Below are 225,942 nucleotides of genomic sequence, written 5' to 3'. Positions count from 1 at the left end.
CCGTGAAAGATTTGAAAGTAGAAAATTTGAAACCTTATATCGTGCAACCCTAGAATAAAACTGAGCCTGTGTCTGAGCTGCTTCCTAAAGAACGGAAACAGGGTCGACCCAGCAAGCAACACTGCTGACCTGGAGGTTACAGGATTTGGGAGAACCTATCGGGGTTTAAATCCAGACCCAGATGGCGAGAAAAGCAAAGTTCTACAGGCAAGAGTTCTTGGATCCTGGAACCTGACAGAGAACGGATGGGGATGGAGTGGGGATGACACCGAAAGAGGCAGACAATCCCTTGATATACACAATACTGGATCAAAGCAATTCAGAAAACCGGAGAAGGACTCCTCCCAAGAGGAAAATTCCTGAAACAGAACTACACAATATAAGGTCTTTGTAAGAATTCAATTATCTCCTCTCTCCACTTTTGCAAGTTTAACCAGCCTCACATGAAATCGCTACTCACTGGCCCGTGCTTAGCTATTGGAATCCTCTACCTGTCTCCACTCTCCTGAAACCTCATCTTTGCTGTTTGCCATTTCACCCACCACCATGGCCCAGGTCACTCTTTCCCAACCCTGTTTCTGTCTCAGTCGTGGGAGAAATATTTATTGAGCATCAACTGTGTACCTGCAATGTTCTAGTGCTAGGGACAGAGGAGTAATGACAATATATGTAAAGAAAAAATAATATACATAAAGAACTGAGCCCAGTGACAAATGAACAGTTTATTTTGACATCATTATTGTTATTATTGACATTATTATTATTACTATCCTTATTCATCTGCTAATTTTAGCAAAAGTAACAACAGGGTGATCTAAAAATAAATCTTAGTGATCTTAGTAATGAGGCTACGAACAATTGAAACAATGAAAGCATGATTTTAAATGATGAATAAGATCAGTAATAAGTAAAAATCAGCACAAGGAAATATCTACCCATGTTTGATTGCTGAAAGGCTTTTTTAAACACTCCAAATCCAATCCAGTTGACAGAAAAGACAAGATTAGAACATGATTATATCCTAAAAAGTGCAAACAAGTAATTTTAATGGAATCTATCTAAAGTAAGTGCATGTAAACCAAAAGGAGATGATCTACGAAATATTTTCAAAGGGAATACTGGGGGGCAATGTTTAATCTTCTGTAGTGTTTCTCTGGTGTCATGTGGAGAGAATCTGCAGTATGTCTATGTGTATAAATATTCCGGTCACTAAAGAAATTATGTGACAGGCAAGGGCAATTTACCACACTACACCTTGGCCAGGGTAACATAACCTTCAGAACTACATGACATACTTTATTCTGAATTCAGATTCAGCAACCAGCCTTCCACATAATCACTTGAATCCCCAATCTCTTTAATCTCGGATTCACCAGTGACCCATAGAGGAGTCTATGCAGCAGGCCTCCTGAGACCACATCTTTCATTTTGGTAAATGTCCTTTAATTTTATTTATTTTTTATTGAGGTAACATTGGTTTACAACATTATATAAATTTCAGGTGTACATCATATTTCAATTTCTGTGTAGAGTTCATCATGTTCACCACCCAAAGAATAATTACGATCCATCGCCACAAACGTGTGCCCCTTCACCCCTTTTACCCTTGTCCCTTTCCCCTTTCTCCTCTGGTAACCATCAATGTAATCTCTGTCTCTATGTGTTTGTTTGTGGTGGCTGTTCTTACTATCTTCTACTTCTGAGTGAGATCATATGGTATTTGACTTTCTCCCTCTGACTTATTTCACCTAGTATAATACCCTCAAGGTCAATACATGTTGTCACAAGTGGTAAGATTTCATCATTTTTTATGGCTGAGTAGTATTCCATCATGTATATATACCACCGTTTCTTTATCCACTCGTCCCTTGGTGGGCACTTAGGTTGTTTCCAACTCTTGGCTATTGTGAATAATGCTGCAATGAACATTGGGGTGCATATATCTTTACACATTTGTGTTTTCATATTCTTTGCATAAATATTCAGCAGTGGAATATCTGGATCATTTGTTAGTTCTATTCTTAATTTTTTGAGGAATCTCCATACTGTTTTACATAGTGATTCTACCAGTTTTCATTCAGACCAGCAGTGTATGAGTTCCATTTTCTTGACAGCCTCTCCAACATTTGTTATTTCCTGCCTTGTTAATTATAACCATTCTGACAGGTGTGAAGTTATCTCTCATTGTAGTTTTGATTTGCATTTCTGTAATAATTAGTGATGTTGAACATTTTTTCCTGTGCCTGTTGGCCATCTGTATATCTTCTTTGGAAAAGTATCTGTTCAGCTCTTTTGGCCATTTTTTTACTGGGTTCTTAGTTTTTTTTGTTGTTGAGATGTATGAGTTCTTCATATATTTTGGATACTAACCCCTTATCAGATATATGGTTAGCAAATATCTTCTCCCAATTGTTAGGTTTTCTTTTCGTTTTGTTGATGGTTTCCTTTGCTGTGCAGAAGCTTTCTAGTTTGATATAGTCCCATTTGTTTATTTTTTCTATTGTTTTCCTTGCCTGGTCAGACATGGTACTTGAAAATATGCTGCTAAGACCAACGTCAAAGAATGTACTGTCTATAATTTCTTCTAGGAGTTCTATAGTTTCAGGTCTTACATTCAAGTGTTTAATCCATATTGAGTTAATTTTTATGTATGGTATATTAGTCTACTTTCATTCTTTTGCTTGTGGCTGTCCTGTTTTCCCAACACCATTTATTGCAGATACTTTCCTTTCTCTATTGTATGTTCTTGGATCCCTTTTTGAAAATTAGCTCTTTGTAGATGTATAGGTTTCTTTCTGGGCTCTGGATTCTGTTCCATTGATGTGTGTGTCTGTTTTTGTGCCAGTACCATGCTGTTTTGATTAGTATAGCTTTGTACTATATTTTGAAATCAGGGAGTGTGATACCTCCAGCTGTGTTCTTTTTTCTTGGGATTCCTTTGGCTATTCTGGGTCTTTTGTGGTTCCATATAAATTTTAGGATTCTTTGTTCTATTTGTGTGAAAAATATTGTTGGAACTTTCATAGGGATTGAATTGAATCTATAGTTTGCTTCAGGAAGTATGGACATTTTAACTACGTTAATTCTTCTAATCTAAGAACACAGAATATCTTTCCATTCCTTTGTGTTTTCTTCAGTTTCTTTCAACGATGTTTTATAGTTTTCAGTGTATAGATTTTTCACCTTTTTGGTTAAGTTTATTCCCATATATTTTATTATTTTTGTTGCAATTGTAAATGGGATTATATTCTTAATTTCTCTTTCGGCTACTTCGTTGTTAATGTGTAGAAATCCAGCTGATTTTTGTACCCTGCAACTTTACTGTATTCATTTATTATTTCTAAAAGCTTTTTGGTGGATTCCATAAGATTTTCCACATACAAAACCATGTCATCTGCAAATAGTGACAATTTCACTTCTTCCTTTCCAATTTCAATCCCTTTTACTTCTTTTCCTTGCCTGATTGCTCTGGCTAGGACTTCCAATATGTTAAATGAGAGTGGTGAGAGTGGGCATGCTTCTCTGATTCCTGTTCTTAAACGGATAGATTTCAGTCTTTCTCCATTGAGTGTGATATTATCTGTGGGTTTGTGATATATGGCCTATATCATGTTGAGGTGCTTTCCTGCTATACCCATTTTATTGGAGTTTTTAACATAAGTGTATCCTGAATCTTGTCAAATGCTTTCTCTGCATCTATTGAGATGATCATGCCATTTTTACTGTAGTGTGTCATGTTGATTGATTTGCAGATTTTGAACCATCCCTGCATCCCTGGAATAAATCCCAATTGATCATGGTGTATGATATTTTTAGTGTATTGTATTTGATTTGCTATTATTTTGTTGAGGATTTTTGCATCGAAGTTCATCAGTGATATTGGCCTGTAATTTTCTTTTTTTGTTTTGTCCATGTCTGGTTTTGGTATCAGGGTGATGTTGGTATCCTAGAATGAAGTAGGAAGCTTCCCCTCCTCTTCGATTTTTTGGAAGAGTTTGAGAAAGAGTTTGAGGTATTAAATGTTCTTTGAATGTTTGGTAGCATTCACCAGGGAAACCATCTGGTCTTGGACTTTTATTTTTTAGAATGTTTTTGATTACTGTTTCTATCTCCTTACTGGTGATTTGTCTATTCAAATTCTGTATTTCCTCTTGATTCAGTTTTGGAAGGTTGTATGATTCTAAGAATTTATCCATTTCTTCTAGATTATCCAATGTGCTGGCATATAATTTTTCATAGTATTCTCTTACAATTTTTTGTGAGATGTCCATTGTAATTTCTCCTCTTTTGTGTCTGATTTTATTTATTTGAACTATCTCTTTTCTTTTCTTAATGAGTCTAGATAAAGGTTTGCCAATTATATTTCTCTTTTCAAAGAACCCCCTCTTAGTTTCATTTATTTTTTTCTTTCTTTTTTTTTTAAGTCTCTATTTCGTGTATTTCTGCTCTGATTTTTACTATTTCCCTCCTTATACTGATTTGGAACTTGTTTGTTCTTCTTCCAGTTCCTTTAGGTGCACTGTTAGATTCATTATTTGAGGTTTTTCTTGTTTGTTGAAGTATGGCTGTATTGCTATAAACTTCTCTCTTAGAACCGCTTTGCTCTATCCCACAAATTTTCGCATGTCATATTTTCATTTTCATTTGTCTCCAGATATTTTTTTATTTCTCCTTTGTTTTCTTCATTGGCCCAATAGTTGTTCAGTAGCATTTTGTCTAATCTACACATATTTGTGGCTTTTCCAGTTTTATTCCTGTAGTTGATTTCTAGTTTCATACCATTGTGGTCAGAATAGATGCTTGGTACTATTTCAGTCATCTTAAATTTATTGAGCCTTGTTTTGTGGCCTAATATGTGATCTATCCTTGAGAATGTGCCATGTGCATTGGAAAATAATGTGTATTCTGCAGTTTTTGGGTGGAGTATTCTGTATATATGTACTATGTCCATCTGGTCTACTGTGTAATTTAAAGCCAGTGTTTCCTTTTTGATCTTCTGTTTGAATGATCTACCCATTGATGTAAGTGGAGTGCTAAAGTCTCTACTGTTTTTGTGTTAGTGTCTGTTTCTCCTTTCATGTCTATTAATAATTGCTTTATATATTTAGGTGCTACTATACTGGGTGCATAGATATTGACAAGTGTTATCCTCTTATTGGATTGTTCCCTTTATCATTATGTAGTGACTTTCCTTGTCTCTTGTCACACTTTTTGTTTTAAAGTGTATTTTGTCTGATATAAGTATTGCTACCCCAGCTTTCTTTTCATCTTCATTTGCATGGAATATCTTTTTCCATCTCTTCACTTTCAGTTTTTGGGTGTCTTTAGATCTGAAGTGTGTCTTTTGTATACAGAATTTATATGGGTCCTGTTTTTTATCCATTCAGCCACCCTATGTCTTTTGATTGGAGAAGTTAGACATTTAAAGTAGCTACTGATAAGTATGTATTCATTGCCATTCTGTAACTTTTTTTCTGGGTGTTTTAGTAGTTCTTCTCTCTTCCTTTCTTCTTCTCTTGCTCTCTTCCCTTGTGGTTTGATGGCTTTCTTTAGTTTTACATTTGCGTTCCTTTCTCTCAATTTTTTGTGTATTTATTATAGGTTTCTTCTTTGTCATTATCATGAGGTCCATAGATAATAAAGCATGTAAACAGCAATCTATATTAAGTTGATGGTCTCTTAAGTGTGACCTCTTGCTAAAAAACTCTAGTCTTTTACTCTCCTCCTTCCATGTTTTATGTTTTGATATCATATTTAACCTCTTTTTTGTGTATGTGTATCCATTAACCTCTTATCTTGGAAATAGATAATTTTAGTTATTTTATCTTTTGGCCTTCATATTAGCTTCATGGGTGGTTGATCTACTATCTTTACTGTATATTTGCCTTTCAGTGATTTTTTTTTTTGATGATTTTCTTACTTCTATTTGTGGTATTCTCTTTTCCATTTAAATAAACCCCTTTAACATCTCTTGTAAGGCTGGTTTATTGGTGATAAACTCCTTTAATTTGTGCTTGTCTGGAAAAGTCTTTATCTCTCCTTCCATTCTGAATGATAAACTTGCAGAGTAGAGTATTCTTAGCTGTAGATTTTTTCCTTTCAGCACTTTAAATATATTCTGCCAGTCCCTTCTAGCCTATAGGGTTAATGCTGAGAAGTCAGATAATAGCCTTAAGGGGTTTCCTTTGTATGTAACTTGTTGCTATTCTCTTGCAGCTTTAGGATTCACTAATTGTCTTTAGTTCTTGACATTTTAATTATAATGTGCCTTGGTGTGGGCCTCTTTGAGTTTGTCTTGGTTTATGCCCTTTGTGCTTCCTATACCTGGATGTCTGTTTACTTCCTTAGGTTAGGAAAGTTTTAGCTATTAGTGCTTCGAATATATTCTCTGCCCCTTTGTCTCTCTCTTCTCCTTCTGGGACACCTATAATATGGATGTTAATGTGCTTGATGTTGTCAGCTCTCTCAGTAGTACAGCAGGGTGGGGCCAGACCAAGGCATAGCAGCACACAGTTGTTTCAGGCATTGGAAGTTGGAGCAGATCCCCTATATGGCTGTTTGAGAGGCACAAGTCTACTGCAGCTGACAAGTCCCACCATCCACAGGCCCATGTTGCCGGTCAATGCAGTCCTACCCCATGCCCATGTCCCACCCCACTGAAACAGACCCATTCACTCTGCTGCAGAGCCCTCACATGCGTCACCAACAATTGCCCACAAGTTGCCTGAGGGCTTGCTGGTGGTGGGGCCCATACCTAGGGTGGGCTGCCTGCCTTGGCTGAGCTGGATTAAATCCATGCTCTCCTGAGTGAGGCAAACCCCTGGGCTAACAGGCCAGAGGAAGAACTCCAATGGCCTCTGCCAGTGTCTGTGTCAGCCCACCTGTACTAGGTCACAATAATGGCTGCCACCAATGTCTCAATCCCTGGGGGGTGGTCCCAGCCACCTCCTGCCTTCCTGAGATGTGCCCAGAGCCTATCAAGTGAGTCTCTTTTCACCAAGGGACTGTGCACCTTTCTTTCTGGTGATTTTTGTGTTGCTATCTGAAATGGGTGAATTTGTGCATGGGCTCCTTAAGAGCAGACTTTTCTTTCTCGTATCTTTGATAGCTTTTCTGGAGGTATTCCCTGTTCTTGTCAATAGCAAGCAAAGCCAGATATTACTACATTCATCCCAGTTGTACTGAGTTCAAAAGCTCCTTATTATGGCAAAGCTCTCTTACTCAGATCTCCTGCTCCTCCAGGGAAAGCTTCATACCTTGATTGCTCGCATCTGTGACACATCTTGGCTAGAATGTGGCATTTTTTCCTCAATAGAAAGATATTTCTGCCTTTTCCACCTCAGTCAATGCAGTCTCTTGCTGTGGAGGTTCTTTTTATCCAGTTTATGGTTCTCTCTTAGAGGTAATTATTCCAAAAGTAGTTGTAAATTTGTTCTGTCCTTGGGAGAAGGTGAGTTCAAAGTTCTATGCCACCATCTTCCCAATGATAGAGACCACATCTTATCTTTTTGTCTATCCAACAAGAGGGCCCAGGCTCCAGGTTGCATCCAACCTTACCCTGGGTCCTGTCTTGTTCCTAAAGTTGATTTGTTTATATCTCTTACTGCTTTCCTCACAAATTTTTGATCTTTGAAGGGTATGGGTTCAGGTGTTATATGTGTGTGTCTGCTGCACTGTGAACACTGCTATACAGCACACACTTAGTGGTCAAATATATGAAATGTTTTAAATGTCTATTATCTCTTTAGGTCATCTCAAGGCAAATCCCCATCCTGTATTCCTTTATGACCATTTTGGTCTGTTTTCAACATTCCATTCCAGAGGGTCCCAATTTCTTGGTTTATAGTGCACTTAATATCTTGGCAATTTTTTCACAGCACCCCTAGGTCAAAAGAAATACCTAACAACTTTTCTTTTAAAGTAGTTGTTTCCTAACAACTTATTAAGCATTTGAAAAAAATAGTACACACAAATTGAAAGAAAAAATATTTTTAAGTTTTTTCTTAAATAGCCACAAATAGTCATTAATGGGATATATGTACCTATGGGGCACTGCACAACTTCTCAAACTTTGGAATCCAACACTGCTACCCTCAATTCTTGTTCTGTGCTGATTTTCACACAGTACTTATTCTTTTATCTGAGGGACCTAGTAAAACAAAGCTTTGCAAAGATATTTTGGCATCGAAAGAAATGTAGCACAATCTAATGTTCCAGTTGAGAATTACCTTGAGCTAGTAGTTTGCATGGTATACAAGGGAGGTCAAATACTGCTGTGTTCCCCTTAAAATTTTAAAATATCCCATGGTGCCCCTGTGAATTTTCACCATAGTGCAGAGTTTGGAAACTATGGCCTGAGTTACTGCGTGTCACCTCATTCCTGAATTTATGTAGTGTAAATGAAGGGACTCTTTAATCAAACTACCTGTGTATCAGTTCCATCTCCACCCCTTACTTACCAGCTGTGTGATCCCACGCAAGTAAAATTCTCACTATGCCTCAGTTTTCTCACCTGTAAAATGGTGACAATAATAGTACTTACTGCTGCTGCAAGAATTATATAAAACACCTGTTAAGTATTAGATAAGTGCCTGTAATTATAGTAAGTACATACAGTAAATGTTGGCCATTATTATTCCCTGTTGTCTCTTTTTCTTTTTGATTTCTCCAGGCCCACCTAACCATGAATTGGATCAGAAGACAAACTAGAGGTACACCCAGCCCATCAACATCGACTCTAATCCTGCAGTGTTCAAAACAGTAGCCTCTGGTGTTGACACGTAATAACCAATGACCGTTCTATAGATAAGACAAATAAGATGAGTTTTACTTGAGCAAGAGTGAGGATTATAACCTGGGAAGGCCTTAGAGGGTGTTCCAGAGAAGCCTGGTTTTCAGGAGAGTCTTATATCGTTTTAGAACAAGGAACATGCATTAAACACACCCAGGATACATTTTCAAAGTTTCAAAGAGGCATTTGGTTGCAAATAGTGGGTAAACATGACCTGACTCCGGGAAAGGGAACGGTAGGTTCCTTACCAATAGGGTGTTACCATAATGTGTTACCAAAGAGGAACTAGGTATTTTTATCTTGAGAGTGTATTCTCTACTTTAGTGGTTAAAGCAGATGTACACTGTGTGTTTGATAGGCCATAAGTCAGGCTTCTTCAGTTCAAGCAGAACCAGTTTTGAAGCTGAATATTTACTACACATACCTCAATATGTGAACATCTCTTGACAGAAGAGAGAGAACAAGAAAAAAAGGGAGATCGGCAAGTGGAATAAAGTCAGATTCCTAAAATGAACCAACTTGGGCTGGAAGTGAAAGTGAAAGCAAATGGAAGGGTGGGGGTTCTTTGACGTAAAAACAAAAGAACAAAGGCGCGTTAATCCCAAACAATATCAAATCTAACTTACGCCCAAATTAAAATCTGGCAAAAAGATTGAAGACATGAAATTTTCCATTTTTATTAAAATCTGCATTTACAAAAATAGGAAAACCAGGCAGACAGCAAGTGTTTGCTCTAAAGATGTCCCTTAGAAACTAAAAGTAATTATGGAAAGAAGAGGCCTATTTACGAGGAAGAAGTCTGCAAATCTAAGCTAAATCAAATTTACACAGAAGGCACAGCACAGAATGAACAGTTCTATTCTCCTCCTTCTTATTTTAAAAAGGCATCAGGTGGCATTATCTCTTTATCTCTGATCCTATTAGTAATCAACAAATGGACTGGGAAATGGCTAAAAAAATAAAGACCATATTCTTCCTTTGCTTCTAAAAAATTTGAAGTGAGAAACATGTATTCTTGACAGGATTGACCTAACTGATCAAGAAAAAACAGTAATTTATTGATGTGAAAAGATCTCCAAGATATATTAAGATAAAACAAAATAGCAAGATGCAGAACAGTGCAATAGTAGGCTAACTTCTGTGTATAATAAGAGGAGAAAAATAAGAATATCTACTTGTATTTATTTTATTTGCATAGATCCTGGAAAAAGGCACAAGAAACTAATAAGTGGTGATGAGATTTTCACATATTGGGGTATATGGGGTAACTGTTCTGACTCAAAACTGATTTGGCTTGAACTAAAAAAAAAAGCCTTATATGGCCTATCAAACACAGGTTGTACATCTGCGTTAACTATTAAAATAAGAATGCATACTTCCCCTTCTACAAAGCCAGTAATGCCCGACTGGTAAGGCCCTTTGGGTAACACCCTCATTAGTGCTCTTAAAATAAGTTTCCTTTCCCAACATCAGGGTCATGTTGACTTGCTAATTTGCCACTGAATACCTCTTTGAAATTTTGGTGAATATACATCCTGGGCATGTTTAATGTATAATTCTTTGTTCTAAAAAAGTATGACTGTCCTGGAAATCAGGCTTCTCCGGAACACTTTCTCCCTTTCTGGAAAAGGCCTTCCTGGGTTATAATCCTCACTCTGGCTCAAAGAAAAACACCTTATCTCTCTTATCGATCGAAGGGTTATTTGTTATTTTGTGTCATCAATTGTGGTTACCGGTAGAGTGGGGAAGGAAGGGCAGATGGAGGAAAGGATGGAGGTGAAACTTTTCACCGTATACATTTTATGTTGCTTAATTTTTTAACTATGTGATTATATCATCTATTCAAAATTTTAACCTAAAAAAAGAGAAAACTGCTAACTTGACTTAAGTGTGTATTTTCATTTCTAAATTACTTGCACCCTCGCATTTACATTTTATTTTATAACAGCACATTCTTTTTCTGTTTTATTATTGTTGTTGTTTTTTGAGGAAGAAGATTGGCCCTGAGCCAACATCCGTGATCATCTTCCTCTACTTTATATGTGGGACATCTGTCACAGCATGGCTTGACAGGCAGCGCATAGGTCCGCACCCGGGATCCCAACCGGAAAACCCCGGGCCACGGAAGCAAACATGGGAACTTAACCACTGCACCACCAGGCCAGCCCCTATAATAACATATCCTTTTAAACACCACAAAAGACCTCAACCTCAGTAAGAATTAAATACTTACCACCGATGATGCTATTCTTTACAGCTAATTTGGGGTGAAAGTAATTCTACATCAAAACAAGCCTCCCTGGTTCTAGTTAGGCTTCAATCCATCAAAATACTAGAGTGTGATTTTTACCTGTCAGTCCTTAGTTAAGAAGGCTTCCATGGGTGCCCAATCTTGCCTTGCAAATAAGGTTCTTACTCCACAGCCTGGGATCAGAGCCCTAAACAATCTAGGCCCTCTCCACCTTATCTCCCACTGCTCGCATTCATGACTTCTACAATTTAACCAGTTCAATCTATTAAATGATTGAACATTCCAGAATTTGCCTGCATGCGATGCCTTCTGCCACATCCTCCACCTATCTTCCCTCTAAGGCCCACCTCAAGTCTCCGAGTACTTTTTCCACTCCCCATCCCCTGCGTTGGTTCTCTTCTCGGAAGTTCTTCAGCACATGTTATCATCAGCACTTAGCATCGAGGCATCGAGGGCACAACTAAGTCAGTCTCATTTTTCTTTTTCTGTTGGATATAACCTGTCTCCGCCTAGACTGCAAGCACTTTGTCTTATTACGAATTTGTATCATGGTTTTAGGACAATGTTCTATACAAAGTACATGATTAATAAACATTATTCGTGTTGATACAGATGACCATGATAGGCTCAGGGAAGAAAGCCTGACTTGATGAAATGTCTGTGTTTTGACAACTATCATGAGACTCAAGAAGACTGGCAACAGTTGTTAGCTCAGGTGCCAATCTTTTTTAAAAAACAGAATTGGCCACCACAAAATGTGTCTCTTTGCCTTGCCTTAATTTTTTTTTTTTTGAGGAAGATTAGCCCTGAGCTAACATCCATGCCTATCTTCCTCTACTTTATATGTGGGACGCCTACCACAGCATGGCTTTTTGCCAATCGGTGCCATGTCAACACCCGCACCCGGATCCAAACCTTCGAACCCCGGGCCGCCGAGAAGCGGAACATGCAAACTTAACTGCTGCGCCACCAGGCCGCCCCGACTTGATTATTTTTAAGAACAAAAGACTCTGAAAGAAACAGTTGACCTTTCCCCTAACTGCCTAAAAGAAATTTAAGATAAAAGGCCTCTCCCCAGGACAAGCCATCACCATAGATAATTGTGGGTATTGCTACAATGGGAGGGTCGTTGCTAAGCCCATTCTTATCAAAGTTCTGTTTACCAAACATTTACTTTTCCATTTCCATATGAAGTCTCAAACCACTACCCCCAACACCTTCCTTGGTCTTCAGCTGAAGACAATATTTAAGCTGGCAGCTCTGCCATTTTGTTGAGTTACCAGTTTTTCTGAGTTTCTCCCATGTATACGTGTTATTAAGCTTTGTTTAATTTTCTCCTGTTATTCTGTCTCATGTGAGTTTTAATTTATTGTACAGACCTCCTTAAGTTTGTTTTGTATGTCTAGAGCCATATATTATTGACAAGGCCACAAAATTAACTTCTTTTTGGAAATTTCCTTAAGGAACCTCAGGTTGGGCTTTTAAAAGACTTTTTATTTGCTATCTTGAGTTTAGAAAAATCAAGCCAAAGAAACTCTTTCCACCAGATTTCACCCAAGTACCTATAAATTTGGGTGAATTGCTTTCTTCTCAAGGACCCAACAATTTCCTAAATTTCCTGGCCTGCCAGGAGGTGATGTTCCCCACCTCTGGCAAAGGTGGGACCCTGTAAGCCAGGTCCTAGGCAGGTTTCCTGAGAGGACTTGGCAGGCATTAGTTCATCATGTGGGATTAAATGAACATCCTTCTCAAAAATGACATTCTGGGAAAGTCCTTGGTTGCATAACTGATTTTTCCATAATATTCTGGTAAAAAGGAGAACAAACGCTTACTCAACCTATGCAAATAACTTACTGCCACGAAAAATAGGGGACTTGGTAAGAGTTTCTGAATTCTTGGCTGAATGTGTGGGTCAGTGAGAATCAGATATCATTTAAAAATGTTTATTTCAGTTTAACAAAGCAGAACCTAGTGATTTGTTATGGGAGTATAAGGGAGTATAAGAAGTAAAGGGGGTATAAGAAGAAAGAAAAAAGCCTTCTTTATATATTCAGAATAGGATATCTAAATAACATCTAAATAAAGTAGGACATTAAAACAATATTCCAAATGAATAACCACAAATTTCCCTTATCAGTTCATTTAATACAACTAATTCTTGCTCTGGTGGATCTTGAGTTAGCAGTCTCATGAAGCTGTCTGATTTTTGACTAAAAAGAGTTCTGGAACTCTTGACTCAGTCCCCTGGTTTGGTATGAAAGTTGTCTAAGTGATGGTAACTCAAAAGCCTGTACTTAAAATCTATGCTGTAGGGGCCGGCCCCATGGTCGAGTGGTTAATTTCGTGCGCTCCGCTTCAGCGGCCCAGGGTTTCACCTGTTCGGATCCTGGGCACGGACATGGCACCGCACATCAGGCCATGTTGAGGCGGCATCCCACATGCCACAACTAGAAGGACCCACAATTAAAATATACAACTATGTACTGGGGAGATTTGGGGAGAAAAAGCAAAAAAAACCCCGAAGATTGGCAACAGTTGTTAGCTCAGGTGCCAGTCCTAAAAAAAAAAGGAATCTATGCTGTAAAGCATCAGTAGCTGGAAGTATCTGGTACAGTCTTTTTTATGAGGCTCTGAGACTATCCTTTTTTATTGAAGACACAATTCTGGCCTGTAGTTTATAGCAGAGCCTTCAGGCAAGCATTAGAGTAAACCAAAAACTACCTATAGGTGACAGAGCGTTAAGATGGCTGTGGTTAATTTAAATCCGATAATTTTCAAATGTGAAAATTTATGAAGGTTCATAATAAGAATAATGCAACTTGCAAGGAAATTTGGTTACTTAAAACCAGATAACAAAGCCATTTCAAAAAATGTTTTAGGGGTGCTGGCCCTGTGGTGTAGTGGTTAAGTTCACACACTCCACTTCAGCAGACCAGGGTATTTCTTTATAGTCATACCTGTAACCCTATCCCCACCATCCTAACCCCTGGCAATCACTACTAAAGTTTTCTGTCTTATATAAATGTTATATAAATGGAGTCATAAAATACACAAGCATTTGATACTATTTTTTTATGTGACACTCAGGCAGTCAGCCATCACTTTAAGTTGTTTTAAGTACATACATCTGAATACATAATTCTTTTTTTTTTTAAGATTTTTTTATTTTTTCCTTTTTCTCCCCAAAGCTCCCCGGTACATAGTTGTATATTCTTCGTTGTGGGTCCTTCTAGTTGTGGCATGTGGGACACTGCCTCAGCGTGGTTCAGTGAGCAGTGTCATGTCCACGCCCAGGATTCAAACAGACGAAACACTGGGCTGCCTGCAGCGGAGCGCGCGAACTTAACCACTCAGCCACAGGGCCAGCCCCTGAATACATAATTCTTGTTAAAAAGTTCTCCCAAAACCTTTTACCTTTTTTTATTTATCTATTTAGTTTACCTGTTTCAAACAATTATTTAAATTGTCTATAAAAACTTTATGAGACATCAGACACAATCAGCTAATATTTTAAGTTATTGTTCTTGCTGACAAATTTTGTAATGGAGATAATATGAGTTTATTTGACTTATAAAGGCTGTATGTTTATATCATGTCCAATGTTGATAATTGTGAGAACATGTCTATTTTAATTAAACCAGCAAACTTAAGCAAGTTTTATTTACCAAAGATCATGTTACATCATGCTAACTTGAAAGACATCTGGGCTAGTTTTTATTACATTTAGAAATAATTTATATAAGTGCTTATTTTAAGTCAGTTAAGTGGAGCTCTCTATAGAAATTATATTATCCCAACTCACAAACATAGACATGTAGACAAATACAAACTGAAACCTTTAAAATTGGACCATGTTTTAGGGACAAAACTCAAAAGAATCTGGATCCAAATTGGGACCTGTTTAGATGGCTGATGATTTTTATTAAAGATATTTTTTCTTTTCTTTTTGCCGTAAGGTGCTTTTTATAGTTGTTTTTAAAGTCATTTTCTCTTTTAGAAGCGTCTGTGTACTAATCAAAGAATGCATTCCATTGTGAGAGGTTTTGAATCCTCTTCTTTTTTTCCCAAGGGTGCCCCTTAAGGTGGATGTATCTGAAACAACAGTTGCCAAAAATGGCCATCACAATTTTAAAGTTGACTTATTTTCACTTGTTTAATTTTAGATCTGGAATTTTGGTGAAATTGAAGTTGGCGGGCTCAGCAAGAGAGGAAGGAGGAGCAGCAGACTTGGTTTCGTTTCACTAGCGTTTGCTTATTTAATTATTTTTTCTTAAAGAGGCAGTATGGGATTTCTGACCTTGTTTAGAAGCCTCAAAAATTAAAATAGGTTTGCCATTGGTTATTTAATTTTTTTGTAGCCAATTTTTTTTTTCCAATTAAATACATAAATAGACCAGTTTGGGTAAACTGAAATTGTCCCATTTGGGACATTAAACTGAAATCTCTTTTAGCATGTTTAATTAACATTGTCTGAAAGGTGAATTTATATGCTCTCATAATCCCCAAAATATAATTTAAAATATAATTAGGCAAAAGAGATGTAATTATTTTACATAAAGTCCATCTTTTCCGGCCAGTCCTGTTGAAAAAGGTTAGTGTGAGGACAAAAAGGAAAAACCGACAGATCCAATATCCACTACAGAAAAATCAGACCACGCGCTCAGAAGCCAAGTACCTTGGCAGTGCCGTGCATGAGTTCTGTTACTTACCAAAAACATCTTTTAAAGTGTTGAACCCGCTTCTTTCATCACCAAAAGCAAAAGCAACCTCCCAAAGATGGATGATTAAAGAGACTAAATGACCTCAGGAGGATTGTAGGAGGAAATCTGGGAGAGGTCAATGGAAATCCTCTAGCAGAAAATGTGAAGGAAAGAAGAGGGAAGTGTTGAGCTTTCCTCAATGACTGCTGGTAAAGAAACTGAGGAAGAGAGAGAGAGATCTGAGGGGCCTAGACCCAGTTTGTTAAGGAAATGGAGAAAGAAATCATGATAAAGTCTCTGTCACTCTAAGGCAAAGCTTCTGTTGGGCGGCCCTGACCAGCAAGCACAGGTCACAAACATTCAAATCTCAGCCTGCAGGGACCCGACCCTGTCTTTCACCACAATTGCAAGACAAGACTCAGAGACAGACTCTGTAACTTCTGAGAGAATTAACCCCAACCACAGGGGATCAGCTCCTTCTGTCACAGACACAACACAAGCATACACACACACTGGCTCTGGGGAGGATTCAAACCCACCCCTTGTCACTTTCATTACAAACACAAAAGGGCCCTCAGAAGTTCATGAAGCCCCAGCAGTGACAAACTCAAATGGGCCTCAAGCCTTCACTGCCCAATGACTAGTAAACAGGGATTGCTCCCATTTGCCAGAGTCAAGCATTAGATCTTCTGAAGTGGCCAGGTCATGCAATCCTTCCAACCAAATGCGACTCACTTCCCTATGCCAGGCTACCTCCAGACAGGGATCTGAACCCCAAAGCCAAGCTCCCATTAACGAATGTTGGGACTCAAACCCAAGGCTAGGGCAGCCTTAAACTCAAGGTTCAGGCAGACTGACTTTGTGAGACAACTTAAAGAAACAACTTATAGTTGTGCTGTGGGGTTGGCCCCACTTACATCCATCAAGAGATCTTCCAAACAAAATGCTCAGTGTGGCCACTGGGTCTCCCATTGGGGAAGTAACGTCAAACCAGCAGCACCAACACCAAGAAGAAAGTCCCTCCCTGTGAGACTCATCCCTCAACCTCCAGTAGCATAAACTGGGTGGTTGGAAGAAGAGAGCCGTAGAGGGATAGAGGTCCCATGTGGGTTGCCAATTTTATACTGGAGCAAATGTGAGTCCCCTTCTTGGTGAGTCAATCAAACTACACCAGAAGTAGTTGCCACATAAAGCAGAAATTTTATTGCGGCCTGCAGCAAAGAAAATGAAAACCATAGGGAATAATTTCACAAAGCTACAGCTCCACTAGCTTGGGGAGGTGGGTACCTTTATTTAGGGTAAGAATGAATATTCAAAGGGGAAGTTTCATCATCACACGTAGGGCTAGGCATAGGTTTGCACACGTATGGTTTTAAATCGTACTTTTATATACATCACATCATCTAAAAGTGGCTGCTTTGCCCCAACTAGAGGAGGAGAATTTAGGCTGTTAATAAGGGCAGGTTATTTCAGTACAACTATCTGCCTGTCCGCACAGGTTTCATTCTTGTGGTTGTGGTCTGGACTGGTCTGGGCCCACTTCAGAGCAGATGGGTCCAGGGTGGCTATAGCTTACAGGTTCTTCCTGGAACTAAGCTGAAACCAATAAGCTCAAGACCCCAAAGCCATCAAAGGAACATCTGTACCTTTCAACAAGACAAGAGAATTAGGTCAAACACAAAAAAAGGTTAGACTTTAGGCAAGACAAGGGAAGTGGGTGAGAGTCCATGGCTGGTGACAGGTTGAGTAGCGGAGAGAAGGAAATCAAGAGGAAATACAGTAAGGGTTTAACAAGGAAGTGGCGACTATGAACAGAAGTTGAGATTGATACTGAACAAGGGCTCAATCTATACTCCCCAAGATAAAAGGTCAAGCAGGCGACAGTAGAGAAAGAAATTTAATAAGAGATAAACTAGCAAATCAGAAGACGGCAGACTATCATCCTAAAAAAACTCATCTTAAAGGGAACTGATTTGGAAATGACTTATATAAAGCAAATGAGATTGGAGAGGAGGCTCAGAAACGTCAGGCATTGGATGACCACAGAATGTTGGGTGCCTCACCATAGCAGATCTCCTGAACGCAACATTCCTGAGGAATCTAAGAAAAGACCTCAGTGCCTTCCTTATCTGGGACAGAAGGAACAGTTTGGGCAGAGGACATAAATTTTCTGCTAACAAGCTATTCCTTCTACCAGTTAGAGATTAGCTTGCCCATGTGCAGCTCAAAGCATTTTTCCAAAGCATATTGTGAGAAGATGGGGAGGGGAGCATTTGGCCTTGGGAGGTGAAGTACTAAGAGTCCTCTGTGCAGGGGCAACTGTCTTTCGTCTTTCTTCATGGGCTGCCTGTGCAAAGTCGGGGGTTTCTATGTGTTGCCTGTGGTGGATCTTTAGGCTATGAGGTGTGAAGCTTACAACTGCTCATTTTAGCTTCTCAATGCTCCTCTGTGAGGCTTAAGGCAGAGGGCTGGCAGCAAGCTAGTGTCTTAACAGCAGGCCTCCTGCTGTTCTGAAGGCGAGCTTAGAAACTTTGGTTAGTTTGTGTCCCATGTTAACCTTGGGTGTACAGGCACAGTTACATCCTAATCCAGGGAAACTTGAACTCTTTTGTCCTTGGTTTCAAGATCACTGAACTGAGTCTGATATTCAGGAGAAGGCAGACAGGGGGTGAAACAATAGAAGGCAAGCAAGAGAGGAAACTGGTTGGAGGGAAGTGGCCTCATGTGCCAGAAGCTAGCCCTTCCATCCTCACCATCTTTCAACATCTTTATCTCTCATTTCTTGCCTTTCCTTCCTCTTTCCTGCATTCACGTACCAACTCATCTCAGTTCTTAGTTACTTATCTGAGAAGCAGACAGTCACACAAGACGTGGTCTCACAGCCCTTCATACTAGTCTCCGCCTGTGCCCCAGCCTTATAACAAACTGCACAAAAATAAAGAAGTTATTTCATCTTTCTCTTTATTCTCAAAATATGACAGTATAAAAGTACAAGAGACATTGGGCTGGTCCTTGTGTGGGATCTAGTGCTTTAGGGGACTCAGAACTGAGACCCCAGGAATGTGAAATCATCATTTCAAAAAGCTAGAGAAGCGACGGTGCCCAGTTCAACAGCCTAAGCCACATCCTGGATATATTCACGGATGCGTGGCAGGGCTTAGGGAAGAACTATTCTGAGAAGACAGTGGAGCAAAAGAGGACCTGGCACCAAAAGGGTCTGGAAAGGGTCTGGTGAGAGAAGTAATGTGAAGGATGTGGGGATCTTCCTTTCTTGACTGTTACTACCTAAGGGCAGAGGCACATAACCCAGCAAGTGTCAAAGCAGGTAGCAGCTACTTGGATCCCATAAGGGAGAGGCCAGACCACTCCAGGCCCAGTTAATTGGCACAGCCAGGCTGTGGAATGCCAGCCATAAGGATGGAGACAAACTTTTCCAGTTTCTGTGCCGCCTGTCTCCCGGCCTCTAGGACTTCCTCGTGATTGGCCTTCTCCAGGCTTTCATAATCCGTAACGACCTTGTTAGTGATGAGGGAGAAGCCAAAGACTCGAAGTCCACAGTGCCTTGCAACTATAACTTCTGGAACTGTGCTCATGCCTGATGGGGAGAAAGAGGGACACCAACTCTCAGGATCCTCAAGTGACTCTTTTCCTCACCCCTTGGCCTAACAGCTATTCATCACCTCACTGACAATTTAACATCTCAAAAAACATCCAAAGAAACAGCTAAATTAGACTTGACCTTAGCTTGTTCTGTATTGTTTAAAGGAGTGGGGCCTCAGAGGGCCTTACACTTTTCTTATAAATATTACCATTGCAATTTTATTTCTGTATCTGTCTGTGACAATTTTTTTTTCCTGAGGAAGATTTGCCTTGAATGAACATCCATGCGAATCTTTCCCTATTTTGTACGTGGGTCACCACCACAGCATGGCTGCCAACCAGTGGGGTACGGGCATCCCTGGGAACCGAACCTGAACCACTGAAGCCAAATGCATAGAACTTAACCACTAGGTTATGGGGTCAGACCCTGTCTGTGACAATTTTGAAATCACTTTTAATGATGCTGTTCCATCTTCCAGTCAAGGTACAGAGGGTAGCTATAATGATATTTGTTAGAATAATCCTTAGAAACAGTTATCAAATCATGGATAGGACATAGCATTACACTTGTTAAAGCCCTCGATACTGGGTGGGGAGGTTTGATGGGACAACACACCAAACCTCACTACCTTAGTATCTTTCCAGGAGTCAATTTCATTCAATCTTCCTTTAAGTCAGATCCTCTCTCAATCTACCATCAGCTCTACAATCTCCTAATTCTTGCCATCCTTATTCTACCAGATCCCTCCCTCTTCAAGCCTAGAGCCACATGCCCCTTCTCACCAACAGCATCCGCCCCCAGCTTCTGCAGCAGACGACACTCGGCCACAGTCTCAAAGTTGGGGCCTGCCAGCATCACATAGGTGCCTTCCTGTAGCTCTCTCTTCTCCCCCATTTGTTTCCAGGCAATGTGAGCCTTCTGCCTCATATCCCGGTCGTAGGCATCAGACATGGCAGGGAAACGAACTCCAAACCTGGGGCACAGGTTGGATTATCTCAGATTAATGGAATACAATGAGATTTCTCCTAACCCCCAGGCCAGTCCTTACAATCTATCCATCTATAAATAAAGGAACAAGACCCATACCTTTCATCATTGGGACCTATGAGAGGGTTTTGACCAGAGAAACCAGGCAGGTTGATGTGATCGCGGATCAGCATGATATCTCCAACCTCAAACTTGGGGTTGAGCCCTCCAGCTGCATTGGTGACCACAAGGGTGTCCACACCCAGAAGACGGAAAACCCTCACTGGGAAGGTCACCTTAGAAGCAAAAGATAAAAGATGATAAATTGTTCTTTAAAATTTCACCAACCCATCCATGCAGACATGCATGATATACATCATGAAAGAGAAAGGAGGGGACCAAAAATTACCTAGACCAGGTAGCTAGGTAATAGAATAGCAGAGATGGCTCTCTCCCTTCTTCCAGATTCATCTAGGCTTATGCCCCTGATTCACCTTCCAGAGCGGGTAGCCTTCATTCATGTGGAACCTGCCCTGCATCATCACACAGGCTTTGCCGTTCAGGAACCCAAACACCAGTCGACCAGCATGACCTGGCACTGTATACAAACAAGAAAGGGAAACGAATGGGATGATGCTTTCATACAACACATATCCATGAACACCTACTATGAGGCAACTCATTGTGCTCAACATGAGGTCATAAGGAAGCAAAAGAAGATGTTATCATCTCTGCTTTCAGAAAGTTTAAGTCAAGTAAGGGAGACAAAAATTAATCATAAATTTACAAATAAGTATATAAGTCCATCCTATGATTAGAGCTATGGAGGTAAGGATGTGCAACATTGACATGCATCAAAGGAAGGAAAGGCTTTCTAAAGAAAGTTCAAAAGAGTGAGAAAGCCATACTGCAAGAAACTAGGATTAAAAATTAGAATAAATGGGTAATAAGGAATACAGTGAATGCAGTAACTCTTTTTCCAAAATTTTCAAAATTCTCAAAATTCTTATTTATTACCCTAACTGTAGGCCTCCTTACTCCTGAAAGAAAACTCAAGGCAAATTCTAGCTTTCTAAAGAGGCTACTGAACAAGGGGAAATGGGCAGAGTTTGGATCCATACAAGTCTCCTCCATTAGACCCACAAAACAGTCCTGTGGGAGCAGATGCCCAGGATGGCGCAAGCAGGGGATAGGAGTGCAAAGGTAACTCCCACCCAGATATTATAACCATAATTACCATTTCCCTCATCTGGCAGTTCTCCTCTAAGGCACACAGCCAACCTATCACTTAGGGAATGGATGTTCTGGGAGAGGCACCAAAACCAAGAGGAAGAGTTGACAGACACACAGAGATATAGGAGTTTATAAAAAAAATGACCAGTATTAGAGCAAAGGTGACAGAGATTGCAAAACTCAAGTGGAGTACAAAAAAATCGGTTGATAAAATTTAAAAATTAATCCGCTTCTCACTAAGTGCAATGCCCTTCTCGCTGGGGATAGGAGTGGAGCCAATGTCACTACTATCTCCCTTAGAAAACTTTGCTCTCCCTCTCTCTTTTTAATATTTCCTTCTCCAACCCCATTCCCACCACCCCGTCTAGTCTACCAGTATTGCTCCAGGGATTTGAAAAAGATCTGTGCAAAGTCACAACTCTCTAGGGAAAAGAGGAAGGTAGAAAGCAGAAAAATTTATAAACAAACCAAGAGAAGTTAGTGATCTGAGAAATGAATCAGTAAACCAAATAAACTATCTTTGTCCTATTTCACCTGGTCCTTTTCTAAGCCCTAGTCTTAGAGCTTTCTGGCTGCTATTGGGACGCTGGATACGCTCTCCTCAGATCCCTCGGAGCTCCACTGTGCACAGGGTACATCTGCCCCTTTCCTCTCCCCTCCAAAGGGTCAGTGTGAAGCAGATCCTGTGTGTTCACGTATTATCTGTGCATCTGTCTGCAAGAACAAAGCATTCTGCCCATTTGCTGCTGTGCACCAGTGTCTAACTTATCCTGGGACTGGAGTTAGAGCTAGGAGATCGGGAATGGCAGGAGGACATAGGGCAGGGATGGCCTGATCCTGTCCCGGGCAGTTACAGGCACTGCTTTTTCCATTAATGCTGCAGACTGAAAGAAATGAGAAAGAGGTGTGTGTGTGAGTCTGTGGTGACCATGGTATATGGGGGAGCAGTTGAGGGAGGTGTTGAAGAGCATTAAGGAACTCTGAATCATTCAAGCATATGAAACAGGTCATCATATAGTACCATGACACACACACGCCCTGTCTATTCTGAAATTCCTACTGGGGAAATTTCCCTCTAAAGTCATTCTGATTCCTGTGGTCTTTTCTCCTCCATCACAACAGTTGTCTCCAGTCAAATGCTATAGAGGATAACCAGCTCCAGGCACGGAAGCATTGCCCTTCCATCAGAATCCCATCAACATCCCCCAGTGCCATCCCTCCCTCCCCTGGCCAGTACCTGTACTTAGGGGAAAGTTTGGTATCTCACTGTAGTCAAAGCTCTGGGCCTGAGTTAAGTGATTAGCCAGACCTCCTAACCCAGAACCGCAGATCACCGCCACTTGAGGGCGGTGCTTGGTGTGGGACAGAAGCCACTGTGCGGTGGTCTGATAATCTTCATATGTGAACCTAGGAGAAAGGGAAAATCAAGGTGAGTTTCACTTCCAGCCCAAGAGCGTCACAGACTAATGAGCATAGGTGTAGAAAGGCTGGCAGGTGTACCGAGGTGGCAGGGGACAGAGAAGCTGGTCAAAGAGGTGCCCCAGAGGGGAGGCTCCTCTCTCTCAGGAGAGGCTGCACTGAGCTCACCCACCCACCCACCCACACACTCCTCTTTCTGAATCAGACTCACTAAAGGTCTGATATGAAACGCCCTCCTCTCTGTCTCCACCAGCAGCCCCAACCCCAGTTCTGCCACCACTGGCCGGTTTAATATCTCTCCTTAGGACAAAGATTTAGAAGAAGGGACCATCAAGTCTACAGACAAGTACAGTGAAATAATCAAATCAAGGAGGGTAAAAGTGCTGGGCCTCAGGAGGCAGGCCCAGAAGTACACTCAAAAAGGAACTAAGACCTTCCCTAGGGCAGTGACAAACCCAATGCACCCCTCCTTAGTACCCACTCGGGACACTCAAAATGTAATTAAGACTAACTACCCAGAGGGCAAGGGATGAATCCAATTTCCTTCTGGACCCTCACCCTCCAGCTCTCCCCTCAGACAAATACTTAAGGGCTCAGGTTTTTGATTGACAAAGGCAGTGATAGAAACACTCCTAGTGGAGTTGCCAGGGGTAATTCAAGCCTGGACTAGACAAGCTACCCCACGAAAAAGCAGATCCCGTTCACAAAATGGTTGTCAGCGCTGGAGTAGAACCGACTGCACAACTTTTCACAGCAGCTTTGTTAAAAATAGATTCTGGGGGCCAGCCCAGTGGTGCAGTGGTTAAGTTCACATGTTCTGCTCCAGCGGCCCGGGGTTCACCAATTTGGATCTCAGGTGCAGACCTACGCACTGCTTGTCAAGTCACGCTGTGGCAGGCATCCCACATAAAGTAGAGGAAGAGGAGCATGCATGTTAGCTCAGGGCTAATCTTCCTCAAAAAAAAAAGAAAAAAATTGTAGGGCCCACCCCTCCAGATTCACAATTCTGGGGAGAGACCCCAGAATCAGTATTTACAAAAGTGCCTCAGGTAATTCTGATTAAAAAACCAGGTTTAGGGGCTGGTCTGGTGGCGCAGCGGTCAAGTGCGCACATTCTGCTTCGGCATCCCGGGGTTCACTGGTTCAGATCCTGGGTGCGGACATGGCACCGCTCATCAAGCCATACTGTGGTAGGCGTCCCACGTATAAAGTAGAGGAAGATGGGCACAGATGTTAGCTCAGGGCCAGTCTTCCTCAGCCAAACAAGGAGAATTGGCAGATGTTAGCTCAGGGCTAACAAAAAAAAAAAAAACACCAGGTTTAGGAATTTCTGGTCTAGAGGGAAGCAACTCGACTTGGACTATAGTCCCAATTTTGCCTTTTTAGGCAAATAACTTATGCTTCAAATACTTTCCTCAGATATAAACCAAGGGGAATATAATCAGCCCTGTCTATCTTACAGAGTCAGTTTGAAAATGAATTAAAAACTTGCTAACAAGCTCCAAAGATCTTTGACTCCATAAATCATGGTTCAGGTCCCCAGCACTTGAACCTTTCTGCCACTTTCCCCCATGTCTCTGTTCTCCTCCCTGCCTTCCCCATCTTCTCTTCTCTTCACCAACATTCTTTGCCCTTCAGAGACTTAAGGACAACACCTGCCCAGAATCTATACATCCCAAGAATCAAACTAGAATTTTCCTCACAATTCCAGTCCAATTCTCTCACAGCCATGAACACAGCTAACCAAGCCTCCAGAGGAAATTCTTTTCTTCAAAAGCAGAGCCTTTGAAACCAGATGACTCTACAATACCCCAGCTTCCCTCAGAGAAGTAGCTGAGTAAGGCACAGGGCAGGGGCCCTAGAGCTGGGGCCACAGGAGGCTGGAGAAGAGAAGCAATGAAATGGTAAAAAGTGAACCAAACAGCATCTTCAAGAGGTGCAAAGGAAATGAAGGAAGTGTGAAGCCATAGTCACCTAGCATTTCTAGCCACAGCCATAGGACTTCCTCATTGGCCATCAGTGCCCTGAGCACGACCTGGAGCCCTGAGCATCCAACAGCCATTGTGATCCCTAACGCTGGAGACTTGAATTGGCATTTCCAGGACCAAAGCAGAGAAAGAGGTTTTCAAAGGTGGGAGTGAGGGCCAGTGTGCAGGGTATGTTGCCTGATTCATGGAATAAGGATTTTCTTCTCTCCTTGGAGACACTGTCCCCAACTCAATTGGACCTCCAATTTTTTTTTCTGTTTTATCTCCCCAAACCCCTCCTGTACACAGTTGTATATCTTAGTTGCAGGTCCTTCTAGTTGTGGGATGTGGGACGCCGCCTCAACGTGGCCTGACGAGCAGTGCCATGTCCGCGCCCAGGATCCGAACCCTGGGCCAACGCAGTGGAGCGCGCGAACCTAACCACTTGGCCACGGAGCCGGCCCCTGGACCTCCAATTTGGAGGGAAGGGAGGTGTTGGCGAGGGACCTGAGCAATCTCTCCTCTGAAGGAGGAACTCTAGATATGGGCCCCAAAACTACCTTGTTGCTTTACCTGGACTCTAGAATGGGAATCTGTGAAGAGCACGTGCAGTGGGAAGACTTTTGCCCTGTATTGGGGGGAGGGGGTTATGCCCCTCTCTAGACTTACACCCCCAACGTGCACACGCACACATACACACAAACACACTGGCTTCTTTTCGGAGTACACTACACTCTACTAACCTGTCCCCTTCCTGCTCCACTGGCGCCACCCTGACTCCATTCCCGCGCGCGTCCCTGCCCGCGCCGGCCGCCCCACTGCTCAGCGCTTTGGCCCTGACCCCGGGCTCCTTGCCAGGGCTCTCTGCAGCTCCAGGGCGCCCGCTCCCTCTCCGGGCTCCCTCAGGGCCCAAAGCCGGGTTTCCAGGTCTCAGTGACAGCCATTTACCCACCCCCCCACCCCCCTCCAGGGGTCGCCAGGGTTCCCCCGGCCTGGTGCCCGCCTCACTGGGTCGCCATGGGGCCGCTGACGTTCTCTGAACAAGCCCGCCCTTCGCCGCCGCGATCTGCTCCGCTGAGCTGAGCTGCCGCCTCCCTCCGGTCAGGGCCGCACACTTAGCGCGCTGTCTCCTCGGCGCTGGCTTATCCCCAGCCCGGAAGTCCCCAGCCAATGGCAGCCGAGCACGCGGGCCAGTCCTATCTCCAAGGTGACACACTCTGATTCAATCGCCCCAGGCTTGGCTGCAAACCTAATCCGAGTTCTCCCCGGGGCTGGATCCTTTCTCGAGCCCCACCCGACTCCCGGAGGGGCATCAAGCGTTTCATCCCTGCCTCCATTCCAGTCCTCAGGGCCGGGGTTTCCGGCAAGGAGACCCCCGAACCATCTGTCTACAGCCCCATTCCTGGGTGTCTACAGCGAACCGTGAGAGATTTTAAAGTTTAAATTTTTAAACCTTAGATCGTGGAACACCAGAATATAAGTGTAACTGTGTCTGAGCTGCTTCCTGAAGAAAGGAAACTGGGTCGACGGAGCAAGCAACGCTGCTGACCTGGAGGTTACAGGATTTGGGGGAACACATCGGGGGGATCTAAATCCAGGTCCAGATGGGGTGAAGAGAAAAGTTCTACAGGCAAGAATTCCTGGATCCTGGACACCGACAGAGAAAGGATGGGGATAGAGTGGGGATGACGTGGAAAAAGCCAGACAATCCCGTGATTTACGCAATACTGGACCAAAGCAATTGGGAAAACCGGAGGACTCCTCCCAGTATGGAAATTCCTGAAACAGAACTACACAATATAACGTCTTTGTAAGAATTCAGCTGTTTCCTCTCCACATTTGCAAGTTTAACCAGCCTCCCATAAAATCACTACTCACTGGCCCTTGCTTGGCTGTTGGAATCCTCTACCTGTCTCCACTCTCCTGAAACCTCATCTTTGCTGCTTGCCATTTCACTCACCACCATGGCCCAGGTCACTCTTTCCCAACCCTGTTTCTATCTCAGTCATGGAAGAAATATTTATTGAGCATCAACTATGTACCTCCAATGTTCTAGTGCTAGGGACAGAGGAGTAATGACAATATATGTAAAGAAAAAATAATATACATAAACAACTGAGCCCAGTGCCAAATGAACAGTTTATTCTTTTCTCCTTTTTTAAGATTTTATTTTTCCTTGTTCTCCCCAAAGCCCCCTGGTACATAGTTGTATATTTTAGTTGTGGGTTCTTCTAGTTGTGGCATGTGGGACACTGCCTCAACATGGCCTGAAGAGGGGCGCCATGTCGGCGCCCAGGATCCAAACCAGTGAAACCCTGGGCCGCTGCAGTGGAGCCCGTGAACTTAACCACTTGGCCACAGGGCCTGCTCCCTGAACAGTTTATTCTGTCATCATTATTGTTATTGGTTTATGATTATTATTATTATTATTATTACTATCCTTATTCATGCAGTAATTCTAGCAAAAGTAAGAACAGGGTGATCTAAAAGTAAATCATAGTGATCTTAGTAATGAGACTATGAACAATTGAAACATTGAAAGCACGATTTTAAATGATGGATAAGGTCTCTCATAAGTAAAAAATCAGCCCAAGGAAATATCTAACCATATTTGATTGTTGAAAGGTTTTTTTAAAATAACCAAATCCAATCTAGTTTACACAAAAGACAAGATTAGAACGTGATTATATCTAAAATAATGCAAACGATTAATTTTAATGGAATCTGCCTAAAGTAAGCGTATGTAAACCAAAAGGAGATGATCTACAATATATTTACAAAAGGAAAATTGAGGGACAATGTTTAACCTTCGGAAGTGTTTCTCTGGTGTCACGTGGGGAAGAATCTGCAGTATGTATATATAAACATTCTGTTCACCAAGGAAATTATGTGACAGGCAAAGGCAGTTTACCAGACTGCACCTTGGCCAGGGTGACATAACCTTCAGAACTATGTGACATACTTTATTCTGAATTCAAGTTCAGCAACCATAATCATTGCATAGTCACTTGGACCTCCTATCTCTTTAATCTTGGATTCATCAATGGCCCAGAGAGGATCTACCCTACAAGAATCAGCATGCCTCCTGCAACCACATCTTTATCTTGTGGTCTATCCAACAAGAGGGCCCAGGCTCCAGGTTGCAGCCAACCCTACCCTGGGTCAAGTCCTACCCCTAAAGTTGGTTTGTTTACAGCTCTTACTGCTTTCTTCACAGGTTTTTGACCTCTGAAGGCATGGATTCAGGTGCTGCATGTGTATCTGCTGCCCTGTGAACACTGGTATACAGCACACACTTAGTAGTCAAATATATGAAATGTCTTAAATGTCTATCATATCTCTTTAGGTCATTTCAAGGCAAGTGCCCATACTCTATTCCTTTATGATTATTTTGATCTGTTTTCAACATCCTAGTCCAGAGGTTCCCAATTTCTCAGTTTATAATGTGCTTAGCATCTCAGCAATTTTTTCACAGCACCCCTAGTTCTAAAAAACGACCTAACAGTTTTGCTTTTGGGGTAGTTGGTTCCTAACTTAGTAACCATCTGAAAAAAAATAATACATACAAATTGAAAGAAAAAGTATTTTTTAATTTTTTTCTTAAATAGCCACAAATAGTTACTAATGGGATGTATGCACCTGTGGGACACTGCACAACTTCTCAAACCTTGGAATCCAACACTGCTACCCTCATTTCCTGTTTCGTGCTGATTTTCACACAGTACTTACTTTTTTATCCAAGGTCCAAGGGACCTCCTAAAACCCAGCTTTGCAAAGATATTTTGCCATCAAAAGGAATGTAACACAACGTAATGTTCAAACTGTGAATTACCTTGAGCTAGTAGTTTGCATGCTACACAAGGGATGTCGAGTATTGATGTGTTCCCCTTCAAAATTTTAAATATTCCATTGTACCCCTGTGAATTTGCACCTTAGCACAGAGTTTGGAAACTATGGCCCTACTCATTCCATGTCACCGCATTCCTGAATTTATGCAGTGGAAATGAGTGGACCCTAGTCAAACTACCTGTGTATCAATTCCATCTCTACCCCTTACTTAACAGCTGAGTGATCCCAGGTAAGTAAAATTCTCACTATGCCTCAGTTTTCTCACCTGTAAAATGGTGACAATAATAGTACTTACTGCTGTAGCAAGGGTTACATAAAATGCCTGTTAAATGTTTAGATAAGTGCCTGGAATTACAGTAAGCACACAGTAAATGTTGGCTATTATTATTCCTTATTGTGTCTTTTTCTTTTTGATTTCTCCTGGCCCACCTAACTATGAATTGGATCAGAAGAAAAACTGGAAGTACACCCAGTCCATCAACACAGACTCTAATTCTGCAGTGTTCAAAACAGTAGCCACTAGGCACACGTGACTATTTAAACTTAATACAATTAATTACGATGACATAAAAATAAAAATTCAGTTCCTCAGTTATACTAACCACATTTCAATTTTTGAATAGTCACATGTGGCTGGTGGCTACCATATTGCATAGCATAGAAACATTTCTATCATCACAGAAAGTTCTTTTCCACAGCACTGCTGTTACCTTTTCTAGTCACTGCTACCCTGTATCCACATAAAAGAAGCTGGAACTATGTTTTATTTTATACTTTTAGAGTTCTTGTAGTCAGGAATCAAACAATCATCAATCTTGGAGTGATTATAGCTCATTACTGCCTTAGTACCCTTTCTTCTATCTTCTTATCACTCCTTCTGCTATCCTCTGAGGGACTCCCATGTCCAGGCACATACTCAGTAACACACCCATCTTCCACACTCAAGGTCAAGGAACCTGAAGAACAGACGTGACAGGTTCTAAAGAACTGAGCATTGCCTTATGGAGTGCGGAGATGTCTCCGGATAATGACTCCCAATGTCAACACTTAAAGAAGCAGGCTCAGCTTCTCAGGATTCTTTAGGCAAGAAACCTATTTTATTCCTGCTCTCTTGACTGAAATTTCTCATTCTCTCTAGACCACAGGATAAATGTTCTCCTCTTTAAACATCTACCCCACCACCACCCAGATTCTTTGACCTCCCATTTTCTCCAATTCCTGAAATTAAAATATTATTTTAGTTTAGTGCCCCCCACCACCACCAATTAAAGGGATCACTTTAATTTCTCTTCTCTAAGAGTGAGATCCCCATATCCCTGTCTGTGCCTCACTCAGAGGCAGGAACAGAGTAGAAATTAAAAAAAAACTAACCTAACACCCTCAATTCCAAAGACCTTAGCTCCAAGATAGGGAAGCCGATTATAACCCAAAGAAAAGGGCAAAGGACATGCACAGACCCCAAAGGAGCAAAGGCTTAGTGTAACAAACAGAAATTAATCCCTTAAACTAGACCCTACCATGCTCTACCCATCCAACCCCCATACTACTCCTCAGCTTGGTTAACTCACTCCTTGTGTTACCAAAAACATTCTCTCCCCTGGAAATGGAGTAAGGGACTGTGCCGTTTTCACACAGGTGGTAAACCACCACTTCAGGAGAGGGGAAAGAAGAAACAGAGCATGTGGAAAAGAGAAATCAAATTGGGACACTGTGGGCCACAGAAGCCAAGCAGATGTTTCCCACCCCATTCTCTACCCATCCTCGCAGATAGTTACCACCTGGTCGGAACCTGAAGAAAAAATGCTTCCAAGTCCTTGCAGTGTCTTTCTTGACATCCTCCTATTATGGACTGTTATGGACCGTTCCCTCAAAATTCATGTGATGAAACCCTAACCTCCTAACCCAAACATGACTGTATTTGGAGATAGGGCCTTTAAAGAGATAATTAAGGTTAAATGAGGGCATAAGGGACCCTAATCCAATACGACTGCGGTCCTTGTAAGAAGTGGAAGAGACACCAGGGATGTGTATGCACAGAGAAAAGGCCATGTGAGGACACAGTGGAGAAGGCGGCCATCTGCAAGCCAAAAGATAGGCCTGCCAGCACCTTGATCTAGGACTTCAAGCCACCAGAACCGTGCGAAAACAAAGTCAAGCCACCCAGTCCATGGTATTCTGTTATGGTAGCCCTAGCAAAGTAATACACCTCCATAGCCTAATTTTTCTCAATCTAAGTGAGAAGACTCCACCCCATAAGTAAGATACTTACCTAGCACCAGGGGTAATATTGAAATGACTTACCTGTACAGTACGGGCACCAGCCAACCAAAACCAATGCCAGCCATAAACAACTGATGCCAGCCACACTGGAGTGCCCCAGCTGAATATCCAGCCTGCCTGAGACCGCAGCTGACAATATTGCTTAGTACACACTTACCTCAAGATGGGGCTTAAGTTAATTAATTAATTGATAGCCATTTATCAAGCAACTTCTGTGTGCCAGGCATTGAGCATAAAAAGGGCTCTATTCCAAATACTGTGCATTCTGCCACCTCTGTGCTTCTGCCTTTTTCAATCTGCCTAGCTGATGATATGAGGGCAAAAGCATTAAACCGTAAGTCAGGAAACCTGGACTTTTAGTCCCATTTCAATCTCTCACTTAGCTTAAGTGACCCTAATTTACAGAGCCTCAGTTTCCATATCTATAAGATAAAGATAGTCTTGCCTTCCCTGTCCATCTCATAGTGGGTTTTGAAATAAATGAATACAAATATAAAAGTGCTTTATTAACTGTGAGAAAATCACATATATTATCATTACTTTTTGCATTTCTCTGCCAATCGACCTACTCAAGACAAAGCTCAAATCCAAGTTATCCCCATATACAATAATATAATAATCCTTCTTTGTATTTTTAAAGTTTTCTCTGGCTGCTCTAACTAGAAGAGATTTCTTCTTTCCTTGAACTTGTATTACACTGTTTAATTCATTTGTTAGGAAGCATGTGTTGTATCATAAATTTCTACTATTGATATTTTCCCATGTAATTAAAAATTACTAGTGCTGATATTTTAGACTGTGTATTTTTACATTATCTCTCTCTATCCCGAGTTTAAGTTTCTTAAGGAGTATCTTTCACAAAGAGTAGATATTTAACAAATATTTGTACATGTATTGATTGCTGAAATTCTACCATTTATAGTAGTTTGGAAAACACAGCCACAATATATTGCAGCTCCTCCCATCAAGACTTGAAGCCCATTTCCCCACACCTTGAATCTGTATAGGCCTTATGACGTGCTATGACCACTAGAATGGTAGGAATGAAGACCTAAAGACACCTTGCAGCTTCTCCTTTCACCCTCTTCAGACCATCGCTCTAAGTACCACCATGCTATAAAGAAGCCCAGCCATGCCAGCACATACAACTGCCAGACGTGTGAGAGAGGGCATCTTGTTTTGAAAGTGTCAGCCATTTTCTTTCTCTCTCTCTCTCTCCCTTTCTTTCTTATTTTTTTGAGGAAGATTAGCCCTGAGCTAACATCTGCTGCCAATCCTCCTCTTATTGCTGAGGAAGACTGCCCCTGAGCAAACATCCATGCCCATCTTCCTCCACTTGATATGTGGGACGTCTGCCATAGCATGACTTGCCAAGCAGTGCCATATCCGCACCTGCGAACCCCGGGCCACCAAAGCGGAACATGTGCACTTAAGCGCTGCGCCACCTGGCTGGTCTCCATTTTCTTTCTTTTTGTGTGTGTGTGTCAGCCATTTTCCTTCTTTCTTTCTTTCTTTCTTTGTGAGGAAGATTGGCCCTGAGCTAACATCTGTTGCCAATCTTCCTCTTTTTTTTTTTTCTCCCCAAAGCCCCAGTATATAGTTGTATATCCCGGTTGGCGGTCATTCTAGTTCTTCTGTGTGGGATGCTGCCACAGCACGGCTTGATGAGCAGTGCTAGGTCTGCACCCAGGATCCAAACCAGGGAACCCCAGGCCACTGAAGCGGAGCATGCAAACTTAACCACTCAGCCACAGGGCCAACCCTTGATAGGGTTTTTATGGCCTCCTTTTTTTGTGTGTGAGAAAGATTGGCCCTGAGCTAACATCTGTTGCCAATCTTCCTCTTTTTGCTTGAGAAATATTGGCCCTGAGCTATCATCTGTGCCAATCTTCCTCCACTTTGTATTTGAGTTGCATGGCTTGATGTTGTGTAGGGCATGTAGGTCCATGCCCATGATCCAAACCTGGGAACCCCAGGCCACTGAAGTGGAGCATGCAAATCTAACCACTGCATTTACGGTCTCTTTTATGGCCCTTCTCACAAATTACCTTGCTTTCTTGGCATGTTTCTTCTGACCACTACCAAACTGTAATGTCACTGACGTTGAGAGAGTATTTATTGATCTTAGATTTATCCTAAAGTAGTGTGCCCGGATTGTAGGTAGTCAATGAATAAGTCCATCTGCAGAATAAGTAATGGCTTCTTCCAACAGACCCTTGGAACTCAAGTCCCATAGGGAATATATTATAAGGCAATCTCATCACAAAAGCACTTAGAGAGTCACTATACTTCCCTTCACCATGTCTCACACCCATGTGGGTGGAGGTTAGTCTGGCATTAGAAGGGATCTATAACAGGACATATTCAGGGATTATTCCATCAATCTCTTCCTCCAGTGCCTCGCATGCTGTCAGAGAGTACACTCTCCCTATCAGTTAACATTTACTTCTCTAGCCACACATCTCTATATCGATCCTATAATGAAAACATCACCAAGAGGCCACACTACTAAAAAAATAAGCCATTCTACTCATCCATCCCTCTAGGATCCTCAATAATGTACCCAACTTTCCATCTCTCCCACATTTTTATACAAATAAAACCAGATTTAAATAAACATTAAGCTCTTTCTGGCTTCTTTCTGTGCTGCCACAATGGTGCTCATGAATGTCCTGGCTGATGCTCTCAAGAGCATCAACAATGCCAAGAAGAGAGGCAAACTCCAGGTTCTCATTAGGCTGTGCTCCAAAGTCATGTCCAGTTTCTAACTGTGACAATGAAGCATGGTTACCCTGGAAAATTTGAAATCATTGATGACCACAGAGCTGAGAAAACTGTTGTGAACCTCACAGGCAGGTTAAACAAGTGTGGAGTGATCAGTCCCAGATTTGATGTGCAACAGAAAGATCTAGAAAAATGGCAAAATAACTTACATCCGTCCCATCAGTGTGGTGTCATTATAATGACAACCTCAGCTGGCATCATGGCGCATGAAGAAGCAAGGTGAAAACACACAGGTGGGAAAATCCTGGGATTCTTTTTCTAGGGATGTAATAAATATGTGCAAATAAAATGCTTCAACGGACAGGGGGAAAAAAGAACATTAAATGTGGCTTCAGTAAGGGTGAGGAGAGTCACAAAAGGACAGGTTTGCAATGTATGCGTAACAAGGTGTAAACAGTGAATGCTCAAGTGAGCATCCATGCGTCAGAAGGAGCAGCACACTGGTCTATCCCCAACAGAGCTACAGCCCCTTCCCCACTTTGTACCCAGAGGTTCCTTGGTTTTTTAAGTGTCTGTGGGCCCTAACTGGTGGAAGGATACTAGCTTCTGAGAAGAAGCTGGTCTGGAAAAGGTGTGTGTAAAAATCAGAACCCAGGCGAAGTCTCCAGCCCCTGTAGCAACCACGAGTGCTAGGCCAACAGCAGTTTCTTAACGATTAAATGTTTGAGTTGGGCTGCCCTTTCCTCAATGTTAAGCTCAGTGGAGAGGCTTTTAGATAAACTGGTTATGGTCCTCAGAGTTGTTTTTTCAATTCCTTGTTCCCTTCCAGATGTAGGGCAGACACGATTTTGGCTATGAGACGTGGAAAACCCAGCTATAGTTCAGGCTCCGTAAAGATCACATAGTGCACTGGCAGGACACTATCCCCAAAGTTTGGGTTCAGAGGTTACTGATAGACCCTCAGGATTCTGCTTCAGTTTCTGGAAAGCGGTAAGACAGAACCCTCATCTAAGGGGTTCCTCAGGAAAAGCCAGCCATCTCAGCATTATTCTCAGTCACGGAGCCCCTATATTTAATAGACTGAGCTAAAATGTTCGCATTCGAAGGGACTAGCTATTTCCCAAGAGCATGAGCTGGAACCATCTCCCTTTGACCTCTCAGTACTCCCTTCTCGTATGACAACAGGGCCCTTCTCATCCTGTACTTGCTTAACTAACAGAAATTACTTCAGTAAAATTGTAAAACAAAGAAGGTCCCTATAAGGTGACTCAATTTTACTCAATCATCCACCATTAATCCCAAAATAATAGTGTACTCACCCTACGCTTACATAATTAAGCAAATCCTCCTAAATTAGTCTTTCCAGTAATGAGGGGCCATTCACCTTGACTGTCCCTGCTCTACCCTGAAACACCCAACAAAATTGAAACAACAAAGAAAAAAGTACCCTTCAGCTAACAGGGGGAACCCTACACATTTCATCTGTCTAGGTACCCATTTATTAGAGCACCTTGTTAGGTTAAGTTGGATGAACATGGATGAACAGGAGAGTGGGTAGGTGGATTGGTGTATGCGTCTGAGTTGCTTCAGATCTTTTCCAATACTTGTCGGAATAACCTCCATTAGCAGTCTCGTGGCTGGGGGCAAAGATGAGACAAGTCTACTGACTGTCTCATCCACCTAACGAGGTAACTGAAATATCCTTGGACTGGACTGGTTAACTCAATCAAAAAACACTTACCATGCACATGTGTTTAGGACTAGGGGGTCATAAAATTGAGTAAAACGATGAGATCTCCTTGTAGTGGTAGAGACTGACGCATGAAAAGATAATTTCCTAATTTAATCAGGGGTGGACAGGAGGGTGTAGTCTACAGCGAAACTTCCTGGAGAAGCCGATCTTGTGTCCTATTCCAGAAGTGACTCCAGCGAGAAAGGCTGGGGTGACAAGCTGAACGTTTTAATCCTTTTCCACCTGGAACATCTTTACTTCGACTTTGTACAAGTATTTCTTTGAGTACAGCGGCTAACTGCTGCCTACCGTTCCTCCTCCCGCTGCTCAGAACAACGCCAGCTCCCGCACTCTTTCAATGCCGGCTCTTGAGCCACGCCCCCGGGTTCTCGCGCTAAGCTTCGGCCAATAAAGCTGCCCCCCAAGGATCACAGGACGAGGGAGGGGAGCCTCCAGCCAATGGGAGACCAAATATTATCGCAAAGAGGGAGAAAAGTCTTTCAGTGTTGTCTTTGGACCAATGAAGAGCAATGAGTGTGAGCCCTTTCTGGGCGCCTAACAGAAACTCGGCATCCTGCAGCACGTGACCCGGGAGGTGAGGCAGCCTCGCCCCACCTCCTGGTCTGGAGGTAGCGCGATGGGCCACGCTTCCAATGGCTCGCAGCACTTCTCGTCACGTGCAGTGTTTGCGGGCCCAGCGGCCTCCAGAAGGTCATGTGACAGTGACGTTGTGCGATGCTCCCTAATGGCAAAAAAGAGCTGCCTTCACAGGACCAGGAATTGGTTCATCTCCACGAATAATAGCCCGGCAGGGGCGGGGACAGCCTATCACGTGCCGTGGGACGGAGCGGGGCGGGGCAGGCCACTGGTTGCGGGGCGAGCTGGGCGCGCGGCGCGCAGGCGCCCTGGGGACCCGGTAGCGGCGGCGGCGGTGGTTGCGGCGACGGCAGCGGCGAAGAGAACCGGATCCTTGGCCGAAGGGGAAGGTGGCAGTGGCGGCCATGGCGGCAGATGGAGAGCGATCTCCGCTGCTCTCCGAGCCCATCGACGGTGGCGCCGGCGGCAACGGATTAGTGGGGCCAGGCGGGACTGGGGCTGGGCCCGGGGGAGGCCTGACCCCCTCCGCACCACCGTACGGAGCCGGTAAACATGCCCCGCCCCAGGGTAAGCTGGGGCGGGTCCCAGGTGTTCCGGGGCAACGCTGAGAGGCGGGGAGGGGGCGGGGCCCAAGCGCCAGGTGGGGAGCTATTGCACCTGTGACCGGGTGAGGCTTCCCTCCCTCCGAAACCGCGACCAGAGCTTGGGAACGGAAAGGGGTTCTGAGGAAGCTGATCCAAGTCCGGATTGTAAGAAGCCCGCCGAGCTTGGTCAGAAGGGTTGAGGACCAGGAGTTCCTTGATCCCATGGAACATCAGTGGGGGTGTCTGCAAGTGATGCCGATTCTTCTTTTTACCTTCCTCTCCAGCATTTCCCCCGTTCCCCGAGGGGCACCCAGCCGTGTTGCCTGGGGAGGACCCACCCCCCTACTCACCCCTGACCAGCCCCGACAGTGGGAGTGCCCCCATGATCACCTGCCGAGTCTGCCAGTCTCTCATCAACGTGGAAGGCAAGATGCATCAGCATGTAGTCAAATGTGGCGTCTGCAATGAAGCCACTGTGAGTTACACGTATCTATGAAATGGGCCCTGTTTCCTGGATCCTCTTTCTGGTTCCTTGATTCTAGACCCTTGACCTTCAGATGTCAAGTGCTCTTCATGAAACCCGGGTTTCAGCTCCAGGAGTTTCACACAGCTATTTCCCGAGAATTCGCTCACCAAAGCTAATGTTTACCATTCCTTACCTTCACACCTGTCCTGGATACTTAAACCTAGTTTTCATTTGCAAGTTTTATGTTATTTGCCTTTCTTGCATTTCTCTGTCCTGGCTAAGATCTCTCTCCTCAGAAGGTGTTTTTGTAGGAAATGGAATGGATTGGGAGTAGAGATTTGCTTACTGATACTCATTCTTCTCTAGCCAATCAAGAATGCACCCCCCGGGAAAAAATATGTTCGATGCCCTTGTAACTGTCTCCTTATCTGCAAAGTGACTTCCCAGCGGATTGCCTGCCCTCGGCCCTACTGGTAAGAGGCATCAGGTGGGGAAGGGCATCAGTGGGGAAAATTGGAAAACTAAAAAAAGAATGAATGCTTATAGAGAATGTGAAGGTGAGAAAGCCTGGTTTTCATTTAGAAGGAGAAAAAGCTAAGGACTGTGGTGCCTCTAGAATGTCATAGCCATCTTTCTCATCTCTCGATAAAAAGACTGGGATGAAATGGTGTCCTTCGGGAGAACTGATAGCCTCGGGGACTGGGTGAATTATCCTGAGGTAGAAGGGGAGTTAGAGGCCTGAAATTTAAACAGTGCTCTTCTTTAAGGATTCTCTGGGGTAGAGTTGAGCGGCAGAGTATCTTAAATACACGGAGAAGTAGAAGAACTGAGAGCGGCAGGGAGTAGGGGATGTGAAGGAGTGATAGTGTGGGGATCCTTAGGATCAAGAACTTTTTCACCATAGTCCATTTCTCCTGTACAGCAAAAGAATCATCAATCTTGGGCCTGTGCATCCAGGGCCTTTGAGTCCAGAACCACAACCTGTGGGTGTCAGGGTCATCTGTGGACATTGCAAGAATACTTTTCTGGTAAGGAGGGATATTGGGAAGCCCTGGGGTGGGGGGGGACCAGGAGTAATCATGAATATATTTCTGAGTTATGATAATGAATCCTGAAAAGGTCTATTCTATGAGAACCTATTTCTCACCCTCCCCCTGCCCCAGGGCTTGCGTTGAAGATGACCCTGCTTTTGCTATTGATTGCTTTCTCCCTTTTTCTTTGTCCATAGTGGACAGAGTTCACAGACCGAACCTTGGCCCGTTGCCCTCACTGCAGGAAAGTGTAAGTGATTAAAGAGTGGCATTGTTGAGCTGGTAATGGGGTAACATGTAGAGTGAAAACTACAGGACCCTTACAAGCATCCGTTTCTGTTTGCCTCCCCACAGGTCATCTATTGGGCGCAGATATCCACGAAAGAGATGTATCTGCTGCTTCTTGCTTGGCTTATTCTTGGCAGTCACTGCCACTGGCCTTGCTGTGAGTAACCTTGATCAAACCCCTTTCATTCCTCAGCCTCATCTCCATAGACTAAGAGTTGGGAAATGACTACCGCCCAAAAACGAAACTGAGGGGTAGGTTTTTTGTTTTGTCTCGTTTTAATGTGCAGATGAGCGGAGGTAACTGATAAATAGTCTTCAATGTTACTATAGGAGTAAAAACCAGCCATTTTCTTTATGTAGAGGAGAGGACAATGGAGGAAGTGGCTTAAATGAAGAGTTGATATTAGGAAACCTGGCTCAATTATCGGACATTAAGAAAATCTGACAGGGGCCGGCCTGGTGGCAGAGTGGTTAGGTTTGCGTGGGCTGCTTCGCTGGCTCCAGGTTTGCAGGTTCAGATCCTGGGCTCAGAGCTAACACTGCTCAAGTCGGGCTACACTGGTGGCATCCCACATAAGGTGGAGGATTGGCACAGATGTTAGCTCACCGACACTATTCCTCAAGCAAAAAGAGGAAGATTGGCAACAGGAGTTAGTTCAGAGCCAATCTTCCTCACAAAAAAAAAGAATGACAGATGTCTAGGATTGTATGAGTTATTCCCTGCCTAGGGGAAGGGAGCTGAACAACTGGCCCTTTAAAAAGTTCCCTGAAGGTGGCTACACGTGGATAGGGAACAGACTGAAGCTTGAGTTCTCTGTTACTAGGGCTCCTAGAAAGTCATGAGATCAACAGTAACCCCATCTTTTTCTTCTTCTTCAGTTTGGAACATGGAAGCATGCACGGCGATATGGAGGCATCTATGCAGCCTGGGCATTTGTCATCCTGTTGGCTGTGCTGTGTTTGGGCCGGGCCCTCTATTGGGCCTGTATGAAGGTCAGCCACCCTGTCCAGAACTTCTCCTGAGCCCCGTGACGACCCACAGACTGTGCCTGGCCCCTCCCTGGTGGGGACAGTGACACTACAAAGGGAGCCATGGTAAAAGGCTCCCCGGGCTTCTATAAGGGGAGCCGAGCAGCTGCCTTCCTTTTCCCTGGGGAGAGGTAGGAAGGAACCTGGCCCTCACCTAGGTTTGGAAGGGTAGAAAAGACCACTGCTGGCCATCTGCTTTCCCCCAAGGGTTGCTCTGTTTAAGGTGAAATAGGTGAAGTGTTGGCCCTAAACCTGGGTCCTAAGAGATGGTTCTAGCCTTGTCCTTCCTATATGCTCCCTGAGAGCCATTCCTGTCCCTTACACATTCCAGGGCAGGGTGGGGGTGGGTAGCCCTGGGGGTTTCCCTCCCTCTTGTGCACCCTTAGGACCTTGCTGCTGCTATTGCACTTCACCAGGGGCTGGCTCTGGCCTCTACCCTCAGTCTCCTCTCCCCCCAATTCTGTGTCCTTTGGGGGTGGGGTCAGCTGCTGCTCTGTACAGAACCACAGGAACTGATGTGTATATAACTATTTAATGTGGGGTACGTTCCCCTAGTCCTCTATTTCCCTTAATTCCTCCTTCCAACCTTACCTCAGTTGCAGTATTTAACTGGGCTGGGTAGGGTTGTTCTGTCTTGGGGAGGTTAGGGACTCATCCTGTGCTTGTAAATAAATAAGGTTATGACTATCCTTTTCCAGTTGTTAAATCTTATATGTACGAAAAGATGAGAATTTGTAGCCCCACAAAGGGGTAGAATACAAAGACAGCAAAGCAAACTATGGCTCTTTATTTTCACATGGACAGTTCAAGGTCATCAGTAGCTTTTGTTTAATGTAAAAAAAAAAAGAAAGAGAGCAAGCGGGAGAGAGAACTCACTGAAAAAAAACCCCAACACCTCAGGCTTAAAGGAAACCTAAGTCTGTCACTAGGAGCCTCGTTAAAGGATTTTCAGAAAGGAAATACAGTGCAGATTTTAAAGAAGTTTGGGAGGGGGGCAAGAACTTTGCTAGTCTGGGGGGCTTATTTCCCAGGCTCGAATTGATGTGGGGGAGGTGTCACAGTGCTAGGTATAAGGTGATGGGACAGTGGTCACTGCCCAGGGCCTTGGAACGGATCTTGCTATCACACAATGCAGGTAACAGAGAGTGAGACAACAAAAAGTAATCAAGGCGCCACCCCACATTTTTGGAGCGTGCATTCATCATGTAGGTCCAAAAGGTGTAGGCATAGGCTGTATTGGGGTAGAGGTGCCGGAAACTGTCAGCCAGTGGCACAGCCTGCAGCAATTCCCCAAAGCCTTGGCGCTCTTGTGGAGTGAAGCCAGCATTCTTTTTGTTTCCCTTGGGGTTGCGAAGGTCAATTTCTTCATGAGCCACATTGAGATCCCCACATAGCACAAGGGGCTTGCGGGAAGCCAAGCCCTTCAGGAACTTGCGAAAGGCTTCGTCCCAGCGCTGCCGGTACTCCAAGCGCACCAGACCCCGGCCTGCATTAGGTACATAGGCTGTTACCAGCACAAATGCATCAAATTCAGCCACAATCACTCGGCCTTCCTGATCGTGTTCCTCCTCGCCTACAGAAATGATGAAACAATCAGCATAAAGAGGTATAAAAGAGAAAACAGAATAAAGGAGTCAAGAATTGGGGCTGAGTGTGATATTTGCAACTGGTTTGGAAGAGCTCAGGCATTAAGAATCAATAGGGTCTCACCAATGCCATAGGAGACTTTGAGTGGGCACTGGCGGGAGAGCAGGCCCACACCACTGTACCCTTCCTTGTCTGAAGGTGCTGACCAGTACTGATGGGATAGTCCAGGCAGCTCTTGAAGTTCAGCTGGTAGTTTGTTCTCTGAACACTTGGTTTCTTGGAGGCACAGGATATCTGGGGCTTCTTCCTTTACCCACTGAGTGAAATGAAAGGTAGAAAAAGCATTATCAAGTCAGCAGACATTTACTGAAGTTATGTTCTAAATAATAGAGATACACAGGTGAGACACTGCTTGTGCAGAAGTTAACAGTCTAGCAGCACAATATTTAAACAATTATAAATTATGTAACTGGCAACTGATGGAGATAGGAAGAGTCTTACAAGCAACACTGAGATGTGTTTTCCAACAAGCAATGGATAGCCAGCTAAGATTTTTAAGCAGTAGTTAATTAAATGGAGGATAAGCTGGAGATAAAATGGAGCAAGTCCAGTAACAAGGTTTTTTCAACATGCTGGAGAAGAGATGAGGACATTAAAACAATGCCAAGAGAATTGAAGGAACGGACGTTTAAGAACTATAAGTTGGGGGCTGGCCTGGTAGCGCTGCAGTTAAGTTTGCATGTTCCGCTTCAGCAGCCCAGGGTTCGCTGGTGCGGATCCTGGGTGCGGACATGGCACCGCTTGGCAAGCCATGCTGTGGTAGGAGTCCCACATATAAAGTAGAGGAAGATGGGCATGGATGTTAGCTCAGGACCAGTCTTCCTCAGCAAAAAGTGGAGGATTGGCAGTAGTTCGCTCAGGGCTAATCTTCCTCAAAAAAATTTTTTTTAAAAACTATAACTGGAATGAGATAGTGAAGCCCCTCCTTGTACCTCTCCCACAAGAAAACTACTGACAAGGGAAAAATAAAACCTACATGGTGGGGACTAAAATGAAAAAGGTGATTAAACCCCTAGATCATTCAATACTAAAGAATGTCTCTTCCCTTCCTTGAATTGCACTCACATCTAAACCTTTCTTCTTAATCCAGGCTCGAAGCCCATCCACATTCCAGGAGCAGATCTTGAGTGTGGCTGATTTGCCACTGGGTGAGGTTTTCTGGTCTGGGGGGTCCTCATACAGGACTGGTCCCTCTCCTGCTGCCTCTTTTTCGTTTTTCTTTGTTCCTGTCTTACTCTTCTTGGCCTCTGGCTCTATAAAATGAATAATACATAGTGATGAAAGTTTGGCGGTTTCTAACTCTGATGGAGAGTTAACTACAGACCCACAGAGAGGGTGCAGTTTCGGCGACTTTTTCACAAACTCTGCAAAAATGAATTTAGTCTGTCCTACTTCCCGTTCATCGAACGAATCAGAAACACTCCATCGCAGCCTCTAGGGAGACGGGCTCATATCATTCTCTTACCAGTCTTGGGCCCTTCTCCGTCTTCTGCCACCGCTCCCTTTTTCCCACGCTTCGGCATCACTGTAACGAACGCCCTTCGGCACCCGTTCCAGGTCGCCCACCGAATCAGTATTTTTATCGCGTTGCCTATAGACGCAAAAAAATCATGAAACCAGCTGAGGCCGAGGAAAAGACTCCTCCCTCGGGCGCCCTAGCGCCAGGTCCCGCCTTTCAAACCACATTATCTCAGAATCCTTTCCCCGCCTCCGTGCACCAAAGGCCCTTGAGCCCCTCACCCACAAGACTAGAGCATTTCATAGTGCTTTGTACCCTCCTCGCGAGATCTGCCCTCTGGCCAATCGAGGGCCTTAATTAAGGGTCCCGATTTAGGCTGGCTGATCAGACGTCCAGATAAGCCCCTGTGACAAGCAAAATAACAGCAACGCCGTTTCTGACCTGCCCGCGTCCCAGAGTGGCTCCTCCTCACCAGAGCACAAAGAATGCAGCACGTTGTGGCCCCACGTGGGTAACTGGGGTGGTCACGTGATCTGAGGTACGTATCGCGTGGCGGAGGAATGCTGGTGATTGGTTTGTCTGGCACCATATGACGGAGAAGCCTGGCCTTCCCGCCCTTCTCCACTGTCTCCAGGAGACTGAAGGACCTAACCCTTCGTGCTCGGGCTGTTTATCGGTGTGCCAGATGCTCGACTCATTCTGCCGCCCTGACCGAAGATCCCAGCGCTGTGCAAGAGGGGAAAAAATCAATGGAGAAGCCTGGGATGGGCTACGGGAGAGAGGCAGAGGAACGGATGGGGATGTAAGGAGCAGATGCCGGCTCAGCGTCCCTGGCAGTTAGGAGGACAGGTCCTTGAAGGGGCCTTGACGGGTCGCTGTGACACGGGGGCGGGGACAGCGGGTGCGCCACCCGCCGGAGTACTTTGGCGTCTGTCCGTGTTCGCGCTGCTGCCTAACAGCTGCATGCTCGTCCTCTTCTTTTGCGCCCCGGAATCAGCAACCCATCAGGGACTGGTGAGGGCTCCACGGCTCGGTTGGCAGCTAGGAGCCCTGCCGGCATTTTCTCCCAGGCTCGGCCATGCCGGCGGTGCTGGGTTTTGAAGGCAGCGCCAACAAGATTGGCGTGGGAGTGGTGCGGGATGGCACGGTGCTGGCGAACCCGCGGCGGACTTACGTCACGCCTCCGGGCACAGGTGCGTGAGTAGAGGCCTTGTAGTTTGCGGCGCGCTTTTCTGCAAAGCATAACCTTCCATCTTCCTAAACACTAGTGAAGTAGGGCATGGAGCGCATTATCCCTTCATGGAGTTTTTGATCTGAGTCTCTGAGATTATGTGACAGTATTAACGTGATGGATAGAAGAATCACATGCACTTGGAGCTGGATATTTTGGGTTCCTTCAGCTTTTACTGAGTGCCTTGTAGGTGCTAATAATTAGCTGGCTGCTGGATACAAAAATAGATGTTATGAGCCTGCTGGAGGATCTGACATATAGACAGAACTTTACAATATGATAAGAAGTATAACATAGACACGATCAAAATATTCTAAAATGAGGGGCCGGCCCAGTGGCGCAGCGGTTAAGTGCCCACGTTCTGCTTCTCCGTGGCGGGAGGCGGGGGGGTGGGGGGGTGTTTGCCGGTTCCGATCTAGGGTGCAGACATGGCACCAGTTGACAAAAGCCATGCTGTGGTAGGTGTCCCACATAGAAAGTAGAGGAAGATGGGCACAGATGTGAGCTCAGGGCCAGTCTTCCTCAGCAAAAAGAGGAGGATTGGCAGCAGATGTTAGCTCAGGGCTAATCTTCCTCAAAAAAGAAGATTCTAAAATGAGAAGGAGTTTAGACTCCCAGCTTAGGTGTCAGACAGAACTGGCTGGCTTTGAAGAGTTCATGTTCAGTATTTGTTTTTGGACTTCTGTTCTTTACTCTTAAAATGGAAATAATAATATAGTACCTGCATCATTGGGTCTTGAGAATTACATAAAACTACCAGACACGTTACAACTTTTAATAAGTGTTATTTATAAGTTATTATGTTACATCTTGCTTATCTTCCCCCCAAACACCTGCATACATAGGAGAGGGCAACTGACTTGCATATACCTGAAAGCCTCTGTCAACAGTTGGTGTTGTGACAGGTTACTCACTAACAATGCATGTGTATGTTTAGCACTCACTCTTCTAGGCATTTTGGTACCAGGAATACAAAGATAAATAAAATAGCCAGTGCTTTGAGATGCTCCTGGTTAAAACTTGGGAAACCACACATAATTGTAATGCTGTAATGGTTATATGTTATATACAATGATGCGATCGTGCACAGGGTTCTGTAGGGTCATAGAGAAGATCACTGAAGGCCGTGAGATAGATATCACTTGAATTGAGTCCTGAAGGCTGAGTAGGAGTTGGGTATGAAGAAGGGCGTTTCTGAGAGCTGTTCAGCATAGTTGAATAGGCTGGAAGTATATCTGGAAACCTGGAAGACAGGGTGCTTGAGGAGAGTGAAAGGGACTCTTCCTACACTATTCAAATGCCTGTTTTTTACTTCTACCTACCTTTGCTGTAGAAAAACCCTATGATCTCTGACCTGTGTCCATCTCCTAGGATTCCTTCCAGGTGATACTGCCAGGCACCACCGAGCTGTTATCCTGGACCTACTGGAGGAGGCACTTACAGAGGCTGGATTAACTTCCCAGGATATTGATTGCATTGCCTACACCAAAGGTATGGCTAGGAGCATGGTCGACAAGGGAAGAATATACTGGCATACCCCAGAGATATTGTGGGTTTGGTTCCAGACTACTGCAATAAAGCTAATATCACAATACAGCAAGTCACACGAGTTTTTTCATTTCCCAATACATATGAAAGTTATATTTGCACTGTACTGTAGCCTGTTAAGTGTGCAATAGCATTATGTCTGAAATAAACAATGTACGTACCTTAATTAAAAAATGCTAACCTTCATCTGAACGTTCAGCGAGTCATAATCTCTTTGCTGGTGGAGGGTCTTGCCTTGGTGTTGATGACTGCTGACTGATGACCGTGGAGGCTGCTGAAGGTTAGGGTGACTGGGGCAATTTCTTTTTTAGGGAGGGGGGTGCTGGGAGGCTGGGGCCCAAGACAAGCCCTGGCCAAGTGCTCAACTTGGTCTCCCTGGTTCTGCCCCTTCTCTCTGAGGGGCAGTTTCTTAAGATGAGACAACGATGAAGTTTGCCGCAGAGATTGACTTCTTTTCACAGGTGATTTCTCTGTCGCATGCAATGCTATTTGATAGCATTTTACCCACAGAAGAACTTCTTTCAGAATTGGAGCCAATCCTCTCGAACCCTGCTGCTACTTTATCAACTAAGTCTGTCCAATATTCTAAATCCTTTGTTGTCATTTCAACAATTATCACAGTGTCTTCAGCAGGAGTAGATTCTATCTCAAGAAACCACTTTCTTTGTTGATCCATAAGAAGCAACTCCTCCTCTGTTACAGTTTTATCATGAGAGTGGAGCAATTGAGTCACATTTTCAGGCCCTATTTCTAATACTAGTTCTCTTGCTGTTTCTACCACGTCTGTAGTTACTTCCTCCACTGAAGTCTTAAATGCCTCAAAGTCATCAATGAGGTTTGGAATCAACTTCTTCCAAGCTCCTGTTGATGTTGATATTTTGACCTCTTCCCATCACTCACTAATGTTCTTAATGACATCTAGAATGGTGAATCCTTTCCAGAAGGTTTTCAGTTTACTTTGCCCAGATCCATTAGAGGACACTATCTATGGCAGCTATAGCCTTACGAAATATATTTCTTAATAACACTTGAGAGTTGAAATTACTCCTTGATCCCTGGGCCGCAGAACAGATATTGTGTTACTAGGCATGAAAATAACATTAATCTCATTGTGCATCTCTAACCTAACAGAGCTCTGGGGTGACCAGAGCACTGATAGGTGTATTGCCAGTGAGCAGTAATATTTTGAAAGGAATCTTTTTTTTCTCAGCAGTAGGTCTCAACAGTAGGCTTAAAATTGCCAGTAAACCATGTTGTGATCCAGGCTTTGGATCATCCAGGCTTTGTTGTTCCATTTATAGAGCACAAGCAGAGTAGATTTAGCATAATTCTTAAGGACCCTAGGATTTTTGGAATTTCAATGAGCCTTGGCTTCAACTTAAATTCCTCAGCTGCATTAGCTTCTAACAAGAGAGTCAGCCTGTCCTTTGAAGCTTTGAAGCCAGGCATTGACTTCTCTCTATGCTATGAAAGTCCTAGATGGCATCTACTTCCAACAGAAGGCTGTTTCATTTACATGGAGAATCTGTTGTTTAGTGTAGTCACCGTCATCAACTGTCTTAGCTAGATCTTCTAGAGAACTTGCTGCAGCTTCTACATCAGCGCTTGCTGCTTCACCTTGCACTTTTATGTTATGGAGATGCCTTCTTTCCTTCAACCTCTGCTAGCTTCACACTTTTCTTCTGCAGCTTCCTCACCTCTCTCTGCCTTCATAGAATTGAAGAGAGGTAGGGCCTTGCTCTGGATTAGGCTTTGGCTTAAGGGTGTGTTGTGGCTGGTTTGATCTTCTATCCAGACCACTAAAACTTTCTCCATATCAGCAATAAGGCTGTTTTGCTTTCTTATCGTTCATGTGTTCACTAGAGTAGCACTTTTGATTTTCTTTAAGAACTTTTCCTTTGCATTCACAACTTGGCTAACTGTGTGGCACAAGAGGCCTAGCTTTTGGCTTATCTCAGCTTTTAACATGCCTTCCTCACTAAGCTTAATCATTTCTAGCTTTTGATTTAAAGTGAGAGATGTGCGACTCTTCCTTTCACTTGAACGCTTAGAGGCCGTTGTAGGGCTATTAATTGGCCTAATTTCAATATTGTTGTGTCTCAGGGAATAGGGAGGCCCGAGGAGAGAGAGACGGGGAAATAGCCAGTTGGTGGAGCAGTCCAAACACACACAACATTTATTAATTAAGCTCACCCTCTTATATGGGTGCAGTTTGTGGCGCCCCAAAATAATTAGAATAGTAACATCAAAGATCACTGATCACAGGTCATTATAACAAATATAATAATAATGAAAAAGTTTGAAATATTGCAAGAATTACCAAGATGTGACACAGACACATGAAGTGAGCAAATGCTGTTGGAAAAGTGGTGCCAGTAGACTTGCTTGACACAGGGTTGCCACAGACCTTCAATTTGTAAAAAATGCAGTATCTGCAAAGTGCAGTAAAATGACATATGCCTGTAACCAGAGTTTGGCCAGGTCAAAATAGCCTGCAACTCACCTTTGCTCCCACCACTACCCCTAACCCACCTCTCACATCCTTTACTTCCCCCAGCTCTGGTTTTCCCAATTTCTATAGGATTCTAACTCCCATTTCAATCCCCCTAGGACCCGGCATGGGTGCCCCACTGGCTTCTGTGGCTGTTGTGGCCCGTACTGTGGCCCAACTGTGGAATAAGCCATTGCTGGGTGTGAACCACTGTATAGGCCACATTGAGATGGGCCGCCTCATTACTGGAGCCACCAGCCCAACTGTGCTGTATGTCAGCGGAGGAAATACACAGGTATTTACAGTACTCCACCACTGCTTCTTAATTTCTAAGGCACTATACCAGCAACTTTCATGTTCTGGCTGAGTGGCAGGAACTGCAAGAATGAAGTTGGGCTCAAATGAACCTAAAATGTTGTGCACTGGGAAACCAACAATAAAGTTCCTAACATTGCAGATTTGGGCAGGATGATCAGAACATTAGATGACTTTTATATATGTGGTTATAAAGATTAGGAATTTCCAATTTACAAAAGGAAAGAATGGTAAGGATTGAAGCCTTCAAAATAGTGAAAGGATTTTCACTTTCATTATTTTGAAGCTTATTTCTTCTATGAATCTTAGCAATTAAAACTAAGGGTCACTATCCGATTTGTTTCTGTAGGATAACTACATGTTTTGTTTTACGTTACTGGTAGCAAATATACAGAAGTTGTTATTCTGAGAGGGTGAATACATAAATAACTTTAAAAAACGCTGTAAATTGTAGGTGGTATTTTAAGTTTATAGACAAAGCCAGAGTTGTTTGGGATACCTTACAAGACCTTTTTAGGTTGGGATTGGAGAACTCCAGCCCTCCTGTTCCTACAGAACACCTGATGGGGTTAGTATCAGACATAGTCATTGTCCCCAGCTTATGAAAGGGTTGTGTTCTAAAACTTCATCTGGTGAAATAGTTATTAAAGATGAAGCACACATTCTGTGGAAACGATTGGGAGCTTTAGCAGGTAGAGGGCAAGTAGCTGGTTGAGGCCTGAAGGATGACATACAAGGGCGGGGACTTGGCGTGTGATGAACCGTGGCAGAGGCTTACGAGAGTTCACTCGGAAGAGCAGTGACAGAGGCCTCTCTTCTCTTCCTCTTCCCTTTTGAAGCCCGTTTAGGTGTAAAAAACAGGGAAGATGATTAGGTAGAGAGGAGTAGATAACAGAAGTAGAAGGGCAGGAATTTTTCCTTCCCCTTTTGTTGCCAGCCTTTGACAGCAGAGTAAGAACTATATCAGAAGGGAAGGAAATCCCCAGCAGCACCAAGAGGGGAAGGGGACTTCTTTGGGTCCCTAGGAAGCACTCACTGTCGGAAGTATGGAACGTATCTGTCAGTGGGTGGTAACTATTCTCTGTGCCAGAAGTTGATCACACATGAAGATGAGCATAAGTTGATTGCCAGTGCTGAGTTGAAGGGGCTATTAGTCCGACCAAGTATGAGATGTCTGAGTTTTTCAACTCTGCCTCTTCTCTTGTTTCCAAATACCACTGCCCTGGTTGGATAATCTAGGACGACTCTGGTTCCCTGCCCCCAAGCAAGAAAGCCTGTTCCCTGTTCCATACTGTCAAGACTGCTTTTAAGGGATAGATCAGGAACCTCAAAGCTAAAACAGTGTATTTGAAATGACAGTTTGTTGGGGCCAGCCCCATGGCTGAGTGGTTAAGTTCACGCGCTCCACTTCAGCAGCCCAGGGTTTCGCCACTTCAAATCCTGGGCGCGGACATGGCACCGCTCATCAAGCCATGCTGAGGCAGCATCCCACATGCCACAACTAGAAGGAGCCACAACTAAAAATACACAACTATGTACCGGGGGGCTTTGGGGAGAAAAAAGAAAAATAAAATCTTTAAAAAAAAAAAAGAAATGACAGTTTGCTTCTATCCTGACCTGGACTATCTTCTGTGTATTAGGAATCTGCTCTGGGAATCCTCAGGGTATATATGGGCTTCTCAGATAAGAACTATAAAAAATTACCCATTTAGGGTTTGGGAAAGTACTTTTTTCCATTTCTTATTGGAAGCTCTGGTGGCCATGTTGATCCTCTGCTATGTTCTTCCCCAAAGCCAAATGCTCCTCTTTACAGACTTGAGCTTTCATGGACATCCTCATCACCCTTAGGTGATTGCATATTCAGAACACCGTTACCGCATCTTTGGGGAAACCATCGATATTGCTGTGGGTAATTGTCTGGATCGTTTTGCTCGAGTGCTGAAGGTAAGCCATTGAGGCTGCAGAGAACATAAGATGTGGATAAATTTCTGGGAAGTCATGGACATGGAGGGGGAAAGTAGTAAATTAGCCTCTTGTGCTTCCTGGATATCTGACTTCATCCTCTCTTTCCTTCTGCTAGATTTCCAATGACCCAAGTCCAGGCTACAATATTGAACAGATGGCGAAGCGGTAAGGAGACACGAGGTGGAAAGAAGCTGACTGGTGGGGCTTCAGGGATTTCTCTGTATATATATTAACGAGGTTTGGGAGGGTGAACAGACAGCTGACTACAGGCTTAGTGCCTCATATACTCATCCCCATATAGAGGCAAGAAGCTAGTTGAGCTGCCATACACTGTAAAGGGGATGGACGTCTCATTCTCAGGGATCCTGTCTTTCATTGAGGTGAGTGTGGGAGAGGTGAGGAGGTGGGCACTTCCATGCTTTTTAATGAAGCATTTCTGTTTTGCTCACCATTGTATTTCCAGCATATGGCATAGTACTGGCCCATATTAGATGCCACATAAAGTCATTTAGCAAATATTTATTGAACATCTGTGTGCCTGGCAATAGTGATACAGCATAGAGCAAAATTAAAATCCCTACCCACATGGAGCTTGGGTTCTAATAGGGGGAGACAGATAAAGAAACAAAAAAAGAAAAAAGAAAGAGGAGAAAATAATCCAACATAAAGGATCAGTTGGTGGTAAGTGCTAAGCAGGGTAAGGGATGGGGGGGTGCGAGGGCAGGCATTCCTAATTAATGAATCTTGAATGAATGCTGCCCATTCTACAGCTTGGTGCCGGAGAAGGGCAAAGCGTGGTATGGGATGTGCTGGTCAATTGAATTGTGGTGAAACACAGTGATCCTCCAAGTGCGCTAATTTTTACTCTCATGTCATCGCCTAACCACTATTCACTGTTTTATCTGTTTGTTTTCCCCTTTAATTACAGGATGCAGCCCAGCGCATGCTGGCCACAGGCGAGTGTACTTCCGAGGATCTGTGTTTCTCCCTGCAGGTAATGGACTAAAAAGCTAGGACAGAAAGCTGGGGCTGGAGAGCTTTTATATAATGGATCCCCTCTGATGTTTTCACCCTGTCTGTCCCTCACAGGAAACTGTGTTTGCAATGCTGGTAGAGATAACAGAGCGGGCCATGGCACATTGTGGCTCCCAGGAGGCCCTCATCGTGGGAGGTGTGGGGTGTATGTATCATTGAACAGTGCTCTTCTTTCCTATTGCTGGACACGTGCATCTTCTTCCTGATGTTCTAAATCTCTAAGGATTTGGGGAAATTATGAGTTTCTTTTCTTGTCCTGTTTCCCAATCCTTACCCCCTGGACCCCTACTTCCTTTTCCTAAGTAAATGTACATGAGGTGTACAGCTGGACCATGGAGAAATGGCTACAACTAAGCTAATCCTACCTCTACCTCTTCATAGGTAATATGAGGCTACAGGAAATGATGGAGACAATGTGCCAGGAACGTGGAGCCCGGCTTTTTGCCACAGATGAGAGGTAAAGGCCGTTTCCCTTTCTTGATTTTTTTTTTTCTCCAATTACTATAACTTTCCACTGTTAGATCCCAAATTTCATATCTCTTTCCCAGATTCTGCATTGACAATGGAGCCATGATAGCCCAGGCTGGCTGGGAGATGTTTCAGGCTGGACACAGGACCCCGCTCAGTGACTCTGGGATCACACAGAGGTGAGCACCCCGTGGAAGGGCTAGATAGGATTATATGGGAGGTAGGCAAAAATCAGCAAGGAAGAGGGTCCAGAATCCTGAGGGCAGAGAAGGATGGAAGATGCTCAGGGATAGCCGTCCACCAGATTTCTCCTATTATTTCACAGGTATCGGACAGATGAAGTAGAAGTGACCTGGAGAGACTAACAAGGTTAACAGGATCGAGGTGGATAGTGCCCTAAGTGGAGCCCAAGGACGCTGGGCCTTACTCTGTGTCCTGACATGGGAGTCCTAGCAAGGCTGTGGACTCCCCTCTCCCATCATTTGAACTCAAGATGACTCAGCAATAAAATATTTTGGGATTTGTATGTTGGTAATCAGCTTGTATTGTTCAGGAAAAATATAGAGTTGGCACTGGATAAATCCTTGTTGACGAGGTGACTGGATAAAGAGGCAGGGGTCAGAGCAGCATCCTGGCCGACTGCAGGTAGCCTTGGGGGCTACTGTTCTGCAGATAAGATTGATCTTAGGTACTATTCTAACATCCCCTTAATAATGGTATTATGATATGATAACTAATATTTTAGTATCAGGCCTTGTGCTAACTGCTTTACATTCATCACCTCATTTAAATTCTTTGAAGTAGGTACTCAGGACTTCCCTCAGAATAGCCTGGAGCCAGGTCTAACTTCACACTAATTGATAGCTCAAGAGTAAAACTGTTCCTTCTCCACACACTTAGCCCTCACACGCTTGCATTGGCAGGTTGGAGCAGGGGCCCAGCCTCCCTCCCACCCACAACTAGCAGAACTAATCTCATCATGCCCTTATCTTGTTTACGTCAGTCACCACAAGAAGCCTGAACCACCTGCCCCCTCTCATCTTTTACACTCTAATAACCATTGCTCTCCACCCACTTTTTTGTCCCCATCCACCTCCCTCTTCCAGCTTCTGAAATTCTTTGCTGTCTGAACTAATAGCCAGTCATTAGCAAAATTCTCTATATCCTCAACCTCTTCTCTGAATGTTCTCTCTACATTCCTACTCTGAGCCCTTGTTTTCCCTGAGGACGCTGCTTCTCCTGCCCCCTCTAGTGGTAGTGGTTTCTCTCGTACTTATTGTACCACTGGGCCTGGAGGCAGTTTCCTCATTATTTTCAAACTGTTCTCTCTTATCCCTAAAACACATCCGTTTTGAAACATGTGATTAGACTATACTGCGCCAATACCACTCCTGTCATAGATCCTGATGACTTTAATATCCATGTAGATCATCCTTCTAACACTCTGGTCTCTCAGTTCTTTGCTCCTTGGGTAATCTTGTCGTCTGCCCCTACTTCACCCACTCATTCCCTTGGTTATAATTTAGACCTACAGCTGCTTCATATCCCAGTCTCAAACATTCCACTCTCCTGCCATTACCTCCTGTCTTTCCAGTTCATTCCCTTTAGTGCACTGAATCCAGCACTTCCTCCCCTCTCTAGGACCTACGATGAATCCATTGGTCTTCCTTCTTTTCCACTGCCATCATCCCCTACATGTCTTCATTCCCCTCTTCAGCTAAATTCCAGTCGCAAGCATTTCATTGCAAAACTTATCTCCCTTGCCTCTCTTGCTTTTGTCATACTCAGCTCTTCACCTACTTTATGCCTAGACCCATGCAGCAGAAAGGGCTAGCAAAAAACAGCCAGGCTGACTTGTCTTTAAATTCATCGCCATGAAACTTAAGTGGTCCTTTATGCTCCCTAGCAATATTCCCTAGTCCTTTCACTTGCCTTCTTTTCTGATAACTGTTTCATAACTTCTGACCCCTCAAATCTCCACCATCTCTCCCCATTCTCACTCTTACTTGGTTCCTATTTCAATGAGAAAATAGAAACAATCAGAAAATGTTCAGGGGCTGGCCCTGTGGCCGAGTGGTTAAGTTTGTGCGCTCTGCTGCACGCGGCCCAGTGTTTCGTTGGTTCGAATCCTGGGCGCGGACATGGCACTGCTCATCAAACCACGCTGAGGCGGCATCCCACATGCCACAACTAGAAGAACCCACAAAGAAGCATAAACACCTATGTACTGGGGGCTTTGGGGAGAAAAAGGAAAAGAATAAAATCTTTAAAAAAAAAAAAAGAAAATGTTCATAAGCTCCCACCACTACATCCAACCACCTTCCGGGATTTACAGACATACACTCTGCTTCCTTCTTGTTATTATAAATGAATAGTTCTCAACAGGGCTGATTTTGCTCCCCAGAGGGCATTTGGTTGTCACAACTGGGAGGCTAGTGCTACTGGGTAGAGGCCAGGGATGCTAAAAAACATAAAGCTTAGAACGGTCCCTGACAACAAAGAATTATCTGAGCTCAAGTGTTACTGGTGTCAAGGTTGAGAAACCCTGCTGTAGACAAACTGTCGATGCTTTTGTACAGAAACTTTTGCAGTAGATCCCATCCTCTAGCTTTGAAAGGACATCTCAACGATTCTCCCTTCTTTCCTGTAGAGTCAGAATTTCCCTTTCTCTCCTGGATCTTCCTATCAGCATACAAATATACTATCATTTTCCTGATCTTACAAATATATAAACCTCTCCATCCCATTTCCCCTTCCAGCTGTTCCCCATTTTTCTGCTCCATTTTACAGCAAAACGTCTTAAAAGAGTTGCCTCTAGTTCTTCTTTACTAAGAGTGTCCTTACCACGGTCACCAGTGACTTGCACAAACCTAAATCTAATGGCACGTTCTGCTTCATCTTACATAGGCTATCAGTAGCATTTGACACTCCCTCTTTGAAACATTTTCTTTCCTTGGCTTTAGGACATATTCTCTGGTTTGCCTCCTAGCTTACTGACTGCTCTTTCTTAGTCTCCTTTGCAGGTTTCTCCTCATCTCCACAACCGATTAACTCTCTAGAATTCAATCCTTGGACTGTCTCTACACACATGCCTGCAGTGATTCCATCCAGCCTTATACGTTAAAACCATTTCAGTGTGGATGACTCCCAGTTTTTCAGCTCCAACCTGGATTTCTGTCCTGACTAGCTGCCTGTTGGCATCTGCACTTAGATGCCTAATAGGCATCTCAAATTTAACATATACAAAATTGAACTTAACTTTCTCCCCAGCTTACTGCTACAGTCCTATTTCAGTTCATGACAACGCTATCCTTCTAGTTGTTCATATCAAAGCACCTCGGTATTATCTTTGACAGCTCTCTTTCATCTCTTCCAATTTATGAAATCACATTGACTTTACCTTCAGAATATATCCAGAGTCCCTTCTCACTTCCACTACTGCCACCCGAGACCAAGCCAGAATTATCTATTTGCAAGATTATTACAGTAGCTGGTCTTTCTGCTTCCACCACTGCCCATGTATAGTCAGTTCTCAACCCAGCAGCCAGAATGAATAGTGTTAAGATGGAAGCCAGATTATGTCACTCTTCTGCTCAAAATCCTGCTTTTTCCTATATCAGAGTGAACACTAGAGCTCTTTAAAGGTCTGTGAGACTCTCCATGATCCGCCCCACCCTGTCCCACTTACTGCTTTGACCTCATTTTCTGCAACTCACCTTGTTCACTCTGCTCTAGCAACACTGGCCTTTTTGTTTGTCCTTAAACAGTGAAGGGGTGCCGACCCCTCAGGGTCTTTATACTTGTCGCTCCCTCTCCTTGGAAGGCTCTTCCCTCTGGTATAGCTCACTCCATCAGGGTCTTTAAGTCTTTGTTCAACTTTTTTTCTCTTTAATGAGGCCTTCCTGACAACCCTACTTAAAATTGCATTCCCCCAGCACTTTCTAGGCCCTTTCTCTGTTTTATTTCTCTTTATTGCACTTAACACCTAATGTAATAGTTTTATTTATTAGTGTTCACTCCCATTGGAATATAAACTGCACACGAGGAGGAGATTTTTCTCGTGTTTTGTTCATTGCCATATCCTCTCCCAGTACTTAGAATAGTCTTGCACATAGTAGACATTCAATTAGTGTTTGCTGAATGATGAATAAATTGCTGGGGAAGTAAACCAAAAAGATAGTCAAAGAACTATACTGTAAGACTTGGGCCAAAAAATAATTGGAATTATATGAGCTTGGGAAAAGAATAGGTTTCTGACATCTTATTAAGTAGAAAGTGGCAATAAACACTTTTCATTTACAAAAGATAGACACCTAAATGGGTTGAAAATGTGGGAAGACATGGAGGTTTAAAGTCAGAAACTATGGGATGGAAGATAGAAAGAAGATAAAGTCTGGGCCTGGCCCCATGGCTGAGTGGTTAAGTTCACACGCTCTGCTTCGGCGGCCCAGGGTTTTGCTGGTTCGGATCCTGGGCTCGGATATGGCACTGCTCATCAGGCCATGCTGAGGCGGCATCCCACATACCACAACTAGAAGGACCCACAACTAAAATTATACAACTGTACCGGGAGGCTTTGGGGAAAAAAAGGAACAATAAAACCTTAAAAAAAAAAAAAAAAGAAGATAAAGTCCTCTCCTTGAATATATTTGAGAACAGGAATGATCTCTGTTTAAGCTTGGAGAGTTAATTTTATAAATGGGCAGCAAGTATGTGATTACACATTAGCCTCAGGTTTTCATTTGTAACTTTATTAATATTAAGGGGTGGAATGGATCTTGGAGGGAGGACCTTCTGTAGCACTGTAGCCCCAGTTCATATTGCTTAGTAGGGGAGTTCTCTCCTCAGGGAGCTTTGGGCTCTTGCTTAAGGCTGAACAAGGATAGCCTCAAAGTTTATGTAGCCAAGAGACATAACTCCTTGAGTCCTAAATTGTGGACTCCTGCTCCTAGCTCAGTCTCTCCTAAGTCTCTTACTGGCAGTACGTGGTCAGCAAGTCCTGCTGTCTTCCATGAATGAAGGCAATGGGGGATGTGAGGCCCCTGGACAGCATCTCCAGCCAGGTCATGTAGAGGGCCCCAGGGCAGGCTGACCGAGGGATCAGAGGTAGGCTCCTGTTGTGGAAGGCAGTGTGAGGGATAGAACCTGTTCCTCAGCTTATCTAGTCATCAGACTAGACCTTCCCCTGGGATCTACACTCCTGCAGTTTGGAATTCTCCCAGACTCACATGACTATGAGGGCAGCGTCCTGGGAATATTGCCGTAGGACTTCATGAAGACACATGTGCCACTCCGACTACGTGGTTAGGAAGAACAAGCAGAGGACAAGGTGGGTGCCGTTATCAGTTCCTACTCTGGGACAATTGCCCCACTGCTGGCCCTGTTCCTATATACCTGCTTTTGGTTCGCCTGCAGGTCCTGCTCAGAGATGTAGCCTGAAGGAGCAGGAGTATTGAGAGAGGTAGATTCCAGGTTCCCCTTTGGTGGTGGCTTCTGCAACCAGTGTAAGGCCACCAAGTCTTCGAAAGCCTTTTGGCTGCAGAGAAAGGAAACCCCAGATTGATTCAGCAAGAAGCAGAGAGTATCTGTTGTCCCCTGAAATTTCTGTGCTCAGGGATTTAGGAACAATAGGGCTTCTTCACTCTTCGGTTTTTCTTTGTTTTGTTGCCTAAACTCTTGGATTTCTTCCAAAATGGTAACCAGAAACCCATTCAGATGTAGGTAGAGACTACAGCTACTCTTGCCCCCCAGCCAGAACTCCTCACTGCGGTCCTCTTTCGTCAGACTTCAGCCCATCCTCCCTCTCTCCCCTTTTTCTTGCCAGAATATTCAGTTCAGTTATAGCTTTTCTGACACTTGCTCCTTTAGGTTCTTAGCTGTGAAGAAGGAAGACAGGAAGGAAAGAGGCGTATGGGGTAGGGGGTTGGTCCTGACCTTGTCTCTTGAGGTTTGCCCGTGAGCTCAGGTAGTACAGTCACATGTTGGAAGCCAAGCCTGAACCTTCTGAGGAGGGAATGTATCCTAGGGCAAGACAAGAGAGGAACTGGACATTTTGCCTACATTTCCCAGCACCTTTCCTATCCCTCCATCTGTAGCAAGTGGCCCAATATCCTCCCCTCCCCTTCCTGTCTTTAGGCCATAACCTTCGGTTTTCGTGAAGTGCTCACTCTTTGTGTTTCTCCTCTAGCTGCTCACGGGGGCTGCTCACAAAAACTCGCACAGGACATCGAGCCCATTTTTGTGTGTGTGTCAGTAGATAGGGGATCAGCATAGTCAGCCCTGTGAAGATAAGAGGAGAGGAGATGGGCAGCCTCCCTGCCTGCCTTCTCTTGGGAACTGAGAAAGGGAGCAAAGTGTGAAGGCCTCTGAAGTGGGAGGAGGGCACTGGGTACTTTGTAAATGCAGTTTGTTCTGAAGTCCTCCCTGGTGTTTATGTTCCCATCCTCCCTTTCCTGTTCTCCCCTGGAACTTGGAGAGGAATTGGGGCTTTTTAGGGAGCCAGAGAGTCCCTACCTCCGTCGTCACTGAGCCAGTACACATCCACTGTCCCCCAGCCCTGCCTGGACTGGAACAGGGTTTGAGGCTGCCGGTGTACGGATACTGCCCAAGAAGAGAGAGGAAAAGAATAAGACAAACTCCTTATCCAGCTGAGTGATTGCTCCCAATTCAATATCATACCTTCCCCTCCCAGAAGAAAATTGTTGCTATCCCAGAGAAATGTCATGTGGCTTCTCTCTCCATTGACTAACCACACACCCTTTTCTGTTCCCTTTACTGGGTGCCTATTTATTCTCTTCCCCACTCCCTATTTCCCCTAAAACAGGATCTGTTTTAGGATTGGCCTCCTCTCCCTTCTGAGAATCCATTCCTATGGAATCAGAAAAGCTTGGGTTTACTGGGAAAGGTGGGGGGTATGACACAAAACAATGTTGTCTTTTTGCATCCTTTCTCAAGCCGCCCATTCAATGCAGACACCCCAAGTGCAAGCTAGTTAGACGTGAGGTACTACCAGAATTGGGGTAGTGCCAGAAACCCTGCTCTGGAATTGGGCCACCCCCTCCTGGTCACATCCACCCTGCTGCTTTGTATCTTGTGATCCACATTTCTGCCACCTGAATTGAGAAGATATCTTTAAAGCTTTCCCCCAGCTCCTAAGCAAAATTCATTTTGCTCACATTCTGGTCCCTGATTCTCTTCGGTCTCAAGCCTTGGTAACTAAACAAATGGACTTGCCTCCTGTGTCTGTCTTTGAGAGCCAATTTCTGTACCTCCTACACCTTATCCTTTTCTTAGGCTTACCCTTTTTTTTTTTTAACTTTCAGGTGTACATCATAATATATTTCAAATTCTGTGTAGATTACATCATGTTAACCACCCAAAGACTAATTCCAATCCATCACCACAGATGTGTGCCTAATCAGGCCCACCTTTTTTGACTCACCTTGAGCTTGATGTTGGGTAGCCGGGCTTAAGCCCCCTGGCATCCTTAAGATGCAGACACCATAGTTGTAGTCCAAGGCATCACTTTATGGGGGTAAAAAAGGAGATTAGGAGCAAGAGCTGAAGAGAGGGGAGCTCCCCTTCTTGGGGACACAGGTACTCCTGGGTCATTGGAGGGAAGGGGGCTTCACCATGATGATATTTCCTCCTCCTCTGGTTCCTGACCATCTGTAAGCCCATCTTCACCTTCCTGCCAGCACTTACTGTAGAATGCCGACATAGTCTTCCACAGCTGATATCTGCACCTCCTGCCAATTTTGCTTATATCCCAAAACCAGCAAATTGGGCTTCAGTTGGCCCAAACCTGCAACCTAACAGGAGAGGCAATGAGGAAAGAAGGGAATATAGTACCTTGGGCAGGGGTGACAAGTGATGAAGTTTGGCAGGCTGACCTGCATGAGGCTCTGGGCCCCAGACCGTAGCCTGGGGGCAGATATGACTGTATAGAATGAACGAATCTTCCGGACATTTAACCAGTTGACATGATTCTCAGACTCTTGAATGGCTTGGGGCTCCTAAGAGGGGGAGGCAGAAATGTAGACTAGGGACTGTCCCTTCCTAAGGCATCCTTCTGCCGCCCCTCACTGCTCTCCAAGTTCTCTGAGCTCCCGATCAACATACCTGTTGATCTCCCCTTTCTCTTCCCTCTAGCCTAAAGCCTTGAACCTCAGTCCCCTCCCACCGAGAGGCCATTCCCACTTCGCTTACCAAGACCACATTCCCACAGATCATGAGACTCATTTTCTTGGTGAGGGCACCCACAAAATCCACCAAGGCTGGACGCTGGCTAGGGGGGCCAGTTAGCACTAGGCACTGTGGCCTATGGAGACGAAGGCAGGGATGATGTTCAGAGCAGTGATCTTCCCCATTGGGGGATTTTCGGGAGAAACCAAGAGTATTAGAGAGGCTTCTCCATCTCACAGCATGATGAGGGGAGCTGGGAATCCTGATTCCTGTGGCATCTGTCCTGCCATGGAGTACCCCCTCCTTAGGGAACCCTGCTCTCTCTACCCTACTAGAATGTTGTTCCCTTCCTTTGCCTCCAGGTTTTAGGAAGCTGGTTTCCTTTTATGTCTATAGCAGGAATTGCAAACTCAAAAGCCTGCAAGAACCAGTCTTATAACATCAAAGAATAAAGTAGGCCAAGTGGGAACAGTGGCAAACTGGAGAGCGCCTGCCCTGACCCATGGGACAGCAGCTACTTGACTCCAGCCAAGTATGTCATGTGGTGTGAAGGCCCAGGACTACCAGATACATATTAAATTTTGGCAATCAATTTTAAAAATTGTAAATGCTGTCCAATCTGAACAAAACTCATTTGCAGGCAAAATCCAATCCAGAGGCCACCAGTTTTGAACCTCTGGTCTAGAGACTCCCTCACCGGAAGTTCTTGACGTGGTCCTGCACATTGGTCAGGCTCACTAAGTAGGACAGCGCCATACGATAGGTGCCCACCTGGACCGAAGAGCCCCTGTTCACATCTGTGCAGAGGAAGGGATGGTGCAGAATGATTAGAGGTGGGGCCTCACTTGTCAGGAAGGAGAGGAAACAAGGTTTACTATTGGTAGTTCTGGGCTTCTTACGGGGTCAGCCTCACTGTAGGTCACTCCCTCATTCCCTTACCCACCTGCCCGCTCACTCACCAGGTTTCTTATGGAAAGCATAGAACAGCAGCAGAAGGATAAGCAACACAGCAATGAGTGCTGCCCACCAGTTGAGGAGGAACATGATGAGCAGGCAGAGCAGAGAGCCCAGAAGGGAGAGCCAGGGCCTATACCAGCAGAAGGAAGGGCGCCAGCCTGCAGGGGAGAGTGAATGCAGCCCATCCCTTATCTAAGCCTCACTACCACCCACCCTTGCACCCCAAGGATGTTCCTTCAACCCTTCGAGGTCCTCCCAGCCTTGGGCCTGACCCCAACACCTGCCCATACTAACCAGACGACTGGCTAAGGGAGGCGTGGAAACAGCCGAAGTTAACAAGGGCATAGGAGCAGAGGTAAAAGTTGGAGATGATGGCAGCAATGGTGTTCAGATCACCTTTGGGAGAGATGAAAGGTCAGAAGGTCAGTCTCCAAACTGGAGCCATGGGATCCAGGTCTGAAGAGTCAAGGACATCATCTTCTGGCTTCCCTTTCCCCACAATCTCTATTCCCTAGTCCCCACTCCACCTTCCACACACACCACCACCACCACCACCACCACCAAGTTAGCAGATGTTTCCACCCACTATCATGACTAGAGAGATAGAAAAGCTTTAGAGTCAGGCCCTAAAAGCCAAAGGTAGGGCAGTGGAGGGCATGAGGGGACAGGTGATTAATGAAGCCACATGTAGGGGGTGGAGGAGAAGTACTCACCAGTAAGGATGAAACCTACAGCAATGAGAAAGGTGAACAGATAGCCTCGCAGAGGTTCATGCTTCTTGCCATAGCCTTTCCCGAAAAAGCCAATGACTGGATACAGTTTATCCTGGCACAGCCACTATAAGAAAGCATGATCATTGGGGGAGGGTCCCAGGGAGAGGGAGAATGAGGAGCCCCCTACTCTAAAGAGGCGAGAGAGAGTGGGGAGCACAGAGGGAAGAGATGAGGGAGCTTAGGGGTCTTAACAGGAAGAAACGATAGAGGAGTAACGGGAGACCCCTCAGAATGTGGGATGGGAAAAACAGAGAAAGGAGGCAGATGGAAGAGTGACATCCTCCCCAAATTTTGCCTTGATTTTCAGGCAAATCCCCCAGTGGCATGATCCAGAGGGTAGTTTCTTGGGTATGTTTTCCATCTTCTTCTCTGAATTTGCTGTGTGAGCTTGGATCCTCTCTTAAACACCAGCCAAACACCGTCATCTCCATCTCCCTAAGTCACCATCTAACTCATGGTTTGCTGAGACTGAGCCTTCTTTTGCTCCTCCCCCAAAAATTATATTTTTGAGGTGGCCCTGTCTGCTTACATTCTTTCCTTTCTCCCCCAAGCCTCTTGGTAAGATGCTAACTAACCTGGAAGACTTTGGGGGCTGAAACAAAGCAGGAAAGGGCAGAGGACAGTGCGGCACAGAAGACTCCAGCAGACGTCAGGGGGCTGAAGGCAGACACCATGCTCATGGCCTGAGGAGAGGGCAGGCAGAGGCAGAAATCAGTGCATTCCAGAAGCAATGCATTCCACCCATATTTTCCTCTAGCTTTCCTAGAATTTGTAGGGCATATGAATTTTATGCCATTTTTGAAGGTTTTACCCCACCGACATGAATCCACTTATGTCATTACTGTTTTTGAGCATCCACCCTGCCAGGCAATGGGCTAGATAAGATTCATCTGCCTACTCGTCACCTCGTTCACTCACCTGGTAGTGATTAGAGAGCCCATAGAGGCAGGACCCTCGTTCTCGACAACTGCTGAAATCCCAACCATACTGGCACTCTGGCCCCAGGCAGCTCCCATTCCACACACCCATGTCAGTCATATTTCCTGAAGCATCTCGAATCATACAGGAGCCTGAAAATGAGATTGAGGACACACTCCTTCATGGGGAGAGACCCCCATTCCAAAGCAGTAGGACTATCTAGGTACTACCAGTGCCAAAGAGGGGAATGGAAATGTGTGCATGAGTGGGGCACCAAATTTGAGAATCAAAGAACACCATAAAATTCATTAATGATATGAGGGATGGGGAGAAATGGTGAAGGAAGATGCGGGGGGTGGGGGGGGGGGCGCGGCACTACCAGCATGTAAACTACTTTTAATGTGACTGATGAATGCCTCTTGCTCATTTCATCACTATACCCTAGCCCCTCAGAGAGGCAGAAACCAGAGCTCCAGGCCATTCTGCACAGAAGGCAGGCGTAGAGGGCCTTACCAATGGTGACAGAGATGCCCAGGTAGGAGAGTGTGGTCCACATGATAGCAAGGAGGGTTCCTTTGGGGATAGCTGTAGCAGGATCCTGGGAACAAAAGTTGAACCGTTAGTGGAGACACAAAAGGGGAGACAGAGTGTGCTCTGTGCCTGGACATGTTTCTCACCTTGAGATCCTCTGAGATATTGGTCCCAGTGAGTAACCCAGTGGCTGAGGAGAAGAAGATGGAAAACATACCAAAGAAACTACCCTCTGGACCACGCCACTGAGGGACCATATTTTCCAATAAAATGCTTCCTACATAAAAGAAGAGAGAGAAAAGATGGGGTTTTAAGGAGCACCTCCTGGCTTCCCTTCATTCATCCAAGGTCATTACCCTTCCACTCAGTTTGGTGTTAGTGACTTAGGTTAGGCTGGGAAGAATAAGGGAATTTTGTAAACTAGCCACCCCAGGGACTTATAGGACTCTGAATGGGGTGATGTTCAACTTGCAAATGACATAAAGAATCAGAAATCAAGGGGTCTTTTCTGAAGAGGTTTGGGCTAATGAGGTCCCCTGCTCCAAGGGGAGGTAACATTCTGAGGTTTCATTCCCTTTCATACATTTCTCAGCCAGCTTCCCACTGTCTCACCTTGGTACCCAAAGAAGCCAGTGGCTTGTCGGCTGGGGTTTGTGGGAAGGAGTGTCCCCAGCAGGTAGTTGATAAAAGAGAGGAGGATCAAGAAGAAGAAGATAATTTGGGCCTGGAGTACCATGGGTGAGAAAAAAAAAAGAGAGAGAGAGAGAGAGAAATGTGAGTAGAAGAGGAGAAGTAATTACTCCTCCAGCTCCTCATTCCTCAGTCTCCTTGTCTCGTCTTCACTCTCCTCTTCAGCCTCCAGTTCCCTTTCCCACCAGCCTCTTCCCATAAAAGAGTCTGGCGAAATGGGTGTCCTTTTCCTTCTTGCTTCAAACTGCAAAGTGTCCCTTCCCATGCCAGAGGGGTGAATCTCAAGATTGTAAATATCTGGGAGCAAGAAAAAGGGCATTTCTAATCTAGCAGTCTTGTCTAGTGCTCAGCCCAACAGATCGTCAGAATGAGCCTGGTGGTGCAGCAGTTAAGTGCACACATTCTGCTTGGGCGGCTGGAGTTCGCCGGCCCAGATCCCGGGTGTGAACATATGCACTGCTTGTCAAGCCATGCTGTGGCAGGCGTCCCACACATAAAGCAGAGGAAGATAGACACAGATGTTAGCTCAGGGACAATCTTCCTCAGCAAAAAGAGGAGGATTGGCAGCAGATGTTAGCTCAGGGCTAATCTTCCTCAAAAAAAAAAAAGTGGAAAAAAACAAAAAAAAATGAGTTCTCCTTACTTTCCCCTTGAAGAACTGATATGTGGAGATTCTCCCAGCAGAAGTGTCTAGCTTCAGGTCTGGGTCTCTCTAAATCTGCTCTGCCAGGTACACACACACACACACACCCCTACATCTCCCCACATTTGGCCCTTCCCAGATCTGTTCAGTTCTCACCACAACCCCCTCAGCCTTCTCACCCCCACCTCGATTCTCCTGCACCTGCCTTAGACTCCCACTCCACACTGGCCAGTGCCACGCCCAGAAGGATGGTCACGATCACCATGCCCACCACCTGCAACTCATTTTCCGGATCTATGTTCAGCAGCTGCACCTTGTGGTCCTGGAGGGGCAGAACACAGGGTGGGTCACGGAGACTCTGTTGGCTGATTTGATGCCTCCATTTGATTCTTAAAATGACTTGCCCAGGCTGGAGTCACAAAAAGTGCAGGCTGAGTGGTCAGCCAACTTGAAAAGAGGGTGCACCAAGGGAGAGGATGGGCATTACCCGGAGCAGATCCAAAAGGGTCTCCGCGAAGCCCACTGTGTGCATAGCCACAGCTACCGAGTTTGCAAAAGCGAAGATGATCCCGATGGAACTGCCAAGCTCTGGACCCAGGCTGCGTGAGATCAGGAAGAACTTGCTACCTGAGAGGAGAGGAAAGCAGAGCCAGTCCGTGGTCTCAGCAATTCGTTACAGGACTGGGAGCCCTGAGAGAGAGCATTGTCGCAACAAACGCACCAGCCTTGACTTTGCTGTTGGTGGAGATGGCTGAGATAGACATGCCGGTGATAGTAGTGACTGAAGCCGAGAGCAGGATAATGAGCCATGTGAGCCCTGCGGTGGGCATGGGAATGGGGCTCCTTTAATTTATTCAGGCTGTGCCCAGAATCCCTTCCTACTGGCCAGCAGAGTCCTGGGCTCATACCTATGCCTGCCTGAGCAGTGATCCAAGGCAGCCGTAGATAGAGGATGACACTCCACATGTGGAGCATGCAGCGGATCTAGGGAAGCAGGGTGGTCAGGAAGGAACTGAGGTTACCCTCAGCCCCCTCCTCTCTCCCTCAGCTGTGCCCTCCTCTCCTCTGGAGTGAGGTTCACTCTCCCCAGCCTAGATCCCCATCCTTTGGAAACCCTGAGCTCCCATCCGTTACCATGACTCCCATGACCCAGCCGAAGCACAGTGGGGCCTTGCCAGGCCTGGCTCCCGAATTCTCCGAATCATCTTGGGAGTGTGGCTGGGTGCAAGGCTCCTCTGCAGAGGTGGAAGCCACACTACTCCCTGGCTGAGAGACAGCACAGAGCAGCTGAGATGCCAAGACCCCTCCCCAGCCCCCTTATCAGCAACCAGAAGGACCACTAATAGACCTGGAGGTGCTATGGCGGGAGGTCAGACCCAAGGCTTTAATGGAGGGTGGACATGGCCCAGAATAGCAGGTTTTATCCAACCTTCGGGGGTTCACCGCGGGGCATGCATCTTTCGGTGGTGTTGCTGTGCAGAGCCTCCAGAGACAAGCAGCTGCAGCAGAGCCATCCTAGGACCATAGACCTGGCATAGAACCCAGAGCTTGGTCCAGTGTCCTTGTCTTTGTAGGTGAGGCAAGGGCAGAGGCTGCACTTAGGTGAGTCTCTGCCAGATGGCTGTTCCTCCTCTTCCTGGTGGAAGCTCAAGGTGCTGGCCTCATAGTCTCTCTGCTGGGAGGCCATAAGAAGAGTCTGAAATGTCCAAACTGGGGGAGCGGGTGCAGAGGCTGGTCACTATGCAGGACAACCACAGGCTGCCTCTCTCTGTCGAACCATTTCGGGGAGTGCACCCACAGGTTGGGCTCACCCCGAAAATGCTACTCAGGGTCGGAGAGGGTACCCCAGTGTCCAATGGAGAACGGGGACAGCTCCGAAAGCAAGAGGCCCGCTGCTGTGCGGAGCAAGCCACTTTCTCACCCCTCCCCTACCCAGATGCCACTCCTCTCACCTGAGCTGTGAGGAACAATCTTGCTTCGCCCCCTGGTTAAGTCTGCTTGTTGAGTCAATCTATCCAGCCTGGACTAGCCTTTTTATAGGCCAGGGAATCCACCTCTAGCAGTCCTTGGCCTGTCCTACATCCGTGGGAGAGGGGAGGGAAAGGGTATCGCCGCTCCCTTCCCATAAATTCCTTCCTGGAACTGCAGCGAAAGTGATTGCCCGGATTTAGGGGGTCTCAGGATAAAAGCTGTTGTTCCTGGTAGAGGAAGTGGCCGTTGGTGTCCTGCCTCAAACAGTGAGAAGGCTTGCGCGCCCCCAGCCCATCCAGTCCAGGACTCTCGTCCCTCAGCAGCTGAGATAATCTGCACTTTCCATTGTCTGGTCCTCCTCCCAGCGACCAAGGTGAGAGACAACTCCAGGCTCTTCTGAAGACACAGGTTTGGGTTTAGCTATCTCACCTCAGGACAGGGAGGAAACTACACGCTGGATGTGGGTCACCTAGGGTCAGTAGCCCTGATCCCTGCCCCTTTACCTCCCCCTGCCTCCGCCCTTAGGTGGACCCAACCGGGTTACGTTTGCGTTTCCCGTCGGTACTATATTGTCCGCTCCAGGGTCCCAGCTTTATCGTGCACAGAAAAGTGGACAGTCAAAGCCCAGGACTGACCCAAAACACAGGCGTCGCTCCTATCGCCCCACGTTCTTGAGGGTCTGCAGAGTGTGTACTCTCTTTACCCGCTCCCTTTAGCCGGGTCAGGTGAACGAAGCCTTTCTGGCCTGGCTCCCTCCATCCGATCCCCACATCCTCCTTGGCCTGCGAATTTGCCTCGCTCAGCACCATGACCTACAGGTGGAAGGGGGGAGGAGGTCGTCTCCGGACGGGGCCCAAGGGATTAGGTGTCAGAGTTCGGGCACCCGGAGCACAGCCCCTAGCCCGCCAGCGCCAGCTATAATTAGCTGGGTGAGGCTACTGACCCGGCTGTGGAGTGAGTTCCCTCTGCCTCTTGGTCCAAAGCAGAGCAGGCTCCAGTGAGAGGGCAAGTGGAACGAAGGTGACAATCAGGATGGGGGCAAGATGGGAGGGGTACGCCCCCGGGTACCGGATCTTTACACATGCTTCTTGCACTCTTCACTGCACCTCGTGAATCCCGTAGTTGCACTGTATAGCCTAGCTGCTAGACCTTAGAATGGGGTGGGGGGAGGGGGAGGGGGTGAAGTAGGGAGAGGGACTAACACGTCCCTGGGCTGGAGGCAGAGGTTCCTCTGGCCTCTGTGGGTCCAGCTGTGACCCCCCTCCTCTATTTCCTCTCCTCACCTGCAGCAACCCGGGTCATGAGCGTCTCAGGCTCGGCACATCGTCCCTCGGACCCGGCGAGCGTCTCTCTTCCGGTCCAGAAAGACGGCCTTGGCCCCCCTTTGCCCGCCGCGAGAACCCCGTCCTGGCCTCCTTCCCCGGACGAGGATCCCGGTTTGCCCCCCTTTCCTCTGGAACAGCCTGGCCCCAGGCCCATGGCCGCGGGGAACCTTCCCTCTCCAGCCTTGTCGCTAGAGGAAGAAGAGGATGAGGACGAAGAAGACGCGGAGGAGCCCGAGGGGCTGCGCAGCGAGGAGCATCCGAGTCAGTTTTTCGCGGAGGCACAGCGGCTGCGAGAGCAGAGGCTGTTGCTGGACGAAGAGGTGTCAGTCGGTGGGCGAGTGTACGGGGTGCATCGGGTGATCTTGGCCGCAGTTAGCAGCCTCTTCCAAGACAGACTGCTGGGCAGCGGAGATCCGCTATCCCCCTTCAGCCTCGACGTGGCCCCCGGGGCCTGGGAGGCCGTGCTGACCTTTGCCTATGAGGGGGTGCTGGGCCCCGCCCCGCTGGGGGATGTGCTGGTCGCCGCCGAGGTCCTGGGAGCGCCCCGGGTGAAAGCTGCGGCCCAGTGGAGACACGAGGGGCCTGGAAGCGCCCGGGAAGATGAAAAGCAGCCCAGTCAGGCAGAGGAGCTGAGGGACAACCTGCGCAGCATCGAGCTCCTATACCAAGAGGGCGTCGGGTGTGACCTGGAGCTGGAGGCAGGCGGCTGCCGGTTGAGGGGTGAGGGCCTGCGGGGCATTACATTACTGTAGGTGCATGTGCTACCGGAATGGTGTGTGCTAGCAGCCGGTGGTTTGATCCCTATCATGGTGGTTTTGATCCCTACTGCAGGCAGAATTTCCCTAGGGCAGCCTTTGGTGTCTCTCCTGACTCATTGAGAGTGGGGCATGCGCGGCTGAGTTGTTTTCCTCGCACTGACAGAATTAGGCTGACCTTCCACGCTATCGCTTTTCCTGCGCCCAGAAACGGGGGATTTCCATCCAGCTGGCTGGAGTTAAGGATATAGTCCATGCCAGTAGAACAAGCAGAAAGTGATTGACTCAAACAGGGATTAACCAAAGGCCCTTCTTGACATCTTCTATTTAGGACACAGGAAAAGCCAGAGGAACACAGTGGAAAAACCTCAGAGTTGTTCTTTCACCTAAGTGCACTTGACACCATGGCGGGCATGGGTCCTACCGCTAATGAGCAAGGTCCGGTACTGTTTTGCCAGAATCTTAAGGCCACCAGGCCATAGCACTTTGAAGTTAATTCAACTCGTCACTAGGAACACTAAGGAGGGTTTAATAAGTTGAATATTACTCAGATTCTACCAACACTTAATGAGGCGCGAGCTACCAGGAATTTTTACACATGCCACATCTTTTAATTCTCACTGAAAACTAGTGAGGTAGGTACCATTATCCCTAGGTGCAGATAAAGAACATTAAACTCAGAGATGTTAACTGGTCAGAACCAGGATACAAACCCACATCCACTAGCCCAGTCTGCTTTCACGAGGCCATGCATTGCCTCCTATGCAGCCAAACCAAAGACACATAAGACCTGGCAAATGAAGTCGAAATGCAGACACACAATGTTTAACACTAAAAGAGATTAGTTTAGAGATTATCTAGCTCAGTTCTTAAACTTTATTGGTCAAGAAATCAGACTTTAAGACATGTCCAAAGTCACATAGCGACTGCTCATTAGAGGAATGGCTGGGACCCAAAGTGCATCTGGGACTCTCAGAAGGAAAAGCAGCCTGTCTTGGCCACCTTGGGCTACTGTAACAAAAATGCCATAGACTGGGTGGTGTCACAGCGGAGATTTATTTCTCACAGTTTGGGAGGCTGGAAGTCCAAGAGCAGGGTGCCAGCGTGGTCAGGTTCTTGTTAGGGTCCTCTTCCTGGTTTGCAGAGGGCCATCTTTTAAGTCTGTCCTCACATGGGGGAGAGAGAGATGATCTCTCTCGTGTCTCTTCTTATAAGGGCACTAATCCCATTCATGAGGGCTCCGCTCTCATACCTAATTACCTCCTAAAGCCCCCCCTACAAATACCATCACATTGGGGATTAGGGCTTCAAAGTATGAATTTGGGCGGGGGGGGGGGGTGGGGGGGGACACTAACTCAGCCCGTAGCAGATGTCTAAAGTGTTTGTTATCATTTCTGATAGCACTAGATGGAGGGAGAATTTAAAATTTCATAGTTATAAAATTCTCACTGGGGTTTGGAATTTAAACATACTTATATCACTGCTTTCATTTCCCTAAGAAATGTTCCAACTTAATGGTGTGAACCTGTCACTTAAAATTCTAGGGAAAAATGATGAGTAAGATGGGAAATACAAGTGGTTGTGAGCCTGCTCGCTATTGGCTCTGAGCTATAGGTTGATCGATGATCTGGAAGATGAGATGGCTTACCTTCTTTGAGAAATGAAGATTTTCTCAGGCAATGTATATTTGAAAGCTGTCTCTGATGTCTACTACTTGGGAAGCACCAAGCAACTATCTACTGCTTAAAAAGACAACAGAAAGCCGCATCGACATCACCTGCCCTTTGAGAGAGGCAAATGTGCCACGACTGGTCAAAGCAGCCTGAGGTTCATAAGCCTCACTGGGAGCGTGGCCCTGTGTGACCTGCCCGAGAGGACTTCTAGCAGCATTTCCCCCCCTTTTTTATTATAAAGCATTTCAAACATGTAACAAACTACAGAGAAAATTAAGAACACCCAAACACCCATCACCCAGACTTGACAATTAACATTTTACTATATTTGTTTCATCTCTTTAAAAGTGTGTGTCTCTTTAAAAGAGGGCATTTTTGGGGCTAGCCCCGTGGCCGAGTGGTTAAGTTCGCGCGCTCCGCTGCAGGTGGCCCACTGTTTCGTTGGTTCGGGTCCTGGGTGCGGACATGGCCCTGCTCATCGAACCACGCTGAGGTGGCGTCCCACATGCCACAACTAGAAGGACCCACAATGAAGAATATACAACTATGTACCAGGGGGCTTTGGGGAGAAAAGGAAAAAAATAAAATCTTTGAAAAAAAAAAAGAGGACATTTTCTCATATAACTACCATACCTTTATCACATCTAACGAAGTTAACAATAATTCCTTAGTATTTCCTGATCCACATTGACATTTTCCAAAATTGAACTTGTTCAAAAAATGTCTCTTAGAGTTGGTTTGCTCACCGCAGGAGCCAATCAAGGACTCTGCTGTACTCAGATGTACATCCCTTAAGTTTCCTCTACTCTTTTTTTTTTTTTAAAGATTGGCACCTGAGCTAACAACTGTTGCCAGTGTTCTTCTTCCTCCCCAAAGCCCCCAGCACACAGTTGTATATTCTAGTTGTGAGTGCCTCTGGTTGTGCTATGTAGGATGCCGCCTCAGCATGGTCTGATGAGCGGTGCCATGTCCGTGCCCAGAATCCGAACCAGCGAAACCCTGGGCCACCCAAGTGGAGCGCAGGAACTTAACCACTAGGCCATGTGGCCAGCCCCTCCACTACCCTTGTATTGTTCTCTCTCCCTGTTTTTATGACTTATTGAAGAAACAAGGTTAGTTATCCTATAGAATGCTCCGTTTTCTAGATTTATATGCGTTTTCCCTCGTGGTTTTGTTTAACTTGTTTCTTTAGCCTCTCAATCTCCTATAAACTTGAATTTAGATCTAAAGCTTTGATAAGATTTAGGTTAAGTATTTTGGTGAGAATTCTCTGTACTTGATGCCAAGTACCTCAAACCGAGTTACATTAGGAAGCACATGAGGTCTAATTGTTTAACAGCGTTTGTTAATAGGACAGTTTCCATGTCATGAGCACCAAGCATATGAGCAGGGTACTGATAAACAAGTGTGCTCATTGCAGCCTGACATCAGAGACAGTGGATGATGAAGATCTGCCCGGATAGCCTCTGCATGGGAGGCTAGATTATAGAGAAACTAGATTACTTCCTTTCTCTAGGACTCAGTTTCTTTATCTTAAAAGAAGCAATTGAACTAGATAATGTTGAAGGTTTCTGACTAAAAATGTCATGATTCCATGAACTATACTGAGATGAAGAGAAGAGTCTGCAGAGAAAAGCTAGAATACATGGGAAATCTTAAGCATTAAATCTTGGGCAAGAGGAGATGGCAGTTAGTTGAGGTCAGGCCACAGCCATTCCCAAGTATGCTACCACTTTCTGAGTAAAATCTAAGAATGGCTGATGTCAGTGGCTCTTACATTGTAAAGGAAAGAACTATATTCTGTGTACAATATAGAGAGACCTATATAAGTTGCACATTAGTCTTTGCAGTTTATTTTGTACCCCTTTTAGCAAATGCTGTCTATAACATCTTTTCACCTTGATCCATCAAGACTCTTTTTCCAATTGACCTGGATGAAAAAGACTAAAGCAATGTTTATCAAAGTGTCTTCAGGCAACTAACATGAGAATCATACAGGGTACTTGAAAATGTTAAAATACAAATTCCCAGGGTCTCCATCCAGACCTACTGAATTAGAATCATGGGCATGGGTCCCTGAAACCTGCATTTGAACAAGCACCCCATGGTATTCTGATGCACACCACAGTTTGGCCTGTGGCCTTAGGTGGTTGGACCAAAGTTGGGGTTGTGAAGTTGGGCTAGTGCCTAGCAGTTTGCAACACTCTGAATTCCCCTCTGCTTCTTCCTCTTGCAGTGCACCGAGCAGCCCTGGCCTGTGGCAGCGAGTTCTTTGGCGCCATGCTCCTGAGCGGGATGAGGGAATCTCAGGGCACAGAGGTGTCTTTGCACACCATCTCTGCCCAAGACCTGCGACTGCTTGTCTCTTTTGCCTACTCTGGGGTTGTGCGGGCAAGGTGGCCAGGACTGCTGAGAGCTGCCCAGGCTGCTCTGCAGTACCAGAGCTCTTCCTGCTTGGCCCTGTGCCAGAAAGCCTTGGCACGGGGCCTCAGCCCAGCCCGTTGCCTGGCTCTGTTCCCCATGGCAGAAGCCCCTGGGTTTGAAAGGCTCTGGAGGAAAGCCCATTACTACCTCCTCACCCACATGCCCGCTGTGGCTTTGTGCCCCACTTTCCCTTCTTTACCGGCTGCCTTCCTGGCTGAGCTGCTGGACAGCGACGAGCTACACGTGCAGGAGGAGTTTGAGGCCTTTGTGGCTGCACGGTGTTGGCTAGCTGCCAACCCTGAGACCCAGGAGTCAGAAGCCAAGGCCCTGCTTCGATGTGTCCGCTTTGGCCGTATGTCCACCAGGGAGCTGCGGAGGGTCAGGGCAGCCGGGCTGCCTCCATCCCTGCCCCCAGACTTGCTGCATCAGCTGATGGTGGAGGCTGAAGTTCCAGGTCAAGAGAGGCGGAGGGAGCCTGACCAGGCACTGGTAGTGATCGGTGGGGATGGACTCAGATCAGACATGGCCATGAGACAGCCATCCCGAGGAGTGTGGTGGGCCCGGGCCTTCTGCTGCGGCGTGGGACTGGTTCGAACTGTGGAGTGGGGGCGGCTGCCTGCCCTGCCTGCCCCAGGGCGCTTCCGGCATGGGGCTGCAAGCCTGGCAGGAAGTGAACTCTACGTGTGTGGGGGACAGGATTTCTACAGCCACGCCAACACCCTGGCTACAACTCTCAGGTATGGGCCCCTGAGAGTGACAGGCCCCAAGGTGGGCAGCTGAGGGAAATTGCTGGCCCAGGCAACCACAGACTCAAAGGGTCACTCTTCCTATCTCTTGCCCTGCTGTATCCAGGTGGGACCCCAGTCAAGGGGACTGGGAGGAGAAGGCACCTTTGTGCCAGGCTCGGAGCTTGTTTCCCCTGGTCGCGCTGGATGGACTACTTTATGCCCTCGGTGGACGAGACAATGGTGTTGCCCTGAACTCTGTGGAGACCTATAACCCTAAGCTCAATGTCTGGAGGTGAGCAGGGGAGGGGTGTTTCTAAGCTTCAGGGAGAGAGTAGGGGTCTTGGAAGAGAAGGAGAGTTGAAGATGATTGTTGCCTGATCGTGTTCCTGTTCTCCTTAGGCCGGCACCTGTGCTTCCTGCGCCATGCTTTGCCCATGCAGCTGCAGTTTTGGAGGGCCGATTGTACGTGAGCGGTGGCTGCAGCGGGACTGGCCAATACCTGGGCTCATTGCTGCACTATGACCCCAAACTTGAGAAGCCGGGGACACTTCTGAGCCCCATGGGGGTACCTCGGGCTGGCCATGTCATGGCTGCTCTGGGTGGGCGGCTGTATGTAGCAGGTGGGCTAGGTGAGACTGGGGACCTGCTGAGCTTCGAGGCCTATGAACTAAGGACTGATAGCTGGACTCACCTGGCACCCCTACCCTCCCCCCATGTGGGGGCTGCAGGTGCTGTGCTGCAGGGGGAGCTACTGGTGCTGGGGGGCTACAGCCACCGTACTTATGCCCCCTCCCACCTTATCCATGCTTATTGTCCTGGCCTGGGCCGATGGCTCTGCCTGGGAACTCTGCCAAGGCCTCGGGCTGAGATGCCTGCCTGCATCCTGACACTGCCCACTGTGCAGCACATAGCCTTCGTTCCGACAGGTCACCAAACCAAACCTGCTGGGTGAGTGGGGAGTGGCAGAGGATGGGGGGAGGAAATGTTGAGAAACATCATGAGAGAAGGACAGAGATTATGGGGAGAAAAAGAGAAGGCTTTATTCATGATAGTATTTTATTCTAGCACAGTGCTTTCCAACTCGTAAACTGCTTTTGTATATATGATCTTCACTGAGGAAAAGGTGGCTCCAGAATTCCCGGGGAAAGGGCACTGGGGGAGAGGATGCAGCTGAATACTTAGGTAAAGAGAGGAGCCCCAGGAGCAACTCCATGAGGTTTACAGGCCCTGACAAGACTCTTGGTGGGGAAAGTGCATCCAGCTGGAAAGACAGTCAAGAAGCTCCAGTAACCAAGGTGTAGGGGCCATGAGAAGACAGTCAGAAAAATGATTCTGACCCATGGATCAAGGAGGAAAAGGTGGAAACGCCATCCACAAAAGAGTTTGAGGAACGTAGAGGGAAGGACAGCACTTGCTGAGCCCTTCACTTTTCCAGGACTCACTTCTTGCTGTTCTCCAATCCCTGGGACACCTAAACCCTCTGGACAGTATTCTTTCTCACGTGACTCGTGGGCCCAGTCTAGCACTTCCTCAGCCCAGACACTGCAGGCTGTCCCTAAGAGCCTCTTGGTTTTCAATCTGAGGCAGAAGTTCCCATCTGGACATGGCACAGCATAGGGACCTGAGATGCCAGGCTGATGAGGTGGAAGCACTGCACATGGGGAAGATGAGGAGGGCAGAGGCAAAGGACGAAGGCGCCCATGGTGGGAAACGGATGATACGAGGTTTGTGGGAACAGAGTGGAAGAAGTCAGAAGCCTGACTGGCTTCTTTCCTTCCCTTTGGGGTGAATTGAGGGATCAGGAGTGAAAACAGGACAGTTGTGGTGTGAAGTCCTAAGTTGTGGGAGGAAGTGGTGGAGAGAAGAGTGAGAGGCAGAGAAGACCCAGAAAATCTGTTTTCTCCCTTTCTTCCAGAGTATGGTGAATCCATTTCCCTTTTTCTTGGCCAGGGAAGGTTGAATCAGATGCCTCCTCCATCCTGCTCTTCCTTTCTCCATCCTGCTCTTCCATTTTTTTTTTTTCTTCTTTCTTTTCTCTTCTCCTTTTTCCCCTCACAGTTTTAGTTACCTACTATTCAGGGACTATATGAGGCACTAGGGGTGCAAAGGTCAGAGAGCTCCTGATCAGCAGACAGACTTGTAAACAAATACAAGTCTTACCGTGGGCTTAGAGGTATGGACACTTACCTCACACCCATCATACTTAGAGGCATAAGAGCCCAGAGGATCGAGGAGTGAACTCTGCCTAGGGAAATCTTCTGTTAGGGAAGGCATCATCAATTAGGGCCGTTTGAACTGGATTTTGAAGGCTGCCTGGAAACTCACTTGTTAGAGCAGAAGGAAGGCATTCCAGTCAGAGAAAAGAAGCAAGTGGGGCATGTAGTGCCCTGTATCTCCATAGCAAGGAGGAAGTCAGTATTCCAGAGGTTCTTCAGCGAATTCTGCTCCTGTTGTCAGCCTACTGTCTTCTCTGGGGCCTTTCTGAAGACAATGGCTTTCACTTAACAATTGTTTGTTCCCTCCCTCCACAAGTCCCCTAAATCTTTCCTATCTGGTAGTTTCATTTCTGACCCCTGAGCAGCTCAGGGCAAAGAAGGGCCGGTTCTTTATTTTCGTTTTTTAAGGATTTTTTCACTTTTCCTTCTTCTCCCCAAAGCCCCCCAGTACATAGTTGTATATATATATATTTATTTTAGTTGTGGGTCCTTCTAGTTGTGGTACGTGGGACGCCACCTCAACACGGCCTGATGAGCGGTGCTAGGTCCGCACCCAGGATTCAAACCAGTAAAACCCTGGGCCGCCAAAGCAGAGCGCAAGAACTTAACCACTCAACCACGGGGCCAGCCCCAGGCCAGGTCTTTGTATGGGTCAATTTGCTATTACCATCATTTATTAAGATTCTTATGCTCCTAAAGATGAGATGAAGGAGCCTCCCTTGCACCTTTCTTCATCTTGGCCCTGGAGGTGCTTGACATGTTTTTGTGTATTTGTTTGAGATTTCAATATTGTATTAAGTTTTTTTTCTGTATCTTTGTTTAAGAACATAGTTGAAAATGAGGAGGGGTAAGTAGGATATATAAGAGAAAAGAGAAGAAAGATTGAAGAAGACAGGGAAGAAGGAAATTGGAGGCATTGAGAAACTACGATGATTGAGTCTTTAGGGTGAACTCCTATGAACATGTTCACTGTGATGTGTACACAATGACAGGCTTAAATAAAGGTTTCACCATGATTGAATCATTCTTGTCTGACTTTCTCTATTATAAAAATCATTCAAACTCCCCTGTAATTTGGCTCCTGTCTCCACTGCACTACTGAAATCACCCTCCCTCATTGTCACCAGGACCTACTTCTCATCAAATCAAATGATCTAAGGCCATCTTCATTCTCCTTCATCTTTCTGCAGGAATTGACTGGCTTGAAAACTGGCTCTTACCCTAAAAATTTCTCCTCCCCTGGCTCCAGAGGTAGCACACTCTCTTGGGCCCTCTCTTCTTTCTCCAATGCAAAGAGGTGGCAGAAAGCCTAATCGTAGTGTCCAAGAAAGTGTGGTTCCAACCCAGGTGGAGCTGACAGCCCAGGGTTGAAAAGTATGCAGATGGGGGTAGTTAGTTGCAGAAGTCTCTAGCTTTTGTTATTTAGTTTTTAAATTGAAGATGGAGTGAGAAGAGAGGAGGAGGTCTCTGATTTGAAGCAGAACGCTAATCAGTGGTCTATTCTTCAGTCGGAGGAGCCTGATATAGGCCAAGAAACAAGTTGGGACGCTAGTCAAGTGGACTGAGATTCAGGGTAGTATTTTGACCCCAGAAGGAGAATTGAGTGAGAATCAGGAATTGGGGCAGAAACCATTCCAAAAGAGTAGGCAATCATGGCAATCCAGGAATTAGGCCACTGTTTGGTGAGTGTTAGAGGCCCAGGATTCTTGTCTTTGGTCAATCAGATAATGAGCCAAGGTGTTTTAGACACTTACCTCCTAGCTTCCCTCAAACTCTTCCTTCAACCGCCTTTGTGGGTGTGGGTGGAATTTCTACTATGGCTCCCATCTTTTCAAGATTGACTCAGGAACTGGAGAGGACTGGTCACACAGGTTTTTAGTATCAGTAAGCGCATTGCCTATGTGGGTCCTTTATCTCCTATCCCTAATTCTGGCTTGTCCATGTTCTTCTATCTTGCTCTATGCTCCTCCTCACCTCTCCTCTATCTCAAGCCTTAATAACTCACCTGGGTTCTCGTTTGACTTTTTTCATCAGCTTTCACGTCCACTTGGATGTACCACTATCATTAGTTCAGACTCATCATGCTTTGCTGGCACCATCATTTTCCCTAGTAATCACCTAGAGCTTTTCTCCCCTAATCTTTTTTCTTCTCTTGATTCATCATGTAATTCTGACCTATTGAAATAGAAACCTAATTGGTCTCTTCTCCCAATATTTTCTCTGTCAAAAACACTATATAGATTATGTCCCAGACACCTGAGAGATTGATAGCAGAAATATTTTAAATGAAAAAAAAAACAGGAGGGTAAAAATCACATGAAAATCCTACTTGCTGCAAAACCAATCACCATTATTTACCCAGACAGACAGTCTGGGCTGTAAAACCAACAATGTCCAACCAAAAGAGTGAAAAACTGTACAGAAAGATTGTTTGATAGAATCGTGGACTTTCAGATTCAGAGATTTTGGAGATCATGTAATTCAAACCCTTCTTTATACAGTGTAAGAAGCCAAGGCAAGTGCCACCATCTGGATAATGAAGAGGAAGGTTTTTCAAGAGGGCAGTCTCCAAGTGACTCATCTGTCATCAGGACCAAGAATGTTATTGTAGGGGCCGGCCCAGTGGTGCAGCGGTTAAGTTCGCATGTTCCACTTCAGTGACCCAGGGTTTGCCAGTTTGGATCCCGGGTGCACACATGGCACCGCTTGGCACGCCATGCTGTGGCAGGCATCCCACATATAAAGTAGAGGAAGATGGGCACGGATATTAGCTCAGGACCAGTCTTCCTCAGCAAAAATAGGAGGATTGGCAGCAGATGGTAGCTCAGGGCTAATCTTCCTCAAAAAAAAAAAAATAATGTTATTGCAGTTGTGAGCCCCAGAGTTTGGGATAGTCCTAAGGACCTCTAGGCACATTTGGAAAAGTGTGCCCCAGTAGTCTGGAAATCAATTTCCCAAGCCCCATCCTTTTAGATCGGTGAGCTAGGTGATGCCAAACAAGGTGGGCAGTGTGTTGTAGTGACAGGCCCCTGAGACCATGAGTGCCATATAGAGGATACAGAGTTTATCCCCAGCTACTCCAGCCTGGCATTGCTCCTGAGATAGGGATGTGGGTTTATTTGGACTCCAGCTGCCACCAAGGCATTTAGGGGCCTAAAGTTCTTCTAAACGTACACCATCTTGACTCATCACCAGATGAGCAATGTGAACCCCAGTGCATGCATTTCAAGCACACTGTCACTGATGAAAGTGAACTCTCTCATAGCAGAGGGAGCACTGCTCATTTTAGATTATAGCTAACATTCTTTAAGTGCTTGCTATGCGCCAGGCAGTATGCTAAGTGCTTTATGTACGTTATCTCATTTAAATGAGGTATGACCCATAAAAAGTGAGTGCTAGTATTATCCTCATTTTAGATAAGAAAACTGAAGCTCAGAGGAGTAATTTACTCACCCAAGGTCACACTGTTTGTAAATGTTGAGCATATATTTAAACTCAGGGAGAAGGACTTCTGAGCCTGCTTTCTGTATTGTGCCACCTCTCCTATATAGATCCACCTCTATAGAGTGGCAGGCTTTATTCTTGAAACTCAGACTTGGACTCTACAAGTGGGAGCAATTAAAGGGGATAAATGGCATTGGAGGCTTAGAGACATGGTTCTGAGGAGTCGAACATCCAAATACTATAACACGTCCTCGCTGTGAATTTCAAAGAAGCTCAGCCAGAGAAAGGGATTCTTCCATCCAATAATCTGTTTCATTTAGTAGGATGTGTGGAGCCAGGGATTGTTTTGAGTATAATACACCAGGTGAAACTTTTCAAACGGAGGACCTTGACTGGCCCCTTTACCATATCAGCATCATCTATTCTTACTGCAGACTCAAGGACATCGCTTGCTCCATTCAGGATTTATGAGACTATTTCCCTTATTCTGCAGCCTAGGTCACACAGCTCATCAATTACAGAGCAAAATTTAAACACAGATCTGTTGGACTCCAGAATGCATATTTAATTACTATTCTATATTATACCATCTCCACCGCCATCTTAGATTACTCTAACATTATAGCCAAGTATTCCAGTCTTCCTGGGACTATCCTAATTCCTGTATTTTGTTTCATTATTCCTACAAGCCATTAAAATGTTCCCCCAAGTCCCTTCACTATTTTGACATCCAAAGTTTCCTTCAAAATATCCTGTCCACTCGGAAGCAGTGCTCAAATCCTACGTGAGATCAGCTGTCCTGATCATGTTTCAATATGATTACTTTTTTGACGTGAGTCTGTACTTCTCAGGCAGGCCCCATCTTCCAAGATTTGTGGACTGCTGACACACTCTTCTAATGTGTTCATGAAAAGGGAAATAGTTCATTTTAACAGTGGCCTTCTGTAGGCAATAATGTTAACAAAATGTCAACGGGAGCAGGTACTACTGTGGCCAAGCACTGGACTGGGAATCAAGAGACTTGTGTCCTAGTCCTAGCTCAGTCTCTGAGCAGCTGTTTCAACCTGCGGAAGTCATTTGAACCCTTTGCACTAACTATCCACAGAGAAATGAATGAGCAGTTAGGAAAGCGATAATAGCTATTTGTCTCCAACTGCTAAAACGTGGCTAGCAAGCTGTAGGCAGGATTATTCAGGCTCCGTTTAGAGCCTCTAGGATCATCAATAGTCCACAGCAAGAAACTCCCCTTCCAAGGACCTCACAAGAGGCAGTGCTAAGGGCTCTCTGCTTGTAGTATGGCCTACCCTATAGACCAGGTGGTTTCACTTTTTCTCTTTATGAATTTGCCAAAAGCTAAAGTAACAAAGCCAGCCCCTCATCACCTAAATGGCTACACAAGTTCAGCAGGTCTTATAGCAGCCTCCAGAGTGTGCCTAAGAAAGGGAGCTCAGAGGCTAGTGCTCTGATAATGAGGTTGGCTGAAGTGCCTGGCCATTGTAACTTCTATAGTTAATTTGAGTAAGTTTTTACAGTGGCTACAAATCTGGAATGTTGCCACCAAAAATGGCTTCTGCCCACTTAGTGTGTTCAAACATATATTTGCTAATATGAAAGGAGCAAGTGCTGAAGTTACCTGTTGACTGAATTTTAGACAGCAGGGCTTATTTAGTGCTCATACTCTTTAACAAATGTCCCAAGAGGGCATGGAAGTTGATATTACATTTTAATGCAAAAGACAGAAGAGTGCATGGGAACAATATGTTAAATCTGTTCATTGTCTTGTGTCAAGACTTCTTCCCAGTACCTCTGTAGGCTGAGAAACAGGGCCATTTCCCTGATTACAAAGACCAAATGCTAGGGCACAAGGGTGAGGGGAGTGCTGAACCTTATAGATCACCACAGTGTTTCCTTGTACTTGTTGACCCTAACCCTGGAGCTGGACAGCTATTAGGGAAATGTGACCTTACTGCAAACATCCCAAGGGTTGGTCTGGATGTTGACCAACTTGATGATACCAATTAACAAACATTTGTTGAATGAATGTTGAAGGAGTGTAACCAATTCCACGGATATGAGTGTCCTTGTCCACGTACATATGTTTGGCCGTAGGTTGGCATCTACCTCAGCTAATTCACCTCCCAAGGTGAGCAATTGCATACACGGAACTATTGCACGGTACCAATGTGTTAGGAATTAGGTGCTTGAAAAGGTTTAAGGAGAGTAGGATGACCACAATGGAATCTGACGTAAACTAGCCTTAGAGGTTGCAGATCTAGAGTTCCAGTTATCTAACGCTGCATAAAAGACTTCCCCTAAACCTAGTGACTTAAAACAACAACCATTTTACTATAATTCTCATGATTTTACATGTCACTGGTTTCACTTAAATTTAGGCAGCGTTCAGCTAGATGATTCTTCTGTTCCATGTTTACCGATGGAGGTTACTTGTTTGTATGCAGCTGGTAGATGGGCTGGTTTGGAGGGTCCGAGACAGCTTTGCTCACGTCTGGTACCCTGGTGGGGATGGCTAGAAACCTAAACTAAACTGAAACTGCTAACTGAAGCACTTATATGTGGCTTTTTCCATGTGACAGTCTAAGGCTAGTTAGACTTCCTTAGCAGCTCAGGGTCCTCAGAGGGAGTATTCCAAGAGTCCTGGGTAGAAGGTACAAGGTTCCTTTGGCCTAGGCTTAGAAGTCCCAAAATATCACTTCTGCCACATACACTGGTCAAGCAAGTCACTAAATCAGCCCAGATTCAAGAAGAAATCAGAGTCCGCTTCTCAATGGGAGGAGAAGCAAAGAATTTGTGGCCTACTTTAATCTACTATACCTGGTAAGGGAGACTTGTCAGGGAAGGAAGGTTCACAGTGGGAAATGTCCCTTGAAGGAAGGGGAAAAGGGATGTTAGTACAGGGAACCAAATGTAGCGCTGTTTTGAGTCAGAGGGGTCAGAAGAAAGAACGTCCTGAAGTGCTTGTAACCTGCTGATTGGCTCCTGTGGCTATCAGGTGGCCCAGAAGAGCTCCTCTGGGATGCCAGGATCTACTAAGTAAGTGCTTGTCCATATATTGCAACTTGTGCGATGCTTTGAAGTTGGCAGTGGTTAGACTGAGCAGAAAAACAAGCTGTGAATCTAAAGGTAATTATTCACAAAGGAGAAAAAAGTCCAGTGAAATCAACAGCCTTTATGTTCCCCAGGGGCTCACACCCTCTCAGCTTCTTATCAGAGGCCTGCCCTTCCCAGTACAAAGTCTATTCCCTCCAGGAAGCTGCTCAAGGTCCCTTCCCTTCATAACCCTGTACGTCATTCCTTAATGGATTACAGCACCTCTCATAATATGCCTTGTATTTTTGTGACTCCTGCATGTGTCTGTCTCCTTCATGAGACCATGAAGGCTTGAGAAGAAGGTATGCTATATATATTTTACACACTGCCTTTTGAACTTTATACGTGCTTTACAGATATTTGTTGAATCAAAGTTGGGGAGGACAAAAAGTGTGCCAAAAAATTGACTAAAAGAGGTGAGCAATTTTAATAGATGGTAGGGCCCTTGATAAAGGGGCTTCTAAGGGCTGATTTCTCACCCCACAGAGAAATCAGTCTGGACACTACACTCATCAGTTGGACACTGCAGTTCAATGCCGCTGATCAATAGTTAGGAGTGTAGGCCATATATGGAGGAGAAAGTGATCCATCCTCTAAGAACCTGCAAATAAGTAAAATAAGATAGCCCCATGAGAGTTAACCCAGTGGGGAACAGAATGCCTCCTTGGCTCTGGTATAGTTATTTGATTGGCAAAACTGCCTGATTTAATCAGGACAGTAATCTGAAGAAAGAGTGCTTCAACTCAAGAGAGTGGCTAGTTTAGAAAAGCAGGACTCAAAGGAACAAATATTGGCAATGTGCATTTAGCACTGTCCACTGGAAAGAAAAGCTGAATTTGGACTTTGTAAACATCTTGCCAGGTGAGAGATTTTCTCTGTTGCAGGGCAGAGAGAGTTTATCTGGCTCCCTCAAAATCCAACTGAAATATCCTCTGGGGATCAGTCAGTCGCTCTCTGACTAGAACACAATCTCTGGGAATTGGGCCCAGTTATGTACATAATTCATGCGTGGCAGGGGCATTCCCTATTAAATGGCAGTGGGGTAGGTATTTACTGTCTCTGACTTGGTTATCATTCTAGACCAGTGATTTTCAAAATGTGGTCCCTAGATCAGAGATCAGACACACCATAACCTGAGAATTTGCTAGAAATGCAAATTCTTGGGTCCTATCCCAGATCTACTGAATCAGAAATTTTAGAGATGGGGTGAGCAACAATCCTAGTTTTAATCAGGGATTCTTAAACTTTGGCATATATCAAAATCGCCTGGAGAGATTGTTCAAACAGATTGCTGGGCTGGTCCCCAGTGTTTGACAATGCAGACCCCAGGACCCATCCCACTTGCCTAGATCAGTGCTTCTCAAAGTTTAATGTAAGTGGAAATAATCTGGGAATCTTGTTAAATTACAAATTCTAATTCAGTAGGTCTGGAGTGGGGCCTGAGACTGCATTTCTAACAAGGCAATGCTGATGTTGCTGGTCCACAGCCCACGCTTTGGTTAGCAAAAACCTAGGGCAGAGGTTCCCAAACTTATCTGAACGTTAGTATCATCTGGGGAGCTTCAAAAACTACTGGAGTCTGGGTCCTACTCTGGAGATTGTGATTTAATTGATCTGGGGTATGGCCTGGGTTTTGGAATTTTTTAAAGGTCTAGAGCAGTTCCAATGTGCAGGCCTTGCTGTCCTTGAATTTCTTTGCTGCTGCAGCCAACCAGAAAGTAAACTCTAGATCCTCCTAGTCAATCAGGAAGCAGTGGTCACCAGCCTGTATCATCAGTCTCCTCAGGTCAGATGCTTCAATGTTTATTGGACTAGCATGGAGTGCTTGCACGTGCTATTCTTTCACTGGTGGGACAGGGAGTTCCCATAGAGAGCTATAGAGTAGGAGGCCCTGAGGTTGGGACATTTATCTAAGGTATATTCCAAGGGGAAGAAGCTTTATAGATTTAGGCCTTTGAAGGAAAGTCCTCTGTGGACTCTCCTCTCTTCTTAATTCCTTCTCCTCAGTATGCCCCACTCTAGTCTCCTTACACAGCCTCTTCTTTCAGTTCCTAGGGCTTGCGTTCCCTCCCCAAACTCCTCCCCTTCCCCTATACACACCCTAGGAGGTGGTTCAGAAATTTATAGAGGGTTTTTCTCTCACAATGGTCAGGGTTATCCATAGACATTTAATGGGCAGTGCCTAAGATTGCTAGACATTCATTAACTGTGCAGGCCACTCCCACACAATGAGGAACATTCTGGAATCTCTGACAACTTTGAGTGACTTGCCAGTCACTCATGTAATTGAAAACCCATTGTAATTAGGATCTACCTTTATCTTAAACACAAGGCATTTTATGCATAGTTTAATAAACACTGAACTTTCCAGGAATGCCACTACCAAGAATATCATAGAATGATCATGTATTGCTTTGTTCAAAGATTTGCCAAAAGTTATTCATCATTTTGGAAAATCATGCCACACCAGCAACTCAGTTCATAGTATTTGAATTACCATGATAACATCCCTGTATCATGCTGCATTGGTAACTCTTACATTCAAGGTGATTGTATACAGATATGCATGCCTGTGAGTACCACATTGTGTCTTCTTGAATGTCATGCCCAAATATTTACATATATAAACACACAGTACTTTATAATAAATCACCTTCCTTCTACTATTCATTTATATCTCTTTAGACATTTTATAAATTTTTAAATTGCGTGTACAGGTAAAATACATTATTTATAAATTGTAGTTCAGGATTGTAAAGGGGACATAAAAACATTTGTTGTAAAAAGAGAGTGTTGGCTCATATGTGGAAGACAAATATGTAGATAAGGAGAACAGATTGGTGGTACCAGAAGGGGAAGGGATGGGAGGAGTGTAAAAGGGGTAAAGGGGCACATATGCATGGTGACAGATGGAAACTAGACTTTTGGTGGTGAACACGATGCAGACTGTACAGAAGCTGAAATATAATAATGTACAACTGGAATTTATACAATGTTATAAACCAATGTGACCTCAATAAAATAACAACAACAAAAAAATAAAACAAACAAAAAAGAAAAAAGGGGTGAGGGAGAGCGTTGGGACTGATGGGGTAGATGGTAAGGGGGGCATCTAAGGAAGGAAGGTGGGATCTGGCTTAATAAATTGAGAAGATAGGAGGCACCCAATTCTGAGCTGAAGCTCAGTTGTTACCCCAGAATGAAGGGAGCCTTCCTAAGGAAAGGGATATTTTCCGGAAGACAGATAATCTGTTTTACACAAGGGAGGCATATTTCTCCTGCTACTATGTGATCCTGCTCTTTATGAAATACCACCAGCATTACCATCCTACAGGTCACTTGTCACTTTCTTGAACCTTCTCTGAAAGGGTTCAGCATTAGCCACTCAGGATGACTCCAAATAAATTCTTTGTAATCACAGATCTCTCCCAGATGGACACTGGCATGCTCTCAGTTCACTCCCCCTTAATTATTCAATCCATATCTGCACCTAGTTACAGCCATTGCTGCAGACTTTCGGTCTCCTTTTATTTCTATTTTCACCAAGTAACTTTCAGATGAATTAGAAGTCTATCTTTGAACCAGGAATAAAGGTGTCCATATATAGGCAGCAAACATGGCCAAAATCTTTTCCAAGAAATGGGGTTCGAAGATATAACAGGAGAAAGGCGATGAAATTAACAAAAGAGGGGGCATTTGGTAGAGGGACAAGCCTGAGGGGCGGGAGAAAAGAACGTCAGGAAGGAAACAAAAAAGGGGGTAGGGAGAGGCTAAACTCTCGCCCCAGAAGAGACTGCAGTGTCCCCAACGCATTCGCATCGCAGCCGGGCATCTCTCCCCGCTCTCAGCTCCCAGTCCTGGGCTCCCCGCCCGGACCTGCGCGTCTCCGCCCACCGGCAGTCCCCTCCCCGCTTCCCTCGCGGCTCCTCCTCCAGCTTCCCCTTTTCCCACCAGCCGGGTGAGGAGTCCGGTTCCTGCTTCCTGCTGCTGAGAACCGTGAAGCCCCGCGTCAGCCAGCCAGTTCCTCCAGCCCCGGGCAGCTCCGGGGAGGGTCTGAGCGCAGGTAGAAGCTGGCCCTGGCCCTGGATGTAGGGCGCTGGGCTCGGCAGCCGAGAGCCGGGGGCAAGGGCCTGGCGCAGCCAGTTGGTAACCTCGGTGGACTCGCGTGGGGCGGGCGCCAGGTGGGGTGCGTCTGCCCAGTTCCTCCGGGCATCTCAGGGAGGGGGTGTGGTGTGTGAAAGGGAAAGTGAGAGGGGAAGGTGAGAAAGCTAGAGGAGAAGGATGAGGGAGGGAAAGGGAGGGACAGCAGCGGCTAGAGGGACAGGAAGGGGAGGGAGGAAGAGCAAAGTGCTGATGAGTCTCTCTCACTTTCCTGCTCTGTGTGCTCCTTGGAAGGAGAGAGTAGCTGCCGCAGACGGTGGGATAAGCACCTTTGGTAATAACGGAAGCCCGCGGTGTGCTTAAACAGGATAGGTTATCATACAGCCAACTTCAGAGTGAGGTGGCTATTAACGTGTTAACACGGCAAGGTCTCCAAGACATACTAAGTGCTGAATAGTGTCTAAAGTATGATCCTCTTTGTGTAAAAAAAACAGGGGGGGGGGGGTGGGCAGCATATACATATATTTGTCTGTGCATAGAAGTGTCTGAAACTGTTCATATAAAACTTTTGGCAGTGTTTATCTCTGGAGAATGGAATTAGAGCTGGACGAGAGGGGACTTTTACTTTTCTTAAGTCAGTTCTGAGATTCCCCTCTCCTCTCCCAGGGGGCTTACAGAGTGCAAAGACATCAGGGACATAGTACAAAGACATAGTGCAAAGACATGAGAACAGGGTACAGAGGTCATCATTCTTGACGTAATTTGTGCACACTGATGTCCCATGAGATATCCATTGTCCTGGTCTTGGATTGTCAGTCTGTTCAAGTCTTTTTAGAATTATTTCACATTCCTGTCCATAAACTCTTACATATTAAGGTTTAAGTGATTGACTTAACAGAATAACTTATTCCTAAAATACTTAAATGTAAATAGGAGATAAGCATTTGCCCAGGTAAGTAAATACATTCCTAATGATATAAGCTCAAGCATTCTCTCAGGCAGAGGTTCTTAATTTGCAAATAATGGAGATTCTAGGAGATCCATGGATGGACTTCCTGAAAATTGAGTGCAAGACAGTATATACTCATGTTTTTCTGTGAAAAAGCTCCATAGCTTTCAGCAGATTCTCAAAAGCCTCTGCATCCCACAGACTAGGCATTGTAGAAACAATGATGAATAAGGCTAAAAGGGTCTGTCCTCAGGAACTCGTAACCTGGTGGGATGAAAGACAAACAATTACAATACAGGGGATGTGTTCTATGATAGAGGAGGTAGGGTGTTTCAAGAACATAGGGAGGACCACCTAAACCAGCCTGGGAGCTGAGTGTCAGCAAAGGCTCCTTTAAGGAATTGACTATTAAATTGAGGCCTGCAGAGTGAGACGAAAGTAGAATTTGGTAAAGGAGGGGTTGGGGGAGAGAGTGGTCTTGGTAGAAGGAAGAGCATTCCAGGTATCTGCCTGTGCAAAGATCCAGAGTCAAGAGATACCTTGAGAATGCATAAGCTAAAAAGAGTTTGTGTTGTTGAAGTATAGAAGTAGATGGGAGCAGCAGTAAGAGATGAAGCTGGGAGATGATCAGAAGCCAATTTATGTGTGTGATGCTGGCCATATGGAGGTGAACAAGACAAAGGAGCCCTGACCCTCGGGAAGTTTTATTTTAGTAAACAGAAACAGTGAACGAGTAGGCAAATAAGCAAACAAGGTAATTTTTATCATGATAAAATAAACAAGGTGATGTAGTAAATGGTGGTGGGTGTGTATGGGGGAGCTCCTTTAGACAGGTGTACATACTGTGTGCCACATGGACTGGAGGGTTTCAGCTAAGCTGGTAGCAGGTGGGATGGAGAGAAGTGGATAGACTGGAGAGACATTGACGGAGTAGAATCAATAAGATTTGGTAGTTTACTGCATGATAATAATAATAACAAAAAACAATAGCTTTCATTTACTGAACACTTACTAAGTGCCAGGCACTGCTCTGAGTGCTTCAATGAATTTTTCCTCATTTATTCCTATGAAAACTCTATGAGTTAGGTGTTTATCTCAATTTTGTAGGTGAGGAAACTGAGGCACAGAGAGTTTAAGTAACTAGCCCAAGGTCCCAAGTAGATTCAAGATCCCGTCAAGATTCAAACTCAAGTCTGTTTCACTTCAAATCCCTATAAGCAAAGGGGACAAAGGAGAGGAATGGATTTGGAGAAGAGGTAGGAAAGGGAGAAAGATGATACATTTGGGAGCTATGGAGTTTTTGGTACTTTTGAGTCATCCAAGTGGAGGGTCTAACAGGCAAATGGATAAATGAGGATGAAGCTCAGACAAGATCTAGGTCAAGGAATAAACTTGTGAGTTGCCAGCATAGAACATTATTTGGAGCCACAGAGTAGGTGAGACCACCCTGGGAAAGTGTATGCAAAGATTGGAATAGAACTCTAGGAGCGTCAACATTCAAGGAATGGCAGAGAAAGAACCCCCAAGGTGTGGTCAGAGTTGTAAGAGGAAAACCAGGACAGTTGCACCATGGAAGCCAAGGAAAAGAGGGTTTCAAGGAAAGAGTGATCAACAGTGTCATATTATACTTGAGAGATGAAGTAAGATAAGGGCCAAAATATGTCTATTCCTCTAGTAACAAGAATTCCATTAGTTAACTAAGAGGATAGCTTTGGAGGAACAGTGGAGACAGAATCCCGTTTAGCTGGCTGAAGGGTGAGTAGGAGGCAAGGAAGTTGAGGTGGTGAATATAGACAGCTCAATCAAAACATTAGTTTCTCTGGAACTAAGAATCCAGAGTCTAGATTACAAATGTGGCCCCTGTACTAAGATGGGGTCACACCGATAGCCCTGGGTCTCCTTCACCACTTTATGAGAAGATATGTCTCTTTCCTCTCCAGCTCTTGATTTTTTCTTTTTATACTTCCCTGCTCCTAAGCTTCTGCCTTACCTTTTCCCTACTCTTCTCCCTTAGAATACTCCCTTTTTCTCTCTAGAATACTCCCTGAATTCATCCTTAGAATGAAACTAATCCTAGAAAAAGAAACATAGACTCCCAGTACAAATGCGTTTCTGGTGCAGCCAGGTGTTCATCACCTGTCTTTCTTTCCTTCTAGGCATATGCTGGTTGACTCCAGCCATGGAGAAACTCCATGAGCATGTGTCTGCCCACCCAGACATTCTCTCCTTGGAGAACCGGTGCCTGGCCACACTTCCTGACCTGAAGACCATGGAGAAACCACATGGGCATGTGTCTGCCCACCCAAACATCCTCTCCTTGGAGAACCGGTGCCTGTCCACACTTCCTGACCTGAAGACCGTGGAGAAACCACATGGGCATGTGTCTTCCCACCCAAACTTCCTCTCCTTGGAGAACCGGTGCCTGGCCACACTTCCTGACCTGAAGACCGTGGAGAAACCACATGGGCATGTATCTGCCCACCCAAACGTCCTCTCCTTGGAGAACCGGTGCCTGGCCACACTCCCCATTCTAAAGAGCACTGTGTCTGCCAGCGCCTTGCTCCAGCGTCTCCAGACATTTCACCCAGTGCAAGCTGATCTGTGCAGCCTGAACACCAGCAACCACCTGCTCTCTGAGCCTCCAACTTGGAGGGCTCAATACCTCTCAGAGGGCCTAGGCCTTCTGACCTTCCCCGGGGCCTTGCAATCCATCTCTGCCACAGAGACAGTACAGGAAGCAGCTGTGGTAATAGCTCTAACACTTGTCTTGACTCCAGCCATGTCTGTTGGATGCTGCGGTCCCTAGCTTTCAATGCCACAGTATCTCTCTGTGATGCTCTTATTGCGTATCTAATTCAGAAATTCTGGACAACGAGCAAAAACAGTCCCTGTCCTTAGAAAGCCTCTGCTCAGGAGGAAAGTCAGTATGATATTGCAGTAGCAGAGTCAATCAGGTGCTTTTGAGGTCTTACATCTGGCATAAGACACAACTACTATACCCTGGCCACTCCCCTCTATGTGCATGTGCAAACACATGTCCACTTGTACACATCTATATAAGCACATTTACTATATAGGTCAGAATCAGTAGACAAACACACATTCCTTCTGTGGGATTTGGACTGAGGGAAAGCCTAATTCGGGCCCTATACTGTCTCTGTCAATTACAAGCCACACAGCCTTGGGCAAGACTCTTAACCTTTTGAAGCTTTTAAGTTTCTCACCTTTAAAATGAAGTCTACCTCATTGAAAATCTACCTCACAGGTCATTGTCAGGATTACAACTACTGCCACCTGACGTTTATTTAGGGCTTTGCAATTTGCAAAGAGTCATAGATGTATTATCCCACTAATCTTCTAATGGCCCCTTCAGGCAGGTGGCAGGGAATGAGGAAGCTGAGGTTTGGAGGTTAAGCAGCCCAAGGTTGCTGGGGGATTGATCTGGGACTTGGCCCTTTTTCTTCTGACTTCAAAATACCTTAATAGCATCATAGGAAGGGTATTGTGAGAGTCCCCAGGCTCCTAGGCTGTGACATCAATAAGGAGATGAAAGCAGGGTCAAGATCATGAAGCATCTGGGCTAAAGCTCAGAAGGTTGAGTTGGGACTGGTGGTGTGTGTGACAGTGAGAGATCATTGTGTCCGACAGAACAGATCAGGGCTGGGGTGTGAAGGGAGAGGAGTTTAGGGGCTTGAAGATAGATGTGGACTCTTCCTATCCCGGGGAGCTGCTTTCAGATCTGTCTATGTTTGAGGGGCAGTGGGTGCATGCTGTGATTAATAACTGCTACCATCCCCAGGGTCACTGGTCCTCTTCTGAAGAGAAAAGGCCAGGAGCGGAGGAATGGGCAGAGGCTCCAATGCCTTTTTACAGTCTAAGTTTGGGAGAGGAGGAGGAGGTGGAGGAGCTGGCTCTGAAGCTTACCTCTGGGGAATCTGAATCGTGTCCTGAGCCCACTGACCGAGCCCTTCAGGAAAAGAAGGTAAAAGTTCCAGAGTTGCAGAGAGGCTAATGGTGGTGGAGGGGAGGGCATGGGGTGGAAGGAGTGGTGACCAAGGGCTGAACCAGATCCCCTCCACAGATGGAAGGGGAAGGAGGGGGCATCACCCGGCTCTTGTTTCCGACTTCCTAATTCCCTTTTCTAACTTTGTGGTTGGACAAACATCTTGCTGAATCTGGGGTCCATTCCCTCTGTCTTGATTTTGTAAGTCGGCCTGAGTGGGTGCTTAAGGTGGTCCTTATCCCTCTCTCCTCCTTTCTTCCCCCTCTTTCCCAATTCCCAGATGACTCTAATGAGCTTGCTGTGCTCTACTCGGGCATCAAATGTAAACATGAAAGATGCAGCTGACCCAACCGCGGCTTCCCTCTTTGAAATCTGTAGTGAACTTGCCCCTTTGGAGCCTGAGTTTATCCTCAAGGTATTGTGGCCTGAAGGAGGGGGTGGGAGTGGGAAGCTGGAAGGTGGGGAATGTGGTTGTGGTATGTGAAGGGAATGGTGACCAGCCTCATCCTGGGGGTGGAAGCAGCTTCACTTAGGAAGGGAGTAAGATCTCCAGGTGAGTCTGAGGCCTTAACCCTGGGGTTCTCTGAGGAGTCAGGGTGATGGGACTGGGGAAGAGTATACTGTGGTTCATTTGTGTAGTAAGTACACAGGCTGAGTACACAATGGTAGGCCTTGAGGGTCATACCAACAGATATAAGGAAACTTGGATCCAGCTCTTAAGGAGCTTAGAGTATTGTTAGAGAAGCAAAACACTCCCAAATATCATATAAATGAAAATGGAGTAGTCGATAGTGAATACTTCAGAAGCAGAAAGGAGGGGAAAAATGTTTTCTATGAGGCTTTGGAAGATGGCAGGTTTAATCAGCAATTTGAACCCTGGGTAAGTTTTTGATAGACTTTGGTGGTGGGATGTCTTCCAAAAAGAGAAAAGGCCTGGTTGACTTTGGAGATGCTCAGGAGAAGACGTGCTGCAAAGGTGGACGACGGGTAAATGCTGGAGGATGTGGGAGGCCAAGGCCAGAGGCTTGGCCTTTATATTTTATAGAGAATATGGAGGGCTCAGGGAGGTTTTATGCAGGCAGATTAGATAAGCAAGTTAGCTTAGGGCACGATGCTATGGGAGAAGCAGCTGAGATGCCAACCCTGCCTACCCTGTGCCCTAGGCATCTCTGTACACCAGGCAGCAGCTGAACGTCCGTGATGTGGCCAACAGAGTCTTGGCCATTGCTGCCTTCTTGCCAGTCTGCCGCCCCTACCTGCGACGATATTTCTGTGCCATTGTCCAGCTGCCTTCTGACTGGATCCAGGTAGCCGAGTTCTACCAGGTATGGCACTCACTTCCCTGGACTTTGGCCCTCACTTGGTTCCCTCTCCTTTGCTCACTGCATCCCCAGAGAATGTTCTCAGACAGTTTGGCCTCCACTCTGACAGGACAGACAGGACAGATTCTCCCTGTAAAAGCTGGATTGCCCAAGAAGGAGAATATGATTGAGAAGGGTTAGGCCGCAGTTTGAGAAAAATGGTCTTATTCTGGTCCTCGTGTTTATAGTGACGAAAATGAGAATCAGAGAAGTCTGCTGATGGGCTGAGTACCATAGAAATTTTAGTTTTAGAGCTGGGGCTGGGAACTTGCTCCCTGTTCTGTGCTCTCATTTAACCCCATGGAGTGGTCTTGTTTTGTTTGGAGGGTTTGTTTGGGTCTCACTCCTCATGGTCTCTCCTCTCTCTGACAGAGCCTCGCTGAAGGAGAGGAGAACAAGCTGGTGCCCCTGCCCAGCTGTCTGCGTGCTGCTATGACTGACAAATTTGCCCAGTTTGATGAGTACCAACTGGCTAAGTACAACCCTCGGAAGCACCGGGCCAAGAGTCGCCCCCGCCGGCGCCCCCACCCTCCAGTTAGTCCCTGCCTCAACCCTGGTCATTCACAGCCCAGGTCCCTATTCTCTGGAAAGGGAGGGATGAAGGAACATGCTGACCCTTGGGAGATCCCACACTAAGCGTGTGACATGTTCCTACCACCCGGAACAAAAGGAGTCAGAGAAAGGGAGAGGAGCCGGGTAGAGCTCAGCGGGCAGAGAGGGCAGGGCCTGCCTCTTTCCTAGCTCACCCCCTTTTTGGTAGATATGGGCCTTTGGGGCTGTTGGAATGAGTTTCTCCAGGGACAACCTCCTTTTCCCTTCTTGAAACTACTTCTCCTGACCCAGCAGAAGACAGAGCATCCCTTTTCTGAGAGACAGCGATATTTGCCAAAGTGCCTGGCACCTCTTATGGATGAACAGAAGAAGGTGAGTTCCTTGTTCTGGGTTTCTATATGTGCATGTGCAGTCTTTTCTCAACTAATGTTTGGAAATGGAATTCCATTAGGTTTAGAAATACTAAGGGTATATTATTACTAATAGCACATGCCAACTTCCTGCCTGAAGACTTCTCGGCTGTGATTATGGGCTAGGTTTTGAGAGCATTTGGAAAGTCTACTTTTTTCCCTTTTCTCTCTTCTTGGTATTATACTTTACTGACAGGTGGCATGTCCAGCTGGATAAGCAAGTTGAAAACATTATGAAATATCTACTTTCCATAGGAAGTTTTAAACACAAACCAAACAAATTTTTTTTTAAAGATTTTATTTTTTTCCTTTTCTCCCCAAAGCCTCCAGGTACATAGTTGTATATTCTTAGTTGTGGGTCCTTCTAGTTGTGGCATGTGGGATGCCACCTCAGCGTGGCTCGATCAGCGGTGCCATTTCCGCGCCCAGGATTCGAACCGACGAAACCCTGGGCCGCCTGCAGTGGAGCGTGCGAACTTAACCACTCAGCCACGGGGCTGGCCCCACAAACAAGTTTTTTTTTGCATTAATGAGAAGGCGCTGCTCTTAGTGGTTAAGAGCATGGAATTTGGATTCAGACTACCGGGGTTTGAATCCCACCATCTCCACCACCACCAACCACCACCACCTGCTAGCTATGCGACCGTGGCCAAATGACTTAGCCTCTCTTGCCTCAGTTTCCTCAGATATAGAATGAGGATAATAGCAGTACCTACTTCATTGGGTTTTTGTGAGGACTGAATCAGTTACTGTATTTAAAGTATTTCTAAGAATACCTGGCATTGAATAAGTGTTAGGTATCACCATTGTCATCATTAAAATAGATTATTAGGAAAATATATGCTAGTATTATAAGAAAATAATTCTCAGTTGATCAGCTGATCTTTTCTCTTCATCCTATTAATACATCCCACACTTAGCTCTTCTACCACAGAAGATCCAGAAAGGCCACTTCTTGCAGTTTTTAACTCCTCACAGCCTGCGTTGTGCTCATGCCTCCTCTTACCTGTTCCAAGTCTCAGTGACTTAAATAAGAGCCACTTTTTCCTTTCCCTTCCTCTAAAAGCAAGGTGTTCTCTGTTCATTCTATCCCCATCTTGTTTTCACAAGCCAATCATCTCATTTTAACCATTGATAGTTCAATCTTGTGTAAATGAAACACAGTGACCTCAAAGAGCCACTGTCGTATGCTTGCCACAGCAGCTCTTGTTGCTGGAGATTTTGACCCCCTTTTCCTACTCTTTGCCCAGCTCTACTTTGGGGAAAGAAATTACTTCATGGATATAGGATGGTCTTACATTCTGCTTTCTGAAGAAAGTGTCCATGGTCATAGATTGAGTGACCCTTGTGGACTTGGGGGATATTTCCACAGTTTGAGGCGTCCTACAATGTGGTGCCAGAGAAAAAGAAGCAGCCAAGGTTCACCCTGAAGAAGTTGGTGCAGCGACTGCATATCAAGGAGCCTGCCCAGCATGTCCAAGCCCTGCTGGGCTACAGGTGAGGAGATACACCCTGAACATACATTCCATCTGGGTAACTCCTTGACTTTTCAGCACCCATGGCCCCAGTCCCTGTAGTTCTCAACCCCAGCAACCTTAGTTTGGGCAGACATGGCCTGTAAACATGACTGACTGGCTTTGACTGATCACCTTTCCTTTTCTGGATTATCTTCAGCTGCTATTTTCTTTTTTTCTTTTTTTTTTTTAATTGAGTTATTGATAGGTTACAATCTCGTGAAATTTCAGTTGTACATTAATGTTTGTCAGTCATGTTGTAGGTGCACCACTTCACCCTTTGTGCCCACCTCCCACCCCACCTTTCCCCTGGTATCCACTAAACTGTTCTTAGTCCATAATTTTAAATTCTTCATATGAGTGGAGTCATACACAGATTATCCTTCTCTCACTGGCTTATTTCACTTAACATAATTCTCTCAAGGTCCATCCATGTTATTGCAAATGGAATGATTTTGTTCTGTTTTGCAGCTGAGTAGTATTCCATTGTATATATGTACCACATCTTCTTTATCCATTTGTCTGTTGCTGGACACTTAGGTTGCTTCCACGTCTTGGCTATTGTAAACAGTGCTGCAATAAACATTGGGGTGCATAGGACTTTTGGGATTGCTGACTTCAAGCTCTTTGGATAAATACCCAGTAGTGGGATGGCTGTATCATATGGTAGTTCTATTTTTAATTTTTTGAGGAATCTCCATACTGTTTTCCATAGTGGCTGCACCAGTTTGCATTCCCACCAGCAGTGTATGAGGGTTCCTTTTTCTCTGCAACCTCTCCAACATTTGTTGCTATTAGTTTTAGATATTTTTGTCATTCTAACGGGTGTAAGGTGATATCTTAGTGTAGTTTTGATTTGCATTTCCCTGATGATCAGCGATGATGAGCATCTTTTCATGTGCCTATTGGCCATCAGTATATCTTCTTTGGAGAAATGTCTGTTCATGTCTCCAGCCCATTTTTTGATTGGGTTGTTTGATGTTTTGTTGTTGAGTTGTGAGAGTTCTTTATATATTATGGATATTAAGCCTTTGTCAGATATATGACTTGCAAATATTTTTTCCCAGTTAGTGGGTTGTTTTTTTGTTTCAATCCTGTTTTCATTTGCCTTGAAGAAGCTCTTTAATCTGATGAAGTCCCATTTGTTTATTCTTTCTACTGTTTCCCTTCTCTGAGAAGGCATGGTGTCCGAAAAGATCCTTTTAATACTGATGTCAAAGAGTGTACTGCCTACCTTTTCTTCCAGAAGCCTTATGGTTTCAGGTCTCACCTTTAGGTCTTTGATGCATTTTGAGTTTATTTTGGTGAATGGTGAAAAAGAATGGTCGATTTTCATTCCTTTACATGTGGCTTTCCAGTTTTCCCAGCACCACTTGTTGAAAAGACTTTCTTTTCTCCATTGTATGCCCTCAGCTCCTTTGTCAAAGATAAGCTGTCCATAGATGTGTGGTTTTATTTCTGGGCTTTCAATTCTGTTCCATTGATCTGTGCACCTGTTTTTGTACCAGTACCATGCTGTTTTGATTACTGTAGCTTTGTAATATGTTTTGAAGTCAGGGATTGTGATGCCTCCCGTTTTGTTCTTTTTTCTCAGGATTGCTTTAGAAATTCGGGGTCTTTTGTTGCCCCATATGAATTTTAGGATTCTTTGTTCTAATTCTGTAAAGAATGTCATTGGGATTCTGATTGGGATGGCGTTGAATCTGTAGATTGCTTTAGGTAGAACGGACATTTTAACTATGTTTATTCTTCCAATCCATGTACATGGAATGTCTTTCCATCTCCTTATGTCGTCATCCAATTCTCTCAGAAAGGCCTTGTAATTTTCATTATATAGGTCCTTCACTTCCTTAGTTAAATTTACCCCAAGGTATTTTATTCTTTTTGTTGCGATTGTGAATGGTATTGTATTCTTGAGTTCTTTTTCTGTTGGTTCATTACTGGAGTATAGAAATGCTACTGATTTATGCAAATTGATTTTATATCCTGCAACTTTTCTGTAGTTGTTGATTACTTCTAAGAGTTTTCCAATGGATTCTTTGGGGTTTTCTATATATAAGATCATGTCGTCTGCAAACAGCGAGAGTTTCACTTCTTCCCTCCCTGTTTGGATTCCTTTTATTCCTTATTCTTGCCTGATTGCTCTGGCCAGGACCTCCAGTACTATGTTAAATAAGAGTGGTGATAGAGGGCATCCTTGTGTGGTTCCTGTTTTCAGGGGGATGGCGTTCAGTTTTTGCCCATTGAGTATGATGTTGGCTATGGGTTTGTCATATATGGCCTTTATTATGTTGAGGTAGTTTGCTTCTATGCCCATTTTGTTCAGAGTTTTTATCATAAATGGCTGTTGGATCTTGTCAAATGCCTTCTCTGCATCTATTGAGATGATCATGTGGTTTTTATTCCTCAGTTTGTTGATGCGGTGTATCACGTTGATTGATTTGCGGATGTTGAACCATCCCTGTGTCCCTGGTATGAATCCCACCTGATCATGATGTATGATCCTTTTGAGGAATTACTGAATTCTGGTTGCCAAAATTTTGTTTAGAATTTTTGCATCTGTGTTCATCAGTGATGGCCTGTAGTTCTCTTTTTTCATGGTGTCCTTGTCAGGTTTTGGTATCAGCGTGATGTTGGCCTCATAGAATGTGTTAGGAAGTGTTCCATCTTCCCTAATTTTTTGAAATAGCTTGAAAAGGATAGGTATTAAATCCTCTCTGAAAGTTTGGTAGAATTCCCCAGGAAAGCCATCTGGTCCTGGGGTTTTATTCTTTGGGATGTTTTTTATTGCTGTTTCAATCTCTTTCCTTGTGATTGGTCTGTTCAAATTGTCTGCCTCTTCTTGAGTGAGCTTTGGGAGATTGTAGGAGTCCAAGAATTTATCCATTTCCTCTAGGTTATCCATTCTGTTGGCATATAGTTTTTTGTAGTATTCTCTTATAATCTGTTGTATTTCTGCAGAGTCTGTTGTTATTTCTCCTCGCTCATTTCTGATTTTGTTTATTTGAGCTTTCTCCCTTTTTTTCTTTGTAAGTCTGGCTAGGAGTTTGTCAATTTTGTTTATCTTCTCAAAGAACCAGCTCTTTGTGTCATTGATCCTTTCAACTGCCTTTTTCGTTTCAATAGTATTTATTTCTGCTCTGATTTTTATTATTTCTCTCCTTCTGCTGACTTTGGGCTTTATTTGTTCTTTTTTCTCTAGTTCAGTTAGGTGTGCTTTAAGGTTGCTTATTTGGGATTTTTCTTGTTTGTTAAGATGTGCCTGTACTGCGATGAATTTTCCTCTTAATACAGCTTTTGCTGTATCCCATATGAGTTGGTATGGCATGCTATCATTTTCATTTGTTTCCAGATATTTTTTTATTTCTTCTTTAATTTCTTCAATGATCCATTGCTTGTTCAGTAGTGTGTTGTTTAGTCTCCACATCTTTGTGCCTTTCTCAGCTTTTTTCTTGTAATTAATTTCTAGCCTTATAGCACTATGATCTGAGAAGATGCTTGTTATTATTTCAATTTTTTTAAATTTGTAGAGGCTTGCCTTGTTTCCCAACATATGGTCTATCCTAGAGAATGTTCCATGCGCACTTGAGAAGAATGTGTATTCTGCTGTTTTAGGATGAAGTGTTCTATATATGTCTATTAAGTCCAATTGTTTTAGTTTTCCTTTAGCTCCACTATTTCCTGTTGATTTTCTGTCTGGATGATCTGTCCATTGATGTGAGTGGTGTGTTGAGGTCCCCTACTATTATTGTGTTGTTTTTAACATCTTCCTTTAGGTCTGTTAATAGTTGCTTTATGAATCTTGGTGCTCCTGTGTTGGGTGCATAGATATTTATAAGCGTTATTTCTTCTTGATGAAGTGTCCCTTTGATCATTATATATTGTCCCTCTGTGTCTCTCTTTACCTGTCTTATTTTGAAATCCCCTTGGTCTGATATGAGAATTGCAACACCTGCCTTTTTTTCCTTGCTATTTGCTTGAAGTATTGTCCTCCACCCCTTCACCCTGAGTCTGTGTTTGTCCTTGGGGCTGAGGTGTGTTTCCTGGAGGCAACAAATTGTTGGATCGTGTTCTTTAATCCATTTTGCCACTCTGTGTCTTTTTATTGGAGAGTTCAATCTGTTCACATTGAGAGTGATTATTGATGCATGTAGACTTAGTGCTGTTAATCTGTTGCTCATTATCTTGTTTTCCTGCGTTTCTTTTCCTGTTTGCTTTAGACTACCCATTTAATACTGCAATTTCTTATGCTGGGTTTCTTAGATTTTTCCTTATCTATGATTTGTGGCTCTGTTCTGTACTTTATTTTAGTGTCTACCTTGAAGTTTGTAATTAGAATCTCGTGTATAATATAGTCTATTCTCTGGTGGTCTCTTACTTACTTGACCAATACTCATTTAGACCCTTTGCTCTTCCCGTCCTAAATAATTATTTTCATTTTTTATTCCAACTCATCTTATTAATTGGTAGTTAGAGTGCTAAGATCGTCCTTGTTTTGGTAGTTTCCTTACCTTTACCCTAATGCTATAATTGAATATTTGCTATCCTGTTCTGGTTCTGTCCATCGGTCTCCCTAGTCTGTGGCTTGTGTCCCCTTTCTCCCTTTTTTCTTTTTTCAGGTATGAGAGCCTTCTTGAGGATTTCTTGTAATGGAGGGCTTTTAGTTACAAATTCCCTTAACTTTTGTTTGTCTGGAAAAGATTTAATTTCTCCCTCATATCTGGAGGAAATTCTTGCTGGATAGAGTATTCTTGGCTGAAGATTTTTATCCTTTAAAGCTTTGAATATGTCACTCCATTCTCTCCTAGCTTGTAGGGTTTCTGTAGAGAAATCTGCTGACAATCTGATAGGGGCTCCTTTATAGGTTATTCTCTTTTTTTTTCTTACTTCCTTGAGTATGCTTTCCTTATCTTTCCTTTTTGCCAACTTTACTACTATGTGCCGTGGGTTAGCTCTTTTTACATTGACAAATCTAGGAGATCTAAAACCCTCCTCTACACACGTTTCTCCGTTGATCCCTAGATTTGGGAAGTTCTCTTCAATAATTTCGTTAAGCACACTTTCTGCTCCATTTTCCTTTTCCATATTCTCGGGAATTCCTATGATCCTTATGTTCTTACTCCTCATTGAATCCATTATCTCTCGGAGATTTTCCTCATTTTTTTTAATTCTTAGTTCTCTTTCTCCCTCTGTCTGGCGCCATTCAGCCTGTCTATCTTCGATTATGCTAATTTTCTCCTCTATGTTGTCTACACGGGCATTCAAGGAATCCGTATTCTGTTTTATCTGGTCCATTGTGTTTTTCATCTCAAGTAATTCTGTTTGATTCTTCTTTATGATTTCAATCTCTTTTGTGAAGTAACTCCAGAACTCATTGGCTTGTTTCTCTATCTTTCTCTCTACCTCATTGAGTTTCTTGATTATAGCTGCTCTGAATTCATTATCACTTAGTTTACCTAATTCCACGTCCTCAGGACTTAATTCTGTGTTTTTATTGTTTTCCTTCTGGTCTGGGGCTTTTATAAATTGCTGGACGGTAGAGGAGCGGTTTTTTCTCATGGTGGTAGAATTCAGTTGCAGTTACCACCTGTCGCCAGTAGATGGGGGTCGAGAGCCCCGTGTTATGAGCTCTCCGCCTTGGGGCAAGATGGCTGCACCCATTGGCTTTGCTCGGGGGGGGGGGGGGGGGGGCTGTTACTCACACATGCAGGTCTGGGTTCAGATCAGTTCTGTTCTCTGGTCTCCCAAAGCCCTTGATTTATGGGGTCCCCGCGAATGGCAGCTTTCCCCCTGTCAGCGGGTCTCCACTGAATCAGCAGCAGGAGTCCTGGATGATCCCCCGTCGCGGCCCCTCTCCCGCTCCTTCCCGACCCACGCCGCAGCGATCGCAGACTCTAGGGGAGGGAGCGATGTTCTCTCCTACCGTTCTGGCGCCTCCGAAGGTGTAAGCAAGGTTATGATCTCCGCCTTCTTGGTATTGTAGGTCTCTAACAAGCTGGCATTATGTTTATTCTCTGAAATTAAGTTCTTCTAATCTTTTGCTGTATTTTGGAGGGGAGAGAATCCCGGGTCAGCTCACCCCGCCATTTTTTCATCTGCTATTTTCAGTGATAAACTTTTCCTCCTTTGTCACAGATACCCCTCCAACCTACAGGCCTTTTCTCGAAGTCGCCTCCCCGGGCCGTGGGATTCTAGCAGAGCTGGGAAGCGGATGAAGCTCTCTCAGCCAGAGACCTGGGAACGGGAGCTGAGCTTGCGGGGGAACAAAGCTTCCGTCTGGGAGGAACTCATCGGTACAGTAACCTTGACCATCACACTTGCTTCCTCTCTTCACCATTCATGCCTCTACATTTTAGGCCATAACTAGAAGATTTCTGTGGCGTGATGCAGTTGTTCTCTTGCCTGGCAGTTACATCACTGAAAATGATTGGATTTATAAGGTCTGCCATTGACCACACCAAGTGAACAGTGGTGCCTGCATTAAGTAGCATTGGCATCATAGGCGGATCATTATTCCAGATGTGGTTAGGAGATATACAAGCCTTTATCAACAACCTGACAACAGTGGTGCCTTCCCTCTAATTTCACTTGTATTAACATCTGTGTAACTTATCCAAACATGGTAGGACTGGCACATGGCATATTGGAATCTCCACAGAAACACAAATTTAGGACATGGACATTTTTGGTAATTTGCTCACACTGATCAAGGAAAACAATTCAAATTGAGGAGGACCAAATTATTTTTAATCTTCTCGTTCTCTCTGTGTTTTCATTAGTTTATTTTTAACGATAGAAGGCTCTTTCTGTTCCATTTTGTTTTCTTTTACTTTCTCTTCCATCTTTGAAAATTTAAAGTCAGCTTCTTTATGTTGAGAAATATCTCACTGTAGACCTTTTAACTGTTTGAGTTTTGTAGACATCACATTTTGGAGCTTCAGAAGCTCCAGTTGGCTTTTACCTTATTTCTCTGTGAACTGCTGTTTATAAATCGTACCCAGGGCAGCCTGAATTGCTCAGCTGCTTATTCCTCCTCTCACTTTGTGGTTGTCACTGGGGGGTATATGCATCAGAATCACATGGGAATTAGAGTACACACACACACACACACACGCACGCATGACAACCTCTTCCCTAGAATTTGATTCCACTTCAGGTGGAGTAGGATCAAGAGTCCTGCATGGCCGCCAGTGTGTGTGGATGATTCTACTATGAAACATCTCCACTTCCTCCCTCTGCCCATGAAAATTAAAACTGTGTCGTTTATCTTGGCTGAGACAAATGCCCAGAGTCTAATGCAATGGTCTCTAGAGTTTTTTGATCATATATTAAAAAAATTTGGGGAATACATCAGAATATATGTGTATGTAATTTAAAAATTTTATACGTGTACTAGTAAATTATGTGCTTTAGGAAATACATAACATATAATTATGTGAATATAAATATAAAGTAAATGTAAATAAAAGAAAATACATAAATAAAAGTATAAAATATAAGGTAAAATGTAATTAGATATACAGGCTCCTCTTTGGCTTCTACAAGGCTCTTAATAACTCATCAACAGTTTTTTGGAATGAAATCAGTGAATTTCTCGATCTACGGGATAAAAATTCAATTTATTTTCTAGTATCTTAAATATGATATTGGGCTTAAGTTCTATCAAAATGATCTAGAAAACCTTTCATACGTAGCAACAGTTGAAAAAAACGTATGAGTTGACAAAGGACGCAATAATTGATCAGTTGTCACACATCATTTACACTGTGTACACAACCTAGTTGTTCTACACAGTTTGTGAATCAGAATCATGATTGGCGAGCCCCAGGTCTTCCAGAAGGCTGAAGGCTTCTAGCTGTAATTCAAATGAGACTTACATCACCTTAAAAAAAAGCACCACTACTCTCCTGATGAAAACTGCTGATAATGAGGCTAGTGCCTGGGATGTCGGGGGCTGACAGGCCTGGTCTGTAAAGTGGTCTGAATGCACCTCTGAAAATGCACCAGGAAAAATATCACACCTCCTATTTATGTTTACCTTTATCTAAAAGAAAGAATTTTTCCAATATTCAGTACACATTTTGAAGCCCTATATGTCCAAATGGTGTATGGTTATGTGTCACATGATAGTTGAAGTTTATTGAGTAGGAGTTCCACAATATGAAGACTTTAGTGCTGTCTCCTCACTCTTTTTATTTCTGCATAATGTGACTTATTGCAACTTATCTTCGAATTGTAAATGGATTTAGAATTATTTAGTATTAACCAAACTAACCCTCTAAAATTGACATAAACCTTAAAAAGATTATTGTTAAGAAACTATGACTTGGAGATAATACTCATATCACAGGGACAAGCGAACAGTGAGAAAGTGAGAGAGGTGAAATTCTACTTCAGTGCGAATATTTTTCACCTGTATTTAAGTGAAAAATAATGACTTTTACAAGAAGTTTGCCAGAAAACTTAAAAAGTATCAAGAAGATTATTTGAAGTATGGATTTACACTCACTGTTGTCAATGGTGAACTTTACCTTAGGTATGTATTGTGCCTTGAAATATTAACTTATGATTGTACTACATCTATACAGTTCACAGATAAACTTACATCAGGAAATTTCTCTTTTAGCTACCTAAAAAGTTTGGAAATCATTGTTCTAGATTAGAGAATATATTTTGCTAGTTGAGCCCAGTCTCAGAACTGGAGCTAACAGACAAAGTTGTAACCTAAGTTGCTTATTGAAACAGCCGTCCCGTAAACAGTGCTGTATAAATTTTCCTCCAAACTTCAGGCCAACCCTGTTTTTATCTTTTCAGACCTTTAAAACATTTTGAGTTGGGTAGATCCTATGTTAGCACCTTACTCCCTCATCCTGAGTTTTCTACGTGGCTTCTGAACTTCTTGCTCTGGTCTCTGACCTCTCCCACTCATCCTCCATTTGCTTTTCTCACCCTGTGCCTGACCTTTGGCAGACAATGGGAAGCTTCCCTTCATGGCCATGCTTCGGAATCTGTGCAACCTGCTGCGTGTTGGAATCAGTCCCCGCCACCACGAGCTTGTACTCCAGAGACTCCAGCATGCGGTATGTGTGAGGGGCAGGTAGCCAAGCTTTTCCCAGTGGCTGGGGAAGCTGTTTGACCACCAAGCGGTTTCCATGTGGTCTGTATACAGGTATGGAGATACAGATAGTTAGGGGAGACAGGTCTAGGGGTTCATCAACCCTTTGAGAGATTAGAGTATAAGAACCTTTCCCTTTTATTTTCTGAGATCAGTGACTTCCAAGGAAGAGGGACTTCTGTGATTTAACTGACTTCAGAGGGAGTCTGATACAAAAGAAACAGGCTCCTTCTGTTACTTCCTCTCCTTTCTTCTTTACCTCTTCTCATATTCTCACACGACGACTTTCTTTTTTCTTTAATCTCCTCCCCCTTTCTCTGTATCTCTTCTCTAATATCCATTTTGTCCTTCCTCACCTCTGCTTATGACCCCTCCCTTACTTTTCAGAAATCAGTGATCCACAGTCGGCAGTTTCCATTCAGATTCCTTAATGCCCATGATTCCATCAATGACCTTGAGGCTCAACTCAAAAGTAAAGGTATTATCTCTCTTCTTCCAATTCCTGTTTATCTCTCTTCTCTGAGAATAGATGAGACAGCAATACTAGTATTTCTCATCCTCTTGCCTTCCACTGTCAGGGTGTTGGGTGGGCAGAGGTCAGACACTTGCCAGCCCCAAGGGTTAGGGCACAGGACAGGTAATGATGGGAAGACAAGATGAGAGACTAGAAGCTGCCTGGCTCACACACTTACCTGTTGCCACGCAGCATTGCCATTTCCTTCCAACACAAAACTGATGAGGCAGATAATGATTAGAAACTCAAAAAATATCAAGAGGCATGCCTATCAGAAGAAACTTTGCAATCCAAGTCGTCGGGAGCTTCGAGCAGCAATGATGATACCTCTGATGTATGAGCAGCTCAAGCGGGAGAAGCTGAAAATACACAAATCCAGGTGTGTGTGTGTGGTATCTGGGAGCAAAGGGTGGGCACAAGAGGTACCTAGACAGGGCTTGGGAGTCGTCTGGGAACCCCAATTTTTATTCTGTAAAGATGCTTGTCAGTTATCCCAATGGCCCAGATCTGCCTGGTTCCATTCGTCTCTTGCACAGCAAACCTTGTCTTTAATGTTGTCCTATAGAGAGATCATGAAACAAAATCTGTGTTTGGGCGTCCTCTCTATTATCTGTGATTGTTTTATTGGTTTCTGCGGATTCCGTGAGTCTGTGGAGCATCTCCCTTTCTCTTACCTCGTGCAAGCTAGTGTCCTCTCTGCCTCTGCTCGGGTTCATGTTTTTCTTTCTTTTTCTTCTCTGTGATATCTGTTTGTTTTTCTTTTTGTTTGTCTCTCTCTGTATTATCTGACCCATTCACTTTCTTTTTTTTGACACATATAACAATAGTTATTATCAAGCAGGCTCAAAGACAGACATAACACCTGTTCTGTAAACTTGATGGAGTCCCAGCACTCTGTTCTTTCAGATGCTTCAACAGTATCTTCATTCATCTTTGTTCGAGACAAAGGCAGGGCTCCACTAACCTTTTGTAAGATTCAGTGGCTGAGAATCTCTGGAATCAGGGAGTCAGTGACTGAACACAGAGCCATTAGGAAACAAGCCGAGGGTGCAGTCCAAATAGAATGCTTTCCTGGCCGGTACGGTAGCCACTAGCTACATGTGGCTATTGAGCACTTGAAATGTGGCTTGTCAGAACTGAGATGTGCTAGACTTTGAAGACAGAATCAAAAAGGATGTAAAATATCTCCTTTATAATTTTTAAATTATATGTTGAAGTGAAACTGTTTTTATGTATATTAGATTAAATTAATGTAGTATTAAATTAATTTCTCCTGTTTCTTTTTACCTTTTTTAATGTGGCTACTAGAAAATTTTAAATTACATGTGTAATTTTAATTTAACTTGATGTCATTAATTGTAATTTAATTCTTTTGGATAGCACTGGTAGACACTACTGAATTCTCTAAATTAAAAAAATCATTATGAAAAATTTAACATGCACGCAAGTAATGAGAATAGTGTAATGGCCACCCGTAAAACTGTAATGGCCGTATTCAGTGATAATCTAGATTTTACCACGCTTCCTTTCCTGATCCCTTTCTTCTTTTTCTTTTTTCCTTTTTTTTGAAGATGTTTTTAAAAAGAAATGCCAAATAATATGATACATTTTATTTCATCCCTCCCTGCTTGTCACGTGTCTCTTAAAACAGACATTTTCTTATATAATCAGAATGTCATTAATATACGTAAGAAAACTGAACATAATTCCTTGGTATTATCATTTATTATCCAGTCCATATTCAAATTTCCCAACTGCCTCAAAAGTGTCATTTCACAGTTTTATTCAAATCAGGATCCGAACAAGGCATACACATTACATTTGGTTAAGTCTCTTAAATCTCTTTTAATCTTTCAATTGTTTTCATGCCATTGACTTGCTGTGGAAACCAGGTTCAGGGACCCCACAGAATGTCCCACATTCTAGATTTCTCTCCTTCCTCATGGTGTCATCTAACTTGATTATCTATTTCATGTACCCTTAACATTAACTCTAAAGGCTTGAGTAGATTCAGATTTAACTTTTTTTTCCCCCTCCTTTTTCCTCTCCAAAGCCCCCTGGTACATAGTTGTGTATTTTTAGTTGTGGATCCTTCTAGTTGTGGCATGTGGGACGCCGCTTCAGCATGGCCTGATGAGCCATGCCATGTCCGTGCCCAGGACTTGAACTGGCGAAACCTTGGGCCGCCGAAGCAGAGTGCAAACTTAACCACTCGGCCACGGGGCCAGCCCCCAGATTTAACTTTTCTTCTTGCAAGAGTATTTCATTGGTGATCCTTTGTACACTATGAGTGAGACCACCAGACTTCTTTTGGCCTTCTGCTCGGATACAGGATCAGGAGGCACAAAAAGTCTGGTGGTCCCACTCATAGTGATGCTAAGACTGATCAGTGCTCTTGGGTGATGATAGCCCGATCTCTCCAGGTAAAGTTAATGGTTCGTCCATTGGTGATCTTTGCCTGAACCAATTGTTTCATTAGCAGTTGTAGGATGGGGAATTTCTATCATTTCCCATATTTATTAGCTGGAATTCTAGAAAGAACTTCCCTCATCAATTAAAGCTGTTTAGTTACCCCGACATAGCGATTGTCTTGGAAAGATGAGATGAATGTTCAACTCTTTCTCCTTTAATTGTCAGTTTTCAGAGTCAAGAGTTAGTATTTGCTCTTTAAAATAGAGTTTAAAAATATGTAGCAGTTAAATCTTGCCTCATGAAGTATGTATGGATCAGTAGGGTAAGCGATTTCAGAGAGTAAGTCTACAGAGGACCTCTCCTCTCCTGCCGTGAGAATGGAGGAGTCCTGTAGAATGGAGACGAAGGGAAGCTCTGTCCTGGTCTTCTCTACCAGCATTGGAGGTGGGCTGTGAAAGAGGGGTGAACATTCAGTACTTGAGTGGCAAGTTCTCATCTTCCCGCCTGCTTCAAAGTGTCAAACAGGGAAGCCCCTGAGCCCTTCCGTCTGTGTCTTTCCTGCTTGCAGACAGTGTAAATATGACAGTGAGACGCTGGCTCGGTATCGACAGGCCCTGGAGACAGCCGTGAACCTCTCCGTGAAGCACAGCCTGCCCCCGCTGCCAGGCCGCACCCTCTTGGTCTATATGACAGATGCTGAAGCAGACAAGCTCTGTCCCAAGAACAACCCACAAGGGGTAAGGAAAAATAAATAAAAAGGTGGGGGTTGGTAGGATGCTGGGGATCCTGAGACGTATCCTGTTCACGGACCTGGTTCTCACAAACAAGGACACAAAACTGAGATAAATGATATGTGTTTGCTTCCTGGTATCAGACCTTGGTTCCTAGGGACAATTCCTAGAATGTGGTCTTGACCTGTTCATGGATTATGGTACTGACATTGAGCATTTGGCTGGGACTAAATCTTCTCTAAATTTCTGTCACCAAAATATGTCTCACTTTCACCTCCCTACATCCCAGTGTTGAATTTGGGCAGGGATCCTGGCCTCTCTCCACCTCCCTCCCCATCAGCTCTTCCTGAGGGCTGTCCCTTCTTAACTGAGGATATTGTCCCCTTTTCTCCAGCCAGTGGAGGTGTTTGGCCTCCAGGGCTGGATGGACAAGAGTGGATTCCAACATAAGGGAGCCTTCTTTCCTCCTGATGCTTGTCCATTCAGCCCCCCCTGAATTATGTGCTGCTGTTGATTGGAATGATGATTGCGCGGGCAGAGCACGCGGATCTCTTGCTGTGCGGAAGTGGCACTCTGAAGACTGCTGTGCTCAAGGCAGAAGAGGGTATCCTGAAGACTGCCATCGAACTCCATGCTCAAGTCCAGGTCAGGCACCCACCCCGACCATGAAAAATATATGAAAGGACACAGGCCTGGGAACAGCCTGAATAGTCAGGAAAGGCTTAGATAGACACAGTTCTGAAGGTTTCCTAAGCAGACTATGGTCTTTGTTGCTTATTGGTCATCTCCCATTCAACCACATAACATGAGCCTCTTTCCTTCAGGAGTTGGACGGAAATTATTATGAATTTTCCCGGGATACTTTTGGGAAGTACTTGCTGTCTCTGGCTGCCCAAAGGGTCCCTGTGAGTACTGCCCAGGCCATGAGAAACCCTCCCCTCCCCCACATTTTCCTCTACAACTGATATATCTCATACCTCAAAGCTAACCATTCAAACTCTGTACAGCACCCAGATCACCTCCCTGCTGGCTGCAACCCGCCGCCCCAGCGGTATGCTGGTAAATGTTAATCAGCCAGCAGTCTGGACAAATAAGTCTTGGTAAATAGCATTTGCTAATTTCCACAGCATAAATACCCCTTCCATAGCTGATTTCAAGCGACCAACATGATGTCAGTGGACACAGAGTTGGGAAGAGATGCTCAGTAGCACACCATTATATGGTATTTCCACAATACAGATAAAGTAGATGTTAATAAGATCAAGAGTAGATAATAGTAAAATAATTAGGAAGTGATGAGTTTTGAGTATTTATTACCTTTGTTTTTAATAGAATTTATTTGTCAGTTTATACAATTTAATAGTGGCCACCTTTAACAACTGGCTCACAAAATTCCTAAAGATTTGACAGTCAGCTCTTTTGAGCCTGAATGAGTCAGCTACAGCACATGGCTGCCCCTCCTCACCCTCGGCTTTGACGGCCCTCCAAGTCAGGGTGAAGTGGCTTCTGCCCTCCTGATGCTCTCAGAAGAGGCAGTTTTCATCCCCCTCAGAGTTCCCTCAGTTCCCCAATCCTCAGATCTCTTCTCTTGGCGTCTTGAGGTCTTTAGCATCTCGTCTATCCCTCTGTCCCCCAGTCTCAGCCCCTCGTCTTTCATCTTACAGGTGGACAGGGTCATCCTCTTTGGCCACATTATGAATGGAAGCCTGATAAATGAGGCCAAACAGCTTTTCTGGCAGCACGTGAATTCCAAGTGCCTCTTTGTTGGTGTTTGCTTAAGAAGGATATGTTACACGTAAGGATGCTCATGCTCCTTGCTGAGTGCCAGAAGATAGTGATCCATATTTCCTCTCTACCCTACCAAAGCATGGGTCACTCCCACTTGCCAGGCCCCTCCCCATCTCTGCCTCTTACCTGTATTGCACTTCAAGTGCTAGAACCTTCTCTGAAGTCTTCAGCCTAGCTCTATACTCATTTTTGGGGGTGGGGGGGTCCACCCCAGTTCCAGCCTAGCACATAACCCTATTGAAAGTGCAGAGGTGGGGTGTCCATCCTAGAGTGTTAGGGGACAGTGACTCTGTGTTCCTGGCACTGTTTCTGATGGGTAGTACTGCTTCTTCCTTGGCCAGGTTTTCAGATTCGAATCCCAATGACATGACACTCCTAGGCTGTACTGACGGGATTCTGAAGTAAGTACAGTATGAGCACCGAAGGGGTTGGGGGCTTTGTTAGAACATCTTTCAGAGATTATCTGTGGCATCTACTCCATTCATTGTCCTTTTTAAGCAAGGTAAAGTTTATTCCTCTTTCACAGCTGTCTAGGCATAGCAACAACACAGTGTTTACAGGGACCTAGGCACCTTCTATTTTGTCACTCCACCATCCTCAAACACTCTGCTTCCACCTCATGGTTCAAGATGGTTGCTCCAGCTGCAGCCATCATTTTTGTATTACATCTAGTAGGAAAGAAGAAAAGGAGACCTGGGAGATTGCACTGTTTGCTTTTAAGGGAACAACTCAAGGGTTGGTCATATCACTTCTAATTCATTCTATGTGGTCTGTTCCACTCTTGATCCAGAGGAAATCCCATGCTAAATTTATTTATTTATACCAAATTGACAGGAGTCTTTTTACTTTGTCTTTCTCTCTACTGCTAGCCTTGTTTTCTTCCAGGTGTTTTCATTAGGATGCTACCCATTGCCCTCAAGTCCTGTTAGGAAGCTTCATGCACATTGTTACTTCTCCAGGGATCTTTCATGGCTGGTACAAAGCTGATCAAGCCCAGACTGAGATGGCCTTAATCTTTGCACCTTCACCCAGTGCCGTTGTCCCTGGCCCAACAGAAAGCCTGTGATAACCATACACAACAGGAGGGCCTAGAGCTGGGTTTCTTCTCTGTTCCTTCATTCCCATGGCTCTGCACCCTTGTTTATTTTAAGTCTGTATTCACTGCTTGCGGTCCTCTTCTTAAAGAGCTCCAGTTGACTGGGTGACCTAACCTAGCCATATCTTTGTCTCCTTCCTCCTTGGAAGATCTTCCTGATTTGGCCTCTAGTATTCTGTTCTCGTTAATTTTGTCACTATTTATGTCAGGTTCATTGCAGAGCGTGGGGCCTCCCGTCTTCTAGAACATGTGGGCCAAATGGACAAAATATTCAAGATTCCACCACCTCCAGGAAAGACAGGGGCCCTGTCTCTCCGCCCACTGGAAGAGAATACTCCAAGCCCCTTGGCTTCTATTTCCCAGTCTCGGTCAGTCTGTGTTTCTATGTCTTTGTGAAATGGGAGTGTGTGTGGGGGCTGCCAGCAAAACTAGAGAAACTCAGGTGACTGAAATTCTGGCTGTTGAGATGCTGCTTATTCTATTCACTGAGGTGTACTTCCTCTTTCCCAGGCAGGGGTTTCTCTAACACAGGAAATTGTCAGATTGTGAGCACGCCCCTTTCTCTTCTTGGGAAAGAGTTTAGAATGTGAGGCTGGCAGCAAGCACTGCAGACATGTAGCCAGGGCTCAGGCAGAGGGCTTAGGTATACAGGCCCTGGGTTTCTCCTCCTAGATTTGCCAAATAGTAGCTTGAATCTTGGGCTAGTTGCTTAATTTCTTAAACCTATAGTTCCTTGATAAGTAAAATGGAGATAATGATTGTGCTTACCTCACAGTGTTATCATGAGCATTCCATGGGCAAATAGTAAGTGTATAATAAGTATTAGCTGACACTGGAGGGGCGCATGAGAAATGGCAAATGGGGTTTAATTTCCAGAGCTCTGCAGTTGAGGCTCTGAGCAGGTTATTCTCTGGAGGCCTCTTGTCTCTCCTACCTGGCTCGTGCTCAGTGCTGAAGGGCAGTCACAGCTGTGTCTGTAGAATTGGGTTGTGGGCCTGAGCCTTAGACTGAGCCCAGCCCTCTGCTTACCCCCAGATGGCGCAAAATCCGGCTTTTCATTTCCTCCACTTTCCGGGACATGCACGGGGAGCGGGACCTGCTGCTGAGGTCTGTGCTGCCGGCATTGCAGGCCCGAGCCGCCCCCCACCGCATCAGCCTTCATGCCATTGATCTGCGCTGGGGCGTCACCGAGGAGGAGACTCGTAGGAACAGGTGTGGGGGCCACAGAGAAGAGGGGCCGGGTCAGGAAGAAGGGACTTGAGTGGTAGAACTGAGGTGGGCAGGGTTGAGGCTGCAAGAACGGCAGAGGGCTGAGGGCGGGGCATGCTCCTTGGATGCTGACAAGAGCAGCCTGCCTTCACTTTGCTCAGTTGTCAGCAAGGCCCTGTCTCCCCATTTGTGCCTATATTCCCTGATATAGTGTCCCCATAACTGTGCCTGCAGACAACTGGAAGTGTGCCTTGGGGAGGTGGAGAACTCACAGCTGTTTGTGGGGATTCTGGGCTCCCGCTATGGCTATATTCCCCCCAACTACAACCTCCCTGACCATCCTCACTTCCGCTGGGTAAGGCAGATGGCAAGTTGGAGCAGGGTCTGGGGAGGAAACCAAGTTTGGGGCAGGGGTGGGGAGTAGCCACATCTGTCAGGAACACTGGGACTATGCACAGGCAGGTCCTTGAGACTTGAAGTGAAACATAAGCAGAAGGTCCTGCAAGTGGCCAAGTCTAAGATGAGGGAATTCCTTTGAGAAGTACCTCTGGGTTGGCCAAGGATGCGAGAGGTATGAGGTAGGTCTGTTTAGGTTTTCCCATTAGATGGATCTGGGTTCTGATGTCTCTTCTGTCATTTACAGATTGTGTGGCTTTTTGGGAAATGGCTTATCCTCACCTAGCCTCAACTTCCCCGTATATTAAAGACAAAAATGATGTCTACATTGCAGGGTTACGATGAGAATTATACAGCTATTTTTAAAAATGCTCAACACATGACAGGCATTCAATAAATGTTAGCTATTAGCTATGTTTTATTGGCTTGTGTCTGGAGGGAAGGAGGAACATTACTGGGATGAAGGAGCCCTGGGGTCTTGGCACATCTCAAGGGAGGGGTTAGTGTGACCTAAGACTGAACCTGCCTGTTCTCTGCATCTTCCTACAGGCCCAGCAGTACCCTTCAGGTCGTTCTGTGACAGAGATGGAGGTGATGCAGTTCCTGGATCGGAGCCTCCGCCTGCAGCCATCTGCCCAAGCTCTCATCTACTTCCGGGACTCTAGCTTCCTCAGGTACCTTCTCTTGCCTCTGTGCCTTGGTCTCCACAGAAGGCCAGACAGGATCAGTGGCCATGTCTTCCGTCTCCAACATTCAGAGTATAGGAAGGGGAAGCTAGAAGAGAGAAATAGGGCTCAGAGAGCTTGCCTTTGCAGCACGAAATCAGCCTCGCAGCTGAAGTCAGGAGATCTCCACGTGAGGAGTTCCTGGTAACCACAGCCAGGGCTATGGTTGGGAGTAGAGAGAGACTGGGGTCTGAGTCCAGCCCCACTCTTGGGGTATCTTTGGTGTTCAGGTCTGTGCCAGACGCCTGGAAATCTGACTTTACTTCTGAGTCTGAAGAGGCTGCACATCGAATCTCAGAACTGAAGAGCTCTCTGAACAGACAGAAAGGGATTACCTGTCGCAGGTGAGCTGGGAGGGCTAGAGAGCCCACGCGTGGAGAGATGTGGTGAGGGGAGCCAGGCCTGCTCTGACTCTGCTTGTGCTTGCTTTGCCCACAGATATGCCTGTGAGTGGGGGGGTGTGGCAGCCGGCCGGCCCTATGTTGGGGGGCTGGAGGAGTTTGGGCAGTTGGTTCTGCAGGATGTGTGGAATATGATCCAGAAGCTTTACCTACAGGTCAGCAGGAGCGACGGTGGCCAGGGGAGTGGAGAGGGAGGCGGGGTCTAGGTAGCCCTGGGTAGAAAGTAACTTGGTGGGGGCTGTGTGAGTTTTAGGCCTGGGGGTCCTGAGGACCATGGAAACATGGATAGTCACTGCCCCATGTGCCCTCAGCCCGAGGCCCAGCTGGAACAGCCAGTATCCGTCCCAGATGATGACTTGGTCCAGGCCACCTTTCAGCAGCTGCGGAAGCCACTGAGTTCTGCCCGACCGCGCCTCCTTCAGGACATGGTGCAGCAGCTAATGCTGCACCGAGGGAGGCTGAGCCTGGTGACCGGGCAGTCAGGACAGGGCAAGACCGCCTTCCTGGTATAGAGTCCCAGAGGCCTGGGCAGGAGGGAGGGAGGACTGTGTGGGCTGAGGAGGGCTGAGGAGGTGGGGCCCAGGGAGCTTGTGCATATAAAATATGACTGTGTTTACTGTTTCCTTCCCATGCAGGCATCCCTTGTGTCAGCTCTGCAGGCTCCTGATGGAGTCAAGGTGGCCCCCTTAGTCTTCTTCCACTTTTCAGGGGCCCGCCCTGACCAGGGTCTCGCCCTCACCCTGCTCAGACGCCTATGTGCCTATCTGCATAGCCAACTGCAGGAGCCGAGCGCCCTCCCCAGCACCTACCGGTGTGTATCCGCCATTAGCCCAGCCTTTTTGATGCCACATGACACCACCTCTTACCCCTTACTCCTCCTTCTCCCACTGACCCTGGTCCTTCCCCTCCACACACAGGGGCCTGGTGTGGCACCTGCAGCAGAGGCTGTTGCCCAAGTCTGCTCAGTCCCTGCAATCTGGCCAGACCCTGGTCCTGATCGTCGACGGGGCTGACAGGTTGGTGGACCAGCATGGGGAACTGATCTCAGACTGGATCCCAAAGACCCTTCCCCGGGTGAGTGTGAGAAGGGGGTGTGGGTGGGATGCAGTAGGGAGGTTTGGGGCTCTTCCAACATTCTTTTCCTTTTCCTTCTACCTCCCTGCCCTTTTGCTCAAATATCACAGTGGGTGCACCTGGTGCTGAGCATGTCTACTGACGCAGGCCTAGGGGAGAGCCTTGAGCAGAGCCAGGGTGCCCATGTGGTGGCCCTGGGGCCTCTGGAGCCATCTGCTCGGGCCCGGCTGGTGAGAGAGGAGCTGGCTCTGTACGGGAAGCGTCTGGAGGAGTCACCTTTTAACAACCAGGTTGGACCTAGGTCGGGGCTGGTGGGTGTGGGGGGTGAATCAGAGCTGTGAGGACCCAGGGTGCTGAGGCTGCTGGCTGCCCCACACAGTCTTGCTCCTTTGTTTTCTTAGGAACTCTGTGCTGGGGAGAGTTGCTAACAAAATAACCGTGAGACCTTATAACATCACCCTGCCTTTTTCCCCTGGTGAACAGCCTCCCAGGGCCTGTCTGGCTGAGGAGAGGAGTAAAGCTGTGGTTATTAGGTGGGGCAGGCTAAGCTAGAGGGGCTTCCTTGAAAGAGGGGCTGGCAAGGCAGAGCAGTGTAAGGAAGGGATGGCTGTGTCCTGAAGTGATGTCATCAGGTGATGCCTGCTGGGGACACTCAGAGGAGGAGCTGCCTTGCAGTGGTCTTAGTGCTAGGGGTGGGGGGCAGCAGGCCGAGGGCTGGCTGGAGGCAGGCTCTCTGGTCCCCACGCTGAGTCCTCTGAGTCTCGTTAGATGCGGCTGCTGCTGGTGAAGCGTGGGTCAGCCCTGCCGCTCTACCTGCGCTTGGTCACCGATCACCTGAGGCTCTTCACGCTCTATGAGCAGGTCAGTTGGGGGTGTAAACCCAATCCCGATTTTCTAAGTCCTAATCCCATTTCCCATTCTCCATTCAGCTTCTTTCCTTCCCATCCCTCGACTTCTCTCCCCTCATCCTTTGTCATCTCATGATCATCCATTCCCCATCCTCATCTCACCCCTACCCACTTCGCTCTCACCCATTTCTCTTTCCTTTTGCATCATACCCCATGGCTTCTCCTGCTGCACCACCGTCCACAACCAAAGCTGCCTCTTCTCCTCTCCCTACTCGCTGAAGCCCATCTTCCTCCTTTCCCAGGTGTCTGAGCGACTCCGGACCCTGCCCGCCACTGTCCCCCTACTACTGCAGCACATCCTGGGCACCCTGGAACAAGAGCATGGCCCCAGTGTCCTTCCCCAAGCCTTGGCTACCCTTGAGGTCACACGTAGTGGTCAGTGCTTGGGGTGGATTTGGAGGCTGGGAGCTCAGGGTTGGATGACCTTGGTTCAGTTGTTTGTCTCAGTGAGCAGTGCAAGGAGGGACCAGATGTCACAGGGATGGGTACACTGTGTGGTTTGGCGAGGACCTCAGAGAGCTTGGGTTTTCAGGTCTGACTGTGGACCAGCTGCATGGAGTGCTGAGTGCATGGCGGATACTTCCCATGGGGACCAAGACCTGGGAAGAAGCAGTGGCTGCTGGTGACAGTGGAGACCCCTACCCCATGGGCCCATTTGCCTTCCTCGTCCAGAGTCTGCGCAGGTACATGTGCCCCCAGCTGAGCTCCCACTGACCTCCTGTGCCTTCTGTTTTTGAGGCAGGGCCCCGTGTGATAGCCCCTGACACCTATCTCCCAGACCCTTAATGGACTGCCACTCAAGTTACCACTATCTGAGGTGGGAATGGGAGCCCACAGCTGTGCCGGGATGCTCACTGACAGGCCTCCTCCCTCTCCCCTCCTATGTTCTCTTCCTCACATGAGGACAGTTTGCTAGGGGAGGGCCCCCTGGAGCGGCCGGGTGCCCGGCTCTGCCTCCGTGACGGGCCTCTGAGAACAGCAGCTAAAAGTCGCTATGGGAGGAGGCCGGGGCTGGAGAAGACAGCACATATCCTCATCGCAGGTGATTGCAGTCCAAGTTAACCCCAGGGTACTGAATGTGGGGCCTGGACCTGGACGCCAGGACCCCCTCACTTGTGCTCCCCATTGGCTGGCTCCCTCACCTGCCATCCCACTGGGTGGATGGCTCTTGCTGTAGCCTAAGGAATGGGATCTTTGAAAATGCTTCAGGGTTGAGCCCGTCTCAATGTCTGTTCCTATGACCACACCTGCAGCTCAACTCTGGAAGGCCTGTGACCCCGATGCCTCAGGCACCTTCCGAAGTTGCCCTCCTGAGGCTCTGGGAGACCTGCCTTACCACCTGGTGAGTCCTCAGATCCCATAGGCACCTTCTCCCAAGCAACTGCTTTGGCTGTTATGAGCCCCCATCCCCCTTGACCACCACCACTATCACCACTGCCGTTAATTACTCTCCTCCAAAACTCCCTCTACCTTTCCCCTTTCAGTTTTCCTGCCCTCCTCCTTCAGGTCCTTTGTCCCAGCTCCTAGGTCTAGGTCCCAGTTGCACAGGCAGGGTCTAAGATGAGACTCTCGCTCCTCACCACCCTCTTACATCCCTAATGAATCCAATCTGACCTTCTCAGCTCCAGAGCGAGAACTATGGCCTTCTCACAAAGTTTCTCACCAATCTCCATGTGATGGCCGCACACCTGGAACTGGGTCTAATCTCTCGGCTCCTGGAGGCCCATGCCCTCTATGGTGAGATGAGTCACTGGATGGCTTCTTCTCTGAGATCTGGGGCTCCTGGGTGTGTTCACAGAGGGACTGCTCATGGGGAGCTATAACAGAAAGTATAGTCGAATTTCCATTGCAAGTTGAAAATGCCAAGATGGTAAGCAGGTGACTCTCGGGAGGCCTTTTGCCTAGATCTCTTAGACCAGAGTTCTCAAACTTTATTCAGTAGGTGTAAAATTTCCTGGGAAACTTGTTCAAATTGCCGATCTCTGGGTCTCCCGATTCTGGTTCCCTGGAGTGGGCCCCAAAGTTTTGTACTTTTAACAGGTGCTCCTGATGTGGGGCCAGAGGGCCATACTTTGAGACTCACCATGTTAGACAAGCTGTATGATTGTATTTGGTGCTGGGGTTAAGGGGGGTCCAGGCTGGCTCCCCAGTGACACTCTGCATCTCTTCTATAGCTTCCTCCATCCCTGAAGAGGGCCAGAAGCTTCCTGAGGCTGATGTTGCTGTATTTCACACCTTCCTGAGGCAGCAGGCTCCAGTCCTCAGCCAGTACCCCCTGCTGCTGCCCCAGCAGGCAGCCAACCAGCCTCTGGACTCACCCCTTTGCCTCCAGGCCCCCCAGCTCTCCCAGCGATGGCACCTACAGCGCATGCTACGATGGCTTAATAAACCCCAGACCACGAGGGGCCAGCAAACGTAAGACCCTTGACTCTAGACTCCGATGAGCCCCCCAGAGAGCAAACTGCAGCCCTTTCTGAAACTAGAGAATAAAGGGCAGACCAGAGTCCCAGTGAAGGGGAGGTTCAGGCACAGAAATGCAAAAATGAATTCCTGTTCACTTCCTTCCCCTCATCCCTCATTTCCTTCCTTTCTTCCTACTTTTCTCTAGCACCAGCCTCTCTCTGGCAGTTTCCTCATCCCCAACAGCCGTGGCCTTCTCCCCTAGTGGGCAAAGAGCAGCTGTGGGCACTGCCAGTGGGACAGTTTACCTGCTGGACCTGAGAACCTGGCAGGTATGACACTCAAGGTTGGGCAGAGTTTACCTTCCAAAAAGCCTCATGGGTTGCCCTGAAGCCCGGGACCAGCTAAACCCAGCTGTCATCACCCTGTTTGATTCAGCAACTTTATTTCCCTCACATCAGGTCAAAAGGGCTTGGTCAAAAAAGTCAATCACATGAGGGCCAGCCCAGTGGCTCTGCTTTGGCTGCCCGGGGTTTGCTGGTTCCAATCCTGGGCACGGACCTACGCCCTGCTTGTCAAGCCATGCTGTGGCAGGCATCCCACATATAAAGTAGAGGAAGATGGACACAGCTGTTAGCTCAGGGCCAATCTTTCTCAGCAAAAAGAGGAGGATTGGCAAGAGATGTTAGCTCAGGGCTAACCTTCCTCAAAAAAACCCAAACAAACAATCACATGACAAATATTTGCTGCATACCTTCCATTCAAGCCATTGTGCTAAGCATTGCAAGGAACATGGGGCTTAGGACATTGTCTTTGCCCACCAAGCGGTCAGTCTTGTTGAGAGATATACAAGATAAAAAGCAACTGAAACATGTGACATAGATGAGAGCTGAGTGAGTTGTGCCATTTCAGGAGGACATAGGACAGAGAAGGGCAGGCATCCTGGGTTTAGTGAGAGACATAGGGAAAATGTTTCCTGTAAATGGCTGGGAATGACAGCAGCAGAGGGTGCTTAAGGGAGGGTGACAGCAGATTACACTGGAGAGGTGGATCCCACAGCCACTCTCTCTCCATTTCCCGCCCATATCACCCCTACTCCATATATATGCACACTCCTCAGACCTGCCAAAATCCTCTGTGACTTGGGTATATGTATGGGGTTTGGAGTAGGGGAGATGTTGCCCCACTTGGATCATGAGGCCCCACTTGAGCTTGAGCTTGGCCTTGGTCTGGAGTGGGGTCCAAGGATTTGCACTTTTAATAGGTGTTCCTGGTGTGAGACCAGAGGCCACATTTATGTGGAGAGCCAAGGGCTCCAGCCCTTCTTTCCTTGGCCTCCTTTGTGGTTGGGGCTTGGAATGCTACACAGTGGGGTCAAGGGAGTGTCCTGAGTGTGCTTCCCCACTCACTCTCACAGGAGGAGAAGTCTGTGGTGAGTGGCTGTGACGGAGTGTCCTCTTGTTCATTCCTCTCGGACAATGCCCTCTTTCTTACTGCCTTCGACGGACTCCTGGAGCTCTGGGACCTGCAGCACGGTTGCCGGTAAGGGGACCTCCCCCATGTCTTGGAGTGAGGGCCTTCCCTGTTTCTTGAAAGCCCCTCTGGAAAGGAGAGAGCCTGTGGCTGGGGAGCCCAGGGGCCTGACTTTATCTCCCTGGCATAGGGTGCTCCAGACCAATGCTCACCAGTACCAAATCACCAGCTGCTGCCTGAGCCCTGACAACCGGCTGCTGGCCACCGTGTGCCTGGGAGGATGCCTCAAGGTAATGACCAGGGCACTGTGGGAGTCAAAGTAGCCCTAAACTCCGAGTCAGCCCCCTGAAGTTGTTCTCTTAGCATGGCAGAGGTTGAGGGCAGGAGACTGGACAAGGTGGCCTCTGGGCTCTGCAGTTGAGAAGCTCAGGCATCTGTATTCAGCACCCTGAGTTTTCTCCTCTTTCCTCCAGCTCTGGGACACAGTGCGTGGCCAGCTGGCCTTCCAGCACACCTGTCCCAAGCCCCTGAACTGCGTTGCTTTCCACCCAGAGGGGCAGGTAGTAGCCATAGGCAGCTGGAGTGGCAGTTTCAGCTTCTTCCAGGTGGACGGGCTCAAAGTCACCAAGGTGAGAAGGTCCTGCACAACCCTGGGGGAGGAAGCACAAGAGGGTGGGAGTGGAAGGTGTTACTGTGAGCCTGTGTTGAGAGCAGGCCCTGACATTTCAATTCTACCTCCCCGTGCAGGAACTAGGGGCCCCAGGGGCTTCTGTTCGTACCTTGGCCTTCAATGTGCCTGGGCAAGTTGTGGCTGTGGGCCGGCTAGACAGGATGGTGGAGCTGTGGGCCTGGAAAGAGGGGGCAAGGCTGGCTGCCTTCCCTGCCCACCATGGCTTTGTTGCTGCTGCCCTTTTCCTGCGTGCTGGGTGCCAGTTACTGACGGCTGGAGAGGATGGCAAGGTCAGGTTACCTAGTGCTGGTGGAGGCTTATGAGGAGGGGCCAGCAAAGGCAGGGAATATTTGGGTGAGGGTGGGAGCTTTGTTGAGACTGGAGGAGCTTGGCTGGTGCAAGTCACAGGGAGAGGGATGATGGTATGTGCCTGGGCAGCTCTCTGGAGAAGAGTCTCAGGGAGGAGGAATTTAATGGGGTGGCTATAACTCTGGGGGTGGGGAGCAGTGGGGTATCTTTAAACCTTTTTCTCGGCTCTCAGGTTCAGGTGTGGTCTGGGTCTCTGGGTCGGCCCCGGGGGTGCCTAGGTTCCCTCTCTCTCTCTCCTGCCCTCTCCGTGGCGCTCAGCCCAGATGGTGATCGGGTGGCTGTTGGGTACCGAGCAGATGGCATTAGGATCTACAAAATTTCTTCAGGTACTGAAGGGAGAAGGGATGGGGTGTTTGAACCCCTTCCCCTGACTGGTTTCCAAGTGCCTTCCTCTCTTGTTTTCCCTCTTTCTCTAGGTTCCCAGGGGGCTCAGTGTCAAGCTCTAGATGTGGCAGTGTCTGCATTGGCCTGGCTAGGCCCTAAGGTGCTGGTGAGCGGCGCAGAAGATGGCTCCCTGCAGGGCTGGGCACTCAAGGAAAGCTCCCTTCAGTCCCTCTGGCTTCTGTCCAGGTACCAGAGGCCCATGCTGGGACTGGCCACCTCCCAGGAACTCTTGGCTTCTGCCTCAGGTACTGCTGGGCAGTGGGCAGGGCAGTGAATCATTGTTCCTTTTAAATATGCTAATACTTTCCTCCAATATATGTGTATATGTATGCATGAGGATACATACAAGTGTGTGTATATATATATCCTGGGACCTCTTTGCAGTCCCTGTAATCCTCTGAGTTTCTGCCCAGTGGGAGACTTTGCTATATAAAGGGATGGGTTTCCCTTAGGAGGAGAGAGAGAGATGTTGAGGTGAGAATGCAGAATGGCCTTCATCTGCTCCAGGGAAGACGCTTGGCTAAAGTGAAGAGGAGGGTGTGGAGGTGCAGCAGGGAGGTAGAGAGAGACAGCTGCAGAGCCTGAGCAGGGAGTGCCTTACATCCTGTCCTGTGCACCCACTTGATGACTGACCCTTCATCAGTGGAGGCCCGGGGCCTCTCCACAGCCTTGTGATTCACTGTGTCCCTCCCTGGAGCTGCCTCCTCAGACCTCACCCTCAGCGCCTGTGATTGCCTCTGTCTTTGGCCTCCCAGGCCTGTCTTGCTTCCTTTTTCAAGGAATCTTCCCCTCTCTCTGTTTCCAATGCAGAGGATTTCACAGTGCGGCTGTGGCCAAGGCAGTTGCTGACGCTGCCACAAAAGGCAGAAGACTTTCCCTGTGCCACTGAGCTCCGGGGACACGAGGGCCCCGTAAGCTGCTGTAGCTTCAGTACTGATGGAGGCAGCCTGGCCACTGGGGGCAGGGACCGGGTGAGCCACAGAAGGATGCAACCCCTGGGCCCTCCTCCTCTGGCCCCAGCACCCCCAGGCCCCACAGCCTCTCTGGTTCCTAGATTCCTGAACAGTCCATTTCCCTGCTTCCTCGGCTTTCTGCTTTACCAAACCTCCTATGCTGGATCTGTGCACCTCCCTTCCTTGATACTTTCCTTGAGACTTCTTTCCTGAGATGTCCCTGGTGCTCCTACCTCCCGCCTATGGTTCTGACGGCTCCCTCTCTTGGGACCTATCCAGAATCTCCTCTGCTGGGACGTGAGGACACCCAAAGCCCCTGTTCTGATTTGTTCCTTCTCTGCTTGTCACCGTGACTGGGTCACTGGCTGTGCCTGGACCAAAGACAACCTACTGGTGAGTGAAGGGATGGGAGTGGCACAAAGCTCAGCAGGGTTCCTGGGAGAGGATGACATTCCCATCTCATCCTTTTCCCAACACCAGTTTGTAATTGTAATAGCTAACATTGATTGAGCACAGAGTATGAGCCAGGCATTGGATTAAGCCCTGTGCATACGTTGTCTCATTTCATCTTTACAACACCCTGTAAAGTATATACCACTATTATCTCTGTTTCACAGACAAGGATATTGAGCTCAGATAGATTAAAGAAATTTCCAAGGTCATGTAAGTAGCGAAGCTGAGTCAGTACACTTTCTGATAAGAAAGTCCATATTCTTAACAAGAACGCAGAACTGTCTGCCCCAGGGCTTAGGATGCCCTGACCCTGCAGGTAAAGGGTACTGCTCTGATTTCTTTGGTCCTAAGGCAACAATGAGTCTCAAATTATGTGCTCAGTGTTGGTGAAGCCTAGTTTTCTAGTGCAGAGTGCTCACGTTGTTCTCTAAAAGAGAAGAGAAAGGAGTGAGTATAATATCAGATGAATAGACTTGTCATATTCTGCCCCACCCCTGCCTTCTGGGCAGCCAGATCTTTCCTTGGCATTGCAGACTTTTCAGCTTTGTCTGAGTTTGTTGACTGACATTATGTTAATAACAACGACAATAGCTACTATTTATGCACTGCTCACTCTGTACAAGGCAGCATGCTGAGTCCTTTATAAAGATGCATCAGCACCACAGCAACAATATCAGATAGGTACACTGTTATTATCCTTGTTGAATAGATGAGAAATCTAAGGCTCCAAGAGATGAGCTTGTTCCAGGTCATGAAGTAATGAATGGTGGAGCTCGGATTTGAACCCAGGACAGCCCATGCTCTTAATCACAAGGCTTACTGCCCTCCACGCAACATAATAAACTTACAAAAATGCTGGTGGGATGGTGATAACTCCGCTCCTCTAACCTCTGACTCTGCAGGTCTCTTGCTCCAGCGATGGCTCTGTGGGGCTGTGGGACCCAGAGTCGGGACAGCAGCTTGGTCAGTTCCTGGGTCATCAGAGTGCCGTGAGCGCTGTGGTGGCTGTGGTGAGAAGGCAATGGAGAGCTCACCGGGGGTCTCTGGGAAGGCTAAGGGGGCTTCAGGAGACTGGATGCATTGGGTATCTAATCCCAAAGGCAAAAGAAGTATAAAGAATGAGATGTTTGGGCCTGGATTAGAACCAGATTAGGATATTAAGGCTGAGGGTTGGTGTGAAGGGAGGGAGGGCTTGAAAACACATCTTAGTATCATGACCTTGTGGTGGGGTTGCAGTCCTGAGCCTCCCAGCCTCACTGTCCCGGAGTTTTCCTCACTCTTTGATGTCTTCTAAGCCCCTAATACTTAGCCCACACATCTGTAGCAGGAGTCCTACTTCCCATGTCCTGCTCAGTGTGACTCTGCTCTGATCCTGTGCTCTGGGGCAGGAGGAGCATGTGGTGTCCGTGGGCCGGGATGGGACCTTGAAAGTGTGGGACCATCAAGGCGTGGAGCTGACCAGCATTCCTGCTCACTCAGGACCCATCAGTCAGTGTGCAGCTGCCCTGGAGCCCCGTGCAGGTGATGATATGTCAGCCACCTTCCCTTCCTTGCTGCCTCTTCCCGTCTCCCCTGCCTCTGACTCAGTCTCTTGCCTTATCAGCTGGCCAGCCTGGGTCAGAGCTTCTGGTGGTGACTGCTGGACTGGATGGGACCACACAGTTGTGGCATCCACTCTTGGTGAGTTCCCTGAAAGGTTTGGGCTTGGGGGAGCTGGAGAGGGTATGTGGTACAACCTCTGTTGTGTCAACCCCCTACTGTCCTATCTCCATCCTGTCCTCCTAGGTGTTTCAAACACACACCCTCCTGGGACACAGTGGCCCAGTCAGTGCAGCTGCTGTTTCAGAAACCTCAGGCCTCCTGCTGACCACCTCAGAGGATGGTTCTGTACGGCTCTGGCAGGTACCTAAGGAAGCAGGTGAGTAAGGCATGGAGAGAGGCAAGGTATGAAAGAGGGGTATGTTAGTGGGACCAAGAAGGTCAAGGGTAGGCTGATATGTCCTCTTGAATCCCAGCAATGGTCCAACTCCTAATAAATTACTTCTTTCTTCTCCAGATGACACGTATATACCGAGGAGTCCTACAGCCATCACTGCTATGGCCTGGGCCCCAGATGGTTCTTTGGCAGTGTCTGGGAATCAAGCTGGGGAACTAACCTTGTGGCAGGAAGCTAAGGCTGTGGCCACAGCACAGGTAAGTTAGGGCACCCTCAGTTCTTTGTCTATGTGCATTCTGCCCTGGCTAGGTATTTAATAGTACGTGCTGGGGTTAGACCTTGCATAGGTGCCTGGGAAAGGACAGAGGGTTAGTCCTGGCTCTTCAGAAATACTGATATGAGCTTGTATTCACCAGGCTCCTGGCCGCATCAGCTCTCTAGTCTGGTACTCGGCACACACCTTGATTGTTCTCAGTGCTGATGAAAAAGTCAGCGAGTGGCAAGTGGAATGGCAGAAGGATTCAACACCCGGAAATTTCAGGTGAAATGAGGCAGCTGGGTTATTGTGATAGGAACAGGATCTCCTTACACCCAGGATTTTGCCTCCCTCCAGTGTCAATTTAAATAATAATTATCAAGTGCCTGCTTTATGCTAAGCCCCGGGCCAAGCAGTGTGAACCAGATTGAAATTTATTGTTTAATTAAGGAAGCTCACACTGGAGGAATGTGCATGTACATAAACTGCCAACAATATTCAGAGTGATTAATGCTATAATAAAGACATCTATATATATAAGATTACTGGGGCTGCAGAATTTTAGAAATTTACGGTTTACAAAAGAGTTACTATTTGAGGTTGGGCTTCAAGGATGAACAGGAGTTTTCTGGACCAGTAAGGGAAGGGAATGGTGTTTTCGGAAGAGGAAGTAGCGTTAACAAAAGCCATGGAGGCCTGAGAGTGCATGGTGTATTCTGAGTATAGCCAGGTCTTTGGGTTCTTGGTGGCAGTGGGAGGGTAGGGAATTGGACTGAAAACATAAACTGGGGTGAGGCTATAGAGGACACAGAGCTAAGAACTTTGAGCAGAATAATTATCTGAATTTTGAAAGGGAACTCTGGTGGCACTATGAAGGATGGATAGTAGAGAGATACTAAAGGCAGGGAGGCCACTTTTACAGCTGTTGCCATGGTCCAGGGGGACATAACGTCGGCCCTGAGCTGGGCAGTGAGGATGAGAAGGAGAGGCAGAGATTCAAATGTGTTACAAGTAGAATCCACAGTGCTTATGGGGCAGTTGGAGGTCAGGAGAGAAGGAAAAGACAAGAATATGAGAGATTCCTAGTTTGAGCAAGTAAGGGGATGGTGATGATGAATACTGATGTAAGAAAAACATAAAGAGGGAGAGAATATGTAGGGAAGGTCATGCATTTTGTTTTATACTTCACTCCTGAGGAATTTGTGGGGAACTGAGAAGCCTGAGAGAGGTACACTAAAGTAGGATCTTCCTTTGTCCATGAACCTGTTTCGAGCTAGTCTTCACCTGAAACAAGTTCTGCAGGAGGACTTAGGGTTCCTGACGGGTATGGCCCTGGCCCCTGATGGACACTCCCTCATCTTGGCCAAAGCGGATTTGCATTTACTGTGCATGAAGCCAGGGGATGCTCCCTCTGAAATCTGGTAAGAGCCAAAATGCTGTTTCCTCTCAGGCTAGAGAAAGAGGAAAAGTGGGTTAGTGGTTACCCTGAGACTGGGTCTAACTAACAAAACACTGGGGTCTAACAGAGGCTCAGCTTCCTTCTTTTTTATAAACCAGGACCAGTTTTGGAGAACATCCTATCATGTTGTCCACCCACCAGGACTATGGTGTGTTCATCCTACAGCCAACGGCCTCTGGAGCTCTTTCTGTCTTAGTAAGTCCTGTTTGAGTGTGTGTTAAACGTTTGTCCAGGATCAATATTTTAAACCTTGGGGCCATCATGGAGAGTGAGAAGAAGGGAAAGGCATTAGGATCCAAATCCCTGTCTCTTCCTTCAGCTGGAGCAGCTCTACTTAAGAGCATTCTATACGGGGTTTCCCTTTCAGATTTCATTGTTATAAAAAAGGATTCTAGTGTTTAAAACATGATGGGAAACCATAAACATAGGAGTTTTCTTAATTGCATTTTGTTATGTCTCTCTTGTCTTGCCACTGTTTTAGCAGTGTCTGGAATGATACAGACATATCTCATAGACATAATGTTGGGCAAAAGAAGGCAGACATAAAAGAGTATGTACTACATGATTTCACTTAAATGAAGTTAAAGAACAAGCAAAACTAATTTATGGTGACAGAAGTCACAATATTGTTCAATTAGTCTGTCACACTGATTGTTCTGGTGCTCTGGTATTGACTACAAAGGGGTCCACTTTCTGTGGTGATGGAAAGGTTCTACAACTTGATCTCGGTGGTGATTGCATATACACGTGTAAACATTTATAGAGGTGAACATTTAAGATTTGTGCACTTTACTGTATCTAAATTACAGTTAAAAAAAGAATCCTAACCAGCCTAGAGCAAAAAACAGTTGCTTTGGCTGGCTAGGGTTAAGTGATACAAGTAGACTGAACAAAATGATCTATCCTTTCACAGAGGCAGAAGGAATCAGGAGAGTTTGAAGAGACATTGGACTTTTGTGTGAACTTAGAGAATCCTAGTGGGACCCTAACATTGGTAACTCAGGCCAAGCCTGAATCTGGTGAGTGGTAATGAGAGGACCTGAGGAGTTCAGAGATGGCTTAGGGGAGGATGGTGGATCCCTCGAAGCCTGAAGCCTGGCTCTAACTCTGCCCTTGAAATGGCAGAGTCCTCGTTTTTGTGTGCCAGCTCTGATGGGATGCTATGGAACCTAGCCAAATGCACCCTTGAAGGACAATGGACCACAGATAACATCTGGCAGAAAGAAGCAAAAATGCCTGAAACCCAAACTCCGGGGACAGACCCATCCATAGATACTGATGTGGATAGCTGGCCCAGAACCACAGATCTAAAGACACAGCAGCGAAGAAAGGTTAGTTTCAGGGAAAGTTCACAAATATAGGGGAGGAGGCTCTAGGTCTGACCCAGCAGACTTTGATGCTTCCTTGACTGAGGAGGGCCCACTGAGGACTCACCATATTGCTTCCCCTTCCTCTCTCAGATTCACTCGGGCTCTGTCACAGCTCTCCATGTGCTGCCTGAGTTGCTGGTGACAGCTTCAAAGGACAGAGATGTTAAACTATGGGAAAGACCCAGTATGCAACTGGTAAGTGTGTATGTGCAAGGAGGACTAAAGGGATGTCACAAGAGAGCAAACTTGGGATAAGAAAGGACAAAAGAGCAAAATTCTGTTTTCTTCTAGCTTTCTTGCAATAATGTGTGACTAACCTGTTTCTAAATAAAGGCATTAATGTGAGAGAAAAACAAGTTAATAAGGAGGCCCTCGGCGTATCTCTCATCACCCCTTTTTTTGTTCCCATTGTAGCTGGGCCTGTTTCGATGTGAAGGGGCAGTGAGCTGCCTGGAACCTTGGCTGGGTCCTGACTCTACCCTGCAGCTCGCAGTGGGAGACATGCAGGGCAATGTGTACTTTCTGTCCTGGGAATGAAGATGCAGCTACTCAGCGCAAAGGCACCACTTATGCCAGAGATGCAAAGCCTGAAGATACCACTGGCTACTTTCTCAATAAAATTATAAAAATAAAGTGTCAGAAAATCTCAAGTGCAGTCCTGCCTGTGTTCTTATGTGGATTTGGACCAAGAGGGAAGAATATGGACATTCTAATGTTTCTTTTCTGATTTAACATTAATACTTATTAGAAGTGCAAGAAAGGGAACCAGATCTTTAGTAGATATTCTTGGAAAGGAGCCTTTTGAATTCTTGTGTCATCACGGCCCCAGGATCTTAAGATACCATTCCTGCCAGGAGGAGGAATGAAAGTGATGTTGGCCAGCACTTAGTTTGAGTAGAGAGCTAAAGACCTCTCACTTGGTCAAGAAAGAATAAAGGAAGGAGGAGTGAGTCCAGTGCCCTTAGAAAGAACTGGGAGAGAACTAGCACAACTCTAGGTGCCTCTCCCAGAAACAGCCCCATCTACTCAGAACTCACTGCCCAGATGAGAGGTGGGAAGCCAGGGCTGAAAGCACAAGGAGCCTTCTGGCTTTCACAACCTCTGACAGAGCAGCAGCAGCCACTTGACTTGCAAGGATTAGTCAATATAGTAATTTGCATTCTTGGAAGAGATCGTGAAAGTCTCTCTCTCTCAAACTGAAGTTCACAGATTAAAACGACTTGAAAGGTGGAAGAATCATACTCATGGACTTACCATGGACTGTGATCCTCTTAAGTAAAAGTTCTAGAACCTTCTTATTTTCCTGTAATTCTATCTTATAGGAGAAGAAGTTCCCTGAGGCCTTTTTTTCTAAGGGTTAAGGAAGGGTTAAGAGTCTTCTGTGTCCAGGAATTCAGGGACTTGTATATGATAAGGCAAGGCTATTATAAGATTTTCTTCTGGGTCGACAGGGTTCTCTCAGAGAAAATGCTACTGCTCTCTGGTCTAGAAATGAGTTTTGAGGATTTGGGGAGTTCAGGGGTACTAAGTTTTGTTCTCACTTTGCCCTGATTCCAGGTTTTACATAGAGAAATCACCTGAGGGACCTTACCTTATTTTACCAATACCTCATGGTCTCGCTTAGCTAGAGGATAAAGACATAGGAATGCCATCAGCTGATAAGTCGAATCATAAGTCATGCTTCTATCTTGTCTCCTGTGCCTCATGAAGGGCTCTAAACATACTTTCTAGACCACCTCCTCCACATGTACCTTGTGACTAGAAGTCCAAGTTAAGGTAATTGAAATTTATGATTCACAGCACGACCCAGAAATGCTACAGAGAACCATAGCCTGGCATCATCCTAAAAGTTGCTGGTTTCAATCTTTTGCCTTTTGCTTCCCTGAAAGCATGGACCAAGGACAGGAGGGAGTCCTAGATGTCTGTCTTCCATGCTCTAAAAGTTCTACAAAAGTACCCCAGTTAAGGCTGGAGGAATGGGGATGGAGAAAGTTAAGCAAAGGCTAATTTGCTCAGTAGACTCAGCCTCGTTGGCCAGATCCACTTGAAGGTTTTTTCTGTCTTTCTTATCTTGGACTGATACAGCGAGGTAGTATAATGGCTGTGAGTTAAGATAAGAAGAGACTCTAGGTAAAAGTGAACACGTGCCCAAAGGAGTTGAAGGGAAAACCAATTTAGGTTTTACATTGACATCTCCGAATTCTCGCCATTAAACAGGATTTCAATGTCTCCTAGTTACTAGATGAGTTCCACAATGATAGCCATTGCATTGTGGGATTATGGACACTGGAACAATCTTTTCTTTCCCTACGCATTGGCAAAAGCAACTTTTTCATATACCAAATTTTTATACATCTGTTTTTTTACATATCTATGCACATTCTGTTTTTGAAATCTAGAGCAGAGCTACTCAAAAGTTTGGTGTGTGGACCCGTGCCAGTCCACAAATTGTTAATGGTGCACAATGAGATAAGTATAGAAGTTGAGACAAAGCATTTAGAAACTGTTATAGGAATTTGAAAAGTAATCTTAATATTTGACAGATATAATAATAAAAACTGAGGCTTATATCTTGTATGCTTTTCATTTCATTTTCCTAGTAAATCATTTCTATTATATTTTACAAAAGTATTGTTCCATGACAGATCAGAAATTTAAAAAAAACCAACAACTGGTCCTTCATCACAGAAGGTTTGAGTAGCCACTACTCTAGAGAGACTGGGTAACAAAGTGGCTAAAAGCATGGACTTGAATAGGACTGCCTGAGTTCAAATTTCCATGCCTCCCTTTCTCCATTTGTAAAACAGAATAAGAATGGTGCCTACTTCATGGGGATATTGGGAGGATTAAATGACTGAAGATGTGTTAAACACTTAGAACAGTAGCTGACACTTAGTGGTATGTGTTCAGTAAGTGCTAGCTTGACTGCTGTTTTACTTTTCCAACAGTCCAAGTATCACTGTTGTTCTTCCTCAATAATGTCTTGATTATTGGTATGTATTTAACTGGTCAGATAAACTCTGGACTCAATTCTTCAGTTTTCAAAATGTATATATGGGGAACTGATATTCTTTCAAATACCTGATCTTGCCATCCAGGACAATGGGTGTGTTTTGTATCAGTTAGGATATTGAGGTTATGACTTGGTAACAACCCCAGAATGTCAACAGCTTAAAATAGCAAAGATGTACTTTTTTCACTTGTGCCACATTCACATTGAGGGTCAGTGAGAGGGCTCTGCTCTACTTTGCTCACACTTAGTGATCTGTGCTTCAATGGCTGCAAAAGCAGGAAAAAGGAAATATATATATATAAACCCCAAAAACTTGTTGGCTCTCAATCTTCTACCTGGAAATAAAACACATCATTTCCACTCGTATTTTATAAATATGAGCAAATCAAGTCTCATGGCCTTACTTAATGTCAAAAGAGAAGGGAAGTAGCCTCCGTATATTTGGAAGGAGAACCAGGAACCAGACACTACACAGTTGTACACCCAAGGAACCTATTTGTGTTGGTGCTTTTCCAGTAGAATGGCTCTTAATCTTCTTTTTTTTTTAATCATTTAAGATTTACAGGAGAGTATTCCTGTTCACCTTTCACCCAGCTTCCTCGAATGTTAACATCTTATATAACCATGTTACATTTAGCAAAATTAAGAGATTAACATTGGCACAATATTATTAACTACAGGTATGATTGGGAATTTCCCAGTTTTTCCACCATCCAGAATACCACATTGCATTTTACCCATTGTATCTCCTTAGTCTCCTCCAATTGTAAGTTTCTCGGTCTTTCCATAACCTTGACGCATTTGGAGTACGGGTCAGGTGTTTTGTAGAATGTCCTTCAGTTGGGTTTGTCTGCTGTTTTCTCATGAATAGACTGAGATTCTGGGTTTAAGGGAAATATACAAGAGATCATGTGCTCTTGTTAACATTATATCAGAGGCACATGCTATCAATGTGAGTTATCACTGGTGATGTTCTTTGATCACTTTTAAGGTGAAGGTAATATTTGCTGGGTTTTTTTTACCATAACTTTTCCATACTCTGTTAGAAGCAAGTCACTAAATTCAGCCCACACTCAAGGGGAGAGGGATTATGCTGAGGTCCAGCCTCGGCAGAGTCCAGGTTCCCGTGGGGGAGACGGCGTCAGCGAAAAACTGAGGTAGGGGAAAATAATGAGGACGTGAGACTTGGGTTGGTGTTAGCAAGTCCGACTTTACTGTGCACCAGTGTCGTTTATATATTTTTCAGGATTAGTACAGAAATAGTTCTACAAATATTCTCAGAGAGATAAGGAAGTAAAAAACGAGCACAAGAGTATTTATTAGCATTCTATTCTATAGAGCATAAGGTTAATGGTAGTCTTCTCTGCAATTAACTAGTGTTTGTTGTCTCTAAGCTAAAGGAGATAGGTACCTAGGCATCTGTTGTAATTCACGGTAAAGTTAAATCAAAGAGAGAAGGTCCAGGCCTCCGGACAGGACAGCAGTCCGTCTGGTTACATCCTGGTGGAGCCATCCCTGCCTCCCTCAATCATTTACGCCATTAGTGTAGATGGTTAATGGGAACAAAAGGCGACTCCAAGGTGTCTTATCCCCAGGGCTATCTGCATTCTCAGCGGGCAGTTAAACATCTTTACATTTTCGCGCCCTTTAGGGGGTGAAAGCATTCCTTTGTCTTTTAGATTGTGGAGCTAACAGTTCCTTAAGCACACTGCCGGAGAAAGTATCATTTTGTTAGTAAAGTAAAGGGCTGAAAAGCTAAGCTAAACTATATATCTTCAAGAATAAAAAACAGAAATAAGTATAGACATAACCTTGCTAGAAAGCATGCAAATAATTCAGAAAATATCAGGGGTGTCGGCCGGCCATTCTTCACCGAGGGGCATCCCTGCACCCCTCGGCCCTTCTACTCATCAATTATTTATTATTTATTGCTTTTAGGAGAAAACCTCTATAACATTTTAACAGAAAGCAGAAGGTCAAGAATAATATATAGATACTTCTTGATCATCCAATTAACCAGCAAACTGAGAAGGACGATGCATATATATTTAGACAAAGAACTGGAGGGAGAAGGAAACATTAACCAGATAGAGGCCATAAACCTAATTCGACATCTTATCTGGGCAGGATTCCTTTCTGCTTGTCTCAAATGGGACTGTGTGCTCCTCCAATAATTAACTGAAAAATATCTTGAAAGTTACCTGCAGGTGGTCACATTCTCTTACTATATCTAATTTTCCCAGGAGGTAGTGCCTCCCAAGCAGCCACCCAAAGGAGTGAAAACTGGAGGTTAAGAAAGGAAAAGGAATGAAGGGCAATTAGAAGCAGCACAGGTTTCAGAACTATGTGAGGGGCCGGCCGGTTATTCTTCACCTAGGGGCGACCCTGCACCCCTAGGCGTTAATCGGCTGGACCTTGTCAAACAGCCGATCAAATGATGTAGCCACGGCTCCCGGCAGGATTAAACCTCCAGGAGGGAGAGGTATCAAAGAATTTATGGTCATATGTGAAAATCACCAAGGTAATTAATAAATTTTGAGGTAGGTTTTTGAGACCACACAAATATCCTGTTTCACTGACTAATTTTAGCATTCATCCATCAATCTTGACAGCAGCAATTATTACTGTGGTTCTCTAATGATTTTATATTTCCCTTAGGCCTTCTACATTAATTGAAATTTTTCTGAAAGGAATATTTATCCCTCTTCCCCATTTTTTCATTCATGGAGTCATTCATTTATATCAGTTTGGAATCATGAATATCTATTTTACTCTTTGGGAACCTCTTGAATTTTACTACTCAAACTTCATAATATGTATATTTCAATTCATCATTTTTGGCCAATATTTTTATAGGGAAATATATATCACAAAAATTCAGAACATTTGTAAAGACATAATTCAATTTCACCCTTTTAAAGTGTACAATTAGTGGTTTTTATTATATTCCAATGTGCAACTATCACCACTAATCCCAGAACATTTTCTTCACTGCACCAAGAAACATTGTACCCGTTAATTGTCACTCCCCTCTCACCCCTTTCTCCAGCCACTGGCAATCACTAATTTGCTTTTTGTCCCTATGGATTTGCCTATTCAAGATATTTCATATAAATGGAATTGTGCAACGGGTGGCCTTTTGTGTGGCTTCTTTCACTTACATGTTTCCAAGGTTCATCCATGTTGCGGAGTGTATCAATACTTTATTTCATTTTATCGCTGAACAATATTCCATCATATAGATAAACAACGTTTTGTTTACGCATTCATCAGTTGATAGACTTTCTGGTTGTTTCCATATTGCTTAAACATTCATTTAAGTTTTTGTGTCAACAGTTGTATTCAAGTTCCTTGGTTATACCTAGGAGTGGCATTGGTGGATCACATGGTAGCTCTGTTTAACTATTTGAAGAACTGCTAAACTACTTTCCTAAGCAGCGGTGCCATTTTACATTCTCACTAGTAATGCACGAGGGCTCTATTCATCCAGATCATTGCCAACACTTGTTATTGTTGGGCTTTTTTTATTATAGTCATGCTAGTGGGTGTGAAGTGTTACCTCATTGTGGTTTTGACTTACGTTTCCTTAATATCTAATGATGTTGAGCATCTTTTTTCTTTTCTTTAAATATTTTTTTTCCTTCTCCCCAAAGCCCCAGGGTACATAGTTGTATATATGTTTAGTTGTGGGTCCTTCTAGTTGTGGCATGTGGGATGCCACCTCAGCATGGCCTGATGAGCAGTGCCATGTCTGCGCCCAGGATCCGAACCGGTGAAACCCTGGGCTGCCAAAGTGGAGCATGCGAACTTAATCACTTGGCCATGAGGCTGGCCCCTGAGCATCTTTTCATGTGCTTATTGGCCATTTGTATTTCTTCTTTGGGGAAATGTCTATTCAAATCCTTTTCTTGGTTTTTAATTGGGTTGTCTTTTTATTGTTGAAATTGTGAAAGTTTATTATATATTCTGGACACTAGATCCTCATCAGATTATGATTTGTGAACCAAAATATTTTCTCCCATTGTATGGTTTTTTTTTTTTTTTTTTTTTTTTTTTTTTTTACTTTCTTCATAGTCCTTTGATGGAAAAAAGTTTTAAATTTTGATGAAAACTAACAGCTATTATTTTCTTAGGTTGCTTGTGCTGTTGGTGTCATATCTCAAAAAATGTTGCCTAATACGAGGTCACAGATTTCCCTCTGTTTTCTAAGAGTTTTATAATTTTAGCTCTTACATTTAGGTCTTTGATACGTTTGAATTAATTTTCACATACAGTGTGAAGTAGTGTTCCAAACTGATTACTTTGCATGTGTATATTCAAGCAGTCCCAGCACTATTTGTTGAAAAGAGTGTTCTTTCGCCCATTGAATAGTCTTGGCATCCTTGTTGAAAATCAATTGACCGTAGATGCATGGGTTTATCTTTGGACTCTCAATTTTATTGATCAGTATATCATCTTTATGTGAATACCACACTGTCTTATTGCTTTGCAGTAAGTTTTGAAATTAGGAAGTGTAAGTCCTCTAACTTTGTTCTTTTTCAAGATTGTTTTGGCTATTCATGATCCCTTTACAATTCCCTATGAATTTTAGGTTTTTCTTGTCCATTTGTGAAAAAAACGCTGTTGGAATTTTGATATCAAGTGCATCGAATCTGCAGTGCTTTGGGGAGTCTTGCCATCTGAATATTAAGCCTTCCAACCCATGAACACAGAATGTCTTCTCATTTATTTAGCTCTCCTTAAATTCCTTTCAACGGTGTTTTATAGTTTTCATTGAACAAGTTTTGTACTTCTTTGGTTAAATCTACTCCTAATTATTTTCTTCTTTTTGTGTGTGTATGTATTCTTTTAAGGCTTTTAATTTATATTAGATCATGTAACCTGCAAATACAGTTTTACTTCTTCCTTTTCCATCTGGATGCCTTTTCCTCCCCTCTTTTCTTGTCTAGTTACTATGGCTAGAGCCCTAGACACAGTTGAATGGAAACGGTGAGAGTGGACATCCTAGTCTTGTTCCTGATCTTGGGGGGATCTTCCTGTGGGTTTTTCATAGATGTCCTTTATCTGGTTAAAGAAGTACCCTTTCATTCTTAGTTTGTTAAATGTTTATCATAAAGGAGTGTTGGATTTTGCTAAATGCTTTTTCTGTCTCTAATGAGATGGTCATGTGATTTTTGCCTTACATTGGCTGATCTTCATGTTGAACCAAACTTGCATTTCAGTAATCAACCTCACTTGGTCATGGTGTATAATCCTTTTTACATGTTACTGATTTAGGCTTGGTAGTATTTTATTTTCCATTTCTTTTTTTTTTTTTTTTTTGAGGAAGACTGCCCCTGAGCTAACAACTGTGCCCATCTTCCTCTACTTTATATGTGGGACACCTATGACAGTATGGTGTGCCAAGCGGTACCACGTCTGCACCCAGGATTCAAACCGGCAAACCGCACGGAAGCGGAACATGTGCACTTAACCGCTGCACCACCGAGCTGGCCCCTGCATTTATATCTTAAGGGATATTGGTCTATAGTTTTCTTCCCTTGTGATATCTTTTTCTGGTTTTGGTTTCATATTGCCTCATAGAATGAGCTGGTAAGTATTCCCTTCTCTTCTATTTTTTGGAAGTGTAGTCTACTTCAGTTTTAACAGCAGCATAGTATTTCAATGAATGAATATACTTAACTAGTTTCTTAACTATGGATCTTTTGCATATAACAAAAACGCAGTGACAACATCTATGCAAACATATCCATCTGTAATTTTCAGGTCAAAGGGCGTGTACATGTTAAATTTTGATAGATATTGGTAATCTGGTGTCTAAAAAGTTACTGATTATTGTTTTCATTTAAATAAGCTTCACTGTTATCTACGGAGGTGTGGTATGTGTATCTGTGTTGCATGTGTTTACAAGTAATCAGGAAGTCTTTGGATGTGACTTGGACTTTGGTCCTCTCAGATGGAGCAGGGTAGGTAAAAGCTCATTCTACTTCTCTCCTTTCCTCCCCGAGATATATTTAGGCTTAGAGAGAGTTCTCCGAGTGTTCCCCAAATTTCTGGATATCTGCTGAATCCTAGCACGTTAAGTGGTAGGAGACCTGCTCTGCAGTTGGTAAACAGGGGAAAAAGGCAAGTGAGAAGATCTGGATGGGAAAAAAGGGAATAATTCAGCCTTTGCTGCCTCTACTCTTCCTGCAGTAATACTCAAAAAACTCCAGTTTTCAGAAAAATTGAATGAAATGGGGAAAAGCATCAGTCTCCATTAGCACCCCTCACTGCAGAGAGGCTATTCTGCTGTGAAAGAACAGGATCCTGAGGAACACGCAGCTAGCTGTGGGATACAGAGCATGTGTACTTTCTGTCCTTGAAATAAAGATATACTAACATCAGAAGAAGTACGTGCTGGGAGAAGTAAAGCCCAAAGAAACCAGCAGTAGATTTGTACTATTTTTATTACATAAAGTATCAGAAAATTCAAAAGTACAAAACTGCTTATTTTCTTGCTTGAGGATCATATCTTCTCTGGTTTATTTAATATCAACACTCACCACAACTGCAAGAAATTAAATCGAATCTTTAGAAGGTATCGCATACGGACCTGGTTGGGGCTGTAGACAATAAATTCATTGTAATTGAGGGTATAACCCTCTGGATTCAGAATTCCTGTTTCACTTGCTGGTCCTAAGGGCACTGTACTTCCATTCCTGCCAAATGAAAGAGTGTATCAACAGCTGCCTCTGGTTCAGAAGCTGGAATACAGAAAGTAGAGTCTTATCTGGCCAAAAGAAGTCTTCTGGCCTTCCAGGCTCTGAGTACTTACAGGGTGGTGAAGCAGGCAGGACTGGGAGCCATCTTGCCCAATCCTTTGGTGCTGTGTTTTCCTTGAAGTAACCCTTCGGCCTCAGGATTGGCCTCTAGTAGCTCATTACACTGACCTAGAGCGACCTGCAAAACCAAAGATCTTTGCCCACATCCTACTGAGAATCGGATGGCTTTAAGGCCAAACAGAAAATTCCATCAATACTTTCTTCCCCTACTCCATCAGAGGGATCCAGGGCAATTTCCAATTCCCCTCTAAAGCTCTCCAAGGTGAACCTCTTGGTTCTGGGCTCAAACTTTTCTCTTTGGAAAAACAGGAACTAATAATAAACTGGAGATCACAGATGTGTTCCTGCCTCACCTCTGATAAGAGCAGCAGCCCAGTATCCTTTAGGTGAGAGGCAAAGCAGTAATTGGCACTCTTGGAAGACATGTCAGCAAAGTAGATTCCTTTTCCAAACTGAAATATATAAACAAACACTAAGGTCAGCCGCTTAACTCACTATGTTAGAAAGGAGGCTCATACCATTGACCTTGTGTTTTCATTATCTTAAACACAATATAGATCCTTCTCCATTTCCCCTCACAATTCTGTTCCAGAGAAGGCAGATGCATTGGTGAATCACTGCTTTCTGGGGAGAAAGGAGAGATATCTTTAGGAATTTAAAGAAAGAGGGACATAGTAAGAAATGTCAGGGTTATCAGTGAGCTTGTTGAATTCTTTAGGGTACCACCTAATCCTAACCTAGGGAAAAAACGCAAAAAAAAGGACTGACAAAATTATTGTATCCTTTTCCCTTGTGCCTCCTTCCAGGGTTCAATTTCTACTCACCATGTAACCTGTGATGGGAGCTTCAGGTGGGGCAATTCGAAGCCCATGGCTCAGGATTCCCACCCAGTTACTCAACCTGGAACCATGCCATAGCAGCATCCTAAGGAAAAGCCATTATTATTGTACTCTCTATTGCTCTCCTGCAAACATAGGCCATAAGCATAAGCCATCCTTCTCTGTAAGTTCTGTAACTGTACTTCAGGCAAGGGAGTACCTTCCCAAACCCAAAGCTAAACTGAGACCTGTTATGAAGGTCCTCTCTGAAGGCTTCTTTCTCACCCTCCTTCTCTACTTCAAAAACATCCAGCAAGGTCATGGTATAGTCACTGTGTGTGGGAGCATGAGTAGACTGTAGGTACTGGGAAATCACCTGCGAAAAAGAATGAAGGAAATGGCTCATGTGGACTCAACAAGAGACCACACTGAGCTGAAGAGCCTCACAGCTTCTGGTATAAACTGGCAGAGCTTTCTGCTCCTAAATAGTCTCAAAAGGCAGTTAGAAAGACCTCTGCCTCCCCAAATTCCTAGTAAATAGAAATTCTGCCCTATACAAAAGTTTGCTGTTAACCAGAAGGAGTCAGAAAACACTGCGGTGGGGGTGGGGGTGGGGGATGGGCCTTAAAGGTAGGAAAATAAATTATCATTTTCCTTACTTTGAACTCATAACTGTCACGGTCTAGAGGGCGCAAGGCACAATGTAATCTTCTATAGTGTTGGTCCAATGGGTGTTCTGGGCTTTGCAGCTCTGTCTTCACCAGCTTCATGGCAATTTCAATGTCTCCCAAAGCCTGACAAGATGAGATACAGAATCAATGTGGGAGGGACCTGGGACAAGAGATTCAATACTTCCCAATCTATACACATCTCACCTCTAGCAGCTGTACTTTTTCTGATAGTTCTTTCTCTGTCCGGATTAAAGGAGGGGTACGGAGTCTAAGGATAGAGATATGACCAATAATGAGTCCTCGATGTGTGGCCAAAAGGCACATGATTAAAAATAACAGGCTAAAGATAGGTCCTTTAGAAAATAGGCATAAGAAACTGGGGTTTTCCAACTGAGAGAAAGATCTGTAAAGAGATTTTAACTTACAAATATATAAAGAGATATGATGTATATACTCTGAGTAGGATAAAACGAACTGTACAGGTTTTGACATTTGGAAGTAGAGTTCAAATCCTTTTTTTATGGGATCATTTTTTAAATAAGCTATATTGACACCAATAAGGAATAGTTTGGATATAGTCCTGTCTAGAAGTAGAAGTAGACCTATTGACCACTCAGGGTTATTTCTAGGTCACAGGGCTGTATAAAGCAATAGAAGGAATAAGCACCAGAAAACAGAATCAATGATAAAATGTATTTTATATACCTAATACCATTCGAGTTTACAGAAATGGAGTTAGTGTGGTTAGAATAGGGGTGATGTGCCTGAAGGTATTTTACTTGTTGGATAGCTAGACCCATTCTCTTGTGAGTTGGTAACTTTCACTTGGTCAGAGAATATGTTGTAATCAGGCCAAAAGATTGCATCCCATCCTCATAAGCTGATTAAATAGGCTATCTATAAATCATTTTGGCTCTGTATCTATTCAAGATGATCATCTCCTTAGAAATAAGAGATTAAAAAGATTATAGTTGCTGCTGAGTGATGTAAGGGATATGGTTAGGTAGAAGATCAAAGTGAAGAAATAGCACAGGTCTTACCCAAAGTCATGTGGGATCCTAGTATAGAATTCATTGCATGCTTCTGTGAGAGCTCGTCCATGCTGGCCAGCTCGAATACAATCCTCAATCTTCTTAAGCGACTGGTAACCTGCCTTGATTTGTGCCACTGTCAGCTTTCCTGCAGGCCCAGCCAGGGATCAGACTCCACAACTAGGGTCCCATCCTATAAACTGTATTTATGTCCCTGACCAACAAAGACTCTCACCTTTCAACTTTCAAAATAGCCCCCCCACCACACATACAAGCTTTCACCCCAAATCTCTTTTTCTTCAGTCAGTAATATGAGCAAGCTTTAAATCATGACAGTGATGAAATATCCTGTTAGAGGAACTAGGAAATATGAAGAAAGAATGTAGGATAGAATCTGAAGTCCTACCAAGTGGGGCTTTCTTGGTATCATATTTCATTTCTACCATCATCTCTTCCATGGCCTGGACATTACAGATCAACTTTATCAGCTCCTGGACACGAAGATCTAGCTGTGACTCTGGTTTCAAGGAGGATTTAAGAGATTCCTCTTTTTTAGTTTCCTCTTCACTCTATGGCCAAAAAAAAAAAAAAAATAAAATCATAAAATCTTGAAAGGACCTGTTTCAAGCTCCCTGTAAGGACTGGCTCTACAATATCCCAGGCAGGTGGACATCAGTTAGCCTCTGCTAGAACACAGGCTCATTCCACAATTAACCTAGTTAGAGTACTCAGCGTGACTTCTGCCTTCTTGTCCTATTTCTGCCTCCCATAGTAAAACACTCAATAAGTCTAAAAGGCCCTCCTAATAAGACGTCTTTAAGTATGTAAAGACAGCTAGTATATCTCAAATCTTCTCATCTTAAAAGACTAGCATTTCTCCATTTTTCAGATATATGACAGTTTTCAGCACCCTACTTGCACCTCAGTTTGACAAAATTAATTTTTTTACTGTGGTGTATAACGAGAAGTGAAAATAAGTTTAAATGTAGTTTTATCAGTTTGACTATTTATTACTCCTCTCTTGATCTATAACATTAAACTTCTGGAAACAAGACCTAAGATTTAATAAGAACCTTAGCAAATAACAGAGATTAGAGAAGTATATTCTATCCTCATTTTATAGTCCCTTCAAGACTACAAAAATCGGTAAAAGCTACCCCTGAAGGAACTGTAATCTCTACTTAGGTGGGAAACAGCAAGCCTCAAGATATCCTGGTCTGTTCTAGTTTAGGACCTGATCTAAGCCATTCTGCTAGAATTCACCCTGGTTAAGAGGAAACAGTTTTCCCCTCAAACATACAGAGTTTACCTGAGTAGTGGTGGAATAGTCCATCTGCAGCATATCATATTTGCCAGGCACCTTCTCAAACTTCTCACGACCCTCCCAATTGTTTTTTGTTTTGTCAAGGAATCTGCAGAGTCGAAGGGGGTGACAAAATCTTATAAATAAGGGTCTACTACTAAGGATAGGTTTACCATTGTTTCCTTAGACAGAACATCACCAAACTTTATTTTGCATAGCAGAGCTCTTTCACATATCAACATTCCATAAGTCCGGACTGTAAATTAGAACCCTGAATGGACAGAAAAGCTCTGGAGACAAAGGGAACAAAAAATTGGAAAAAGGACCCTCGAGCTTCCCAAAGGCCCCAAAACACCACAAAAGTCATTAAGATTTCAGATAAAAGATCCCTATGCAATCCCTTTCTCTGAAAGAAATGTTCCCAGAGACTCCAGAAAGTTCTTCACCCATATCATAGTAAAATAAATTTTTTTTTTGAGGAAGATTAGCCCTGAGCTAACATCTGCTGCCAATCCTTCACTTTTTGCTGAGGAAGACTGGCCCTGAGCTAACATCCATGTCCACTTCCTCTACTTTACATGTGGGACGCCTACCACAACATGGCGTGCCAAGCGGTGCCATGTCCACACCTGGGATCCGAACCTGCAAACCCTGGGGCCACCAAAGCGGAACGTGCGAACTTAACCGCTGCGCCACTGGGCTGCCCCCAGTAAAATAACTTTTTAAACTCTAGCTGGATATTCTCATCCCACTTTCCCCAAATTTCCTAAATTGTTGGTCATATGCTAAATATATTAGAGTCTTCTGTTTTTAAGTCATTTCAAGGTTCCAGGTGCTATCATGACTAAGTAATGATGCAGTTTGGTGTTCCAGACATAGATTCTCACAGCGGAAAGACATTAACATTTAGGCCAAATCACACTTATTATAACATTCTTAAAGAAGATACATCCAAGAAGAAAGGTATTTTTTGGTACTCATTTCTTAGCACTCACTTCTTCTGAAAGATTTCCTTGGCCTTGTTGAGGTCCCCTGAACAAGCCACCAAGCTGTGCTGCCCCACTTTCCCAACTGCAAAGTAAATGCCACACATAAGATGGTTCCCTCCCACCCAATCCAATAAGAGTTTCCTAATAGTAACAAACTAGCTCTCTCAGGTCTCTCCGTTTAGCATCTGACAAACGGACAGCAAGGGGAGAAGGGAAAGGTGAAAGAGCTCAGGGAACTGATCCTGTTGATACTAGTTACCTGCTAACTGCCATAGCCCCTGAGCAGCACTAGCAGACTAATCACAGGCGAGTTCTCAGCCTCAACAGGCTGCTCTTAGCTTTTCCAGTGGAAACTTCCTAATGAGCATGCCTGCCGATCCTTAATTTCAAGAAGCACAATTTGATTCTTAAGCCCCTCCCACGTTATAGAGTCTTCATTCCACCAATTTAAACCCAGAGGATCTTTTGACCACTCACCAAGCTGATTCTGGCATTCTGAATGTCAACTCATAAAATCCGTAATAAAAGTCATTACCTCGGCCCCATCTCATCCAAACACTGAAGTTCCTCTGGGCATCATCTTCTAACAGTTGAATCACATAGTACTTGTTGTTGTTGAACTGAAGATTGGTCTATGATAAGTTAGAGAAATACAAACATACAAGAAGAGAGGCTTGCAAAGAGCCACATAAACCAACAACTCTTCCGTAGTTACAGTGCCAGTAACTGCTGTAAGGAAAAGGACAGCATAGGGCAAGAAAACCATGTTCCTATAAGAGTAAGGATAGAAGGAAGGAATAAAATTTCTTTTTTTTTTAAATATAGAATGCTTCACAAATTTGCATGTCATCCTTGCATAGGTGCCATGCTAATCTCTGTGTCATTCCAATTTTAGTATACATGCTGAAGTGAGCACAAGGAATAGAATTTCTATATTAAACTTTGGATTCCTAGAAATTAAAGCTGGAGCCTGGAAAGTTCCTAATACCCTCTACTCAACCTCAAATACCTTACATTGATTGGCTTCTATTTTTTCCCGCCTCAGCTCCCTCCATAGATATTTTCTAGGCCCTATGTGCTTTTCCAGCTCCCATTCCATTCACAATTATTATTTTCCAAATGAAAACAATTTTGATGTCCCAAAGGTCTGTAACTATTATGCTTACTTATTTACACAACTTACTCTTTAATAGTTCTAACTGCAGCTTTGGTTTGTTAGCTGCAGCAGTTGGACAATGAGCTGAGAGCAGGCAGCGTTAGGAGGGGACAGAGGATAGGCAGCAACTACTGCCACATCTGTCTCATACCTAGCATGACCTGACTTGGAGATCTTCAGAGAGAACGTGACTACTATCTAAAAGGAGGTCTCCCACAAGTAACTAACTCCGAGTGAAAAGATGGAGTGGTCCATGATAAGGAACCGCGGCTTGGCTGTAAGGCTGAGGCCTGGGTATCCAAACACTCTTCTTTGTTAAGCTGCCCCTTCCTACCTCCTGCCTACTCACAATATAAAGTCACAGGATGTTAGAACAAAAAAGGGCTTAAGATCTTTTCTATCTGCTCATGATACTTTCAGTGAAAGAAGTAGTAACAAAGGAATACTAGGTAGTTGTTAAAATTATATATGATGGATTAATAAATTAAAACATGAAGAGATATTCAGGAAATGTATTATCCAGGCAAATTCTTATTTATTTGAAACAACAAAAACAAATAAAGAGAAAAAGGTTATGTTAAAAGAAAAAAATAATAAATTTAACTATATAAAAATTTAAAACTTCAATCAGGGCAAAAAGCATACCATAAAGAGAATCAAAAGGCAAATGACAAATTTCGAAAAGATACAAGCAATTTATATTATAAACGAAGGACTATTCTCCATATTATATAAAGTTCCTTGAAGCCAGTAAGACAAAGACCAACAGTCTATCAGCAAATGTGCAAAATAGAGAGTTCACAGGTTCAAGAAAGCATGAAATCTGCAAAAAGATCTGCCTCTCACAGAGGACGCCACTATCAGGTAGAGTGCATGAGGGCTCAGTACTTGGAAGTATGAACCACTAATGGCTAAGATAAGGACCTTCAGAATTAAAGGGCTGGGCATTGGGACACTGTCATCAATAATTATCAAGAAGAAATTCCCATAAATAGAATGGCTCCTCGCCTTACCTGATTCAGCATGGCATCATAGACATCATTCCCTTCACAGTACACATGGGCCTAGAGAGAAAAGAAAACAGTGACATTTGTATAATCTCAGCCCTGATGAGATCCTAAGTGAGGCTCTAAATTTTCTTATGCCTCAAGGTGTCATTCTCCAGCACCGCCAACATCCACCTTTAAGGGAAAGAAATGCAAAAGTATGTTGTTCCACACATAACCTGTTATGCCTATAATGAAAACATGTAGCCTTTTTATAATTACAGAAATACAAAGGTTTCACTTAAAGGAAAACTGCACCAGAGGAAGCCTTTATTTTATTTTTTTTGAGGAAGATTAGCCCTGAACTAACATCTGCTGCCAATCCTCTTCTTTTTTGCCAAGGAAGACTGGTCCTGAGCTAACAGCTGTGCCCATCTTCCTCTACTTTATATGTGGGACGCCTGCCGCAGCATGGCTTGACAAGTGGTGCACGGGTCTGCAACTGGGATCCAGGCCGGTGAATCCTGGCCCGCCAAAGCAGAACATGTGAACCTGACTGCTGCACCACTGGACCAGCCCTGGAAGCCTTTCTTTTGTATTTTTCAAATACTTTTCCCATTTATCAGTAACTCATGCCATACAGGGCATAGTTTCACATTTCTTCCTCAATAATCATATAATTTTCTAATTGAGAAAGAGAATGAGGTGTGGAAGTCTGATGACAATCCAGAAGTTAACCATGTTCAAAACACTGATTATTAACCCCAAACTCCATGACTCCCATCTCTTAGCCTTGGAGAAAATTAATCACTAGTAATATTTCAGAGAGGATTCCTAAAATGAATACTAGCAACGTTCCAGATGAGAATCTCAATAACAACAGAACACTGCTCTCTAAGAAATCAACAGCCGAGGAGTCTCTCACCTTCCCCACCTTGGCTGTGCACTCCGGGTCCACTGGAACTTTGCCTTTTAACAGCAAGGTCTTCACAGACTCTGAGGAAAGACAGATACGCACTATGGCTATTTGTACTAGAGTCAAAAACAGCTGTCATGGTTAGACAGAAACCTGTCATAATTAACTTTGCCCTTCCCAAGCAATCTTGATATGCCCAGGCCTAAATCCACCTCAAACACATGAAACTGAAGATTCCGAGAAAGTAGATTAGTCCTGTGGTATGCCCCAAGGATAGAAAGTTAATTATGTCTTCAAGAAAGGAAAGAACGAGAGTTGAAAGAACAAGATATCTCCCACCCTCATCCCTCCCAGAGACCCTCCTGGTGGCCCATGCCCTCTGTCCCTGGCCTACCACAAGAAGCTGACCTTGCTTGTTTTCTGTCCTTTCCTTATCAGTCTTTCCTCCAGCCACAGGCTCCTTTTTCACCCCCTGCCTCTGGCATCTTCGAGATTTCTTGGCAGGGGGAGGGTCTTTTGTAGCTGTGTGGCCATTATTAACTCTTTCGGTTTCATTTAATGCTACAGAAGCTAAGGGCAAGAAGAATGGGCAGAGAAGCAAAAGAAAGAACAAGTACAAACTGAATATGATCCTACTCTGAGAAAAACATCTTTCTAAAGAACTGGTTTGGGATGGTTCTGTAAGTTTACAAAGAAATAACTCTTGATAACAGTCTGAGTAATCACTTCCTAAACTGCTATTCTAGCCAAATAAAATAAAAAACATTAGATTAAAATGTTTAAAAAATGGGATACAATACAATAAAAATAAAATAAAAGGGATCCCCAGGGCTCCTGTGAGCTCATAGCCTGAGGCACAGTCTCATAGCCTGCTTATCTCTTTTGTTTACTTGTGCCCCAATACACCGTCCCCCAATGCCTATCATCAAACTACCTAGGGAGGTATGAGATAAGGGTTAGTAGAGTGCTCTGGAGTCTGTGCCTAGCTTAGGGCCCAGCTCTGTCTCTTCTAGCTGTGGAACCTTGTAGAAGTTATTTCATCTCTTTGTACCTCAGTTGCTCCAAATGTAAAATCCAGAGGGTGACAATAGTACCAAATCTGTAGGGTGGGCCTATGCGTTTAAGAATACAATACAATACACAGTATGAGATCTCATCAGTTCTAAGACTTGCACTTTACTATCTCTGAAACTGGGATGCATTTCACAATACATGACATACTAACAGTCATGTTCATCATGTTTTAATTGGAAGCATTTTTCCTTTCTTAGTGTACATAAAATAATGATGTACCTTACAATTAACTTTTTAAAGTGGATGACATTAGGTATTTACAACAGTGCTGGCACTATGTCAGTTGTTACAGGTCCACAATTCTGTAATCCAAATAGCTCTGAAAACTGAAATTTTAAAAGTTTAGAACCAAACCTAGCTTGGCGGCCAAGCGAGGGTTAGGGGGCGACGGAAGGGGGAGGGGCTAGAGTAGAGGGCGCCGTTGCCTTTCCGACTTCCCGCCCCACAGCATTCCACCCCAAAGAGCTCCGAACCTCCCGGTCGACTGCTGTTCCTCCCCCGCAACCGCCGCCGAGCCGCCATGGAGCCCGAATGCTGCCGTCATCAACTCTCTCCCAGGAAGCGCTTGCCTAGAGTCACAGCGCGGGAACACCCGGCGCGCGTGCGTCCAGGAGAGATGCCCACAGGGTACAGGAAAGGCACGCCCCGCTATGTTTGCATGTCGCTGTGTATTGTGGGAAGTCACCCTATTCGTGAAATGGCTTTAGATCTGTGAGTCTTATAAATGCAGCCATGGGCTGCTTTCCCCTGTAGGGCGGAGGGAAGCTCATCGGTGGGGCCACGAGCTGAGTGCGTTTACGTCACTCTACGCCCTGTCCCTTGGGAAGGTCTGAGACTAGGGCCAAAAGCGGCCCTAACAGGGCCCTCCCTGACCTTCAGGGAGGTGGGTTCCCAGAGAACGGGGCTCCGCGCGAGGGCAGACTGGGCAGGAGATGCTGTGGACCCCGCCCTTGGGGAGGGGCCCGGCGGATGCCTCCTTAGCCGGAGCTTGGAACAGACTCACGGCCAGCGAAGTGAGTTCAATGGTTGAGGTGAGGTACCCGCCTACTGGGGCCTCATAACCTAATTCAGACTACTCTCCCCCGTCCTCTTTTGAAAAAAAAAAAAAAACCATCACCAATAATGGTGGACCAGGTAGTCAAGATTACTTGTGGCTGAGAAGGGAGTCAAGAAGTATCATTAGAAAGAATGGGCTGTTAATATAGAGCACGGAGTGGTGAAAGTTTGAGAAAAGTTGAGTTTGACTAGGAAAGAAGGAAACAGGGAGAGGATGCAATGGGGCAAGGAAGCTACGAGAATGCATATGAACTTGGGAGCCACTGAAGGCAGAGAAACCCGGTCGTCTCAACTTTAGAAAGATATTCGGTGACATTAGGTCAGGGGTTCTCAAACGTTTAGGTGCCACCACCCCACGGAGAGTGGGGGCAGCGCACTTAACGAGCAGATCCCTGATTCCCCATCGCAGACCCCCTGAAACAAAGACTGAGACTGCATTTTTAGCAAGAACACCAGGTAACTCTGATATTGGTGATTTTCATTACATAGGTAGGTATAGATGTATATATTCATTACTTCAACAAATATTGGACACCTCGCTGCATTCTGGGGATGCAATATTTTAGCTCAAACAGACATAGTTCATGTCTTCATGGAGCTTATAGTCTAGTTGAGGACAGACATTAGTCAAATAATCACACAAGCAAAAGTAAAAGTACAGCTTGGAAAAGTTCTATGAGGAGAAGCATACAGTACTAAGGGAAGTCCTAATGGGAGAGCAAATTGGGGAATTCATCATTAAGGAAATGACAGTTGAGCTGTATCAGAAGAATCAGTAAATGAAGAGGGAGGCACAGAGTGGCTGGAACAATGAGAGCAAAGTGAAGCGTGATGTGAGATGAAGTGGAACGACAGTCAGTGCATGCAGCAAGCCAGGCCTTCCAGGCCAAGGCTAGAAATTGTGCCTTGTCCTAATATGGCTGTGTGTGCAGCATGAACTACAGATGGATTAAGGACGAATATTCAAAAATAAAACTTGTAGGGGCTGGCCCGGTGAAGCAGCGGTTGGGTTCGTGCTCCCTCTTGGCGGCCTGGGGATTGCTGGTTTGGATCCCAGGCAGGACACAGGCACCACTCCTCAAGCAATGCTGTGGTAGGCGTCACACACGTAAGGTAGAGGAAGATGGGCACCGATGTTGGCTCAAGGCCAGTCTTCCTCAGCAAGAAGAGGAGGATTGGTAGTGGATGTTAGCTCAGGGCTAATCCTCCTCAAAAAGAAGAAAAGAAAATGAAAGAAGAAAAGAAAAAATAAAACAAAGTAAGAAAACTCTTAGGCAGAAAATACACATAAATATCTTTTAGACCTTTAGGTAGGGAAGGAGTTTCTTAAGACACACAAGTCATTGAGTATAAAAGAAAATATTGATAAATTTGATTATATTAAAATTAAGAATTTTTGTTCAGCGAAATATGTAAAGTTTAGAAAGAAGAAAAAGAAATTCTCATTATTTGCATGTAATTTGATTATGAGCATAAAATATCCAGAAGAAACTACAGAATAAATTTTTTAAGTTAATAGGAAAGCTTAGCAAGGCTGATAGAAAATAACACGTAAGAATAAATTGCATCTTTATAAAAAAGCTTCAAAGTAGAAATAAAATTTTTTAAAAGATACCATTTATAACAACATCAAAGCATATCAAGTATTTGGAAATAAATGTGATGAAACGTAGGTGCTCAACCAATGTTTGTAGCATTGAATTGGATTGGTTAATCTGTTTCAGCAGTAAATCAAAGCCTGTTGCATCTGACTTAACTATGGCACAAATAACCTAGACTCATCTAAAAGGCATTAATCTGGAGATAGGAAAAGGCAATAAAAATGGAAAATTTATTAAAAATAGCTAATACTTAGTAGAACTTTGTGTACCAGGCACTGAGCTGTTTTACATGCATAATTTAGTTTAATCTTCATAATGATAATAGCTAGAATTTATTTAGTGCTTACTATGCTATGAGCTTTACATACATTATTTAATTCTCACAACAACCCTACAGGGTAGGTATTATTATTATTCCCATTTTACAGCTGAGGAAATTGAGCTTTAGAAAAATTTAAGTAGTTTATTCAAGGTCACACAGTGTATTTGTTTGCTAGGGCTGCCATAACCATGTACCACAGACTGGGTGGATCAAACTGCAGAAATTAATTTTCTTGCAATTCTGGAGGCTAGAAGTCCAAGATGAAAGTGTCAGCAGGATTGGTTTCTTCTACTGTCTCACTCCTTGGCTTGTATGTGGCTGCCTTCTTCCCTGATCTTCCCAGATATGGTCTTTGTGTGTGTCTACGTCCTTTTCTCCTCTTCTTATAAGGAGGCTAGTGATACTGGATTAGGGCCTATTCATATGACCTTTTCACCTTAATTACTACTTTAGAGGCTCTACCTCCCAATACGGTAACATTCCTAGGTATTGGAGGTTAAAACTTCAACATAGGCATTTTGAGGGGGGAGTCATAATTCAGATCATAACACACAGTTTCTAAGAGGCAGGGTCAGATCTGGGTAACTCCAGATTTTGTTCTTATCCACAAGACCAACATATTCTTCATTTTCATAGCAGTAATTACCATCCTACACACACACACACCCACACCCACACCCACACACACGAAATTTCTTTTTCTTGAGTTTTTGTTTGATTTCTTTTTTGTCTTTATTTAGTTATTTTTTTATGGTGATCAGAATAAGAATTACTGAAAATATTTTTTGAAGACATGACTATTTTGTATCTGACTACAACAAAAGTATAACTAAAATAGTATTAAAACATATCATCAGTGGGGCCTGACTGGTGGCATAGCAGTTAAGTTCACCCGCCCTGCTTTGGTGGCCCAGGATTTGCTGACCCAGATCCTAGGCGTGGACATACGCACCGCTTATCAAGCCATGCTGTGGCAGGTGTCCCACATATAAAATAAAGATGGGCATGGATGTTAGCTCAGCAAAAAGAGGAGGATTGGTGGCAGGTGTTAGTTCAGGGCTAATCTTCCTCAAAAAAAAAAAGTATCATCAATAACCAGAAGAAACTGTTTAACAAATGTGTGGTAGACGATAATTTTCTTAGGTTTTAAACAAAGCAAGAAAATGAGAAAAATAACATATTTGACTGCTTATTCTAGAAAAGAAAATGAAAGAACTTGAGACAAAGCCCAAAGGAAAGCTACTGAGTGTTTAAAAGTTGAATTAAATGTGCTTAACATATAAAGAGCTGTCTCAAAGTCACAAGAAAAACCAAAACCTCCGTAGATAAGAGGACAAAATATATGAATAAACAGTTTGCATTATGTTAAGCAAATACATGGAAGAAATATTCAGGCTCACACAGCATAAAAATACAAACTACTATTCCACAGCACAACTGGCCTACTCTCTTCAATAAGTTATTCTCATAAGAAAAAAATAATAAGGTTGGCACTGTTCTAGATCAAAAGACTTTTGAGGCATAACAATCAAATGCAGTGTTTGGTGTTTGGATGCTGGTTTAAACAAGTCAGCAATGAGACCTTTGGGAGCAACTGCAGATATGTAGATATGGACTGAGTATTAGATGATTTTGGGGAATTACTTATTAGATATGATAATAGTATTGTAGTTATGATAAAAAATGTTCTTAAAAAAATTCATGCTAGGGGCTGCCTCGGTGGGTGGTGGTTAAGTTTGCCCCCTCTGCTTCCACAGCCCAGGGTTTGCTGGTTCAGATCCCAGGTACAGACTTAACATTGTTCATCAAGCCATGCTGTGGAGGCATCCCACAGAAAATAGAGGAAGATGGGCACAGTGTTAGCTCAGTGACAATCTTCCTCAGGCAAAAAAAGGAAGATTGGCAACAGATTAGGGCTAATCTTTCTCACCAAAAAAAAAAAAAAAAGTGTGCTATAGTATTTAGGGGTGAAATATCCTGATATCTTGGAATTTGCTTTAAGATACTTCAGCCAAAATAATCAAATGAAGCAAATTTATCAAAATACAGACAATTGTTAAATCTAGGTAATAGGCATGTAGGTATCAGTTATATTCTTTTCTCTGCTTTTCTGTATGCTTAAGATTGTCATAATAAATCGAAAAATGTTAAGGAAGAAATGATAAATTAGTCAAAATAAGTATAACTGAAGAAAAGAGCTAACTGTGCAAATCAAGACTCCATTTCCCTTTTTTTTTCAATTTTAATTTTTTTTGGATGTACATCATATTTCAAATTCTGGATACCTTACCTCATGTTCACCACCTGAACACTAATTATAGTGCATCCCCTCACATGTGACCCTAATCACCCCTTTTGCCCTCCCCCCTCCCCCCTTCCCCAATGGTAACCACCAGTCCAATCTCCAATGCTATGTGTTTTTTTTTTGTCGTTTTTATCTTCTACTTATGAGTGAGATCATATGGTATTTGACTTTCTCCCTCTGACTTATTTCACTCAGCATAATACCCTCAAGGTCCATCCATGTTGTCACAAATGGCCGGATTTCGTCCTTTCTTATGGCTGAGTAGTAGTCCATCGTGTATAAATACCACATCTTCTTTATCCAGTCTTCCCTTGATGGGCACCTGGGTTGCTTCCAAGTCTTGGCTATTGTGTATAATGCCGCAATGAACATAGGGGTGCAAGTATCTTTATGCCTTTGTGTTTTCAAGTTCTTTGGATAAATACCCAGCAGTGGAATAGCTGGATCATATGGTAGATCTATCCTTAATTTTCTGAGGATACTCCAAACTGCTTTCCATTTCCTAATAAGTAAACATTTTAGGTGACATTACTGGTTATAATATAATAATTCTAAGATTTATTTGAATTTTCTATTTTATCTGTAGTCTAGATCAATATATCATAATGATGGGAAAATGGTCATTAAATGTAGAAAGTACATAATTTCTGGGAAAGTCTGCATATTTCAAAAAGTAAAATCATTGAATAGCAGGGATTTATGATAACCAAGATTAAAACAAATAGGGCTTTAAAATAGAAAGAGACTCTTCCTAATTTTTTGTTTGGGTATGTATTGCATTGGACTGAGCAATTAGCACCCATGTCCTGGTAAAGAGTCACTAAGTTCATGCATAAGATCATGCAACCTCAAATGGCTGAAGCAATCTATAAATAGTTATGAATTATTTTCTTTATTGGATTCCAAGAAAGCATAGAAATACTTTCTAGTAAAATTTCTGAAATCCTAGAATATATAAAGTACATAAAATATAATGAGAAGTAGCAGGAGCAGAAGAAAAATGAAGAGGGAGAGAGAGGAGGAAAAGAGAAAGGGGAAAAGAAGAGATAAAAAATTTAAACACTAATATTTGTAGAGTGTAAATGTGAATGTACTGCTTGGCCTTTTAATTATTATATTTGTATGTTTTTAAGAAGCTTAAATCATTAGAGAAAAACCTGAGCTATCAACTGTTGCCAATCTTCCTTTTTTTTTCTGCCTTTTCTCCTCAAGTCCCCCCAATGCATAGTTGTATATTTTAGTTGTGGGTTCTTCTAGTTGTTGCATGTGGGATGCCACCTCAATGTGACCTGACGAGCAGCGCCATGTCCGCGCCCAGGATCGAAGCAGTGAAACCCTAGGCCACCAAAGTGAAGCACGCAAACTTAACCACTTGGCTGCAGGGCTGGCCCCTGAAAATCTGATATTTTAAATTTGTGATTTTAATTAAATATTTAAAATTTTTGAATATTTATTATTTATAAGGCAAATTAAAGCAAGATATCATCTCTGTGGATCTACCAGCAATACACATATTGCCGTGGCATCATAAATTTGTTCAACTTTTGGAAAGCAAAATTGTAGCAAAGTTTCAGGAGATCCCCAGAGCATGACCAATGGGGAAGAAAGAGGAGAAGAGGTATCAGCATGGGAACTGATGTGATAAGATGGGAAGGGGAAGGAACTATAGATCCAGAGAAGTAGGAAGGAGTTAGTGAAAAAGTCTGGCGAAGGATTGTGGTTAAAGCAAAGGGGACTAAAATTCATCCCGGGTATCTCAAGGTCAGGGACTTTGTGGAAGAAGGAAATGAGTTCTATGAAGAATGGATGCAGAGAAATATAAGTCCAGGACCAGCAGAGAGATGAGCAGAGTAGATACCACAGGATGTGACTAGAGGAGGGATGAGAAGGGAAGTTTCTGAAAGGGTGTTTTTGGGGGGAGATTTGTTTACTTTCTTTTGTTTTTTTCATTTTTGTATATAATGGTACCATAAAGAATTGGGCATAATGGGCTAAATCTGTGATACTGTATAATCTGTATACCATTTGGTAACTTTAGATATGTAACCACCATGAATTCTTCCACAAATTCAGGATGTGTGTGGAGGGTGGGGAGATTGTTGTTTCCGAACACCTTACTAAGCACGCACCTCTCTCCTCCCCTGAATTGTCCAAGGATACTTAGGCCAGTGTTTGGGGAGGAGCAGCCTAACTCCTGAATCCATCCCAAAACATAGTCTGTTTCACTCATTCACACTTGATGTGGCTCCACTATCTTATGGTGCTGGCATGATGATCTTGTTCAAGTACATCATTGCATAGTCAGCAAGGTTCTTTGATGGCAGGTGATCCCACTGTTTAGTGCTAAGCCTGTCCCAAGATATCCGACTTAGAGCCACTCAAGGCTCCATATTTTCAATACCATCCTACAAGATTATAGAGTCAGCTAATTTCAGCATCTGCAACCCAATGGATCCAGGACCCAGATTCTTTCTTCATTCCCCGCTCCAGAAATACACATTAGAGACTGGGCAGCTTTTCCTTTTCAACCCTTAAAACGCATAAGGTCTGTGAATCTCTGCCTTTATATGTTATCTTGGTATTCAAAATCTCTTTACTAAAGTAGTTCTCCCACAGTGATTTCAGAGAGCCCTATGCTCATCCTTCTGGAATTCCAAAATGATCCACTGGCACCTCTCATTGGAGAAGAAGAAAATCTGCAATATAACCTTCCTACTGTTAAAAGTAGGACATTATGGGTGAGTGTAGGTCTGTAAACACACATAATTTAGGAGCAAAAACTGATTTCCTCTGCTTTACTTGTATCCAGAAAGAATTGTATGATATGCGCACAAGTAGAACAGCATAAGTGAACTCAGGCACGCAGTCACTTGCTTTTTCATCTCCTCTATACATCACAATAGGGAATGAGCAAGGAAGGATGGAGGACAGAACTGAGCATGTACTATGGACTAGTTATTATGCTAGACTCTTTCATATATTTATATATATGTTAGGGAGGTAGGTATTACAATCCCCATGATATAGAGGAGAAAATTGAGTCTCAGAGAGTTTAAGAAATTTATTCCAGATTGTGCAGCTAGAAAACATTCTGGAAACGATCACAATTTACTTGAAACATGTCCCAGAACATCCTTGTGCAGCACCTTGAAATAGAGTTTTCCCTTTGCTACTGTAAGGGAGGAAAAAGTTTTCCTCAACCAGTTTAGGGTCCCTGGCTGGGTCTGAAAATTAAACTGACAAAGACAGATTAACAGGAGAAAAGCATACTAATTTTATTGACTTTTTTCATGTACGCGGGAGCCTTCACAAGAGAATGAAGACCTGAAGAAGTGATGAGAGCAGGAATCTTTTATACCTGTTAGATAAAGAAACAATAAATTTGTGAAGAATTGACAAGAATTGAGCCAGGGGTAGTAAATGGTGAAGAAGTAACTAGAAAGTTAAGGGTTAGTTTAACCAGGTTTGCTCATACAGGTTAGTTTTACTTCTAAGCCTAACCCCTTAACCTCTTAACCCTCATCTTTTATCCACTAAGTCTGTTAACTCGAATATTAGCCTGAAGGTAGGTTTTAACTTGAATAGACCTAGTCTGTTATAATGAAACCTGTTACCTTGCATAAATTAACCATATGGAGGTCATAAAGGATAGGAAATTATCCTAAAGGAATGAAATTGTTTGCAGTAGACCCATCTAAACAAGAATGTGTATAAATAGCTTGAATTAGCCTGTGTTTGCTTGTGCTAAGCACATTTACTCTAAAGGAACCTTCTTTTAAAAAATTAAATCTAGAAACAGTGCAAGTAGCATGCCTGGTCCATAAAGAGACCAGTAGGTGAAGGAGGGGGCTGGTGATGTCAGCACCTTTTAGGGTAAAGGAGGAAGGAATCCTAACTCATTAGCCAATCAGGCTCTGAGGCCACTTCCCAAAGCGACTTCCTGTCTCTCCTCTTTCTCTCTCTCCGTTTTGGTGGTGGGCTGGTGAGTGTGCACTTAATTTTGCTCCCTAATTGTTTTGAATTTCTCTTCCATTTAAGCCATATTTCTTGGTAGCAGGCCTTTATTTCAAGCCAGCATTGGACTGTGTGTAAGAGGCAAGGTGATTAATCTTGGCTGTGTGGAGACTGGAGGAAGGCAGTGAAATGCTCTGCCTGGCTTGTTTCCACGTGGGCCTCTGCAGTCCTGGGTCTGCCTTCCTTCCTTGAGAACTGGTGACCCAGAACAACAGATTCTGCTTCATATACAGAGTGCCTGTGTTCCTGAAAAATGCCTGGAGGTAATTGTTATTATTCCAAAGCTATTTTAACCTATATCTTCCTGAGTGAGAAGGTAGATCTGGGGGGGAGGAGTTCAGACAAGTACATTTTAATTCTCCTGCGTTTGCAAGTCCCAGGTCCTAGTGAAGACTAGAAACCAACCAATACTCTAAATATCTTGATTGAGCAATCGAGGATTTTTCTATTAAAAGCAAAACCACGCTGATGGCTTTTATGTGAATATATTTTGCCCACTTCAGTTTAAGTAAGGGGTGGTTTATTTTGCTGTGAACACATATTTAATGTTGAGAAGGAAAGACAGCATGAACCAGAGAAACCACGTGGTCTTTGTACTCACTGGGGCAGAAGGGGCATGCTTGCAATGTTTACTTAGCAAAATGTGTGCTGGATATCTTCCTGAAATTATGGTGTTAAGTGAGTGAATTCATATTTTTGCATTAAGTTAGGAAAAACTGAAATGTTTTTGGGTTGTAAATATACAAAGTAAGAGAAGAAGCCTCTGGGAATTCCTCCAAAGCTATTTATTTTAAAAGTCTTAAAAGGCTAAGATCGTATCTTGTGAAACATCTAGTTTTCCAGTTATGAAGTTTTGCTGATTAGGAGAAAAATAAGTTTCTTTCCAGTGGCTGTATGCTTTAGTTCTTAAGGAGGATCTTTATATAGAATACTTTGGAGTCTTCATTTTTAAGTGGTGAATGAGGGGAAGAGGGAAGCAAATTTTTCCCCTTTTTTCTTAAAAGACATAGAATCTTGTATTTGGAAGGGCCCTTATGAATATATGAGTTACTTTCCTGACTGCAAGATTATTGTGAAAAGTGTGAAATTGTTAGGCAGAATATCTGCATTCCTCCTCATTAGCTGGTTGAGCTTGGACACTTAATAATAGAAACAACATATTAAACACTTAACTACATATCAGCTATAGTGCAAAGTATTTTATATTTATTTTACCTCATTTAATCTTCACAGCAGTTCCAGGAGGTAGGTGGTATTTGCCCTCATTTTACAGAAAGGGAATCTGAGGCTCAGAGGGGTTGCATAACTTGCCCAAAGTCACAACAAATGTATAGGGGAGCCGGGATTCAAATCCAGTTCTGTCCAACTTCAAAATCCATTGTCTTAACCACTAAGCTGAGTTGCCTACCATTTTAGTCTCTAAACCTTGCTTACATGCCTGTAAAATGGAGATGACATAATACTTGTAAAATGAGGTAATATATGGAAAGTGCTTTATAAATTCTAAGCTAGTCAAAGTCTTATGAAATGAATAAAATATCAAGTTAACAGAGTAGAAGGTTTTATTGCCTCTTGCATCCTGATTTCAAGTTAGTCCTTCCTGCTGTTTTGACCCAAAGCCCTCAGGTAGTGTATTTTCATTTGTTCCACCAGCAGTGGGACTGGGACTGAGTGCCATGGTGGTCTCTTGGAATAAGCTGCATCATCAGGATTTCTGATCTCACCATTTTGATTTCATATATGCTCTGAGTGGATTCCTCCTGCACTTGAGAGGTTAAAACAGTTGGTATTTTTGCCTAAAATAGCTGACAATGAGTGGAAAACAAAACGTGGGAGTCTGTTCTGATAGCAGTGACTTATAGAGCTATCTCTAAAAGAGAACTATGCCAAGCAACCAGTTTAGTATTTACTTCCTATACAAAGTTTCGTATTGTTTCCTTTTGCTTCAGGTTGAAGATGGAATCCACTGAGGAAGGCAGGCCTAGGTCTTCAGCATCCTGTGTGCCAGTCCAGAAGTGGCACTGTGGAAGCCTCTATAACATCTGCGGCAGACCCCCTAAAAATCAAGGGCCTGGGTCTGAACATTCTCAGTAGGAATGGTTAAAGGCTGATGGGACCATACAGGCAAGTACTTGAACTTTGACCAAGATATGATGCCTTAAAGTGTTCTCTGTATCACATATATGTGTCTTTTCCATCTAAAAAAGATAGGAGGTTCTTTGAGTTACCATTGTATCTCATAATGCTGGATACACATTTGGCACTGAGGAAACTGGAATGGAGCTAGGTAAAACTGAGTGGTAACATAATCTTAAAATGGAAGCGTCAGCTGATTGAGTATTATCAATTTGCAGTTTGTATCAGGCCTTCATGAAGCATCTGTTCACATACTTAAAATGTACCTATTGGCCATAAGCACCAGTACTTTGAAGCATTTACTAGTGCCCACAGGGAACAAAATGAGTGGGTCATTGGTTGTTACGGGGTATTTATAAAATATTTACTTTAGCTCCCTAAATAATTCAGTATATGAAATGGCCTTCATGCAGTAGAATGACACTTGCTGAAGCATGACTAGAATCCTGTAGGGAGCATCACACATTGGGAAAGGCATCATATACTTCATATTAGGATTTATGTGCTAGGCTTTGCGCTATGTGCCAAGGACACAAAGACCAGGCCCTTTGCAGTCTGGGTTTTGTTTGTTAGATGAGACAAATAGAGAAGTTGCACCTTTAAATCAATAATTATTTTCCTGTAAGAAGTACTTGGATCATGGAGTTTTGAGGTAGACATTGTTAAAACTATGGAAACCTCTAACTTCATATCTTGCTTCCTGTCTACGTTTCCTTAGTTAATCTCACATGCTGTTGATTTGGAAACATTTTACATAATTAAACATTGTTCAAGTATAAGACAAGAAAGGAGTAAAATAACAGATTATATCTCTGGGTTCCTTAAAACACCTCAGTTTCTTTCTGACCTACTGAGCCCGTATGTCATTCTTAATACATTCTAAGCAAACCATCTTCTGTAGCTCTCCTTATTTCACGTAGGTAGTGGCACCGTGAATTGAAAATATGGAGTTTTGACAGAATGAGGTTTAAATTCTAGCTCTTAATAGCTAGGTGACCTTAAGAAATTCATTTAACTTCTCTGAGCCTCAAATTTGCTCGTAAATATGAGGTTGTTGTAAAGTTTGACTGAAATGATTTCTATAGTTCTTGACAGATAATAGGGATTTTTAAGAATGATTACCACTTCCTTTCTGTCAGCTTATTTTAGTTATACCCATCCTTTAAGGCACTCCTGTCCAACAGAACTTTCTGTGATGATGGAAATGTTCTATATTTGTACTGCCCCGTATGATAGCCATTAGCCACGTGGGGCTCTTGACCAATTAAAATGTGACTGGGGTGACTGAGGAATTTAACTTTTATTTAAATGGCAGCATGTGGTGTTACCTATTGGAAAGTGCGGTTTTTTTAATTGAGATATAATTGACGTATAACAGTTTCACTTCTACAACATAATGATTCAATATTTGTATATATTGTGAAATGATCACCATAATAAGTCTAGTTAAGATCCATCACCACACCTAGCTACAAATTTTTTTCTTCTGAGAACTTTTAAAATCTACTCTCAGCAACTTTCAAATATATAATACAGTATTTTAAGTGCAATTTTAAGTCTCATTCAAGACCCATCTTCTTTCTTCATGAAGTGTTCCTTGACCAATGATTCTTCTTTTCTTAACATTTCATAACTTGCTCTCTCACTTATTTGGTACTTACCATGGACATTAGTTTTCATGAAGCATGTCTTTCTAGCTAGATTGTATTTAGGTTATGGATTTTTAAATCTCCACATTGCTACATGAAAAGGAATGTGACAAAAGTATAACTAATATTTTTAGTTAATAAGTTTTAAATGATCCTTAAATGTGATAGAAAAAAAATTCTAGTTAGTAATTAGGTGAAGAATAGGGAATAGTCTGAAGGTTGCTTGCAGGGATGAACTTCATGTCCAGTCTGTTTCACCTGAAAGTTCAGATTACATTCAAACTCTGGAAGAGGAAATGAAAGCTGCTTTCTTATATTGCCGTCTTGTGGCTGACTTGGGCTCCAGATGATGCTAATTCAATTTTGCTATGTCAAGGGAAGATTTTCTTTAATTTATCGTGATAAAAGTTTACCAAGAGTAAAGGTTAAATGCAATCTGCATTAGCTCAAATGAAATTGAAATATGTTTGAAAAAAAACTTACTATTTTGGATTACCTTCTCATTTATCTGAATTTTATGAGTTCTTGGCTCCGGCCTTCCTCCCCTACCCCTGCTTTATTTTTTTTAGGATTTCGTGAATTTGATGACTGGTTACAAGTGTTTTCTGCAGTCACATACCCCATGCACTTGGAGAGGCTGGCAGTAATCCATGCCATTTTTGCCCCGTCTCCCTGAATTTGTTCCCATGGTTTCCAAGCTCTGGTTGCCACCAGCACCTGGCTCCTTCCTTTTGCGTACCTGTTCTCTTATTGTGAGACTGTTGACTTTTATAAACGTTCAGAGATTGGTTAGAGTTACAGTACAGTTTTACCCAAACTTTTAAATTTATGCCAAAAGCTGAGCTTTTGCAGAAGTCACACCTTAATCTAATGACTTTGGGAATTAGGTGACATTCTCTAAATAGATGGGTCAATTTATGTTACTGAATGGAGATTCAAATAAAGAATGAACAGTTTTCCTTGAGGTTAATTTTCCTCGAGGCTGTGTGGGTATGGCTTGGTGTGGAGTGGGCCAGTGCGCATTTAAGTCTTCTAATCATAACCTTTGTGTATTTTTTAACTTACTATTTTTTTATTTTCCAGAAATGATGCTAGGTAGCTGATAGATCTGTAGTTCAACTTGATTCCTAGATAGAAGCTGGATTCATCTAATACCAGAAGTAAGTGTAAAAGAAAACCTTCATTTTTACCTCATTTGGATTTCTAATCATCTAGCAAGTTTTGGTGCTCAGTGTTCTCTGTGGCTGAAATTTGGTAGTTGAAGAAGCCTTAGTTCTATCTTAACAGGGTTTTCCTGGTTTAGGGACAAGTAGTAGGCAGTGGTTTGCCCTTTACCAGTCAGTCATTTGTAGTTTGCCATGATGAAATGCATGTTAAGTCCGTGTTTCAGCTGATGACCCTGATTAAACACATGCTCTGAGCAGACTATAGCTAGGGCAAACACTTGGAATTGAATTCTGCTTCTTGGAATTCTTACTGGGATCTAGGCCATGATCCCAGGGGATTCTTAAATCTTTGAATCATGAATTTGATACAATACTTTGTTGTGCCTTGATCTTTTGTGATATCTCTTTGAGATAGAACTAAGGTCAAGAATCCTTAATCTAAAAATTCAAACACTACAGATAAAACACTGATAACTGGTAGAATTCTGTCAACACTTATCTTGGCAGTTTTTAAACTAATCATTATTTTATTAGTTTATATATAAGATTAAGAGGATCTTAGAGTTGGTTAAATCAATTTTTGTCAAGCTCATATAATGCAACACTATATGGTTGCTTAAAAGTTATAATACAGGTTTATCTTTCTTGGAATGGAAGGGTATTCATGATACATTAAGTTAAAAACAAGTTATAGAGCAATATGTATAATCCCTTTTCTGCTTAAACATTTTTATACAGTTATGTTTACTTGAGAAATCGTCTGAAAGGATATATAGATGATCCCCAACTTATAATGGTTCAACTTATGATTTTTCGACTTTACAATGGTGCAAAAGTCATATGCATTCAGTAGAAGTCACACTTCAAATTTTGAATTTTGATGTTTGCCTGGGCTAGTGATATGCAGTTCAATACTCTCAGTGAGTTGGAGCTCCCAGTTAGCCATGCCATCATGAGGGTAAAGAACTTACACACTTAACAACCATTCTTTACCCATACAACCATTCTGTTTTTTACTTTCATTTCAGTTTTCAATAAATTACATGAGATATTCAACACTTTATTATAAAATAGGCTTTGTGTTAGATGATTTTGCCCAACTGTAGGCTAATGTAAGTGTTCTGAGCACATTTTAGGTAGCCTGGGCTAAGCTATGATGTTCAGTAGGTCAGGTGTGTTAAATGCTTTTTCAACTTAACAATATTTTCCACTTACAATGGGTTTATCAGGACATATCCCTATTGTAAGTTGAGGAAGATCCGTACTCAGATAGTAGGGATTATTGTCCTAGAGTTGGGCTATTGGTAATCTTGTTAACCTGAATTTTCTGACTTTATTATATTCACATATTGTATAATTTAAAGTTATTTTAAGCAACCTAAATGGGACAGGCCTATATTCTCTTCCTGTGCTTGCATGTTTCAGCAGATAATGGGGTACATATGAGGGTGAAATACAAATATTCAAAGTAATATCAGCACTTGAAATGATTTTTTCGCTTTTGCAGAAATGAAATCTCACGTTACTGAAACTAGATCTGAGTCTCACTTCTTTCCCAGCCTGGAACTCCTGGGTGCTGTGAGTCCTGGATATATAATAGATGGTGACAACATCTTTCTTTTATGGTAAGGCTTATGTTGAAACTGAGAGTTTTGACACACATATGAATCTTTGAAAATTCAGCTTTGTGACTTCATGGTTAGGTGCTAAGGTGCTACAAATTGTATTGTTTATAATGTCAATTAAACACGTTGACAGGTAGCATAGTATAGCAGTTACACATGGATTCTGGAGTCAGACTGGGTTCAGACCCATCCACCATCACTTAACCAGCTATGTACCCTTGGCAAGTTTCTTAAGATCTGAGTGTCTTAGTGTCTTTATATCTTAGAAGATGATAATAATAGTATCTGCGTCAAAAGAATAGTACTCGACTTTGAAGAATGAATTAGGTAATAAACATGTGGGGTTTAGAACATTGTTAAGCATGTGGTAAATGCTCAGTAGATGTTAGCTATTTTATCATCAGAGTCCATGTGTGTATTTATCTTAGACCTTGTATGACTTGGCAGTTTCTGACACCTGCACAATACGTTGTCCAAAATTCTTTGTTTTGATTGCTTCTGAGCATCTTTCTGCCAATTGGCCTATCCCTTATTATCTTTACCCCTAGCACCCAAAACCTAATTTAGTTTTAGAATAAGGCAAAGAATGGTAATAAGGACTATAATGTGTATCCCTATAAAATTGTTTCAATAACATTTTCTTTAATTAATTAATCTTGTTCTTGGCACTAATTTATCATCTAATTCTTCATTTTGTGTATCTAGCTGGACCAGTTGATACTTTCTTCTAGTTCTTGACTGACTCTTTAAAAATTTAGATGTAGTGATTCCTACAAGTCACTTAATGTCTTTAACTGTTTCCTAAAATGATTGGAGATAAACTTTGATGGCTGTTCCTCTCACTGCTTGAAGCCTTAGGTAGTGGGATTTTAGTCCATCATATATCAAAGCTGACTTGTCTTCACTCAGGGCACCATGGGGATGGGTTGGCTGTCTGTTAGTGCCTTCTGATTTTTGCGGAGTCAAACAATTACAAAGCAGATGGTAATTCTAGACCAAGAAAATGTGCCTGTGGTTAAAAAAAACCAAAAAACAAAATTAATTTTAAAACATGAGGATATAGTATATAGAGAACATTTTGATTACAGTAGTATTTGAATAGCACTGATCTAGGGCTATGAAAGAAAAAAGCTCTTAGTCAGTTGATTCTAGGGGTGACTGAAATATTATACTCTGAAGTCATTCATGTTTAAATTTTAAATGGTTTACTCAGTTTTCTACTGCGTGGTTGTTCACACATTTCAGGGCAGTGTTGAAAATATCTTTTTCTTTGCAGCATGAAGGTAGATGATTCTTCAAATTAAAGATGGAAGCTGACTTCTCACCAGAAATGGTTTGTAGAATCAACTTACAAAAATGTCAGAGGCAGCGAAGGAAAGAGTAAAATATTTCTTTCTATCAGCCTTCGATTCTTTGCTAGATTGTAAACTTCATGAAAGCAGAATAACTTCCTTATCCCTAATGCCTGGCCCAGAATAGATACTCAAAAAATAGTTGAAATGAATGGAAATCTCCCTTGGTTTTTTTTTTTTCTTCCTTTTTTAATCTCTGGAAAATGGCAACCATCGTAATGGCATTTCCACAAGACATTTACATGGAATAACTAGGACTTAAATTTTGATTCTGATGTAAAATGTACATGTAGGTACATTAAACTATCTTGGTAATAATAAGTCTACTTAAAACTCTTAATATTTGAGGCCAGCCCCTTGGCCAAGTGGTTAGGTTCTCATGCTCCACTTCGGCAGCATAGGGTTTTGCTACTTTGAATCCCAGGTGCAGACCTAACACTGCTCATCAAGCCAAGCTGAGGCAGCGTCCCACATAGCACAACTACAAGGACCTACAACTAGAGTATACAACTGTGTACTGGGGGGTCTTGGGGAGAAGAAGAAGAAAAAAGATTGGCAACAGATGTTAGCTTAGGTGTCAGTCTTAAAAAAAAAAACCTCAATATTTGATTATGACTTGATCTTTCAAGAGGCAATGAAGAATGACTGCCAAAACAACGTACGTACGTAAGGAATAGATATATAAAAGCTTACTGATATTTAATAGGAAATCTTTTATTATGAACAGTTTATTTATAGCTTTATTGGATATTTATCACTGACAGAAATTGCACTTACCACTCATGTACGGTTAAACAGTCATTATTTCTGCTTTATATTTAATATTGAAATATTCTTAATTGTTTTGGCTAAATTAATACCTTGGGACTTGTTTTTGCCCTGTATACTGTATTTACATCCATGAGGGTATATTTAACATGCAAAGGGTACCAAATACTCATTCAAATAATGGAAGTCTGGTACATCTCACTGTGTTTTGGAATGAGATTTAATACTCATGCTCATACCAGAATCACACAAATGGTATGCAACTATAATCACTTCTGTTAGAGTATGAAATCTATTTTTTAGATTAAGATCCTTCTATTAAAACAAATAGAAGTATCAAATTAGTTTTAGAGTAGATGATGCTAACAGTCTAAGATTCAAAGATAACGGAATAATTATCTCAAACTCTTGGAGAAATATGGTATGTAAATACTCATAATATACCTGATATTTACTTAGAATATCTATGCAAGATCAAAATCAAACTTCATGGTAAAAATACCAGTTTTGAAAGGTGAAAGTAACCTGTAATTAAATGGTATAAGTAATTTATAAGCACAAATTGTGCTGACAGAGTTTATCCAGACTCCTTACCATAGAAAGAATAGATTAAGGATCTATAAGTGAAAAGCAAAATTTAAACCTATAGAAAAGCAAAGACTGTGACATTGGAGTACATATAAGCACAAAAAGGAAAGTGATAAATTTGTGCACACTAAAATGTTTGCATACCTTGCACCTGACAAAGGACTCCATATGAATCAAGAAAATGATCAAAGGATATGAACGGGCAATTCATAGATGAGGATCCCTGAGTAGTCATTCATAGGAAAAGATGCTTAATCTCACTAGTAATCAAAGAATTGCACATTAAAACAACATTGATATACAATTTTACTGCCATTAGATGGGCAAAAATGAAAACAACATAAACCTCACACTTCCACACATTGCTAAGTCTGGAGTGTTGGGCTCTCATCATTTCTGGTGTCACTGAAATTTGCTGTTACTTTGGAGAATGGTTTGGCAGCATCTAGTTTATTTGAAGATGCTTATACACTAACCCAATCTCTGGGTATTATACTTTATAGGAATTCTTGGCATGTGTACTCAAGGAGATATACAGAAAGTTCACTGTGGTATTGTTTTTAATTGTAAAAACCTGGAACCAATGTCCATTAGAAGGATGGATAAATAAATTGTGGTATATTTGTAGTATTTGGCTGTTAAAATGAATTAACATAAAGTATGTATTAACTTGATTACATCTCAAAAATAATGATGACTTAAAAATGACCAAGTGATATGTGCTGTGTGATAAGATTTAGCAGTTTTAGAACACGCAAAAGTGTTGTGTACACTTTTAAAAGTGTAAAAGCATGCATAAATACCAAAATCTGGTTTGTTTACCTTCAGAGGAGGAGGAGAAAGGTAGATTGAGGTGTACACAGGGAATGCTTCAATTGTATCTGCAGTGTTACTGCATTAAAAAATAGCAAATGTGAGAAAGGTTTGGGTTTATTAAAGCTGAGTGATGGTGATTCTCCACACATTTTTGATATGCTTGATATTTGATAATAAAAGCCAATATTTTAAAAAGCTCTTTTTGTGAATGAGTCTCTGTATCCCAGCCTTGAGTGACTTTGGTGGTCTCATCCCCAGGAGCACCAGTGAAGGGTTTGTCTATGCCATGACAGGAAAGGACACATGCCACCAAGAAGGTTTGTCAGTTCCCAGTGTTCCAGACTACTGGGATATTAAGACTTTGTAACTCCCTCCCTTTTTTTCTATCTGGCAAAATATGTAGGCCCCCTACCCCGCCCCCAAAATGTGTGTATATATAAAATGTATTATTCCTGCAGGCTTTTACCCAAATGGGTTGGAAATTGGAAACTGATTTAGAGAGAAAATGGTGTGGGGGAACACTAAGGTTTTGGGAATCAATAGGATGATCTTGAAGAAGCAGGAAGGGAACATATTGCAGTGAAAATGTAACTTGGCTAGGATCACAAAGTTAGGTACTGGTCGAATTTGAATGCTTTGTGTTTCATAACTTTAAATGAGATTGTACACTTATTGTACTTTAATATTTCCACATTTGGCATAGTTAAAATCAGAAAACGCACAAAAGGCTCAGATAGCTAAAATAGATGTCATTACATGCTTTACACATGAACTCCGAATTTTCTTTGAATCCAATTTGCACCACTAGAATTGTTACTACTCTGAACTCACAAGACATTTTGGGAAATGTATACAAAGGCCAAGATGGCCCTTTCTGATTACAGTGAGCAAATTACGCACAGACAAAAAGCTAGCAGAAAGTTATTTAACAAGGACAGGTTTTTGTTTAAAGGAGAAAAGTTTAGTATTATAGATTCATAACCCATAAAAGGGTTAGCTGGGCTTGGTGTCCACTGAGTTGCTGACTTATTGGATGGTATCTGTTACCTATTTCGGGGTCACATCATCTGGAAAAGTGGTTACAAAAAACAGCATTAAGGCTTATATCCCAAGGAACCCTCAAGCCCTCCTCAGCTTAATTTCTCATAGGAATTCTAATAGACTCAGAGATTGGGCAGAAAATCATACTGCAAGCAAAGAAAAAGTAATAAGGTAACAATAGTAATTAGGGTAAAACAGGTACAAACATTTAAATAATTAGAAGCAGGTCTAGGAGAGCACACAGGCAGAAAACCTCAAAAAAGCTGTGACGGGCGGAGCAGATGGCTAGTGGTTATGTTCTTCGCACCTCCACTTTCGCGGCCTGGGTTTGCAGGCCCCTGGGGGGCGGGGGACTACAGGGATGACACGGACAGACCTACACACCACTCATCAAGCTTTGCTGTGGCGGCATCCTACATATAAAATAGAGGAAGATTGGCAGGGAAGTTAGCTCAGGGGCAATCTTCCTCACCAAAAAAAAGAAAAAAACATGTGACAAACATGTGACAGCTGATCCTCTCAATTTCAAGCGCCGTAATGAACGTTTCATAAGGCAGACTTCTAAATCAAGGACAGTTCTATTTGCTTTAAATGTATATACAGGATGTGTAAAAGCTGGGAAGATGTCTCTTTCAAGATGGATAAAAAATTAAAAAGGCAGAATCTACCTCAACACGGAGGTGACAGCTATCCAGTTACAGGTATCACACAATTTCTGCGAATTTTTCCGGAAACTACTTAGCCTGTGCCACCCAGGCTAAGGTAGTCGCCAAATTTTGCCAGGACTAACACCTGCGCGCACTCAGGCCGGGCCTCAAGCCGGCCTGGTTGCCTTCTCAAGCGCCCCCCTCTGCTCTTAGGAGACTTTGACCTCGAATGTTATACCCATGACAGCCAGGATTTTACTCCCGCACAGTCAAGCGCTGAAAAGGGCACACAACGAGAGGATCTGCGCGGCTCCCCTGGGCTAGGCGCAGACGGATTCGCGGCCTCACCCGTCTGAGACGCGGCTACCCTGTGGCTGACCAGCCCGAGTCCCCGCGCCACAGCCCGAGGGCTCCCAGGATCCTCATCGGCTAGAACCCCGGCTCCCCCGGCCCGGCAGGCTCTGGGAGCACTGTGCGCATGCGCTCTCCGACGCACGGGCGACGTGCGTGGTGAATCCTCGCTCCTCAAGTAGTTGTAGAGGCAACGGCGTTTTCCCGCGCTTTTTCTTGGTGCCTCAGGTTAGGTATTTTATTGGTATTAATCTTGTTATTATTTTCTCTGTCGAGCGTGGAAACCAGGCCGAGAACTCCAGAAGGAAGTTTCTGTGAGTCTAATTCTCAAAAACTTGGCCCTCCATGATTTGGACAGCTCGCTAAATTGACCGCTTCCCCCTCCTGGTGGAAAATTGGGAATTAGCCGCCCTTCTCGCTCTGCCCGAGGAGGGTCTCAGCGGCAGAAGTGCTCCCAGCCGGGCCGCGCCCGCTGCGCCCCTTACCCTGCTGAGGTGGGGCTCCGCGGCCGCCGCTGGGCTTGTGGGGACCCGCCCGGGGACGTTCGGGGGGAAAGTGGCGGAGCGTCCTTCTCGACCCCTGTGACTAAGGCGACATTCCTGCCAGGATTTGTCAGTTGATAAATGTGAACATTCTCCCTTGGTGTTTAGTTGGTGTGCCGCTGTTACTGTACGCAATCTGTGACTTATTGTGGTGTATCCAGAGGATTGCTGCCCATTTGGGTTACTCAGACTCCAGTGAGAGCGGACACCGTATGGAAAAGTCACTCAATCGAGGCTATTTATATAGTTTTACGAATGTTTTAGATAAGAAGCATAGCATTGAATAGGATTTATATGAATAGGTGAATTGTTGAATTGATAAGAAGCTGCTTTTTAAAAATTTTATTGGGGTCATAATAGTGTATAACTGTGAAATTTCGGTTGTACGTTATTGTTTGTCAGTCACCGTATCAATGTGGCCCTTCACCACTCACGCCCCCCAACGCCCTTCCCGTCTGGTAACACTCATCTGTTCTCTTTGTCCACGTGAAAAAACTGCTTTTATCCAGATTTTCAGGCTTCATAATGGTCAATTACTTGGATGCATTAGGTATCAGGTTGCTGCGCTTTTTTAGTCAAGGCAACACAGGTAAAGACTCTGAGAAATCAGCATCAATGAAAACCCTAAAATGTTTTAACTTAAAACACTTTGCACTAAAGAATGGCTGAAATCAGCTTTTATATCTGCCGAGTGTGAGCAGTGATACTAAAATATTCTAGCAAACTGTGAACGGTAGCACATTTGGATTTTTGTTTAGGTGTTGAGGAATGGCAAAAAGCACTCATTTAATTTTTATTTGTTTGTGCTTTGTAAATGTTCCTAAACTTTTTTTTCCCTGTACGTAGTACTTTTGACTTTAGTAAGATTTGGAACCACCTGTGTCTTTAACTTTTTCCTTCAAGCTTTTTTTCATGGCCTCTGTGGTGATTCTCACCAAGAAGGAGCAGAATTAATATTGTTGAGTGACTAAATTCGATATGATTATAATAAATGCAAAAACCTAATAAAATGTACCTTATTTTATCATAATAAAATAAAAACATGCTTTATTTATTAGTTATGTATTTATTTATTTATTTCACTTTCACTGCAATTCAACTTATTTGACCTTTTCATTTACCCCTTATTAGGGTTCTTTTCAGCGTCTGGAGAGTTCACTGGCTAGTATGTCTTTGTGTGAAGACATGCTGCTTTGTAATTATCGCAAGTGTCGCATCAAACTCTCTGGTTATGCCTGGGTCACTGCCTGCTCTCACATCTTCTGTGATCAGCATGGCAGTGGTGAGTTTAGTCGTTCACCAGCTATCTGCCCTGCCTGCAATAGTACCCTTTCTGGAAAGCTAGATATTGTCCGCACAGAACTCAGTCCATCAGAGGAATATAAAGCCATGGTATTGGCAGGACTTCGACCAGAGATTGTGTTGGACATTAGCTCCCGAGCACTGGCCTTCTGGACGTATCAGGTTAGTGCTCAGGCTGGTTTCTCTGAGACTATACTTTTGAGGCCTGTGTGGAAGCTTCTGATGTTTTTCCTTCACTGTGTTTGTATTTATTTTTTATGAATTTAGGGAAAACTTTCTTTTTAATAAATTTCATTTTTTTACAAAGGTAATACGTTTATTGTTGAAAATCCAAAAGCAAGAAAATAAAAAACCACCTATAATCTCATCATGCAGAGATAATCCTTGTTGATATTTTTGTTTGTGTATTACTAGACTTTTGTGCATAAATAAATATTTTATATATATATTTTGTCTAAACAAAAATAGTATAATACTGTACATGCTGTTTTTGTGGCCAGGTGAAGTTGACAATATATTATGACTGTTATGAATATTTTATTAAATACTTTTAATTATAATTTTATTGGTTGCATTGTATAATAATTTATTTCCAAGTTATAACAAAAATGCTGTGATGCACATTCTTATCATCAAATTCGCATCCTTAATTATTTGCTAAGATTAAATTCTTGAAAGTGGATAAATACATTTCAAAGTTTTTAAAATTGCAGTGTTTTTAAATTACCCTCCAGTTAGATCATATCAATTTGTGTTTCCCTAAGAAGTATATAAGGAGACGTAGGTCTCTACACCTTCTACTCATCCATTAGATATGAGTAAAATGGAATTTCATTGCTCTTTAAATATGCATTTTGTGGGTGACTTTTAGATGACAGCATTTTCTTACATTTTTAAATTATTTTTATTTTATGAAATGCCTGTTTCAGTTTGCTTATTTCAGTTGTTGTAGTTTTTTTCTATTGATTTGCAAAAATTCTTTATATATACTTAACTCAGATGTTGCAAGAAATTTTGTTTCTTCACTTATCTTTTCTTAGTCTTTATTGATCTTTTTGACATACAGAAGTTGAAAATATTTGTGTTTTTGATGTAATTATTTTAATGATTGCATTACATCATAATTTGTTTATAAGTTATTAAAAATGCTGTGATGAGCATTCTTATCATTAGATTCACATCCTTAACTCTTTCCCTTTATGATTTCTGCCTTTGGTGTTTTCTTAGAAAGAGCTTCCTGTGGAGAACTTTAATCATGTCCTTGAGTATATTTATGTCCTGTGTATGCATTTATAATAATGATTCTTAAAGGTTCTGTTTGTTATCTGTTAAGTAAATATTTTTATTGTATTTTTCTGAGTAAGGTGTCCTCTCTTATAAGCTCCTGTATCTTCTTTATGCTTATCTTTATTGTATTATTTATACTATGTTGTAATTACCTATATACTTGTTCATCTCCTTTAGTTGGGAGAATTCTTTAGGTCAAGTTTTGATTCCTGTATATCTCTGGGTCCTCAGAGACCATCATAGTTAACTGATCTTAAGTCTCGGTAAATACTTATTGACTGAATGAATAGACATTATATCTTAAAGTACATGTCGTATTGTTTTCATCTGTTCAGATATGGTGGAAACCAGTGAATGGGTTATTAAGGTAGTCAGAAATGAATTTTTCTTTACTTCATTTATTCATTTTTTTTCCTACTTAGTCATTCAACATATATTTTTTGAGTACCAGGAAACATTTATGTTTCATGTACCTTCTTACGTGCTGGGTATACAAAAAGGAACAAAACATATAAGCTTCAAGGAGAATACAGTTTAGTAATGGGGCTGGCCCGGTGGTGCAGCGGTTAAGTGCACATGTTCCGCCTTGGTGGCCTGGGGTTTGCCGGTTCAAATCCCGGGTGTGGACATGGCACTGCTTGGCAAGCCATGCTGTGGTAGGTGTCCCACAGATAAAACAGAGGAAGATGGGTACGGATGTTAGCTCAGGGCCAGTCTTCCTCAGCAAAAAGAGGAGGATTTGCAGATGTTAGCTCAAGGCGAGTCTTCCTCAAAAAACAAAACAAAAAAAACCCAAAATACATGCCTTTAAAAAAAAAGATTAAAAGAAACCCCTCAAAACAGACATTTACAATATATTTTTAATGCCTACAGTGATAAGGGAAGTACAGAGTTCTAAGAGACCACATAGTAGTGCCAGGTAACCTAGATTTGGTGGAGTTATATCAAACTATATAGAATGGGGAAATTAAAAATGGTTAAAAAAAAGTAGAGTGCTCATATTTCACTTTCTGTCAGTATTTAAAGGGCAGTGAATCCAAAGGTAAGCCAGAATTGGATCCTGTTTATAGTAGTTGTCTATTGATATGTAACAAGCTTAGTGGCTTAAAGAACAAATTTAGTGGCTTAAAACAACAGACATTTATTATCTCAGATTCTGTGGATCAAGAGTCCAGGTGTGGACACTGCTTAGGGTCTCACAAGACTGCAATCAAGGTGTTGACAGGGGCTGCAGTCTCATCTGAACCTTGACTGGGGAAGGGTCTTCTTCCAAGCTCATGTGGTTGTTGACAGCATTCACTTCCTAGTGGAGTATCAGACTGAGGGCCTTGGTTTTCTTTTTTTTAATGGACTTTATTTTTTAAGCAGTTTTAAGTTCACAGCAAAATTGAGAGGAAAGTACAGAGATTTCCCATATGTCCCTTGCCCCTTGCACATGCATAGCCTCCTCCATTGTCAACAACCCTGACCAGAATGGTACGTTTGTTACAAATGATGAACCTATATTGACACATGGCTATCACCCAAAGTCCATAGTTTACATTAGGGCTCTCTCTTTGTGTTGTACATTTTATGAGTTTGGGCAAATATATAATGACATGTATCCACCATGATAGTATCATACAGAGTAGTTTCACTGCCCTAAAAATCTTTTGTGCACCACCTATTTATCCATCTTTCCCCCTCACCCCTGGCAACCACTGATCTTTTTACTGTCTTCATAGTTTTGCCTTTTCCAGACTGCTACGCAATTGGAATTGTACAGTTTGTAGCCTTTTCAGATTGGCTTCTTTCACTTAGTAATATGTGTTTGTTTCCTCCATGTGTTTTCATGGCTTGATAGTTCATTTCTTTTTAGTGTTAAGTAATATTCCATTGTTAGATGTACCACAGTTTATTTATCCATTCACCTACTGTAGAACATATTGATTTCTAAGTTTTGGTAATTGTGAATAAAGCTGCTTTACACATCTGTGTGCAGAACATAAGTCTTTAGCTCCTTTGGGTAAATACCAAGAAGCACGTTTGCTGGATTGTATGGTAAGAGTATGTTTACTTTTGTAAGAAACTGCCAAACTATCTTCCCGAGTGGCTGTAAGATTTTGCATTCCTACCAGCAATGAATGAGAGTTCCTTTTGCTCCAGATCCTTGCCAGTTTGGTTTTGTCAGTGTTCTGGATTTTGGCCATTCTAACAGGTGTGTAGTCATATCTCGTTGTTTTAATTTGCATTTCCCTGATGACATATGATGGTGAGCATCTTTTCGTATGCTTATTTGCCATCTGTATGTCTTCTTTGGTGACATGTCTGTTAAGGTTTTTAGCCCTGCTCCCCTTTTTTTTTTGGTGAGGAATATAGGCCCTGAGCTAACATCTCTTGCCAATCCTCTTTTTGCTTGAGAAAGATTATTGCTGAGCTAACATCTGTGCCAGTCTTCCTCCATTTTGTCTGTGGGACATTGCCACAGCATGGCTTGATGAGTGGGTATAGGTCCGTGCCTGGGATCTGAACCCATGAACCTTGGGCCGCTGAAGCAGAGTACGTGAACTTAACCACTACGCCATCAGGCTGGCCCCTGGTCTATTTTTTTAATTGGGTTGTTCATTTTTGTGTTGTTGGGTTTTAAGAGTTCTCTGTCTAAGTCTTTTATCAGATATGTCTTGCAAATATTTTCTCTCAGTCTGTGGCTTGTCTTTTTATTCTCTTGATGTTGTTTTTTGCAGTGAAAAAATTTTAATTTTAATGAAGTCCAGCTTATCAGTTTGTTATTTCATAGATTGTGCCTTTGGTGTTGTATCTAAAAAGTCACCACCAAATTCAAGATCATTTAGATATTCTCCTGTGTTATCTTATATGAATTTTATAGTTTTGTGTTTTATATTTAGGTCTGTTATCCGTTTTGAGTTAATTTTTATGAGGGGTGTAAAGTCTGCGTTTAGATTCTTTGTGACCTCAGTATTTTGCAGGCTGTTGCACAGAGGCTGCTCTCAGTTGCTTGCCTTTTTAGCCTTCCCAGCATGGCTGCTTGCTTCCACAAAGCCAGCAAGAGAGAGAATGGGCTAGTAAGACAGACTTTATATTCTTAAGTAATGTACTCATGAAGTGACATCCTGTCATTTTTCCTGTGTTCTAGTCACAGATCCTGTCCACACTTAAGGAGAGGATATAAGTACCATGCAGCAGGAATAATTGGGGGCTATCTTATCTGTTAATCCATACAATGGGTTACTTGAAATATAGGATTATATTTCTTAAAAACCTTTGGACTACATGTCACTTGTTAAGGTTAGAGAAAAACTCACTTCTTTTGTTGGTATAATGGTAGTGGTTTGAGAGTTTTCTTCCAGACTTTTGTTCTATATATTTAGTGACATAACATTATTTTCTATAATAACCATCCTATCGTACATCCTTACTGCTTCTTAACCTGGTTCTAAATGTTAAAGTAATAATATCCCAGTATAAGCATCTTTATTTTCTTTTTGTCTTTGTATAAAGTTTTACAATATATAACTTTGTATTTAATAAATACCTTAAAATCTTTCTTTTTTCACTTGGGACAGGTACATCAGGAGCGTCTCTATCAAGAATACAATTTCAGCAAGGCTGAGGGCCATCTGAAACAGATGGAGAAGATATATACTCAGCAAATACAGAGCAAGGATGTGGAATTGACATCCATGAAAGGGGAGGTCACCTCCATGAAGAAAGTGCTAGAAGAATACAAGAAAAAGTTCAGTGACATCTCTGAGAAACTTATGGAGCGAAATCGCCAGTATCAAAAGCTTCAAGGCCTCTATGATAGCCTCAGGCTACGAAACATCACCATTGCTAACCAAGAAGGTACCCTTGAACCATCCATATTCACACAATCCGGTGTTTTTGGCTTCCCTTTAGGTAAGAAAGGACGTGTAATATCCAATATCTGTTCTTAATCAGCAATTTTTCACACTGTACTCTACACAATTCCAAGCAGTCAGTGGAGACTCCAAAGGCCAGAATGGTGGTAGGCTCTAGGTTCTTCATCCATTTCTCAACCTGTATATCATTGCTTTTATCCATTTTATTTGCTTACATTTAAGTTACATCTTCAATTTGAACAGAGAGTAAATCACTGCAAAAAAAAAGTTTGCAAATTGCTACTTTAAGTGAAAAGCTATTTAGTTGCAGTAATAATAATATTAGTTGCCATTTATTGATTCCTTCCTGAGTGCCAAGCACTGTTATAATTTTACATGTATTTGTGTTATTTTCAAAACTTTATGAGGTAAGTATTATTATTATCCCTATTTACAGATTAGAAAATTGAGGCACAGAATGTTTAAGTAAATTGGTCAAGGTCACAGAGCTATCTTTAGAGCCTATACTCTTAACCATTTGCTATCCTCCAAGAAGGCCATATTTTAGTTTCTTTCATGTGGCAATACTGATTGCACAGTTCTTTTCTTAAGTTATTGTTGGTTATTTGGTTGGTTTGTTCTTTCGTTTATTCATTCATCCATTCATCAAATATTTATCAAACATGTTTCACATGCCAGCCTGCTAGGCATAATGCTAGGCAATGAGGATATAAAGATTATCCAGATAGGATTCCTGACTTCTGGAAGTGCACAATCTAGGATGGTACAGCTCTTTTCTGCTTTTTTGGTGCCTTGGCAGATGCGATGAATCTCATATCTCTTCTGATCTCTCCACTTTATACTACTCTTTTTTTTGTTTTTGTTTTTTTGAGGAAGATTAGCCCTGAGCTAACATCTGCCACCAATCCTCCTTTTGCTGAGGAAGACTGGTCCTGAGCTAACATCCGTGCCCATCTTTCTCTACTTCACATGTGGGACGCCTACTACAGCATGGCTTGCCAAGCAGTGCCATGTCTGCACCCGGGATCCGAACCGGTGAACCCCAGGCCACCGAAGCGGAATGTGTGCACTTAACCCCTGTGCCACCGGACCAGCCCATATACTACTCTTGATATAACAGAATCCAATAGATTTTTACTATACTATTAATATAAATTATTTTTGACATACAAAAAAGTAAATATTCTTCTGCTGGATTTTCCAAAATACTCATTTTTTGAATTTCACTATAGGCTGAGGAAAAAAATTTAGGAGATGATGGCCTAGAAAAGGCAGGAAGTAATTAGATGAGGAACATCAGATGTAAGAATTGAAACAAAAACAAGTTTCCGCTTAACTTTCAGTTAATCATGTATTATAATTTAGTCAATCAAAGTGTTATTGTTTATGGGCATTGTAGATGTTCTTATTTTTTCCTTGTCACTGTCCACATTTATTTTGATTTCTTTCATGTTCACCAATTCTTTCCTGTTCATTTTTTTGTGCACACTTTTTTACTTTTACTTCTTGCTACCATTGTTGGCTTGGAGCAGATACAGTCAGCATTCCCCTTTAGTTACATGTTCCCTTTAAAACTTGCAGAATCCAAGGAAGTGTTCAGTGGAAGTTGTTAAATGCTTATTTAATCAGATTTATTGTTTGATTTTTCTTAAGGCTATTCTAATTGATCTTGGGTCATGAGTATGTACCAGTTTTTCATAGTTGTCATATATTTTCTAGAATGTTTATAGCAATATATTTTTTTTCTGAGGAAGGTTAGCCCTGAGCTAACATCTGCCGCCAACTCTCCTCTTTTTTTTTTGCTGAGGAAGATTGGCTCAGAGCTAACATCTGTGTCTGTCTTCCTCTACTTTATATGTGAGATGCCTGCCACAGCATGGCTTGATAAGTGGTGTGTAGGTCTGTACCTGGGATGTGAACTGGCTAACCCTGGGCTGCGGAAGTGGAATGTGCAAACTTAACTGCTGCGCCACTGGGCTGGCCCCTATGGCAGTCTTTTTAAAAAATTTATTCTAAAAAAGAACCTGAGACAAAAAGTTTTATACACACACATGTATATATATATGATTTTCCTTTGAAGTAGATTAAATAGATAACAAATGAATAAAATAAGATATTGTAAATTCTAGCTCTACTAAAAACATATTTCATTGTGTCAAATTACTTTTGGTGATGAGGTAATGGCTATCATTGGAAACTGCATCACAGAAGAAGGCCAGTATATACTATGGTAGGGGGAGGGGCCATCATAGTCCTTTTCTTTGTCCAACATTAGGCTTATATTTTATTCATCTCATAGGAGTTGAGTTCTGTTAAAATATTTATTGAATGACTTTTGTCTTTTTGTTCTTAAAGATCTGTAAGGAAATAGCTGCTAAGTTTTTCCCTTATTTTTTTCCTAGGGAACAGTTCCAAGTTTCCTTTGGACAGTACACCAGTTCGAAATCAGGGTGGTGGAGATGGAGATTTTCACTTCAGACCATTTTTTGTGGGTTCTCCCACAGCACCTGAACCCAGCAACAGCTTTTTCAGTTTTGCCTCCCCAAGTCGTGAATTAGAGCAGCAGCAAGTCTCTAGCAGGGCCTTTAAAGTAAAAAGAATTTAGCTCATTTTACAGAATGTTTCTCTGTTCACTTTCAGTGATTTCATTTAGCAAGGAATCTTTGTTCTAGATAAAGGTCAAGAACCTCCCTGTGCTATTAAAAGTTATCTTCACATTTTCAACTTATAAGAAACTTCAGTGGCAGTGGGGGATGGCTTTAGAGTCTGGTTTCTTTTTCTGTTTCCATTCCAAAAAGCATGAGCATTTTATTAAACTCAATTTCATCGTGACTTGTTGAGTTTTCACCATTAGTGAAAAGGTTACAATATTATTGGATGTTTTGTAGATCACCATTTGTTTCTGTGTGGGATATTTCTGACTGATCTATGTGTTTATGTGTATGTATATAAGCACCCATGTTACATGTCTACATGTCACTTTGGGTTCTGGTATTTATACATGTATGTATATGTGTTCCTTTACATCGGTATTTTGCTGTATTTGCTAGTAGATTTATGTGCAGATTTTGGTCTCAGGAAATGGCGGGTGAGTCTGTAGCTTGTTTTGGGGTGTGTACATTTATTTGTATATATTTATGTATTTGCGATTTTATTAACTTGTTTAGCAATATGCTTATGTCAATGAATGAGAGTACAACTTGATGCATGTATTTTCAGTTCCTATTTCTATTTAAAAATAATTTAGATTGATACAGTTATTTTGTAAAGTTGGTTTTTTGGCATTTATTTTCAAATAAAATCGCTTCTTTCTTTACCCTTTTGCCAGCTATTGCCTTGTGTATATTTATTTAGGAATGTACTGCAGAAAACTCACCAATATGTTATTGCTCTCAAGAGATTATACTAATTAAAATACTTTAAAAGATTGATTCCTTGTTTTCCTTTGTTAAATAGGGAGCATTTCTGACTACAACACAGATGACTTGTTTAAAACGAAGAGGTAAGAAGGAAACTTGAAAGACATGTTCAGTAACTTTACATCCCTACTAGAGGAAAGACTTGAAGGCATACTAGTTACGGAGGCAAGACATCTGGGTTCTAATTATGGGTTTTTTCCACATGTTGGTTGGACGAATTTGAGTTTAAACTTTCTGGGCCTTTGTTTCTATATCTGTAAAATAAGGGATTGAATTAAATTATCCTTACAGCCTTTTTTTTTTTTTTTTTTGAGGAAGATTAGTGTTGGTGTCGCAATCCAATGTACACATCAGGATAGATGCGGAGAGGGCTGATGGCCACTCTGAGTTTATTATAACCAGCGTTTCAATATATACATAGCTTACATCTGTTAAACATACACAGGTGTTCTGGATGAAGTAATTAGCGAATGCCAAGAATTCTTAGTGATTTCTCAAGGAGCCCTCCCTTGGCCTCTGTTTTGATATTATCATGTTATTGCTGTGCTCGTATACTTTCTCTCAGAGCATGCAAGGCCTCCTAGGCAACGGCCCCTCCTGCTCCCCATATCGATATCGTTTCTCCATCTGTGCCCCCGGGCGGCTGCCGCCTGTCTTAGGTTGCCCTCCTCCGGGGGGGGGGGGGGGGTCTTACCCGTCATTGGCTAACCGGCCTTCTCACCTCCAGGTCACAATTTGTTGGCAAGCTTTTTCCAGTGATTATTAACCCTTCCTGTGTCAGGGGCGGCTACAGTTAGCCCTGAGCTAACTACTGCCAGTCCTCTTTTTGCTGAGGAAGACTGGCCCTGAGCTAACATCGTGCCCATCTTCCTCTACTTTATATCTGGGACACCTACCACAGCATGGCGTGCCAGGTGGTGCCATGTCCACACCCGGGATCCTAACCAGCGAACCCCAGGCCACCAAGAAGCGGAATGTGGGAACTTGACCACTGTGCCACTGGGCAGGCCCTCTTACAGCCTTTTCTAACTCTTAAATTTTATGACTTCTTCTTATTGGTTTGGGAGGAATTACAATGGAATTACCCTAATTGCCAAATCCCATTGTCTTTTAGATAATAAAGTCATGCTGAAATCCTTTGAGGATATTTATATTTAGTGATTGTGGAAAGGCAAGTGAATACCCTTGCTTTACAGAATTGAATAGCAAGCAAGTAATGTTTTCTTCCTTACAAGTATAGAATATAAAATCTCTTCAAAAATATTTTTTACTGTACTCCAAAGTTTAAATGGTATCTGAGAAAGAGGATGAAAAATCTTGACTTGTTTTAAAATATCCCTCCCTATTTCATAGCTAATCACACAGGTTTTATAAATTACAGTATAAGTATTTTTCTTCCCTATGCAGTTTTAAATTTTGTTGGAAAATGGTTTGAGGAAATAATTTTATGTACATTCGTGATTTCTGCTGTGAACCTTTGCATCTTCCTTTGTTATGTTCCCAGAATCAATTTGAAGTACAAGTAAGCTATAATTAAAACTAAAAAGTAAAAAGAAACTTTGTTAGGACTATTACGTGCTACTTTTTAAAAACTTATTTATTAAAGAGTTTAGTACATTCACATGGTACAAATTCAAAAGGTACAGAAAAGACAAAGCAAAATGTCTTCCTGTTCACTCCTGTCCCACAGCCCCTCTTCCTCTTTCTGGAAGCAATTACTGTTACCAGTGTCTTGTGTCTCTTTCAGAGATAGTCTATGTGGAAGTAAATAACTTTTTATTTAAAAATTATGGTTATTTTTGAATAGGTAGTACATGTACATGATAAAAAATTCAAAGTGTACATAGTGAGAAGAATTTTCTTTGCCCCCTGACAACTCTCAGTCCTGTTCCCCTCTCCAGAGACAGTCCTTGTTTCTTATATATCCTTCTGTATATAGCCTATCAATATATAAGCATTATTAGCGTACTAATATACCATTATTGTATTAATGATGGCTTCCATGATACCATCCCAAGTGTAGTCGATTTGTTTGGATAGTATGTTCAAAATGATAAAATTCCTCATATATAGAAAATTACTGTAAAGTTTGGAAAATACTTACCATTGTACTACGTTCCCTTCAAAATTTTAAACTTCTAACACAGGCATGTACTGTCTTAACCTGTCTTTTTAGGGGTATTATAATCTTGGTATAAATAAGTAGGAATATATGAAACAAAAATATACACGCAATTAAGCTGAGAACATTTTTTTTTTCCAGGATTTGGGAAAGAAACAAGTTTCCTAATTCAAAAGTGCTTATAGAGCATCTCCTTTGAGCTACTGGCTTTGGGATAAGCTGTTTCGGAGGGACGTCCTTCAAAAACAGCTCCTGTCTCAGGAGCATGTAAGCCTCCAGCGCCCTAGATGTCGCTGTGACTCTGTGAAGGGGCGAGTATGAGTCTCTGTGGTTATAAAGTTGGGGGCGGAGTAGCGGAGAGTGGTTGGGAAATGATGGCTGATGAAGAGGAAGAAGTTGAGCAGATCTTACAGAAATTGCAGGTGGGGCCATAGATTAAAATTTTCATGTGCTTTTGTTGCTCGGGAAGAAGCAGGGAGCCCAGTTTGTGCAGTACCTTCGAATTCCTTGGCACGTACACGACGCTGCATATGTCGGTGCCGTTGCTATAACAACTCCCAAGGGTGCAGCCGCAGCCGGTGAGGTTAGCCTGCTGGGCCGAGAGGAGGCCAGGGGAGGGGCGCAGCCGGTGTATTGGGACCTCCGGCTGCTGACCTGACTGCACTTAATTTCAGTCCTGTATTGAAGTGGATTTGTTGCTCCTAACTTTATACCTGCCCATTGTTAGCAAGTTTTTTTCTCGATTCACCCGTAACAGATAGCATACACATCTGTATGGTAGATCTGCAGGAGCTATTATCACATGTTCTCTTGATACACCTTTCTGCTTTGAAAATGGCAGCAGTCACAGTAGTGGCTTTGCACCGCGTGTGTCCTGGTTTTTCCCTGTAGGACTTATCAGTTTTGATTTTTTTGCACCCTTCTGCAATTCCAGTTTGGGGTCTGATACAGAGAGGCTAACTAGTTGTTTGGCTCTTTACCTTTCTTTTAATAACCCACGATATTCCTTAAACCTCAGAAACTCAGTTCTTTGTGTTCTAAGACAGCCTGGAATTTAAACATTTAGACCTGTGACAGGCTTGTAACTTGCTTAAAGCCTTCTTAATGCAAAAGTTTAAACATTGATGAGATTTCTTTGTTTCTTGAGCAGATTAAAATAATGACACATTTTTGAGCGTGAGCTTTATTTCACTTCCAGTTGACTTGGATTAAATTAGTTTTATTCCTGAGTGTGACTGGCTGCAATCAGAGATTTTCAGTCCTGGCTCCATATTGAAAACATTGTGTTTGTGTATCTACGTTTGTATATGTATTGCAAAAAATCCGAAAAGGCATACTAAACAGTGGTTATCCCTGAGGTTGTTTGGGCGTGATTATGAAGAATTTTTTACTGTGTACTTTTTACATGTACCTATTTGAATTTTAACAACTATTTATATATATTGATTTTGCCATGAAAAAAAGTTATTAAAAATGTTCACTCCAGCAAATCAAAACCATACAAATTTCTTGCATGTTTGCTTTAATAACCGAAAGTAAACAAACAATAAGATCCTCTCTAAAATTCCTAATTTGTGTCCATGCTGATTGTAGGGCAAAAGGAAATGGGTTGTAATTTTTGCTGAGAACTGTCTTTTCCTGAGCTCATTTGTGGTAAATGCACTGAGCATCCAGGTAGAGGGTGCTTGGGGTATCTTGCGGTGGGTGGGAAAGGTGCAGGAGTGGAATGCGGGAATGGAGTAGAGGAGACGAAAAGGATAGTGATACTGCTATCTATGGGAATCGTGGTAGGCTTTGATTTCATTGTTATAGACGTTTTAGGGTAGAAGGAATGTATAAAAGGATATTTCTCAAAGTGTGTTTCACAGGCCATTTTCATTATAATTGTCTAGGGTGCTTGTTAAAATGCAGAATTTTGAGTTCTGCTAAAACTGCTAAAATCAGAACCTCTTCAGGCTGGGTCCTAGAAATAATACACACAATAAAAGTTGAAAAGCACTGCTGCAGAGGGTGCTAGTCCATTTTCTTTGTTCTGGGTAGGATTTTAAATTAAGTATAGCGTATAAGTGTTTGTTAGCGACAGGGATGACTGATTAATTCATTCAATCGACATATTTAATGAGAGCCTATCATGTCCCTAACCCTGTTGTAGTGCTCAGGTGTACCTCTAAACAAAACAGATTAAGTCCTTCCCATCACGGAGCTTACATTTCAGTGATGGAGAAAGACAACGTAGACAGTTAATGAATAGGCCATGTAATTTCAAATGATAAGTACTATGAAGAAAAACAAGTGTGATTTAACAGTGGGCAGAGGAAGAAGGGGTTACTTTAGTCTGTGTAGTCAGGAAAAGCCTCTCTGAGAAGTTGATATTTGAGCTGAGATCTAAATGATGATGAGGAATGAGCCATGCACAGATCTGGGGCAAGAGTGTCCAGGCAGAGGGAACAGCATGTATAAAGACCCCAAGGTGGGATTGAGCTTGGTGGATTTGAGGAAGTGAATGAAAGCCAGTGTGGCTTGAGTATGGTAGGAGGGGGAGTGATAAGAAGTGAAGTTTGTGGCGGAGTGAGTAGTGGGAGGTCAGATCATACAGTCTTCTCTAGAGGCCATGTGAGGAGGTAGATTTTATTCTATCTCTAGTGGGAAACTATCTGAGGGTAGTCATAGTGGGATGGAGGCAGGTAGGTGGATTTAGGATGTGCTGTGGGGGTAGTTAAGACATGTTGGAATTATATTATATATTTCTGCTGCTCTTAGGTTTCAGGAAAGAATAGATAATGGAAAAGCTTTGTCTGGTGTTACAGGAAGATTCAGAGATAGAGGGAGTTTTTTTGTTTCCTTTTTCTCCCCAAAGCCCACCAGTACATAGTTGTATATATTTAGTTGTGGATCCTTCCAGTTGTGGCATGTGGGACGCTGCCTCAGCATGGCCTGATGAGCAGTGCCATGTCCACGCCCAGGATCCCAACCGGTGAAACCCTGGGCCTCCGAAGCGGAGCGGGCGAACTTAACCACTCGGCCACGGGGCCGGCCCGAGATAGAGGGATTTAAAAGAGGAAGGAGAACATTTATTTGGAAAGAATGCAAGAGAGCCAGAGGTGACTTGACAAAAGCAAAACAAAAAACACAAAACACAAGTATTTGAAGAGACAAAATCCTGCCATAATACCAAAGTTAGCAAGCTTAAATTGGTCTGTTTGTCATGGAAAACAGTGACTCCCACATGTTTATCATATTCATAAAGGTCATGTGTTTTCAGATACCAGCATAGGAAAAATTGGGGATAAGATCCTTTTTGTTAGCAACTTCAGTTTTAAGGGTAAATTTCAAAGTTTTATACTTTGAGGACCAGTACTAGATAGGATTATTTTAATAACTTTCGTTTTATCTCAAGTTGCAAAGTGTTTCCCCCTCCTGACTCTGGTATGTGAAGTGCTTAGTCATATTGGAAGCCCTATTGGGGCTGGGAGAGAGAACTATCATCATGCTGCAGAGACTGGCATGGGACAACGTGAGAGTGGGCCTGGGACACTGGCTACTTTCCCTCAGGATCTGTGGCATTTTGAGAGACCTGTCCACCTGCTTCTTGTTTCATTCCTAGGTGAGATAGAGGATCAGTATTTCTAGGCCAAGAGCTGGTATGGCTAGCCAGCCTCAAATTTCCTTGTTGGGTGTTCTCTCCACTTAATGGTAACATTCTTCCACTTCCTAGGAACTGGTAGATCAGCTCTATTCATTTCGAGACTGCTATTTTGAGACTCATAGTGTTGAGGATGCTGAGAGGAAGCAAGAGGATGTGCGGGAGGAGATGGAGAAGACCCTGCAGCAGATGGAGGAAGTAGTGGGTATGAGTCCCAAACAACATGCAACCCCCTGCCCTTCGCTGAAATGTGGTAGAGTTTTGCTCCCTCTCTCTGTAGTCTCTTTGGTATCCTTTTTGTGGCTGCTACAGGATGGTACAACAGAGTATTTCTTCTAAGGGCCCCTGTGCAGGATGGCAACCTTTCCTTCCTCTAAACTACTTTTCCTAAAGTTTGATTGTAGCAAATGCCATGAAATAAAAGAGTGTACTTGTTGCTTGAACTATTGCAGTAATCTTCTTAACTGACCTTTCTACCTCTAATTTCTTTTACTTCTAAATCAATTGTATGACAACCATGGAAATTATCTTTCTAAATCATTATTTCATGCATTTAATCTTATCCTTTTCTCTGCCTCTTTGCTCCAGTATCTTCAAAGATTCCTACTATTGACTGGTTGAAGTCTAAACCCCTTAACATGGTATTCAAGTCTCCATTGTATGACTCTTCTTTTTTTTATGCCCTTATCTCTCTCTGTTTACTTGCAGAGGAACTTTTTGTTTCATTTTAGCTGGACTATCCGTTCTCCCATGAACATGCCATATATATTTCTGCTTCTCTGTCCTTATTTACATCATTTTCATACCTGGAGGGTCTTGTCTTTTCCCATTTTCAGTTTTTAAAACCCATTCACTGGGTGCATGCCATATGCTCTTTTTCATTGTTGTTTTAACTTTTTATGTTCTGCTTTGTTCTCTCTACTAGATTGTAAGCCCCTCAAGGGTACAGTAATGCTTTCTTTGTTACCCCATACCTAACATAGTAATCTGCCTATGGTAGGCTTTCAATAAGTGGTTTGTTCATAAAGATTTTCCTCAACTATTTCATTCCTAGAGCTGGCGTGGGGTTATTCCTTGAGGCAAAGTACCCTGGTTTTATCTGTAAGACTGCCTGGGATTTTCCACTTTCCTTTATCTTTTCCCCTTCCTCCTAGGTTCTGTCCAGGGCAAAGCACAGATTCTAATGCTAACTGGGAAGGCACTGAATGTGACTCCTGACTATAGCCCTAAGGCTGAGGAGCTTCTGTCAAAGGCTGTGAAGCTGGAGCCCAACCTGGTGGAAGCCTGGAACCAGCTGGGTGAGGTGTACTGGAAGAAGGGGGATGTTGCAGCTGCCCACACCTGCTTCTCAGGAGCCCTCACCCATGTGAGCTGCCCACTATCCCTCAGAAAACAGAGATGGGAAGGATGGGATTCCTTTAGTTCTGTGAGTTTCCCTAGGATATGAATATCAGAGTAGAACTGTAATGGAACTAGGAGAACAGAATCAGAAGGGAGGAAGGATGAGAGGAGCAGACCTGGGTGAGGAAAACAGGGACAGGCACTGAGAAAGGAAGAAGATGATGGGATCAGGTTCAGGGGTAGATGAGAAGTGAAGAAGAGTTCGCAACCAAGTTGATCTTTGCAGATGGGGGTCTAAGATAGAGACAGCAGTAAGAATTAAGATGAAAAATTAGATTTAGAAGAAGATTGAGATTCAATTGACCTGAAAAGGGGAAATAGAATCAAGAAGGTTGAGTATACATATGTTTTCTCCATTTGCAGTGTAAGAACAAAGTCTCCCTTCAAAACCTGTCAATGGTGCTTCGCCAGCTGCGGACTGATGCTGGAGATGAGCATTCTCGCCATGTCATGGACAGTGTCCGACAGGCTAAGTTGGCTGTGCAGATGGATATCCATGATGGCCGCTCCTGGTGTGAGTGCTCTCAAAAGATCTGCAACAAGTTTCTTTTAGAATAGTGGTTCTCAACCATGGCTACACACCAGAATCATCTGGAGCCCATTCTGTTGAGTCTGAGTCTAAGTGTGAAGCCAAAGCATCTTTGTTTTGAAGAGCCTGAAAGGTGTTTTGATGAGCAACTGTTCTAGGAACTGTTGGATCTTTTCATCTAAGAGAGGAGGCTTATGTTTCCACAGAAGCAAGGCAGGGCTTTTGTGTAGTCTGTTCAAGTTTCTCCTTTGGGTCCATGTTTGCCTCTTCCTCCCATTGGAATTTGAAGTATACTAAATATAGTGTCATCACTGGTTTGTGTGAAATGTAGGGCCTTTCAAATTGGCTTTGAGGGTCATCACAATAGTTATATCTTGAACTTGGGCTCTGAGATGGTCCACTGTTGTGTTTCTCAGTTTTTTTCACCTGCTTTAGGTGGGAGAGAATGGCTCGAGTGGGCTGGAACTGAGTATTTCCTTTCTCTCATGTGGAGGGCTGGAGCCAGCTGGAGTTAGTTATTTCCCTTCCTCAGGTCACTTAGGCTCTGATAATAACCCAGCAGGTTAGGCTCTTGGTTAACTAGTTTCTTCTGAGATTTCTTCTTCTGGAGAACAGAGTGCTCTAGCATGTTTCAAAATTGTTCCTTTTCTCCCTGCCCCTGCTGGAAGTACAAGGGGATTTTTCTCCCATATTTTCTGTGGAAATCTGGTTCAACTCCTGGAGGTAAATCTCACAGTACTTGGGGGGGGCCTGTAGGACTTGGACCCCTGAAGTTTTTAACTCCCAGACCTGTCTACTCTGAGCCTCCAGCAATTTGTCAATTTTAGTTCGGGTTTTCCTACTCCACTGCTGTTTCCTGTGGCAGCTGGTGAGTTTCTGCTCTGGTAAGCCATAACTCCCTGTATTCACCTTTTTTCTCTCTGATTTTAGGGGCAGCAGTTTGTCCTGTGTTGTCCTCTTTCTTACAGATCCAAGAAGAGTTCTGGATTTCTCAGTCTGTTCAGCTTTTTACTTGTTAGGATGGAGTGGTGACTTCCAAGCTCCTTACGTTTGAAATCAGAAACCCTGTGTTTCTCTTTCAGATATTCTGGGGAATGCATACCTTTCTCTTTACTTCAATACTGGCCAGAACCCTAAGATCTCCCAGCAAGCCCTCAGTGCCTATGCCCAAGCAGTAAGTATTTATGGTCACCCAGGCCAGATGAACAGAGGTGGCAACAGAAGCAACAGTGTTGTTCAGTCTTCCTTGTAGCTCTTTAGCAAGCAGCATGGGCAGTGTTTGGTGGCATCCAATGTCCGCAGAGGTGACTTATTTCATCTTATAACTTGAGTATTAGCAGCCACTTGCTGTGGCGCTTCAGTGCTAGATATCTCCTTGAGCTGTCTAGATTTGTTATAGTTATGTATAACCAAATCACAGAACCCCTCCCAACATGTTCATCCTTTTTAATGGGAAGTCTATATTAAAATAATACTTATTAATATGTACATTTTTAAAGAAAAATGAAAACTCTAATCCTAAGTATAAATTAAGTGCTGTCCCCAGATTAACTATTAGATAATATGGCTCTGGGTTTCCCACAGGCAAAAAAGTAGAAAACTGTGTAGCCCATTCTGCATCACTTCCTAGGGATTAATTCACTGGAGCTCATGCTTTGCTTAGGCTTTTAGACCATTGTTATGTTGATAGCCACTTGCACGGGGTTTCCTTCAGGCTTTAGGTGCCTGGTTACTTGTTCTTAGAAGGTTCACGTTGGCCTTCTGAGCACTTTTTATTTAGGCCTCATATTCACCTTTGTTTTGCGTTTTTGCTTGTCTTTACATAGAAAGTTGCTTTTTACCGTTACTTATTTTGCTCTGTGTGGCAGAATAAAGAACACAGCTACTTTATATTCATGTTTGCAGTTCAGGTACTGTCCTTTGTTCAGTCAGGGAACTTTTAGGCAGAGGAATTATATTTTACTCTACTTTGTTAACTTGGTGAATGTTTACATTTAAAGAATAATATGGTGTACTTTAAAATTTTGTATTTGGCTTCTGCTAAATAGTTGCTTTTAACTCTTAATTTCTTCACCCAGACATGCATTTTTAAACATGTTCGAACCAACCATTTAAACCATTTTGATTCATGTTGTTCATGCTGTTGCAGGGTGTCAGGCAATGAATAGAATAAAAAGCATAAGATGAACATAGCCATGAACAAAGCCAGTAGTTTTTTCACAGCACATTTGTCTGCACTGTCATGTGGTTTCTGGCCATTCGTTTAAATTAGAGAATCAAAATTAGACTTTTAATGTGTGTTTGAAGGGGGCTTGGGTGATTCTGTCTGTGTCTGGAGGGGAACTCATGGGCAGAGAAAATGCATTAAATCAACATCATTTCTTTCCTAGGTTTTTCTCATTTATATTATCGTCTCACTCTTGAAAAAATTTTTTTTATCAGAATGCTTTCACATATTTCTTCTATCTTTATACTAACGCATGGATAAATTATCATATTTTAAGGTTTCACAGACATACAAAAACCCTACATCCTTGACGTTTCAGGGACTGAGTAAAATACCACAAAAACAGTTACTGTCTAACAGTGTGGGTAGAGGTAATGTTTTGACAAGGAAGAGACAGGAAGTTTTCCAGGGAAAGGAGATCTAGGACTGGTGGGTGTGGCTGTCCTTAAGACTGACACAAGGTCCACTGATGATCTTTTTGTCCCACTGTAGGAGAAGGTTGACAGGACAGCTTCCAGCAATCCTGATCTTCATCTGAACAGGGCAACGGTGAGAACTGTGGGCTGGTGGTCATTTGAAAGTCATATAAATAAGACATCTAGGTCTTAGCTTGTGAGGATAACTGACCTAGGGACAAGGTTGGGTACAGACTGTCAGAGGAAAGCCAAATTATTTCTAGGCTAGCTCAGTTAGACTTCAGAATCTGGCGGAGTCACTGGAAGGAAAGGAGAAGGGGCTGAGGAGGTGGGAGAGTGCATACAGGATTCAGGGGACAGTTTAGAAGGCTTTTCTGAAATCTTCATTATAAATATAAAAATAGGATGACCCACATGTGCGATTTCACTGTTTTAGAGTTTGGAAGTTAACTTTGAAGTGATTCCCTCTTTGGGGTTGTGATCACCTTAGCCAGGAGAAGAATGTAGGTGTTATCATCTCCTCAGGTTGTTCATTGTAGAACAGGAAAACTAATGAGAAGGAAAACAGTTTATTTCTCTAGATTCCTAGCCCATTGTGCCATTACTCCCCCCTGCCATAGTTTGTGCTAAATAAACTTATAATTGGGAGGTTTGGGTTACTTCTTGTGCAGTTACATAAATATGAAGAGAATTACGGGGAGGCCCTGGAGGGCTTCTCTCGGGCTGCAGCGCTGGATCCTGCTTGGCCAGAGCCTCAGCAACGAGAGCAGCAGCTCCTGGAATTCCTGAATAGATTAACCAGCCTCCTTGAGAGCAAGGTAAAGATGTCTAAAGGCTGAATCCTACCTTTTTATTGTGTTGTGAGTCAATAAAATAATAAAATATGCTGTGGTAGTAGTGACCGTATAGAAGTGGGTGGTGGGAGGGAAGGAGTAGACTCTCAAGGAGAGTGACCAGTTTCCAGCTTCTTATCTATTTTCCCTTCCTTTGCAGGGAAAGGTGAAGACCAAAAAGTTGCAGAGCATGCTGGGAAGCCTGCGCCCAGCCCATCTAGGCCCTTGTGGTGTTGGGCGCTATCAGTCAGCCTCTGGGCAGAAGGTGTCCCTGGAGCTCAAGCCTCTGAGTGCGCTGCAGCCTGGTGTGAACAGCGGTGCTGTGGTCCTGGGAAAGGTGGTGTTCAGCCTGACCACAGAGGAGAAAGTCCCCTTGTGAGTTTGTCTTGCCTTTCCTCTTTTTCATCCTTTTGAACTAATTGGTCTCGCTTCCTAGCCTTTTTCTGACATTGAGGACATTGTTGGTGGTCACAGATTTGTAAGTTCTGCTTCCCTTCTGTGACTGAATGTCCTGTGAGCAGGTATTATTAGGTGATGTCTGACAGTCTCTCTGTAGATTCTGTCACTACCCGTTTTTTTCCTGAGCTTGCCACTCTGTAGATTCCTGTATTGCCATAAGGGTTAACTTTTTTTAAAAAATTAATTTTTTTATTGCAGTAAAATTTGTTTATAATATTATATAAATTTCAGGTGTTCATCATTCTGTTTTGATTCCTGTGTAGATTACATCATGTTCACCACCCGAAGTCTAATTACAATCCATCACCACACATATGTGCCTAGTCACCCCTTTCACCCTCTTGCCTCCCTCCTTCCCCTCTGGTAGCCACTAGTCCAATCTCTGCCTCTGTGTGGTTGTTTGTTGCTGTTTTTATCTTCTACTTATGAGTGAGATCATATGGTATTTGACTTTCTCCCTCTGACTTATTTTGCTTAGCATAACACCCTCAAGGTTGATGCTTGTTGTCACAAATGGCCAGATTTCATCGTTTCTTATGGCCGAGTAGTATTCCATTGTGTGTATATGACAGCTACATTTTTTATAAGACAGATGGAAACCTTGAAATTTTCCTACCTCTTTGTGTTTTTATGATTACAGAAGTTGAAGGAGGAAGAATTCTCAGTCCTGTTTGGACTTAGGTATGCCTAGGCAGTTCTGGAAGGTGAGCTTTGAGTGAGAATTTAAGGCCTGGTGGGGAGATTGTCTCAAATGTTATTTTATTTACTGAGCATCTGCTATACATGTCATAGGGAGTAAAAAAAAAAAGAAATGTGAAGGACCCAAGTGAAGGATGCTTATAGTCTAGTAGAGGAAATGAGTTAAGAATATTCATTTAGAAAATTTCTATCTCTTGAAAAATTAGAGTTTAGTGCCATCACTCCTTCGCTCACTTCCTAATCCCTGAGTGACTGCCTTCCTTTTTCTGTTTTCTACTGAAATTGTTTTTTCTAGGATCACCAGTGTCTAATCCAGTGGCTTCCGCTACCTGACTCCATAACATTCTGACCTATCTCCTACTATTTCGTTTCATATCCCTTCTGCTCCATCCAAACTGAAATGCTCACAATTCCCATTGTGTGCCTAAGCTTTCTCCGTGGCATTTTGTAGAGGTATATGTACTTATGAGTTGAAGAGCAAGAAGATAGTTGAGAAAAGTTTAGTTAACTGGAGCAGACCCTAGAGCTAAGAGAAGTGAGAAAGAGACACAAAGGTAGGTTTTGGGGGCCTTGAGACCAAATAAGTATTTTGCCACTCCTTGGTTTCTCTTTTTCTTAACTTCTAAATGTTAAGTTATGGGAGGACTGTGTTTTTGTTCTTTTCCTCTTTTATCTCTATACCAGGATGGCAAATAAGTGCCAGCTTTGATCACGTGGCAGTGGCTGCCTGACTTACTGTGTAGAAGGATTCCGAGGCTTTGACTGGATTCACCAGGAGAATGCTGTGTTTGATGTAGTGTTTGCTGTGAATTCTGGTGTGCCGGCTGATGGCATGAGCCCCGATTCTTCACCATCTCATTTATAGATCATCTTGTTTGATGATGTATAAATTCAAGGCTTTCTTCTATGCTCGCAGGTGTATCTCCAGCCCAGGCCTCATTTCTAAGTTTTGGATTCTATATCCAACTGCCTCTGGGCTCCTGTCAGAAATCTCTAACTCACTGTGTTCAAAGTTGCTTACCTCATCTCTCTTTCTCAACCTGCTTCTCCTCCCTGAATTCCTTGTCAGTCAGTGGTACCACCTCTAGTCAGTCAGTTAATTTAGACTTCTAGAAGTTTTCTAGACTTCTCTCTTCTCTTGCATTGAGGCAATCATCAAGTCCAATGGATTTGCCTTTTTGTCCCTACTTCTCTGTCTCTACTAACTTAATTCAGCTGCATATCACTTCTCTAGACAGGTCTCCCGACTCCCTGCTTTTCCTTCAGTGTTCCACAGTGCAGAGAAATATTTCCCAGATGCAAATCTGACCATTGCCGTTTCTTATTTAAGATCCTTTACTGATACTGTGGAACTTTTAGGATAGTTGGAACTCCTTAGCTTAGCATACAACGCCTTTCATGATTTGCTCCCTGCCTACTTCTTTCCATGATCTTCTGTCCCTTTCCCGCTTTTGCCTTTTGTTCCAACCATGGGATTATTTCGTACGTTTCAGAACAGCTATTTTCATGCCTCTGTGCCTTTACACAGTTACTGTGCCTGGATAATGCTTTTGCTGCTTCTTGATATAGATGACATTTTTTCCCCCAACATTGTATTATAGAACTTTTCAAACATACAGCAAAATTGAAAGAATTTTACAGTGAACATCTGTGTACTCAGCCACCTATATTCTACTATTAATATTTTACTGTACTTAGTTTTTCCCATATCTCTCTATTGTCATATTCATCCACTGACCCATCTTATTTTTGGTGTGTTTCAAAGTAAATTGCAGACATCAGTATCCTTTCTTCTGAATACTTCACTATGCAATTATTAACTAGAGTTCAGTATTTGTTTGCAATTTTCTTCTTTTTTTGTAAAATTTCCATACAGTGAAATGTACAAATCTTAGTATACATTTGTTAAGTTTTGACAAATGCATACACCTATGTAACCCAAATGCCTATTAAGATAGAGAACATTACCAATACCCCAGGAAGTTCTCTCATGTTCCTTCCCAGTCAATCCCTGTTCCTGTCCTCCCGGAGGTTTTTTATTTCCAGTGAAGATTTGTTTTCCTGTTTTAACCCAGCTAATTTTTCATTCTTTAAGATTCAGTTTGAGAGTCTCTTCAAGGAAACCTTCCCAGCTTTTCAGTTTTGATTTAGACATTTCTCCTCTGGGTTCCTACAGCCCAGCCTTTGACATCACTGAATTCAGCACAAGGGAAAAGTTATTCTAGCACCTAACACAGTTGTGCTGTAAGTGATGGTTAATTGTCTGACACCTGCCAGACTATAAGCTCACTCATAGCTGGATTGGTGTCTTACTGCTAAGCATGATGCCTGACACATAATAAGTATCCAGTGAAGGTTTGTGGAATTAAATTTAATTGATAGTGATGGTTAGAGAGTTTGATGAAAGTTGTGATAGTTAAATTGTTAGACCAGGAACAATGTTTGAGCTACAACATTTTGAGCTAGTTTATTATTAATATTTGTTGAATGGCCTCGGTGTGCATATGTCCCAAGTTCTTGGCAAAGTGACAGATTGATGAGTTGTGTGTATGTTCTCTAAAAGATACTATTATATATCTAAGACAAATGAAGGACTCAGACATACATAGTAGATGATAGTACCTGTCTTGGGTTTTCTAAATAAGTAACTGAGAAAGCACGTGTTTCTTTTGCTCATATTTTAAAACCACTGTTTCTGTTCTTTTTCCCTTTCTTCCCATCTCTTAATCCATCCTAACTTGGCAGTACCTTTGGCCTAGTAGATTCAGATGGACCTTGCTATGCAGTGATGGTGTATAATATGGTGCAGAGTTGGGGAGTGCTCATTGGGGACTCTGTAGCCATCCCTGAGCCCAACCTTCGGCTTCACCAAATTCAGCACAAAGGAAAGGTGAGTGATGGCTAGGATTCTTTCCCGGCTCATAGGCTCTGAAAGTGGGACCAAGTTTATCTCTTTAAAAAAAGTGTGTAAAGTAATGCTTGTATGTATGTGTGTGTGATATCATATATATATACACATACACGTGTATGTCATTTTTTGCTAAAAATGGGAACTATTGGTAAACAAAAAGAATTAAAAAAATGGACTGAACAAAGACGAGTACTGTGTAATATCACTTATACATGGAATCTAAAAATGCTAAACTCATGAAAACCCAGAGTAGAGTGGTGGTTACCACGGGGTGGGGGAACTGAAGAGATGTTGTTTAAGGATAACAAACTTGCAACCAGGAGATAGAAGTCCTGGAGATCTAATGCACGGCACGGGGATTTTAGACAGCAATGTGGTATTAAAAACTTCAGAGTTGCGAAGAGACTGCATCTTAATCGTTCCCGCCACAAAAGAGAAAGAATTTTGTGATGTGATAGAGATGTTGTTAGCTAATGCCACGGTGGTAATCATATTGCAATATATAAATGTATCAAATTAACACTTAGTCCGCCTTAAACTTACACAGTTACATGTCAATTATCTCAATAAAAATAAATTTAAAAAAATGGACTGAGGGGACCGGCCCAGTGGCGCAGCAGTTAAGTTTGCACGTTTCGCTTCTCGGTGGCCCGGGGTTCACTGATTTGGATCCCGGGTGTGGACATGGCACCGCTTGGCAAAAGCCATGCTGTGGTAGGCATCCCACATATAAAGTAGAGGAAGATGGGCATGGATGTTAGCTCAGGCCCAGTCTTCCTCATCAAAAAGAGGAGGATTGGCAGCAGTTAGCTCAGGGCCATCTTCCTTAAAAAAAAAAAAAAGAAAAAATGGACTGAAATATTGTCACTCAGATGTTATTACTGTTAACAGTTTGGTATGTATACCTCCAGTCTTTTACCTTTTCATAAATATATACACACACATTCATATGTATGTTTTTAATCACAAGTAGAATATTATATACAAATGTTTATGAACATTTCTTGTGTTTTTACATATTCTACAACATTGTTTTGAATTGACACATGGAGGTGGTGATAAAGATGAGGATGATAGTTAAAATTTCTTGAACTCTTTACTGACTGCTAGACGTTGTGCTAAGAGCTTTGCTGCCTGCACTGGCTCATTTAATCCTCACAAAAACTCTCTGAGAGTAGGTATTTAACCACTTTTTCACCAGTTAGACTGAAGGCAAGCAAACCATAGCCCATTGACCAAATCTGGCTCACTTGTCTGTTTTTGTGTGGCTTGTGAGCTAAGAAAGGTTTCTATAGTTTTAAAAGAAAAAAATTGAAAGAATAATAATAATTTGTGATACAGGAAAATTATAAGAAACTCAAATTTCAGTGTCCATCAGTAAATATTTCTGAAACAAAGCCACACTCATTTGTTTACTATTGTCTGTGGCTGCTCTTGCGTTACAGTGTCAGAGTTGAATAGTTCTGTGACAGAGATCATGTGACCCCCAAAGCCTAAAATATTTATTATTTGGCCCTTTTCAGAAAAAAATTTGCTGTCCCAGATCTAGATTATTTCCAATTTTTCCCTATTATAAAAATATCGTAGTAAATATTTTTGTATCTGCCCTTATCCATAATTATTTCCCTAGAAGAATTTCTAAAGTAGAATCCTGGCTCCTAAGGGTCTGCAGAATTCTAAGACTTTTGATACATATGCCAAATTATTTTTGGGGCGGTTGTACCAGTTATTACCAACAGTGGATGTGAGTAATTCTTTCCCTGTAGTTTTCTTCTCAACTCTGTGTAGAAACCTTTGAAAAATTTTTTGCTGATTTTATATGAAAAATATAGCATGAATATTGTTTGGTTTTGGTTTCTTGATTATTGATGAGGTTGAACATTTTATCATGTTTATTGACTATTTGTATTCCTTTCATAAAGAGCCATTTTTTGGGGATTACTTGCCTATATTCCTGTTAAAATGTTTAAAAAAGAATGGTTTATTAGAACTCTTTAATTTACCTCTTTGCTTTGACTTAAAAGATCCTCCTTCATGCTCCAAGTGGAACAGTATTTTTTGGATGAAACTCTTTTAACAATGTATTTTACAACTTAAAGTATGTTTGAACTGATAAAGTGAGCTGATATCTTTTCTGTTATTAGGAGAATGTCTAAACCACACGTTCTTCATGTTGATGTAAAAGGAGAAGTAACTTTAATTTATGTTTGGCAGATTAATTTAGGGCCTTATAAACACCTGGACTAAGAGTTTCTCAGAATTTCCACTGGCTCTGGCTGAGTGCTATGTGTATCTGGTTATAATTGTCAACAAACATTGTGGTAAGGGCAGATTTTGTGGGAGCTGGTGGCACCCTTTTTTTAGGCAGTGCCAGGAGCTTGTCTTCTTTTGAATCAGAGAATTGTCCCATTCTTGTAGTGACACTACTAGCACTCTACCTGCTCCAGATTTTCCTTCTGAAGATTGAAAACTTTGGGAAGATTATATCCCCTTTGTTAGCTCAGCTTTGTTTAATGTGAGGTGGAGGTAAGGGGTGTAGATACTGACAGGGGAGAGAGGGGGAGAAAGTCACAGGTGGTGTATCCCTGTGCTGGAGTTTCTTCTATCTCAGGATCTATAATGAATCTCTGTATATTTGTCTTTTCTAGGACTATTCCTTTTCCAGTGTTCGTGTGGAGACACCCCTCCTGCTAGTGGTGAATGGGAAGCCTCAGGGCTCCAGCAGCCAGGCTGCTGCCACAGTGGCATCGCGGTCACAGTGTGAATGACCTTCCTTGACTTGCATGTTAAAGAGGCAGTGGAAGCGAGGAGATAAGCTCAGGGGCACCCAGCAGCCGGACCAGCCATATCCAGTGACTCAACCGGAATGGGGGGATGTTTAAGATGACAACCTTCCCTTCCTGTGCCCTGTAAGACACTTTGTGTCCATTCTTTCTCCTGTGCTGGTCCAGTACTCTCTGGGGCCACATAGTCCACTGGTGTATTTCTCCTGCCTCTTTTGTTGCTCTTCTGCGTTTTAGGTAAAGAGCATGGAATTGGGATCTTGCCATGGGACAGAGTCTCCAAGGTTCCTGTTCTTGCCTCCTTCCTGAGCCTCATGTGTATATATCATTTCAGTATTTATTGCTAAGGGAGGGGGCTTAATTTTTTTATGGCTTGGTTTTTGAGCAATTTTAATTTTATTTTTATTTTTGAAATTTACAACCTTCCCCTTCTTTGGGGCTGGATCAGAATTAAATTTGTTTGGAAGAAAATTACTGTGTACTTTGGCCTGCTTTATTCTTTCCAGGCTTGGATTCTTGCTTTTAGGATCACTTCAATCCATTAGAGTAATCCCTCCCGCTTTTTTTTCTTTATACAAAATAGTTTATTTCTCTCCCACTTAAAAGAATACTGGCAAAGGGCAGCCCAGGGCAGGAATGACAGCTCCGCAAGGTCGTTGGGAACCAGCTTCCTTCCATTTCCCCATTGTGTCGTCCCTAGGGGTGATCCTCATCATGCTCCAAGATGACATCAGTACTGTTCTAATAGTGTTACCAGGCTGAAAGACTAGAGCGAACTATATATTCAGTTTCTTTAGATTTTAATGGTACATTTTATAACAGTTTCTGTTAAAATCCTTGTGGAAAAATGGGACAGTGTGAGGGAAGATTAATGACCAACTGAGTGGTTTTAACCAGAGAGTACATTAATGGATACAGATTAATTTGGAAGACTTTTAGTCATATGGCTCAGGTTTTTGTCCTTGGTCCAGTCCTGTTCAACTCTTGATCAGTGACTTGAAAATCACTGATGATTTATTCGATTTATAAAGTGTGTAAGATGCAGAGGACCCTTCAGAGAATAGATGATAGACTAAGCATCTATCTAAAGATGTTATAAGGGCTGAATTTAAAATTTTGAAGTCCATTCTTTTGGTCCCAAAGGCCAACTTTCTGAGGTGTATCTTCAACATCATGTATGAAAAATTACTGGAAGTTTTAGTAGGCAAGATAAAGTCAGTATGAGTAACCACTGTGATAGAGTTGCAAAAAACACTCTTTTTAGACTGTACCAATGAATCTTGTAGCCAGAGAGAGATTTTAATACAGTGTCTTTAAGATCACATGTGGAGCCTTGTATCAAATTCTTGTGGTTGATTTTGAGGGCTACAGTCATGGAAAAGTGATCAGAAACTTGAGGGGGTGTAGAATATCTTGAGAAATGGTTGGAAGCAACTGGGGAAGTGGGGGGTGGGCAAAGTGTGTGCATTAGAGTCAGAGAGATGAGATCCAATAACTGTTCCCCTTTTACTCAAGTCCTGAGATAATTTGACATGTTCTGTGTTGGGTTAGGCAATAGAAAAATGGCCAGTAGCTGGTAGAAGCAGAACTTCAAAGATTTAATGATTAAATATATGTACAAATGAGTATGCAAAATGTGTATATACAGTTGAAAGAGTAAGTAGAATACTTTTGAAAATGTCCATCTGGCTTAAAAACTAGAATATCACTAGTATCTTAGAAGCCCTGTATGTCTCTCCATGATCTCATCTCATTTGTTTTCACAGCTGTATAATATCTCATTGTAAGATTATGGCACAATTTATTCATCCTACCATTAAAAGATACTTGTTTTTTGTTGTTGTTATCAAGGTAGTATATTATTAATATTCTGTACATGTCCTAATGTGTATGTGTAAGAGTTTCTTTTATAGCAATGGTTCTCAAAGAGTGGTCCCCAGACCAACAGCATCAGCATCACCTGGAACTTCTTAGAAATGCAAATTCTCAGGTCCCAACCCCTGAGTTAGAAATTCTGGGGAAGAGTCCAGCAATCTGTGTTTAACAGACTCTCCAGGTGATTCTGATGCACTCTAACATGCAAAAACCACTGTTTCAGAGTATTGGCACAAGAATGGAAATGCTGGGTCATAGAGTATACACATGCTCAACTTTTTTGAGAAATACCAAACGTTTCCAAAGTGGTCGTACCAATTTATGTGTTTGCTATCAGTGGATGATTTTTCCTAATGCTCCTCATCCTCTTCTACATTTGATGTTGTCTTACTTTTTAGAGATTGCAAATATAGGAGATTTAAATGATACATTCTTGTGACTTTAATTTGCATTTCTCCCATTGTTAATGGGCTTGAGCATCTTTTTGTAAATTTTTGAGCCACTAATTTTTCTCATGGTAAAATGCCTGTTTATGTCTTTACCCTCTTCTGTATTGGATTTCAAATTGATTTGTAGGACTTATTTATCCCCTGTACTAATCTTTTGCCATTTTATGTGCTGCAAACATCTAACAGTTTTTACCTTGTCTTTTTATTCTCTGTGTTGGATCTTTTGTTGAACAGAGTTCTTAATTTTATTATTATTGAATTTATGAATCTTTTATTTTATGGTTAGTATCATTTTGGTTTAAGAAGTCCTTTATCCTGAAGTCATAAAGACATTTTCCTTCTATTGCTTTATGAAGTTTTATCATTTTGTCCTTTTCTTTCATTATGACTTTTCTTAATGTTGTGTTGTGGGTATATATATATTTTTTCTTAATGAGTAATTAATTGGTCCAGTACCTTTTATTAAAGAATTCATTCTTTAACCATTGATCTTTAAAGCTTAATCTGTCTTAAACCAACTTTCCATGTATATATATCGATCTGTTTCTGAGTTCTCTATTCTGATGTATTCTGGTCTTTTTGTTTATTTCTATACCAATACCATATTGTCTCATGGTTTTATCAAACGTCAGTGTCTGATCAGATAAGTTCTTTCGTGTTATTCTTAACAAGTGACACATTTACATTTTAGAATCAGCTTGTAAATTTTCCTGAAAAACTCTGGGATTTTGATTGAGATTGCATTGAATTGATAGCTTAATTTAGAAAGAATAGACGTCTTTATAATATTGAATCTTCTTATCCATGATTTTCTTCATTTATTTAGCTCTTCTTCAATGTCTTTCAATATAATTGTACACTTTTTCTGGAAAAGTCTTTAATTTATTAGATTTATTCCTAGATACTTCATCATTTTTGATGCTATTGTAAATAGTATAATTTTAAAAATTACATTTGCTAACTGTGCTTGGGGATAGAAATACAGTTGGCTAGTTTGTAAATTTTTGTGGCTATGCTCTTTTTAGAACTCTCTCATTCTAGTAATTTGTTGATTCCTTTGAATTTTCTGTGTGCAAATAATGACTGTTTTATGTCTTCCTTCCAATCCTTTTACCATTTATTTTGTTTTGTTTTCTGCATTAGTTAGGACCTCTAGTATGCTGAATACGAGTGATGGTTACAAGCATCTTTGTCTTGTTTTTATACTTAAAGGAAATATTTTCAGTATTACAATATTAGATGTTGTATGGTTTTACATACACCAGCTTCTAGATTTCAAACCTGTTTTGAGTTTTTGTCATAGAAGATGTTAAATTTTATCTAATGTTTTTTATGTGTTTATTAAGATGGCAAATGATTTTTCTTTAATCTGTTAATGTGGTGAATTAGAGTACTCAACTTTCAATTAATAAACCAAACTTGCATTCTTGGTATTTGGTCAGGATGTATATGTATTTTATACATTGCTGGATTCACTTGTGTAGTATTTAGAATTTCGTATCTGTGGGTCACAAGTGATATTAGTTTATAAGTCTGCACAGTCTGTCATGTTTATTTCTTAATCTAGTCTGGTTTTGTTATCAAAGTTATGCTAAGCTCATACAATGAGTAAAGAGTGTTTCTTCTATGTGTTTATTTGAAAAGTTTATAGAAAATCAGTATATTTATTGGTAGAACTTGCTTGTAAAGTCATCAGCACCTGGTATTTTCTTTATGGAATGATTAACTACTGATTTATATTTTTTAATGTTTATTGGATTGAATTATTCAAGCTTTCTCTTGATTCAGTTTTGATATTTTGTATTTTTTTTAGTAATTTATCCATTTCATTTAAGTTTTCAAATTTACTCTGCTAAATTATTTGTAGTGTTTTCCTTATTGGCTTATTCTCTGTGATATCAGTAATTTTGTTCCCTTCTTCTCTACAGATGCTGTTTATTTCTATCTTATCTCTTTTCTTTCAGCAGTTTATTTCATACAAGCCTTCAAAGAACTTGACTTGGTTTACCCTCACCTTTTTTTTTTCTATTTTATTAGTTTTTATTTTTATCTTCATAATACCCTTTTTTCTCCTTCCCAACTGTTATAAGAGTGCTTATTCATGAGCTGGGATATAGTTTTTATATCTTAGATGCAACATGACACTCCCTTGTTTTATCTTTGTTTTCCTTTATTTGTGATGTTGAGCATCTTTTAATAAAATACTTGTTAACTACTTATTTATTTGATGTGAAATGTAAAAGAGGGCATTCAAGACCGAGGAAGCTGTATTAAAGAAAAAAATTTAGGGAGAATGTTTAGGAAATGGTACATTGTACATTCTGTATTATATGGCACATATTGTACATTCTACATTCTATATTATATGGCACATTGTACATTCTATATTATATGGCACATATTTTATTATAATTACTTGCTTGTATGGTTTGAACTCTTTAAGGATAGACACTAATTCATACTTATAGTTCTAGACATTATTATATACATTTGAGAGTGTTAGAACTTTCCTGACTTAATAACAAATGGCCAGCTGGCTGGATAGATGACAGGTTAGGAAAACAGGCTATATTAGACTAATATAGAGGGTGTTGCTGCCTTATGTGCAGAATAATAATGATTTTGAAACTTTATTCTATTGGCTTGAAGAGCCTATAGAACAGGGTTCCTGCTCTGGTAGTTGTTTTTCTTGTAGGTCAACATGGCCTGTAGCCTTTCAGAGAAACTGGAAATTGTGCTCTTTATCAGAATACGGGACATAGAGGTCAGAATTAGGGAACAAGAGGATGCAATATATCAGTTATTGTTCAGTCATGGGAGCAGAGCCTTTATGAATTATGGGATAAGGGATTTATTACAAATTAGACCTTATGCAGTTGTCAGAGGAGCTAGAGAAGCGAAGGACCTGGAGGACGTTAAGACTCACCAGCCAGTCAATCTGAGAAGCCAAGAACACCCAACCACTGACATGGGACTGCAGAGGGAGGGCTTGTGGGGAGGTCTCTGGGAGGCTATGCCTCTGTGTAAACACAGCCTCTGTGGGTCTGCTGCCAAGTGTCTGTGGTGGGCTGCAACCACTGTTAGCCAGCGAGTTTGGCAATAAAGAACAGGACAGAGTCGAGGAGAGTGAGGACAAGCTGGAACTCGTTGGCACTTCCGTGTCTGTCTGTTACCACATCTTGCCACAGCAACCTTCAAAGTAATGGCTTCTGATTCGTTTCTACCTTCCAGGTGTTGTGAAAATTTATTTTTGGCCAACTTGAAACCAGAACTGTACAGGGAAGAGGATTCTTGGAAATGTCATTCCAGCGTAGCAGGTTGATAGGGTAAAAACCAAAATGTAAAACTTCGAGGAAGATATTCCAAGAGTAGAGCAGGAGTTGAGGGTTATAACTAGGTTCTACAGGGGAAGGAAAAAAGACCTAATTACAATGATTAGGGGAATAACTGAAGGGAGAAAAGCCCAGGGTATTGAGTCTGTGAGTTAACCATGAATACAGTGAACCTGGGTAAGTGCCAAAGCTCAGACTGTTTCTGATCTGTGGATGTGATAAGGATAGCCCTGGTCAATGAGTCAGAATCTTACTGAGTGCTGCTTTCTACATGGACACTTCTTCCTCATTCCGTCTTTAAATGATTGTGGCCTTAGGAGTTCTACCATGGCCTACTGCTTTTCTTGCTCAAAACATTTTCTTTGGACTATTTCATTGATAACTATGTGTTCAATTACCAAAGTACCAATTTTCCTAAATCTGTATTTCCAGATCTACCTTAGCACTAGTCATAAATTTACACTGGCTTACTAGGCTGTATGTGCCATAAACACTTTAAATCCAACATGTCTGGAATAGAGCTCATCTCTAGCAACCACCTCTGTTTCCATATTAGCAGCTGACATCACCATGTATTCTGCTATCCAAGCCAGAAACCTGGGAAGTCACGTCTGACACTTCCTTCTCCATTTCCAGTATCCAATCTATCACTGGATATGTCAATCATATCTCTAAATATCTCTTTATTCATTTCCTTTCCATTCATATTGTCTTCATCCAGTAGTTGACCGTTTCTTGCCTGACTATTGGACTGGTCTTTCTATTTTCCCTATCGCTGAAGTCTTCCTTTATCCGTTTTTTTCACTTTTTAATAATCATGATCATAATTTTAGTATTATCCAATTTTTAATCTAGTAAGTAGCAGAGCCAGGATTTGAAATTTTAACTGTTAGTCTGCTTTGAAGGCTGTGGGTAGCTTTCTTACCTCTCTGAGATTCAATGTGGCTATCTGTAAAATGGAGATAATATTAATTCCTACCTTGTGGGATTGTTGTGAGGATTCAGTGAGCTGACATGTGTCCTACAGGTGGTACTGGACAAGCAGAGACAAGCAGGACACCGTTCGATTATACTGGAATTCCAGCTGTATTGGAGCTGGAACTTGAAGCCTGTCATCCTGACCCTAGAGCTACACTCTTATCCATTATGCTAATGTGCTCTTTTACTGTTTCACAAGTGGAAAATGCTACCAACTTGACCTTTCTCAAACACAAATCTGATCATGTTATTTCCTTGTTTAAAAGCCCTTAGCAATTCTATAATTCCAGTAAGATACTCCTTCATGTCGGCCACAGCCTCCATGTTTTGGTCTGCTTATCTATATTACCTCATTTCTGCCCTCTTCTTTTAATCTTATTGCATGGCAACCCCAACATATTTTTAATATCTGGAAATTTCTGTGCTCTTTCATGTCTCAGTACTTTTACACATATGATTTATTCTGCTTGAAATGTGTTGTCCTCACTACTGGAGAGCTCCTAATTGTCCTTTGAGATTCAGCTCAAACATTACCTCTCTTGTAAAACTTTCCTGAGTGGACCTGAGGTAGATTTTGATGTGTCTGTCACTATGCTCTCAGAACACTTATGACGTTGTGTTTTAATTATTTGCCACTTTCCTGTAGGCTGTGAGCTTTTTGAAGGTACTCATCTTTGTGGTCTTAGATCCTAGCTCTTAGGTCTTAGATTCTAGTACCTGACACAAGCGCTCAAGAAATTTACCTGGAACCAATGAATGAACTTTAAAAGAGTTTTTATGCTGTTTGCATGGTAGTCTCCTATTTTAGTTCATGGTTATGACTGGCCCTTGGTGTCAGGATTCTGTTAGCACTTCCCTTCTCTTCTTGCTGATCTACCTACATCTGTGATTTGTAGAGTCATAGAGTGTCAGTGTTGAAAGTGACCTGGGAGGCAATTTCCTTCAATACTCTATCTATTTAATTTTATATATTTTATCTCCAGATGTGTGTAGCTGCATTTCTCATCCTGTCGTATATTCCTCTCACCTTTCTTCTTGTGGGAGCCTGTCTCTCTGCATCAGGCCAAGAAATCTGCCTCGTTACCCAGGAAAGGAAGTTCTTCCCCTCCCCTGTCAGCAACTTGCCAGCCTGTTGAGTATTAGGGAACCACAGTCCCTGGTACTCGCATGTTTTATGGCCTTCATTATTTCTAATATCGATCTTTTATGCTGAAGTGTTAGGTAATTTTTCTATTCTCGTAAAATATTTGAACACAAATACTATTTTTTTCCAAATGAAACTGTCTTGTTAGGATCACTCTACCTATAAGCCAGAATCACATTTTCAGTTTCCCTTGGTTGGTTTTCAGCACAATCTCAGCTCCTGGAAGGTTTGCAGAGAGCAGGCGATCATGGGAAAGTTCTCATGGAAAGCTGTACATGTGTATATACATGTTGATGGGGTTGATGGAATGGAGATAAGTGGGAAGATAGAGGAGAAAGAAAACTGCTCTGGCCTCTTACTCAACATGAGAGGCAGCAGCGTACAGTGGGAAAGAGAATTGGATTGTGGTTTTCTGCTCCCTAATTGTAACTTTCTTTCATTTGATTTCAGGAAGTTATATACACAATAGTGTAAAATTGAAAAGGTACCAAAAAAGTAGCAGAGAAAAGAAAGCTCTTCCACTCCTGACCCCTATTTCCCTTGCTGTAGTAACCACTCCATTTTCTTATGTTTTCTTCCAGAGATATTTTCTGTATATATCAGCATAGTGGCATATCATTTAGGATATACAAATAATACTGCCTGTGTCTCTTGAACTTCAGCATTAACTTCTCTAAATTCCTAGATGGAGATTCTAATATGTACCTGAGAAAACCCTTGGGGATTTTGTGACAATCAATGAAATAGTATTTGTGAACATGCTCGAAAATCAGGTATTTTACAACTACAGGATGGAGAGGACAATAGTCAGGGGAGTAGTATTGCTCTACACAAAGGATGATGGATCACATGTGATCTGATTTGATGAGAGCAATTATGAGTTGGTATCAGAGCTGTTGTGTCAGAGGCATCCTGTCTAACTCTCTTGGGTGTGTTACCGGTCCTTTCTCTCTCATGGCATGTTCTTGGGCTTTTCTACATGGCTAATCAGGAGATACCACTTGCACCTTAATTGTCAGGTGTGTATTCACTTGAGATAAGAAGTGGAAGTTTGCCAGAGTGTGGGACACCTCTGCCTCCCTCCCTCACCCCTCCTCTTTGCTCCCTTTCATGTTTAGGGAGTTGATACTGGAACTTGGGTGATGTAACCGTTTGAGTCATGGTCCCTTGGTGCTGGGGATTCACTCACTTTTAATTGATAGTTGCTGGAATCACTTCTCCCTCCCTCACCCTGGCTTCCTCTCCTAATTTGCTCTCAGGGGCCTCCAACTCTTGCTTTAATCATCCAAGGGAGAGCTGCTGCAGAGAGTCCCAAATTGGCACCTGGGGACCCCAGGTTCTGCTACCACTCTACTTTGTCAAGTTTCTTTTCTAATAGATTAAAACAACTATTGAAACAACTTTGTCTTTGGATTGGACCTGGGAGGATAGGGATCCTTTGTGCATTGCTTTCACAGAGGCAGCTTGAACGGTGCCAACCTCTTCTAGACTTTGCCAACTACTGTGTTTGGCCTGAAACTTTTTGTTCCTGCCAACAGAGAGGGGAGAAGAAGAAGATATCTGGTTTAAATGTCCAAAATGGGACTGGTGAATGATTGGAGAAATGAGTAGATGAGAAAAACCTGCCATTTGAGGAATGTGAGCCTTGACATTTTGATCCACACACTGCTTCTCTGTAGCAAAAAGCCTTGTGGGAAACTTACTTTGTCTGCTTCTGCTTGTCACTGTCCAAAGGAGAGTCAACACTAGTTGTGCAATTTGGCCAGTAATCATTATTGGGTTACGTTTTTTAAAACTATGTTTTAAAATAGACTTTATTTTTTAGAGCAGTTTGAGATTCACAGCAAAATCGAGTGGAAAGTACAGAAAGTTCCCATATATCTTCTGCCCCCACACACGCGCTCCTCCCCTCCTATCAATATCCTGCATCAGAATGGTGTATTTGTTACAGTCAATGAACCTACATTGACACATCATTATCATCCAAGTCCATAGTTTACTTTAGGGTTCACGCTTGATGTTGTACATTCTATGGGTTTTGACAAATGTGTAATGACTTGTACCCACCATTATAGTATGCAGAGTGGTTTCACTGCCCTGAAATCCTCCGTGCTCCACCTGTTCATCTTTTCCTTCTCCTTAGCTCTGACAAGCACTGTTTCTTTTCACTGTCTCCCTAGCTTTGCCTTTTCCAGGTTGTCATATTGTTGGAATCATAGAATATATACCCTTTTCAGGTTGGCTTCTTGAGTTACATTTTTTTTTTTTTAAAGATTTTATTTTTTCCTTTTTCTCCCCAAAGCCCCCCAGTACATAGTTGTATGTTCTTCGTTGTGGGTCCTTCTAGTTGTGGCATGTGGGACGCTGCCTCAGCGTGGTTTGATGAGCAGTGCCATGTCGGCGCCCAGGATTCGAACCAACGAAACGCTGGGCCGCTTGCAGCGGAGCGCGCGAACTTAACCACTCGGCCACGGGGCCAGCCCCTTGAGTTACATTTTTAAATGATGTTTAAAAATAATTTTTAGTATGATTTTAAAGCTACGATAGAGAATAAATATATTTCCTTTTGGCATTCACAAGTGCATTTGAATGACCTCTTTTTGAAGAAATGGATACTGCTAAGGAAATTGTCCTGGTACCACCTCACCCTGGGAGAAGAAACGCAGTAGTTGACTTGACTTTGAGTGCTTTATAACCAACACTCTTTGGCCAGGCCACAGTCCAAGTCCGGAATGCAAAACACTTGTTTGAGGGTTGAATTGTGATCTTTTTACTGAATGATAGGGTAGTTGTTAGCCTACAGATAAACTTGCTTACAAGGCTGTGTCTTGGGACAAGACCAAGAAAGACACAGAAATCTCAGTCTGTACAGTTTCATTAGTGTTCATTAAGAACTGCATTCTACATGTAGCAACCAGATGTATGTATTTTTATTACTATGTAATATGTAAGTGATTTGTAAATTATTATAAATATCTCCCAAGAGACTGTGATCTCTTCTAGGTAGGAAATGTGTCTTTCTAAAATGTGTCCCCTAACACTAGCATGGCATCTATTTATGGTACACAATAAATGTTGAATGAGTAAACATTATTCTGTTGTTGCTTACAATTCTCTGAACACATATTTTTCTATTCTTGCTTACTTTAGATTTAGAATATCAGGTTCTCACATTTTTTCCCACGTATTTTACATGTTTATATTGATAGAGAAGGCAAACAAAATGGCACATGGTCCTGCTTATCTTTGTCAGGGCAGGATGGCTGTAGAAGAGATTAACCAGAATTCCATCAGGTGAATATAGAAGTAGACCCAGAGTGCTGGGACTTTAGGGCATGGCCCCACTAGATGGGAGAGTGCATGGGATACCAGTGTGGTCAGGGAAAACTATGCTTCCCAGGAGATAAGGAATCCCAGTGAGGGTCTAAGCCTACCATCTTTCTGCCCTGTCTAGCTTTCCTTTCTTTATGCTCCTTTCCTGGTGCAGGCCATTTCCTCTTTGCCTTCCAGGTGGTTGAACAGTTGGAAGAAAGGACTATACCCTTTCTTTTATTTACTTGCCTATTGTAGCCCGATTAATAAGTTGGACGCAAAGAGGAGGCCTCTTTCATTTCTTCACTGGTTCCTCCTAGACTCAGATCCAGAGTAAATTCATAAAAGTTGATTGAGCACCTAGTCTAGTATTGTATTTAGCAATATGACAGTTTTAAGATGAATAAGATCATACAGCTGGTGAGCAGTAAGCCTAGGCTTAAATCTGGGTCTCCTGATACCAAGTCTAGTGCTTTTGACACCATACCAGGCTGTTTTGTGGGGTTCTTATGCCAAAGTAAGAAAGTGAAAGGAATTATGTGTTCTTATTTAAACCCAAAAAGAGATAATGCAGGAAGGACTAAAATTCGAATAGTTAAGATTACTGTATACACTGCCTAATTCTCCTTAGGTGTTCAGATTTAATTTTTATATGTAGTTTTTCATATATTTAATGTCTATGCTTGCTTGTTTTATAGAAAAATGTATAATTGAGGATAAAACCATGTTAATCCAGCCTTTCAGTAAACCACTTCTGTTGGATATCTAGTTGCTCATATACAAAGACATAACCAGTATGATAGTTTATCTTAATATTAATTGTCTTCCAAATCTCTAGGAAGAAAAATGCAGCCAAAGTCAAACCTTAAAATGATGGTAAATATTATTCTAAGAAAAAGGTTGTACTAAAGCAAGGAGGGCATTGAGTTGGTGGTTGTGGTAAGTACTGTTATGAAGGATAGAGCTGGTTGCCTGGGGACATTATGTTGGAGAGCTGAAGAGAGAAAAGAATCAGCATAATATTGACAAGTTGTGTTGATGTAGAATCAAGCTTCCAAGAGTTCATAAAGTTTTAAGGCTGTAAACATATTCATCTTCAAGAGTAATTCCTGGAGGAGGAACTGAATTAGAGTAACTTAATTCCCTTAAGGTGGTACAGAGAATTATTGACACATTTGCTGTCCTTTAAGGCAATGCTTAGAAAATGGTACACCAAGAAAATGATGTTTGTCTGACATAGTGGAATAAACTTGAAAGGATTTGGAGCCATCTCTGTAGATTTTGGTTAAAAAGTTCATTATATTTGTTATATTCTAAGAGAAAAATTTACCTAATTTGATTAACATTTGTAATGAAAAAATATTGAATTCCTATAAAATTTCTAAATAAAATGTTTTGCACATTTTAAATGAGCACTTTAGATTTGTTTCTGTGTATGTGCATTTTAAATATAGAACTTTTAAATATTAGTTTTTAAGCTTGGTATATAGTTCATGCAATTTCTAGTAAAGACTTTGAATGATGGTCTCTTCAGATCCTAGATATTCACCGCTGATGAGAAATTTTCTTGAATTTGGATAATTCAGTTTCTGTGGATCAAACTTAAGAGTGTGATCGTTCTTTAAATCTCACAGCTCCTCCTTTTCTGTTATTGACAAATGTCATGTTAAAAGGTCTTGTGAGGAAACATTTAACATTACATTAACGGTAAACAAACTTTCTCATATCCAGTATTTTAAAAAAGGATTAAAGATTTTCCTGAAGTATACACTTATGTTGCTGTTAATAAATATTAATAAATATTCCTCAGGATTCAAATAATAAAACTGACTAAACATTATTAATGAACCATGTTTAAGCTTACTTTTTTTGATATTGAGTCTTTTGTTTTGAATCCATACACACTGTCAAGTACATCAGTGTATTTTCATGTGGGCTTTGGCATTTTTGAATGAGATTATTCAGGTGGTATAAATATCAGGTAAGCCACTTTTCAAAAAATTAACTTTTTATTTTGAAATACTTTTATATTTACGGAAGTTTCAAAGACAGAGAATTACAGTACATCTCTCACTCAATTTCCCTTATTACTAACATCTTACATGGTACATTTGTTAAAATTAACAAACCAACATTGATACATTACTAGTAATAGAACTCCATTATTTGCATTTCATCAGTTTTCCATTGATGTCCTTTCTTTATTCCAGGATCCAATCAAGGGAACCATACTAAATTTACTTGTTGCCTCTCTTCAGTCCCCTCTGAGTCTGTGACAGTTTCTAAGTTCCTTGTTTTTCATGACTTTGATAGTCTTGAGGAGTACTGGGCATGGTTTCTTGTAGAATGGCCCCCAATTTGGGTTTGACGTTTTTCCTCATGATTTGACGGGATTATGGATTTTAGGAAAAGATACGAAAGAGGTGAAGTGCCCTTCTTGTCACGTCACATCAGGGGACATGTATCCATATGACACCCCTGGTGATGTTAACCTTCATCACTTGGTTGATTTTGTTTGCCAGGTTTCTCCACTGTAGAGTTACCATGTTTTCCTTTCCCTAGTATTCTTTGGAAGCAAGTCACTAATTCTAGGCCACCTTCAGGGAAAGGGGATTAAGCTCCATCTCCTGGAGGAGAGAGTATCTACATATATTATTTGTAATTCTTCTGTAAGGAAAATTTGTCTATTTCCCTCCATTTGTTTACTTATCTCCATACGAACTCACATAAATTCTTTTTCATACTTTGGGTTATAATCCAATCCTACATTATTTACTTTGTTGCTCACATCGTTCCAGCTTTGGTCGTGAGAGCTCTTTCGGTTTGGTTCCTGTATCTGTTTGACATGTCTCCATCTTTTTGCTTTTTGAATATTTATATATTATTTCTGATACTACATGATCCTTTAGGTTCATCTTGTATTTTCCCTGTCCCAGTCCTAGAATCAATCATTTCTCAAGGAGTCCTGGTACCTTTTTTTCAGATTGGTACCTGCGCTAACAGCTATTGTCAATCTTCTTCTTCTTTTTTTTCCCTTCTTCTCCCCCAAACCCCCCAGTACATGGTTGTATATTCTAGTTGTAGGTCCTTCTGGTTGTGCCATGTGGGACGCCACCTCAGCATGGCCTGATGAGCTCCCAAGATCTGAACTGGTGAAAACCTGGGCCACTGAAGTGGAGCGCGCAAACTTAACCACTCGACCACGGGGCCGGCCCATCCTGGTACCTTTTATTGAAGAATAGTATTTAGAAATCAAGATCTGGGTGCTGGGGGTATTTATTGCTACTTGGGTGTTATTGCTTCAAGGCGTTTTCAGCAGACAGAGCTACATAATATATATGTATGTATACTACACCACATATACATACATATCTATAATTATTTCTATATTTACTCATCTGTATATATATTAAGTATGAATTCATACTGATGTCTCTAACGCTAACCAGTAACACAGAGTTCCTTCTTGCCCTATTTTCTTGCTCAACTGTAACTTCCCTCTTTGTCAGTGTAGTAGGCTAAATAATGGCCCTCCAAATATGTCTACATCCTAATCCCCATAACTTGTAAATATGTTGTTTTACCTGGCAAAAGGGACTCCACATATATCATTAAGCTAAAGATATTGCCATGGGGGAGTTTGTCCTGTATTTTCTGTAATTACATGGGCCAATGTAATTACGTGGGTTCTTATAAGAGGGAGGCAGGAGGGTCAAAGACAGAGAAAGTAATGTGATGACTGAAGGAGAGATAGAGATTGAAAGATGCTATACTGCTAGATTTGAAGATGGAGAAAGGGGCCATTAGCCAAAGAATGCAGGTGGCTTCTAAAACTGGCAAAGTCAAGGCAATGGATTCTCCCCTAAGGCACCCAGAAGGAAGCATCTCTGCTGACACTTTGACTTAAGTTTAGTGAGACTGATTTTGGACTTCTGACCTCCAGAACTGTAAGATTATACATTTAGGTTGTTTTAAGCCACTAAGTTTGTGATAATTTATTACAGCAGGAGTAGGAAACTGTTACGGACAGTGAGAAACCTGGTTCCTGCCATCCTCCGTTCATTTACTTGTTTGTTCAACCCCAGTTTCTATGTGAAGCAGTTTCAGAATTGGTAACCACACCATGTAAAAAATTTACCAACTAGAGTACAATGTTTACGTACAATTGCTTTTGCCTTTAGCCTTATAGTTTCCAGTCAGAACACCGTGTTGTAAAGTTACTTAGATAAGCTTCTTTTTTCTCTACCCCGTTCGATGCAGTTATGTCACACATTTGTAATACAGTTAGATTCATTTGTCACACTCTGCATTCCATTTTGGGATACCCCTACATCCTGGTTGATCCTTTTTTAGTTTGCATACATTAAAGTTCACTTTTTCTGATGTACAGTTCTATGGGTTTTGACAAACGTATAGAGTCATGTATCTATTACCCACCCCATTACCATACATATACAGTGCCTACACCCTAAAAGTTCCCCTGTGCATTCCCTTTGTAGTCAATCACTTCCCTTTCCCTCATCCCCTGGCAATCACTAATATGCTTTTTGTCCCTATAGTTTTGCCTTTTCCGGAATGTCATATCAATGATATCATACAATATGTAGTCTTTTGGATCATTTTTCTTTCACTTTCTAGAATGCCTTTGAGATCATCCATGTTGCTCCACGATTTGATAGCTCATTCCTTTTTATCACTCAATAATATTCTGTTGTATGGGTGTATCACAGTTTATCCATTTCCTTGTTGAAGGACATCTTGGTTGCTTTTCCTGACTATGAATAAGACTGCTATAAATATTTGTTTATAGATTTTTGAGTTAACATGAGTTTTCAAATTACTTGAGTAAATACTAAGGTGTGTGATTGCTGGGTCATATGGTAAGTGTATATTTAGATTTATAAGAAACTGCCAAACTGTCTTCCAAAATGGCTGTGCCATTTTCCATTCCCACCAGCAACGAATGGGAGTTTCTGTTATTCTACATCCTTGTCAGCACTTGTTATTGTCAGTGTTTTGGATTTTAGTCATTTTAAGAGGCGTGTAGTGACAACTCATTGTGGTTTTAATTTGCATTTCTTTAATGACGTGATGTCAAGCATCTTTTCATGGGTTTATTCACCATTCATATATTTTCTTCAATTAAGCGTCTATTTAGATCTTTTGCCCTTTTTGTTTGTTGAGGAATATTAGCTCTGAGCTAACACCCATGGCCAATCCTCTTCTTTTTGCTGAGTAAGATTGGCCCTGAGCTAACCTCTGTGCCCATCTTCCTCTATTTTATATCTGGAATGTCTGCCACAGCATGGCTTGATAAATGGTGTGCAGGTCCACACCCGGGATTGGAACTGGAAAACCCTGGGCTACAGAAGCAGAGCACGCAAACTTAACTGCTATGCCACTGGGTCGGCCCCTTGCCCATTTTTACTTGGGTTGTTTGTTTTCTTAATATTAAGTTTTGAGAATTTTTTAAAAAAGTTAGTAACTGATAGATCTTCAAAATGAGAATCATTCACATTTTTTTCCCATTGTCATATCATCTCATAAACTCATGACCTTTGCTTCCTAAATCTCAGCCAGCTCCATAGCCTGAAACTATCTCTGCTGCTTCTACCCAGTGAGATTTCTGCTCACTGCTTGCGCTCTACCTCCCTGTACCATAGCCCATAAAATGTTCTCAGGGAGAAAGCCTGGGTACATGTGGGGCTTATCTTGGATGCCTCCCCTTTCTAAAGAATTTCAGCCCTGCTTTGGTTGTTGTACAATGCCTGCAAGCAATTGTTTTCTATATTGTGTCCAAATTTTATGGTTATTTATGGTGGGAAGGTTACTCTGATAATGGCTATTTCGTCATAGCCAGGACCAGAATTCCTCACCTTAAAGTTCCAGAAACTCAGTTTCACCAAATCATATAAGTAGTCAGACTCTAGGAAGACTAAAATAAACACATTAAATTTGCAAGAGTGGCATAAATTCCTTAATTTGAGTAATTGCTAAAGAATCTTTCCCTGTCATTGCAGCTGCACCATCAGAATATACTCAAAATTTAAGTCTCAAACCACAATTTGTTGATAATGTAATCCTTCACAGTTATATACCATTTTATAGCTAATTGTTTTGTCAGGAATGAAGGTGAAAAAAAATTCCTCCTCATATCACCATCATATTCAAGTTGCATATATAAATAATTGCCATTTTAGAAATAGCTGAGTGTTCATCAAGTTGCATGAAAAATAATCTGCTAACTTTATTTATTCTATGATCTAGTTCTTTAATACATTGAGCTGTGGAGTCATTGAAAAGTGGTACGTGATGGGGCCGGCCCAGTGGCACAGTGGTTAAGTTTGCACGTTCCACTTCGGCGGCCCAGGGTTTGCTGGTTCGGATCTCAGGTGTGGACATGGCACCGCTTGGCAAGCCATGCTGTGGTAGGCGTCCCACATATAAAGTAGAGGAAGATGGGCACAGATGTTAGCTCAGGGCCAGTCTTACTCGGCAAAAAGAGGAGGATTGGCAGCAGTTAGCTCAGGGCTAATCTTCCCATAAAAAAAAAAGAAAAAAAAGAAAAGTGGTACGTGAGCTACCTTCATTGCCATTAATTCATTCAAGTTTTGCCAGCAAGCATCTTTGATACAGTCTTTCATTAATGACTCTGCAATTGTACATATTTTCTTTCTTTTAGCAACTCAAAATTCTGTTTTACAAGATCTCAAAGCACAAATGTTCATATGAAATATTGAACATTTGCTTTTTTCTGCCTTTTTTTTCTTTTGAAAATATAACTAAAGACCATTTATTTTGTTTTTCACTAAGACTTTATCTTGAGGACATAACTAAATTGTGTCACCACCCCCCACCCCAACTTGAAGAAGGGTTAGTACAGTGAATGTTAGAAAGCAGATAGGAACAGTTTGAAGGAATGGAACCAACATTAACTGACAAAGAACAACTTCCATCTAAATCATCATAAAAATGTTTAAGTAAAAAAAAGGGGGAGAATGGGGGTTTCAGATTGAACAAGATCCTCACATTTCATCTAATACATTCAATCCTGGCTAGAGCGTACCAAAATGGAAACAGGATTACTATAATACAAACTTCCACTACCGCAGGCTGTACACATCTGTGTTCCAAGCCCACCCCCATCCCCGTGATGCTTCCAACTCAACTATTTCCCAGCCTGTTGGGCCTGCCGACGAAGGAGCACGTAGATCTTCTCTTTAATCCAGTCTTTGTTATAAGGCTGGTATGTCTGGGTAGCAGCTCGGTAAACAAGGCAGCTGCGGTCTGCCAGATCATCGATAAAATCAAACAACTGACTGATATCGTATGTGATAGAGGGGCTGTTGGGGTTCATTCTCTTCAGATGTTCTTCAGACATTTTACAAACGCCTTCCATGCATTCATTCACAGACTCATAGTCAGCGTAAGTGCGGCCTTCTGGCCTCTCAGTAGGCTGTACCAGCAGAACGGTGTGAGACATCGCGCCAAACTCTTTCGATGCAGCCGCTGCCGACACCACCGCCGCACACGAGCTGAACCGCAACGCCGCCAACAGCCTGCTTTTTTTCTGTTTTTTAATTCAATAATATTTCTTTAAAAATTATTTTGGCTTTTAACATATTTCTTTATGTTTTGTATGTAAAAGCTGCTTAAGTTTTGATGGTTTCTTTGTTTCATTAGCTAATCTATCTCTGCAAGTAGCTCACTGCGGTTTGGGCATGTCATGCTTCATTATAGTTATATAATTAAAAATATATGAGGGTTTGTACTTCTGAGTAAACTAGTATGAATTCTTAGTCTTCATTTCTTGGAAAACATTTCTATTGTTATCATTTGGTTTACTACTATGGCTGCATTCAGAAAGGATGTGTCTGGGCTGTCCTGGGGGCAGAGTGGTTGAGTTCAAATGTTCTGTCTGCTTTGGCAGCCTAGGGTTCGCCAGTTCAGATCCTCCACGTGGACGTACACATCGCTCATCAAGCCATGCTGTGGAGGCATCCCACATACAAAACAGAGGAAGACTGGCACAGATGCTAGCTCAGGGACAATCTTCCTCCAGCAAAAAGAGCAAGATTAGCAATAGATGTTATCTTGGGGCCAATTTTCCTCACCCCTCCCCCCCCCAAAATGTGTCTTTTCTTAAAAAAGACTCCAGTAAAGCTTGATTTTCCACAACAAATTAGAGTTAAAAATAAATAATATGAATTATATTTCCCCAATTTAACTTATATTAAACTATGCATTAAAATTAAAATTATTGTAAAAATGTCATAAAGATAAATATGTATATTTTCTCAATTTTTATATACTTTCGGGTTACAGTTCACAAGCAAGCCTTAAAATGGCACCTGTTTTAACGTGGTTCTACTGTGTCTGACTAGTGTAAACAGATAGTACTCCTAAGTCCAAACTGGTCTACATCCTGTTCAAGGAGATGAGTCCATTGATCATGTGCTTGGATGTTACAATGTTGAATTGCTCTAAAAGTTTCTAAAGCTTCCTCTCAGTTTCTGTTCTTTTCTTCTTGTGGACCATACTTTGAAAAGCACCATTCTAGATCAAGTCACCATTATATCTTCTCTAGATTACTGCAATACCCTTATAACTGGTCCACTCTCTTCAATTTTGATCTCTCTCTAGTGCGTTCTTCATTTTGTCATTACATTGCTCTTTCAAAATGTAAATGTGATCATATCATTCCTGAGTATAACTCTTCAAACATTTCTCATTGGTCTTAGGATAAAATCTAAAGTTCTTATCCTGATTTATATGACCTTAAATGAGCTGATTCATGCTTAACTCTGTTGTCTCATCTTTTGACATTTCTCCCTTACATTGAATATTCCAGCCAAAATGAACTACTTTTTGTTTCTTGAATAGCCTACTCACTCGTTTCTGATTCTGTGGACATATTCCTTCTTCTTCTACACTCCTCCTCCATCACTGCTTTTTGGGTAATTCCCATTCACCCATCAGATGTCATCTTAGATGCTACTTCCTGAAGACTTTCCTGCCACCTTCCACATATCCTTGGACCTGGACTGGGTCATGTGCTCCTTCTATATGCTCTGATAGCATCCTGTGGTTACTCTGGCTTAGCACTTCACACACTAAATTAAAGTGAGTTGTTCACTCATCTATTTCCTCCTACAGTGTAAGTGCCATGAGACTTGTCATATATTGGGGGGAAAAATGAATGTAGGCACCTCTAGAAAATTCACTCTGTTCAACTTTCTTATCTTACAGATAGAGGCCAGAGAAGTGAAATGACTTATGTAAGGACACATAGCTAGTTGGTTGTAGAACTGGGATTAGAATGCTAATCATCTGATTGCCCATTCATTGCCTGTCCCAATACATTACACTTCCTGATTTCTTGTGGAGTGAAAGATCAAATCATTTTCAATATACTGAGGTCCAAAAGTTGGCAAATACACTTTAGGAAAGTTTTAATACTTAATACCAAAAGGATTTTTCTGGTTAGTCTTCAGTTAACTAATTATAATAATAATAATAATAATAATAATAATAACCATTATTCCTTCATAATTTATTCTTTTGTAAATATAGTTATAAGAATAATAACCGTTCTTCTTCTTTTCACGTAATATTTGCTTGGGTTGAAGTTTTTCGTGTTTCATGTTTAGGAAAACGATAGAAGCAAAATGATCACCAGAGGGCAACAGAACACAGCAGCTAGGTCAGACCGTGTTCTGCCCTACAATGGAAAATTTGCAGGGCTAAGGTTTTGGAGGGTTTGGAAGGCAAAAGTGGAGAAACAGAGAGAGGGATAGGATAAGTTACTGAGAATGAGGAAACCTATTCTCATTTTCATAGATCTTATCTTTCTCCACAGTTTTGCATCCTCAGCAATTGTACATCCAGTATCTAATAAGTAACTCTGAGATTCACCATAAAAGTAAGGGCAAAAAAGTTAATGTCCACAAATTCATGCTTCAAAAGCCTCAGCAGCAGTAATTTGATATCGGTTACTCCTTTTCTTGGGAACATTTGGGAGGAGGTGTGGAGATGGAGGTGTTGAGATTTACTGAAATAGAGGATGCAGCAGATTTGGATGTCATGGATACCCACAGTCATGAAGGAGGTTATCTAGGGTTCTGCTCTTCTCCTCTTCCTTTTTATCAGCCCTTCTCTTTGCTCTTCAGAGTCAACATACCTAATTCCTCTGTCTGGTGTTCAGCACCCTCATAACACGGCCCCACTAAACCTACTTTGTTTTCCATTGTTTCCCAACACTAACCCTCATCTCTAGTCAGGCTACTCACTTTACTCCACTCTCTATCCTCTCCACACCTTTGTTTAGCTGTTCCTTAAATCTGGAGAGCCTCACCTTGTCTTTTGCCATGCACCTTGAGAAAGGTACTTAACACTTAGGTTCTCGAGGTCTTATTCTGTAAAGTGGGTATAAACAATTCTTGTAATGATGTCATTGGGATTAAACGAGACAGTTTATGTCAGGACCATAGCCCAGTTAAAGACACATGAGAGGGTCTCAGCACATTTGTTCCCCTCTCCTTCCTATCTCTAAGTCACAGATCAACCACCACTTTCTCCTTGAATAAATTTCTGTCTAAAGCATACACTGACATGTCATTTTCCTAATCTCTTGTGGCACTTAATGTTAAATTCAAGGAAGGAAAATTAATACAATACCAATCTCACCTCTCATATTGTCAACCAGATGAGAAAGAGTGATAAGATCCAGCACTGCAAAGGCTGTGGGTTTTTTTTTTTTTTTTGAGGAAGATTAGCCTTGCGCTAACATCTGCCACCAATCCTCCCCTTTTTGCTGAGGAAGACTGGCCCTGAGCTAACACCCGTGCCCATCTTCCTCTACTTTATATGTGGGACACCTGCCATAGCATGGCTTGCCAAGCGGTGCCACGTCCGCACCCGGGATCCGAGCCAGCGAACCCCAGGCCGCTGAAGCGGAACGTGTGCACTTAACTGCTGCGCCACTGGGCCAGCGCTGCAAAGGCTGTGGGTAAACGAGCACTTTCATAGAAATTTTTTAGTAAGATATAATTCACCTAGCATAAAATTCATCCTTTTAAAGTGTAGGTATTTTTCAGTCTTTCACAAGGTTGTGCAACAATCACCACTATCTGACGCTAGAACATCTTCATCATCCCTAAAAGAAACTGGTTACACATTAGCACTAGTCCCCCATTCTTCCCTCTGCCCAGTCCTTGGCAAGAACTAATCTACTTTCTGTCTCTATAGATTTGCCTATTCTGGGCATTTTATGTAAATAGAATCATGGAATATGTGGCCTTCTGTGTCTGGCTTGTTTCACTTAGCATAATGGTTTCCAAGTTCATTCATGTTGTAGCAAGTATCATACTTAACTCCGTTTTATGGCTGAATAATATTCCATTGTACATATATACCACATTTTGTTTTCCATTCATCAACCCATGGACGTTTAGGTTGTTTTACTTTTTGACTATTATGAATAATGTTGTTATGAACATTCGTATACACATTTTGCTTGAACATATATTTTTAATTCTCTTGAGATTATACTTATGATGAAATTGCTGGGTCATATGGTAAACTCTAATTTACATTTCTTCCAGCAATGTGTGAGTGCTCTAATTTTTCCAGAATTGTTGTCTATCTTTTTGATTCTAGCCATGTTAGTGAGTCTGAAGTGGTACCCCACTGTGATTTTGATTTACCTTGCCCTAATGACGAATGATGTTGAGCATTTTCATGTACTCATTGGCCATTTGTATATCTTCTTTGGAGAAATGTCTGTTCAAATCTTTTATGCATTTTAAAAATTGTTATTTGTCTTTCTATTGTTGAGTTTTATGAGTTTTTTATACATTCTGGATGCTAGAATATCAGATATATGATCTGCAAATATTTTTTCCCATTCTGTGACCTTTCACTCTCTCGATAGTATCCTTTGAAGTACAAAATTTAAAAATTTTGATGAAGTCCAGTTTATCTATTTTTTTCTTTTATTGCTTGTATTTTTGGTGTTATATCTAAAAAATTTGCATAATCCAAGGTCACAAAGATTCAAATCTATGTTTTCTTCTAAGAGTTTCATAGGTTAGCTCTTACATTTAGGTCTTTGATCCATTTTGAGTTAATTTTTGTATGTGGCATGAGGTAGGTATCCAACTTCATTCTTTTGCATGTGGATATCTAGTTTTCCCAGTACTGTTTGTTGAAAACTCATACACTATTTAGCTGCATCTAATTTAGCAGTATTTCTCGTAATTAAAAATATACATTTCCTATGTCCCAGAAATCCTGCCTCTAATTTATGGACTACTGATGTGAATGTATAAAGACTTATATTAAAGGACATTAATTGCAACATTGTCTTAACTGTAGAATGTTGGATATAATTGTCTTGATTGAGTAACGGGTAAATAAATTTTGATATGTTTATATAATGGAACACAATGTGCCTGTTAAATAGAATGAGGTAAAATTATATGTACTGATTTTGAAAGATATCACGACATTTTAATGTTGATGTAGCTGAAGTTTGTAGCGTTCAAGCAACTTGCCCAAGGTCACACAGCTAGCCAAGAAGCCAGGATATGACAAGTCTGACTCCAGAGTTAGCACTTTAACTAAGGCATTAGTTACATATACATGTATATTATTTGGCAGCAAAAGTTTGCATGAGCCTAGTGAAAATTTGATAGAACAACGAGCAAATTATCCCTGGTCAGATTTGAAAGATAGGAAGGAGGGGAACAAACATGTGCTGAGAACCTCCTATTTGTCTTTTACTGTGCTATGGTCCTTGTATAAATTGTCTCACTTAATCCTTATGCTATTATCACAAGATATAAGTCATAAACCCATTTTACAAAATAAGACCCAAGAATCTAAGTGTTAAATATCTTTCTCAAGTACATAGCAGAAGACGAGGCAAAGCTCTCCAGGATTAAAAAGAAGCCCAAGCAAAGGTGTGGAGATGAGGGAGTGGAGAAGTTAAGTGTCTAGCCTTATTAGAGATGAGGGTTCATGTTGAAAAGTGATGGAAAACAAAATAGAGTTAGTGGGGCTATATTATGAAGGGTGTTGAAGGCCAGGCAGAGGAATTGGGATATGTTGACTCTGAGGAGCAGAGAGAAGAATTAGTGGGGATGACAGTGAATATGGGAAATCCATCATCTTTATATACTTCCTCATTGCTTGATTTTGTTACAATAACTACATATTATTTTGTAAGTAAAAAAATTGAGATAAGAGTATTTAAAAAACATTTTGAATGCTTACTCTCTGCTAGGAATTGTACTACTGTTGATTCCGAAACATGCAAAGAAGGTTAGGAACACACCTGTAGTTGAGCAAAGATGGGTGTATTCGTTTTTTGCAAAGAGGGAGAACATAGATTTTTGGAATGAGGAGCATGGGGCATCTAAGTAAGATGTTTAGAAGGGATTTACTATATGATTTGGGCTTGTGTTAGTTGACTTTGGGGAGAATTTAAGGAAGTAGAGGTTCTCTCTGGATGCAGTCAGAAAGTGGAGGAAAGTTCTATGATTGGGTATCTCAATTTATTTATTTATTTACTTTTTTGAGGAAAATTAGCCTTGAGCTAACAACTGCTCCCAATCCTCCTCTTTTTGCTGAGGAAGACTGGCCCTGAGGTAACATCCGTGCCCATCTTCCTCTCCTTTATATGCGGGACGCCTGCCACAGTACAGCTTGACAAGCGGTGCCATGTCCGCACCCCAGGTCTGAACTGGTGAACCCCGGGCTGCCAAAGCCAAATGTGTGCACTTAACAGCAGCACCACCGGGCAGGCTCCATGGGTATCTCAATTTTTATCTAGAATGCAGTTGGGCTAAAGCCATACTTAGTTAAGAGGCAGTAGTCACTCATATTTGCCTAAAGAGGGAGTTGTTTGGTCATTTTTTGTGGTTGGGACAGTGTTCTTGATTTTGTCTGTGCTCAGACATGATTATAGAGTGTTCTTGTTTTGTCTTGATCCATCATGCTTACATAGAAGCCTTGTCTGACGTTGATGTTATGTGAGATTTTTTACATTCAACAGTATTACACCATGGCCTGGCTGAGAGTGCCAGGCCAGCTCCTGGTAACACCATGACCTAGCTGATAGTGCCAGGCCAGTTCCTGGCTTCTGCAGGCTGCTTTCCTCTCTGGCACTGTGCGTTGGGGATCCAGAAATAAAAAAGGCAATTCCTGTCCTTAAGGAGCTTTCTCAAGGGGAAGTACATGTAAATAAATAAATTACACTACAATGTGGTATTTGTAATAAGTGATAAAAGCACTTAAAGTTAAAAGCTAAATTATTATTTATCGTGTATCCAGGTTTTGTTTCAAACCTACCACACAGGAACTATACCTCTAAGGAAATTTGCTGAAAGAATTCCTCCTGGTACAAAGATGTTTTTTCCCCCTCTTTTTTTTTTTTTTTTTTTTTGTTTGTGAGGAATATTGGCCCTGAGCTAACATCTGTGCCAATCTTCCTCTATTTCATGTGGGATGCTGCCACAGTGTGGCTTGATGAATGGTGCTAGGTCTGTACCCAGGATCCAAACCCTCAAACCCTGGCCACTGAATTGGATGGAGTGTGTGAACTGAACCACTATGCCACTGGGTTGGCCTCTCCCTCTTTCTTTTAATAGAGTGAAAGTGTATTTAGATAAGATTTTTTAGGCTAGGTATAAGAAAGGAGCATCTGTTAAAGGTGACAGGAACGTCTCATGGCTAGTTAAAAGTCACTGAACATTTAATATACATTAAATATGTGCAGTCTTTTGTATACCAATTATACCTAAATATAACTGTTAAAAAAGTCACTGCATCTTTAACTATCTGATAAACGTCATTAGACTTGTCCTAAAACCGATGAGAAATCGTTCAGAAAAGTCTAACTTCTCTCATATAGAAATCCCATTTCATCATTCCAATAAGAACAGCCTTTAAAAAAATTTCACTGCATGGTGAAGTCCATTGAATTAAGGTTTTTGTAGTCAACATAGTCATTTAAGCTATGGACATTCCAGGAAAAAAATATGGCCTCTAACTACTCAGAGTGAGGACTGAAAGACCACTGAAAGAACTTATAAATCTCCATCTTATTATTCATTAGAACTTGGAAATATGGCGTATCTTTGGCTCAAGAAATTTGACTAATTCTCCTTCCAAGTAGAACATTTCTCAGGGCAAGTTTCATGTCCTTATTACGAAGACTATAGATCAGGGGATTAAAGAGAGGAGTCATTACTGAATATACCAGTGTGAAGATCTTCTGCATGCAAGTTGGGATGCCATATGTAGGACTCACATACATTACCATGACTGTCCCATAGAAAAGAGACACCACAGCTAAATGGGAACCACAGGTGGAGAGGGCCTTTTTCTGGCTAGCTGCAGAAGGGATCTGAAAAACAGCTCTGAGCAACATGGTATATGATAGAAGAATATATGTAATAGTGAAAAAGAGGACAAGGGAGCTCTGAGTATAGAAAATAAATTCAATAATGGGAGCTGGAGCACAGGACAGAGCCATCAGTGGGTCCATGTCACACAAGAAGTGATCAATGATATTGGGTCCACAGAAGGGGAGTTGGGAGATGAAGAAAATGGGGATTGGGTAACCAAGAAATCCAATGAGCCAGCAGATAGACACCAGCTTTCCACAGAGCTTCCCAGTCATGATGGTAGGATAGTGCAGTGGTCGGCAGATGGCCAGGTACCGATCATAAGCCATTATTGCCAGGAAAAGACATTCAGTTGTGCCCAGGGAAAAGAAGAAATAGAACTGGAGGAAGCAGCCGGAAAATGAGATGGCCTTGGTTTTGGAGAGAATGTTGGCTAGCATGTTAGGAACAGTGGAGGAAACATACCAGATCTCAAGGAAGGCAAAGTTTCCCAGCAGAAAGTACATGGGGGTGTGTAGCCGTGGGTCCCATCTCACTGCACAGATAATGGCTCCATTCCCCAGCAAGGTCAAGATATAAGCCACCAAAAACAGTGAGAAGAGGAAAATCTGTATCTCCCAGCAGCCAGGGAACCCCAGGAGAACAAACTCAGTCACAATGTGTGTTGCTGACCTGTTGTTCATGGGTCTTAAATCTACAAGGAAGAAAGACATGAGTGTAACCCAAGTTGCTTTGCTTCCTACATATCTCAAGGGCTTTACTGAGAAAGGAACTTAAACTCTACAGGAAAATATATGAGCTATTTTGAGACCAGGTGGGAATAAATCCCACCTTATTTTGAATTGATTATGGTTCTAAATCTCAGTATTATTTTGCTAGAATCCAATGCAGCAAGAATTTTCCACATCAGTGGTACAAACAGAAATTTCTTTTTCACTTTGATCCTTAAGAAAACCTATTCTGATTTTGGTTTGTTTTTCTAAAGTTGATTATGAATCTTCACCCAAAAACTCATCTACTTTCTTTTGTTCAGCTTACCTTGTTGAAAAAAAAAAAACATGACATATATTTTGAGGACAGCTGATGTGAGGTTGGGTTAAACCTTTGGCAACAGAACAGAATTACACATTGAGAAAAACTTATTCCAGGACAGTGGATTTTCAGAATAGTCTAATCAAATGAATTAATTGTCACAGACATTATTGCATTCAGGAGTCAAGGCTTTTCTTAAACTTTCCTTTAAAGATTTTCTCTTAAAATATGACTCTAATCAGTTGAGTGACACCTAAAAAAATCTACAGAAGACTGAACATATCAGATATCTTTGCTCTAAGAAAATGAGAATATTATTTTTCAAATATCTCTATTTGCAAGTGTTTATTTTCATGATTTTTATACATACTAAACAAAAATGAGCTATCTTACTTTTCATGTTCAGATCCTACCTAGATAAAATAAATAAAATGGTGTTTTCAATACAAAGGTTTGTTCATTTAGTAAGCATTTTTGCGGGATAAAAACAATAATATGAGACCAAATGGGGTTTTATCTGCAATTTTATCTGGTAGAATTAATTTTGTTTTCTTAAAGAGAAGAGAGAATGTTTTCAAATATTTGGACAGCCATGTACTTTTCAGTAGTACTTAAAGCTTTGTATTTAAGAATTGAACAAAAATGTACAAATCTTTGTGTTTAAACAACAGAGTAACTTTGTAATTGATTAGTATTAAAAAAGCACCAATTAAGACTCTCAAAAAATAAAATAGTTTCTATATTGAGTTTTCTTTTTAAATTCAGATATCTCACCTTGTATATTGGAAGTCACCAGTCACAACTTTTCAGGAATGAAAGGGAAAGAAATTTGACAGGCAAAAGACAGAGAATTTGAAAGAAGGATCACATGCGATCTTTGAGAACCAAGATTTGGACTTCAATATCACTAGTCCCCTTTTGGTGGTTTTTAAGGAAGCATTAAAAAAGGAGGCTTGAGCATCCAAGTTCTAAAGTTGTCCAGTTTCCAATCAATGTTGACTTCAAAAGATATTTGTTTACTACCTTCACTGAATAAGTTGCTCAATAGATGATTCCCATACTGTTATTTATGGGGCATAAATAAATCACTTTCCCTGCTACAGGTCGGGAACTAAGTACAGGCTCACAGATCTAAATCAGGAACCAGAAACATGAGATCTGTATTTCTGTCCTTTCTGAAAAAATGGACCACGCCTACTTAATGTGAATAACAGTTCAAGACACTCTCCATTATACACTGACAACTTCACACATTATTTCATCTTTTCTACCACCACACCTTGTAAGATTTATCAGCAGCACCATTATTTTTCCCGTAGCCTTTGGTGAAAGTGTAGATAAATAATGGGATTAATGAAGAGTGGGGAGCTTAATGGAAAAGCCAAAGTAATCAATTTTCATTTTAACCATTGATGGAATACACTGACTCCATAAATTTCTGCATAACCTCAACCTCCAAAGCCTCCAAACTCACTTGCTGGGAAGAGTTAGGGTATTAGAATGGAATATCCACCATTTAAATGCTATAAACATACTGTTTCTCATGCTTTTGAGATTCATAAATCATCAAATGAACTACAATCCTAAGGGAACAGATTTTTTATACACTACTTTCCGATACAGGAAACCAACCAACCAACCAATCAATTCAACAGTCCACGCACCTCAAGAATAATAGCTTGATTAAATAGCCTCCTTCCAGGGCAAAAGGGGTGATTAGGTTCACATGTGTGGTGATGGACCGTAATTAGTCTTTGGGTGGTAAGCATGATGTAATCTAAACAGAATTTGAAATATATTACGATGTACATCTGAAAACTATACAATGTTATAATCCAACGGTACCACAATAAAAATAAATAAATAAAAACAAATAGCTTCCTTCCAAATGTCCCTCACTTGGTAGACTCTCTTCTCAGGTAGTCTGAGAGAAGAGTATACCACATGATTACTCCTGGAAAGTGAGATTATTTTCAAAAAGATGGTCCCTAATAATCACAAAATCATAGAATTGGAAAAAAATGATGCAGATGATCTATTCTAACTGGTTATTTTACAGATAGGCTTCACTGAAGGTTCATGACTTTTACCCAATGAATGTTAAGGGTCCTGTATTCACATATGGAACATTTACACTCTACTACTACAGAGGGACAATGACTAATCTGATTTATAAAGTAAAAGGCACTTTCTAGTATATCACAGCAGTGGTTGAAAAATGGACAATCAGTCCTTTTCTCTTACATACAATGATGGATTTTCTGGCTCAGCTTGGAAAGAGGGATGGGAACTGTCCAGTTGAACATAAAGGCATCTTCTTCTCATTGGCTCTGATAAAGAAAACTTCAGGTCAAGCCATTATATGTGGTTCATTGGACTTCCTTCATTTCTAAAGGCTCCAGAGGCTTCTTTCCTAGGAGTTTGCTGAGATGTTTAGCACGTGAAGCAATGTTTAATCTATGTTTCCTCTCAGGGATTACTCTAAAATTCCATGTCTCTCCCCTCGTGATCTCAGTGGCTTCCTCAAGTTTCCCCAGGAGAGCACCCTCTTTCCAATCTTTCGGACTCATCCAGGTTTTAGTAGATTGGCTCCTAGGGGGTGGCTGGAGTTGAGGAAACAGAGAATCCAGGGGGAAATACTGGGTAAATTTCAGGAGGCTTTCCATTGCAGATTGCATTCTATTAAGAAATCATCCTCTGTGGGGATCAGTGTAATGAAGAGAAGTTCTGTCTTTGACTCTAATTCTGAAACTGAGACATGTTTGTGAAC

The 225,942-nt window shown here is 42.7% G+C and overlaps 11 protein-coding genes, 1 long non-coding RNA gene, 2 other non-coding genes and 3 pseudogenes across 28 annotated transcripts; 10 read left to right on the top strand and 7 right to left on the bottom strand.

The window, feature by feature from the left end:
• Positions 1-18,686: 18,686 nt before the first annotated feature.
• On the bottom strand, positions 18,687-26,258 carry LOC103559537 (purine nucleoside phosphorylase). The gene is made up of 6 exons (XM_070584787.1): positions 25,937-26,258; positions 22,780-22,949; positions 20,804-20,907; positions 20,430-20,605; positions 20,126-20,316; positions 18,687-19,337 (listed from the first exon to the last, which is right to left on the bottom strand). The coding sequence occupies exons 1-6, from the start codon at positions 25,945-25,947 to the stop codon at positions 19,120-19,122; spliced, it is 870 nt and encodes a 289-aa protein (XP_070440888.1). The 5' UTR covers positions 25,948-26,258; the 3' UTR covers positions 18,687-19,119.
• Positions 26,259-33,699: 7,441 nt separating this feature from the next.
• On the top strand, positions 33,700-34,144 carry LOC139077366 (small ribosomal subunit protein uS8 pseudogene; annotated as a pseudogene).
• Positions 34,145-36,144: 2,000 nt separating this feature from the next.
• Positions 36,145-40,197, top strand: PIP4P1 (phosphatidylinositol-4,5-bisphosphate 4-phosphatase 1). 2 transcript variants are annotated; one of them, XM_070584811.1, is made up of 7 exons: positions 36,145-36,656; positions 36,979-37,169; positions 37,527-37,633; positions 38,083-38,188; positions 38,389-38,441; positions 38,546-38,636; positions 39,359-40,197. In XM_070584811.1, exons 1-7 carry the CDS (start codon positions 36,515-36,517, stop codon positions 39,500-39,502), a joined length of 834 nt encoding a protein of 277 aa, XP_070440912.1. In that variant the 5' UTR covers positions 36,145-36,514; the 3' UTR covers positions 39,503-40,197. The 2 variants fall into 2 exon arrangements, with proteins under 2 accessions (XP_070440912.1, XP_070440904.1); XM_070584803.1 differs by having other exon boundaries at positions 36,228-36,677.
• Positions 40,198-40,279: 82 nt separating this feature from the next.
• Positions 40,280-43,240, bottom strand: APEX1 (apurinic/apyrimidinic endodeoxyribonuclease 1). Its single transcript, XM_008533184.2, has 5 exons — positions 43,056-43,240; positions 42,621-42,746; positions 42,221-42,408; positions 41,219-41,411; positions 40,280-41,081 (listed from the first exon to the last, which is right to left on the bottom strand). The coding sequence occupies exons 1-5, from the start codon at positions 43,201-43,203 to the stop codon at positions 40,564-40,566; spliced, it is 1,173 nt and encodes a 390-aa protein (XP_008531406.1). The 5' UTR covers positions 43,204-43,240; the 3' UTR covers positions 40,280-40,563.
• OSGEP (O-sialoglycoprotein endopeptidase) lies at positions 43,228-52,193 on the top strand. Its single transcript, XM_008533185.2, has 11 exons — positions 43,228-43,807; positions 45,217-45,336; positions 48,004-48,179; positions 50,048-50,143; positions 50,280-50,329; positions 50,466-50,544; positions 51,093-51,158; positions 51,254-51,344; positions 51,581-51,656; positions 51,748-51,846; positions 51,993-52,193. The coding sequence occupies exons 1-11, from the start codon at positions 43,693-43,695 to the stop codon at positions 52,030-52,032; spliced, it is 1,008 nt and encodes a 335-aa protein (XP_008531407.2). The 5' UTR covers positions 43,228-43,692; the 3' UTR covers positions 52,033-52,193.
• Positions 52,194-56,397: 4,204 nt separating this feature from the next.
• On the bottom strand, positions 56,398-67,754 carry LOC103559531 (solute carrier family 12 member 3-like). The gene is made up of 27 exons (XM_070584708.1): positions 67,618-67,754; positions 67,278-67,483; positions 65,793-67,146; positions 65,498-65,629; positions 65,272-65,347; positions 65,085-65,180; positions 64,851-64,990; positions 64,569-64,685; positions 63,643-63,754; positions 63,177-63,307; positions 63,013-63,097; positions 62,500-62,651; positions 62,157-62,264; positions 61,522-61,645; positions 61,103-61,204; positions 60,811-60,966; positions 60,549-60,648; positions 59,876-59,987; positions 59,560-59,682; positions 59,372-59,478; positions 59,109-59,191; positions 58,181-58,267; positions 57,835-57,946; positions 57,602-57,688; positions 57,062-57,203; positions 56,896-56,963; positions 56,398-56,781 (listed from the first exon to the last, which is right to left on the bottom strand). Exons 3-27 carry the CDS (start codon positions 66,048-66,050, stop codon positions 56,640-56,642), a joined length of 2,952 nt encoding a protein of 983 aa, XP_070440809.1. The 5' UTR covers positions 66,051-67,146; positions 67,278-67,483; positions 67,618-67,754; the 3' UTR covers positions 56,398-56,639.
• On the top strand, positions 67,283-76,476 carry KLHL33 (kelch like family member 33). Its single transcript, XM_008533175.2, has 5 exons — positions 67,283-67,354; positions 67,624-68,379; positions 72,324-73,248; positions 73,364-73,531; positions 73,639-76,476. Exons 2-5 carry the CDS (start codon positions 67,635-67,637, stop codon positions 74,189-74,191), a joined length of 2,391 nt encoding a protein of 796 aa, XP_008531397.1. The 5' UTR covers positions 67,283-67,354; positions 67,624-67,634; the 3' UTR covers positions 74,192-76,476.
• Positions 76,477-85,923: 9,447 nt separating this feature from the next.
• Positions 85,924-127,639, top strand: TEP1 (telomerase associated protein 1). 9 transcript variants are annotated; one of them, XM_008533179.2, is made up of 55 exons: positions 85,924-86,070; positions 89,214-89,803; positions 90,857-91,039; positions 91,341-91,475; positions 92,224-92,385; positions 92,794-92,955; positions 93,268-93,345; positions 94,756-94,880; positions 101,033-101,190; positions 103,868-103,977; positions 104,400-104,490; positions 104,719-104,905; positions 107,507-107,675; positions 108,156-108,314; positions 108,494-108,574; positions 109,334-109,464; positions 109,799-109,858; positions 110,763-110,921; positions 111,589-111,765; positions 111,997-112,117; positions 112,708-112,832; positions 113,114-113,227; positions 113,322-113,439; positions 113,596-113,790; positions 113,920-114,095; positions 114,202-114,358; positions 114,469-114,648; positions 115,127-115,219; positions 115,509-115,641; positions 115,799-115,949; positions 116,175-116,308; positions 116,520-116,608; positions 116,889-117,003; positions 117,441-117,681; positions 117,875-117,998; positions 119,084-119,208; positions 119,330-119,429; positions 119,613-119,768; positions 119,887-120,099; positions 120,351-120,504; positions 120,595-120,807; positions 121,373-121,533; positions 121,795-121,908; positions 122,871-122,978; positions 123,357-123,489; positions 123,572-123,648; positions 123,754-123,886; positions 124,025-124,161; positions 124,321-124,445; positions 125,438-125,581; positions 125,718-125,814; positions 126,533-126,638; positions 126,745-126,950; positions 127,080-127,184; positions 127,404-127,639. In XM_008533179.2, the coding sequence occupies exons 2-55, from the start codon at positions 89,237-89,239 to the stop codon at positions 127,524-127,526; spliced, it is 7,890 nt and encodes a 2,629-aa protein (XP_008531401.2). In that variant the 5' UTR covers positions 85,924-86,070; positions 89,214-89,236; the 3' UTR covers positions 127,527-127,639. The 9 variants fall into 9 exon arrangements, 8 of the variants coding, with proteins under 8 accessions (XP_008531401.2, XP_070482469.1, XP_008531399.2 ...); XM_070626368.1 differs by having other exon boundaries at positions 85,939-86,070; positions 93,265-93,345; XM_008533177.2 differs by having other exon boundaries at positions 85,941-86,188.
• An 8,794-nt stretch (positions 127,640-136,433) lies between these two features.
• Positions 136,434-148,078, bottom strand: PARP2 (poly(ADP-ribose) polymerase 2). 3 transcript variants are annotated; one of them, XM_070626345.1, is made up of 17 exons: positions 146,244-146,404; positions 145,990-146,096; positions 145,105-145,266; positions 144,706-144,776; positions 143,808-143,858; positions 142,174-142,270; positions 141,645-141,720; positions 140,656-140,758; positions 139,753-139,915; positions 139,356-139,494; positions 138,520-138,583; positions 138,304-138,438; positions 137,893-138,020; positions 137,651-137,750; positions 137,180-137,278; positions 136,820-136,944; positions 136,434-136,703 (listed from the first exon to the last, which is right to left on the bottom strand). In XM_070626345.1, exons 5-17 carry the CDS (start codon positions 143,817-143,819, stop codon positions 136,544-136,546), a joined length of 1,401 nt encoding a protein of 466 aa, XP_070482446.1. In that variant the 5' UTR covers positions 143,820-143,858; positions 144,706-144,776; positions 145,105-145,266; positions 145,990-146,096; positions 146,244-146,404; the 3' UTR covers positions 136,434-136,543. The 3 variants fall into 3 exon arrangements, with proteins under 3 accessions (XP_070482446.1, XP_008531393.1, XP_070482456.1); XM_008533171.2 differs by lacking the exon at positions 145,990-146,096 and having other exon boundaries at positions 146,244-148,078; XM_070626355.1 differs by lacking the exon at positions 145,990-146,096 and having other exon boundaries at positions 146,125-146,369.
• LOC139078341 (U6 spliceosomal RNA) lies at positions 142,454-142,554 on the bottom strand (annotated as a pseudogene).
• Positions 148,079-154,045: 5,967 nt separating the features above from the next.
• Positions 154,046-165,365, top strand: LOC103559529 (uncharacterized). Of its 2 annotated transcripts, none has more exons than XR_546999.2 (5): positions 154,046-155,331; positions 157,018-157,192; positions 159,937-160,013; positions 161,527-161,644; positions 162,921-165,365. It is a non-coding gene; the product is annotated as an uncharacterized lncRNA (long non-coding RNA). The 2 variants fall into 2 exon arrangements; XR_011541612.1 differs by having other exon boundaries at positions 154,977-155,036.
• On the top strand, positions 160,204-160,280 carry LOC139078527 (small nucleolar RNA SNORD126). The gene has a single exon (XR_011531526.1). It is a non-coding gene; the product is annotated as a small nucleolar RNA SNORD126 (small nucleolar RNA).
• On the top strand, positions 162,469-162,616 carry LOC139078513 (small nucleolar RNA SNORA79). The gene has a single exon (XR_011531506.1). It is a non-coding gene; the product is annotated as a small nucleolar RNA SNORA79 (small nucleolar RNA).
• A 1,926-nt stretch (positions 165,366-167,291) lies between the features above and the next one.
• CCNB1IP1 (cyclin B1 interacting protein 1) lies at positions 167,292-177,623 on the top strand. 2 transcript variants are annotated; one of them, XM_008533169.2, is made up of 4 exons: positions 167,292-167,435; positions 168,881-169,213; positions 173,902-174,235; positions 176,601-177,623. In XM_008533169.2, exons 2-4 carry the CDS (start codon positions 168,917-168,919, stop codon positions 176,801-176,803), a joined length of 834 nt encoding a protein of 277 aa, XP_008531391.1. In that variant the 5' UTR covers positions 167,292-167,435; positions 168,881-168,916; the 3' UTR covers positions 176,804-177,623. The 2 variants fall into 2 exon arrangements, with proteins under 2 accessions (XP_008531391.1, XP_008531392.1); XM_008533170.2 differs by having other exon boundaries at positions 167,369-167,521.
• Positions 177,624-180,054: 2,431 nt separating this feature from the next.
• On the top strand, positions 180,055-197,486 carry TTC5 (tetratricopeptide repeat domain 5). Of its 2 annotated transcripts, XM_070626303.1 has the most exons (11): positions 180,055-180,161; positions 183,137-183,343; positions 183,455-183,587; positions 184,537-184,748; positions 185,147-185,297; positions 186,395-186,486; positions 188,032-188,088; positions 188,627-188,773; positions 188,949-189,163; positions 192,692-192,836; positions 195,506-197,486. In XM_070626303.1, the coding sequence occupies exons 3-11, from the start codon at positions 183,551-183,553 to the stop codon at positions 195,623-195,625; spliced, it is 1,176 nt and encodes a 391-aa protein (XP_070482404.1). In that variant the 5' UTR covers positions 180,055-180,161; positions 183,137-183,343; positions 183,455-183,550; the 3' UTR covers positions 195,626-197,486. The 2 variants fall into 2 exon arrangements, with proteins under 2 accessions (XP_070482404.1, XP_008531390.2); XM_008533168.2 differs by lacking the exon at positions 183,137-183,343.
• A 16,230-nt stretch (positions 197,487-213,716) lies between these two features.
• LOC103559526 (enhancer of rudimentary homolog pseudogene) lies at positions 213,717-214,284 on the bottom strand (annotated as a pseudogene).
• A 7,591-nt stretch (positions 214,285-221,875) lies between these two features.
• On the bottom strand, positions 221,876-222,853 carry LOC103559550 (olfactory receptor 11H4). The gene has a single exon (XM_008533191.2). The coding sequence runs from the start codon at positions 222,851-222,853 to the stop codon at positions 221,876-221,878; it is 978 nt and encodes a 325-aa protein (XP_008531413.2).
• Positions 222,854-225,942: the final 3,089 nt, after the last annotated feature.

This window comes from Equus przewalskii, chromosome 1 (assembly GCF_037783145.1).
Source record: "Equus przewalskii isolate Varuska chromosome 1, EquPr2, whole genome shotgun sequence".
NCBI lineage: Eukaryota > Metazoa > Chordata > Mammalia > Perissodactyla > Equidae > Equus > Equus przewalskii.
This window is presented reverse-complemented; position numbering and strand designations above follow the sequence as displayed.

Bases quoted from the DNA above. Each gene is read 5' to 3' on its own strand.
- LOC103559537 (XM_070584787.1), bottom strand. The intron at 20,908-22,779 runs GTACTGGCCAGG...GTTTGTATACAG, and splicing joins AAACTTTCCCCTAAGTACAG to TGCCAGGTCATGCTGGTCGA. The intron at 19,338-20,125 runs GTGAGAAGGGGC...TCTCCCCATCAG, and splicing joins GCTGGGGGCGGATGCTGTTG to GCATGAGCACAGTTCCAGAA.
- PIP4P1 (XM_070584803.1), top strand. From the start codon at position 36,515: ATGGCGGCAGATGGAGAGCGATCTCCGCTGCTCTCCGAGCCCATCGAC. The intron at 37,634-38,082 runs GTAAGAGGCATC...TCTCCTGTACAG, and splicing joins GCCTGCCCTCGGCCCTACTG to CAAAAGAATCATCAATCTTG. The intron at 38,442-38,545 runs GTAAGTGATTAA...GCCTCCCCACAG, and splicing joins TGCCCTCACTGCAGGAAAGT to GTCATCTATTGGGCGCAGAT.
- APEX1 (XM_008533184.2), bottom strand. From the start codon at position 43,203: ATGGTGCCAGACAAACCAATCACCAGCATTCCTCCGCCACGCGATACG. The intron at 42,409-42,620 runs GTAAGAGAATGA...TTCATTTTATAG, and splicing joins CGGAGAAGGGCCCAAGACTG to AGCCAGAGGCCAAGAAGAGT. The intron at 41,082-41,218 runs GTGAGACCCTAT...TCATTTCTGTAG, and splicing joins CAAAGTCTCCTATGGCATTG to GCGAGGAGGAACACGATCAG.
- OSGEP (XM_008533185.2), top strand. From the start codon at position 43,693: ATGCCGGCGGTGCTGGGTTTTGAAGGCAGCGCCAACAAGATTGGCGTG. The intron at 45,337-48,003 runs GTATGGCTAGGA...CAATCCCCCTAG, and splicing joins TTGCATTGCCTACACCAAAG to GACCCGGCATGGGTGCCCCA. The intron at 51,657-51,747 runs GTAAAGGCCGTT...TCTCTTTCCCAG, and splicing joins CTTTTTGCCACAGATGAGAG to ATTCTGCATTGACAATGGAG.
- LOC103559531 (XM_070584708.1), bottom strand. From the start codon at position 66,050: ATGGCCTCCCAGCAGAGAGACTATGAGGCCAGCACCTTGAGCTTCCAC. The intron at 65,348-65,497 runs GTAACGGATGGG...CTGCTTCCCTAG, and splicing joins GCTGGGTCATGGGAGTCATG to ATCCGCTGCATGCTCCACAT. The intron at 63,098-63,176 runs GTGAGAAACATG...TTTTGTTCCCAG, and splicing joins ATATCTCAGAGGATCTCAAG to GATCCTGCTACAGCTATCCC.
- KLHL33 (XM_008533175.2), top strand. From the start codon at position 67,635: ATGAGCGTCTCAGGCTCGGCACATCGTCCCTCGGACCCGGCGAGCGTC. The intron at 68,380-72,323 runs GTGAGGGCCTGC...TTCCTCTTGCAG, and splicing joins AGGCGGCTGCCGGTTGAGGG to TGCACCGAGCAGCCCTGGCC. The intron at 73,532-73,638 runs GTGAGCAGGGGA...TGTTCTCCTTAG, and splicing joins CCTAAGCTCAATGTCTGGAG to GCCGGCACCTGTGCTTCCTG.
- TEP1 (XM_070626368.1), top strand. From the start codon at position 89,237: ATGGAGAAACTCCATGAGCATGTGTCTGCCCACCCAGACATTCTCTCC. The intron at 103,978-104,399 runs GTATGTGTGAGG...CTTACTTTTCAG, and splicing joins TCCAGAGACTCCAGCATGCG to AAATCAGTGATCCACAGTCG. The intron at 117,682-117,874 runs GTAAGACCCTTG...ACTTTTCTCTAG, and splicing joins ACCACGAGGGGCCAGCAAAC to CACCAGCCTCTCTCTGGCAG.
- PARP2 (XM_008533171.2), bottom strand. From the start codon at position 146,292: ATGGCGGCTCGGCGGCGGTTGCGGGGGAGGAACAGCAGTCGACCGGGA. The intron at 144,777-145,104 runs GTCAGCTTCTTG...GTCTTTCCTCAG, and splicing joins AAGGACAGAAAACAAGCAAG to AGTCTGTGAAGACCTTGCTG. The intron at 143,859-144,705 runs GTGAGAGACTCC...TTTTCTCTCTAG, and splicing joins GCACAGCCAAGGTGGGGAAG to GCCCATGTGTACTGTGAAGG.
- CCNB1IP1 (XM_008533169.2), top strand. From the start codon at position 168,917: ATGTCTTTGTGTGAAGACATGCTGCTTTGTAATTATCGCAAGTGTCGC. The intron at 169,214-173,901 runs GTTAGTGCTCAG...CACTTGGGACAG, and splicing joins TGGCCTTCTGGACGTATCAG to GTACATCAGGAGCGTCTCTA. The intron at 174,236-176,600 runs GTAAGAAAGGAC...TTTTTTTCCTAG, and splicing joins TGTTTTTGGCTTCCCTTTAG to GGAACAGTTCCAAGTTTCCT.
- TTC5 (XM_008533168.2), top strand. From the start codon at position 180,057: ATGAGTCTCTGTGGTTATAAAGTTGGGGGCGGAGTAGCGGAGAGTGGT. The intron at 180,162-183,454 runs GTGGGGCCATAG...TCCACTTCCTAG, and splicing joins AGATCTTACAGAAATTGCAG to GAACTGGTAGATCAGCTCTA. The intron at 186,487-188,031 runs GTAAGTATTTAT...GTCCCACTGTAG, and splicing joins TCAGTGCCTATGCCCAAGCA to GAGAAGGTTGACAGGACAGC.
- LOC103559550 (XM_008533191.2), bottom strand. From the start codon at position 222,853: ATGTCTTTCTTCCTTGTAGATTTAAGACCCATGAACAACAGGTCAGCA.